Source organism: Buteo buteo, chromosome 2 (genome assembly GCF_964188355.1).
Source record: "Buteo buteo chromosome 2, bButBut1.hap1.1, whole genome shotgun sequence".
Lineage (NCBI taxonomy): Eukaryota > Metazoa > Chordata > Aves > Accipitriformes > Accipitridae > Buteo > Buteo buteo.
In genome coordinates this window covers 27,803,527-28,083,422 of record NC_134172.1, presented here as the reverse complement: position 1 = coordinate 28,083,422, position 279,896 = coordinate 27,803,527, and the positions used below count along the sequence as shown (strand labels likewise).

Genomic DNA, 279,896 nt, shown 5'->3' with positions numbered 1-279,896 from the left:
CTGTGCAAGAGGAACCATTACCTATGTGTCACACTCCACACTAGGAAGATTAATCTATCCCCACCTCAGCATGGGTTTCTCGCCATGACTGCGATGAAAATAAAAATAGTTCTGTGTATGTGTCTAGCCAATATACATACAACTCTCCTCAGTAAATATAAATATCTTTTGGGGGCATGACCAGATACTCTGTTTTCCACTGGTTCATCCTATATATGTAAGGTTTTTTTATGACTATCCTAAAGAAAGACAGCTGATGTTCTACTTTTTAATAAAGACTTTATTATAATATCTTCCCTGTTTACCTGAAGAATGTTTCTCTATGTATAAACAGGAAACTTCATTCCAATGACTTCCAATGCATGCTGAGATAGTTCTATTGTTTTATAGTATCTATTTTAATTTTTATGGGTTTCCTTCATATTTGGGAAGTATTCTATCATTGTCCCAAAACCTTTTACATACAGGTAGGCTGTGAAACAGACTGTGCAAAAAGTTCAGTGAGCTGCATGGGACATGTAAGCATGCAACACTGCTTTGACAAGCCCAGGGCCTATGTCTGTGTATAGGAGCCAATGCTGATTACACTAAAGTCAGTGCCAAAATCTCCCTTGCTCAGAGTCCATATAATGCGCCTTGTGAAAAACTTCTCACCAAACAGATATATAGCATCAACATCTATGTGTTATGTTGAAGGAGAAGCTTTTGCATTACATACAACTGCCATGCCTCAGCATTTATTTCAGACCACCACCCTCCTTCAAGATAAGCTGAGTTACGTACAAAGTGACTCTCGATCTGTGAAATCAGTCTGGCATGGCCATTCACACAGCAAGAGGGAGGTCTGCATTTGGGAACCTCATAAATGGATAATTAGGCTCATGCCATTGATATCAGTCCCAGGTTCTGCTATCCAAAGCTGCAGCCTCTCTCATGTTATCTCTCCCCATAGAGATGCCCAATGTAAGCTTTCCACTGTAAGTGCTTTTGCTACCTTTGTCTGAATAGTACATTTTCATAATCATCATCTTCTTCAGATAGTTCAGGACCAATCAAGTCGGTCAATGGGAAGCACTTGGATGTCCAGTCTCCAGATGAAGTGGCTGGGATCTTTCACAAGAGTGAGCTGCTCCACAACACCAGTCCCTGAAAAGCCAGCATCTCATCCAGTTGATGATCCTACTCTCCATCATCCAAACCATGGATTCCATCCCTGTGTACTTACATTCTGAATACTTCTTTAGTCCATAAACCTATCCTTTTAATTCTTACAGGAAAAATCATTTCACTACACATTGTATCATTAACCATCACACTTTTCAGGAAGATATGATGGGTGGATGAGAGGGTGTGGGTATATTCCAGGGTAGAGCATATACATGATGTAACAGAGTGATTGGAACAGCCAGCATTCGTTTTTCATTTTTTTTTCCTTTTAAATTCTTGTTTAAGCACTAAGTTTTGTGTCCAATTTAGGAGATTAGAAAAACAGTCCTAAACAACTTATTACAAAACCACTACTTTTGTTTCCTTACTCACCTCTGTATTTTGTGTTTGTTCAAATATTGGTGTTTTGATGTGTTTGATACACTGCTAGTAAAATACAGTTATTCAGTATTCTTGATCCTCCTATTTATTCAGGCTTCTTATTAAATATAAGAACTTGCATTAACAGTCTTGACATTGATTGATGCTTGGTCCTCCATTAGTACAAAGGTACATAGAAAAGAAAAATAAAACACCTCATAAAGTGTGACAATCATAATAAAGCCAATATAATAGACTTAATTACAGCTACACAGTGACATATTGCCACTAGGTGGCAGGGCAACAATGCATTCCGTCAGGGCAACAGATTAGCAGAATTAATTCCTACTCACATCCTCCAAGGATTTAGTGTTAATATTGTCTACCCTCTTACACTTCTCAGTTAAAGGCCTTAAAACTGTAGTGGGATTGATTCTTTCTTTGACAGGGTCACTTTTTTGAAAACTCTGTATACTGCTGCACTTAGCTCTGCCACTCTGATAACCATAGTGAGGGAGTTACAAAGAGAAATTACAGGCAAAGTATAAAGAAAGTATAAAGACGAGGGGACAGCAGTAGATATCATCCACCTGGACTTCAGTAAGGCCTTCAGCACTGTCTGTCATAAGATCCTCATAAAGATCCTGATGAGGTATGGCCTGGTTGAGCGGTGAAGTATACTGAAAACTGGCTGAATGTCTGGGCCCAGAGAGTGGTGATCTGTAGCACAAAGTCTAGCTGGAGACCAGGAACTAGCAGTGTACCTCAGGGGTCAATGCTGGGTCTAATCCTGTTCAACATCTTCATTAATGATCTAGATGATGGGGCAGAGTGTAACCTTAGCAAGTTTGCAGATGACACAAATCTGGGAGCTGGGAGGAGTGGCTGATACACCAGAGGGTCGTGCTGCCATCCAGAGGGACCTAGATAGAAATGGGTGGACAGGAAGCTTATGAAGTTCAGTAAGGAAAGTGCAAAGTCCTCAACCTGGGGAGGAACAGCCCTGTGGGTCAGTATATGCTGGGGTCTACCCAGCTGGAAAGCAGCTTTGCAGAAGAGTATCTGGGGTCCTGGTGAATGCAAAGTTGAACATGAGCCAGCAACGTGCCCTTGCAGCAAGGAAGGCTGATGGTGTCCTGGGCTGTGTTAGGAGGAGTGTTGCCAGCAGGTTAAAGGAGGTGATCGTCCCTCTCTATTCAGCACTGGTGAGGCCACACCTGGAGTACTGTGTCCAGTTCCAGGCTCCCCAGTAGAAGAGAAACATGGACATACTGGAAAGAGTCCAGCAAAGACTTCATGCCACTTATCACCACCCTCTGGGCCTGTCCATTCAGCCAGTTTTCAACCCACCTCCCTGTCCGCTTATCCAGCACATATATCAACAGCTTCTGTATAAGGATCTTATGGGAGACAGTGCCAAAGGCCTTAATGAAGTCCAAGTAAACAATATCCACCTCTCTCCCCATCTACCAGGCCAGTCATTTCATCATAGAAGTTTATCAAGTTGGTCAAGCATGACTTCCCTGTACTGAAGCCATGCTGACTACTCCTGGTGATTTTCTTGTTGATCATGTGGCTGAAAATGTTTTCCAGGATTAGCTGCTCCATCACCTGCCCAGGGATCAAGGTGAGGCTGACTGGCCTGTAACTCCCCGGGTCCTCCTTCTTGCCTTTCTGGAAGACAAGAGTGGCATTTGCTTTCCTCTAGTCTTCAGGCTCTTCTCCCATAAGCAATCAAAGATTATTGAGAGTGGCCTTGCAATGACATCTGCCAGCTCCCTCAGCACTCATAGGTGCATCCATCAGGGCCTGTGGCCTTATGTATGTCCAGTTGCTTAAGTATTCCCTGACCTGATTCTCTTCCACCAAGGGTACATCTTCCTTGCTCCAGCCTTTGCTCCTGGTCTCTGGGACCTGGGATTCCTGAAGGCTGGTCTTACTAGTAAAGATGGAAGCAAAGGTGGCATTCAGTACCTCAGCCTTTTCCATGTCCTGTGTAACCAGGTCCTCCACCTCATTGAGAAATGGGTCCACATTTTCCCTAATCTTCCTTTTGTCACCTAGGTACTTATAGAAGCTCTTCTTGTTGTCTTTGGCATCCCTGGCCAGATTCAATTCCATTTGGGCTTTGGCTTTCCCAGCTTCATCCCTAGATGCTCGGACAATGTTTCTGTATTCCTCCCAGGTTACCCATCCTTGCTTCCACCCTCTGTAGGCTTCCTCTTTGTGTTTGAGTTTGGTCAGGAGCTCCTTTTTTATCCACATGGCGCTCCTGGCATTTTTGCCTGCCTTATTCATTGGGATGGAACTCTTGTGAGCTTGCAGGAGGTAATCCTTGAACATTAACCAGCTTTCTTGTCCCCACATTTCCTCCAGGGCCTTATCCCACAGGACTCTTCCAAGCAGATCTTTGAAGAGGCTGCCCTGGTTTGGGCTGGGATAGAGTTATTTTTCTTTCTAGCAGCTGGTATAGTGTTATGTTTTGGATTTAGTACGAGAAGAATGCTGATAACACACTGATGTTTTCAGTTGTTGCTAAGTAGCACTTAGACTATAGTCAAGGATTTTTCAGCTTCTCATACCCAGCCAGCAAGAAGGCTGGAGGGGCACAAGAAGTTGGGAGGGGACACAGCCAAGACAGCTGACTCAAACTGGCCAAAGGGATATTCCATACCATATGATGTCATGCCCGGTATATAAACTGGGGGCTGTTGGCCTGGGGGCAGATCGCTGCTCAGGAACTGACTGGGCATCAGTTGGTGAGTGGTGAGCAATTGCACTGCGCATCACTTGTTTTGTGTATTCCAATTCTTTTATTATTATTGTCATTTTATTATTGTTATTATTATCATTATTATTTTCTTCCTTTCTGTCCTGTTAAACTGTTCTTATCTCAAGGCACAAGTTCTACTTCCCCTCCCCCCCCAATTCTCTCCCCCATCCCACTGGGTGGGGGGTGAAGTGAGCGAGCAGCTGCGTGGTGCTTAGTTGCTGGCTGGGGTTAAACCACAACGAAGGCCAAAGTCTGCTTTCCTGAAGACCAAGGTTGTGAGCTTGCTTTTCACCTGCCTCCCTGCCCTCAGGATCCTGAACTCCACCATCTCATGGTCACTGCAACCCAGGCTACCTTTGATCTTTACATCCCCAATAAGCCCCTCCTTGTTGGTGAGTATGAGGTCCAGCAGAGCACCTCTCCTTGTTGTCTCCTCTATCACTTGGAGGAGAGAGTTATCATCAATGCACTCCAGGAACCTCCTGGCTTGCTGATGTCCTACTGTGTTGTTACCATTATTATTCTGCAGATATTACTATCTAAATTTGCGCTGTATATTGAACCTGTTATGCAATGTGTTTTATTCTGTTGACTTCAACTGACTTCCAGAAGTTTGGCAGTTCTCTGTGCAGGATCCACAGAACTAACCCAGATTCCTTTTGCCAAGTCACCTGAGGGTCATCTCTTTGTGCATAGGGACTGGACTTGGGACTTGGGACTGGACCCTTTCTACTATATTTTTAATACTATGTGTGCTGTAGCTAAGATTCCTATTTCATTTTAAGCCATTACTGCCACCATCAGAAACATTATCTGGCCTGCAACTAATAAGGAAAACAGTGGTCAAAATGTTCAGGAAAAAAAAAGATACTTTTTCTAGAATTTGCAATAAAGTCACCTCCAAAGTAATGAGACTTTCCACACCTTGTAGGGCTGCCTGTTGGTCATATATAATAGTGCCATGATAGGTTGTTTTCTGTATATCTGGTGACACAGTGCAGGAATGTAAAAAGCAAAAGTAAGGGACTGTTAAAGCTGCCTGAAGACTTTTCTTGAAAATTTGTTATTTCTGCTCAGAAATCTGCAATTGTGATTCAAAGAAACTTAAAAAAAAAAAGATTCTTAAGTGAACACCAAAAGACACTCAAATGACCAACTATAAACTTTGAAAACAAATAAAAATAAAAACTGTAAATAGGAGTCTTAAGTATGACTGAAAGCAACCAGGCAAAATAAAGGATTGGCATTATAAGAAGAAAACATTTCAGGATCTCAGCAGGCAACAGCCCTGAGCTCAGACATTTCCACACAGGCATATCTAACCTAGGCTGTGTTAACTGTCATGACATCCTGCGGTACCACAGAAATCTGCTAGGGTGGGATGTCTTGAAGAACATAGCCAGAATTCATCCATTGTAATGAAGTCTACTGTCCATTTCAAAGCGTTTTGCTTCCTAGACAAAATAACACGGTTTTTACAAAATTTTGCTTCTTCATTTATTAGAATACAATTAACTTATGGATTTTGCTAAATTCCAAGTTTTCTCTCTGATTATTTACCAAGAATGGCTACAACATACATTTCTTCTAACAGCTACATAAATCGTGTTTGCACAGTGCACGCCAAGATTTTCCACATTTCAGGAGTAAACTCTAGCTAAAAGCACTTAGCAAAACCATAGTTTTTCTGGGCCAGGAAAAACGAGCCTTTATGTTTTGCAGCAGCTTCCCTAGCAGATATTTTCACTATGCCAAAGACTAGGGATACAGTAGTGTCTGGTTGCTCAGTGTTAAGTTTGGAAGTCAACTTTCAGAAAGAAGGATTAGTTGTCCATTTAAGATGTTTTGAGTTGCACTCCCAGAAACTTGGGCATATAAAAGGCATTTGTCAGTTCTAAAAACATTTCCTTCCATTTTTGCACAAGAAGTATACACAGAGATTTAGTGGCAATACCATCCCCCATTTACTTCTTAGCTGGTATTGATTTAAACAAAGGAACAGGCTTCCCGTTAGTGCAGACTGGCACAGCTTTGAAAATTTTAGATGGAAAACTTGAATGTATAGAATAATTTCAGAAGAATAAACTTGAATTCCTATGGAAGTTTTCATTTTCAACTCTGTAGCATTTTCCCCGAAAATATTATAGAACTTGTCTGTGTTAAAAGACAAAACAGGTATAGCTTGACCAGAGGCCTAGATTAGATCTGACAACGACTTGTTTGGAATCCTGAATACCTAATCTATTTCTGTACACCTATATCATGTTTTCCCTTACCATCTCTGCTCAGAGCCAAAACACAAATCATGCTGCATGTGGATACTTGGTCACGTGTAGGCACGGCAAGCTCTCAGACAAACGCAGATGAATCAGGAACTGCTTCTTTCCAAGGTGGGAAAAGATTTATGTGTCATTGAAACGTTGACACTTTGCGAATGATAAAAACAACACATCTTCAATGAATTCAGATGTAAGGAGGGGGAGAAGTCCATGGAATAGTAAATAATATTTCTGATTTTATTGTGTTCAGTTGCAAGGTGATATTTAAATACTGTCTCCCAGAGTAAAATAGGAATGCCATGCTGTTGTATTGCTGCCTAGTTTTCATAACTAGGCTGTTTCCAAAGAATCAACACCTACAACTGCCATGCTTCTGACTGAAAACTAATTTGTCTGAGCTATGTTTATATCTCTTTTGTACCCTTCTTAAACTAAATAATTTCCATTTATGTGAGCTAGTAGCTTTGATTTTATGTCATGCAGCAGATGTAATCCAGGCTCTAATTCTGCCTAGACTCAGATCAAATGCTCACAGCCTGTTTGCTTGGGAACTAGATGATAATAATATACTGCCTTGCTCATTGTCCTACCCACATTGCATCTTCAGTGCAGAATTGCACTGAAGTTCTTTGCAGAACTAGGGTTAGTTCTCACCAGTATTCTGTCAAGGAAAAGTAGTTATGTGAGTTTATACTTACAGAAAATGGTATTCTCAAGAATCTTACTGTTCACAGAATGGGCAAAGGTTCACCTTTACCTACCAGCAGAACAGAACCTGAACTGGAGAAACCATACTGTTACATCAAAGGTTGCTCATAAGCCATAGTATCTCAAACTTTATAGATTTTGTTTTGACATTATTCTTCTAGGTGCTGCCTGTTATGTTACATGATATGATATTCATATAATGAAGCCTATCAATTTGTTTTGTAAAAATTATCAGAAATCTAATCTTTACCCAGGTAGTTCAAATCTGACATAATTTATGAAGATAAGTCACTTCTAGCTTGTCATCTTCCTTTCCCTCCACAAAACCTTTTAATCATAAAGCTTTCCAGATCAGAAGGACAGAGTTTGTTTCCCTGTCCATCAGAAGAATATGACACACCAGAAAAACCAATCACAAGCAGTACATAAACAATGCAGAACTTTTTGGGCTGATTTGCTGGGTTTGCTGGTTTGGGGTTGACTGGTTTGGGGTTTTTGTAGAGGTGGAGTATAGTGAAACATTACTAAGTACTCAATAAAATAGGTAATGTTTGAAAAAAAAAGGACTAAAACATTAACATTCAGAGAGGAGTGTAAACCTTTCTGTGAAAGTCATGATCAAGCAGGCTGGTAGTCAATGGGTATGAAATGTAGTGCTTCTTGGAAACATCAGGCTGGTAAACCAGCCCTTCTATTTGTGTTGCTGGACAAACAGGTTGCATACGGAGACTTTTTTTTTGCTTCCAAAGCAGAACTTCTTTTTTGCCATTTCACTGACTGTAACTCTACTCTACTAGGTGACGGGAAATTTTCTCTGTGAGTCAAGGTTCAAAAAAGGTCTGGAACTGGTGGAGAGTGAATGAACACAGGTGGCAGCACTGCCTCACCCTGGAGGTTACATTATCGCTCACCCCCAGCAGCATCTATTCAGGCAACATTTCACATAGATAATTTTTGTTCCAAAACTACGGATGGTGATACCATAAAATATGCTTCACCATGAGACAACCAAGTATTCTTTATGGAATGAAGTGAAACAAACATTGTAAAAAAGCATTTTAAAATAAGGTTCCCTGATGTTCTAGAGATATTTTTGTAAGTAGAGAGGAAAACGAACACAAGTAAAAATCACTCTTTTACCCTTTTCTTTTAAACTGCATTTTCCTAGCAATAGAAACAAAAATAAAACAAATAAAATATTTCTTATGCTCTAGAAAGTTTTGAATTTAGGATTTGTAGTATTCAAAAAGACCTCAGTCTTGGACATGAATTCCTTGATTTACAAAAATGATTGTACCAGAAGAACATTGAGGTCACTGATAGTGAAGGACAACAGAGAAAAGAAAAAGGTGGAATAAGGTAAAAGTATAAGGGAAGTTAAACAAAACCAAAAGATGTAAGGAAGAACACATCAAGGAATCTATTTCCACTTCTTCCTTCCATTTTCTCTCTTCCACTCAATTATTCCCTTTTTGCCATCACTTCCTTTTTTTTTTTCCTTCTTCTCAGGCATTCTCCCTTCTCTGTCTCCAACATTTAAACAGAAATGGAGCCCACAGGTACACCCCTTTCATCTCCCTGTTTGGTCTTGGAAATTAAGGCAAAAGTTAATGTGCAATTCATATATTGTCAATATGGATTTAACGGAGAACTTGTTTCATAGACATGTTATTTCTTGAGACAATTCCACCATTTTCAAAGCAGGTTGGAAGCTTCTTTGTAATAATATTTGTAGAAGTTTCTCTGTGATAATGAACTGGGTGATCATTATAAAAGGAAAAATATGGGGAAGTATGCACTCAACCAATGCACTTTGCAATTATCCTGCAACCCTCCACCAGCTGGCATGACTTCCAGGGCTATTGCATTAGGGTTCTTTCACAGAAGGTTACCCTCGCAGAAGGCTCTTTGCTAACTACCATCAGAGCCTTCCCTGACACAGTCCACTCTGTGGATTGATGTTCAGGGCTGTAAATTCCCATTAAGACAGTCAGTTTGATACAGGCCTACAGCAAAAATCAACCTTAAGATTTTTTTTTTGGCAGTGTCACCCTCAAAAGTCTCAATATATTAAATATATTGTTGATAGAAGTCAAAAAAGTTGGAGAAATGGAGCTGAAGTGTTTCATGTTGCTTCACACTCAAGCCATTGTAAAGAAGATGCCACCTCACTGATAGTTCTGTGAAGGTGGAAATTAGAGAGAGAAGCTGTTTGGCTTCCATAATGGTTGCCATTCATAATCCCATTTGGAATCCAAACCATTGCCTTCAACATAGTTTGTGGCTGAAGTCTTCACAAATAAATCATAAACCATTGTCCTGTATGGTTACCCACCCTCATCTGAACTCTAAATTATATAGGTGGTACAAAACCACTCTGGGTTTCTTTCATTCCCTAAACATGAATCTGAAATAATCCTTAAAGTAAAAAACAGCAAAGTGACTAGTGCCCACAAGAAAATACATGACCTGAGTACATAAATGAAAATGTTGTCTAAGTGCGCTATCAACACCAGACCTGCCCGTGCCCATGCAGATCACACAGGACACAATGGTATCTAGGTTCTTTCAATTTTCCCTTCATTCTTCCTTTCCCTAACTGTAACTCTACCCTAATTCTAACACCACGACCTGCCCCAATATAGAGCATAGGATATTGGCTCTGAACCCAGTGCTGAATACTGCCCATGGGCAGTGGCAGCTGGGACTGAGGATTTAGTGTCCACCTATGACCCACCAGCCTTGCACACCCCTCATCCCAACTTCATCCAATCTGCAAAGGCCCTGACACAGGGGTGCATACAAAAACATGCCTCCAGTGCCTTCTAAGCCCAGCCCTTACTTCAGCTGTGCCTACTGTTCACACTCCACTGCTGAGCAGAGCTCTCCCATCCCTCAACAACCCCTGTGCCAAATGGTAAGCATCTGTGTGCAGTTGACTGAAGAACAACTTCCCTAAAGAATAACGCATGAGATCTTCCATTCAGGCATCCTCTCCTCTTCCCCAGATTAACCCTATTCTCTACCACACTCGGACTGGATGTCTGCAGGCAGTAGCAAATAGTAGCTTTGGGTTGTTCTCTCCAGATGTTGACTAACTGGGAAGAAAGCTCACAGTCTTGATTTAGGAACTAACAAAAAAGGCCAGAGTGGGGTGTGAAAAACTTTCAAAGAATTTTGTGTAGCTTAGAGCTAAAGACTGTTGCTATAGGACACATAATTTATGCAATTCTTTGAAGGGCCATAAGGACTTTTGACCGTGTTTCACCAAGTCTTACTGTCTAGATTGAGGTGGCCTGCATCTGATTCCCTGCTGAGTACTGTTTCAGAATTTAAGGTAAAGCAGGCAACGGAGTTACACCTGTAAAAAGTCTAGGGAGTTTTCCAAACATCTATACATCACTGAGGCGTGGAAAAAACCATTGTTCATGCTGATAGCAAGAGCATCTATCCAAAGTCTGAGAGACTAAAGAAAGTAAAGATTTTTTGTCCTGAACAATGAAGGAGGCTTGTGTGCCTTGCTAGGAATAAAGTGTGCAGCACTTACAATCCATGTCTCGTCTTCTGACTAGTCTTGTTTTGAGTATGGGTCTTAAGACCACTTTCTCTTCCAGTTCCTCTCCCTCTGCAATACCAAAAGACCCCAGCAACACCATCTCTTATCAGTCATCAGCTATGAGGTGCTGAATCGTAATAGCAACAGCTACTCAGAGCCCTTTGTATCATAGTGGTATGAACCCTAAAAAGGCCTTGATAGGACCACTTTATGGGATATTTGTCCTAGAAAGAGTCTGTACTGTATGGACACAACTGGGATGGCTTAGTGAAGCTAACGTGTCATGCATGTCTAGTCTGGGAAGCTCACAAGAGCTGTCTGACAGAATGTGGTGGCCATGACCCCAACAGCTGACTGAAAAGAGGGAGGCTGTCTTCACTGAGATCTTGCCTAAAGCAACAGTCAACGTGTTCAAGATTTCCATGCAGAGCTCCATCCTACCTTTCTAATATTTTCTTACTACTTAGTACAAGGCATCTGGAGAAGAGACAGGTAACGCTGCTGTGTCGTTCAGCAGTTCCAGGGTTAGGTGTCCCCCGCCTCCCTCCTGATCTCAGAGTGCACTCAGATGTTGGTGCTCGCAGCCGGGTTCTTCAGTTCACCCTCCCCTCCTGCCTCCTAGTTCCTGGCACCGGGTCCCAGATCTCCCTGCCGGTGTCTCTCAGTTCAGACACCTGCGCTTCTTTCCTCTGACAGTCCATGACCGATGATGGACACAACAACTTCAGAGCATTTTTAAAACCAAAGTATTGCTTATTTTAGCCAGAAAGAACAAAACACACACAGAAAAGGGTTTCAAAACAAGAATATGAATGTCTGTTTTATTTTTCCTTGCTGTAAAGGTGGCCTAGGTCACTGTCTTCCTCAAGTTAGACAGGCATAAGAAAACAATTTTCAATTCATTAAATTAATCTATGTGTAATGTAGGAAGCTGAATAAGGGGCAAATCAGACTCCAAAATAATTTTCTGAATGTTGTTAAAAATTATTTAAAATTTTAAAATATCAAGCCTAAAACTGACTTTTTCTCGTCACTGGGCATTTTGACTTACAGAGGTTTGATCCAGTTCCTACTGAAGACTACAGCTAAAATGACTGGAAACATTTAACTGAATGCAGTGGACTCCAGATTAGGACTTCATTCACAGCCATTCACATGCTATCCAGTAACTGGAAATAGCACATATAGAACTTCACTCTTGCTGAGAAGTTAACCCATCATTTCAGGGATGTCCCAGTGATCCCCAATAATTGCATCTCACATTGCAACACCTATGCATCATACTTAGTGCTATTTGCAGTTGGCAAGAAGATTTCATACCATCCTGCTGAATATCGTCCATTTTACTCATACGTGAACTTGTCAGTTGTTACCTGAACTCTGACAAGTACAGAACATCACAGCAAGCTCTTCCACAATGCAGTAGACAGTGAGCACACCAAGCCTGTCCTTTTCTGTAAACAACTTCTCTTAACCTACTTTCAGACACACAGCTGTCACATCCCCAAATACTTAAAAAAAATTTGAAAGTTTGGGTTGAACACTGCTGGTGACAGCTCAGTTTCCCAGTCATAACACAGAACAAATCTGTTCTGCATACATAAAACCTTCCTCTTAGGCCAAACTAAGGCTATGTAGCTAATACACACAGCAGCTAGGAGGAGACAGTCCATACACTTCTACTAGAACTGGGAAACACATCCTTTTGACCATGGTGTAAACAGTGTATCTGACATAAAATTAATTTTTAAAAAATTCTGAAGTTAATAACTTTCCTAATGGAAAAAATTGGAAGAGTAAGGCAACCACGTATTTCAAACACTAGTCACATTTCTCAGTGTACTTCTGGAAAACATATTTATTAAAATGAAAAGAGTAGGATAGGACAGGACCAGGCAGGGTCCCTTTCCAAGGAATCTCTGGAAAAAAATAATTCAACTGATGTGGTTACAATGGGATTGTCAAAGGCTATTTACATCAAGGAAAACAACGCTTTTCTGGCTCTGGCCTGGATGCCCTTCAGCATTTCCCAGCATCTAGCACACACAGGCAATGCCTGTGTCACAGGACATACCCAATGGCATGCTACTGCATTTTTGGTCCCTTACCAAGATGACGAGTGACACTTAAAATGCCACCCTCAGAATGCTGTGGTAATTGGCACGCTGACTTTGTACAACTGTGAGAGATGGTTCTAAGGAGAGTTAAAATGTCACCTGCATAGCTAATGCATTTGAAATGTTACCTGTTATATATTGAGGTAATGCCAGGAACTATGATGCTAAAGCATTAACTATATCCTGCAAGCTGATCAATACTAGTATAAATTTGACAACACTGGCAGGAGTTTAGATTATGTTAATACAAACAGCAAACAAAGAGCAGCCAGAAAGATACTCAGAAGTAGGGAAGATAGCAAGGCGCCCAGTCTTTATAACAGTGCTGAAAAAAGAATCAGGAGAAAAAGCTTTGTATGATCTGCATTTGCGCCTTTATCTATTCCCTTTGAAATGTTGGAATGTGTTTCTTACCATAGAGGGGAAAGTTAATGGAAGAGGTAGTGAATGGATGGAAATAACCTGAAGTGATTTATGTTCAGATGAGGGTGGTGAGTCACAACTCCCTCAAGCAGGAGCATTTAGTCTCTAAATATCATACTTGGAAAACTGCAAGTTGCAGGTTGTAGGCTTGTTTTATTTGGCTGTCCTAACTTTTAACTGGGTTTCAATAGATTCAATTTTTCAATTTCAGACCATTAGAGAGAAGAAGAAAAGGAGGTTGTAATTTTTTTGTCTTGACTACCTCATGATCTTTTCAGCACATAAAGGTCACCTACAGCAGATATCAATAATCACACTCTTTACAGTTTCCTTAAAGTTCATCATTTTAGTGAACCACTTCACAGGTTACTAAACCAAACCAAATTACTGCTCAGCAAGAGTGAATTGGTGCCTTTCCTCTATAATTTTATGTGTTCCCTCTGGGTCTTCTCTGCTTCAAGGCATTCAAGCATTTGGCACAAGATTTGAAACATGAACTGACTGTAAAGGGCTAGAATTATCTGGATGTTTCAAAAGTACAATTTTAGATAGATTTCTCCAGGAATGGTTAAACAGGGCGCACATACCCTTTTTATGTGAAAGAGAAAATTCTGGGAGTCAAAATGCTGTAATTTGTCTTCTTTGAGTGACTTGGAGTGGAAATTTATCCCACATTTTCAAAAGTACAGTTAAATTCAGGATGTTGGTCAGACCTAGCATGTAATTTTTCAAGGTGATATAGGTTCACAACTCTGACTGAAGTCTCTCAGAGCTCCAGAGTCTCACAGCCTTTATTAAGCAGCCAAAACTGCTCACACAAAATTACTGACTGCTTTTCAAAATGCAGTCCACCACTCCTTTGAAGCTTTTTCATGGAAAGGGCAGATACCATATCCATTTACTGTATTTCACAGGGAGGGTCAAAAGTGTAATGAAGGTTTGACTAAGATGTTTTAATGGGAGAAGTGATAGAAGCATCTTTATTAGTTCACTTTTACAAAATCTCTGATTTTTCTCAAGGCCTTAAAGGAGGTCACTTTCAGTAAAGATCACATCCCAACTAGGATTCTTGGCACTGATTTGAATCCAGCAAGGATTTTACATTTTAACTTAAATGCTTACAATTAAAGACTCTGTGTTTCCATATCTGAGAGGAGATTAGCATATACATCACTTGATGTACATGCTCTAAGACAACCTAAAATACCCATAGAAAGAAATACAGATATCCTTGTTCACTTCAGTGTGGCAACACCCACGCAATATCAGTTGAAGTACCTTCCTCAAATTGTTATCCTGTTCTTGCTGGAACTACATATGCATTTCTGAATTCCAGGTTGCTTTTTTGATAACTTCCTTATCACTGTTTCTTAAGCTTCAGCATATAGGGAGTTGCAAATAAGAAACAGGTTTTCAGGCTTCCACATAGCATATCTGGAGTAGAAAACAGAGGGAAAACTGGTGCTCCAGCAGCTGCCCTGGGGGAAAGCACTGCCCTCCCTCTCAGCACTCACTGAAAGCTAGCAAGGTCTCTTGTGGTGGTTACCAAGTTTTATTTGGCTGGAGTATCTTCTGGTGGTTTACAGTAGATTTATTGCTTGATCTGAATATTAAAATTTCATAACATTTCTCCAGTACTGAATGAAATAGAGAGTAAGCTTATATTTCTTTCTGGGAATGAGGAAATCCCCAAATATTCAACCCTAATTAAATATTTATTAATAATGACATGGAAGACTTGACAATTCACCCTTCAACAGTAGTTGTGTGAGCGTGTAAAAGGAAATTACGTTTCCTAGCAGGTGTAAAGGGAGATCTTACACATTTCAATGAATCTATTTTTGTGCAGTGAAAATCTATCTTGTTATTAACATAACATTTTCCATCTAAATTTATAATTCAATTGATCTCACAAGAGACAAAGACTTTTTCATCTATATTTCACAGACTGTACCCTACTGTTAATATGTTGAAATATTTTCTTTCAAAGGCAGCTTTGTGAAACCAATGCCTGCAAACATATAGCTGAATATTTGTACCCAGGTATTATACCCCAGATAGTAGGTAATCAAGATTCATATTTGCACACATTTTGAACTTTTTCAAAATAGGCAAATATGTCAGTTAAAACTCTGCTTTCTTCATTCAGTATTTTTGAATGTCTAAGGGTCTTTTCCCATGTAAAAACTAAATAAAATGTATGTTCATGAATGCCTGCGTATAAATATAATCACAACAGTTCATTTCGAGTATTGGTATAACTTCAACGAGTGAAATAAAGAAATATTAAACTAGTGGGGGTTTTTCTGTCACTTTAGGTAGACTGAAATCTTGGACACCAACTACCACTATAGCTCTGATGATTTCATTTTTCAGTTCAGTGACTATTAGATGAGCACTAAATTGAAAAATGTATTTGAAAATGCCAATGTGGATAGAGTAATAAAGAATATTAAAAGAATGACAGTAAAAAGAAAACATACTAATACTGCATAGTGAAACTCTGTGTATTTTGCTAGACTCTAGTATACCATGAGATTAACACGGTTCCACAGTTAATGGAGAGCTTCCCTTGTTTAGGCTCTTCTTAACATTCCAGCAATGTTGCATTGATGATTTACCCATAATTAGATAGCTGTTAGCTATATGACACAAAGATATTGTTGTACTTATTCAGACCCAATGGCAAACAATTTTAATTGTGCAGTGCAACATTTTTTATTGTACTGGTTCTTTATCAGGACTATTTTAATACACAAGCTTCATTTTCATATTTAACTGCAGCTATTATGGCTTAGCCTGTGGTTATAGATTTCATCAAACAAGAAAACTCCCATAAGCTTACTGTGTGGCTATCTTCTGTAAAGTACATTATGGAAACTCAATCTTTATGAGATCAACTTACCAATATCTGTGAGTTCACACTTCAGTAATAATAGTCACAATGTTGCAAACAGGAAACAAACTTCCCTTGGGTAATCCCAAACACCGCGGGAAACGGCATTCCAGCAATACCATAAACTCCACATCTCTTTCAAAAGGGTGGCCCGACAGCACCGTAGTGAGACCTCTTCTAGATGATGTCTCCTGTCATATCTCAGTATTTCCTAGGCTAAATTTCTTATTCAAGTTCCTATGATGTCAGACACTAAAATAAAATAAATTCTTCCAGATCTGATGAAAGAAATGCTAAGAGGGAACAACTGGGGAAACAGAATGCTTTCTAAGATCAGCCTCAGACAAAATAACCTGGAGTAACAGTTCAAGGCTATCATTCAAAGCAGAAACTCAAGCCACCACATCCACTTTACCAAGTATCCTGCTACAGTCAACAGTAACAAGCACAGCTGATGATATAAAAGACTCAGCAAAAACATCTCATCCTCACCCAGAGTGGTCCACACTGGAAAGGAAAAGCAGTATGTGCACCAGTTCAAAGTCCATGACTCATGTAAGGGTTACAGGTGAAGCCAGAGCTCCTTCTTCTCAGGGTGAGGTGTTTCTTAAGATGTCGTATCCAAAACTTTTAAATTGATTCACCTTGTTCCACTAACTCCCTTCCCATGTTCCTACAGAAAAATATAACTGTTTTCTGATTCTGCTGAAACATATTTAGGCCTTAAAAGTTGTATTCTTTTGGTAACATTCACTTTTTTTCTGATTTTTCACAAGTTGTCCACCTTTTCCCTGGTGCTCTTCTCCAGAGCAGGGCTGTTCACAACAAAGGCAGCCGTGGCCCAGAGTGGTGGCTGTCCTGACGATACCTTTCCTCTTGTTTTTTCCTCTGCATCAGCAGCTCTCATAGAGGATGCCACATGCTTTTCCACAAGGACGGCTATGGTAGCTAGCTGAGGCTGGAGAAGGACTTTTTTTTTGTCCAGCTATATACTTTAGATCAGTGCCAGCCCACACTGAGAGTTCACCTCTATTTCCTCTGCAATGGTGTACTTGGCCGAAGATTACTATTCTCCTACGTAGTAAGCAGACTCCTGAATTCAACATGTTCTAGTCACACGCTTTTCAAGATAAACACTTTTGAGCAATATTTTATCACAACTTGAGTCCTAGTTTTTTTCCTGAAGGGTACAGCTATACTCCAAAACAGCTTTCTCTTTCTCTACTATCTCTACACTCCAAGTTTGAAACACCCACAGTTAATCTTGTGCAAGCCTCTCGCTATTTTTTGGAAAAGCAATTTTGAAAGCAGTGATCCATTCTCCTTGTCCTTGATTTTAAAGCAGTTGACATACAATTTCAGACATGGATAACAAAGGCAGGGAATGAGGAAAAAGGGTGTCTCCTGTTCAGGGCTGGTGGGTTGCCATGCGCATCCTGGTGTTTACAGCTCCAGCTGTAAACAGGCTGCCGGCCGGCCGCAGCTCCAGCAGTAAAATGATCCAGCTACTGTACTCTTGACTTTTGCAAACTATGAGCGAGCGGGGGAGATTGCGCAAGTGCTGGCGCAGCTGCAGGACCTTTCCCTCACTGAACCGGCAGCGGGGCTGGGCACGCCAGCCTGTTTGTGTGCTGCTCCACAACCTTTCACCTACTTCGGCTATTTTTGGCCGCGCCAGGAGCCCTCGGCAGCTTGACAGCTCCTGCGGCTGCAGCGTTAGGTGACAGAAAGATGAGAACGGGAAGATATGACCCTTGTTTGTAATGCTATTTCTGTCTTTTTTTCCATGCAAAGGGCCGCATGAATATTTAGAAAACAAACGCATTAGTAGATTGAAGTATCAATCCAATTGCCTAAATGCAGACCCATCTGCGGGCAGAGGGTAAGTGCTTTTCCCATGGTACTGCTGGAAATTTCACGAAGTGCTGCGAATACAGCTCATGCCCTTCAGTCATCAGACCATTCCTTCCGCTTACATTCAAAACTTTCTAGTGCTACCATTAATTTCCACCCTGAATACTGCTCCTCCTGGGTCATCATTTTCTCGTCCTTACAAAAGCTGAATTAGAAGTTGCCTTTGTCCCTAGTAGAAAATGTTTTTTCCCTCTGGTTTCCCAAGGGAAAAAACTTCAATAATGTTGCCTGTTCACCCGTTTGCCACACCATCCCTCCTACCCATTTCAACCAAATTTGAATCAACTTCCTACAAACTTTGTACAAACTGGCAGATGGTTTAGGGAGGAGAGATTCAAATTTTGGTCCACACTGAGGAAGAGGCAGGGGAAACTCGGCCAAGACTCATTCTACTAGCCAGCAGCAACCCCACTAGCTGTCACACGTATTCTGGCTGGTCAGGAGAGGGTACCCAGCCCAGCACATCATATTGTGTCTCCAGTGCTTGTTGGCAGGTGGGTTAGGAAGAAGGGCCTTAAATTTGTGTCCCCATGGGAGAAAAAGGTAGGGCAAAATCTGTCAAGACACCTTCTATTAGACATCAGCAACATGGGCAGTTATCATGCGTTCTGGCTGATAGCCAGGAACACAGCTCTGACCTAAGTACAGCATGTTGCGTCTCTAGCAGTGGGGATGACATAAGGAACATTGAGGAGAGAGACAGCTGATTGTGATGGATAGCAATTAGGAAACAAATGTACAGGAATCTGGGCTTCATGTGTTTCACACTTCTAGACCCAGCTGTTGTGCAAAAAAGCAGAATGTTAATGCAGCTCCATTTTCTTAAGGATAGCTGGCAAAACATTACTGTGACTGAGCAACTGAAAGCGTTACTGCCTTTTCAAAACTTCCCCCAGGACAGTTCAGAAGAGGAAAGTTACAATATTAAAGCAGCAGAAATAAGACCCCATCTGATGAATGCTGGACTTCAGAATCTGGTACTGTCTTTCACCATCAAAATCCTGTTCTCCGACACCTGCGCTTGTAACCGTCACGTGCTCTGGGGCTTCAGGAGGAAGGGGGAAACGGTGGTTTGGAGAGGAAATAAAGTGAGAAAAAACAGTACTGCAGTCAAGATAGATTGTGGAGTTATTTGAAGTGTTTACAATTTTCACAGCCTAGTCTTCTTCACATGCAGTTTGGCTGACCATGAATCCTGATATATTCATAGGTCCTTAAAGGTCATCTAGTTCCAACATCTTCCACTAGACCAGCTTGCTCAAAGCCCCATCCAACCTGGCCTTGAACACCTCCAGAGAGGGGGCATCCACAGCCTCGCTGGGCAACCTGATCCAGTGTCTCACCACCCTCACAGTAGAGAACTTCTTCCTTATATCGTTACCTCTGTGCCTAAAACTTAACTGTCTTGCCCAATATTCAGGACAACCCTAACAATTATTTATATATCATTTATATATCAGATATATCATTTATGTTTACAGGAATGGAAAGTTATATAGTTCAGAACATACCGTAATATATAACCCATCATGCAAAGAGCGAGAAGCAAATTTGCATTTTGAAGCAGACATGCTTCTTCCAGAAGCTCACTGGAGCAATAAAACTCTGTTAGTTGTTGCACTGCTGATGTGTAAAATTCTTGTAGAAGTTTGGTTTGATTTGAAAAGCATCCAGATTTTGAGTTACTGGAGCCTTGCCCTTTTAATAACTGGGGAAGGCAATATACTTCCTCTATTTCCTGCAACTATAATTATACTGTTTGTTCAGAGCAAAAATGAATATGTAAGATTTTTGTTCATCCCATACTGTATATAACTACCAGCAAAACTACGAGAAAACAAGTTGTTGTAAAGAAAAGGAACGTAAACAACAGGAATTATTCCTAGCAGACTTTTTCCCTATTCAGAACAGAGTGTGTAATACAACTACTCAGAAAGGTTATTCAAGTTACTTATGTTAAGCAGGGCCAGCACACCAGCAGATTAAAATAAAGTATCTCAATAGGAACAGAAATAGTGGCCTTATAAACTAGAATAACTGCCTAGTGCGGAGGACTTTCTTGACTCAGATTTTATTGCAAAGTGTCACTCTTGAGATTCTTGCTTGCCATTGATTAGTGGCTTCAGGAAGAACATGAAACAAAACAAAAACTATTCTACACATGCTCCATAATTTAAACAACTTTGTATGATATTTTTACTTCCATGAGTCATCTGCAACTTGCAGGCAAACAAAGTTTAAAACAGTCAAAAGCAAACTCCAACATCTATTCTTAAATTTTCAACTTCTGGCAACTGCAGGAAAAATCAAAATGGTTACATTTGCTATTATTAGATGTCTTCACTTTGCTTCGTTTCATAGGCCAACATTCAATCACTGTAGTAAAACATAATATATCTGATGGAACAGTAACAGAGTAACTCACCCAATAAAATAATAAACCAGAAAGTACAGTGGGAGTAGAACAGTAAGCAGGGATAACAGACATAATGACTAGGAAGACAAAAATGAGATAAAGTTAAAAAAAAAAGTCTAGTGATAAGCTGAAGTGTTCTCCTCTGCCTAGTAAACTAAGTATATGAATATTTTCCCTCCCATGAAAAAAAGTATGGATACTTCTGTGTGTGTAGAAACACAGACATATAAAGATTGGACTGAGGACTTGTATGTAAACGTTAAGGCTCTATTCTTTTGTATCGTTGTTTTAATGCCACATGCTCTTGCTGCTACTGCCCAAGATTTAGGATGTCAGGAAGTCCTTTGCCGACATTAACTCCATTCTTCGATGCATTATGCAAAGCCTGCCTTGAGTGAAGTGGAGTGGGAGCCTTGGGGAAAAGCCAGGCAGCGCTGGAGATCAAAGCTGCCTCTCCGGTGAGGAGGAAAGGTGTGCAGGCTCTCCCCAGCTCATCCGTGATCCCGGGAGGCGAGCGGGCCGCCAGAGAGCCGCTCGGTCAGTCACCTCTCAGGTCAGCTCTAGAGAGAGTAAATGAGGGTCACACGGCGATTTGGGACCAGTGCGTCACCGAAGCAGCTGTCTCCAGGTATTTGGTCACTACTAATCCGGGTCACAGCGATGACCTACAAGCCAAGCGCCCCGACCCAGGCCCGTGGTTAGGCTCTAATTTTGGCCCCGTCACACCTCCGTGCCTTCTCTGCGCCGACCCCGGCCCTTCAGTGATGCCACCGCTCGCATGCCCTGCGCTTGGCGCAGCGCGACGGCTTCCCCGCCGCTGAACCCACAAGACGCCCCCGTGACCCCTCACGGTCGGCAGCGCGGCGGCCGCCGATCCCGGGCCGGGCGGGCCGGGCCCGCTCCCCGCCGCCCGGGGGCCCCCCGGAGCCCATTGGCCGCCTCTACAAGGCCGGATCCCGCCTCAGCGGCCAATGGGGAGCGGGAGGAGCGCGGGCGTCCTCGGGGGTTGGCGAGGCCGCCCCGCCGCTGAACATTGCCCGGCCCCTGCCCAGTAAACAAGGTCGCGGGAGGCGGCGCGGGGCCAGCACCCCCGCCCCGCCCCCGGGCCCCGAGGCTGCCCCGCGGCCTCCCCGGCCAGCTCGGCGCCCCTGGCGCTTCCCCCGCGGGACTGGCGACGCGCCCGCTGCCCGCGGGGACGGGGCGGGGGGGGGGGTAAGGGGGAAGCCCTGCCAACGGCTGTCACGAGCCGCCACGCGCGGGGAACGTTCCGTTAGGGGCGGCGGGGCGTGGCCCGCCGGAGCCCCGCCCCCCCGGGGACTGTAAATAGAGGCGGCACGTGAAGTCGCCCGCCACAGGCGAGGGGACAGCGCGTGTCCCACCGGCACCTACCGGACCGCCCACCTACCGGATACCCACCGACTCACACACCCACCGACCCGCTTACCTCCCTCCCTCCCACCGACCGACCGACCGACGCCCCGGGAGCGATGAAGGCCGCCCGGATCGCCCTGCGCACCGCCGCCCCCCTGGCTGGGGCCAGCGGCAGCAGCAGCCGCGGCCGGTTGCCGAGAGAAGTGGAGGAGTTTTCCCGCTTCTCCCCCTCCCCGCTCTCCATCAAGCAGTTGCTGGACTTCGGTGAGAGGCGGGACGAGCAGGGGAGGGCCGGGGCGGGGCGGGGGGTCCGCTCGGCGGGCGACTGCTGCAAGCCCGCCGCTCGGAGGCGCGTCTCCCCCCTGAGGGGCGAGCCCGGGGGCTGCGGCGGGAGCGGGGTGCGGGCGCGGCGCTGCTCGGCCGGGGCAGGCGGCGATTCCCCCCCCCGGAGGGGTCCGGGCTCTGCCCGCGCTGAAGGCGCTGCCGCGCCCCGGCCTGACTCCCCAGCGCCAGGGCGGAGGGAGGGGAGCGGCCCCTCGACCACCCCCGGCCTCAGGCACCCGCCGGCCAGTTGCCGGGCGGCGGTGAGCTGTGACTGCCTCGGTCAAAGCTGGAGATGCGCTACGGCTCCGTTTCGGTGGTGGTCACGGGATGGGGGGGGGGCGAGAGTCAAATCAGCTAAGGGGTGTTTTCGTGTTCTGTTAGCGGGGAGGAGTCATTAAGTCTTGTCTGGCCGGAGCGTACAAGCTGTACCCAGATCCGATTACTGCTTTGGCAGTTGCAAAGCCTGTGCTCACATGACATTTTCAGACGTCACCCCAAAGCAGCCCGTGTTTACGAAGGCTGGAGTGCTGCTTCTACAGGATTACAAACAAGTCCCGTGTCTAAATGGGAAATGTACAAGTAATCCTCCCAGAAACATGCTGCGTCTCGCTGTCACGTAAACAACATTCAGCACAAACATATACTTAGGCTTAGGAGAACTGTCCAGTAATAACGCAGTGATTGTAAAGGAATATAGTCCTGACGTCTGTGGAAAGACAGAGCGATTTGTAGTTGGACCTTGATACTTCTTACACAAAATTTTTATTTTGGATTTATTCATAGGCTCAACTAATGGATGTGAGAGAACGTCTTTTGCATTTTTGCGACAAGAACTTCCCGTGAGGTTTGCAAACATCCTGAGAGAAATTGAACTTCTTCCTGATAAACTACTAGGCACTCCATCAGTACAATTAGTAAAAAGCTGGTAAGTAAGAACTAGTGGAATTCAGCCTGTAAAATAACATAGCTTTGACAACTTGGTTGTCATAGACTTTTTTGAATAGTAGAAGACAATAACAAAGTACACTAGAAATGTAGTTCCTTCATCCAAGCTGAATTGCAAGTTGTTATAAACTCTCCTTTTTTAGCATACTAAAATTATATTGAAAAACAACATAGTTATGTTGTTATTTTTAAATAGTTTTGGGGTTTTTTTTAAACAGTTTGAAATCGTGAGATTTGCTCTACCAGTCTCTTTAAGAAGGGAGAGAAGAAAACGTTTTCTGTTTTCACATAGCATTACAGACCATCAGAGCTACACAAAAATGACAAAGCAAGCTATATATTGTTTGGGTCTCTCACCGATGGAATTACTAACAGAGCTTTCGTTCCATAGCATATTGCCTTGGCCTGTGCAGCAAGTGTTTGGAATTCAGTTAACATAATCTCTGCAGTTCACACAGTGGTTGAATCTGATCTAACCTTGCTTTACTGGCACAGTTGCGGCACTTGCGAGGATGGCTGACATAAAGGGCAAAAGCATTAGAGTGAGATCCAGAAACTGTTCTTAATCTAGCAAACAGGTGTGCCTTTGCAGTATGCGTCAAGGCTGTCAGATGTTAGCACAAGAGGCTCAAGTACTTAGCTTGTGCCGAAGCTGATCAGATTTGGAAAAATTTTGCTTAGGTGGCTTCCTGATCAGTATTGTCATTTGGACCTTCTTTTGAAACACCTCTCTTCTCAAGAATTGTAAGGGGATACTACGTACCTAAAGTGAGGGTTTAGATTCCTTTCTGGGTGGCAGGCACAAGAAAGGACTTCAAAAAGTTACAGGGTTCAGGCGATCAGGAAGTGTCCATCTGTGATTCTGTACTTGGATGGAACTTTGATACTTCAAACATACTTCAAACTTCTAGCTGACTTGTTAAGAGTAATGATTTGTACAATAAAGTACTTTTCCTGTTCTAGACTAATAAGAATCAAACTAATAGCATATATTCCTTGTGTTCTTTTTCAATAGGTACATCCAAAGCCTAATGGAGCTGGTTGAGTTCCATCAGAAAAGCCCAGAAGACCAAAAAGTCTTATCTGAGTAAGCTTTTAATTTGTTTCTTTGAACTTTTGATCTCTCATTCCACTTTTCACAATGTAGTCAGTTTAGAATGACAGCTGTTGTGAGCTGAATTTGATAATCTAGCATGAGGTGCTGTGCGTAGAGCAAGCTGGTTTAAATCTGATCATGTTTAGCAATGCTGCAAATAAATATGACCCCTTGCACCTTGGTTTCAGGGCCATACTACCCCTTGAACTGTCATGACAGAGAAATATCAACAAAAATTATCTGCGATGTCACATCCCTGCTACTCTCCAAGACGTCAGCCAGGTGTCTTTTTTCCCTTCCTCCCATTCTCCTCTGCTCAAACTATTATGAGTGAATAAACAGGCAGTGAATTTGACATGGCTAATGATTATACCTTTTGGATTAAAAATATCAAACTCTTCTGGTTTAGGTCAGTGAGGGTTTACTTTTAAAAGAATGAAAAAATAGACTGTACCTTAATGTTAAGGTTGTTATGCACTTATGCTGCTAATCGATTAGATAATGACATTGTACAAATCTTGCCTCCATGTAGTCTTAGAATAATGTTCTAAAAAGATCTCTTTTTGACCTAGCTTTATAGATACATTAATTAGAGTCCGAAACAGACATCATGATGTGGTTCCTACAATGGCACAAGGAGTAATTGAATACAAAGACACTTATAAAGTAGATCCTGTCACCAATCAAAACATTCAGTATTTTTTGGATCGTTTTTACATGAGCCGTATTTCTACACGGATGCTAATGAACCAACACAGTAAGTAGAAATTTTTACCTGAGGAAAAACTTCAACCTAGTGAGAAACATGTTAATTTTCTTAAAACCATTGGAGATCTGCCTCAGATAATTTTGTGTGACACTGAAAAGTTAGAAACTGAGTGTATGACTTACAAAAGTAATGGGAAAACTTGTTTTCTGGACTACAGACTAATTGTATTAAGTCTTGTGCGGAATATGCAGGGATCTCGTTCTTTACATCTGAAAAGCCTTTAGATGTTGAACTACAGAAAAGCCAACATAGTTTGCTGGCAGTTTAACTCACAAAAGGCAGAAACAACACTCAGTATTTTATATGTGATTATGTGTTGTGATCACACTGAATTATTCTAAATTTAAGGCTTCTTTAACATACAGTATTTGGGATTAAATACCATATGTTTTTCATTTCAAACAGCCCTTCTTTTTGATGATAAATCTGGCTCAGGGCACCCAAGGCACATTGGAAGTATTGATCCTTGTTGTGATGTTGTTGAAGTAGTGAATGGTACGTATTCTCAGAGCCTTAACATTTCTCTTAGTGATCAGTATTTACATCTTATTGCAAGCAATTAGGGTAACCAACATGTGTTGTATAGGATGCTGACTGTTTTTTGTTGAAATAGCTGAAAGCAGTCTATCAAAACATGAGCTTTTATAGGACAGAATTTAAAATACAAAGCACCACTTAGAAATGTGTTGGAATAAGGCCTAGCAAGTGACAGATGAAGTGGGAGTTAAAGTTGTCTGTGGTGTTGAGATCGGCCTTACCTACTGATAGATAACAGATATGTCTGTTTTACCAAATTATCAAATTGTTCTGAAGATTTGCCCATGCTGCTGTAATTGCCTATTTGTTCTCAGTTTTTACTGCACATAGTGGATGCAATGTTATCATTCCTTTGAGACACAGGCTTAGAGTGTTCCACACCTTAGCAGCTACTGCAGTTAAAAATCATGTTTTGCCATGCATTAGAATGAATTTCTACAGTTTTTGATACTACACTTCACATATTTTATTTCAATAAATATTTCAGATGCTTTTGAAAGTTCCAAGATGTTGTGTGACCAGTATTACTTAACATCTCCAGAACTGAAACTTAACCAAGTGAATGGTAAGATGAGAGCTTTTACATCTGTCTTCCTATTGGTAGCCAAACTGCAGCTTTTACTGAATCAAAAGGCTCCCATTTCTGTAGCCATAATGGTACATACCAGTTGATCTGTCTTTGGCTAGTTCCTCTTCGTTTTCTGTTACAGGCACCTCATTTAATCTCCTGTGTTAGAACCCAAATGTCATTGTATCTTAAACACTAGATTTCCTGAGGTAACATTTAGGAATTTGAGAGAAGCAAGACTAACCTGTACTTAAAGTAACATAAGTTGCTAGAGAGGAGCTCTGTCTCTGGGGTGAGGAAGTGGGGCTATTGACTGACATACTGGTTCTGGTCCAAGCTGCCTGCATGTGTCTGACCTCAGGCAGTCTGCTTAACCTCTGAAATCCTTTAATTATAAAAGGGAATTAATACTTGATTTTTTTTCAGTTTATTTGAAAAAACATGTTATTAAGCAAGTGGCAATTACAATCTAAACACTGTCAGGAGTGCATAAAGTTGTTCGCTCATTTTAGAGGGGAAAGAAACCCAAAACTGAAACTTGGTTTATTTTGTTTGTTTTGGCATACGGCTTGCTTATTTTAAAATTTGGATACAATACAGAAAAATTCTATCACCCTTTTAAATCTTGCTTGTATTTTTCCCTTCCTCTAGGAAAATTTCCAGGAGAGCCAATTAACATTGTATACGTTCCATCTCATCTTTTTCACATGCTTTTTGAGCTCTTCAAGGTAAGTCAGTATAAACTTGTTTCTTCCTTTAGTAGTCTGAGCTGGAGTCAATACTTAAAATCGCTAGCTACGTCTGAATGAAGTAAAGCTCTGCATAGGACAGTGAGATTTCTAAAATTTTCTTATTTGTGGAAATAGCTTTGGCAGTTGGGAAAGGAATGATTGCAGTTTGTAGGAGAGTATTTGGATGCTTTCGTGTGGTGGTAAATGGGACAGGGTAAGGGAGAGAGAGTAAAAGTGGGACGTGGGCTTGTGACCACTGCTAATCTTCTGCTTTTAGTGGTTACATCTGTGGTGCAGGTTTGCTCTGGTGCCTTTTCTGTGGAGTGGGTGATAACATCTTGAAGTAGTGAATGGGGCTGAACTAATGTGCTGCCAACATGGGGTGCAGAATTCTGGCAGCCTGTAGCAACTCCTGAACTCTGCTCTTCTCCAGAAACCTGGATACTTCTAAGGGACTTATGTTAATTAATTTACATTGGCTGAGTTATGTTGGGCAAGAACAGTGGTAATCTTTCACGCATAGAAGAGTCTTGGCTATGCTTAGTCACTTTTAGGTGTGAGGCCTCCTCTGGTCCTGTTAACGCTAAATTGCTAAGTGTGTTGCTTAGGAACTAGGCACTGATAGGAATAGAGGGTAATGATGCTCAGCCTCTGCGTAACACGGGTATGATTTTAAGTATGTAGATCCAACACTGATAATGGTAACCTTCTTTTCTATAGAATTCAATGAGGGCAACTGTTGAATTCCAAGAAAACAGTCCTTCCCTTTCTCCAGTTGAAGTGACAGTTGTTCTAGGACAAGAAGACCTGGCAATTAAGGTATTTTGTTGGCCTACTACAATATGGGCTTAATGTAATCTTTATGATTGCATATGCTGCAGCAAATTCTATTAAAACAACTTCCAGCCTCTGACAACAGATTAAAGATACTATGCATGCATGAGCATTCTGTTGATAGCCTCATTTAGCACAGTTATCTAACTGAAAAATAATATGCTGCAAAACAAATGTTTGCATTTATTACTATTGGGAAGGTTTGTTCAATTAACAGCATTTTAAATACCATTCTTAGTATATGATTGTAGTTAACTTTATTCTCTCTTAAATCAGATCTCAGACAGAGGAGGTGGTGTTCCCGTAAGGAAAATTGAGCGGCTGTTTAGCTATATGTATTCCACAGCACCAAGGCCAAGGATGGATGATGGTCGAAATACCCCTCTTGTAAGATATTTTCAATACTCATGTTGCTAATAAGGTTGCTGTAAGTGTTGAACAGATTGGTAGGTTAATAAATAAGGAAACGCTATGTCCACCCTACTGCTTTGTGGGGTATGCAAAGATTATTGAGCCTCATAAATATGAATTAACATTTTCTGAAACAGATTTTTTAATATCTAGCTTAGTGGACAAAAATATGCTCTTAAAAATATAAACAAAGAAGAACATTCCAACCTGAATCTAACCCTGGGTTTTTTCTTATACTCCAATGACAGTAATTTACTTGGTCTTCACTCCCACTCAGTCCTCAAACTTATTATAAACTATGCTGTCTTTATGGAGGCAAGCACAACTGGAATAGGATTAGACTATTGTTGCTTATCTACCAGTAGCAAATTTCTTTTACTAATCAAGCTGTACTTGCAAAAACAGGGGAGGGAAAATACAGAAATGTAATATGTGAAAGTGGGGTATGTATATAAACCCTCCCTCTTCCACGGAGATTTGTTGGGTTTTTTTCTTTCTTGTGGTTTTGGTTTTTTTAATGGTCAGTTTCAATATTCTGTATGAAACTGAGTAGAGATGTCTGTTTTCTTTTAAGAGAAGAGGAAGTGCAAAGGACTTTAACACTTTAAAATCTCTGAACACTCTCCAGCTATTTAATTTTAAATCATAAGAGCTAGGAAAAAAATAAATTAATTTTGTCTTTTACTTTATTTTTAGGCTGGCTTTGGGTATGGCTTGCCAATTTCTCGTCTGTATGCCAAATACTTTCAAGGAGATCTAAATCTCTACTCCATATGTGGTTATGGAACAGATGCTATTATCTACTTGAAGGTATGTATTTTGATTTGGTTAAATAAAAGATAACTACCATTAATGCAGTGACATAACTACTCAGTATCATTTTAAGGTAAACAAACTCCCTGCTCATGAGTAGAAAAGCTCCCATTTTTATTAAGAAATGCCAGTAAGATTTGTAACTAGTATCTGGAATTAAAAAGGTCACTTGGCTTTAACTAGTCTACTTGAAAAACTACTAGCGAGAGCCCTGCTTGTTTTTTAGATTGTATTAATATTTGTTATCTACTGGCTCATGGAATACAAAGTACCAGAAGAAAGTGAAGTAACAGAAGGGTGTGAGCAACACATCTGGTTTCTTTACTGTTGTTTCTCTACTCTGACAACCAGAAAGTCTTATAAACTAATACTTAAAGACTCTAGTATCTGGTCCTATTCAACATCTGCTATGTAGCCTATATATGGGATTCAGATACCACTAATCTTGAATACCTGGCATATAACATGCACTGCTGTTTTTATAAAAAGTAACCTGGAAAAAAGGGCTACATGTTCTACAACGAGAGTTTCTACTTTCTGTGCTTACTCATGGGAAAAAGTTGTTTTGAATTTCTTCTAGTAAACCAAAAACATAGTTCCAAGCACACTGAAGCACAGCCAGAGAAGCAGTACAAAAGGAAGAGACAGTTTGACTATATATGTGTCACATCTGTATTTAACAGTTTCCCAGTAGAATATTAATTTTTTTTTAGCTGCAAAATATGAAAGTAGGAAAGGAACATATTTTAAAATTTCTCTGGAGTTTGGTAAATGAAAGTTCTTTTCCATATCTTCCAGGACTATCTTGAAACCAGGTTACAGGGTAACTCTTCAGGCCTATAAAAAACTGCATAAATATGATTTGATGTTACTGCATTTGTACTGCCCAATTATCCAAAGGAAACATAGATACTGAGGCAGATAAACTACTGCATCTATTGTGTAAATAACTTTGGTTTGTAGTGTCACTGGCTTAACACTTGAAACATACTGCATGAATTTTTGAAAAGTGGCATTATTGAGAGGTAGAAACCAAGTAACATTTTTTCCTTCTTGATTTTAGGCCCTATCAACAGAATCAGTAGAAAAACTCCCAGTTTTTAACAAATCAGCTTCCAAGCATTACCAGGCTACCTCAGAGGCAGATGACTGGTGTGTCCCAAGCAAAGACCCAAGGGATGTATCAAAGCAGACTGCAGCTCTCTGAAGAGAAGTTGGGATCGAGGCACCCATGGGGATCAAGCTGGCTTCTCAAAGACTAGTGTTTGGAAGTACTCGTCTACCTCCAAACAAACAAATTCTTCAGTTTCAGGACTGGCAGAAGAGAAAGAAGGCAAGGCTGTTATAGCCTAGGCTGTATGCACTGAATGTGAAATCTTGCTGTGGACTTCAGATGAGGAAAATAGTGCATATGTCTTTAAAGAAGAGGTGTATATAGAGGAAAATCAGACTATTTTTCATATGATCAAAGACTTGAAGTGGTAGAGGTGTGCAATTTTTGAGTCCCGTTTAATGCTTGAATTCTGAATACTGATAAATGTCAGTTATGCTTGTGTATATTTTTCTCCTAGAATAGTTATCAGCGGTTCATCTTATTACAGAACTTCTCAGGTAATAGATAACACCTGTTAATTTAAAGCTGTAGTTGTAACATTTGGAAAAGATCCATTTAACATGGCAGTCTTGTAGCAAGATACAAACAACATTCACATACAGCCTGACTGGAAGGGAGGGAGCCCTGGGAGGTAGGGAGAAAGTGTTTTCCATATATATAAGGAAGTCCTGTTTAAGAAGAAACTCTATTCCAGTAATAGTTCTTATGTGATGCCTTGCTCTGTGAGTTACATTGCTAGATTTTTTTTAAGTTAAGCTGTTCCTAGAAAAACTATCCAAGTAAGGCTCCTATGCATAAGGTAACTAACAAAGAAATCAGGATATTTTCGAAAGCTAGTGGAAAGAAATGGAAAGCTACTGGTTATAGCAGCTATAAGGTTAGGCTACATCTAGCCTACATCCCCACACTCCAGAAAGCATGTGCCACGTAAGTCTGTTAGGATTTTCCAAGAACTGAAGTCAGACATGCAAGTTGAATGGAAAGGTTTTGGTGATCTGTATTATGTAAGCATGATGTGGGAAACAGCATGTGTAAAACATGGTCTCGTGGTTCCTTTTTGTCGTGCTGTTAGAAGATTAGTGGCTCAGTACACTAAACCAAAATCTGCATATCGTCTTTGTCAAATTTGTATTGGACCACACCAGCTCAAAGAGGTATATGGGGGTTCTACACCCTGAAAGCTGTGATGAGCACTGAAGGTCTGTTTGAAAGGTTTTCAGGAAGAGTAGTCTTGGAACAAGAATTTCATTCTAAGAACTGTTCATTGCAATGGAAAGGGCTTAGGAAATGAGAAGTTTCAAAATACGAACAGCACTGAAAATGATAGAGTAACTTCTATGCACAGCAAAATAGTGGGGAATTGTCACAGGAGCAGTGCCAGTGGGAGAGAGCTGTTGGGAAAAATAGTCCATTCCCAATAAGCTTCTTCCTTCCCCATCTTTCTGCATTTTCCCCCTTACAAGCAAGGTAAACTTAATGACAGAATAGAAGTTAAACTATTGGACATTGCCAAACTGGCCTGTCAAAGTTCATCAGGGCTGTATAATATTACTTGATATTTTTTTTAAACTAATTAGCATATTAGCTTAAATGTCTATGATTCTTTGCAAGAAGTTGCAAGTACAGTATTTAAAGCATCCTGCTCAGCTGTATGGCAGTTTTCTAAAACAGATTTGTACTTGTTGGACAGAAAGCCACTCCATACTCTACTGTGAATATCAAGTATTTTTTAATAGAAACAAGAGAAAGCTGGAACTACCTTTGTCTTCTAGAAGTCCTGTTGGGATAGATTTCTCCATCAAAAATAAAAATGTATTTCATTTCTTAAAAAATAAATTTAGAAGTATTGGTGATAACTGCTGAGCATAGTGACTTCAGTACTGCATCAAGGCTGTTTTTATCCCAGTGAATAAGCTGCAGTCACCAGATCATGTATCTGAGATAAGCTCAGTGAATGAAATGGCTAATAAAAGTAAAATATATTTGTCTAGAATATACAGGTGTGAAAAAGCTGCCTTCACTGCCATAATACACTTGAGTATTGAATACAAGGTTACAAAAACATACCTAGGTAGTTGTTGTCAAGTAAACACAAATTATACCTCTCTGTCTGCACCCGGTAATGCTTGAACATGAGTTGTGATCTCCTGGTATACTGTACATCTGTAACATAGCTGCAGCTCCTGCAGGTAGGAGCTGTAACTTCTCTCTCAAAGCAGCTGAAGCACACGGTTCCTGTAAACATATCTGTAATGTTGCTTGCAGAGAGAAGCTGCAGAACACATTTCAGGATGCAGACAGAGGTATGTATAGCACTTAAGGAACCCATGTGGAATCTCAAGTATTAAAAATTACTTAAGGGCTATCTACCTAGATAATAGAGGACCTCTTTCAGCATTTACTGAATTTTTATTCCTGAAAGTAAAGCTGTAGTATTAAGCCTTTTACTTGGATGTAGATGTTTAAATAATTTTATAATAAAATCTTCTAAATGGTTGTCTGGTATCTATTTTCTTTTAAGAAGTCTAGTGCAAGCAATGGCCTTTTTTATTTTAAGTCTTACCAAGCAGAGTTGAGCAAAGCAACTTTCATACTGTGTCAAATAGATGTAGCAGGGGCAAGAAACACTGAAACAGTCTGCTTACCCTTAATGTTGCATCTGCTGAGAGTTTATGTAGTGCCTAAAATCAGTGCATCACCTCACATTACCTTTTTAATTAGGAAGCATTCATCTTCAGAAATGAGACTTGAGAATCCTTCATCAGTGCACATTCTACCCTCTAAAATACCTATTTTTTGTTCAGCTGTAAAGAATGTGAAAATTCATGACTAGTTTTACATAAAAAAAGACATCCATCATCAAGTCTATATTTAACAAATAACTTTTTCCACAGACTAAGTGAAAGCCTCTCTTCCAGCTCGGAAGCAATGGGACAACTGGCTTTTAATAGCTGGTTTGTAAGAGAATAGTAGTTACCAGACAGAACAGACTGTGCCATGACAAAACAGTCCTGTACACCTGGTGCTTTAGCAGACTTGTGTTTACCTGGGAATGTCCTGCATCTCCCTTAATTTTAAGAAGATAGAGTAACTGTAAAAATGCATGTAGGTACTTTACCTGAGAGAGGAGAGGTGAAAAAACAGCCAAACTCTGGGAGTCTGGCAGTAAATCTACAAGTGACAGTCTTGTGTGCCGAGTTTCCCCTTCTTAATGATGTTTTTTCATCTTAACAATGTTTTTTCACATGTAATGCCAGGGAAGCAGATCAGATGGTGTAAACCTTAAGCATTTTGCAATTACAGAAATGTACCACTCTGACATACATCACTATGTTAGGTGTGTTGGGAGAAACAACCCAGAGCTAAAGTACGCTAGGGACTTTTAATAAACTACTACAGAAAACAAAAGAAAACCAACAACAAAAACACCTGTTGTGTTTTCTTTTCCCCATCCACCTTTACTGTCTTGCAGTCCCTAGAGACAGGACTAGCACATTTCCCTCCAGGTTCTTCCAAGCAGAAACACATATACATGCATTCTATACCTCACCCACGGCAGGCTCAGGAGATGTCCAGGCTGCACGTGGGAGCCAGGCATGCCACAGACGTGGCGGGGATGCACCTGACTTGCTGTGCGGCCCCGTGTCGAGCACGCAGCTGCAGCAGGCAACGTGCGGTCTCTCCGCAGCATGCTGCTCACAGGCTATTAGTTCCAGCCAAGCTCCTGCAGTCCAGAAGGCATCAGAAGTTGAAATGATTTTTTTTTTTTTTCCCTTTCCCTGCACAAACCCAGTGAGTGACAGAGGCCACACACCCGGTTCCTGATTCAGCAAAGCACTGGAGGTACAGGACAGGCTTGCTTCTAGCACATCAGAGGTTCACTGAAATCAGCAAGTTTACTCATGGCTAAAAGGTGTTCTGCTTTTGCAGGAGATAAGCAGATGTTGCACTTTCTCCCTTTGCCCCCCGATCAGGACGTTACAAAGCCAGGTTCCTGATGTCAACAGAAACTGCTCCAAAGCACCCTATGTTTTCTCTTCCAGATCATTAGCTAAAATGCGTACACCGATTTTGTTACTGGTGCCTTGGGCACAAGTCCAGACTAATCTTCCCAGAGCCTTGATAAGCGGTTGTTCATTATCATCTTTTTCCTATCACTTAACCAAGCTTTCAAATCCACCAGACTTTGCCCTTAGCATGCAATAATGTCCTTCCAAGAGCATTATTACAAAGCAAGCTTTGCTACCTTTGATAAGAAACACTACCGGACTGGAAAAATAGATTTTATTTTTTTTTCCCTTACAGTAGTGATGATGACTTGAGAGGATCAGGTTATAACCCCCAAGAATTGTCGGCCCTTAAACTCTTGAGCAGTTTTGGCAAACAGAAGGCAGAACTTGGCAGTTTATGATCCCTCGTCTCAGCTAATTTGGGGGGGGGGAAGATGGTGAAGAGGAAGGGCCACACTTCTGGGTTAACATCTTTGGGTTTGCATTCCCCAAAACCTGGCAACCTAATTTTAGATGCCTATATCCCAATCCTGTATTACAGGCCCTAAGGTGGCTTTGCATGTCTGTGCTGCTAGGCACATTCAGGACAGAATGACTGGCTCAGTACCTGGCCAGATGCTGCTCCTTCTTGCAGTCAGCAAAGAGAAAGCAGGACACGCCGGTAGGCCGTCTCAGTCGGTCCTGCTTCTCTCCACTCACCTCATAGGGAGAGAAGGGCAGAAAATCCCAACGGGCAGTCTGAATTCTTCACTGCAATCTCGAATGTTGGATGGCACAGCAAGAGGCTGGAACACAGTTCTGGGTCTTCAGAATATTCTGAGGCTTCTTAATAATGTTATATTTTTATATAAGTAGAAAAATATGTATGGGGTATCAGGAGCTGCTCCTCACCAACTTTCTTCAATATTCCTTCTGCAGCTATGAAAGAAAACCAAAACAGAGTGCAACAAATTGGCCTGCATAGAATTAGCACAGATTATCCTGTGTCACTCCCTTGCTTTGCAGTTCCTAGCAGGATGAGGCAAGAAAAGAAAGGACCTACCTGATTTCCTGCTGAGTGAGGGGGACAGCCTTGAGGAACGAGCCTCACGCTGCCTTCCTGGAGTCATGTCCAGTTGAAAACCCAGACAGACCTGTGATGCGGGAAACAGCAAGAGGAGTGACCACCATTCCCACCATTTGGGGCTGCAGAGCATTCTCCTGGAAGGCAACAAAGAGTTTCTATTTTAGGACAGCCACACTTGAAGTTATGTTAATATGATACATCCAGATATGCCCCGTCTGAAAGGCTCCAATAAGAAAATCAAGTAAAAAAAGATAATTGTTTTCATTGTTGTTTATAGGTTGGGCTGTCTGTACTGTGTCACATTAGGGGACTGGGCCTGAAAACTGAGAACCTTGGCATGGGATTCGGCACACCAAGTACGACACCTTATCATGACACTATGTATGTGTCTGTATGTATGTGCCAAGGTGTGGGTTGGATATCTAAGCTCCCTCTCATGACCAGAGTCGATGTATCTAGAAGACCCCAGAAAGCTATCAGCTCCTTCTGAAGCAGACACCTACTTCTGGCCAGCTGAATAGGTCTCCTGCCTTCAGTGGCAGAGTTCAACTGACTGTGATGGGACCATGGACACCTGGGGCACATGTAGGCACCTGCGTTCAGATGGCTTCAGCTGTGAGCTGCCTCCCAGCTAATTCAGTTACCTAAAAATAGACACCCGGTGCTATATGAGGAACCCTGGAGTACTCCTCCTGTCTCTCATCTGTCACTCCAGAAGACCAGAGATCTTCCACAGGTCCTTTGTGATATCTGCCAGTCCCATGCAAATACCTTGTATGGACTCTCTTGGCTTTCTCGAGTATCAGTGACTGTATATGTTTAGGTGAATGACTCAAGTCCCCTTACTAGTTCTGGGTCGTTGCGGGAGGCTGGAAATACAGAGCTCAAAACAGCGTCACTGCTGTGTCATTGCTGGCCAGGGTGGATAGATAATGGAAAATCCCAGACAATATTTACCCTGCAGCAAATGCCAGGGGGATCACTGCAGAGGAACTGGCTGGCTGCTGGCACAAGCTGTGTCAGTCTGGAGCTGCCTCTGCGCAGCTTGTCACCACTGGCTGCATCTCCCAGCACCGCAGGTCTTTCTGGGTCTGGGGCTGGCCATGGTGCCACGCAACCGCAGGAGACAGCATGAGGCTCATCAACCAGGGCTCTGCACCCCACAGGGCAGCAGTACTGCCTGAGAGCTCCAAGCCACACTCACTCTGCCTGGGACACCCAAATACCAATTACTGGGCAGACCTTTTACAGAAAATTAGGAGCTAAGTGTAGCTGATGCTGGTTGTTAAATACCATGAGGCATACCGAGAAATCAGGTGCATTGAAAGCTCTTTTCCGAGTGTTTAGAGTGACTTTCTCTTCCTAGCAGCTTTACCGTCCACAACAGTCCTGGTTGATTTTTAACAAATTAACTGGGAAACAGGGTGGAATACCTGGCAGGGATACTTGTCCTTTCCTCCAACCGCTGTGGCACACAGCACGATTAGTAACGTGCATTGTAAAGGGTATTGGTGACCCAGAGTCACTCCCCTGCTTACAAAGGGTATTACTGGAGGAGTTCAACCTTCATGCGGGGGTGGATCAGATGGTTTATACCACTCTGGGTATTAACAGACGTGTCATTGCTTCACAGACCATAGGAAGCTGTTTGCTTAGGCATAAAACTGAATTTATGTTGACACAGAAGCACTTGTTTGTGCTTAGTTAGGACCTGTTATAAAACACTCTGAACTCACTGGACAATTTTCCCTTGCTTCAAGTCAGTTTTGACTCAGGTTTTACATAAATATGTGATGAAGAAAGCTTCATTTTCAAGCTCTGACCAGGGACATTCCATTTGCTTCGCCTCCATGGCCTTGCCCTCCTGTTCCTCTTTTCTTCCTACTCCTGCTGCTGGTGCCAGGCTGTGCATGCTCTGAGCATATCTTCTGTGGCTGAAGGATGGAAACAGTGCTTTGGAGCATGCCACACTTGCCAAAGCTTTTGATGATTTTTTTCAAGGCCATTGGATGATCAGTTCACTTGACCAATAAATAAATAAATAAATAAATAAATAAAAAATCATAGCACCTTCTGCATATTCCCAGGCTTCTGTCTTTTGAATGACAACATCCATGTCAACAGATGGAAAAAGGGCAAAACTATTCACTGGAGTGCCATAATTTGATGCAGGCAGACCTTGGAAACTATATTACAGACATTAGTATTCAGGGCTGACTGAAAGAGGTGTTTTCATCCTTCTCCAAAGAGTTGTCCTTGCCTTCTCCTTTGCTCTACAGCAGAATGATACTCTTCTCCTGTGAGTATTGATGTGAAGGGAGATGTGTCTTGAATTAAATCTGCACTATCACAGTCAAACAGAACAGAGAAGAACTGCAGATCCTCCTGTTTCTTCCCAGGAATGAACACACCCACTGCTATAGGAAATGGGAGTTCTGGGGTAGAAGGTCTATCCTCAACAGCATGGTCTTTCAGAGGGGGATTATTTCATTTCATAAGAACAGAAAGAAGACTCCAGTAAAGCTGTTGACAATGAAAGGCTAAAATAAATGCTCTTCACCGTTTCCTTAAAGTATATTAACACTGGAAGGTTCGTTTGGGTTTTTTAATGTAAACATTTCTAGCAGAATAGCAGTATATTGGTGTACATGATGTTAAGCTTTTATTTATAAAATATTTTTTTAAATAATTGATTCAGAAGCAGGTATTCAGTTGTTCTCATTTTTATAGAGTATGGGTATGGAATACAGAATATAGGTAATGGATCGATAAATAGGTTGTCTATAAGCATGTCTGAGAACTGCTGGTGTAATTCACTTTTCTGTAATGTGCTTCTAACACATGCTAACCCTTTATTTTCTTTTTCAAGCAATAAATAAAGTGTAATATAATGTGGGATCAACATATTAACCAGTGTAAATGATACATATTAGAGTAGTAATAATTCATCTTTAGACCTCGCACCATGTCCATTGAACTCTGTGACAAGCTTCCTGTTGACACCAGTGAACTGTGGACAAAGCCAAAATGGTTTAAGCAGCTGATCAGTAGAGGAGACACATACACTCCTGAGGGTCTCTAGAAGACAGCAAACAAACTAATTTTTAACTCCTTCAGAGTGCAAGACCGGACAAGAGGCCAGCTTCACTGTGTTACCTGCCATGCAGTCTGCAAGATAGCACGTGTTGTGCTGGAGGAGTGACACACCTAGGGGAGGAAGAGGAGTATGTGACATACATTTAGACATTCAAGATAGGTTGAACAGAAACATGTATATGCACATATGGCCAATTTAAAGGTACTGAACTGGCTGACAGCTCTTGCTTCAACACCATCCCCTTCATCAAATGCAGTGCAACCCTTATACTGGAAAACCTTGAGCTCCAAACACCCCAGACCAGAGGGAGGTCAGCTCTCAGCCTTTCTGTTCAAGCCAGGTGAGACCAAAAGCCCAGGTGCACACTGGGGAAGTCTGGGTGCAGACATGCCACTGTCTCTAAGGTCTAAGCATGTCCCTGTTCAGCAAAGAGGGCAGTTTGTCCTTGTGTCCCCAGCCACCGAGAGCTTGGCTGGGATAAAGGAACTTTGCCCACACCTGGAGACAGAAGGGCAGGACTTTTTAAGGGCACACAACAGTGACCAGCCACAGCTTGTGCTCATTTCACACAGCTGAGGTTTTTTTAAAAAAAAGGATTAAGAGTGTCCAAACCCCAAGCAATGTGAGGGCCTGCTTCAATATGGCTGGAAGATTATTCTGGCTGTTTGGGGCTGGGAGCCTAAAAAAAGCAAAGCTTGCCTCCCATAGTCAGTGGAGCTCCAAGACACTTGGACATGAATGGCTTGGTTTAAGCAGAGGGCAGACTGGCAGCTAGTGCTAGATAAAAGGAAACAAATCAGTGCTGTAAATAAGGAATGAACGATTATGAACCTTAAAAATACCCTTCAGGAAACACGTGGCTGCTGTTCAGTTGCTAGCTGCTGGCTCTTTTGTTCTGCTTACAGCTTTCCATCCTTTTTCTTTTTTCTCTTTTTCTTTTTAAGGACAAACACTGGCTAAGTATACAACACAGCCTCCTCCGGTCAGGGCTGGGGGCCGCAAGAAGCAACGGTGCCCCTTGGCGTTGTTCCGGCAGCCTCCCGAGCGCGGGGCAGGGAACCCACGGGGACAGCATGTTGCCCGCCGACTGCACCGGGAGCTTAAAAACATGTTTATGTCAAGTCAGCGAGAGCTGCCCGGGCTGGTCATGCCGCTGCTCTCCCTTCCCTTTCAAGGCTGCTGGAAGGAGCGGCGTCAAAGTTCAAGCCCACGTTTGAGTCTGTTCCAGGTGCTGCCTGCAGTTTGCTCCTGCCTACCCAGAGCCACTTACCTGCCATCTCACCAGTGCACCCAGGTCACCTGAAAATGAAGGGGAGCCAGGGCTCTGCCCCTCTCCCTGTCCCATGTCGGAAAGAGCAGCTCTCCCTGTGCTCGAGCAGGTGCCAGTGACCGGGCAGGACTCGGTGCCATTTAATGGCAAACCCTCACACGCTCACTGCACAGCCGGGTGACAGCGGATAGCGTGTCCCGGTCAGCTGAAAAAGGAGTCCTCCTTCTTGATCTTCTCTAGGCAGGATGCACCCTCTGTCAAAGCTCTTGAGAGGATGGAAAAGGGACAAGGACGTTAAGGGGACACCGAATGCGTAGCTTGGGTATGCCCCTGAAGCACAGAGGTGCGTGGGTGCTGTGTGAGGTGCCCCACAAGAGGGGACTGCGATGGCTGTAGCACGGCGTTCCGGGTACTGGTGGAGTTTCAACCAGCTGGAAAGAAAATTAGGAGATTTGTGTTACAGAGGCCTCTGGTGCCCAGCACACCACAGCTGTGTCAGGGTGTTTCGGATGCCTCCATCCGAAGTTTGCTAATGCCACATGTCTGCCTGGGATGGGGTTGTGTATTCACCTGCCTGTTTGCCCGTTGTTAAGGTCCCCCTGAGAGTCCTTGGCTGCCCCTGAGGGCGAGCGCAGGAGAAGGTGTTCAGGTTTGCCCTGAACTTGCAGTCACTGCTGTGGGAAGCTGCTCTCCACAGAGGGGCTGCAGCCCATGCTGGTGGCTTCAGAGTCCTGCATGCCAGGGACAGGCCTTTTGGGTGTGCCTGCAGGGGCAGAGCATGCAGAAATGGTGACTGTGACCAAATGGAGAGTCTTGTGTTCAAAACAAGATTGTCAGCTTCAAGTATCACAAGTCAAGGTTCACAGCCCTCAAAATGCTGATTCTCTTGTTAAATAAACAATGTTTAATCTTTTTGGCTTACATTGGGTTTGGTTTTTTCTTTTTCTGGTTTGCTGTTGGACTTCACCTCCAGATATGCATGACCACTCTCCCAGGTTTATTGAGACAGTTTTCACCATGTGAAAATCTACAATATCTCTTCTAATGCCAATTCTCCCCTTTCTCCCTCAGTTCTTTGCCACTATCACCGCTCGGATTAGCTGAGCTCCTACATCTCCCCTGCACAGCTCCCTGCCTCATCTGCCCGTTTCCATCCACCCAGGCTGAACTGGTTTGGCCGGGGTGGGGTGCAGCCACTGCTCCAGCAGCACAAAAATAAACTGCCAGAGAGAAATGGCTTCATGGACAGGGGCTTTGCTGATAAACCTCAGATCTCTAGAGGGTCCTGGTGTCATTAGAAGCCAAGGTCGCTGGTTTGTACTTCCTCCCGCACCACTGGAGAATGCAGAATTTGATTCTGGGGAAAGCTGGCAGGGCAAGGAGTCTCTCCCATGTTTCTGATTACAGGGTAGGAACCTCCCACCATGCTGGCAGATGAAATGTGTGAGCACAGCTTGCCTCAGCTGGTGCTGAGCCAGGCAAGGCACGCTGCCTGCACCCCAAAATCCATCCAGCATTTGGGCTTCATTCACCCGCCATATAAGTGAGGGGCATTTGACTGAAGAGTTTGTTTCAGCGGGCTGGGTAAACGGGTTGCTGCAGGTTAGGAAATCCAGACATGGTGGAGGGTGGCACAAACCCACAGAACTGCAGGGGAGCAGAGAGGAGTAGTGGCTCTGCTCCCCTTGCTAAAAGAGGGTGCAGTGACGGAGTAGCAGTGGGGATCAGGCACCATGTCATGTGCCAGAGGCTACACAGCCAGGGAGGGGGGGACACACGGCTCTCTCCCATCTGTATCCTCCAGATAATCCAGCCGCCCAGTGCGGCGCAGCCCCAAGCTGCAGCTGGTGCTTGCTGCCTTTGCTGGATACTCCACCCACCCTCCCAAGCTGAGCACCTTGAGTGCTGGAGCACACATCCAGAAAAACATCGAAATAATATGCAAATATTATTCTAAACAACAGGACTGGGAAGAACTAGAAGTTCCTGTGTTAAACCCTCCTAATTATTTCTAAATTAATCCGGCAAAAATGGCAAGGCAATTGGGTCTCCGTTTTAGACTGGAATGCTGCATATTCTGCAGGTCGCACCAGGCTTGATTGCATTAGAGACCTTTAAGGTTGGGTCAATGCTGTGGTACATACTGTACTCCATCCACCCAACAGCTGCAAATTACACCGTCAGTGTATTGACATATAAAAACCAAATGTTACATATAAAAATGTATTACTTCTTTTCTTTCCAGCTGATTGAAGCTCCTTTAGTTGAGAAGAGTTTGACTTTGTTCATGTCTTGTTTCTCTGTGTGTGTGCAGGTGCCTGTGCAACTCATTTCAGATGATTTTTAACTGGGACAAACTCTCTTCAGTGTATCAAAAAAATTACCCCAAACAAAAGCTACCAAAACCTGCTATAAGGTGGGAAAGAGACAAAGAGAGAAAGATAGGCAGAAAGGAAGGAAGGAAGGAAGGAAGGAAGGAAGGAAGGAAGGAAGGAAGGAAGGAAGGAAGGAAGGAAGGAAGGAAGGAAGGAAAGAAGGAAGGAAGGAATCACTGAAATTCCATGGATTTATGGTGGATGGAAGGGCAGGGCTGTGGGAGAAATGGACCCAGATGGCAGACTGGGATCCAGATTAGCAGCAAGGTATAGTTCAGGGCTGCCAGCCCCAAGCGGTGTGCTCACCATGGACAAAGGCAGACAGCATGCTCTTGAGTTCAGGGCAGCCATGCACCTTTTCCCCAGCAGCGAACTTGGAAACAGCTGGGTAAACTCACGAAAGGGTTGACTCAACTTTGGGAGGTAGATGTAATTCAATGGACTTCACTGCAACTGGGTCTTTAAGGTCAGTTTTACTCTGCATGGATGTTAAAATACCTATATTACTTTTTGTCACAAAATGGCTTTGCCCTGCCCGCAGTGATGTCTCTTTGCCTGTGCTCTCCAGCACACTGTGTGTTTGTAGTCAGCCCAGGCACTGCCCTGCCCTTCAGCAACGCCTGCCTTCTCATACTGTGTGAACCAATGCCCATATATTTATAGGGCACACAATTCTGTCCCCTCCTTTATAGCGCATTATTATAAAGTAAACTCTCTGCGAGTATTGCTGCTCTTTTGTTCCTGTACCTTTTTCCTCAGACCTTAGCAGTTATTTATTCTTAGTCCCTGACCAGCTAGTGGTTTTTGTAGGGTTACCAGGAAGAGGTAAAAATCCCTATTCTTGACCAGAGTTGTCTGGATTCAACCCCCTTTCTGCCCATAAATAGCCAGCAAGCTTATGGCTACACTGAGGCTGTGCAACTCCCCACTGACAGTTACTACTGTCATAATCTAACTCAGTGCTAATTTCGGTACCAATAGCCTAAGCACCCAAATCAATTGCACTGTTACAAGGCTAAAATGTGGTGTGATTCTGGGACTAGGCAAAAGGCTGATACCAGCATCCCTAGCCAGCCCCAGCTTGAAAGAACAGAACTGAATGGTTCATCAGTGGTGTAAAAATCACCACGTGCCCTGCTGTCCTTGTTTCAAACCTCTTAATTGTAATTTAGCAGCACTCCATAGGGTGCCTGTGCAAGGTAAAGGGTAACACACAGCTGCCACATGCTAAGAAAATTTTAACTGTGCATTAAAATCAAACAGGTCATTGGAATGGGTAATATCCATTGTCACCTTTCTACTTTGTGTCTTACGAAGCTTAAGACACATTTGGAGAAATAAAAACAAATTTCTGAGCAGCCAACCAATTTCATCTGACAGTTGCTGGATATAGCAATCTTTTCTGACCCACTCATCTGCTGTACCAGAGGTCCCTGCCGTTCTACAAATAGAGACTGTGGTAGATCTTTCCACTACTTTAATATAATGCTTGGCGAGGTTAAGGTGTCAGACGCTAGCTAGGCTTTGGCATCTCTGCTAATAGCATGTTCTACACTGTCATTTGGTAGAAGAGCAAACCCTAGGGAGTACAGGGAAATTCCACTGCCATATCCTGAAAGTAAATGGAAATATCACTGTGTCTGACCCATCTATATCTTGTAGCATTTCAGAAAAGCAGCAGCAGCCCTTCAAGAGCCCTGCAAACCTCCCAGTGCACTGAAAAGCTGGCATGCCTCTTTGGCTTCTGAGAGTTTAATAAAGGTATATAATAGCATAGGCTACCCCAGACTGTTTCAATCTGCCTTCCAATCTTAAAGACTGAACTCTTGTATGTTTAATTTAAAGGTATTTGTCCCATGAGCAAATTTTGCTGCCAAAAGCATTAGTACAGTTTCAAAGGATATTCCTCAAATATGAATGAGCCAAGACCCTGTGATCATTTTAATTGATCCAGCAGTGCTTGCAGCTAAAAGTAAAGCTTCTGCCTTTTATGGCAGACCAGACCTTTGCCCCTACCCCCTAATATTTCTGTTCCTGACATTTTACAAAAATAGTCGTCAGTCTTGCTCAGTCTGGGAGATTTATATAAATTCATGATCACAGCAGTTAACTTGATTCTGTCAAAACTGGTGTATAGGCTGTAAGATATTGCCCCATGGAAAGAAGAGAAATGTTTTTTCAAGATGGCAAGTGGCTTTGAATAAATAAAATTTCATTGATGCCAAAACACTTATGGGAATTTATTGGTTTCAGCACCGATACCCTGATTTGGGTTGAAAAACTCTGACTGAAACCAGATCAAAGATTTTGACTGGGATCTTTCTGCAAGTATCCTCACACATATGCCGATGCACACACAGACCCATGCAGACCTGCCAGAATCAGAATGGGCATTTCAACAGCATTCTGCTTTCATGTAGTCAGGAGTTTTGGTTCCAAACCTTACAAGATGATGCAGACAGCCTCGTCATCCTCCGTGCAGCCTAGTGACAATGCCATGTAACAGCATGAAAAGGAGTGCAGGCAATCCATCCCCTTTCTCTCCCGGCTTTTCAAATGCTAAGGGCAGAAAGACATGGAGACCCTGGCTGCCTGTGCCAGGTGGCCCCAAGACCCTCTATTTTCATCTGGGCTTTGAACCTTTTCCTCTTTATAATGCAAACTCATCTGAATGCAGTCCATAATGAGAGGAGCAAGGGATGCGGAAGCTTGTGCTGAAGGTCCTGAGACTGAGTATTGCTGCCATTTGGCCAAGCTTGTTTCTGGAGGAGAGGTGGGTGACATTGACTGTTGACTATGATCTGAAAGTACCAGTAATGAGCACATTAACAAAACATTTATCACCCTCTAGGACCAGTCTGTATGTGGACAGTTGTTGACACTTATCCAAAGACACCTTTGTGGAGAGAAGACCTACTTATCACATCTATAAGCCTTGTGCAACCCTTATGGTCTTGATACCACTGCACAAAGTAGGAGGCAGCTGAGAATATATCCTTCCCCTCCTGCCACCAGCAGCACTGGGAAACTAGCCTGTCTCAAGGATGAATGGTGAAGGTTTTAAAAACCTGTTGGCTGGAGACTGAGCAGGAACTAGTCAGTGTTTACTTCTTCCTCTTCCAGTGTCCTGAGTTGCTGCTCTGCAGTCTCTGACTCCTCTTTTTGGCATTAGGCTGGCAGGACAAGCAGCAGTGTTGGAGAGGTGAGCCAGCCATGCTCTTTTGGTTTCATTGTCCTAATATCTAAAGGCTGACCAAATATGAATAAACGTTTAAAGGTTTTGCAGGAAAATACAGTCCTGAACACTATTAGACTTCAGTTTCACCTACATACTCTCCTTGGATAAATTATTGGAGTTTTGAGTCAAACTGGATCGAATCAGACATCAGGGGCTAAGTTTAAAATTATTGCAAGACCACTTTACAGAGAGGATGTCCATATTTCCATGAACAGCTGAATTATGGCTCTGCACTGGCCCACAAATCCGTGCAGAGTGTCCCTATGGTCATAGATGGGATAACTTCTTTTGTCAACAATGCATGTGGCTTAAGAACATCTCTTTGTATACACCTCTTAAAAAGTGCAAGGACAAAACATGTAATCCCACTGCTATCCATTGAGAAGTCATTAAGGGAGCTGTGGGAAAGGGCTGCCAAAGGGAAAGGATAGTTCATTCTTTGTGCCCATCTATGCTTTAAATATTCTAATAGGCTGTGAAATGCAGTGGGAATGTCTCAAACATAGCTACGTCTCTACTAAGAAGCCAATGTCACAGAAGACACCAAACAACCCTGAAAACAATTTTCTGTCATTTTAGGTCATGACTAGGTTCAAACTTGCAATGTAGGGGTGACAACTCGGTCTCATTATTTCCACCTGCAGCCATCCAATCTGTTGCAGCTTTGAAAATATAAAAGCATGATCGGGAGTTATATGATGGTATGAAATTTCAAGGCATCTGCACTAAGGATAATAAGACTGTGCATCCCATATATTTAATAAATTATGAGCTTATTATCAGGTACCCCCATGCCTCACATGAACAATTCCATCCAGTGCGTGGGAATAGAGTACAGTAAGAGAAAGTAAGAGAAAAATGCTAAAAGGTAGCAAATAACAAGGTTTGCTTACTGTTGGTCTCTCTAACTCCAACAAGAGAAGCAATAAAAGTGCATCAATCAGGTCTTTTTTCTGTGATAGGGAGGTTCTCCAGTGTTTTTAACAGCTTGCAAATTCCTATGACTATAATCAGCCTGATCCCACTGTGCTCCCTGTCAGATACCACAATGGCTATAATCTGGCACCTGCTCAGTACAAAGCTTGGAAGTGAGGCTGGGTGCCCACAGAATAAAAATTAAGTGTGTTCACTGTGGAGGGGGAGGATCAGAGGGAATTTAGGAATACTGGTGACAGCCTTTTTTCTTCTCTCTCAGCAAGAGAGTCCTGACTACGACAAGTCAGAAAATGCTGCTATTGTTCTGCCTCAAACCTCCCTCTTCCAGATGCAGAATTCCACTTCCAGAAGCAGCCAGCATGGGGATGTGTTCCCAATAAAATCAGCTATGTCCATCTGTCTCTTCTAGACTACCCAGCTTGCCCCATTTTCAGACTGTTCAGGAAGCAACAAACATTTTCTTGCCTTGATCATTTTGCAAATCCTCTTCCTCATGCCTGACTTACGTAGGTACATCACCTAGAAAAATAGTGGGTTTAGATAACCTAAGCTTTTTTCATCCTTCCAAATTCACTGGTTTTCCTCAGTGCAGAATTGCCTGGATTCCATTGACCTGGAACCGCCTCAAGCGGATTTTTCTACAGACAACCTGCCCCAGATCCTGATTCATTCTCCCCTGCAGACTACTGTAGTGTCTCTGATAGAGATATATCTCTGCAACGCTATAGAAATCTTTCATCGGTTTAGTAAAGTACAGGGACCTATATTACAACTTCATTCACATGAGAAAGCATTTTCTCATGGTCTGCGTTGTCTTTGAAATTCTCCATTGGAACTGGAAACTGTTAAATAGCAATCTATGTTGCTGTCTAGCTAAACATAAACAGACCCATGAATTGGATTCTCTCCTAACACAGTGTACAAGCTTTGATTCATGAAAACTGAGATGGAAAGAAAGAGAAGTGATTTATAACACTAAATAATCTGCACATTTCTTCAACTGCTGTTATTGCCACTTAGCGAGACACAGAGACACTGAACAGCTTGGCCACTCCTGTCTGGCTGGGAAGAGCCTGACATGCCGTGGGCTCTCTTGCAATGAGATAATAATAATGGTGAGGACCAACAACCTCACAGTCAGAGGTGCAATGAGAAGTCAGGAGTTACTGGCTCCCGATGGTGGGCACGGCTCACTGCCCTTTTAACAGAGCCCAGAATTGTCAGGGTCTAGAAAAAGTGGGACAACACAGATGGATTGCATCAAACTAAAAAAGGGAAGAAAAATGGGTTTTATCTGCAGGTCAGATCACACACTTGCCCTTGCTGCAGGACACTTGGTGTGTGAACTGCCTCTGCCCTGAATTTCATCCTCCTGGACCAGAGACAGCAGCTCAGTCAAGGTGTGATGGGTTGACCCTGGCTGGAAGCCAGGTGCCCACCAAAGCCGTTCTATCACTCCCCCATCCTCAGCTGGACAGGGGAGAGAAATATATAACAAAAAGCTTGCGGGTCGAGATAAGGACAGGAGAGATCATTCACTAATTACCGTCACAGGCAAAACAGACTCAGCTTAGGGAAAATTAGCTCAATTTATTACAAATCAGCCAGAGTAAGGTAATGAGAAATAAAATGAAATCTCAGAACACCTTCCCACCACCCCTCCCTTCTTCCCGGGCACAACTTCACTCCCGGATTTCTCCACCAAGCCCCCCCAGCGGCAAAAGGGGGACAGGGATGGGGTTTACGGTCATCACACGATATTTTCTGCCGCTTCACCTCCTCAGGGCGAGGACTCATCACACTCTTCCCCCGCTCCAGCGTGGGGTCCCACCCACGGGAGACAGTCGTCCACGAACGTCTCCAACGTGGGCCATTCCCACGGGCTGCAGCTCTTCACGAACTGCTCCAGCGTGGGTCCTTTCCACGGCGTGCAGTCCTTCAGGAGCACACTGCTCCAGCGCGGGTCCCCCACGGGGTCACAAGTCCTGACAGAAAACCTGCTCCACGGGCTCCTCTCTCCACAGATCCGCAGGTCCTGCCAGGAACCTGCTCCAGCGTGGGGTTCCCACGGGGTCACAGCCTCCTTCGGGAACCCACCTGCTCCGGGACAGCCTGCCTCACCAGGGTCTTCACCACGGGCTGCAGGGGAATCTCTGCTCCGGCGCCTGGAGCATCTCCTCCCCCTCCTTCTTCACTGACCTGGGTGTCCACAGGCTTGTTTCTCTTATATGTTCTCACTCCTCTCTCCAGCGGCTGTTTCTCACTCTGCCAGCTTTTTTTCCTTCTTAAAAATGTTATCACAGAGGTGTTACCACTATCACTGATTGGCTCGGCCTTGGCCGGCGGCGGGTCCGTCTCAGAGCCGGCTGGTATGGGCTCGCTCTCTCTCGAACACAGGGGAAGCTTCCAGCAGCTTCCTACAGAAGCCACCCCTGTAACCCCCCCCGCTACCAAAACCTTGCCACATAAAACCAATACACAAGGGTAAAGGTTTCCTGCTGAGCCGGGAAACCAGTGCTGGCAGGTCCAAAAGCACAGGGCCTGCAAACCAGGGGGACTGGCAGGTCTGTATCAGCACAGCCAACACATCTTCACCTTGGAAACACCTTTCAGTTAAGGTGGGATTCCTCTCACCTGCGCTTAGCTGCCAAAAAATGAGGTGTATAGTCCATGTTAGCAGGCTACGTTCCCTTTATAGTCAATGAAGAGAAGGGTTCATATTCTTCCCAGATCCCATCCAACACCATCCTGAGGGATATATGGATGGGTATAAGTACGGCTGTGCAGGTTGCAGGGGCAAGTCCATTCTACCTGCATTTCTTCACACCAGGATATGAATTTATCATCAGTCGCAGTGAGAGTGGAAACAGAGACAGCATCTGATAAAAGCTACCCAGGCACGAATATCAACACGCGGAAATTTCAGTGCTGCAGATTTCAATCCTGTTCACATACTATGATTGATAATGGAAAAAAATCTTACAATTACAAAGGATATTATTATGACAAAGCTTTATAAGATACAGACAGGTGTAGTGAACAGCAAACTAACATTGAACTGAGAGTCAATACACAGGAAAATATGGAAACTACTGAAATCCTGTCTGTGGTCACAATTCAAAGCAGTTTGCCCACGTCTTTCTGGGAAAGCATTTCTGTGACTCTTCTAATAAATGTCCTGTTTTTCAACAGTATCCTTTCTTTTACTCCCAAAATGACAGCTGAAGAAAACTACAGTGAAACAGTATCAAAGGTTGTTCAGATTGAATCTAATGCTATCTAGCAGGCAGTGGAATAAATACCAAAGGAAGCAGCGGCATCCTTTAAGCTAGGCTGAACAAAGCATGGAAGTACGAGCTCCTGTGTTTGTTTGGAGCGGGGGGCCTTTCCAGCCCTGCCTCCCCCAGCACAACCCGCAGCCTGCAGCTGTGATTCTTCAGTGCAGGGAGAGACAGCGGCTCGGAGAAGAGCCAGTAAACCCCAGCCCAGCTTCAGGCTGGCCTGCCACTGTACGAAGGCGAAGGGCTGTGTCAGGGTTGTGCCTGGATCTCCAGCACCCCGCCGAGGTGTGTGGATCCAGGGAGGGAGAAGCTGGTGCCCACTCCACTGCAGCTCAGTAGATGATTCCTTCTGGTTCCAGCAGCAAGTACTTCTTCATGGACAGGGGGATGGAGAGCAAGGGGACTCCTCGGTGACACCTTTCCGACAATATCGCCCGAATAGCACATCTGCATAAATGCATGAGTGACCGTGGTGAATTGCTGCACACAGTGAACAAAGAGTCATAGAAATCCTGGTGCCGCTGTAAAAAAACACAAGTGGGTTTTAGGAAAATAAGGCTTTTTCCTGCCCTCCCTTTCCCCTGCCCACATGCAGCCCTTGGTGGAACAGGGTAAAAAACACAGCCAGCCCCCCTGTACCTTGGAGGCTCATCAAGCACTGGGGACTTGGTTTAGCCAAAAGCCTGCACAAAATCCTTACGCTTGCCTCAAATATTTAGTGTTAAGTTAAAGGCCATGATGAAATCTTTAGGTTTGGTATGTCTTTTATCCACCAGTTTGAGGTGGGGCTTCCTCTGTGGTGTTAGTCCTGATCTGAACAGACGCTGCAGCCAGCTCAGGGTCAGTGTACGTGGACGAATTAATCCTCTAAACCTCACCACGGGGCAGCGAGGCAGCATAATGCCGGCGTTACCGGTGAGTTCACTGGGGCTGCAAACGGCAAAGTACCTTTGGGCTTACTCATCGCCCCAGTGGCCTTTTAGAATAAAAAAAATTGCATCCCCACGAGAAGAAAAGTGCAGATGCTTACAAATGATGTTGAAATAAAAGAAGCAAATGGTAAATATGTGCAACTGTGTATGACTTGGCCTTATTTTATAATCTTGCTACTTGACAGATCTGGTTACACATAGTTTCTCGTACACATTATGTATGGGAAAAGTATGGATTTGTGTCAACAAAAGATTTGCTTCAGCAAATAGCTTTGACAACAAAAATTAAAATCTCAACAAAGAAATAGAGCAACTGTGGACTTTTCCAAATAAGAATGTTCCAATATTTCAGATCAAGATTTTTGTTTGAAGAAAAATTACTATTATTAATTATTGTTATGAAGGTGAAAAAAGACCTTTAAATTCTAATTTTGTGTTTACCCAGAATGATTTCTTTTAAATTTTTCTGAACAAATCTGACCCTCCAAAAGTCTCACAGTTCCCATGGCTATATAACTCTGCATTATAATATGGATGGAGTTTCCTAAACATCACTGATGATGTATGGCAGATATTGGTGCACTTAACTTCAGCACTGATTTGAAAATTTTGAAAAAGCCCAGTCTTAATAAAAGACTAGATTTAAACTGGAATATTGGGACTATGAGGATTTCTGAATTAAAGGGATAATTATGTCAAAGCATATAGTTTGTGACACAGCTTTGCCTTTTGACAATATCTTCTCCTCTTTGATCTCTTATTTTTCATTTAAATTCTCCCTTGTATTTGCATCTAACCAATCCTGCTCACAGAAACCCAACCCATGCAACAGAAACTAGATACATAGTCATACTCATGTCAAATGGTACTTTTATAATGTTAGCTGACTTTAAAAAAATATAAATATATGTATTGACAGATCTGAAGAAACACCAGTCACAGCCAGAATCTTTGCACTTGCTAAATGCAGGGAGAGCTGAGTTCCTACAGTACCCCTGACAGGGGATGCTCCAAAGGATAATGTTGCAATGAAAATTTCTCAAAAATGTGGCTTTTGTCAGTGAGTGATATACTTTTGTCAAGTGAGTGGTACTAAATGGGGAAGTCGTAATCCTCTGAGATGTTCTTCTCTTTCAACAGCATTCTCACTTTTATGTGGTCGGATATGGAGAATGCAAATAATGAGCTTGGATTTTACTTGATTACAACTGATTAAGAGCTTACCTCAAAGACGTCATCAGGTATGGCTGCTTTCCACTTAGATGTTGATTTGATGTGTTTGTAGGTGTTGACAACAACCTCCACAGCTCTTGGGTGGGAATGACAGGCTTGTAGCACCTACAGGCAAGATGCACAGAGACCATGAGTACCACCAAGAAGCTGGGGCTAGCCTGGATGCTTGGCGCTGTGCAACGGCATACTGAGATGGACATAGCCAAAGAATTACGAGAGGATAAGGTTGGAGATGCAAAGGACACAAGCCCTGTCTACGCTATTCAGTGCAAGTACAGGAAGAAACCCCAGGCTAGCCCCCAGTGGAGCTGTGCACAGCCCAGTTTAACACCATACACAAGTACTGGCTTAGATCTCCAGAGCAGTGTAGCTTGCTGACTGGGTAGGCTTTATCGCCCAAATCTGGAGATAACTTGCTCATAGCTGGGTTGAGTGACTCAACACCAGACAAAGGCATGCACAAAGTCCTTGCTCCAAGTCATGCAGCACAGGAACAGAAAAAAATCCCGTCACATGAATCAAAAATGCATCATTACAGGAAAATTTAAAAGAAGACTGGGAGATAACACAGCTCAGAAGTAGGGCTTCCAAGCCACATGAGGCCCCTGACACAACTGCTCTGCCCAGTAACTTTAGCTCAGTAGGAAAAAAACCAAAGTCTATTGTCAGTCGCACTCAGGGAATAACATTTTGCATTCACACCATACGATGCATAATTTTGTCCCACACAGTCACCAGGTTTTCACAAATAAAACTGCAGAGCATCCGTCTGGGATAAATATCATCTTACATATTTTACAGATGGCAAATGACAGTTTGGAAGGGAGGCCCTCTCCATGCAACACGAGAAAGGCGGAGGCAGGAAGAGGAGACCCGAGACCCAGCTCTCAATCGCGCTCTAGGAAACTAAGTGTTGTTCTGTTACAGACAGGGCCAGCTCATCCTGGGCTCAAGAGGGCACAACCAAAAGTTTGGCATTTTATTTAAAGGCTTCTGGTTGCTTGACTTGTTAAAACTTTACATATACAGTGGAGGAGCTGCAAAATGTTGCTCAGGGCACTGGATGAGAGAGAATAAGTCCTGACTACAGCAAGCTTACTTAGTTGTCTGATACAATAAGACTGTCAGCTACTTCTGTCAGTGCCTTGGGCTTTGCAGACATTTAGAAATTCTTTGGGAGGGATCCTGCAATTATTTTTCTTTTTTTTTTTCATCAACTATGAGCCCAGGCCTGGCATTTTCCCTTAATTTCTCACATTTCCTGGGAATGAGACAAAGCTTTATTGAGATCCATTTCATTTTGAATAGATTTTTAAAGACCAGAAGTGACAAACTGAATCAACTGGTCTGATCTCCAGTCTTTGGTAGAGGCCATGAAATAAGCATTTCGTATAACCCAGTTAAGCCTGTATGGAGCCAGGTTTGACAAAAGCACGTAGGTTTTCTGAAATGAGAAAGTGAATCAGCTCTGAAAAATTAGGCTTGAGCCAGCATTTAGAGTTCAGGGTTTCAGGTTTGTTAAGAACAAAAATGGGATCTGGGTCTGATTTCTGGCATCAGCAACTGTAATTTCTCTTCAGTCAAATGATATCACTCTTACAATAGGTCACCTCACAAGGTTTTGGGCATTCTGGGCCCACAGTTTACAGGACTCCAACAAATCCAGATACCACTAAACCCTGAAGCTTCGATCTCTCACCCCATTCCTGTTCAAGACATCACCTCTCTCCATATCCCTACTGTACAAAGCCATCCTTAACCTTGTGGAATTGCAGAGGATATATCCTAGCAGCTCCGTGATTCAGTAGCAGCTGGTAGCAGATGTCAGGCTGGGCAGCTGGCCGCACAGATGTCACTTTTATGATATACTGTAGGGGTGCACAGCCGTTGACATCCATGACGTTTGCTTCTGCTCCTGCCTCCAGCAGCATGTGCAGCAGGACGTGATCACAGTTCCAGGCAGCTTTGTGGAGCGGGGATTTGAAATCCTCATCACGAGCGTTCACTTCAGCTTTATAGTCTAAGAGCATCCGACAGATGAGGTGGTGATCCGGGCTGTATATCTGATCCTTATAGTGCAGGGCCCAATAGGCTGCACAGGCCAGGGGAGTCTCCATGTAGGCATTGAGAGCATCAACGTGCGCTCCTTGTTCCACGTAAAAGGCCACGAGCTCCGGGATACCTAAACGCGCAACGAGGTGCAGAGGAGTCTCCTCATCTTGGTTGTTTGTTTTTATGTTCACATTTGCTCCTGCCAAAGAAAGATGAGGGGACAAAATGAAGGCAACGAAAAACTGGATTCGGACATCTCTCTGCTTGAGCCCTGCTACCCAAGGAGAAGGTGAGGCGGGCAACTGGTGTAAAAGACACATACGGAAATGCAAATAGCTAGGGACGTGGATTCTGCATTTCTTGAGCCTCCAGGAAACCCTTAGAAACTTCAGGTTCTTGGATCCAGCCTCAGATGTGATAGCTTGGCCCCAAGCTGGCAGAAGACCTTATCTGAGCGCTCCATTTTGGAGCAGCATGCAGGTCCAAATCTCTGTGTAAAATGCTTTTTCCTAGAAATGAAGAACTGAAGGGAAAAGGAGAGCTTTGCTCCTACTCCGGAGAACAGTTCTGCTCGGATCTGCAGCACCTCACGAACTGCGAGCCTGGAAGAAGGGCCCTTTTATGACCGACCCAGAGAGGATATAAAAACCCCAACGCCAAAGTCCGCGGCTGAGGGTCCGGATCCTGTTTCCACGCTGCTAAGGGCACTGGTAGGACCGCTCCGTCTGTGCCGAGGGGCTGCCGCAGCTGAAGCAACAGCACCATCTGCTGAGCACACAAGCCGGGACGCGGCGGGGGGACCCGACCCCCCACCCGGCCCCGGCCCCGGCCCCGGCCCCCCACCGGCGGGGCTCCCCAGCTCCTTGCCGGCTGCCTTCCCGCTTTCCAGCTACCGGCGCTTCGCTCTGAAGAGTTGCAAATGACGGCGGGAATAATAATACCGAACGCTGCGTATTAAGAAAGAGGGGAAGGCTGGCGAGACCCCATTCCCCAGCGCAAAGCAGTACCTGGGGTGTGACACGGCTGAGTGGAGGTGGCAGGGTGGGAGATGCATCTTGGAAACTTTGGTGGGGGGACATTAACCGAAACCCTGGCTTCAGCTCTTGGGTGGTGCTGCTACGTGACTGTGCACACCTGCCGCGTTTTGCTCCAGACCTGTCCTGTTTTGCCTGGAGTCTCCCCATCTAGCTCATATGGAGATTCAAGTTTACCCAGTGCTTTGGGATGCAGGGCGGCTTGTAAAGTATTAGTATTCTGTTGCGGATGGGTGGGTGGAGAAAGCCTACAGAATGCATCCTTTCATTTGCATTCATCCTAAGCTACATTTTATAAGAGTACATTTGACTTTTAAGCTTTTCCATGGTAGCAAATTCAACTCCTGCTGTCAGGACTATTTGCTTTGGGCAGGATACAACTGGCAGCATTTATTTTCCTTTCTACCAAACAAAATAATATGTATCTTTCCAGCAGAAGAAAAACGATGTGGTTATTCACTCGGGACTGCAGATTGCCTTGCCCACAAAGCATACTTGGGTTCTGCATCTCAGGAAAAGCCTTCAATAACAACACATGTTAAAAAAAAAAACAAAACCAAAAGCGTTTGTATTTGCCATGGCACAGTGTGATAAAGAGGGGAATCTGTCTGTTTATAACTGAGGCCTTGAACTACCTTACTTTGCTGTACCTTTTATGTCTGTCTTTTACTGTCCCGAGTCAGCATCCTTGTGTTAAGGAAATAGTGTGTGACACCAATTTATTTCTCCAGGAATTACGTCTATTCATAACTTCATTTGTTACAGACGACCAGCAGCGTAACGTATCTTACTTTGGGAAAACAAAAATCTTAGCCTTTTTTTCTTCCCCAGTCCTTAAATAGATGCAGGAGTTTGGCTGCTGATGAAGAGATGGTATGAAAAACTACATCCATTTTTTCTAGGCCAGGTCTCAAAAAACAAGTGGTTGAAAGAATTTTACTGAGATCAAGGAAATTTAAATAAGAAAGGAGAGGGGTACACTTTCATGTGAAAACATCTCAACAGTAAACCTAGATGAAGGAGACAGAAAAATAGTAGAGAAATAGAAATTCCCTGATTCAGTGGAGCTGTTCTGCTGAGGGACTGACCGGGCAGTGGGCTGAAGGCACTGAAATGGGAAATGATTCTGGAGTAACGGCCGGTGGCCAGGGAGAGGGAAGGACAGATGGGGTGAGGAATCAGAAAGGGAGAAACTTCCTCTGATCAAAGAGATGGGGAAAAGGAGACTGAGATGAAGGCATGGGTCAACTGTGGATGGAAGTGATAAATACAATGTACTTTGACAAACTGCCTACTAAGAGAAACCACCACCACCTCTGGGCACCACCAGAGATGCTCCAGAGCTTTACCTCACCTCTCCAAACCAGCTGCTGGGCACAAGGCATGGAGGTTCGTGTCGTACAGAAGTGCAAAGGCGCTTGTCCACTCATTGAAAAGCAGTTCAGCTTAGCTCCGTGGTTGCAGAGGATCTTGAGACACTCAACATTTGCCATTTCACACGCTACGTGGATTGCAGCTTTACCGTTGGGCCGGCAGTTGATTGTAGCTTTGTGATTGAGGAGGACCGAAAGACTCTCCAGATGTCCATACATGACAGCTAGATGAAGTCCAGTTGCCCAGGATATTTTTAATTTGTAGCTAGGCAGCCAGTACCCTGTACAAAGTGAAAATGTGTTACCATCCTTGGCAAAGACTTTCATTTGGAATATCCACCTACTGAGAATAATTGAGGGAGAAGGAAGGGTTGGAGTTTTGCTTTAATTTACTGCAATTTCAGCAGCTACAGCTTAGTGCACACAAAGTTCTCTCAAGTATAATTTCATTTGCATTACACACTTTTACTACACGTGCTGAATAGCCTGCCTTTTGGAGAGGTAATTCCCATGTAGATGTACTCTGAAGGCAGCTTTTGTTTTTCTTGTGACCCGTGTAGTCTAAATAAAAAAAAAATAAATGCTTAGAGCATTTGAAATGCCACCAGCTAAAAAATATGGGGGAAATGGGATCTTCAGCCTGCCAATAGCTGAACAAAGGTGGCATTGGAGTACGAAGGCAGCATTTACTTAGGCCAGTGACTCAACAGATAGCTCAGCCTACTATTTCTGCGTGGGAGATGGCAGGATCTTGCATGTCAGGAGCTGGATTCAGACCTACAGTGATGCATTGCACATAGATGACCCCTGGCAATGTGGCTGCAGCTGTATCACAGGTCGCCTGCCAACCACTGCCCCTGAGGAGCATGGAGCAAGGAGTTTGGATGCTGATGTAAATTAGGTTGAAGAGCCAAATAGAGGCAGTGACACTTTAGCATGAAATTTGGCTCCAGAGTGTTTGGATTTTTCTCTGAAAATGTCACAATTATGGTGCAGGGTTTTTTTAATTACCAACAGGTGTAAGACCAAATAACACTTAAATATTTGTTCCCAAAATAGGACTACATGCTTAATGACTACACAGAGACAGTCTCAGAAGTGATTACTATAATCGTTTGTTTAAAAAAAGCAAAACACAATAATAATGTGCAGAAGGGCAAGAAAAGTCTAAAACTTCTTCTTTTCTCTTTCTTTTCAGATACAGCAGCTGCACCTTAGCTAGAAAGTGCATACAAAACTTTCTGGGTTTGATTTATCTATTTGTCCTTGGACAAATGCCTGGTTGAATACTGTTACCATGTAAAAGATACAGAAAAAAATACTAAAGATGCAAAATGAGGTCAAATTAATTCAGACCTCCATTTTAAAATCTCTAGTTTTATATAGTTTTTCAACCTTAATGTCATATAGATACAGTTTTTGCAGTATTCATGTGTGTTGTATTAGACAGAAAGAAGATGGAGAGGGAGGAAAGAGGTAGATAGAAACAAAGTGCTGGTGGCAGGGAGAAACATGGATTAAAGTTTTTCCTCACTCCTAGTTAAATTGCAAGTATATTCTGAGATAGATGCCAGTAATGCAGTTCTTGTATTCCTCTGAAAAATGCTAGATTTTCACTGAAAGGTTACAGATATAAAATAGACAGTCATGACAGCAACTGCACTGCCTGCTCTGGCATGGCTGCAGTGACATGTTCCTGACCAAAATAAGCATTTATTACTACCAGCGTGTGAGATGTCAGGGGTGAGAAACTGTCTAGAGACCATGGCATCCACTCTAGGATGAAACTCTGGGGACTACCAAACCCAGGCCCCAAGGAACACACGCCGCAAACGGCAACAGCAGGCAGCCCCGAGGCACCTGAGTGCCCAAGCAGGGTGACGGGCTCCTCTGCAGCCACTCAACCCTCTCTCAACCCGCAGACGATGCAGGCTAGGCTGCCAACTCTAGTAAGACAACCTTTTCATCATATGCCTCCAAACCAGGCACAAAGTAGGTGGGCTATATCCCAGAGCCTATGCATATAGCAGAGCAAGTTTCTTAAATCACCTCCCTGTCTGAATTCACACGCAGTATTCCCCCTTGTTACAGGCGAGCTGTGGAGCACTGCCGGCTTATCCCACATGGAGCTGGGCCTCACATTTATGGCCCGATGTGAGCCATAAATGATATGTAACAGCAGGAAAGTGATCCTTAAAAGCCAAGTTACCACTTTATATAGCCACAGTTTTCCTGCCTGAGACCACCGTTTATTTCCTTTGCCTGTGCTGCTGCAGGTGAGCTGTGCTCTGCCCTCTGCCCAAACCCACGGGTGTCTCTGCACCCAGAGGGACAGGGACCAGGCACTGAGCAGGAAGCAGACATGGGCTCCATGGGAGGCCTCGTTCAGCTTGCCTGGCTTTTTGGGCGGAAACGTGAAAAAAACATGGCACACGCAAGGTCAGTGTCCTTGGGAGCTCTCAGCCTCTGGAAGAGAGGAAGAAAAACCACTCTGTCACCCATGGCATCTCTTTCCTGCTTCATTGCTTACGGCTGTGGCAAAGCTCAGGCTGTTTCTCAAGGAAATCCCCCTCTCATATCACAGTTATCTGGGATACAGAATAAAAGTAGAATTCGCACAAGAGTTGATAGAGTGCCTCCTGCTTTTTCGACAAAGAAAGCGAATACGCTGCTGTGATTTAGGCCATAGGGTGCATTTACCTCTCTACTTTTTGGAGAAAGGAGAGACTTCTCCAACAGAGACAGGCTAATGCTTGCAGTCAAATGATCTACAATTAAAAATCTGTGCATTAATCCTGTAGTCTCAAACCACAACCAGAATGCATTTCAACCTGCTGAGAACAGAGGAAAAGGTATTTTAAGATACATTCATCACTCTGTAGGTTAGTTCAGACACTGTCCCGAAGGGAAAGACATCATGACTGCATCATCCTCACCCTAATGAAATCAAAAGAACAGCAGCCAACCATTAAATGAGAGGTAAACACAGAAAAGGAGAAGAGGTGGGATGTTGTGCCTTCTTTATACCACAGAAAAAAAATGCATTTGCTGTGCTGCTGAGACTGGAGATGTTTATCTCCACGTATTATTAACTTCTGGCAAAGGCTGATTATTACTGTTTTCTAGATACACATGAAGAGTCTGTTAGCAAGTAGGTCATGAAGAATGTTGATTTTAGCATAGAGCAAACTTGTTTTATTGCTTTAAGTTATAAGTTTTTGGAAACGCAGCCAGTGTCTGGCTGAGAACCAGTTTGGGTTTTCTGCACTCTAAAACAGATGTCTTTTCTGGTTGTGTTTTTCCAGATGATGTTTCTGTTTTGACAAACTAGCACATCCTCAGTTTCTGTCAGTTTGAAAAAAAATTCTCCTACCATCCAGCAACATCCAAGGTCTGCAGGATTTCCCTAGCTCTCCTGAGCTAGGGAAAACGCACTGTGCTACCACCGTAAACTCAACATGGAAGAGATTATTTTATGTTTCTAAATGGTCTGTATATGTGACTGGGTACATGCAAGAAAGGTATATACCACACTTAGCCTGCATGTGTCTATTCTGGGCTTTGCACCCGAGTTCTCTGTGAGGAAATGGCAAAGGACCCCTCTTTCTGGACTCCCCTGAAGCTGCAGCAGCTGCCTCAGCAGCGCGGAGGCTCAGGCTGGTCTCTGGCCTGCCCTCCACCAAGCCCAGTGGGTACAGCTGGTAAGCTCCCCTACTACGGCGACTGTGGCTGTACAAACCTACTGAGGCGTTACTGCCTATGAATCAGCTTACGCTGCAGCTTCAGAAGAGATAAAAGACCACAGTTTCTTCAAAAATCACTCAAACCTGTCTACTTCCTGGCTGGTGAATGCTGCCACATTTACCTTGTTTGTAGGATGCCAGAATCAGGTTTTCATCTTCCACTTCAAACACTGTGTCCACGTCTATTTTCTTTTGGCTCAAGAGCTCTTCCAGTGTTTCAAAGTCATTGGACTTCAGGGCTTCAAGAAAAGCCTTTTTCACCAACTTTGCAGCTGCAGCTCGAGTAATTTTCCCCTCCGTATTCTCACCCTCTTTGTGTGTCTCCTCCAGATCCATTTTCAAACGTATTTGTTTGTGCTGTGAAGAGGGGTACACTGAGGTCCCTATAGCACAGTTGCATGCTGAAGTTCCTGAAGACTAGAAGGTAATTTTATCACTCGGTCATGCTGATCTGCTTGTTCTATTTATATGAGGAGCATTTCAGGCATTGAAATGCCACTCTTAGATATCACCACACTCTTTTTATGAAAGCGAGGACACACACACTAGCAATAACACCAAAATAAGAGTTATTTCCACAGGCTTTATACACATTAAGCTTCATTAACCACATGGTTACCCTCTGCTCCCACCATACGTGTACATTAAAAGACACTAGTCCCGGGTGTTGTTTCTCAGCTGGAGAAGTACTCACATTGCCTTTCATAGTTACCATTGCTGATTTATTGACTGCAGTGGGATGTGGTGCTCTGCCTGCAGATGCCTTTTAACTACTGCATTTCAGACAAAAAAAAAAATCCCCAAGGCACTCTTCTGTGGGAGGTAGCTCACTCTTTCCCCAGGATAGCATTCAGCATGTTGGTCCTGGTTTCATTCCTCCAGCCATCAGGCAGGTCTCCACAGGAGCCCCCCACCACACAGGTCTCACAGGATCCCTGATCTGTAAAGCCCCAAGGGAACATTGTGTTGATCGAGCCTGGTCTCCTGCATAATACCCTGAGCAGCAGGATTTCCCTAGTTTGCTCAGGGGCCACAAGCAGTGCTCCCAGGAAAGAGAAATGCTGGGATGAGGGGGCTGCAGAGCTGTACAGCCATGTTGTGGGCTGAGCTCACACACTGCAGGGGGCTTGCATGTGAATTAACTCACGTGCAAGCACAGGAGGCCACACGGGTCCATCGGCTCTTCTCTTTCCCCTGCACATCCTTCATCTAAATTCAGACCCTCTCCCTCACCACCCCGTCACCCACTGAACGCTTCCTTCTTCCCCCCTTTTCCTTCTCCCTCTGCTGGCCCTGGCCCTGTGCTGACAGCAGTCTGCGATGACGCAAACCCACACGTGGCCAGCATGAGCTGCTGCCATGTATCATGTAGAAGTGGTTCACACATGCGCCCACTTGGGCTGCTGGATGAGACCATAGCTAGAAGGACTATCCACCCTTGATTTAAATCACCCAGAAAAGCGGACACCACCACGACCACTAAGAAAAAATTTTCATGTTTATCCTTCCTGGGAGTTCAGCTGCCCAGTGGGCTGATGGGGAAATGTGAGCCAGGTGATAGTGGAAGTCAGAGCAGCCTCTGTGCTCGTAGGTGTTCCAGGGGCCAGGCTCCTCAGGCAGCCCCATGAGGACCTGCAGGACCCCATCCGTGGGAATGCTCACCAGCTCTCTCCTAGAGCCAGTACTCAACTAAGGTGTTGCGGGACAGCATTTCATGGAGAACTGTGAAATCTGTGAGTTCCTTCTACCTGTGTACTTTTGGACAAAGAATACTTCATAAGAACAACTTCCCTGAGGTACTGTACTTTGTAATAAACACAGTGAGAAGGAAAACGGCTTGCCCTGGTGCTATAGGTCCCAGGCAGCTCATGTGAGTCTTTCTAGGCTTTCTTAAGAGGAGAGTCAGCATCAGGCTCTCCATACCTTTACATTCCCTCTTACGCGGCTGCCTCACTCGGTTACTTTCGGTAGTGGATGACTCCACTTCATGCTTTAAAAAAAACCATTAATGCTCGTCTGGCATGAGCAGAAGGACAAGATGTGAACTCCAGATCTTACGGGCTTCTTGTTACTTGCTCCTTTTTTTTAAAACCACTATATTCCTGAAAAGTCATGGATGCACAAAGCACTGATACATGGCTGCAGTCAATTGTTCACCTCGGCTACAATTTTCGATTTGAAATGGACTAGCTTTTCATCTATCATCTTTCATCTTTCATAAATAGTATTAGATGACACAAGGACATTCAATCTAGCTGAAGGGATTGTGTCAGTACCTCTCCAATGCTGGTCTGCAGCTTGAAGGTTGAGATGCACAAGCATGTTGCTGTAACAGATTACTGCACATCTGCTGATCCATCGTGCTTGCTCTTGGCTGACAAGCAAGGTGAAGTAATTTGTGATGGCTTGGCCCACAGTGAAAGAGAAAGCTGATTAAAATTATCTTACATCCATCATGGTCCAAGAGCATGCACAGGAACAGCATCTCAGTCCAGATGATGCACTACTACTTGCTCACCTTCAGCAGTTTGTCTGGCCCTGCTCTGACTCTCACAGAAATTTTTCTTAACATTAATGAGCTTATGAAAGAGAAAGGGAACAATTATAGATACCTATAGCCTTTATAGTTAGTGTTTTTCTGTAAGCTGCATTTGGGTCTAATCTTGAAAAACCTACTCATATGAGTGCACTGGTGGTTTCAGTACAATTACACACAAGAATGAGGAAATGGTTTTATGTTTTACATTGACAAACCCTCACAAAAAGTTAGATTGACCTTTTTAAAGTATGACATAAGAATTTTTATTAATTCGCCTGAAGTATAGTCAAAATATATTTAAGAATACATAAATACTGTGAGTCATTGATGGGGTAAAGGGACCAGCTTTTACCATATATCTGTATTTCTGCTGTGTGATTTCCAACAGACTTCTCCCCCACCGTACCACAAGGTGGCAGTTTGATTTTGAAAGTCAAAACTGATGTCATCCAACCTCCAAGGCTGCCAAATACTCCGAACATCTCACTGTGAAACAATAGCTCATCCCTTGTTTAACATCAGTACTAGTATTTATGATATTTATAGGTTAGACTTGAGGCCACTGTGATGGGCACTGTGCACTCACACACCGTATCCACTAAGAAAACCCGGTTTCCACATTTGGGATCAATTGTCTAAATTACACAGCTAATGCAAAGGCACATTTTTACCAAGGAGACAACTCCTGCCCCCAGGCTTGCCTTCTGCTCCGCACAGTGCCTCGCTCCCGTTCACAGGACAAGCCGCAGGTGCACAAACACCTGCACCTCCTGGGGAAAGGCTGGATCTGCCCCTCAGAAGTGGTTACAGCAGGTCAGAAGAACCAGGTGTGAAACCACACAGCAAGCAAGAGAAGAGCAGACAATGCTCTTGGGGTGCACGCTGCTTTCCACTGTGGGTGACGGGACTGTTGTCACTAGCTCCAGATGGGCTGCTGAGGACCCTCTCTGTCAGGGTTATCACAGGCTTGCTCCAAAGCCCGCTGAAGTCAGGGGAGGTATTTCCACTGATTTCAGTGGGCCGTGTACTTTATTAGGTTGGGCACCAAGCAGCAGAGCTGAGCCAGGAAAGCTGCCTGGAGGTGGGTGCCTGAACGCCGTCGGGGTGGTGTTATGAGAAGGATGTTTGGTGGCACAGGAGTGTGTATGAAAATCAGAGTTGTGACTGCTTATAGAAGACAAAGCTTTAAGGAGAAAATGAGAAAAGATGTATTGGCAGGCTGTGCAGAGTGTGTCTCCTGAGGAGCCAGGGCCCCTCCGCTGGCACTTGCTGATGCAGAGCAATAATCTATTGGCAGCTACATAACTCACAGCAGTGCTGGGAACAGCTCGAGCAGAGTTTTGGAGGTGAAAACCAACATCCTGAACTCTGTGCTGGGGCAGGCAGAAAGCCAGCAAACGGAGAAATGCTCCAAAAGAATGATGGTGACGCAACCGGAGCAGTGGAGTTGTTCCTAGCTGCAATACAGAAAAGCCTGGCAGCTCCCTGGCAGCTCCAAGCCAGCCAGCCTACTCTGCAGCAACCCTGTCCCAAAGGCAGAGCTGGTGGGGGTGGGCAGGACAGCAGTAATAGATGCAGGGTCACCTACCTGCAGCTTTAGTAGGGCTGTTACAAATGTTCTCCCACCACCACTTACAGAGGGGACCTTGAAACATTGCCTGCGACCTCCAGCTCCGAGCCTTGCAGCAGTGTACCAGCACGCTTGGCTAGAGAGGGTTCAACTCTGCCCTTTCCTTTCCTCAGCAGGTCGCTGGCTAAAGCAGGTAGCTTACGCAGTAGTAACACAGCCCCCATGTGAAGCAGTCTGTCCCGCTCTGAAGCCTTTGTTAAGGAGGGAAAAGTACGAAACATCAGATCTGTCGGCCTGAAAAAACAGATCTTTGAGTTAATCCCACACTTTCATCTCTTCTGAACAGTGCGTGCTTGTAAAAATACTGTTGCAACAGTGATCACAATCCCCTCGCCTTGCTGCGGCCCTTACAGCATCTGCAGCGTCAGGCCGAGTCTGCAACGCTGCCGCCCACTCTGTGGGCAGTATTGCCTTGTATATCCTTTGTGTCGCCAAGTATATCCTTTGTTTCTTCTTGACAGCTCTCAGTTCCCAAGCTGGACTAAGCACAGCCCTCTTACTTATTCATATCACACATCTTTTTGCTAATATTGACTTTTTTTCACTGCTGTATATCTTTCTGCCTGCTTTAACCATCACCACGTTTTATACGATTTTCTTCTTCCAGGATGCTGACTATAAGTGTAAAGATTAGATAAATCTTCCCCATGCTTCTTGCTTTATTTCTTAGTAGAAAAAAAGCTCTTTAGCTGTGCCAGGTGCAAACTATTTTCTCTGGGTGCTCAGCTGCAAATCATCTTTTGAGAAAAGTCCTCTCTGTAAATTCATCCCTGTGACTGGTTAACTGAAACCTTCTTAGTACCAGTAGTTTGGAATCTTCCTCTTGTTCGTTGTTGTATTATTTCACTTTTGCGCTCATTTGCTAGGGATGGGGGAGGAAAATAGTCTCAGATCCTCAAAGGCATTTAGACATAGAACTCTCAGCTCCCTGGAAGTCAAATTCTAGGAGCTGGGAACCTAGGTATCTTTGCGAGTCTGGACCTTCTGGTTTTGTTTTCAGTAAAGCAAGTATAATTTAGAAATACAGATCAAGTGAGGTGCTTAAGCCTTTAAGGTACACGCGTGTTATGAAATCAAAGGTCGATGCCAACAATACTGAATTATGTTCTCATGGAACTTCATGTCTGAAGACTTCATGGCAAAAGCTTAGCCTATCCTTCCATGGGTTTTGTTTTGGCTTTCATGCCTGGTATTTCCATCTTTAGCCCCAGGGATGTCTTTCCTTCATTTCTGCATAGTGTTCCAACTCCTGCTATCGGAGTATTTATTAGGATGTCCAGAAGCTCAGGGTTGGATTACCAACTGATGTTAGGATGTTAGCGGTTGAATTTAGGATGTTTTAAAATGAGGAATAATCTCTCAAAAATTACTACTGAGATAATATAATTAATAGTTTTTTGTCCTATAAAAAGTATACACAAAATGCGCTTATTTTGCAAAACAGTTAAATACCATCTTTACCCAGATACAATGCTTGTAGGTTCCCTTTGATTCAAAGGGCACGAGTATTGTAAACAGGGTCCATGTACACAGACAGAAATTAAAATCAGGTGGACAGTTTTTTCAAGGCATGGAGAAAATGAATCTTGCCTACCTATGCTTGGTGGAAAATTGTTCTCATAGTTTTTGCAGCTTGATGTCATAGTATCTGACAGTATGTAAAACAGTGGGATTTTGCAACCAAACTTAAAATGTGAATCTCTTCCACTTCTTTCCTCCTGATGAAGCGAGGCGTGGACTATGGGCTTAAATGAAGCCTGTGGAAAGCAGTTCTTTAAAGACAAGTGTTCCTTCACAGCAGCGAGACAAAAATAATTCATTGCCCATAGAAAGAGCCCCGCAGGTGGCTGTGTCTCTCCTACCCTCCTCTCTCATGCCCCGCTGCCTGCTGCTTGGCTGTGCTCCCTGGCAGGGCTGGCTGGCGCTGAACTCCCACAGGGATTGGCCAAAGATGAGACATTCTCATCACGCTCTTCCCAGTAACTTTTGCCTTACCTGCCGAAGCGAAATTTATGCAGAGCTGAGATGGTGTATGTGAGATGGTTCCTATATATTAAATTGTTTCCTATATATTAAAGATTAAATATGTATCAAATAATAAAGTGATGAGGGTTTTAGGATAGGCATACAGCCAAAGTGTGAAAGGCTTTCCAGTTTTGCAACTGCTCTAAAATGCCAGTCTTTTCGGATTAAAATACCAACGTATGAAGGAATATGAACACATTCAGCAGAAGCTGTACTGGTATTCTTTGAACAGCCATCAGGCAGCCTAGGGATAAGGCTTTTCCTGCTCTGAAGGACTAAATTTGAAGCAATGCCAAAATAAAGCATGTGGAAAAAATCTGCTGAATAGGTGTAACGAGTGGAGAGGGAAGATGAGATATCATGAAATAAGCAGCGCATCAGAAACCAGGCTGGACGCAGTGGTGAGGCAGACGGGGACACCGCAGGTCTGTCTGTCTCCATAATCACCCTGCGCTCGTATCGTTGGGCCAGTGGCTTTGATGAATGTTTTCAATCTCCACTGTTGCCTGTGCTTCCCACCCTTTCCTGATAAATCAGTCACTGATACACATCAGCTGTTCATTACATTTCTAAGCAACATAAGCTGTTAAGCTTGCTCCTTCAGGGTATTGCCACCTACCTTCCCTGAATGTGACAGAACAAGTCCTTAGGTGCAGAAGTGACAATATAGTTATGTTAGTCTAAATCAGAAGATGCATATTAGATGCTGGTTTTATTGGTATTATTTACTGTATAAATCTTGCTCCAACTGCAGGAATTCCAGCTCTTATTGACTGACATCCAAAATTTGTGTGAATGGTGCAAGGCTGGCTTGGCCTCGATGCCTTTGCGAGGGGTGCAGAGCAAAGGGTGAATTGCCTCTGTCAGAGCTCAGGCCGTATGAACAAATTCTTACGTTGTGGAATAGAGCTCAGTATGTTGATTCACCAACCTGAGTCCATTAGTATAAAAGCCAAGAAAACAAAAGCAAATATTTCTCATCTAAGCTTACAGTTGCATTGATTTATACCAGTTATTAAAAGACTCCCCGAGGAAAGAAAATAACTAATGTTACCATTTACCTCCTGAGCCTCTGAATGACTGAATCAGTAATATGGGAAAAACATCAATATCTTACAGCTATTTATATTTTGATTTTTTGTGTATTGGTGTTTCTAACATTATACAGAATATCTATTGTAAAATTATATTCAACTTAATGAGGTCTGAGTTAATTTACTAGATCTGTATAGGAAAATGTGCTTGCAGTATTAAAAGCATTTTATTTCCATTTAATAATCTGTTGCCATAGTGACCAATCACAACTTTCTCAGTAGCTTTGTCTAGGAATTGGATGTAGGCTTTATTTTTGCTTTATTTTTTCTCCTGCATTCTCTAGGCCGCGTCCTTGTTTAACTCATTTTTATTCTTTTTATAGTCTGTCCTTTTCCAACCATATTCTCAATTAGTCAGTAAGAGTTCTGCCTGAGTTTAAAACAAAGATCATGACTTGGGATCTTCCTTTTAAATAATTATGTAAGAAACAGGAAAATACAATGCTGCACACCGTGGGCTTTCTTTATCATCAACAGATCACCCAGACCTAATATAAGAAGGAGTCCTAAAATATCAAAAGCCTTGGGAGTCTGATACCTTTTAGTATCAATACAATAGTCATGTCAAAGATATGGTGAATTGCATCTAAAACTGAAAAGCTTTTGGAGAAAAGCAATATTTCAAGAAGATTCTTTATCTTCTTTAAAAAAATCAACGCACATCTCTGTTGCAGCCCAAATCTTGTCAATAATGTACCTCCTTCTGAGAAATGGTAACTTAAAGTGGTGTTTTTAATGCTGCTTGAAATACGTATCTTCTCCAAAAGGCGAACAGGCTAAAGAGCCTGCACACAACTGTATCCTCTCCTGAGGCTGGTAGAAGATTTTTGCATGGGGAGAGGCAGTAAGAATATTTCTGAAGCAAGGGTAAGTAGACGGGGAAGATGCAGTTACTCATTTTTGCCATCACCTTTCTCAAGTCCAGACTTTTGTTTCCCTGATAGGCACAGAGAAGCATAAAAAACCTATGCAAATATAGATACCAGCCAGAGTGAGATAGTTGGAAAGATTATGTGACTCTTGCAGCATAATGCTCAGATCAGCCAAGAAAACTTTCTTCCTCCTTTATCCAAACATAGATACCTACCGTGTAGACATCTGACTCTTGCGCTTGTCACATCATCTCCTGGGAGAGTCTGTGGAGATGGTTGTAGGGTGCAATTTCACGTGTCTGAAGACGGAAATCAAAACCAGGTCAGACATACTCTAGAAATATTAATTTTCCTCCATTAAGTATGAAGTAAGCCAAATATAATCTGATTCTGTAGGAAGGTACTTTTAAAAGTAAATTACAGATGTTTGTCAAAGGCAGTAATTTAATCAATATTTAGTTTAACCAGTTGATTTTTAGGACATGTTTACTAAAATTATGCAGAAATAAAAGCTGATTAGTATATAAGATATGTGCCGTGGTGATATTAGAAACTACTTTCAAATACTATGAAGAAAGAGAACATTATCGTTTTTCTTTTATTATTTAAATTTACTATTCATCTAACATTCAAATCAAACTTGTGATACAAACAACTGTTGTGCTGTTCAACAGAGGAAAATTTTCTTAATACCTCTAAATGCTCATCACTGAGTGAATGCAAAGTGCAATGAAGGGGTTAGTCATCTTGCAAATATGCCTGATTCTTGGAGGACAGGTCTGCAGAAGAATTCAAAAGAATTCCCTTTTGAAAAAAAATCTTACTACTTTTCCTTCTAAGGAAATTTCTTTTTGGTCTTTTTTAAAGTGACCCAATAAGAAGTGGAAAATTTCCCCAAACTCTAATTATATAATTCTGAATTATTTCCTTACAGCTGTTATTTCTTGTTCACACGTTAAAAGCTCTGAGAAAGTTTTTACCCCCTGCAAACAGTGAGAGTAAATAGCCAAAGTGCTTGCAATCTAATGAATTCCAGAGGAAATGTTTTGGTGTAGATCTCTGTGATAACGTGCAGTCCTGTGAGTGCTGTTTTGTAACCAAAGCAGGGTGGTTCAATGAGCAAAAGCTAAACGGGGATGGAGGACCCCAAATGTTTGGAGTTGCCCCAGTTTGGCCATTGATGCCTGTGGGACTGAGTGCAGGGGATCCCTGGGGCAGGTGAGGAGCGGAAGGAGGCTTGTGGCACGCAGCAATGAATGCCCTGCCCAAATCCTTCTCTCCCACCATCCAAAGCCTACCTGAGACCAGCACCCTGGGGTACATACACAGCAATCTAGTGGCACTGCACCTAAAAGTGTCCGCTGTTCTCCTAGGGGAAGGAGATCAGTAGGAATGCAGTCTGCTCTTCCTGAGACAAATCCCTGAATCAGTTCCATAAAACACAAGAGACTTTAAAGGGTTTTGGGACTCAGAGCAAAACTAGACTCTCAACACAAAACTTGAAGGAAGCAGCGAGCAAGACCCAGTTGTGTGAGTTTCCAACTCAGGGTGTCGGGGATGACAGGTCTCTTTTTCTGGGCTCTGGCTGGGACAGCCTAAATGCCCATGGTTGCATCTTACCTGCTGTGCAGAGAAGCCCCTAGGCCAGCCTGGTGCCAGCAGACTCATCTGTCCATATTGTCTTTTGAGCTTTGCAAAGCACTTAATTGCATCAGTGAAGACACTTTACACAACCCTTGAAGCCCCACCTAGGCTTTAAGGAAGAGCGCTGGAAGTTTCAGCCCTGTGCAATTTTACTGCATTACAAAATTGTGGCACTAGGTTATAGGAAAGCATTAAATCAACAACTTTTGAAGCTACTAGTATGAAAAAAACCCAAACCAAAACCCACTTATACGGATAATAGAATTTAAAAAAATAAGAATGTACATATTGGGATGAGACCTTAGTAATAGTTCACAAGAACATTTTAACAGGTGATACTGAAGTACTCTACAGCCTTCTGAGTGTTGTATGTAAGATTTCTAAAAGATGAAGGTAAATGATTTCTTGTTCATTGCACTGGTATTTGTAAGTCAAACTAACATGGTAAAAATTTAGAATACAACATGTTCTGCACTGTGTGTACCTCCACACTGTGGTCAGAAAGTTTAAGCTTCCCTCAAAGATGCTTATCAAAGGTTTAAAATATAATCTTTGCTTCTTATTATGTAACAGAAATTTGCCTTTAGAGTTCAAATTTATGCTCATGTTAGAACAAAAGGTGAACCACAGAAACAACTTATGCAATGTCTCCTAAAAAACTGCTGGCACCCAAATTCTAAGAGTTTTGGTACCACATAGCTCAAGCTGTCTACCTACTGGAGGGCTGCTGGGACCAGCCACCCAGCATACTGCAAGGAGATGAAGAGAAGTATCAGTGTTTCTGGGTGTCAAGCGTACAACACTCCACCCTGTGCACCTTCTAGCTCCTCTTTGTGTTTTCCTCTTGATGATATTAGGCAGAAAAGACAAAGACTAGCTTCTTTTCTAGAAGGTCCATCACAGCCTAATGGGATTCGTGTACAACCTGCTCTTGACCTGAATTAGGCTGAGAGCAAGGTGGATGTCTGCATGTGGCAGTGCTCTATAGCATCCCCTGGGTGCCTTCTCTATCTGCCACTCACATGCCGCCTCCTCCACAAAAGCAGACTGCAAAAAGAGTGGGTATTTTTGGATGTTACAAAAGCTCTGGCTCCACCAAGGCCACATTCTTTGCTCTTTCACATATGTTTGCAGAGGAGACGCTATGATGTAGCAACTCTTAATGATTTCAGCGAGTGTTTGGTTAGGTCCTAGCCTCTTTTTCACATTATCTGTTTACAGTTTATGGTTAAAAGAAAAGTAAAATAGCTTATGAATCCACAGGAAGTATACCTTTATATGGTTATATACTGTTATAACAGCATACATCCATATATATCCATACACTGTTATACCTGAATGAAAGCATTTTTAAAGCTAAATATTAAGAAGATAACTGCAAATAGGTAAACTCTCTGTATTTTGCTATATAACTGCAGCAATCTCTGGGCTTTTTCAGACTTACTGTGAGTATAATTTAGACAGCTGCATCTACAGGGGTAGTATTGTTTTCAGTTTGCTCTTATAGCTTAAGTAAATCTTAGCTGAAAGACTTTACACTTTATTTTCATCTTATTTCCAATGGAAGGCAGGTAATCATACTCTGTGTAGGGATCAGATCTTAGGTGCATACTCTGTATTATTTAGTTGTCTGTCCCACCCTATATACCCAAAGGATTATGGATAACAGTATTTTTTGTAAGTCATAGCTTTATGACAGTATATTTAGTTTTCACATCAGTTTTACCAGAAGAGTTTGAAAACTCAGAAAACAAATCCAGATGCAGGCAAAACCAATCAATACCTGTGTGAAGTTCTTCCCACTGAAAGCGATGATAAGGGTATGTCATTCCTCTTGCTTCTGCTTAGGCAGGCTCGGGGGCTGGGTTTGCTATAACCCAGCCTAACCGCCAAATATCTTTTAAGACTGCAGTTATAATCAAAGCTGCCAAAAAATGTGAGCGAAGTTGATTCTGTTACTTCCCATGCACTGACTCTTCTGTCTTGGCCTCCAAACTACTTCTCCAGCTAGGGTTACTTCCCATGCTAAAGGAAATAGCTGCTAGTTGCAAGGCTGCTCTCAAGTTTGTAAACACTTTGCTCTGTAAACTGGTAATAAAATGAACGATGTGGATGTGTGTGTGGTTTTATCCATATATATGATCTCCCTACCACAGCAACTCTGGCTTCTCTCTGCATCTGTGATTCCCTCGCTGGTAAGGGAGAGACCTCAGTTCAACCTCCCTGAGCCCCCTCACAATACCCCTTGCTTCTTTCTACATGACTACAGATGAACATGAAGCCAAACATGAAGCAACCTACATGATAAGAGTGTGGCTCAGCTGGGTCAGGGAACACAGGGTGATCAGGCCAAATGAAACCACCGAACCCCTGATACCATCTCATGTTAATTTGGGGCTCTCTGCTGCTCCTGGTTGCCTGAAACCCCAAATATTCCAGCCACATGTTGCATATAGTCCCAATCCACTTGTACAGTTTCAGGCAGTGGCCACCATCCCGCCAATGAAGAAGTATGAATTGCTTTCCACAGCATTAGAGTTGATGATTACTCCACTAGAACAGCCTGGTTTGAAGGTCTCTTTACCTTTGTGTCATGTAAGAGCCTCCATAGCCAACATCATCACTCATGTATTTGAAGCAACTCCAGTAACACCAGCACCAGAACTTGGAGCTGTGAGATAATCTTGGTGGTGTTATACCGGATTTACACTGACATAAATCTAAAAGTAGGCTGGGGTGTACACGTGGGATAGTCCAAAAAGTCAGAAACCAGGTGCAGAAAACATAGTTCATGAAGAAATGTGCACTTCTGTGCTCGTTCTACACTTCCATTTCCTCTTGTTTTCTTTATGCTTCTGTCATGGTTTAACCCTAGCCAGCAACTAAGCACCACGCAGCCGCTCACTCACTCCCCCCCCATCCAGTGGGATGGGGGAGAAAATCGGGAAAAAGAAGTAAAACTCGTGGGTTGGGATAAGAATGGTTTAATAGAACAGAAAAGAAGAAACTAATAATGATAATGATAGCACTAATAAAATGACAACAGTAGTAATAAAAGGATTGGAATGTACAAATGATGCACAGGGCAATTGCTCACCACCCGCTGACCAACACCCAGCCAGTCCCCAAGAGGCAATTCCCTGCCCCCACTCCCCAGTTCCTATACTAGATGGGACGTCCCATGGTATGGAATACACCGTTGGCCACTTTGGGTCAGCTGCCCTGGCTGTGTCCTGTGCCAACCTCTTGTGCCCCTCCAGCCTTCTCGCTGGCTGGGCATGAGAAGCTGAAAAATCCTTGACTTGAGTCTAAACACTACTTAGCAACAACTGAAAACATCAGTGTTATCAACATTCTTTGCATACTGACTCAAAACATAGCACCGTACCAGCTACTAGGAAGACAGTCAACTCTATCCCAGCTGAAACCAGGACAGCTTCACAGTGCCAATACAGTTTAAGAAGCCCACATTTTAGAAATAAACTTTGTATATTAAAACTCTTAGTCACATTTGCATTTTGCTGTAGCGCAAAACATCATAGCGCAAAACATCATAGCATAGTATGTATCATAGTTTTTCTTGTTACTGTATTTATAAGTCAAGGCTATTTCCTCCCTTTCTTTGTGTTAAAGTATTTTGAAAGCTGTTGAATTTCTAAATCTCACTTTGTATCTTTTTACTGAGGTATTGTATCCTGAAAATTCAGCTTTTGTTGTTTCTTTTCTGAAAAATTTCCCTGGTATTTGTAATGCATATATAAATAAGGGTAGCACTCAGTAATGCTTAATTGGGCATTTCCCTCTTAGTCCTCTTCTGTGTCATTGGGTCGTTCTACTTTGGTGAGAGGCTGCAATGGCATCATCACTACCACAGCAGGCAGCAGTGAGCCTCCCGTGTTGTGAAACTACCACTACAGTTGAAAAATCAGTGCTGGATGCCTGTTTGTAAGGTTGCGTTGGACTGTCCTTCACTTTCTACCCCAGAACACAACCACACGCAACACTTCGCCTGATACGTGCACCAATGCTCACACCAGTGTAGCTAAGCCTACAAGAGTCTTTGGCAGTGGCTAATATTTGATAGTGGCTCAAATCTCAGCGTTCAGGACATTGTCCTGACCTTTTTTTTTTTCTTTTTTTTTTTTAATCTGCAAGGGCATGAAAGTACTGCACATAGATTGGACTGAGACTCAGAGCAGTTGTTGTGTCTCACCTGAAAGTCCTACTGTACAGAAAAGTGATGATGACAGGAACATGGCTCTGCCTTACTTGTGTTTGAAGTCAGGAACCTCCTTCATTTCATACACAGCTTTAATCTTTCAAAAGCCACATGACCCTCTCCCTCCTTTGAACAACCATTATCAGTCACGGTGTTTGAGGAGCTTGCTGCCAAGAGAGCAGAATTTCACCTGCAAGACTTAAGCATTGTATCTCCAAGGTACACTACTGTCTCAGCATGCTTCTGCCTGGAAAAAGACAGCATTATTTGCTTTATGGTTGTGACAAGGCTGAGCCGTGGCAGTGTAAACAAAGCCATCAGTGATATTCTGCACACCCAGCACACTGTCAGCAGCAAAGGGCAGATTGCCTGGGAGGACCTCTCTGACTTTCGATTTAGCCTGGCATCTCTCCAGTTTAGCAATTCTGCCACCTATAAAATAATTAAAGCAGCTCCCTTTGCTGCTGCTTCCAGATGCAGCAAGAAGCACTACTGCATAAAAGACAGTAAACAAGAGTTGGGCTAGGACATAGCCTTGCTTGGGGCTGTTTTTGACAGTGACATGTTCTGACATCTTGTCATCACTGAGAACCTTTGTGCTACCTCACACCATCATGAAATAACCAAAATATGCTCACAAATTTATTTGGGCATCCAAATTTATGCAGATGCCTCTGGGCTGCCCGTGGCTGACAGTGTTGGAGTCTTTAGTTAGCTCCGCAAAGGCCAGGTAGAGACCTTTGCTCGCTTTGAAGTAGGACAAGGCTGAAAGCCAGACTGTTTCTGCAAGAGCCTTTTCAACACCCTCACCAACAAATCCACTGATGTCATTTTGACACAGATTTTCCTCAGCAGTTGAGAAAATCGATACACCTTGGTGTCACTGCAGGAATGTTTTTACTTTTTTCTTTGTAAAAGGCACTATGCATCTGTATTCTTGAACGCCTTGAGGTACCATCTCTTTATTAGGTGATTGTGGTGAACTCCAGGTTTCTAACTAGCTGGTGACACTGTACTTACGTATAGTGGTAGGGTGTGAGCAGGGACTTTGCCTTGCCCTGTGGCAGCTGCTCAGCAGCTGTAGGAATCTCTGCTCCCTGCTTTTGAATGGGGAGCTGAGAGGTGGTTTTTAACTCTAGCGGAGCTGAAGAATGCAGGGTTTAAGAAGTTGCTGAGGTCTTCGAGCAAGCCATCTGCAATTTCCCTTTGATCAGCTAACAGGGTTAAAGTGGTTTTAGGCCACAGCCTTTGTAGAGAATCTTGTAATTTCTATGATCGGCAGCTTTTGAAGCTTTTTCCCTCATCTTTTAGTGTGCAAACCACAGGCTTTGCTTGTGATTTCTGCCTGTTTTTGTGGTAAGCAGCTTTCTTGCCTTCCAGTTTTTATTTTTATTGAAGCTGGTGCAGCACCTGTATGTCAGCAGCAATTAGATGGATGTGCCCTTTCATTAACCCAGTCCTAAGATCTGCATTCGGCAAAATCGGTGAGTTTGGTTTAACATCTCATTATTCTCTCTTTGAAAGTTTCCACACTGTGTTGACATCTGCTAGTTTTTACAGTTAAACTATAGCAACATTGAGGTTGGTCTCTAGTTGCTTCCTCATGTCTGCTTTGTCTTCATGCCTGCATGTCTTCTTCTGAATTTGATTCAGTATCTGTAAAGCAGCTCTGGGTCAATGAGTGCTGTCTGACTCCTCAGTAGTTGTCGATCAGATTTGTCCTCAATGCCCTCTATAGCATGGGTCCCTCAATGCCCTCCATAGTCTGAAGGGTCTAGTTAATACTATCATGTCTGCATTATAGGCTTCTGTATTCAGTCAGATCAGCCCCCCCAAAGTGCTCTAGAATAATATTTGGACCTTTAGTCTTTAGTGTAAATCCATTGTAAATACTTTGGCAATGCAGATATTGGTGAATTTTCTTCAGGTTAACATCAGTATAAGAGAGGGCAAAATGTGGATAAAAAGAGAGTTTCAGCTTTTTAAAAGTTTGTTTAGTAAAACACATTGTGTTTCATTAATGACTCAAGCATGATGCATTTTGAAATAGTTTGTTGTGAAATCCAAATCTGTGTGTACATAGCTTCTGCATCTTATCACTTAAAAAAGATGATGATATGTGTTAGAGAAGCACATGTAAAGGGCATATCTTTCACAAGTGAAAGATTTAAGTCTTCTAAAGTATTTGGTAGAAATTATTCCCTTTATCTTTAGCCATGTAAATGTTACCTTTTATTTTCTTAGCAAGTTGTCTGTCTAACTTTCCTCTATCAGGAGTGGAGAGAGAGAGAGGGAGGCTAGGTATCTACAGAGCACTACTTGTCCTACTTCACCCATGCTTCTCCCAGTGAAATAAATACACCCTTGGACACATTTATAGAGGGCTGCTTTTCTTTCCTTGTCTGTAGAGGAGTCTAAATGACTAAAATAGAATAAGACTTATCCCGTCTCCCTGCTCTGCTCACTTTCTCCACCCCCAGGCTTGGTATATAACCCTCTACAGCTGATGACGTGCACAAAAGTTATTCCTGCTTTTAGTCATTATGCTGTGTGGCAGGAGGTCACTCGCAGGTCTCTTCTGAGTGTCCCCAAAGGCAAAGAGCTCAGGGGAATTTGTGACAGACTGAAGAGCAGCCATGTGTTTTCCAGCATTGCTGTAGCTACTCGGCCAGCCGGTGGGTTGCTGGGGAGGGCAAGCCACAGCGGATGCCGACAGTGCCAACGGGCAGACCCCAGGCTGGCTGGGATCATGCTGAGGAGGTAAGCTGCTGAGAAAACCAGGCTCTTTCTTCAGTCAAGGGTGACTTGATGAGCAGAGACTTCAAGGGAGATTCACTTCATCTACCTTCAGGCATCTACAGAGCAGATTTCTGCACTTGAATTAGTCACTGTAGGCTCCTTTCCAGTGAATGCAGAGAAATGGCCACTTCTTAGAGAAGAATTCTAGATCTATTTTAGGCACCTTTCATATGAATTGCTACTTCAGAGGAACTGTTTTCCTGCCCTGACTATACAGGGTGCCTAGGTGACTTGACATCAGTGAAAGAAGCGGTAAAAGCGCAACTCACTTCAAGGGAAGACAGGAAGCACTTGAAGACAAATCTATTAAGAGTTACTAAATAGGTAAAGCTGATCACACTGAGCTGAAAATAACTAGGAGCTGGGAAAGAAACTTGGGGGATTTATCCAACCTGTCTCCCATTTCCTCACTCTTCCCTAAGCCTGGGCCTACCGCCTCTGTTGGCTGTTGAGCGAGATGAACCCCTGGTCTGACAGGGTATGGCCACTCTTGCAATCTTATGACCAGCTCTGATGTCTCCATGTCCCCTGTAGACATTTACATTTTATCAAATGAATTGCACCCACCTTGTGCCAAAATTAAGACCCAGATAGTAAGCAGTATGTGCTCTTGCAAATTAAACTGTGTTTTTTATAAATAAATGAAAAATACTATGCCAGCAATGTAGTGCTGCAGCAAGCTGAGATAAGGTATCATTCTTGTGTAAGCTGGCAGAATTCGGGGTTTTTTTGATCATGGGTTGGTCTACATGACGCCAGGCCTGCTGGCGACAGATGGGGTACACATTTCTCTGAGGGGGAAAAGGATCTTTGCACAGGAGTTAGCAGGGCTTATTGAAGGAGCTTTAAACTAGATCTGAAGGGGGAAAGGAATAAAACCAGGCTCGCTAGAGATAAGCCTGGGAGCAGCACACCAATGTTTGAGGGACAGTGTGCTAGCGAGGTCCTTTGATCTGCTGTTTCAGTGGAGGTAGGGGATGGAGATCCATGCAGCAGCTAAGATGCAAGGATTATTGATGTGTTAGAAACCATGGAAGTGCCTGAGAATGATCATGTAGGAGTCAGGGCTTCTCCCCCCCCGACAAAAGGTGGTGCGATCAATAGCCCAACGGAAGTGCATCTACACCAATGCATGCAGCATGGGCAACAAACAGGAGGAGCTAGAAGCCATTGTGCAGCAGGATGATGCAGTTGCCATCACCGAAACATGGTGGGATGACTTGTGCAACCACAGTGCTGCAATGGATGTCTATAAACTCTTCAGAAGGGATAGGCAAGGAAGGAGAGGCGGTGGGGTAGGCCTGTATGTTAGGGAGTGTTTTGATTGTCTAGAGCTTAATGATGGTGATGATAGGGTTCAGTGTTTATGGCTAAGAATCAGGAGGAAGGCCAACAAGGCAGATAATCGTGGTGGGAGTCTGTTACAGACCACTGAACCAGGATGAAGAGGCAGATGAAATATTCTGTAAGCAGCTGGGAGAAGTCTTGCAATCACCAGCCCTTGTTCTTGCAGGGGACTTCAACTTACCAGATGTCTGCTGGAAATACAATACAGCAGAGAGGAAACAGTCTAGGAGGTTCCTGGAGTGTGTGGAAGAAAACTTCCTGACACAGCTGGTGAGTGAGCCAGCTAGGGAAGGTGCCCCGCTGTACCTGTTGTTCGTGAACAGAGAAGGACTTGTGGGTGATGTGATGGAGGCCGTATTGGGCACAGCAATCAGGAAGTGATAGTTTTTGGAGAAGGAGGGGGGTTAGAAGAACTGCTACCTTGAACGTCTGGAGGGCAGACTTTGGCCTGTTTGGGGGCCTGGTTGACAGAGTCCCTTGGGAGGCAGTCCTGAAGGGCAGAGGGGTCCAGGAAGGCTGGACATACCTGAAGAAGGAAATCTTAAAGGCACAGCAGCAGGCCGTCCCCTTGTGCCGAAAGACGAGCCAGTGGGGAAGAAGACCGGCCTGGCTGAACAGAGAGCTTTGGCTGGAACTCAGGGAAAAAAAAGAGAGTTTATGACCTTTGGAAGAAGGGGCAGGCAACTTAGGAGGACTATAAGGATGAGGTTGTACAAGGAGATAATTAGAAGGGCCAAAGCCTAGCTAGAACTTAATCTGGCTACTGCCGTAAAAGACAATAAAAAATGTTTCTGTAAATACATTAGCCACAAAAGGAGGGCTAAGGAGAATCCTTATTGGATGCAGGGGGAAAGAGCAACAAAGGCTGAGGTACTTAATGACTTCCTTGCCTCAGTCTTTAATAGTAAGACCATTTGTTTGCTGGGCACCCAGCCCCTTGAGCTGGAAGACAGGGATGGGGAGCAGAATAAAGCCCCCATAATCCAAAGGGAAATGGTTAGCAACCTGCTACACCACTTAGACACACACAGGTCTGTAGGACCAGAGGGGATCTACCCAAGGGTACTGAGGGAGCTGGCAGAAGTGCTCACCAAGCCACTTTCAATCATTTATCAGCAGTCCTGGCTAACCAGGGAGGTCCCAGTTGGCTGGAAGTTAGCAAATGTGACACCCATCTACAAGAAGGGCTGGAAGGAGGATGTGGGCAACTACAGGCCTGTCAGTCTGACCTTGGTGCCGGGGAAGGTTATGGAGCAGATCATCCTGAGTGCCATCACATGGTACATACCGGACAACCAGGTGATCAGGCCCAGTCAGCCTGGGTTCATGAAGGGCAGGTCCTGCTTGACCAACCTGATCTCCTTCTATGACAAGGTTACCCGCTTAGTGGATGAGGGAAAGGCTGTGGATGTTATCTACCTGGACTTTAGTGAAGCCTTTGACACCATTTCCCACAGCATTCTCCTGGAAAAACTGGCTGCTCATGGCTTGGACGGACATACTTTTTGCTGGGTAAAAAGCTGGCTGCATGGCCGGGCCTCAAAGAGTTGTGGTGAATGGAGTTAAATCCTGCTGGCGGCCAGTCACAAGTGGTGTTCCCCAGGGCTCAGTATTGGGGCCAGTTCTGTTTAATATCTTTATCAATGATCTGGACAAGGGGATCAAGTGCACCCTCAGCAATTTTGCAGACAGCACCAAGTTGGGAGGGAGGGTCGATCTGCTTGAGGGTAGGAAGGCTCGACAGAGGGATCTGGACAGGCTGGATCGATGGGCTGAGGCCAGTTGTATGAGGTTCAACAAGGCCAAGTGCCGGGTCCTGCACTTGGGTCACAACAACCCCATGCAGCGCTACAGGCTTGGGGAAGAGTGGCTGGAAAGCTGCCTGGCAGAGAAAGACCTGGGGGTGCTGGTTGACAGCCGGCTGAATATGAGCCAGCAGTGTGCCCAGGTGGCCAAGAAGGCCAACGGCATCCTGGCCTGTATCAGAAATAGTGTGGCCAGCAGGAGCAGGGAGGTGAGTGTTCCCCTGTACTGGGCACTGGTGAGGCCGCACCTCGAGTGCTGTGTTCAGTTTTGGGCTCCTCACTACAGGAAAGACATGGAGGTGCTGCAGCGTGTCCAGAGAAGAGCAACCAAGTTGGTGAGGGGCCTGGAGCACAAGTCTTATGAGGAGCGGCTGAGGGAGCTGGGGCTGTTTAGTCTGGAGAAGAGGAGGCTGAGGAGAGACCTTATCGCTCTCTACAACTACCTGAAAGGAAGATGTAGCAAGTTGGGGATGGGTCTCTTCTCCCGAGTTGATTTTTCAACCTTTCAGAAAAATGCAAAGGAATGTGAGCCTTGCAGGTGAGGGCATTGACTGTGCAGAAAAGGGAAAGATAACTGCTGAGGGAGGGCATCGACCTGCCAAAGCATGTTCCCCCAAAAAGCAGAAAGCACAGGGAGGCCAATGCTGCAGCTGGTGCAAAAGCAGATTGGTGGATGGAGGAACCCTGGAGCCCTGCAGGTGGGTTCTGTAGCCCTTCTCCCGCACAGAGAGGAAAGCTGTTGGTGGGAGCGTGGCAGTGAGAGCAAGCGTCATTTGGGGGGGGAACTTTGGTTATTAGCGCACACATATCAGCACGTGTATCTCAGCATAGAGATGTACGTGGAGTACTTGTACATTCTGCATCACGCAGTCTTTGTCTAACAAACGCGCGTATTTTTACACAACAGGTAATTTTTTTAATAACGGACTCTGGAACGTAGTCCACCTGCCTTTCACGCGGGTGCTGTAACACGGAGCCTGCAGCGCGGCACCAGCTCTGCCTCCTGCTTCTGCCGCTCTCCCCCCCGCCCCGCCGCCGGCCCCGCCACTTGCTGGCGGGGGGCAGCGGGCTGACGGAGCCGCCGTGGCAGGGTCGCCCACCCGTTCCCCGCCGTCGGTGGGGGCGGGCCGGGCCGCTCCGCTCCGCTGGGGGCGGAGGGGTGGGCGGGGGGGGAGAGCTGCCGGCGGTGCGTGCACCGCCGTGGCCCGGGGGCGGCCCGGGGCGGCGCGGCGGGGCGGGACGGGACGGGACGGGACGGGAGGCGGCGGAGCCGGGAGCGGGGAGCGCGGCGCGGGGAGCGGCCATGGGGAAGCTGCTGGCGGTGGCTCTCGTCGGGATAGCGGCAGCCTTGGCGGCGGAGCGGCTGATGGCCTTTCGGTGAGCCGCCCCGCCACCGCGGGCCGGGGACGGGGGGCGCGGAGCCGTCCGGGGGATCCCGGGGGGGTGGGCAGCCGGGGGATACCGGGCACCCCGGGGCGGGATGGGCCGCGGGGTCTCGGAGCTGCGGGCCCCGGTGCCGGCGGTGCGGGCTGGGGCTGAGCCCACCCCGCGGGGGGGGACGGCAGCCGGTGGCCGCCGGGGGCCGAGGCGGGCAGGGGGCGGCGGGGGCGAGCCTCGGCGCTCCGAGCGTGGGGGCACTCCAGCTCCTTTGCGGGGACTAAGTTCAGCCAACAGCCGCCCTTGCGCAGGCACGGCTGCGGCCGAAGGGGAAGGGTTAATCGTCGGCACCGTCGGCATCACCATCACTGCTACCATCATCGCTATCGAGGGAACCGGGCACCCCCAGAGAAAAAACCGGGCACTGGCTTGCTCAACGGTGCCCTTCTAATCCTCCGTCAGGCACAAACTAACTTCAGGAGCATTTGTCCGGCGGAAATGCCGTTTGCACTAAGGAGGATGTGAAATCCTCCCCAGGAAGATGCTGGGGCCAAGGGGGCCAAAGGGAGAGGGTGCCCTGGGGCAGGGGTCTGGTACCCCTGGTTTTGCAGAGGCTACAGTTAATGGGGATATGCCAAAACCGATATCTGCGAATTTACCTCATCTCCCCCTGCCGACTGGCCAAACAGTAAGTGGAAATCGGATTGCCAGAAACTTGCGTTATTTTCTACCGAAGCTGACCTCTGGATAACAACAGCCCTTGTGTACATAAGGTTTCCTCTGAAGGAGCACGGACTTACGTGATCAGAAGTTGGGACCTCACCGGCTGTGAGCTAAAACACCCAGACGTATCATGCTCCCTATCATGCACCTCATATCATGAGGTGTGAATGTGAACGCTGGGCGTTACGGCAGCTTCTGTCCTGAAAGCTACTAAACACGTAACTGTTGTTTCAGGCCAGAAAAGCAATGGTGAATTACTGTGTTGCAAGGCAGCTACGTCATTATAATTTTGCTCATGTCCACAAGGACTCCAAATGCCTGACTTCAAAGCAACAACATCCAGCTAATTGATCTTTGGGTAGATAGTAATTGTAGCTAATTAAAGAAGGAAGGCTGTACTCCCTGGACCCAGGTACTTCGCATAGCTGGTGTTTGCACATTGCAGTGAATCCACTGCAAGCATTAGTGATAACCATGGTGGTAACAGGACCTTCCTGCCCTGGAGTTGCACAACCTGGGATGGCAGCACTGGAAAACGCTCCTGGGCTTTAGTGGGGTGAGCTGTTTCAAAGCACTGAGAAGAGCAGGGGACCCCACATCCCCTCCAAATCGAATGAATAAATGCAATATTGGGAATCCGGTAAAGCAGAATCTCCTGATAGAAACAGGATCCCCCCTCTGTCTCTGTAGCTCTCTGTGGGTTTTTCCTGTGTGCTGCGTTTTCAGCAAGCTGCAGCATAGCAGCAGTCTTAGGACGGTTCCAGAGCTTGAAAACACACAACTTCAGATAACAAAGTACTCTAAAATCATTTAGTAACTCTTGCCAGGCCTCTCTGTTACACGTCTCCCACCCAGAAGGCAGGAATCCGGCAAATACTTTTTGCTGTTCCTTCTGAGTTTGGTATGTTGTGTCTAGATAGTATGACATAAGAATCCATGAAATACTTAAAAGATAAGGCTTGAAGAATTATTACACATCTCTTACAAACATAGTTCTTCTTCAGTCAGGTTTATTTATGCATCTATCACACTGTCGATAGCTACCAAATGGGCTTGAATAGGGCTTGTGCAGCAGAAAACAGGTGAAGTTCTTGTGTGTTACCAATTGAAATTACACTGGTCCCCCTACTGACATTTTAAATTGCTAATTCTTCTCTGAGGAAGGTCTGAGCTAATTTGTAAAACTTGAATGTGAATTATACTATGTTACTGTTTTCCTCAGAACAATATGCTAATGATATTATTGTTCATATATATATATTTATATACACACACAAAATGTTACCATTTCATAGCACTCTGTACTGATAGAGCGCTCAGCTTCCATACTATGTTCACAACAGCAGCATGCTTCCAGAAGGATGCTGACAGTTTGAAAAGAATTGAGAGCAAAACCAAAAATAAGAGGTGATTTTTAGTCCTGTCAGGAAAACAAAACAAAACAAAACAAAAACCAAACCAAAGATCCGGGACTGGTTAGTCTAGAGAAGAGGAAAACTGAAAGAGGAAAGTCTTTGAACATGCAACAGGTTGCTGCTGAAGGAAGGGGAATGCTAGTGGGACAGCGGGTAGAGGACTGAAACTGGAAAGAGGGACCAGGTGGGAAAAGGTGCCGTGCCCTGGGCTTGCACCAAGTAGCAAAATTCCTGCTTTTTTTGAAGTTGCATCCCTGTGTTTTTAGTTGCGGGTCTGCTGTGTTTTTAGTATGGCCCGTTAGTTATCTAGGCCATCTGGCTTAGTAGCTAAGGCTGGCTGAGCTAGATAAACTGACACGTTTTGGAAAAGCCTCTATATATGCTGCAGGCTTGTGACCAGCGTCCTTTTGAATTACTCTCATTCCAGCCCATGAAGTGTTTCCCTGGGAATGCTGTCGGGATATCATCATCTCTCGTTGGCTGCTGGCTGAGTTCCTGCTGTGCTTTTGGTGCTGGGTGGCTTGCAGTCTGCCCAGGAAAAGCTGGTGCAACTAGGAAAGGGAAAAGCCTCAAGCATGCAGCAGTGCAAATTCTGGGCATGATCGCCCTGAGCCGCCCTGGGGGACCGGTGGGTTTGGCTGTGCAGGGATGCCGCGGGGGCGAGGGGCGAGCTGATATCCGTCCTGTGCTGCATGTGGGCTGGAAGCCAGTGTAATTCTCTGTCAGGACTCCTGAGCTAAGGGAGAGGGCTTGGGAGAGTGTAACTTGGCTCCTTTCCCTTGCTGTCCTCTGGCCTTTTTACCCCTTTTCTTCTTTTTTTCTGGCCTTATGTTAACAACCCGTGTCAATGATACGGCACTGAAGCAATTTACAATTCATAATTACATGATTTAAAAAAATGCAGGACTGACATACCATACGGTGCTCAGCTCTATCGCATATTTTTCATACCACAGACTGATACTACTGTTTAATTTATGTTTATGCTTAAAACTATAACACAAACATGGCTAGGTTTTGCTATGGGATCTTTGCATTCAGAATTTCCCGTGGTTGGAGCAAGTACAGCCTCAACATGTGTGTATGATAGGCATGCAAAGGAGTAACTATGTTAGTTCAAATGCTTTCTTTTGGGAAAAAAAGGAAGGAAGAAATATTCTAGTACACTAGCTCAACATATTTACATATAAACACAAAAGATTTTCTTATGGCACTGCAGATCAGCATGGTCAAACACAGCAGTCCTGCTAGTGATGTGCCTTTCATAAAGATGTGTAGACAACTTGGAATGGAGGGGATGGAGAAATAGGAACTCGTGTAGTTACTTGTCTCTATCTACTTGTCCAGTAAAGCAGGAGCCAGAGATTGAATTTTGTGGGCATTCAGGAATGAAATAAGCACTGCTGAAGGATAATGCTCTTGGTGGGTGCCAGGAGAGAAGAGGAAGGGACAGGGTGATTGCTGATAATGGTACTACCAAGTCCTGCCTGTTGTTGGGAAACAGGTAGTCCTGCCTTGCAACGACACTACCACTGCCTTTGACTGTGGACTAAGAAATGAAGAAAGTGCAACCGCTGGTGGCCTGGTCACCAAAAATAGCCAGTGGGTTGGGGTAGAATGTCGCCCTCTCCTCATCTGAAATGCTGGTTCTAACTGTGGGGTGCTACTATATTTAGGTGGCTGAAACCAGCTTTTACTGAAGAAAGTGTGGCTGCATTATTTTATCATTTGAGCTGTGGTGGGTCATAAAAGCTTGTTCCTGAAGCTCATGAACAAAGTCAAGTTCCTGAAGTTATTCGGGGCAGGAGAATCACTTAATCCCTGGCCGTGTGTAACCATCGCAGTGATTTGGAGCAATTGCTGTTGTCAGTTCTGGGTTTTGCTTATTCAGTATTTTACAGCTGATTTGTTGGTGCGATATGGCAGACAATAAAACTAACATAAAACTACGCTAGGAATGTTACCTGTTTTAAAACTGGCTGTGTGCTGTTAACCCTGCTCTTTCCTCTTGCAGGAACAGACTCAATGCTTCACGGGAAATAGCCCCAGTAACCCTTCCGAACTGCCGGCTCATTAAAGGGATCGGTACGTGTTCAAAATAACTGAGTGCATTTCTTTTGTCCAGCCTTGTTTTGCAATTGCTTCTTAAAGCCAGCTTCCAAGCCTCATCCTGAAAACAAAGTGCTAATTTGACTTTCATTTGTTACTTGGACTTTGAGGTAGGGAGAAACTGCAGGAAGAAAATTACACAGAAAAACTAGCTAGTTTCTTGTAATACTTTTTGCCTTTGCTGTTTAGTGTTTCTGTTCCTTTTCTTGAAATCGAGTACCTTGTAAACACTTCTCCTTTGCTAAGCCACTTCTTAGGAAATTGGCTTTTAGATGAGGGTGTGCTGGCTCTTCAGGAGGGTACCTGCAGGTGGAGGTGTTGCAAGGGTGGAAGCCTTGGGAGAAGACCACAGGCATGTGGTGAAGGAGCGGCTGAGGGCAGCCCACCTGCGAAATGCCAGCCGGGACAGCCTGCCTTAGCACCTCGTTTTGTGGAGATTTAGAAGTGGGCTGGTACCGCGCCGTGCGAACGGCAGGCAGGAGCTCGGTGCAGTTGCACAATTCAGCTGTGTGGTTTCAAAGAGCCAGGGGTCATATTTGTCATCTTAGTCCGGTTTGCGAAGAGGTTGAACAGAGCGGCTGAAATGTTGACTTTGCACTTGGGGTCATGTGTTTAGCACACAGCAATGTTTCTGTCTTGTTTTTTCTCTCCCTTAAGGATAACCAGAGTATAAAATGAATAGCTTTAAAATTGATCACTTTTTTGTGTCTCCCTTTCCCCCAGTTTATAATTTTTAAACTTAATAAAGGCTTAATGGCTGGGGTTTTTTTCCTCCTTAGTATTTTCAGAAATGTCTTGAATTCTCTTGGAATTTGCCTGGATTTTGCATGTGTAAAAAGTCATTGGATGAGCTTTAAGAGCCTTGCCTTTGAGCTTGCTGAGTCACTGTGTTGATTTCATAAATCCTGCTTCGTCCTTATGTCAGGAATCAAACATCTTTGTAAAGTCAAATTACTGTCATGAATGAGCATGTGCAGAGTTCCTTTGCCTGGGGTTACATGCAGAAGAAATTGCATTTGAAAAAACTTTCCAGGTCTTCTAGATTGCGCTGTAATTTACTCTGAATAACACTTGCTTGATGGCGATTCGTATAAAAATCATTTCTGAGTAATTCTTTTAAGCATATCACTATTGCAATCTTTACAGGACTTCTTGCAACATGATTGCTCTGTTGAGGAAAGAAGGAAAGCAGGAAATCCTAAACACAGTTGTGTTTAATTTCCAAACAATATCACATTTTTGGTGCCTGACATTTAGATGGAGATTGGGTGAATTCTGAGAACCTGGCTCTGCTCGGAGGTGGCAGCAGATCAATTTACAGAGCTTCATTTCTGCTTGTCGGTGGGCTCCTGTAACACCATCCCTTCACATGGAGCTCTGCACCTTGCCTTGGCTTCGCTCTGTCATTTGCTGCTCTTTAGAAAAATTAAATGGCCAAAACCTAACTCAGCAGGTCTGCTGGGCAAGAGTAGAAATAACAAAGGATTGGCGCAAATTTAAAAGTTGGTATGTTCCTGGAAACATCTTCCAAAATTCACTTAATATGACTGGGGGGGCAGTTTTATTACTCAGGGAGCTCTAACTTCTAGATGCTGCCTACGTAGCACTATTCAAACCAGGGCTTTTGCTGTACTCAGATCTGTAAGGATGCTCCTGTGGGTGACTGTGTAAGGATATCTTTCTACATTGACATCTTGGTCCTCCTAGGCCTTCTTCCTTTAAAATGCTGTGAGAAAGTTGAATAAACAGTCTGTCTTTATTTTAATACTTAAAATAGTCCTTCTGGCCTCTTAAATGGGACACAGGTAATGAGCTGGATCAGCTCAGAACAAAATTATCTTAAACTATCCATTCTGTCCATTGGAAGAACAGGCATCTGGTACAGCTTATTGTAATTATGTTAAAAGCAATGCATCCATAGTAAAGGATGCAAACCCAGAGTAAATGGAACAATTCTCTAGTGGACCCTTTTCTTTCTGCACAATTACATCCTTTGTGTCTCTCTCTTTTTTTTAAGACCTTGATCTAGTCTGTTTTTCAAATATTGTGCAATGTAAGCACAAACATTGAACAAACCTATAAAAAACTGCAGCTTGTCTTAAACCTCATTCACAGATGTGTAGAAAAGGCTATAGTTGTAGAAGAAACAGTATCTTCTGAATTACATGAGTGTCTACTTGTGTTACTGGTTAATAATAAACTAACCACATGTCCTGAACTAATTTCTAAAGTTCAAGAAGGTACTATAGAAATTGCTAGAAATACTTGAATCTTGGACATGAAATCCAGGTGGGTTTTTTGTTAGATGCACCTGCGGAATACATCATACTAAGATAAAATAGATTAAAAAAGAATAACATTTCTAGGGTAGGCAGTAATTTTTCTCAGTATCTTTAATTTTTTCTTAAATGCTACCTATTCAGATAATCCCACGGACAAGCTGGGCTTAGTGATACAATTAAGCAATATAGTGGAGCTAACTGATACCTAATAAATCAGCTCCTAACTCTCCTGTCCCATAGGGCGCCTGCGACAACAGCCCAGAACCTTCCCAAAATGGGGCCTGCAGAAGAGCCCAGGAGCTTCCCTGCAGCCGACTGTGTGTCTCCATCCCCTCCTTGCTGCCTCGGCAGTGCCGGCTCAGCCAGATCATGCTGTATCAGCATTTCGCTCCTCTTCCGACTGCGCTCACTCTCTTCCACATGCACCAGGACCTGGCTGAGAAGTGGCCAAAATGTGCTTTGCTGGGCAGTTTCTTTTGAAGTATTTGGGTGCAGGGCTTTTGTTATGCTCCTTCCACCAGAAACTTGTACTTTTTAATTATCAGCTCCCAATTAGCCTGCTCATCTTTCTGCTTGGCAGCCTCACTCATTCAGTAGCTATAAATGATTATATCTCTGTTTATTCACTCACCAGCATGCTCTGCCAGTAAAAGCTGTCTGTCCAGCTCACATCACCATGGTAATTGAGCCTCTCAGCATTTATTTATGTTGCTTTCTTTGCAGCAATCCCGGGAAGTGAGGAATTGCTGCTAACCCAATCTTATAAATGAACCCAGACTTGGAAAGACCAAAAGCTGGGGCAAAAAAAAGGAGCTTGTTGTTTAAACCAGAGCATGAGCTGAGCTGAAAAAAACCCAAATTCAAAATTTTAGTAAATGCTAAATTTAATAAATTTTAGTGAGGCTGTAAATGTCTCTGGGAACATCAGTGCAGATGTCTGCCTCCCGCCTGAGTCCAGTTGAAATTCAGAGCCAAAACCCAGGAGGTGGGATAACGGGGCTGGGTCCCTCCAAAATGTATCTTCAGACCTTTTGCTTTTCAGAAGGCAGGGGTGGAGCAGGAGCTTGCTGAGGCTGAGGAGGGGCTGTCCCTGTCCCCTGTCCCTCTGGGAGAAGTCATGCCACTTGCAGATCTTGTTCCTCCCCACAAGGGCTGTTTGGCGGCCCCAGGATAAATTACAGTCCGGCCAAATTAGTGGCGGGATAAATAGGAGTTACATAAAAGCAATCAATAAATCCAGCTGGAATTTGCAGGTCCTTCCTCAGGAGGAGCTGCCGAGGTGCCAGGGACAGTATGACCCATGTAGGGTCACACGGGTAGTCGATGGCCAAGCAGGAAGGGGTACGGAGAGATGGGACAAGCTGGGTGGAAAACCTTTGTGTTGGTGGCTATGTTAAAGAAAACCTGCAGAAGAATTTTCTCCTTCAAGCAAATGCTCCCTGGTAGTTTAATCCAGCCACTGTCTGGAAAGTGGCTTGTGGGGAATGCTGTTTGTGCTGGTGATTTGGAGAAGAGAGGGGAGGCTTCTCAGGGGAGTAGTGAAAATTTGGGATGGCAAACGTGCTTCAGCATCCTACTAAAAGCTCTATGGAGAGTGCTTGATCAAAGCCTAAAATTGCTGTAGTATTCTTACTAAAGGGCTTTTATTTAATTTAATTTTATTTTCCTAGCAGGGAAAAATAGTACAGGAACTACAGGAACTGGCAATATTGGAAATGATTACCTGCAGTTAAAAGTGTGGTCTAACTATTAAAGCCCTTAGCTGTTAAAGATATAGTAGGTTCTCTGTCACTTGAGAGCTTTAACTAAATATTTGGCAATCCATCTTAGCGAAGTGTCTCAGCTCGACTAGGAGAATTGGTGTGCACAATTCCCAGAGCTGCCTTATCCAGGCGTGGGCTGAGTGATGGATACGGCCCTGCCCTGAAAACCTCATCGTCTGCACTAATTGCTTGCTGCAGAACATTAGCGTCAAAAGCGGGTGATTCATTCTGCGCTACCGTGGGGCACACGGAGCTGGGTGGGAGACTGCCCAGCCACCACGGGGCACCCCTAAGCCCCCAGAAAGAGGTGAACCCCAGTACTCTTTCCTAACCTGGTATGCTGCTGCCTTCTGCTACCACTTTTAATGCGATGAGACTTTTCCGCTAACTTCGTTTCTTGTGCAGCCATATCAGAAAGGGACATTCATGAGAGCTGGAATTGTACTAAAAAGGGGGTTTTTCGATGGGAAATACTTAATGTCATCTGAAAAACCCTGTTTATCTCTGTCTTGCAGAAACTGGTTCAGAAGACATTGACATACTTCCCAATGGACTGGCTTTCATCAGCTCCGTAAGTGCCCACACCTCCTCCCCGTGCAGGGGCTTGCCTGCTTCCTTATCTACAGAAGCCATAGGTGAAAACCGCAGGCTGGGGTGTTTTTTTCTACAAGGCTGACTGGCTCCGTAGGAATGGCTCAGACTTGTGTTGGCTTAGCCAGCGTTTCCTTCTGCTTGAGCAAGTGCACTTCTTGACACTGAAATGGTGGTGGTGGGTCTGACACATGTATCCTATTGCGCTGGCTTATCTGCCCATGTAACCTTGAATTTCTTTCATGCTGCTTCCTTGAAATATCAAACCTCTCCCTTGTTAAGAAGGTGCGTTAATTCCCTGCCTTTAAAAACAAATCAGATTTTGTGTGTTTTGTTTTTCCCGATTTTTTAATAGCCTTTTGGACATAGGTTTTCAAGCTTTTTTTCGCAGTCAGGATAGCTAGCAATTATTTTCTAAAGCAAAAGCTGATGTTTCCATCTACGTGCTCCAGGGACACCCAGGGAATGATAACGTTGCAAAATTCATGCCAGAAATGGTGAGCTGTCGCACAGCTGCTGTTCCCCGTGGCTTTACGGCGTTGGATGCAGTCGGTGGTGCTGTACTTCCAGTTTGTCCCCCCAGCCTGGCTGTTCGCAGAGTGGTTTGACATACGGAGAGCACCCACCGGGGTGGTGGCTGCAGCGGGTGGCAGTGGTGCCTTGGGCACGGCTCCCCGTGCCCTCCACGCAGCTTGCTCCCTCTGCACTGCCATCAAGGACTTGCCAGGGAGAGCAGAGCCGACTGGTCCCTCTACCTCCATCACGGCACGGCGGGCTGAAGGACATCCTGATGCGCGCTTGCCAGTCCGAACAAGGCTCCAGCGTTTTCAGCCCTGTGATGCTTCCCTTTACCTTTTATCCAGGAATGATTTTCTTACGTTTTGATTTTACAGGGCTTGAAATATCCAGGAATAAAGAGCTTTGCACCAGACAAGCCAGGTGAAATATTTTTGATGGATTTGAATGAAGACAATCCCAGAGCAGTGGAACTGAGAATCAGCCGAGGGTTTGATATGGCGTCGTTTAACCCTCATGGAATCAGCACCTATATAGACAGAGGTAAAGAGATCTTTAACTCGAGGTGGTGGCAAATCTCAGCCTAAAGAGCACAAACAGAAATCCCTTTTCATCCTTGCATTGCACCCCCAATAGCCTGCACTTGCTGGGAGAGAAAAAAGGGTTTTGGGCTTTTTATCTTTGTTGGGCTCTTTTCTAAATGTCAGCTGCTAAAGCAAACACCTTTGCACATCATCTCAGGCTGTCTGAGACAGAAAGATGTCCTATATATTGAAAGGAAAGAAAACATGGGAAAAGTTTGAGGAGTTGAAAACCACACAAAGTTTATTTTACTAATTTTCATCTGTCTCACCTTGGGGTCAAGGTTTTTGAGGAGTCACATGCTTCACTGACTGGTAGTAACCAGAATGGAGACTTCTGTGCTAAACAGTAAATTATAAAATCTTTGTAAATTACTAAAATCTCTGAAACTCTGTGGCCAAGCTATGTTCTCCTACAACATGGTCTGACTACCAATAAAATACCCTTTGTACTCTCCTTCCTCTCTTTCTCACTGTCCGTTCACTGGGGATTTTAGCAGGGCAATTAGAAGACTGTGAATACTAAGAGAAAGAGAACCATTGCTGCAGCTTGACCTGCGTCCCCATACAGTCACCCTTTAATTTTGGAGAAGTCGGTGGTGGCTAGTTTAGGGTCTCATCAGAAGGGCTGGGCAGAAGGACTGCAGCCTTCCTTACACAGAGTACAGGAGAAGGATGCTCCTTCAGCTCTCTCAGGGGATGTAGTAAATAAACCAAAGAGCCCAAACTGGCTGGGCTACAAGCCCTCCTTCCCAGCTGACTGTGGCTATTTCATTGAACCAGCCACTGCAGCCAGATTGCAAACCCCAGTGGCTTGGGCACAAGGATGAAGCCATGATTTCTTTCTTCCTTGGTAGAAATAGCAAAAATGTAGTTTACACAGCAGTTCCCTGTAGAGCGAGCCTGGGACAAGAGTAGCTGGAGATCTGGATCCAGTTGCAGTGGCATCCTACATTACTTTCGTACTTGTCCTTCTGCCTCTGAAGAGCTGTGAGACAAATGCACCAAACCTGACATGCGCTCTGTACTAGAGGCTGCTTCAGAGCTGTGGGTGCGTAGCCATACAGACTGTTGCAGAGAATTCAGCTGTTTCCATTTCTTTTTTTAAGATGACACCGTGTACCTCTTTGTTGTGAACCATCCCCATCAGAAGACCACAGTAGAATTGTTTAAATTTGTAGAAGATGACAGTTCTCTTGTACACCTGAAAACCTTTCGTCATGAACTTCTGACAAGGTATTGAAGCCAAATACCATCTTCCCCCAGAATAAGAGGCTGCTTTGGTAAAATCCAAAGTAGGATGATTTTGGTTTTAGGGTATTATTAATAAGAGATATTTTCTCTTTAACCAGCTTTCCTGTTTCTGTTATTTACTACTTATCTGTGTAATCAAAAACTGTGTTTCTCCAATCTCTTCTGTAAATGAGATTTTTAATAGTTGTGTCACTAAAATCAGTCTTAAGCGCCACTGTGATTGATGCTAGTGAATTAGCTTGGCATCCATTTCTCCTTCTCTCATGTAACCCACTCTCAGGTCATTACACATATGAATCTTCAGATATTCTATTATTCTGAATTTGCTACACTGCAAAAATAAACATACTTTTAGCTTTTTCTTTTTTTGTTGTTTGTTACATACACAATTTTCTTGGTCTGTCCTACTGCAAAATGATTGTAAGATAAACAGAGCCTGACAGATAAAGTTGTCACAGCTCCTGCCTGGTTTCCAGTTGAATGTAAACAAAAGAGAGAAAAATTTCCATGGACTTAGGGACAGGTAGCCAGATCTCTAGCTGATGTGCTATGGTCCTGTTCAGGTCTCAGCACTGCCCAGTCCTGGCTTGTGTAAAAGAAAGTAGAAGTAAAAAGGATGTAAAGAACTTTGTGTCTATCTGAAGTACCATCTGTAGTTGCAGACCCTTTATGTCTATGGGATGACCGCATCCTGGCTGGATTCTGGGCAGTCCTACAATGCTCCTTCATACCTCTCATTTCATTCTTTTATTTATTTTTCTCCCTTTCTCTTTTTACTTTTTATAGTGTGAATGATATAGTAGCTATGGGACCAGACAGCTTCTATGCTACCAATGACCACTACTTCTCCGACTTCATCTTGATGTTCTTGGAGATGTTCTTGGGTTTAACTTGGTCCAATGTTGTTTACTACAGTCCAAAAGAAGTTAAAGAAGTAGCAGCTGGGTTTTATTCAGCCAATGGAATTAACATTTCACCTGACAGAAAGTAAGTTTCTCCTTGCCTTAGATTTTGTTCCATCACACAAAACAATCCTGAAATCCTAATTTGTACACGTGGTACCTCTATGGTCAAGTGTCTGAACGGGCTCATTTAAGGCAAGGTGCTACCTGTACAATGTAAGCGATGTGGAGGGTTTGTAGAACAGAAAAGTCATGTGTCTTGGTCTTTAATTAGAGGTGATGTTTGCTGCTTTGCGTGGTAGTTTATATGCAATAAGATCAAAGGTTGCTGCATTTTAACCAGCCGATACAGAAGCTTGTGTATATTGCTTGCAAGGATTAACGGGGCAGGATTTCTGCAAGCAGGGAATGCTCTACAGTCTTAAAGTCTGTATGACTGAATTAACCAGTCCTGTGGTGTAGACTGGTGAACTTAAATGAAAAAAAAAGCGTATTTGTGGATCTCATGGTCCAAGGCCTGCTTCAGTGTCGTAATGGAAGAACTGGCACGGTGTGAAGCTACATTAGCGTCTCAGCAGGTTGGCTTCAATTCAGTGCCCTGTGACCTGCTTGCAATGTCTATTGCTGTGTAAGAAAGAACTGTGAACTGGCATTCCTCACGGGAAGAGCTGGGCTTGCAGAGGAGGAACTGGCTGCTTTTGGTGTCTGCTTACTCATTCACATTGCTAAGAGCTGCTTTCTTTTGAAGGTACATCTATGTTGCAGATGTATTTGATCATAACGTCCATGTTATGGAAAAACATGCTAACTGGAATTTAACTCATGTGAAGGTAAGGTACTGCTGTTCCATAAAAGAGGCATGTGTGAATTTTGGACGGATTAGTCCCCATGAATGCTTGAGACTTCCACCTGATCACGTGTGAAGTTCTGGTCTGGCTGGCTCCTGCTGTGGGTTTGCAGAGGTGCTGTGCGCCCCATTACAGAGCTTCAGGTCTTCCACCCTCACACCAGCGACCAGAGAGGGATCCTCGGGCGTGCTGTAGAGCCGCGGGGAAAGTCTGCCGCAGTCGGTGTGGGTCAGACCACAAAGCACTGAAGTAATCACTGCAAGCGTGGGTGTGAATGAGCTGATGGGAGAAGCTCGGAGCAGCAAGCAGGTTTCTCACAGCACAGAGGAGGGGATGAAGCATAATGGGGGAAAAGAAAAACAGCAGCGGGGGAGAAAATATTTCTTATAAAATCAGTCTAAGTTATGTCAGATGAGAGTCTTGGACAAGTCTGTTGGTTATGTTATAGTTTGCTTCCAGGACTTCCAATAGCTTTAACTTCTCTCTTTTTCTTTTTTTAACTCTGCGTTGGATAGACGCTGCAGCTGGACACTCTGGTCGATAACTTGTCTATTGACCCTCACACTGGAGACATCTGGATAGGATGTCATCCCAATGGCATGAAGCTGTTCTACAACGATCCTGAAAATCTGCCTGCCTCTGAGGTGCCTTTTGGGAGACGTCACTGGTCTCTTGGCTATGTCTGTGCCAGAAAGTTGCTCTGTTCAAATCACCCTGGTGTAACTTAACCCTGCATTACATAGAGAAGTGCCTGGCCAGCCTTTGTGAAAGCAAAGACCAAGCTGGCTTCCAGCTTATAGCTTCTGTTCTCAAGTGGAAAGCCTGAACAGTGTATACTCACTAACAAACACCTATTCAGATCCTCAGGAGACAACTGAATAATTTCCACCCAGTAGCTCAGTGGTTCTGGACTCCTCAGGCTGCTTTCGGTGCAGCTGTGGCCACACAATCAGATTTTGATGAACTGTGTTAATTACTGAACCGGCGCCTCTTTGCCAAACAAAAAATAATTGAGTGCAAAGCATGACCAGAAACATTCGCACTGGAATGATTTATCTGTGCAAGTGTGGTTCATCAGTAGGTGACACTGTAATTCTGCTTTCCTTCTGAAATCAATGGAGTGCTGGCATCAGCACGCTAGTGGCTGCGAGTGCAGGTGGCTGGTTGGTGTTTGATTTCAGCCTTGTCTGAAGCTCTCCATAAGACACTTTTCAAAATTACCATGTTCAATAGCAGTAGATTTATAATACTAGGCAGTTGTTTACTCGGTCTGGAAAAAGCCTGAAAATAAGAAGATATTAAGTAACTCCTAGGCTGGAAAAAACCTGCACATTCCTAGTGCTGGAGATGACTGCCTTACTTACTGGGGTGGAGTCTCTGTTGCACAACCACTGAAAACATAATTAGTCTTCATGGACCATACTTCACTGAAGCAGAATTTGTGGCCCTGTCACAGGAATCACTTAGTTGCAGTTACCAGCAGCTGATCAACCTGTCTAATTTGTTTAAGTTAACATACTGATGTTTCCTCCATCCGTGGAGGATTTTCACCCGCAGCCATTTCAGATGTATCCCCCTCCTCCGGCAGGTCCTGCGCATCCAGAACATCCTCTCGGAGGAGCCTGCGGTGACACGCGTCTATGCCGACAACGGCTCTGTGCTGCAGGGAAGCTCGGTGGCATCCGTCTACGAGGGAAAGCTGCTCATCGGCACAGTCTTCCACAGAGCTCTCTACTGTGAGCTATAGCTCATCGCGGGTAAGATCTGCTGCAGTGGAAAGGATTTAATTCCTTGGGAACTCACTTAAGTTTCTGCTAGATTTGCTAATAACAAGACTGTTCCAATAAAGGTTAACAAGAGTCATGGAAATGTATTTTCACCTTCCTCTCCAAAATGAGAGTTTTACGCAATAGTAAAGGAAATGGAATTGAAGGGGAGAAATTAGTTTATTTGTGTAACGGGGAGGACCCCATGTCAGTAACAAAGGGTAGCCTTGAAGTTCAAATTCAGATTACAAACGACTAAACTGTCAGACATTGAAATATCTGTTGTGACTGGATTTCTGTTGTTTGTTTGTTTGTTTGTTTTTCCCAGAGAAAACTGATTTTGTAAATGAGAATTGCTAACTACCAGTGTGGTGTGCTTTCTTTTCACTGACACCTGGGCTTTACCAGGGACTGTGCTAAGCATTCTTTTTCTGAACCTTCCTGCTGGCTTTCCCTAATACTTCTGAAATAACTGGAAGGAGAGTAAATGTTATTTCAGTCTCATTTCTTCCCTCTTCCCCTTTTCTTAATGTTACTTCAGTTTCATAAATTTCTCCTAATCCTACTGAGAAAAGAGGAGGGCATCACTTTGGAGTGGTTTCTTACTGATTCTTCCAAAGGGAGTTTAAAAAAGCCTTTTTTTTTTTTTCTTAAAGAGTGGGAAACAACTCCCGAGCACCTTCAATGAAAAGTGCATTAGCAATTATTGTTGTCTCTCACAGCAAAGGGAGCATTTCTGGGTGCTTTGCCAGGAGCATTTCTGGGTGCTTTGCCACAGTGACTACCCCCGGGCATTGGTCACGCATGTTCTGTGCTTAACTTCCAGTCTGTACGGAGCCGATTCCCCTGGTGCTTCTGTGCAGCAGGCACCCACGTCACATTTATCCAGCGGCAGTAACTGATAACGTTGTGCCCTGCGAAAAGACCTATCCAGGTTTCCATCAGCTGGTGTTTTTAGAATGGTGTTAGCGATCACTTGCAATCAACTGAATTGAGTGTCCTTTGAAGCTGGAAATTAGTTTTGTGCTTCCCAGCGTGCACAGCAAGGCGCCAGTCTGGCAGAAGTCCCCGTTTGAACCACCACTTGGTTTCCTGCCCGTGGAATGAGCTCTTCTTTCATTAGTGTAGACGTCCTTACCCGCAGAGCAGCTCCCGCTGCTCTTTTTGTCTTGCGATCACCTCTGATCACCGCTCCGGTTTTGTGAGAGATGCTGACACCCAAGCTAAAGGCTCGGTGCTATCGGTGGCGGCTCCCCTGCCAGGGTTGCCGCTGTGCTGCCTGCACCTGCCTGCGCTGGCACTTCTCAGCAGCTTGGCTGCCCCTCCAAGGGGTGACACCGGGCAGACCTGCCCGGCAGCCACCATCCCCTCTGCGTCCTTCAGCTGATGCGGTAGCGTTTCCTCGCTGCTGCTCTTCCACTGTTGCATGGAGAAAAAAGGCAGGCTGCTCGTGAAGAAAGAGCCAGTCCCTGGGTGCTAATTGCTATTCTGGCTTTGCTGTTCCCTCCGGCAATCTGCTTCACCACCAGCCATGGCCCCCTCTAATCTGGAGAGTACGTGGGAAGTCCAGTACTTTGAAAACACAGGAGTGCTTCTGCCTACGAGAGAGCAAATAACCTGCTCCGCAGCAGCCTGAACACCGAGACAGGAACCAGAGTATGTGCAAACCTTCGTCTGTCTTTGGCTTTTGCTGTTCTGGCTGAGATGAGGCGTTACTGCGGGCTCAGGTTTGGGTGAGCAGTGGCCCTGAACAGCAGATGTGTGTGCTGACACCTCTTGGCTCCTGCGCCTTTCCTTTCTAAACGAAACAAGCCTAATGGCTTTCATCCGCTGGTATAAAGGAGTTACTGCTCCTTCCCGCGGGAAAGGGACAGCTCCAAGCAGAGCAAGGAGTCGGTGCCAGGGCTCGTGGCTGCGTTGCTGTACGGGAGGGACGGTGCCATCCCCCCTCCTCTGCACAGCTGCAGTGGACCGGGGGTCTTACCACACCACCTCCCGTCCCCGGAGAGCGTCTGCTCCACCCCGAGCCCCCGCGCTGCCACCGGCTCGCTGGCACAGACACCGCGGTGTAAGGCACGTCCCTGGGCGCAAGAAGTTGCGCAAGATTTAAGAACTGAGCCAGTGGCACGTCGGCTCGGTTGCTGCGCCCTTCCCGACGCCAGCAGCTGCCCATTGCTGCCGTGCCAGGCGACTCTTTCAGCCCCGCGTAGCAATAGCGGTTGCTGGTATTTGTGATGTTTTGTATACAAATAGCACGTGCTGCAGGGGGCTTGCGATGACTAGAGGGGGAGACTTGAGCTTCAGGGTTAACCATGGGGCTAACTGACCTTGTCTCTTGGGCATGGCCCTGCATTGGCAGGTCTGTGCACAAACTGTGTTCATAGCTCCTCTCCAAAATGCCCACTTGATGTGAGGACTTGAGCGCTGCCCAGGATTTACCGTCTGCCTGTGAAGGCTTTGGTGACAGGGACTTGTCTGTTCGGATCACCGTTTCCAGTCTTTTGCCAACCACGGCGTGCAGACAGTCCTTCCACAGAGCAGAGCCGGCCCTGAACGAGGGCGGCTTTTGTCTCATCCCTTTGCTGGACTTGCCTTTGGCATCAGCTGACCGCACCAAGCACTCGAGAATGTAATTTACCGTAACTCTGGCTTTGCTGCTCCTTCCTTAGCAACTTCTCTCCCTGCAGGACATTTGCGGTTTCCCTGGGAAGTGTTGTGCTTTCCTACAGGAACCTGTAATCCATTTTCAGCCTTGAGGAACAGATGTTGTTCCCAGAGCCCAAGCAGAAAAAACTGCTCTGAAGGAAGTTCTCACAATATGGTGAGGTTGGGCTATTAACTTGTTCGTGATTAGCGATCAATGTCCTGCACTAGCATTTTAAAATAATTATTCTGGGCTTGTGCCACTACTTGTTCTCAAGTCAATTAAGTGCCATCTTCTGAAGAGTTAGCGTTTTGCAGCAGTGGCAGTAACACAGCCGAAATACTGAACAGTCACTCTGCGGGTCGTGGATTTACTCTGTGGTTGTAGAACTGTAAGAGCCAGCAGTTCCCTCAGCAGTGGTAGAAGTAACCCATTGAAACAGTAATTTCATGTTTTCCAGTAGCTTAGAACGTCTTCAAATGAGCAGATCTACATGTTGTTACATCTTGTCAAACTTCTACCTTTTTGCTGGTTTTGGCCTTTCAGAAAATAAAGAACGTGTTCACCCATCACTGGCTTTTTTTTTTCCTCTTTAATTATTCCTGCACTGAAGGTTTTCCCAGCAGTCTGCCCGCAGACAGAAGCATGTGCAAGTGACGGGCCTTATCTTTTCCTAAAGCATTTGAGAGGAGAGAGCTCGCAGGTAGGACTTAGTACCTGCTATTACCAATAGCAAAATTTTGAATTTTAACCTGAGGCGAGGAGGGTTGGAAGCTCATTGCCAACATCCTCTAAGGGTGTCCCAGCCTCACAGCGCGGAAGTGGGAATGGAAGCTGGGCCACCGTGCATTAAAGCGGTGCTGGGCAAGACAGAAGCAGCAAGAACACGTTTTGCAGCAAAAGCAATGCTGGGGTGCAGCTTCTGTCCCTCAGCCTGAAATCGCCACTTGGTAAAACTCGCTGGCAGCCTCAGTGCAGAAACAGCAGTGCAGGAAGACGCACCTCAAGCCTGGCCTGCCAATTACAAGGTAACGTGCACAGGGAAAATCTGGGCTTGTGACCCAGCGGAGGACATAACCCATCATCTTTTACAAGCTGTAGAGTCTGGAGCAGTTCTGGGCATTTCAGAAACCAAGCTGCACAACGTGCACAAGCAACAAGGACATATGCATAGGAGGCTCCAGGCTTAAGAAGCTGCTGAGCAGACATATCTTACGTGTCAGTCGTGGACTTACAGCCTCTTAATATACCTGTTTTAATTAAGATAATAATTTTATAGATTGAGGATTCTTTTGTCTTCTTGCAGGTGGTAGCCACATTAGCAGAAAGTAAGATTTATGATTCAGCCACTGGGAAACACAGACTGGGTTAGACAGATTAAGTGCAGAGTATTTGGCCTAGATTCTGCCAGATGTAAATCCACTGAAATGACTACACAAATTGGACAGTCTGTGCCCAATGCTTTTCCCTAATTTAATACTTTACTAAAATCAAATAAATAAAAAGACATATTAAACACGTTCAGCAGAACTGCAGTACTTTGACTGTATAAAATGCCTATTATAACTAACCTATGCTTGAATGTAAAACGGTAGAACATTTTTATATACCAAAACTAATCCAGGTCTTTTAAACAGACAAACATTGACCAGCATTAGCATGAAGGCGGTCGATTTTACATCAACCTGCAGCAAAAGACTGCATGCTACATTTCATCTGCATATGAAGAAAAAAGGCCATTCTCTTTCCCTGCTCTTTTTTTTTTTTTTTACATCTTTTTACATAATTACAGATTGCAAACAAGATTCACTCAGAGGCCTGTGAATCATGCCAATTTGGCCAAGAGCTGGATTAAAATAATCTTCAGCACTGAGCAGAAGGAAGGAAAGAACAAGCAGGGCAAGGTCCATGTCTCCACCCTGCCCCCCCCGCCCCAAGTCTGACCCATGCAGCAACAGCTGTCCAGTCGTGCTCACCATTTATTATTTCTTCTGGAATGACCAACTGTCCTGGTTTCAGCTGGGATAGAGTTAACTGTCTTCCTAGTAGCTGGTACAGTGCTATGTTTTGAGTTCAATATGTGAAGAATGTTGGTAACACTGATGTTTTCAGTTGTTGCTCAGTAGTGTTTAGTCTAAAGTCAAGGATTTTTCAGCTTGTCATGCCCAGCCAGCAAGAAAGCTGGAGGGGCACAAGAAGTTGGCACAGGACACAGTGAGGGCACCTGACCCAAACTGGCCAACGGTGTATTCCATACCATGGGACGTCCCATCTAGTTTAGGAACTGGGAAGTGGGGGTGGGGAATCACCGCTTGGGGACTGGCTGGGTGTTGGTTGGTGGGTGGTGAGCAATTGCCCTGCGAATCATTTGTACATTCCAATCCTTTTATTACTACTGTTGTCATTTTATTAGTGTTATCATTATTAGTTTCTTCTTTTCTGTTCTATTAAATTGTTTTTATCTCAACCCACGAGTTTTACTTCTTTTTCCTGATTTTCTCCCCCATCCCACTGGATGGGGGGGGAGTGAGTGAGCGGCTGCGTGGTGCTTAGTTGCTGGCTGGGGTTAAACCACGACACCAACACATGGGCAGGAAAGTGAGGACTCGATACAAATTCTAATAAAGATTCAGGATTTCTCATTTTATTGCATTCGTTGTCTAACAACAATAATACTCATTGGCAAGAAATTTATTTACACTAACAAATTAACTTTAAACCACAAGGCTTTGTTGTTTGTATTTAAACTTAAGAATAAGAAAACAAAGGGCCACCATGATGTTTTGTTTTGATGTCTCCCAATAACTAAATATTAATGAAAGCTATTTTGGGGAAAACTCAACAATCTAGAGAAGTTTATATCAACCAAGCACAAGAGAACAAGCTCAGACATGGCACTACTGTGTCTTTCATGCAGATGATCAGACACCAAGATGTACAAACAAAAAGTTCAGGATAACATGCACTTCATATACATTTGACCTCTTTAAAAAAAAGAAAAGGAAAAAACCTGAAGCGCAACCACCTCTTTAACCATATAAAAAGAAACAATGTAAGAAGCCAATTTTTACAGTGAGCACAGTGCATTTTAGTCTTTTAGCTGCCTGGTCTTCTAGCAATATGTCTAACACTTGTCAGTGACCAGCGAGTTACCATTGCAACGTGACTGGAAAATACGAAAGCAGTTGTTTGGACAGTAAATGTGTACGGGAAAGTATAGAGTCAGAAGAGGTTCACTGTGCACTCCCCACTTCCAAATGGGCTGGTTACTCCTTATGTCTGGTGCCCTGGGATCCCCCTTTCCTTCAGATGCTTCTCCACCGGGGCCCGAAACCGCTTCCACTGGTGTCAGTGACAAAGCTCCCACTGGAAACCCAGCAGGAGGCTCAGGCTCCTGGGTTATGCGGGTTGGACCTGACCTCATGAGCTGCAAGCCCTCCTCACTTCTCCTTGCTCTGGAAGAAGAAATCTGCCTAGCTCAACAGACCAGGTTTCACAAACCCTACAGCTCGTTCTTAACACAGTCCAAACTTTCCAAAGAAACAGGCAGCTCAAGGCACGACTGCCAAACCTTCCAGTAAGATGCCCTTTTTTTAAATCATTACTTAATGCTGACAGCAGAAGTACCAGTTAGTACTGTCGGTTAGTAACAGAAACAGTAGTAGTAACAGTAGTAACAATAGTAACAGTTAGTAACATCATTTTATGATGAGGGATTGGAGGGCTCAGTGTCATGACTAAGGTGTCACGGCTTTGAAAAATCAGTTCTACAGGTGGAAAAAGTACAGTAAAATCCATACAGGAGGTTAACAAAAGGGACTGTGCAATCTGCTGGTGACCTACACCACTGTGGTGAGTAAGTCACCTCGGATGTCACGCATAATCCTGCCCAAAAACGAGCTGCTGAAAGAGCTCCAATAGAAAGCAAAGTTAGAGTTAAAAATATAAAAAAGGGGTTCCTTCCTAGAATACTGACACCCCAATAAATCAATGCTGCCAACCTCCCACCCCAGAAAACCAACCCGAGGACAACATGCAGAAGGACCTGCAGAGGACCATTCTGTACATGGTTTTAACAAAACTTTTAAATCTTCTGATTTGCAAAATGCGTAAAACCCCACAAGAAAGAGTGAGCAAAGCTACCAGCACAGACAGGGGTGAGCACGCTGGCAAGACCGAGGGGCAGTGCTTTGCTCCTCCAAGCTTGCGGACAGTCCCGTGGCCCTCTGCCTACCACGCAGACGGTGTGCCTACAGCCCTGGAACGCCCACAACTGCTACTAGTGCAGTGTCAATCCGTATGAATATCCATGTATGTACATATGTATGTACACACACAAAACCATACATATTTATTTAAAGAGGGAATCAAGCCACAAATCGCTTCAACATTTCTAGAAAGACGAATTGATTTCATTATTTTCAACCACTAACTTAACAAAACTAAACCAAAACCATCTAACTGCTCTGTGCACTCTGCCCATTTCGACTGTTAAAGAGTTGCAACTTAATTAAATATGTGCTGCTTTTTTCAAACGTCTTGTTTTTTCAGTGTTTTGGACAACAACATAAGCACAGAATGAATGAAGTGCTATTAAAAGGGTCCAGCCCCTCTATCACTTAGTTTGATGATAGTGCAGTGGATGAGGCCACATCAAAAAAGAGCAAAATCGGGTTTTACTTTTGCCTTGATGATATCTTTCTCTTTGTAAACACACAGCTAAGAAATCAACATTAAGACTTAATTCTTGCAAACTTCCCCAAAATTTCAGCACTGAGAAACAGTACAGACTGCAGTGCAGATTCTGTGAAGAACTACAGCTGAATGTGCGCAAATCTTTCCTTTTGATTTTCAGTGTTGTGTCGGTACCTGAACAGTACTTCTTGGCTGTACCCAACTAAATGCTGATCCTCTTCCTTCCTACTGTAGAACTGGATTCTGCACAATTAACAAGAGTGGGATTTCTTTATCTGACTTAAAAGTGGAACACAATTCATTCACAAAAATCACACAACATTGCCCATTCCTTACTTGCCAGCACGTGAGCTAGGAGGTGAGGGTGGAGCAGCTCAGGAGGACAGGAGGCTCTGATGGAAGCAATGAAGTATGAGGAACTCTGATGCTCAGTGTCAAGAGCCTGTGAATGTCAATGAGAGCTGAGGACTGGCAAGCTTCAGAGGAAAGCTGCTCAATAATTCTAGTAAAAGCTCGATCCTTGTGGTATCCCTGGAGCAGACTAGAGTCATGGCACAACAGATGCCTTTGCAAAAAAATTAAAAAAGTTAAAAAAATGCAAAAGCCTCTGTATACACTGAGATACAAACATCACCTAACTCTGTTCGGCTTTTTATTACTGACTTCTGTTCCACTGTGCAATTCTAACCTATCATCTAGAACAGGCTCCACTTACAGTGACTCCCATCAGACTTGCTCAGAGTGGTGGGTGAAATGCAAACAGCAGTGGGCAATACTCTGTGCATTGCAACAAACAGGTTTGGCTCCTTCCTCACGCCCTGGTCCTGATCTGCCTGGGCAGACTGAAACCGAATTGGGAGTTTTAACACGGAGGTAGCACAGGTGCAGCACCCTACCACATGGGAAAATACAAGCTAGAAACGAGCAATGTCAGTATGTTTGGCTGACTTGGACAGAGCAATGAGCCACCACTCTCTCCACAATCTCAGTATAAACGCTAGGTTTTTTAGGACTAAAGTAACCTGCAGTGTTGTATCTTTTATTTTCTATTTTTCAGAGTTCCATTTTTTGCTAAGTCTCCTTTCTTCACCCTTTCAAAGGCTTGACACATTCACAACCTGGCAATACTGCAGCAATGAGCAGAACTAGAGTTCACAGAACTGGCCTACCACCGTAACCAGGGAGAAGTTACTTCACCAGCCTGCTCTGGTCACCCACGTGTAAAGATGACACAGACGCACAGCAAGAGGCGTGGAAACACCACGCTGCCTGCATCGCAGTTTAAAGGTGGCCGGGCAAGTCAGCATACTCAAAATTGCTTTAGCTCCACAAATAAATATGCAAAGTAGGCGACAGTTATATTTGCAGGTGATCCAAAAGTCTTTCCAGTCATTTAGCATGGAACATTTGTTTCTTCTTATTACATTAAAACTCCACATTAGTCTGACTTGGTATTGGTTTACAGGAAGTTTAAGTTAAGAACAATGAGACATCCATATCTTTTGTTTCATACATGCCATTACCACATGATGTCTGCACATCCCAACGAGTTACCATACTTAATAAAAGAAACCACATAAATCTCTTTTATCATGGAAAAAGCAAAACTCTTGACATTGCTCGGTTTGCTTAGTTTTCATGTGTTGACCAAAATGCATTTTATGGTTTTATTTTAAATTTAAGCTACCAGGTTTTTAAGCTACTAGGTTTTTTTAAGTTACTAGGTTTTTTTAAGTTAGGTTTTTGTTGTTTTTTTTTTTAGTCTGAGAATAACAAAATAACCTTACCACAAAGCAATAATCTCCCCCCCCCCCCCCAAATACTTAAAGGACTTAAGTTGAACTAGTTATTCTGCAGAATAAGAATCTGATTTATGAAGAGATTAACTAGGCACTGTTCTAAGCAGCAAGAATGAAAACTCAATATATAATGCCAAGCAGTTTGCTCAGTTTTCTAAGAAAACAAAGAACATAAAACAGGGACACCACCTTACATTACTATGTACAACCAGTTAAACATTACTAGAATGTAAACATAATTTAAAAAGAAAATCATAATCGAATGCATTTATCAACATTGTATTTAAAATATTAAATTTCCAGTTTCTTCCAGGTAACTTCTCTTACTCAAATATAAACTGATAACCTCCTAAAATAACAGAATGCTAGTTTTACAAGGCTGTTAAACAGTTGTATAATTTTTCTCCTACAAAGACTGCAGAAAGATTCACTGCAATGTGGAAATCTGGTTAGCAGGTATATTTTTTTGGCAGTGGTCTATCTCAGGAAAAATACCACAAGCCTTTAGAAATACCAGGAAGTATCTTTTATGGCAATTTCATTTTTACATCTGAATAAAATATACATCAGAAACTTGTAGAAATTGGATTTGGAAAGAAAAATAAAGCTAATGCTAAGTAGATCTGTTGTGTATTAATTTTGAATGAACTAGGCTCTCTCAGTTTACAGACCATTTTACACGTCAAAGAAATTATTAGGATCAAGAGAAATTTAACTATAAACATTGCACGCCAACTGTTTCAAATCTGATCTTCAGAGAACTTTCCAGACACAAATCTGAATGCTATAAAGTACAGAGCGGAAGAGAAGCCAAGCCAAACAAAAACAAACATTTTCTTCAAAAGAATTCAATATTTGCATTTTTTAGGCTGGCAAATTTGTAAGTTCAAGATTCTAACTTTGCATCAACATCTTAAACAGCTTATGGGTTGGTATGACTAGACGAAGACTGCAACTTCCAGAATGCACGAAAGCGAAGTGACGTTTCTCAACTGTAAATGCTGCTACGTAGTTAGCTTTGACTATAAAGCAGTAAGGTAACACCTCTAGCTTCAAATTGTGGGTATTTGCTTGTTGTCTGCCCATTCTTTTGAAGAAATACTGAATATTTTAATACCGCTCTTAAGAGGCAGTAACACCATGCACTGCAAGCTATACACTGCTTCTGTCATAGTCAAAACTACACAGCAGGCGTTGCTGATGGCCTCATATACCAGGAAAACAGAAATCTCTGAAGGATGTAATACAACCACTGCTAAGCCATCAAAACATTCTACAGCCTATGCCCAAAAATTCAGGTTTTGGTGGGGATATTCTTTAAACGCATTAATGAAAACAGTTAATATATGGCAGCTTTAGATTTAGTAACCGTCACCTCCATGGCAGCATTGATCTTAACAGCAATGTACTGAATTTAATTTTAACCAGGATCCCTCGTCTTCCTCTTCTTAAAGTGCACTTCTGTAAAAACTGAAAATCTTCAGCAGACTCAAGTTTGATAATCGTTTCTAACAACAGCTTCGTAAGAGCACAACACAAAGCTTATTCTCCCAATGCTTATAGGAGAATGAATCTGAAGATGTGGTGTTTTTCTTGGAAAAAAAACAAACCCAAAACCAAACCAAAATAAGCCCGGTTTCCTGTTCAAAACACATGAAAAAGAAAGCAGAGTGTGCTATAAGAAAGTTGCCTACACACTGGGAGCACGATGAAATTTATACAGATCTATACTCTGTGCTCTAGTTAGAAATTCATCCTTGCTCAGGTATCTAAAGGATAAATGTTATCCTCAGATTTCTGTGTAAACCCACATAATCATTTAAGGCTTTGCCTCCTTCCTGGATTAATTATTGTACAGTTAACAGAAAAAGTTTCGCCTCCTGTCTTTTACCCAGGGGGAATATTGACTCTCCTGTCTTTATCTCCAGTGTATAATAAGAAGTCACTGAACAGCTGTGTTTCCAGAGCAGTGCCGCTTCAAGGTATTGATGCAAGACGAAACTTACTCCAGTAGATGGAACTGAGTATCCAAACACCATAAAGAAGCTGAATTTCCAGTTAGAAAGTTAACTCTTATCAGACAGAGCACAACTGCTTTTATCCAGCTGAAGAAATATTCACCAATCGTTTTGACTGGCCATCCTATTCAGAAGAGGTGAAGCAGTGGACCATGCTCCTCGGCATCATGCTGGTTACTGAAGTGACCAAACACATACAGCTCAATAGAGAAGAGTAGTTTGGAAAGAAACACTGCCACACAAATATGAAATCTGTTAGCTGTCAACAACAACAAAACAAACCGAGGGGCTGGGGTTGTTTCACATGGCAACAGCAACGAGCGTGAACTGGATATGCAGGAAAATAAAACTACACAATATAAATTTCCCTAGTCAATCTGTGTATAGCCCCATTTCTCTGTACACACTCTTGTGTAATGAATACAAGAAAGCTGCAGGGGCACCAGGGTGGATATGAGTTTCTCTTCCCTTGAAGTGCCTCCACTTTGCTAACTCAGCAGCACTTCTGCTTATCACTGCTCATTAGTGCCCTCTGTTGCATCTGATGAAGACTTGTCTGTTTTCTTCAATTTCCTCTGCAGTTGCTCTTGTTCCTTCTTCCGAAGCTTCTCCCTTTGCTTTTCCATTTTCTCTTGAGCTTTGCGAGCTTTCTCCAAGGATGCTTTCATCTCCTTTAGCTTTTTTTTAATGATTGCTCTGTCCTGGGAAGATGTCATACCAAGAGCCTGAGGTGGGGAAAATAAAATTAAAAAAAGGAAAAAGAATTTAATACAGTTTAATCCATCACAATTTTTTTCATATTCTAGTAATAACTCTTCTTAGGTCGAAGACTAACAACTAAGCAAATCTGAGACAGACTCAGATACATTACTGATGTGTAAGTAATACAGTTCTGTACTATTTTCCATGCCTTCCACTTCTAGAATATTAAAGAACTAGAACTCATTGCCACCACCAATGTTGATTTCATTGATCAAATGAGGCTAATAAAGATTAAACTATTTGCCTGAAGTCATCTAAGTCTACAGAGAACAAGACTTACAATTCTCACTGCTATGCCTTAGTCAAAAGTTCGCTTGCTCTCTTCTAAAACACCTAGAGTTAGTGAAACACCAGCAAAAAATATTCAGAAAGGAAACATCAAACTTGGACTTTCAGATCTGCTGAGCTTCCCACAAATTCCTTCCTGTAATTATTTTTGAGGAAAGTAGGCTTGTATTTTCACTACAAGAAACAATGCATACTTTATACATCAAAACTGCATTTAGTTCTAACATAGTACAACTGGTATCAGCTTATGCCTGCAGCATCCCACCAATCCATTTTTCAGTTGCTGCTTCTGATGTATGTCTATGACAAATATGTGCATGCAAATACCACTTATACATGCTGCTATATGATTTATGCCAGTACATTACATACACCCAGTGTTTTCACAAAGCAAATACCCTCTATTTCTGAAGCTTCTGAATCCAAGTGCATATGGAAATTTCTTGAAGTGTTGCTGTGGCTTTATACACTGTGTTTATTACTCTAGTCTATCACTACTCTACACATAGGGATTCACTGCTTTCTGGACGAATTCTTACTTCCCTTAAGATTACCTAAAGTGACAACGAATACTACAGTTAGTCTTGAAGTCCAGTCAGTCAGTTACCTTGAGCTTACTCCCATCCAGCTGAAGGAGATGCTCCCCATTAATGTTTTGGGCACTGAATTCGGAAACATACTGTTCAAGGTTCAGACTCATTAACCAGTGGGAAACCTGCTGCACGCTCCATTCCTGAACAGCACGACTCTGACACTGACTGTGCTTAGGAGACTGTCCATCGTCAAGGATCTGTGACAAAAACATGCTCCATTATTACTAAAAGAGTAACACGGACGAGTAACAACATTTTTCTGTACAAACCGCCAGTATCAGAGCAGAGGTATCTGTACTATCTTTACACTACAATAGTAACAATTTTACACCGCTATATTACATCTGTATCTAACCAGATATCTAAGAACTGGGGCAAGGTACCCAAAAAGCTTTCTATCTATAAACAGAAGAAAAAGGAACCGGCATTCCTTTTATTCCAAACAGGGCCTGAAATGGCCAGGTGGCACAATTCAAAACAGGTATGCTCTCACCCCCTCGCAAGATTTTTATCCTTCAAATTAGAACATTTCTAAAGGATGCAATGAATTCTGCATTCTACTTCCCGGGCTCATTCACAGATCTTTATGATGTGTTTAAGCTATAAGACAAGAAATTCAGGGGAAAAAGCCCCTCAGAAAACCACTCTAAAGTTCAAAGTGATGACATCAAACAGCCAGTGAGACTGATACTATCTATGGAGGACTATGAGATGACACAGAGGAGCGGTAAGGAACACACAGCGACCCCACAGCCCTGGCCCTGCTCGCATCACGTTGTGCTGCTGCGGAGGGGAGCACGAACGCAGCACCGGGAGGGGCAGGTGGGGCATCAGCCACTGGAGCAGCCCCGCGTCCCTGCTCTGCTGCTTTGTTCCACCCCGGGCTGTGACAGTGGGGCCTGAGACAAAAGCTACTCTGTCCCAGCCGTGGTCAGCAAAGCAGCTGCTACAGGCTGCAGCAGCTGTCTGCTGTTAGAGCAGCTTTTACACTGTGTTAGATGATGCTGGGAGCTCTCGGCTTCTGGCTCTCCAGTTCTCAGGGCTGGGGAAAAGATGGTTTAAGCAGTATCTCTTCCTTCTCCTATCGCCAGCAGGAGCTCAGTGCAGCTGATGCTTGGCCTGGTGGATTTGCTCTGATACCGACCCTCCTCCCCCTTGCAGCATACTGCAGAAACTGCAATTTGCTATGGCCTTGAAAACTCTTAGCAGAAAGGAGAGGGGAACTCAAGACAAGGAGAGAGGAGCCAGTGACGTCTGCGTGTTCTGCTTGAACAAGGGGGTTTGCCACACAACACCATAAAACAAGAAATGTGAATCTGCAAATGAGACGATACGTTGCCACGCGATGGTCACACGATTCACCACAACAGCACACTAGTATCTCACCTCATCATCAATCATATCCAGGCTCTGAGTGAGGGAGCAACAAAGAAATGGGAAAGAAAAGCATTATAGAAACAAAATACAGAACATGTAACAGCATGTAAAAGTTCAGGCAAGGGCAGCACCAAGATTTGCAAACAGATATGGCTACTCAAAACCAAAGAGATTTCTTTAAAATAAAATTATTTCCAGAAGCAGAGAGGTTATGTTGAAAGCTCAGCACACACATGATTTGGCAGCTAAACCTGAGACTGTGTCAATGAAACCCCCTTGGAGTTCCTGGTCTTGACACCCTAGAACTGGTGGGAACCTTCCTGATGGCTCCAATGCCAAAGAGCAAAAGCTCCTTAATTAAAGAACAACCTGCAAGAACGGGGTTCCTTCCCCACCCTTTCATTTTCTTCATCTCCTTCAAATAATCATGTCAGATCTGCCAGAGAAGCCTGAGCGAAGGAGTGCTTGCAGCAATACGCTATGAAAGGCTGAAGAGCAACGCTGGCCTAATCCCCTGCCAGGGTGGTTGCAGAGGTTTCCACTGCAGCTCTTGCTGAACACGCTGCCTGATTTGGAGGCTGCAATTTGGCACGTGGCAGAGGATGGAGAAAACACATGCATTTTTATAGACCTGTTCAGGCTTGATATTTTAGAAGTGATAAAGTAGAGAGCTGAACAAGCAAAATGAAAGCGTTTTCAAGCTTTTAATTCAATACCACTGGGAACAGGGCATTGTTGCAATAAAATACATAATATAAGAGGAATGAAACATGGTAAGAGAGTGAAATGTATTATCAAGATAGTACTAATGCTAAATAAAGTGTAAATGATTACTTTGTTGTTTTCAGTCATTCATAGAATATACAGACCTGTCAGCACTCTCCTATGATGTTATAAATTTTTGCCCTTTATTACCTGCAGTAAGTAACCTCTAAAGAATGGTTGGGTTTGTAGACTTGCACTTTGGCAAATGGACTTGCATGGAACAGCTCTCATTCTTTAAACCCATGCAAAGCATGCTGGCAGTAATAGAACAAACCTAATTATCATTAAAAAAAAATAAGACATAGATACTTCAAGTTCCTCCTCTCTAGAAAAAAACCCTGGCTCAAACTTCACATGAAAATGTGAAGTTCTCATGAAGTGTTTGTAAAAGAAAAAAGGCACAGGTTTCCTGAGTCCACAGGACATGTTGTCAGCTGCTGTCAAATTGTGCAACTTCACTGACAACTGAGTTACAAAACTAGAATCTTAAGAAAAGTATTTTCAATATATTATATCCAGCTCAATTATGTCACCAATTTACAGGGTTAGGAATGCTTTTTCACATTATCGTTGTTGGAAAAAACTCTGGTTTGAAGTAACTGAATTCAAATCCACTGTGCAAAGCAAGCACAAAGAATGTAAAGTGGATTAACACATATACATTCTAATCAATATACATACATTCAGGTACAGTAACACACAATTACTGCATGTACAAGTCATTATTATTTTGAAGTATCAGGGTAAAAATTAGTCTAGGTGAAGGTGCCTTACATCTCTGCTATATTTACCAAACTATACTCTATGTTTATTACCTTAAAATTGTCTCAACTATGTCTAGTTTAGTGTATGTATAGATATACCTATGGGTCTGCATGTACATATTTAGAATGTAGGAAAAATGTATTGAAATATGTGAGGATATAGCATTTCTTAGGAAACCAACTGCATTCTACTTTCCTACAATAATACCATAGGACCTTTATTTCAAGTCATCATTATGTGAACAAGAAAAATCATAATCTAGAAACCAAGATTAATTTTCTTCTCCCATTTTACCACCTAAAAAATATCCCTTTATTGTTTGAGTAATTATCAAGCAAAATGCCACGGGAGAAAGAAAACAACTATTTCCCACCGTAAACAATTTCATCAGCATACCTCATCTGACGACAGTGCTAAGGAGTGCGAGAAACCCGGGGTTTTAGGTTCTGCTCCTAAACCGCTCAAATCAGCTGAACTTGTGCTGCTGGGACTGAAATCATCATTGAATGTGAAATTCTGTGGAGAAAAAGATGAGTTAGAATGAGCAAACGATCTCACATGTGCATCTAAAAGGGAAATTTGCTTTCTGTCTTCCAGGTTGGCATAGTTCAGGAGTGATTTCAATCATATACCAAACCAGTTACAATACACATGAGGAAGCCTAATTTTTAGTATTGTTAATATTTATACATTACACAGTATTTTTACCACTGTGTACTTCAGGAGACCCCTTTGCCACCTTAATGCCTCAAAGAATAGCAAAGGGGTCTGAAAGCAATTTCCAGACTCCCTCTTAAGATGCTGGCTCTTATCCTGGAGCTAAACCGCTGCTTCCGCAGGTTAAGCACTAGCATTTTACTGTCCTCCAAATATTTAGGACAAGCATAGCACAGGCAGTAGCACAAAGAAAAGGACAGAGGATTAATTAGCAGAGAGAAGTGAAAACTGCTATTGAAAGAGCAAGAAGAATATCCTGTGAATCCATTTCTGAGTCCCAAACAATCTCCTAGAAAACTGAAAGGATGCTCCCTCTTTGCCTATACCTTTAGAAAAAAATAAAATTGAAAGTAAGAGAGATCTTTGGATATTGAATGTTATTTACTGAACTAATAACCATAAAACAAACCCTGTTTTTTCTTAACAATGCAATGACAGACATCACACCTTACAACAAAGAATAGGAAAAGCGTGCACATATTTTCCAGGAATACAGCAAAATTACCATCAGAAGAAGACAAAAATTAACAAGTATTTCACATTAGAGTGAGAACCATAAAAATCAAAAATCTATAAAAAATTAAGGACACCATGATATTCCATTTAACTTCAATATACAATTGATGATACAGAGACCTCTAATCTAACATCTAAATGATATCAAATTCAAGTCACCTTTGACATTCAATTTAAAAAAATAGATCCAAACATCAAAACCAAAAACAACACTAAAAAAGTTATCCTTTTATCCTCCCCGAAGATATTTGACCTATCTTTCCTGACAACAAGAAGTATTCCAAAAATATCAAGTGTTGGTCCTCTTAGTTTTGCTGGAAATCCAACTAAATATTGGTATCACACTGTGCTTTAAAAACCTGACTAGCAGTATAGAAACTGTTAATTTAACAGCTTGCAAACTTTACACAGAATATAAAAATGTTTTTCTGGTAAGTCTTCTCATACCTATGTTTAGAATTCCTGTTCTGCTCTTCCCAACTCTTTATAGAGGAGCTTCCTTTATAGGCAAACTTTTAGCCCCCACAGAGTTCGTAGGCCAGGAGTTCAACAGCTCTACCTCCTGTTGTGTGAAGAACATCTTTTTCTTTTTTAAGTACTCTGATTTTTATTTCACCTCTATTTTGTGCAAGCTTCAGCCTTACGATGAATTCAAGTCTGTAAAATTTAATTTTCTATAGGAAAAACACAAGATAGCCAAGGCCTGCTAATAATTATGACAGCATGACAAACTTCCCCTCCAAACCTCAACCTAATACTAGCTGTAAAAGGGGGTGCTTTTTTCCCCATTGGATAATTATTTTTATACAATGTTTCTTTAAAGGCACAAATAGGATTTACACGTCTAATCCTCATCTTACGTTTTCAAAAGAAACCAGGTAACCGATCAGTTTCTCTTTAATCTTCAGATATTTCACCTGTGGTCTTCTCTATCAATCTAATTTGGACTTGTCAGCCTTGTGTTGCTCTCCCTACCAGGTAACACAAGCACAGCTATGACCTTGCATAGCTTGGTGCACAGCAGAAGTAAGGTATCACCAGCTTTTGGCACCACAAGAGTAAGAAATGCCTGTGGAAACTGCTGTTATGTACATGCATATGTTTGTAGGAGACAGAGAAATTAGATTTCGGATTCATATTCCTGTGCATAGGGTTGAGAACCGTATCTGTTTCTTTTTACCGGACCAATATAAAAAGTCAACTGCTACAAGTTCTAAGAAAAAACAGGTAGAGAAACACTTTCTAGAAGTGAAAATAAACATGAAAAAGCTAAGTATGTTACTATAACTAAGGGTTATTTAAGGAGTTATCATGCTGAAACATTCATGCACATAGAAAGAAATCACACAGATGTATTAAATTGCAATAGTTCATATTTACAGTTCAAGCATCTTCATATATAGAGAATTAAATCCAACATCCAGCATGCACAACAAACAGATTTCATTATTGAGGGAAAAAAGGCATATGACTGACAGCATACAGCATTTCTTCACTTGCAAACACCTCATTGAACATGGGTAGGTATTCCCACAATCAGTCCTGAAGAATGCAGAAAATATCTATAACTGAATATACAAATCTAGCATTTGTTCAGTGGATCCAAATGCTAATTTCCACTGGCACCACTTGCTTTTGTTATGGTACACCACACCACAGTTAGTTTACTGAATTACTGTACATTAAGACAGAGTAAAAAGGTAGAATGTGGAATGGTACAATGACAGATGTTCTGTTCAGATGAGCTTTTACCGTACAATGAACACCATGCACTGTTTATTGTAGTAGTCACATATTGGCCTGTTCTTTTTCCAGAAACATGAAGCCAATTATGCCACTCAACACAGTGGGAATAAGGTAGTTTTTATTTTCTACCTTTGACCCTTTTTTAGCTGGACTTATATTTTCAGAGGAAGGTTCAGTTGAGCTGGTAGGTGATGGCAGGTTGCTAGAAGAATTGGATCCCTTGCCACTCTCTCCATACCATGTGAATGGTACACAGTGTGGGAGAGAGGAGGATCGCTCTGCCAAAGATTTAGTGTTTGCTGACTTCTGCAGCATCTCTCTGGTGGTCCTGTTTAAGAGAAAGGAGCAGGAATATGTGTTAGATTATAACATAAGAGAAAACAAAACGCTACAGAGGCAGTTAATCGTAAAAAAAGTGACATTCCCTATTAACTGTGACTAAAGAACTGAGTGGCACACAGCTAGTAGGGGCATGCCTGAAATCTCTCAGCAAAAGAAGAAAAAAGTGGGTTCTTTTGATACCTTTTCTAACTCAAGCTCTCTTAGACAACACACACCCAGCAAACAGAAACAGACGCCAGCTGAAAATGCCTATACTCTCACCGCGCGGATGTGAACCAGCTCCAGTCAAGAAGCCACATGTTGTGTTGGTGCATTTCTGAGCCCCAGTGGAATCTCAGCATGATTAAATAGATTAGCCTCAGCATTGACCCAAGTGGGCTCTGGTTCCCAGAGAAGGTCTGGCTTGAATTTCAAGCACAGACAGAATGAATCAGGTGCGTCTGTATCCATCTGTGGAGATGTGCCTTTGTTACAACAGTTAAATACTAATACAGTATTATTATCTTGATTTTAAAGTTAGCAAATATTAAAAATATTAATACAGAAAAATTAAATAAGCACCTATGTGATATTATCAGCTTCTTTCTTTGTAGTAGCAGATTGCAGTGGATAATGTGATCAAGACAAAGGTATCAGTTATAAAATAAAATGCCTAAATTATTTGCTGTATATATCATGTCAACAGGACAGTATGTAAATTAAAAATAACTACGCAAAGTGTCTGACTCAAAGAACATATGCATATGCCATATTCTCATATTATATATTACTGTTCTAAGAGCATTAAACTTCCACTGCTCTTAGCAGCCATCAGTAAATTGCATGTATGTAAACCTCCCCTCAACTTCTACCACTAGAGCTTTGTATATTGTGAAGCCTCTTCTCTGTACAGATGAAACTGAGGTTGTCAAAGGGGCCCCTCCAAGGAAGCAGAAGAAGAATGCTCCCTCCCTTTAGCAACATAAAGGAAGGTAGATGTATCTGATCCAGTCCTGTACCCCTCCCTCATCCTCTAATCTTGTTTGAAGGTAGCAAATAAAAACAAATTATATTGCCCGAATTACCTAGCTTCAGGCAGGGGAATATATGCTTCTTATTTAAATGGGGAATTCTATTTACACATCCTGAGTGCTGTTTTTTGGCAATGGCAAAACAATGCATGCAACATCCATCTGACAGCATGATTAATTCTACATCAATCAGTTGCTGTAATGGACATAATTATAAAAGGATGCTGTCTTTTGATCATCATCTGCCTTCTTTCAAGAGTTTATACAGCTTTGGACTGTAGAGGAAACATCCTCACATTTCTTCTGAGGCAAATTCTTCAGTGTTAGTAACAAAGGAAGTGACAACGGGTGTTTAAAAAGTTATACTGAAATAGTAACATTCCAGTTGACAGAGGCACAGTGAGAATTACAAATGCTTATAAATTTTGACTTTGCAAGCAGTATTAAACTTTGTTTTTAGTAACTGTATCCAAACTCAGAAATATTAACAATACAAATAACTGATTTATCAAATGGTCTAATAAGCAACTGATCTCTATGCCAAGATCTGCTTTCGCTAAGGAAGATACCTATAGGATCTCACAAATGTCTGTAACATACTATGTTGGTAAACGGAACACATCAACTTGTTACAAACAAGTATACATTGATTTCCCCAACCTTGTGGCTTGGTATTGAAATGCTATGTGATGTTTAATATCCTGCTAAGGGCACTAACTGCCTTACAGCTACAGATGTGGAGAGAATTTGCCTTAACAAATCTCTCCCTGTCACTAGGGAAATCCAGCAGTGAATATCACTAACTCCAGGTCACACTGCAAGCAGACACACCAGTGGAACCAGCCGGAACAGGTTTTCTGACACCAGCGCAGCGGCAACAGCTGCTGCCTAAGATCACTGAAGATCCTGCCAGATATTTGCAGGATACAAACGTACAAATGTATGCTGAGACAGAACATCGCACTTCAGTACAGTGTGCCTGAGGGAGCAAGTCTAAGGTTTCTTTTGCTTTTCTGATTTTACAGAGCTACACAATATACTTGTCACTGGGTGTCCATATATTAGACTGTCAGCAAAACTCCACAAACGGCTACATACTGGTTTTCCACCACAATGATTTTCTGAGCAGCGTTCAAAGTCTGCTTTCCTCCAACAGCTCTTTTATCAGGTAGTTTTATTTTTGCACTGTTTTATGTGCAGAGAGTTTTTGAGTTGCTATGTCTTTTCTAGACTTTTGGAACATGTTAAGTTTGCTTAGCACTCCTGACACTAACTTGTCTTCCATACCTCCAACCAGGTATCACCCCCTGTAGCTGTGATCTTGTCAGACTCATCAGTACATGAGCAGAGACCTTCAGTAATAATCTACACTAGCTTTTGCAGAGAAGAATGCTCCCTGCAATTTTGAACATTCATTTATTTACTCAGAGTCCAGATGCTGGTGATACAGTCTCATTAGATCTCACAAGGAATTCACAATTCCTTCACTGAGAGTTGGTGATGTGACAAATACAGTCAACATTTTTCCTATCTATTTTGAACTCACGATGTTCATCTTCAGAAACAAACCCTTCTGAAAGCATTCCTGATGTGGGAGCCGTGACGCTGCAGTGAACAGCTGCTGCCCATCCTCGCTCTGTCTTTTTTTTTTTTTTTTAAAAAGTGGAATTGTGTCAAGATTTCTGGTTCATGGCTATTATTAACTGACTGTGTGTGCATCTTACAGGCCAGCTCTGATAACCTATTTCTGGAAATCCCATCAATGGATGCAACAGTAGCAGCGATGCCACGATATTATAAGCCTCGAAGTATTTTTAGATTATATGTTAGTCTGTCATTAGTTAACAAATCTAGGTTTGTAAGCTCAGAAGGTTATGTCAAAGCTTAACGCTTATTTATATTAAGTCAGTGGGACTGTTAGTGTTCCCATCTGCTAGGATGATTAGGTTTTTCCAATGTTTCTGGCATATCATTTCTTGCATTCTCAATCTTTTACCCATACCTACTGCCATAGGTCACCCTAATAGCTTCTTTCTCTTTCCGCTTCTTGCCCTTGTTTGAACTCCTTCTCAAGGGAGCCCTACAAGAATATTAGAAAACATCAGGAAACATCTTTGAAATTTTACTTTCAATCCTTTTAATGAAAAAAATAAGTATTTTAAATAACAAAATGCTTACCCAAGATCTGCAAGTTTTCGCTTTAGTTTTTCTGTATGCCCTATAATAGGGCTAGTTGTTCTTGCTGCCTGAGCACATGTGGCACCATCTAGGATACATTTGTACATGGAAGAATGTACATTATTATTTTTAATTGCTGATAGCTATTCCCCTTTCCATCCAGAACAGTTTGTGTATTTTTTCATAATTAGATACACATACAGGTACACATGTGTGAGTACACAATTTAATTAGGTGAATTCTTCTAATTTTTAAGAAGATGGTGTGAAGAGGAATAAAAATAAATAAATACTTTCAGTATTTGAAAATATACATGAAGACATCTTATTTTAATTGAAGAAAATGAAAAGTTAATTTTGGTTGAGTTTTAATGGTAAGTCAAACAACACAAAGATTTACAAGTAAACATTACAGTGAATCTGTTTTTAAACTCAGCAGTAGCCGCTTAAGTTTCCTTTTACAGAACTCACTTGCTATGTATGCTTTACTTCCAAAATGACTCCTGAAATACTTCCTTGAACTTTGGAGCCAAGGGTACCTTTTGTGATGAACATGCTAGATAATAGTTATCTATTTAGCTTGAACATCTTTGTTAAATAAACATTTAACTTGAAATCCAAGCATTCTGAATTAAAAAAAAAAGAATTAAAAGTAGCTTAGTTAATAAATTTGCCCTGAGACGTCTATCAATTTTTGATCTCTTCTACAAACACTGTTAAAGCATAAAGAGGAAACAGACTGCAGTACCTATAAAGCCAAAACAATTAATCTGAGTCTGCAAAACATCCTATGAAATCTATATGGAAGCTAAAAGAAAACACACAGCAGCTGAAAAATTTAGACACAGTTTCTGTGATTCTTAAACATAAAGACTGTCCCCCAAATACTCTAGAGGAAGCAAATGAAGGTCAGTAATTCATGCCACTTCTGGTTTGGTTAATTTAACAATGTGACCTCAGATGTACAGTGACTTTTAACTGAAAGCACTGCTGGGTTTGTGCATTTCTTTTACTGTAACTGACATAAATTAAGCCCTCAGAATTAACCCCAAATACCACAGCACTATCACAGGACAGTCAACTATGTGTACAGAACTTTGTATGTTGCTTTTAATATTTGGCCACATTTTCATTCAAGTAAAAAATTCACTGCACAACTGGTTCATAAATCCTGGGAAAAGCAGGAAAATAAGACTCTTGCAATACCCACACTCTAAAAGCCATACTATTTCTACCAACACAAGTCCTTCTGTTAAAAAAAACATTCAAGAACAACTGACAAGTAACCTTGTGCCAAAAAAGCAAACAAACAAAAAAAGTAATACAAAGAATGACAAAAGCAAGGCAAAGTCTCCTGAGAAGAAATCCATTCCCCTGGGAGGCTGAGAACTTTAGGCATTGCACGCTTTGCATCAACCCTATACTGTGCACACTCCTCTCCTGTCTCCTCTTATGGTTCTTCTTTCACCTCTAAAGCATACTTATAATGCACACCACTGTGAAAATTGCCACTTTCAAGAATAAAAGTCATAATGTTTATTTTCACACCAGCTATTCACAGGCAAGTGGGACTTGGAGGCCAGGGCATGGTGGGCTTTTCTGAAAAACTTCTCAAAGAAAGTAAATGAAACTATAAGGTACACTGCTATTGCGGTGGGCAAATAACGAAAGCATTTGGTAGCTGGAGGCTCTGCTGCTGTAGTAGAAGAAACAACCTGGAGCGCTCAGCAGGAACACACAGCAGCTACCTGGTATGGCAACTGTCTGTTCAGGTCCTTGCATCAGTATGCTCCCACTCACATGCAGCTTGGCCCAGCCAGGGCCTCTGGATAATGATGATTTGCTGGGAGAGACATTCATGCTGACTATGGGATACAGTGGAAGATGGATGGGCTAGGTCCCAAGACCAGCTTCAGTGGCAGAGCAGATTTAAATCTACAGGGTCTTGCACACATGGAGGTATGCAGTGCTTGGTGCGTGGCCATGGCCACGAACCAGGGCTGCAGGTGCCCTGCCCGGGCAGGAGGTGGCTTGGACCACCCTGGATGGGTGCACCTTCCCCGACTCCTTGTCGTTCTTCAGAGACGGTGAGGGAGAGCCAGTTCCTCAGAATAAATCACACAGAAGCTGTTTAATCCATCACTTTCAGCCTCAAGGAGCTGGTGTAAGTAATGTGTGGCTGATGGGTGTGGAAGGAGGCCAGACCTAACCTTCTTCCCCAAGGTCACAAAACAGCTGCAGCCAGCCTCACATTAGCAGAGTATTGCCCAGAGGGGTCACCTCGGCTGCCTCGTCAACGGATGCTGTTGCACAAAACAGGCAGAACTGAAGAAAATAAATTAATCATACGCATACATGAAAAAGTTGTGCTTAAAAGGTGAACAAGCAAAATTCCTCATCATTTTGCAATGAAACTCATCTCATGCCACTTCAGCTCCTCCCACAACGCTGCAGGTTCTCATAAGAAAAAAGAAGACAAGTGTAAGCTTGCTAATGCTCACTTTTGCTAATGAGAGATTAATCAATGGACAGACACATGCCCACAAATGCGCTCTCTTTCCATCTCTAAAAAAACCCTACCCGAACACACCGAACAAATACAGTGGCCCTTTTTATTTTCTGACTTGTAAGAGTCTGACAGCCAAATTAATAATCAATTAAAATAGTATTGCTACAACACTTGTTGCCAAACAACTGCTTTAGGATATTTCTTTTTTGTAGGACTTATTAAATGCAAATTTTCCATTTGAAACTAAATTGCTCTGGTTTAATTTTCATGTACTCATCAGAATCTGGATATACCCAAAAGCACTGGTTGTTAACAGTCACAGTGGTGAAAGCATGACACCAATATCTAGACAGAGATTATTTTTCACACCTAAATTGGAAAGAGTGGCACAGTGGGTGGAATACAATACCCTATTCCTTACACTACAAGGCTAGTCTCCACTAAATTTTTATCAAGAAATTTTTCATACATCAGTTGGAAATGCAGGATTTACGATTTCACTGATAAACCAATCATACACTCAAGCTGACGTACGAGTTTGGAAAGTCACTTTCTTATGTTCACACCCTTATTTTTACTTGCAAAGCTCAAATACTGAATTTAACTTTGATTCATTAACAATTATACAATTAGAAACTATACAGTTAGACTAGCAATTTCAGAACCCATGTAAAAATGCTAGCATATATTAACCTATGCTAAATTCAACAAAACTTCATTAGTCTGTCTTCTAGGAATCTGTGTGAAAGCTCTGTATGAAGATGAAGAAAAAACAGGTTGTAAATCACTGGCAAGTCTTTTCAGACACACAGACAAACAAAAATCCTCAACAAATTGTTCTTTTCAGCTAATTTAAATAAGCCAAAGTCTGTTATGAACCTATCCAGACCTATTCCCACAGTCCTCACTTACAAACTTTTTTTATCACATATTTTCGCTTATGTGACAGTTAGAGAATGTCATGGCAAGGTGCATGGCTAAGAATGACGAAGTTGTATAAAATCCTATTTTTGACTTCACAAGACATCTGAAAAAGAGGACTCAGCATTCTGTGCCACATAGTATTGCTAATGCATTTAATAGCCTGGTATCTGAGACATGTACCTGAGCTAGGTATGACTGCATCACATTTTATCCAGCTTACATCTACAGAATCTGAATTAAATAAATAACAATGTGGCTAACCTCCCCAACAAATTACTTGATTTTTTTTTCTGTAAATGAAGAGCCTCCAGACACCAACCTCTTGTTTAATCTAGACTATGCTGCCTCTCAGCACTTAAAAGCTACAATCTGTTATTCTTGCTGTACACTCCTTTCCCCACCCTCCAAAAAAAGCACCTAGCAGTGCCAAAATCACACAGTTCAAGTACACTGTGTTAAGCATGTTTCTACTACAGAAATGTCCCAAGGTCCATCAATTTTGTTTTTTTAGAACAAAATACAAGATGTTCTTAAAGGCAACTTCCCCCTAGCTTTTTCAGTGAGTTCTAAGACAGAAAAAAAAAAAAAAGGAAGCAGTTCCCGATCTCATTTTAAACTTTGTTCTTTCCTTATACCATCATACAAGGTCATTTGTAATTTTTTGACTTCCAGGTAGACAAAAGAAGATATGGGATTATGGCCTTCTTGTTGGTAAGGTCCTACTACACAACAAAAGTTCATAAAGTGGATGTAAGTGAGCAAAATGATGCATCAATTTATTGTAAAAAATAGTAATACCTTTATCCTGTAAAATATTCCTGCCAGCTGGGTGATGCAAAGGAGATGCTTCAGAGCTGTGGCCAGATTTTGAAGGAGAGGAAAGTGGAGTGTCTCCCCAAGCATGAGGGGAAAGGACACCTCCTTTGTGGTGCTGTCCTTCTTCTTGGTTTTCAGTTAGGTTGTCAAGTGAGATTGCTGCACTGCTAGCCACGGGGGAGAGGGAGGAAGCACCAGAATCTGATGCTGGTGAGGATGCTCTCATGCATAAGGGCAGTGGTGATTTTGAAATGTGCATGGGACTACTGTAACTGTTTGACGGCTGTTGGTATAAGAGATTATAAAGCAGGTTATACCATTTAGTAACCAATCAGAGTAAGGTTTATTTTGAACATGCAATTCTTTTATTCATTATTTAGCCTTTTATGTGTATGAAACGCTTTAGCAATTCATGCCATTACCTTTTGATACCACACAGAGTGTTGTTTATTGGTATGTGCTTTCAGACGGAAGTCAGAATAAGACAAAACAATGAGTGAATATCATATCAATTGTGTTAACAAATTAACAAATAGAGAAACGCACAATTCAAGTTCCTTTCACCTCCTGCATAAATGAAAGGACTCACTCTGCATTATAAAGCACACATAAATCAGAAAGCCCAGGATACCTGTTAAAAAACCCCATATCAAAACCAAAAAATGAGGTGTCCTGACTCAACGGAGACCGGACTCACACATCACTCAAGGACATTCATAGCATACTGGCCACAGAGGAATAACTACTGCCTGTGCTACAATGAAAGGACAAAGACAGAGGATGAAATGACTTACAGGGGCAATCTAGCACTCCACAAGAAGCCTAAAAGAGAGGGTAGAGTCCTTCTCACCTTTCGTTCAAGGCTGTCCTCTCCATCAGTTGAACTGATGCTATCATACAGCCTTGTTCTAGAAGGCCTCTGCCGCTTGTTCTTCACTGAAAGCTGAGCTCGAGTCTTCAGAGCTTTGGAGTCCAGTCTCTCTGTTTCCGGCACTGCTTCATTGAAATCTGTATGGAAACATGATTTGAAGCTACTTAACAGAAGAATCTTTCCTACTTTTTTCTAAGACAGGACCTGCAATTGTGAGTACATGCACTTTGCATGTTTGACTTGTACCTGTATCTTCATAACTATTGAAGGACACGTGCAAAAAAAAGGTTATTTGTATAAACCATTAACAAGTTTATCTGTACAGATCCAGTAAGTGCATAGCAAAGAATCAACTGCAAGTACTTAAAAATTCAACAAATGATTCCCCCTGTTATGTGAAGGACCACACAAAACCAGCTGTACTAGCTGAGAAAGCAGGTCCACTTAGACTCCCTCAGAGGGACTTGCATGTGCTTGGCCTGCAGAGAGTTCTCCTCCATCAGGGCAAAAAGCAAAGGAATCCTCATCTCACTGCTCTCTGACAGACATTTCCCAGCATCTGATGAATATACCAATTTAGACCCAGGGGACCAATTCATTTATCCCCAACTCTGCCCTTTTAAGCCACTTGAGGAGGGGTGACTGGACTGCCATTTTTTCCCACAGCTGCCCCACTAAGCAATTCCCTTATAACTTCACCAGTTTTGCAGGCTGTTTGTCGAATTACAGAAGAAATATCTAGAGCAGTCCTCAGGCTGCTCTACATTTTAGCATAATCAGAATGGCCTACAAATTCGAAGAACATTACTTGTTCTCTCTTGTACTGAATGTCCCCCAAAATAACCTTGCACGATACGTGCAATTACGAGCAAGCAACGTCTGCAGTCAGTAGCACACAGAGAGCGATACAGGTAGTATCCAAATAATCAGATAACCATTTGTGATTGGATTGCTTTACAGGCAGCCTTTCACAGGATTATGAAACAACTGTTAAACTCATTCCTTTGGACCTACAGTGAAACAGCTTGCTTACTCTATCACACTATCCCTCTTGCAAGGGGACAGCAGAGGAATCTCAATCCTCCTCTGGATTCTGAGGTCATCTGTTGTTCAAAGTTCTATGTGACAATACAAATAAGGTGCCTCAATTGTTCACCCCAATTCTTCTCTAAGTAAAAGCATCTTTTTATTAGCAGCTGGCAGTCTCATTTGTTACTTCTTCCCTTGCCACGCTGTCCTCAGAACCATTATCTCCTCTTGTAGATTCTTCTCTCTTTTATTCAGAGGTCCTTCAAACTCTTAAAATTTACATAAACTCAGGTAAACTTAAGTAAAACACCTCTGTCAGAACGAACCATTGTGGTCCCTCATACAGATTGATATGAGAGACCTAACACAAACACAGCCTTGCCTCACTTGCACTTGGATCACATGAGAAGACACTGCCAAGCCCCTTTCCTTAGGCAGGAGTCTGGAGGACGCGATCATTACTGTAGTTATCACCATCTACTGCAGTTGTCTGGTTTCAGCTTTCCAACAGCAATATATTTTGGATAAAGCATTAGCAAGGTAGTGTTGCAGTTTTGCAGGAAGAACCCGCAAGTGCTGAAATAAATTTTCACTGCAACCAGCTGTCAGCGATGTTGCATAAAGTTTACCATGACAGTGAAAATGAAATGAAATTAATCCACCCAGAAGGTCCCTGAAAGGTACCCTGAATCACAGCTGTTGAAGGCAGGAATGGGAAGGCCATGATCTGTACAAGAGCAAAGGGACCCTGGTTCTCTCTGATTAGAAAAACAACTATATTGTGTGGAGCAGGACATGGACTGTTAGATCTGTCATTATCCTGATCTAATAGCTCAAAAACTCTCTGAGAGATTTGCAGTAAGGCAGTAGTAATTATCCTAACAAAACCCAACAAAGAGTCACCAGAAGATCTGGGTGAAAGCCAGGAGATGTACTCTACTCTCCCACTTCTTAACTCTACAAGGTTGTTGTACTTTCCGAACATCTGGGCTTTCTGCAGATGTTGTCTTCTACCATATGTAATTTGAAAAAACAAAATAGAAAAAAAACCCCAAACCCCAGTGCTGCATTGTTTTTATATACCATCAGAAAAGAGCTGGACACTGTCACTCTGATGCTTACTCACTGTTGTCTCTGTACATAAAACCTTCTGCTGGAAAAATCATGAAAATGTAATTCTTTGGTTTTAAAGGGAAAGCAGTTTCAGATCCTTCCCCTTTCACCTACTGCTCAAACACCATTTTGTGATACATGAAAACTGGAGAAATATTTCGTACAAAAAATGGAACAACGAAACCATCTTACTTGCCTAGGTTCAAAGCCACCCTATTCCTGAATGTCCTGTGAGCAAAATATACTGAACACTTCATATATGGCTTGCCTTTACAAATAGAGCTAATGTAACTGCACTTTTCTTAGCTATCAATCATCCACTCAAATTAAATCTGTGTACTTCAGCAAATATAACATTTTACAAAGCTGCAGTAAGACAAAACACATTTAAAAGGGGCTTCCAGACCAGGAATAGATTCTTTATAGGTTTTTAACTTTTTTTTTTCTTCCCAATCCTCATAGGACAAATCAAACCAGAATCCATTAGATTGATTTATTTAAGTACTGCATTCATAACACACTAATTAATTAGAAGCTGATCTTACAGACATTTTTGCTTTAAACTAATACAAACAGAGACATCTTAGCCTCACTGCAGCCAATTAAGAAACTCTGACCACTTTGAGCAAAGCTGAGATTTTTCTCATTGCTTTCCATGGCATCCTGACCTTCAGTCTCAGAGAACGTGATTGCACCAACGGTGGAAGTGACTCAGTGACCTACCACTACCACCAAAATGGAGAGCTCTTGCTCTTCCTCCTGCTGCCACAAACCCCTGGCTCTGAGTCCCCCAGGATTTGGAATGCAGCTTGCTGATTGAAATGACTGACCCAGCAGAAACTATCAAATTTTAGTCTGACACTCCAACCTCTTCCCTTCTTGGTCAGTTTTCTCTAGTTGCAGTGAATGTCTGCACAGAAGTGTGTACGTGCTGGAACCGGGCAATGAAAGAGGAAGAACCAGGTGGCTGGACAAAGGCAGGGATGGCATGGGGTCTCCCACTTCAACAGTAATGAACTCTTAGTTCGGCTCAAACTGCCTCTTGAAATCAGAGCTGCAGGTTGAGTTAGTATGCCAGTAAATAACTGAGGGGTAAGACTCATTCTAACTAATTTTTATTTTTGCAGATTTATGTTGTCTTAAAGCACTGCAAAGACTTCTAGTACCATGCTTTGCTCTTCTTCCTTGTGTAAGAGTTAAATTCTACATTCAGGTGACACTACAGAATCATTAGCATTTTCTGACTTGCAATTATGCTTCTGCTGTAAGTACTCGACAGGGTAACTGCACATTGTCATGACTCAAACTGCTTATATTTGTTCTTTCAGGTGTACACACTTCCATACATCCCCTCCTTTCACTGCCAAAATTATGCAAACTATGAACACAGCACTGCAAACAGTTATTCACAGAAGTGGTCGTATTGGCCTTGTCAAAGCAAAATACCATCTGGGCCTGGAGCTTACTGCTCCCTCCACCCCAGAGCTGGGCTGCTCGCACTCAGTGGCAGCTCTCTGTAGTGCTGCAGGTCCCTAACCGTGGTTCAGCCTGCTGCAAAGAAGAGCTCACACGGCATCAGTAGGGGCTTCCCTCCTTCCACATCACAGCTGCACTTAAGGCGGGCTCTCATCCTTGGGTCACGTGGATCTGGACCCGAGCCAGAACCCACGGACAGGCTTGCCGGCTTGCCCTCCGATCTGCCTCACCACCACGAACCTGCCTGGGATCCCGGCTGACCCTGGTTTCCATCACCGGACCTGCCCTGCTTGCCACGCTTGGGTGCAGTGGGACTCGGCTGCTGTCGGGTGGTCTCTGCCCCAGCCACACGTGCCGTCACGCTCGGTCTCAGCTCCTTCTTCTGCAGAGAGCCACCGGCCCTCGTGGCTCCCCAGCACAAACACATACCTGACGTGTTTCTCTAAGAATCTCCCAACCCACTGGGTAGCCTGATAAATCTCTCACATAGAAGTCGTAACAGGTTTTATTTTGCTCTCGAAGATGATGTAATTAGACTTTCTTTCAGCAGGCGTTCAACCACTTGACTCCAATGGGTTTCCATCTGAATTATTTCAGTACCACTGTGGAGCGGGAAAGAGCTCGCCTGTCCTCCCACTGTTTTTCAGTCATACAGGCTGATAGATTTCAAAATCTCCTTCTGTGAACTGATGCACCCCTGGGTCTCCCAAGGCACCCAGAAAGTATAGCCATCAAAGCGTCTTAAATGGGCATTTGCACAGAGATGAGCAAATACTGTCAAAGCCTGCATCAGCACTGAACTTTTCAGATTTCAAACCACTGACTCCGACCTATAAACAGCTTGATTCTCTACTGCAGACACAGCTCGTGACCACTAAACCAGAAAGCTACAATGCGCTTTATCTATTTTTCTGGACTCTCAGAATAAATCACATATTTGTAAAAGAAACACAATCCTCGGGCTTTTAGTACTCCCTGGCAAGGCAAAGCAAGAAATCTGTGGGCCATAATGGATTTGATTTTCTCCTTCTAACTTCCACGGATGTTACTGGCAGCCCCTCAAACTCAGTATGAGGTTATGTTACAGCCTGAGGAGTCATACAGTCTGGCATGATGCTAAACATGGCCAGAGCCCCTGCAGTGGCAGGGACAGCTATGCTCGTACACATGCGACCACCAAGGTGCATCCCTTACTTCCCAAATCTATTACCATGCAAGAATGTAATAAACACTTCAGATCACATTGAAGCAAAAAATGTACTTGGCATCATTTTAATTAAAATAAACATTTTTACATAACCAGATTTTGTGAGGGAAGACAGACCTGCAAACTTCACGGGATGTAGCTGTGTACATGCAGTCCCACTCCACAAACCTAATGATGAGGCTTGATAAAGAAGCGTGTGTTATACTCGCCAAACAGAAGCCAGGAAAGAGACTGGAGCGCCTGCATGAAAGACAGTGTGCACAACACACTGCACCCGGAGGAACTCTGCTCACCCTGCAAAGACATTGTGGACATCTCCCTCGCCCTTTATAGCTCCTCTGCAAACATCCACAGGTTGATTAGTAAATACACTAATTATTAGTGTTTAGTATTACTAGACAATGGCAAGTCCTTTTCTTAAAAGGTTCACACAAGGGTGATATGGAGACATAGGCTCTTTGTCTGCAGAGCAAGTATCACTACATTACAATCTGATACAGACTTTGATCCAGAATTTACTGGAAAAGGTATATGGAAGTCCAAGAGTGCTACAGCATGTTTAGGGATCTCTTTATTTAAAAAGAGGGCTTTTCTTTTTCACTTGTTAAAAAAAACAAATCCAGCCTGGAATCTAAGGTCTAACTAGGCTTCTTCTGCTTTCAAAAAATCACTGCTCATTGTCTATTTTTCGTAGCAAATAATTTGTGTTTGTATTCAGGTGGTTAAACTTGGGCATTTAAATTCACAGATCGTCTATTCTAGCTCTCAGAAGTACTGAACACTGGTAACATTTCTCCAGGGGAATGTTTTTGCAGTGAAAAACAGCAGCTCTTGGAAAATGAAAATTTTCATGCAAATATATCGGTTGAAAAATATAATTTGAAAGTACTGACATGCAGAGTTTTAATTGTATACAAAGGAATTTTCAAATTTTTAGAAAGAATTTTACGAAGAACTGGGTTTTTTTACATGTAGAAATTCCTGGATTTCAGCTCTTGAGCCATATATGTGTGTTGACATTGTTACAACAGTAAGTGTAAACATGGTTTTTGTGAGTCAGGTAAAGAAAACACACCTTCCCCTCCCGATGCAAACTACTGAAAGGGTTTCTGTTAACAGCGTTGCTAAGTATTAAATATTTTGTAACACTTACTGAGTCTCTATGGCAGAAACTCAGACTTTCTTGTCATGCTGAGTGTTTTTCTGAACTTCAGAGACTTCAGTATAATAAATACTTGCTAGAAAGAAACATCTCTGTGAAGATTTGTGGAAACCAATTCCACAAGGTCTGTGTATCACTCAAGTGCTGTTTCAGCAGGACTAGCTCTTTTTTATACACATACTTTGTTAAAAATATAATTCATATTGATTTGTTTGTAGTGCAATATTCAGTTTGGGTCCACACATGAAATAACTGCTAAAATATCAATTTTAATAAAACACCTCTGTGCTTGCTAGAAATTCATTTATTTGGTAAAGTGATGCATTTTTTTTCACCAGAGAAATAAATAATATTATAGTTTATTTAAAAGGAAAACCTATATAGGAAGAGAGCCTGGTGCTCCCTTGTCAGAATCCCAACACCTCTGACACCTGATTTCACAAATGTTACTAAATACACAGTAAGTATTGCTCCTGCACCAAACAACTTTGTTCCAAGGCTGTGGGCCTAAATTCAGCTTTAATTTTGCATATACTTCCACAGTGAGGAGCCACATTCAATTACAGAACTTTAAACCTGTGGAAGTTATCTGTATATTTTCACTGGCACAGCCTGAAAAATGGGAATTATCTTTTCTATGCAAAACAAGTAAAAGCTACAGTCACCCTGTTACAGCATCTATCCAGATCTCAGTGTTGCCACAAGTTGTTTTGGTTCTTTGGTAATGTAGAACAGTCTCACAAGTCTTATGTTGTAAATCAGGCTGTACTATAGCTGAATAAGCTTTTTAGTTAATGTGCTAGCAAAGAATTTCCATTTTATTCACAAAAGGCTTCATCCTGAGACATGGTGAGTGCCACCTACATGGTTCCTTTTGACGTCTGTACCAAGGTGGGATCAGAACCTGCAGAGATCCATTCAAAACGGTAGATTTAACACTGTTTTTCTCATTCTGGTAACTTTGTTCTTGTTTGATCTTTGGTGGTTGAGTAATTAAGGACAGATTTAGGAACACAGGAGAAAACACAATTTTCTCCTCCTTTATTAACATAACAGAAGCATTGAATTAAACCTAAATGTTAATGGCATCCCACTGAAAGCTTTAAGAAATCAATAATGATCTTTGCTTTATTAGCACTTGGTCACTTCCATTTCTTTAAGAATATACATTGTGCAGCTATTCTGGGACTCTATATGGGCATTAGTTGGTATAACCTTGATACAGCTGTCATTAGATACTGAATTTTGGAAAAGTAACAACATCCCTGCATTATTAGTTGTTTCTCTTAAATCCTAAATGATAACCATGCTATTTACATACATATTATTAGGAGTTATAGTTTGGTTCAAACAAACCTTGACTTAAGCCATCCAGGCAGGACACTTGCTTAGTATCTAGATTTTCCACTGGATCTCCTCTAGAAACTTCTCCAAAAGATGTCTGCCTTTCAAAAATGTTGTTGTTATTGTTAACCTGGCTCCCATTTTGCTTCATTAGCCTGAAAACTTCTGCTTCCAAGTCTTGTATCTGAAAGAAATACAACACAGTGTTACCCATAACACACACACGTCTATTAGATACCGTTTTTTCCCAGAGTATCAGATAGAATTGCCTCATTCTTCAAATATGAGAGTAAATATTACTCACGCGGGCTTGTAAGCCTTGAACCTCTGCAAGGTGTGCTTTCTCCAAATCTTCTATCTTCTTTCTTTCAGCTTCCTGGCGTTTGATGAAGTCAAGTTCTCTTAGGGAAAAAAACATGTATTTGCTGTCATCAAAGCAATCAGATTCAAACAGAAAATGAAATGTGCTGATATATCTTAAGCTATGCATCAGAAAAAATCTGTCCTTAAATAATTTATTACTAACCTAGTAAGAAGTATGAAACTGCAATTAGGACAAAACCCTAAACAATTACTTAGTCTAAGTGAATATGATAGGTGAAGATATAAAAATGGTAAGAGGAATTTATCTGGAAAAAAAACCCCCTCAGTTGTTCTAATTGATAATCAAAACAGTTAAACTATTTTTTTCATAATCTGTATTTACAATGAAAACAACATTAGCTTAGTTTATGCTGTGTTCTGTTGTAGGAAATAGAGCAATATCTCTGTTTTATTGGAGTATGACTGCACTCCTTCACAGAAAGGACATCCAAAAGTTTCCAGGTACAAATCTAATTTTCTAGCAAGCTCTTAAGGAAGTCTGTTAGGCGATTTTAGGACTCTGAGATAATTAAAAACAACTGACTAGATCTTTTACTAATATAAAGCAGAATAACAACAGAAAGGCTATCCAAGCTCATTCTAGCTATTTTCCCTATTTCTTTTTATTTTGAAAATCTAAGATGTTAGTGATAGAAAGCACACTAGATGCCAGCTAGCTCTGGAACAGTCATGAAATTCCAAGATGGGTAATGACATTTTGACTATCTAAACCCCTTTTTAATGGGACAGGATATTTACTTCTGCACTCCCAGTTGTCACTTGACATTACTGTATGTTTTTGAGTTTTCTTCTTTAAATGAGTGTATTTCAGCAGAAAATGAAAAAGTTGCTGCAGAAAAAGAAATTTGGGGCAATGGAAGCTGTTATAGAAATGTAAGATGTTATTATTCCTGCTAGCCATCAGGGAGAGGGGACCACATGAAACAGAAGGGGCCAGGTAATCATCAGTTAGCTCAACTCAGCTCAAACATTCTTGGCATCTACGAGAAGAAGAAAAATAAAATGTAAAATGTAACAAAACAATTTTCTTCTTGATGTTACATTAGTACACAGCAGGAGTGAATCCAGCTGACACAATACCAATATAAATTGCTGCAAACCTTGCTAATCAAATGCTTTACTATGATTACTCTTGGTTGTTTGCAACCACATTGAGTTATCCAGTAATTCTGAAACATTCCAACTTGGAGTACTACAGACTAAGTCTTTATTTAGTTACAGCATTATTTTTCAACAATACTAAACTAATACTCGAATACTACTAACATTTTTCCATAATAAAGAGCTTGTGTTTTTCATGAAAAAAAAAGTGAAAAATAGTGTTTACCTTACAGGTGTTTAATAGTGGGTTTCATATTTCAAAATATATCACATATATGTTTCCTATCTGGCCACTAAGTCATTTGCTGAGCCTGGCGTAGCTGCTTACTTTTGCTGAAAATCCTTGATTAATTTCTTTGCCTTGTTATATTTCTTCTCCAGAGCCTGATACTGGCTTTGCGTCTCCTTGAGGTGCTCATTCACTGTGTGACACAGGGTTTGTGCCTCAATCCAATAACTCTCTAATTTCATCATCCTTTCCTTATTCTCCTCAATGTTCTGCTGGAGTTGGGTCTTCTCCAATTCCCACCTCACCTTCTCATTCTCAGCAGCCTGCAGCTGAACGAGAGTGGAGATGCAGTCAGTAAAAAGCTGCAAAGTGCAGCCTAATAGTTTAGGATTAATACAAACAACATGAACAGTGAAAATCAGTAAATTATTAGCTATAATAGTAATATGCTAGCAGTGAAAAGAGCATTCCAGGACAAAGAAAACAGGCTGATACGTACATTATTTTTCCTCATAAAACAAAGCAGAGCCTTTGCTCTGTGTTCCAGTGCAGCCTCTATGCTTCTCTGGCTTATACTAACACACTTTAAAAATGTCAACAGTGGAGTTTTCAGGCCAACTGCAGGGTTAATCATTCAGCACTGGGGATGCATTTTGCTCTATGCATGTGGCTCAGGTGTTACAAAATGTTCATCCACTTTCATAAAACGATGAAATCTCTTATTTGTTGGGGGGGAATCTGATTGCCAGGTTCTATATTTGATTTAAGAAGAATTTAGAAAATAGGAAAAAAAGCCAATTGCATCTAATCTAATGATCTGCTTTTTTACCCGTATTAGAAATTCTACTGAATTCTTACAATGTCTGTTTTCATGTCATAATCTTGCTTAATCTAGAAAGCCAAACATAATTCAAAATTTAACATCAGGTCATAACCTAGAATCTTTTTCATTTAAGCAAGCACAGAGTTTTGCATCCAATACTGAAACTGTGCCAGAACTATTACAAGGGCAAAGAGAACCTGTTAGAAATATATTAGTCTTGTTTGCTTTAAACTTGCCTACCAAGTTGTAAATAGGTAATATGAAAAGGAAAATATGCCCTTCTTGTTGAAGATTTCAGGTGCTAATTCTGCCAAACATATCAGCACTGCTTAACTCTATGACCAGTGCAGTTCCACTGCTAGTTCCACTATTTGGCACCAATGAAGCCCAATGACTTCTTCCAAGTGACCTCAAAGAAGCCTGAATTTTACTGCTGAGTTTATAATAAACATTAGCTCCTTTGTTAGGTTTTTTGTTAGATTTTTTTTTGTGTTAGGCTTCTCACTTCCCAGCTGAAGCTAGCTGCAGGTTTCAATGTTTGGTGCTGGATAAGGGTAGGGTTGTTCAGCAGCTGGTATATTTTAGCTACTAGGATCTACAGAAAACAAAAAATGCCTTAACATCTCTGTTTACTTATCAAGACTGTCTGATTTGCTCTAGGCAGTTCTGCTAGCATCATGGATGATACACACACAAAGAAAATAAGTTGTTTGCAGTTTTATTCGTAATATACCTAAACTAGCCACATTTTCTTTGGCTCTACTGAAAACACTAGGTAAAGAAGTCCAACACAAAAAGGCACATTAACCCTAATCTTGCAAATGGATTTGCAGAGATGAATGTTTACACCCACGCATCACTGCCATCAAGTCAATGGGGCTTGGCACATTCCCAAGAGATTGACTGTGTGGCTCCGATTGCTAGATTAGAACTGGAAAGCAGAGGAAGAAAAGATTTCTGACTTTCTGAACTGAAATAGTACATCAGAAATTGTCCTTACAGAACATAGTTCCACTGTGACTTTCTTTTTAAAAGTAATTTGTGCAGATTTGATAAACGGTATGCAAAATACATGGTGAATGCAAATGTTGCTAGAAAGAAATAATAATCTAAAATGTTTTTCTGAAGTACAATTTTCTTTCTCTTCTTTTTATTTCCTTTATAAAGTACTCAAACTCAAAAAGAAGGATGTCATTATTAAAACCTAATATTACTCAACAACTGAATTATCACTTGACTTCCCATAAAGGTTATCCTAGTACAAAAAATACAGTTCCTTTTTATTGCTATAGCAATAAATAACCAAGATGTTTTCTGTTAAACTGGTAAGCTTTTCCCTTTCTAGAGTATCTTTTAAAGAGAACTGCAACAATATGAAACAGCACTTTTTCTTCTGTATATAAAAATTAATTTCTAATAAATACCTTTAAAAAATTAGGTTTTTTTAAAATGTCAAAAAAAAGGAAATTAGCATAAACAGGATACTTTAACATCACTGTTAAATAAAAAACCTACTAACTGAGACTTGAATATTCAATCCAAATATAATTTAAAAACCTGAGAAAATGCATTAGAATTGTAAAACCAGAAATCTGCCATTTAGTCATTATGATACCCCTTAAAATGTATGTTTAATTGAAGCTATACAAGTTGGCAGTTTCTCTTAATAGCAGCACTTAAGATTTTACTTGAAACTTTGAGTAGAGAATATACCCCAAGACAAGATTTAGCTGAGCTACCGTGCTTCTTAATCAGCCTTTAATAAGGATGTTGACTTCTCCACCCACATAAAGATACATGTCTTAAGATCTGATTTTGCACGAGAGGAAAAAACCAGCATGTATTAACCGTATATTGATTCTTACCTTCGTCTTCAGCTTCTGAATTTCAGCTTCTGTAACTGCATGTTTGATTTGCAACTAAAATTGAAAATATAAAATAAACAAGTGAAGTCACAGAGTACTCCAGGATTTTTAAAGCCTGTGCTGCAAGTTGAATACCTTATTACACAGCAGAAGGCCTTGAAGAGTGCTGCAGTGCAGTAGATTGTAAATTAAAATGTCTAGCTTGCAAAATGACTCAGTATGTGCAACCTAATTAAAGATAGGATGCGGTCTAACCACTCATAATTTCAAATCAGAACATCCAATCTGTTTAGCAAAACCAAATGTCTTATGCTTAAAAAAAAAATAGATGTTATCCTACTGGGCTTTGCTCTCCTCTGATGTGAACATGAAATACGTCCCAGTGCTGTCAGAAAGTCCCACTGCATTGATTAAAGCAGGCACGTTACAAAAAAGCAAATATGGAAATAAGTGATTTAACAACTCAAGAAGTCTTGAGGGAAGATTCCACACATTTATTTCATGCAAGAAAAAAGGTAAACTGATGCTATCCTTCTCCAGCATTAGCTGGAGTTATTCTGCTCAAGGTAGCTAATCTCAGTTGAGAGCAGTTACAGAGGCAAACTGTAAAAAATAGTAAATGGCATTCAAGCACACAAAATGATTGCACGTAGATTAACAGCCCAGGCAGTGTGCTAAAGGTTGTAGTTACATTACCAAGCAGCATGCCACAGTAAGAGTGGATCAGTACAGTGAAAGGGTTGGTGCTGAGGACCTGGCATCCACCTGCACACTTTCCGGCGGGATTTCTCTTGGACTAACCTACATTAGTGTGATCCTGTGGACTGAATACTCATTAGCTCTTTGAGTGTATTACATAACGTCCTGAAACAGCTTTAGTTTCAACCCAAAGGTCTGCTATTCACAGGCTCCAAGAACACCTTGAAGTACGAGCTGAACCACAGCTTCAACAGCATAACCCTAATCCAAATGGAAACGATCATGCACATGCACCCGATACTGGTCTGCACCCGAATCCCTGCTGCTTTATTATTTAAAGCAGGCAGCACAGACGCACTTCTGACAGGCCCCAAAACCTTAAATCTAAAGCACTGTTTAATCTGCACCAGTGACTTGTGTGTGTTGGGTTGAGGGCAAGGGCAAAACCTGAGTTACAGCCTGAGCTGGCACTGCAGTGGAGACAAAGCCTTCGTCCATTATACATGAATACCAGGAATAGTTACGGAAAAACATGTTTTACATGGGGGTTAATTCTCTTACAAGACTGACAGGAGCCTTTGGGAATAGTTTATGTTGAGCTAATGGAGTACGTGAGGGAGTTGTACTGAACCAGAAATTATCATCTCTGGTGAAGCGATGGCTACATTCTTGAAGACCAAGCTGTTAGTAAAAATTGTACAAATAATTCAAAAGAGAAGGTCCTCTGGAGGAGAGTAGTAGTTTTCAAAATAACAGGAGCTACCACAGAGCTGATCGGTAAAAGTACCTTTGAGAAAGGCCAGGCTACTTTTGAAATTCCCCTTTCATGGGACCTCTTGAACGTACTTCTTGTGGCAGCATAGGAAATGCACACTCTCAGATGCAGTTTGGTTTGCAAATCAGCCTTAACTATCTAGTGAATAAACCTCATCCTTTCTGGTGGAGAGTTACTGCATTTATGCTGGAAGGAATACAGGAGGTACTGATGCAACCAGTCCCACCTGAGGAACAGTTTAGGAATCTTCTTTCCCCTGCTCCTTTCTTGGTCACTGTCTACAGAGGAGACTGTAAGCCCTTCTTGTCTCCAGGATCATCTGTTACTTACACTCACTTTTTGACTTTGCACTGAAAAGTGTAACGAATCTTCAAGTGCTCACTGAAAACAGATACAAGCCTACATATCAAATGATATCAGTCACTGACTATAACAGCTTGCAGAAACACCTAAAATGTGGAGGCACACCAGGCGCACAAGCAGATGGAAGATGCACGGGGCCAGACCGAACCTGCCCCGAGCACACAGCTAACCGGCGGATCACACGGGGGTCCTGAGAAGTGCCACATGAGAGCAGGGCTACTGGTCCAGGATGGAGAGACACCAGTGCAGCTGGGAACGGGGCACTCGGCAGCCCTGGAACTGGTTGGTGTTAACGGTAAGAAGTGGCCAGTGGTGCTACCCCACCCAGTAGACCAGGAAGCCAAGAAGGATATATACCTTTTTGTAACTCTACATAGTAGAGGAAACTAAGGAGATACTTTAATTAGCATTTGCAAGAGGTTACTTGCAATTTCTGAGCTCACTCAATCCAACCTCTGATCTGCAACTTTCAGAGACTGAGAACTGTTTTTTCTCATAATTTCATTTCTTTTAGTAGTGAAATATTACAGAAGAACCATCTCAAAATGTTATGGTTTTTATAAAGTGCCCGGGCCTTTGCTTAGATCTGCTACCTCATTGTTCTGGAGGGAGATGAACTCAGGGGAAGGGTGGATGAGCTAGACTTTGCGCTTTGCAGAGTTAATAATGAAATCAAAAAGCCATGACTCAAAGCCTTAGGCTACCTGCTTACAGTCCATTCCCATCTCTTCTAAAACCTCATAAAGCCATACGCAGCACTTAAACAGCTTATTATTACATACAAATAAACTCCAAATTGTTGCATAAATGACAATCTGCTCAGGTACAGATGGTTTTAACAGTTATTTTTATATTCTCTGTTATTAAGTTAAAAAAATGAATACTGAGCACCCAGTCAGATCATTGAATCAGTATATGGTACAGCAGATCCCACTGAGGCAGAAGAAAAAAGACACTTTCCTGCCGAACAGACAAATGTGTAGCTGGACATCTACTTTTTCCTTTTTTTAAAGAACTAATTATGCTTGCAGAATAGATGAGAAATACTAACACATTTATAGGTTAGACTGAACAGGCAAGGTCAACTATTTGGCAAGCAAACCTGGACTCCATAGTTTAAAATTTCTAAGCAAATTTACTAATAGAGGACCAGAAATACCTTATTCCATGTCCCATATAATGCCAGACAAATTCTTGGCAGATACTGTTTTGTATTTTTGTGTTATCTAAGTCAATATAAAACTGTGAAGGCTTAATTTTAACAAAGACATTTTGAATAAGTTTTGGCATATTTCCTTTTCAAAGTTGTCTTGAAAAGCTGATTAATTTTCTTCAAAACAATAAAAATTTTATAAAAAATAAGATCTATAGAGAAAATGAATGTCATTCATCTAAGACTGCAAAAGGTAGAATGGGATGAAGAGCTAGCAAATGTTAAAATATCCACAGTACATTTGGAAAGACAGTACCCAATGGACTCTAATAATCTGCATGACAATTTTTATATAATCATGATATATTTTTTGCATATAATAATAATAATCCATTTTACATATATTTCATTAAGACATGAAATATAATACCTAATTCTTACATAAGATGTCCCTCCTCCCTACAGATCTTGTCTCTCTTCAATCATCACAGCTAAAATAAAGCTTCTAGCTCTTTCTTTCAAAGCAGTTAAGGAAAATCAGTCCCTTTTTTTCCTGTTTTAAAGCCAGGAAAACAAGACTTGCAGAAGTACAGTGATTTGCCCAGGAATGCTCACTTCTCTCCTGACTTTAATTCCAAAAGCAAGGCATTTGAAGTAAGAGCGCTCTCAAAGTATGTGAGCACATTTTTCATTGCAAAGACTGAATTCAACTAATTAGGTCAAACTATTATGCTTAAAGATTATGTCCAACCCACTTGTTTAATACTTTCATTAATCTCTGGAGTAAGAACAAGAAAGAACAGTTATTCTTTAAATACAATTCCAGATAACACTGTGTGGGCTTGTGCAGCATGATCGTGAACAAGTCCTCTAGTGTTGAAAGAATTCAGGGCAAATACCAAGAAAAATACATGTACTCACTCTGTTGCAGCCAACAAAATGCAGCTGTGTATTGTTAAATACAATCAGTGAAACAAAAGTGGCATGCTCGTAACAGCGGTAACTGTGTGGCTTAGTGAAAAAGAGTCCACTCTTATGCAGGAGCATTTAATGTTTTCTTCTCACACTCCTATCTGCACTTAAACTGGAGTATCCCAAAGTCCCTTCATCTGATCTCCACACCAGCGTTTTGAGGCCATTACATCAGACAGGTTTGCAAATAGCTTCAAATCAGTTTGGACACGCTCAAGTATGGCAGTAGCCCAAGTTGATAGAAACTATATTCAAGCACAGTTTTACAGGGATTTTATTCAAAGGTGAGTGTCTTGCCCATCACTGCATCTGTGGTTTGCATAGCCTTGGTACACTGGCACAATCAGCATGTTAGCATCTTCCCACCGCTTTGCGAAAGTATCACTATGTATGATGCAAAGTATTAGAACATGAAGTAAACTGTTTGGCTAATTTGCATGAGAGACTGGAACTTGAAATATGGAGTGAGAAAATTATCATTTAACTAAGGTAAAAAAATTTCAGGAAACAACAATGAATAACAGTAGGTATCCAAAGGCTGAAAAGGGTATCAGCAGAAAAGGGAAAGACTGGTTGCTCATTGGCTTACTCCATTCCATACATTACTCTCACTAGAGAATAGTAACAACATATATTTATAGTAGATAAAATATCTGGTTTAAGTAGAGGGAAGGGGAAGGGGAGAGGAGAGGGGAAGAAGAATAAAAAGTGAGCCTCTGTATTTTAAAACTCCCTTCTGGGCCCAGCTTCTGTTGCTCAAATCTCCTATGAGGTTCTGGCTACTTTCACCCCTTCCATCTTCCTGTCTTTAAAAAGAGAAATGTTCTTTATTGTTGTCACTCAGCCCATTACTGTGGGCTTAGACAAATCCAATTGTTTCATGTCTTTATTTGCATCAGAATTCAGAAAAGCTCAGAAATAAACCACATCAAAACCACAGCCTAAAGTACAGAAGAAATGTTTCTCAGTACTTTGGTATGTTAAGTTATATGAATTCAAGGACCGCAATGAACACCACTGATTCAAGCCCCAGTTAGTACCAACGGATGCTATACAAACTCTGTAACCACAGAGTTTGGGAAAACACCAGCTTGAAATAGGCCTGTTTCCCCAATACAGCATCCTCCTAAACACATGGCCAAACATATGACACTGCTGCACATTGATGAGTTGCTGCGTAATGATATAGGATGAGCTCCACATGTCCCTTTTCACTGAAATTCAGCATTTGCTGTTTGGCTTTCCTGATCACTTTTGATTGGAATTTTACAAAAAAAAAAAAAAAAAAAAAGGCAGCAATCTGCTAGTAATGAATTAACTTGCACTTTGTCTTCCTGGTCAAAAAATGCAAACTAAGTGCTGAGGCAGAATAACTTCTGTGCTGAAAACTTAAATTATAAATTACCCTCCATCGATGCAACAGTCACCTGAAAGCTGATGCTAAAACCAAAGAACAGTTCCACTTTTAAGCAGAGCTTTTTGAGCCATTCAAAAGTACCAAGTATACAAAGAGCTAGAAATCAGCTATAGTTTTCAAGAGAAAAAACAAGCACTGAGCAATGAGATAACTAGAAATCTAATTCCAGTGAGGTATTTCAGGAATATTTTCTCATCTATAACTTACCTCTTTGAATTTATGAGCAAGCTTGCTGGTGTCCACATCACTGGGGGAGAACATGTCATCATTTTCAGGAAGATCAAACACTTCAATAGCCATGTCACCTCCTGGAAGGACAGGTCCCATGTCTTCATCTTCTTCATCTGTAGCATATTCCCCTGTCTTAATTTTATAGCATTTAAGAAATTCCTGTTATCCTCTTATTAGGCAGAGACTGTTCAAAGAGTAATTAAGCTACTGTGCAAACCCAGCATACTGCATACAAAAAAGTTTATCTTCTTCTTTAGCTATAATCCCAGTACTTATGAATTCTAACAGATAAAATACACCTCCACATTAGTATTTCAGAACATTAAGAGAGAGGAGAAAACAGTGTCTTAAGCACTAAGAATTTAGTGCTTAAGCATTACTGGCTCTATATTTCAATCGTTTTCATCCTTTTCCAGCTGAAGCCTCTTTTCCAAAGGAAGATCTCTCCAAATTTATCTCAGATTTAACAAGGAATCTTTTCCAAACAGAAATAAAAGCAGAATAGGACCGACAGGATCTTGATTAGTCTTTTGTAAGCCATCTGGAGGAAGTAATTCTCCAGTGATATTCCATGTTGAATTTGAAAATCCATTGGTTTTTCCTTATAAACAAATTAACAATAGAAAAGTCACACTCACACAGAAAGATAACAGCAGGAAAAAGAAACTGAGTGAGTGTCATGGGCAAGTTCAGAGACTGAAGTCCAAGTTTACTGAATTTTCACCCTGAATAAGGAGTTGCTTCTAGCTAGCTTTAAACAGAATATGCATGTGTTTCTTGGGCTTGTAAACCATGAGATGTGAACAATTTGCTGACAAAACAGAGTTTTAAAAAATCATAAGCTACAATCAGTATCTCAAGATTAAATAAACAATAATATTGAAAAGAAAAAGCTTGCAATATTAAACCCCAAACTGCCTAGACAATCTTTTGCACATACACCTGTGCTCATCTCTCCCCACACGCTTCACTTCAGTAGGGCTCTCTCTGGAAGCCTGAGTACATTGTGTATAGATCACAAATAGCCTGCGGGCTATGCAAATGACTATGCAAACATATTATAAAGCAAACAACTTCCCTTGGGGCCACATCTGGATTTATAAAGCTTGGGACTCAATAAATACATGGAAAAGGAAGGGCGGGGGAAGGGGTGCAGTCCTTCTCATATTTATGTAATAAATATGTAATAACACCAAAATTTTGACGGAACTATTCAAGTTTTTTTTCATGAGCTTTCAGTTCCTGAAATGAAGGCACAGAACTATATTCCCAGTAGTGCTAGGATTATCTATTAGTGTCATTTTTTGTCAAAAGAACTTTTAAAAACAAAAGGTAACAACTCAGATGTCCAAACAACAGTTTGAATCTCAGCCTCCTACCTTAATTTAGTTTCCCAGCTGTTGTTTAGGCTTATGTAAATCTCAATTAAAAAGCAGTGCATGGAAGCATGTTAAGTTTAGGTGCACAAGTACACAGAGAGCAGAAAAGATGTATGTATGCGTCCAACAACAGGGCGATCTATTTGCAATAATACATCACCATTTCTTGGATAAATAGCACACACAATCATAGAACTGTTTGGATTGGAAGGGACCTTTAAAGATCATAAAAAATCTATATTCTCCTTTTTTAAAACCACTAAAGTTTTAAGAAACAAAGCAAGCCAAAACACACAGAAAGCACAGAGTGATTTGGTAAAATCTTCTGATGTTAAAAGAACTATCAAAAAGAAGGTAAGTCACCAACATGCACAACCCATCCTATCCATACTTGAAATGTCAATGTTAATGTGAGCCACTTCTTTGGAGAGCTCTCTCTGTCTCTATAGTTACATATTCTCCAATGAAATAAACAGTAACCATTATTTTACATACTTTATATGTACTAAGAGTAAGAATCTCAGCAGTCCTCAACAAAAGAAGTTAACAGCTGGTTTTGCTTCTTTTTTCCTTATTTAAAACAGAAGCAAAGAACACACAATCCATCTCATTGGAGTTTTCAGGCATGTTAGCATTACAGCTAAACAGAACAACACCTGAAATTAAATTTATCATTCTGTATGTCTAGATCTCACACAAAATCTTCTGTTACACTACATTTGTAGTAACTTCAGCTTCTGTTTTAATTCCCACGGCTATGTGCAGTTACTGTCTAAAGAGAAAATTAGGCTGCTAAGTCTCCTGGCTTTTTCCAGGAGGATGTAACACCACCTTCACACACCATCAGGGTGGCGATAAGTGGAACAACTAACTTGAAAATCCCAGCAAGATTTCAATGAAATTAATTATTGTGGGGACAATCTACTAACACAATCCATGTACTGTCAATTTTGCAGTCATTATTCCTGATACACAACTGTCATTTTTATATGAAAAAAAATCCTAGCAGGTCCATCAGCAGTGGCAAGGAAATCTCTGAAGCATGCAAAGAGGAGGCAGAAACAGGATCATTAACTAGCAAACTCATGCCCACTTTATGTAAAATAACAGATCTGGTTCAGCTACATGTGCATTTTAAAGGAATACATTAAGTTAATGCAAAATCCTAATTATATATACCAGTTTTGGTAAAAGAACAAAATGGATGAGTTTAGTTAAAACTGATTCCTCCAAAGACTTAAATTAAAAATAAGTGCTTCATACGAAAAGAAAAACAAACACATATGAAGGACTAAGTTATACTAGGGAAAAATTCAAGAGCAGGCAATATTGTACTGGTCTCAGGAGCCAGAGTGTTTGAAGAGGGACATCAGGCAGTTTAAAATAAACAAAAATGGAAAATCTTGCTTCAAATTGTACATAATGAGTGTGGATGGGCACAGTAATTTTTGCTTCAATTAATGCAAAAAGTAGTCATCAAAGCAAAGCACTGCAGCTTGCTCAGCTAAACAAGACAGCAGGATGACACAAACATTATAGACCACAGCCATATATGGGACTTTTGCTTTCGTCTTCAAAAGACAAGGATCCGATTTTATGATCACATGAAACACAAATTACAGGTTCAAAAGAACGGATATGTGCTTTAAGGAAATATATGTCATAAACTACATGAAACATACTTTCCCTGAAAAAAGTTATCTCTGCTGACTTCTGTTTCACATGAAACTACCAGAAGGTTGTTCAGATCCTGCGCCAGTAAGCTAGAATGGGAAATTCAGTGTTTTACAGGAAGCAGCAAGGCACAGACAAAAGTTATTTTACTTCAAAATAACAAAGCTTTTAAGGTAACAGTTGTTGCTGTAGCTGCCTGACGTTTCTTGCCATACATTTTGTTTTCTTAGCTGACAAGAACAATAACATTTATTTACTCTATCGTCAATGAAAACTTACATGCTCTTGAATGAAAAACTTGGACTCTTCAGTCTGTATTGGTGAGCAAACTTCATCCATGCAAAAGACCTATTTCTCATTTCAGTAGCATATAGGGCTTAAGCTTATCCCATCCACAGCAATAGCTGCTGCTATTAGCCATTCAATTTTGCTATAAGCTATCACAGCTAATAGCATGAAATTATCTTTATAAACATGAACTTCAATTTCCCACTTTAAAAGGGAAAATGTGTTACTCACATTGTTTAACTGCCTTGTACATTCTTGAAATAGGCCTAACACTCCCAAGCAGAAAGAAGGAGCAGCAGCACCAGCCAGGATAATGCAGACAGCCCTTACCCAAATCACCATAACACAGGCTGCATCAAGCTAAATCTTTTGTTTCTGCTGAAACTCTCCCACAATCAGGGAACACTTTGTGAAGAACTATAAAAATAACTCAAGCTCACCTCCTCATTTGATTTTTTGGATGGCTTATACTTAAAAGCAAAGAAAAATATAATGGTACACTATCAATCATCTCTTTTACAGGAGTGCTTCATATTAATGATGTTGAAAAAAACGTACTCTCTGAAAGATCTTATTTAATGAATGTATTCTTTGGGTGTTAGACACTGAAGCACATTGCAACATTTTTCTTTTCGTGTGTGTCAAGATTTTCTTCAATGGTTCTAATGTTGCTTTGCTCTCAAAAAGTCCTGATAAATGAGAATTAAAAATGAAAAAATATTCAAATTACTATTAGTGATATTAAAATACATCACTTGCATAAAACTATTTGTGCACGGCCACAGAGGAAACAGAATTCTGCAATATGTTATTGATTTCACATCCTGCATCACCATTCCCCCGCCTTCAGGGGAACAGGTCATGTGCTTTACGTGACTTTCGCCTTTCACTGTAGAATACGAAGAAGATAATACAATGTTTGAATCAAAATTCCATGAAATGGCAGAATTTGACTAAAATGTGCACAGAACACTGTGTTAACACAGGGCAGTCAAAAGGTTTCAGTCAAGGATACAGACTCAGGTCATACTTAACACACTAAGAAGGAAATAAAGACCGCCTACTTCAAAGCCTTGTTTTGTTTTCTGACAGGATACAACAAACTAAAAGGATGTCAGATTTTAGGAAGCTAGAGGAACTGGTGATGGGTAAACCCTGCAGCAGGCTATCTACAGTCAGCACCTGAACAACATACCCTCCCAGCTTTATTGTAGTTAGCACAGGCTCATTGGGACATGCCAACACTGCCTATCTGCTTGGCTGACGGGAGCTTAACAACATATTGTGAGCTGTTGCACGTTTATCCTGTTTGTCTTTGCATGGACCCCATTGTGGGCATCCTTTTTCTTTTACTGCTCATCAGTTCTGCACAAGGTTTTTGTGTTTCCATGCAGAGACTTAAATGAAGGAGCGCCTGAAAGCATCCTGCAACTCTGTGACGACCTGCAGCCCATGATAACAGCAGATTCTGAAGTGCAGGGATGCAGGGCATTTATATAGTACATGATGTTTCTTTCAGGATTAGTAGTAGTAAATGATGTATCTTTTGGAAACACTATGTGTACTAGTGTGAATCTTTTGGAAACACTATGTGTACTAGTGTGAACCTTCCCCAACAAATAACTGTCATGTAACGTTCCTGCAAGGCAATGGAATGAGAAGTTACAGCAGGCTAACAATTGTCTCTCTAATTTACCACCCGACTCACGGCCAGCGCTCACTGGCTGGCAGAAGTCAAAATTGTCTCAATAATGCTGCTACTTTAAAGAACTCAGATCCTTCTAAAATAGCTAGATGCTGCTTGGGCTATGATGAAGACTGTCCTAAGTTTCAAAACAGAGGAAATCCAGCCAGCTGGTGGCACAGCAAAATAAAACACCAGGACCTGCACATGCCTGGCACATGTTCTCTTCCTGTGATTTGACCAGCTCTACCAAACCCAGTCATGTGCAGTGACTCCAGGACTCAAACACAGATCACTGATTTCCTGCTCCGGAAAGCTGATATGTTATCACTGTCTTTGTGGTAAGTCTCTGAGGCTCAAAATTTGACAGCCTCAGTGGTGGGTTGAGTAAAGATCATCTTCTTTATTTATGCAGCATTGTAGCTGGAGATCCATATTTTAAGACCTGTATGAAAATGAATAGGACAGTTTGATAGCTCTGAGACTGAGCAACTCCTGTATAAGCCTGTGCCACCTCAGCACAAAACTCCTTACACTGGCAATTCAAATATTCCTGAACTTCATGCAGTCAGAATCAGTATCACTTTGAAGAAATGGACTCGAAGGGGTAGGGTTTTTTGTACATTTGTGGATATTCATTCAGACAGTGTAAACTGAGATTTTCTTGCCCAAAAGATGCCCTGCTTACCAGAGCCAAAGAATGCAGGGCTGGCAGTGGTGTCTGGCATATAGCAACATAAACCCAGCCGCATTTACCCTCACAAAGCAAGGTGAGCTCAAAGTAGTAATGCTCGTATTGGACAGTAAATGGAGCAGAAGTGCTTGTGTTGACCAAAAATGTCTTTGAACTGTGTCTAATGTGCATTACATCACAGCTTCCATTGTGTCAACTGCCTGGAAATGGTTCAAGTTATGTGAGTTTACTTGGACAGCATAGTCAGGTCACAAAAAAAAATAAATATATATATATTCAGGATTGCTGCAGGTTCCCAATATAATCTACTTCTAAGTCTGTTAATTAAGAAAGGGAACATTCCTCACTGCATACTTTAGTAACTACACCCCAGCCGTCTATTCTGAGAATAAGGTTTACCACCCCCCCCCCAAATATATATATGGCATCAAGTAGGAAAAGGCTATGATCTTCAATCATCCCGATGTAGTTTTTGAGAATTGAAGTACTGCATTTGTTCTGAAGCCCAATTCCTTCTCCTTCCAAAAGAGATCTTTGATGATACTCTGGATGTCCCCCGGTAGATGTCTTTTCCTGTCTTCTTCCTCCTTTCCTCACATCACAAAAAGTATCTGATAGCTACTCATCCCTGTCCTCTTTCACTATTGTGCTGAGAAACACTTGCATGCTCATCAGTACAAAAGCGTCACTGTCAGCATCAGCACAGGAACAATCCCTACTGGAGGCTGAGGTACTACTCAGGATCAGTAGTGATCTATATGGTTTTAACATTTTCTTCATTGCCAGATCATGAGTTATGACATCTGTGTGGTGCATGAAGGTAAGCAACACAAATCTTTGAGATTTTTTGCAGGTGGATTCATCCTCTAGGTAAAAGGTGTAATGCATCAATTACTCACATAGGTCTGCTTTCAGCCGCACATCCCTCTATGTGCGAGTACACAGTGAGAAGGTTTTGAACATCAGGCATTTAGGACACACCTCTCCTGCCAATATGAAAGCTATCAGACTATGTTTACCATAAAATGGTATCACAGGTCTTCAAATCCTGACATCTGCAGCACACTGCGATGAGTTGTGAGAAGTCTCTTGCTCCAAAGGCTAGAGGGAGTTGTCTCTTTTTTGGTTTTGAGGAGATGATACAGTTCCTTCAAGAAATTAGTCAAGATCTTGAATTTTAATTCTAGACTAAACAGAAGTTAGAAGACTTGCATGTTTCTATTGTTTGAGGAGGGAAAAGAGAGGATATGGATTTTCTAGCCTTCATGGTCTCACACAGGCACACACACATAATGCATCCCCAATACAGATGAGTACAACTTTTATTTATAGGAGTTAAATACACACCTATGACAGGATCCATTCTAAAAGATAAAAGTATTTTTATTTTTAATATAGTGGAAAGTGAAGTAAGTGAAAGCATCACTGGGTCTAGATAGGATTTTTACTTAGTCTTCTGGGACACTTCTGATTGATCTGACCTATCGCTAGCTTAAGAGTGTGTTTCAAAATCCGAGTGTATCCTGATTTCATCTCAAGAATATTTTTTTTCTTTATTTCACTGTTTAGAAGCCTTGTCTCAGTACCTAAAAGAAAACTAAACTGAAATAAATGCATAGCATGAATTCTCTATCTCCCCTTCTCTACCACCTCCTTCCACTATTGCCTCCTTCCACAAATAAAATAAAAAATCTGGCCCAGGATGAAAAAACACTAATACATGGAGCCTGGCATTTCAAATAATATTATTCAAGATAATGTGAAATGAAGGCGGTATGCCTGGACTATGTCGAAGCGGTTTGTTACAATAACTGCCTTTTACCTTAACCCAGCAACTAATTTAGGGAGTAAAACAGACAGTAGTCTCTGAAAAAGCTCTCACTAATCTTTCCAAGTATCTTGATATTTAGGCATATCAGGAATTGTAAGAGAATGGAAAGAAATTTTGGAAAATTTACTGTATAAAGTTGATAGTTTCAAAACCTTTGTATTGGGACATCAGGCACTAATTGCAAACATCAATACACGCTTCAGACAAGGTAGATTAATTCTCTATCCTTTGGAGTATCTGTTCACATAGAAACAAAGAGCAGTGTGTGGAAGGAGGGGTCTTACCTGGAATTTTCAGAAAATTTCTTAATGTTCTGAATTAAGAATAACATCAATTCTTCCAGGAAAAAAAAAGGTCTAAAACTTCCTCAAGCTCCTAAAAGTTAGAAGGCAACTTCTACCAGTTTTCACAAAAAACTAATGTTTCAGTGGACAAGCAAACCAACTTTATTCCCTTATTTCAGAAAAGTATATGCCTTCAGAGGAAGAGCAATGATTAGAGAAGCATCGACCAATTTGATATTTGCTCTTCTGGAACAAAACAAATACTTTAAATCCATGCTGAAAAGCTTTTCAGTAACTTTGTTCTTCAAATAAGATTCATCATCAAAATCTGTAAAAATCAGCAGCAGAGGTAATGGAGAGGGCCAGAAGCTGACCTCTGATTGACTATTAAAAAGAAGGAATTAAGAATAGAAAACAGAATATTAAAAAAAACACTGAACAGTGAAATGCTAGACAGTCTGTTACCTCATCATCATCTGCGTCATACTGTGCATAATGCTGCTCCAGCAGCTCTCTCTGGCGGCGTTCTTGTTCTAGAGTTTGGCTAATCAGCTGCGCAACCTCACTCACTTGTCCTGGTTTTTCTCGTCCAATTACAAACCTATACAAAACATCAGTGAAAAAATATTACTCCTATTATTTTACCAAAGTTCTAGATTTTTAGCTGTGTCTTGTATAGAGGCCAGCCTTTTTCTCCAAAGATACATGGCTGTGATTGTTTTAAATGTGTTCTGTGGATGACCCTTGCCAGAAGGGCACTGTGTGCAAGACTATGAGCGATTAGACCATGGCAGTATTTACAGGAGGGGGAGAAAAGAAGTGACCACGAAAGTCTTCACTCCAAATTTCAGTAAAAAAGATCCTCTGAGTTTGAAATTTATGGACACAGGCCTAGAGCGGAGCAATTTTAAAAAAAATTATCATCACTCCCATTTCCTTTAGAGCAATGTATTTCCCAGAAGCCTACAAAAGACCAGATGCAGACTAACAGCACAGACACACTTCTGACAGTACGCAGTGAAAGGAACATGCACCAGAGCAATTTCTTTCCCCATCTTGACTTAGAAGGTATTTCTGAGCTTTTGTATTTGCTTTCCTCCTGTCTATAACAGTGAATCTATTTCCACATTTTTAAATAGCAGACACTATTGCCCTAATTTGAAGCACATTTAAATCTTTCTTTAATATCATGAACTTCTGTTGCTAAGTAGCGCTCTTCTCCACTGTTAGCTATTGCTGAACACTGGGAGCACATTTCTTTGGTTTAATAAAAGACAAGGGAAGTGTCTATTTCTTGGTTGAGACTTACAAGACTGCTTCCCAATCTTGCTTTCAGCAACTAAAATTCAGAATTGGCTTGGACTTGAACACTTTTTTTCAGCACAGTGGCATAACTGTAATTAGATATTTTGCTATCTATAGTATTAATGATAAACACCCATTATAGAGTACCAACACACTGCAAACTACTAACAAAAGCACAATTTAAAGATGTCAAGCTGAAGGAATATTTTCTTAGCAGTCTAGAAAGACAATTAGGTAATTACAGGTGAAAAAAGTATTATGCAGAGCTGAAAAGCACCATCAGGTGACACTGAGATACTGCATATGGTAAATTATTTTTTTCCATAACATTTGGCTCAAATTATGAATTTAATTTATTATTGGAATGAGAGGTAGAAACGTGCATTATATCCCATGTAGGAAAATTATTTTCATTAGTACTGCCTGTCACTGTATCCCATGTAAGAAAATAATTTTCCTTAGTACTGCCTATCACTGTTAAAGTCACTTGGGATTTGGCATCCATGTGTAAGCCAACTTCCCCTGAGTGGAAGACCCTGAGTCCACTTCCTATGCCGAACAATTTGTCAGACTCTATGAAGTCAGGCACTACAGAAATGAATACAATTTGGAGATTATTTCAACATCATCAAAATATCCAAGTCAGTAATTACTTCCAAAAGGGTAAGAAAGGGGAGAATGAGTGACTCCTTTTGAAATAATGACATAAATAAGGTGCTCTGTAAATAATTTGCAAGACAGTGTCTTAGCTTAAAAACATTTATAGAAAATACAGCAGAAACTAGAACAAAATCAAGGAAATAACATCAGCATTTTAATCCTGATCAAAACAGATCACAGTCTGGCACTCATATCCTACTATTATGAAATATGACATTGGTTCTCAGTAATGATAAAGACCTTGGGCTGAAAGAAAAAGAATGTTTCTTCATGGCCCCTATACTTCATCTGTTCTGCATACTGACTCATAGTCGGATCCTGTTTCTTCTGCATTTTAATTTTGGAGCCAAGTATTACAAAGACTAAACCAGTCACATTTTCAGTCTCAATTGGGAGGAACAATGAACTTTTGATATTACTACATGAAGTAAAAAAGGACTTAACCCGTATTCGCTACATATTTGTCTCCTCGAATGTAAAAACAAATTAAAAGAAAATATGGAAAAAACCCCATTCTATTGTAAACAAACATTTTAAGCAACATTATGCATGAGTGTATTATTTATACACAGTAGAGAGAGCATCACATTTGTAAACACATGAGGGAGATCACCAATGTGGTAAATTATGGAACCACACAAAGTGATGCAAGTATCATACTCCTCCCTGCTCTCTGTCTGATAATTCACCATCCTTGGAAAATAAGAGACTCCAAATACTTCATACAATCATTTTTGTACACTGAAAACCTAGAACGGACAATATGTAATGCATCTGAAGGCTGGTAACTCCTGATTATTTAGGAGTGGTTTTCACACATTAGACTGTAATGTAGTAATATCTTCATACAGACAAACAAGTTTAGGTAGGATGTAAAAATGTAAAAGCTTATCAATGGAATTCTTCTTCTCATGACAAAGCCACTCACAGTTTATAGTGATGTGATTTTCACGGCTTGAATCACATGTCAAAATGAAGTTCCTCAATGATACCTGAGGCTGTTAGATGATACATGAATAAAAGCCTCAAAGCAATGACAAAGTTTAAAGCAAATGTTTTCCAAAATAGAAATAAGCAAGGAATGTTTTATTTTCCTACAATTTACTGCTTTAAAGTGAGATATTTCCAAAGTGTCTGAAAATAAATATTTAGAAGCATTCAACCTACAACTGATGTCAGTTCTAGATGAAGAATTGTAAATTTGTAAAATGGAATACTATGTTGCCAACAATTACAGTTTTCACAAACTAACTCAAACCTTTTGCCATGTTACATTCCATGACCTTAAGAATACCAAGCTGCATATAATTATGTTTAACTTGTAACTAAAATAAGCCATAAATTATAAATTTATCATTTAAAGACAAATGAATAAATATTTCTCCCTTAGAAAACCGTAAAGCAGAGGCAGTTACTAAAATGCTAAGCATGAATTAGATCTTTATGCCTAGAATGGCTTTAAATACAAGAACTATCATAATCTGAAGTGTTTAAATATGAAAAAGAGACATAAGGTTGTGATTCACTGACCAGAAAATTAGTCACTGAACCATAATATGCATACTTCAACGAAGTGGCTAATTATGTATTTCACGTCACTCTGGCTCACCAAAATTAAGTACATGCATTTCAGACTTGATTAATTAGCCTCAAGGGCCAAAAGTATTATAACAAAGAACTATAAATTCTATCACCAATAATACATTTAAGAAGATGGTTATGTTTCTGGATATGGTACAAATGAGGGTTTTAAAGCCTTTAAACCTCATCAAGACAATATTCTGCTTAATTATTAAAGCCAGCAACCACAAAATAAAACCCAGAGAATCTGTGATGCTGTACTACATGCCATCACAGTACTAAATCTCAGGCCATTATTTCTGATGTCCACAAAAAAGAAAGAGAGAGGAGAGAACATCAGAGAAGCAGGGCATGAACTGACCTTGATACTCAGAGTTACACAGAATTTAGCTGAATTACCAGCTGTGAAATAATTTCTTTGGTTGTGGTTAAAATAAACAGGGACAGAGCTAGGAATATAATTAATATTTCACTCTATAAGAAGATCTAAAAGAATACATTATCTGGAGAAACTGAAAATTAAACTACAGTAATGGTGGTTAAGAAAAGCATTCTACTGAAACTGGCAGCAACTCTTACATCTCCTGCAATCCAGTTGTGATTTAATGACTTTAAAGCACACCTGATATATGGCTTTCTGTGCATTTCCAGCTTTTATTAAATGAGGGTCTGCAGACCTGTGCTTCTTGAAATAACAAAAAATAATTTATTCTTTTTTTTACCAACCATGGGAACCACAAACATTATTATAACAATTGATTAAATTAAAAAATATTTCCATTTTGAAAAGAACTTTGGTACTAGAAAAATGTGCAAAGGCACCAACTCTGTGACACAAAACTGAAGTTCTGCAGCATGGATTTTTAGTGACAAGAGTTGATGATTTCTCCTGTAAACACTTCTGACATGAAGTGCTCAGTTAAAAATAATTTAGCATGGATTCCTTAAATTCAACAAAAATCAAGTAAGAATACAGCAGAATAGTTCTAAGAAATAAAGAATATTTTTTGTGCTGCAACAGGATTCACAATTTTTCCTTCCAACCCTTCCTAAAATATAGTTTCGTCAATAAAAATGTACAGCAAATTTCATTGTATTTGGGGGAGTTTTACAGTTGGATTTTAAAAATGGCTTTCCTCTGAGCTTTAAAGCACAAAGCTGCTTCTGCTACCATTTATCTAATTTATTTCAAGATGTCTTCAATTACCTACTCTGGCTGCTTCCATTAGGATAATAGCGACATAATTAATCCAAAGTGCTAAAAGTGGTGTGAACCCTGTAAGAAGGCAGTTTATTTAGTTACAGCAGCGCGAGCTGGAACTTGTCAGGTTTTCATGAACAAGATCGAGCTCTCTCAAAAGATGGCAGCCTCAAATGCAGAGGTTGCTGACTGGACATCAGGAATTCACAACCTATGAGCTTCCATTACACTTTTTCAGATAAAATGATCTGAAACTTAGTCATAAAGACTCTTTGAATCACTGAATAATTTAGGTTGGAAGGGAGCTCTGGTCCACCCCAACCTCCCCACTTCAAAGCAGGGCCAACTTTGTCATGGCCTTGATCAGTTTTGAATCTCTCTAATGATGGGATGCAACCTGTTCCAATGTTTGAGAAACCTCACAGTACTTTTTTTTTTTTTTTTGGTGAAAATACCTAGTCAGAATTTCCCTTGCTGCAGCTTCTGTTCATTGCCTGCTACCTTGTCCCTGTACAAAGAACCTGGGTTCGCCCTTTCTACCTCCTGGAAGGTAGCTGAGACAGCAGCAAGATGCCTGCCATCCCATTCTTTTCTTTGGACTGCTTTGGACTGTCCTTGCTTCATAAGGTTTCTGCCAGCTCATTTCTCCAGGCTGTTGAGGTCCCTCCGAAGAGCAGCCCTCTCTGTTAACCTATCTAACCTCATCTGCAAACTTGCTAACTGTGCCTTCTGTCTTATGTCTGTAAATCCACACCGTGCTCCCTTGCACCAGAGACAAGCATGTGCCTAGCAATCTTTAAAGCTATTAGCTGTAATCAAGAGGAACTGAGGGTGATTGGTAGAAGGAAGTCAACAAGGTTAGCCTGGAGATTAGTGATGGTAGTAACCCAAAACTAATGCAACGAGCGCACAACTCTGCCTGGAGACTAGCACCCAAATTACCTGAGGAAGTAACCACCATCAGCAGATCAAAGGGGCAATGATTGAATGACGTTATCTAAGGTCATGTAAGAAACATCTGACAAGGCAACCCGTGTAATGTCTGGTGCAGGATGCTGGCTATGTAAAGCCAGCACAGAAAAGCCAGCTCTGGGGAAAGAGCCTCCAAAGACCCTGGAGACAGAGCTGCCAGTAAGCTGAACTATTGGGCAGAAGTTCTGTAGCCTCCATCCTTGTCCCCAGACCCAGGATGATGTAAGCTACGTGCTGTACCCCGAATTTGACCACAGACAGCAGGACTCCAACTTATCAGTGATTTGAGCCAACATGAGTGTCCTTTTGCCCAGTCAGCAGTCAGGACGGATGCATGGGAACACAACTTCCTTGGTGTGGCTGTGGCACGAGCTATAGGTAACATGTAACAGTAATGTGCCAAGAATCACATGTGTACATAGCGTGTGCTACGTGATTTGCTGTTGTTGTTGAAGTCGTGGTTTGTTTAGTATTATCTTTTTATTAGTTGAAAAAAATTATTTTAATAATTAAGTATTTGAATTAAACAAGGGCTCCTCTATTTCACTTGCAGAACCATGCTCATACTGACTGAACAGCTGTCACAGCACACCATGACAAAGTCTGGCATACGGTGCATGGGCAACAGGCACTAAAGGTTATCAAGAGCCATGTATGAACCCTTGCACTCCAGCGCCATTGCTGCCCTGAGGCAATTTGCTGGAGAAAGCAGGAAACATGAAGTTATCCCTGCAACAATACCCAGGTCATTAGTCAACCTGTGGAAAAACTGAGGCAAAGCAGTCATTAATTTATCTCAGACTTTTCTGTATCCTTTGCAACAAGGTTTCCTGCCCCACTGAGCAGCACACCTGGCTCCATGGAGGACGGGAGAGCAGTAGATGTTGCTTAAATTGAGTTTTGCAAGGCTTTTGGCATGGTTTCCTCTGGTATCCTTGTATCCTCAAAGATCAAGCAGGTTTCCTGGGCTCTTCTGTCCTTCAGGGCAGTAGTCCCATAGAATCCTGCCAAGCGGATCCATGAACAAGCCAAAATTTGCTCTCCTGAAGTCCAGGGTTGTAATTCTAATGTTCATCTTCATTTCTCTCCAGTTCTTAAACTCCATCATTTCACGGTTAATGCTCCTAAAGGTGCCATCAACCTTCACTGAAGAACTGACCAGTTCCAAACTGGTCATAAACCTGTTTGTGAGTAACAGATTTAGCAGACTGTCTCCCTTAGTAGGATCATTGAACACTTGTGTCAAGAAGTTATTTTTGACACATTCCAAAAATCTCCTGGACTACTTGCATCAAACCATGCTACCCTTCCGGTAGATGCTGGAGCAGTGTAAGTCCTCTGTAAGTCCTTAATCATAACCTCTGAACTCACTTGTCACTTGTTCCAAAGCAAGGCCTAGGTCACCCTCCCTCCCAACTAGATTATGGAACCTGTTGGCAAACATGCTCTTGCCCTGCTTTGTCAGGTGGATCCCTTCTCTGCTCAGCATTTTTCATTCCTCCAAGAAGGTCTATAAAACCCAGTGCCTCCCCTGCAACTTCAGCTGCACAGCCAGGGACTGTTCTGCATCTGATCCTACCTGACTGGCATGATCAAGAATACCTCTTATGCCCTTCCACCCCAGCCCCCAGAGCCTTGTGACACAGAATCATAGAACAGTTTGGGTTGGAAGGGACCTTTAAAGGTCATCTAGTCCAATCCCCCTGCAATAAGCATCTTCAACTAGATGAGGTTGCTCAGAGCCCCGTCCAACCTGGCCTTGAAAGTTTTCAGGGATGGGGCATCTACCACCTCTCTGGGCAACCTGTGCCAGTGTTTCACCACCATCATTGTAAAATTTTCTTCCTACTGTCTAATCTAAATCTACCCTCTTTTAGTTTAAAACCATTCCCCCTTGTCCTATCGCAACAGGCCCTGCTAAAAAGTTTGCCCCTACCCTTCTTATAAGCCCCCTTTAAGTACTGAAAGGCCACAATAAGGTCTCCCCAGAGCCTTCTCTTCTCCAGGCTGAACAAACCCAACTCAATTAAAATTTACAGGCTTCCCTTGATCAGGCAGGCTTTAGTAGACACCAACCACAAGGTTCCCTTTGTTGCCTTGGTTTCTAATTCCTACCCATAAGCTTTCAACCTGCTCATGGCTATTCGTCAGAGACATACTCAAGGTCTTCCTCAGCAGTATCAATGACGCTGGTGGATGAGCAGCAAAGTAATAGCTTAAGCGCCAGAAGAGCTTCAGCAGTCTCTCCACAGCAGCTTGGATACAAGCCCCTGATAAGCTATGCTACTATCAACACTAAATGGATATCAAGTCAGGTGTAGGGTTCAGCGTTCGGAAGATCTCGCGATGTCACGGAAAGTTAGAGGATTAGTTGCAGCCTTGTGATGTACCTGTAACCCCACCTGCCCTTGTTAGTATAAAAGGAATTAACTGCGCAATAAAAGGCGGAAGTTGGCGCTCACACTGTGTGTGTTATCTGTCTCTTTCCCTGGTCCGGGCCGACCAGTGATCTAAGCGTGGCACCTTGATATGTAGCGAACGCTACAGTCAGGCAATTAGGAAGTCATGTAAAAAACCCCCACACCAATATTAATGCACTTAGATTAATTATTCCCACAGAAATCAATTCTAGTCTAGGGCCTCACTGACACATAAGCTTTATTCAAGAGTACTTCAAAATTAGCCAAGGGATTCAATGTTTTGGCACCTCTCCAGGTTCTAGTCCTTACATTGGTCTGCTCTTCTAAGAGTGCAGGTAGAGAATCTCTTCCATCTCTTCCAGACAGACTGACAGTATCCCAACACAGTGCTTGCATAAAAGGTTTCCTAATACACAATGATCATTTAATCAGCATTCTCTATAGCACCACACAATTCTTACGGGAATAGCCAGCTCAAAGAAACACCTATGCTTTAAATCTATGCTTTAACATACCTAAATGCGAGTGAAGGACATACATCAGCTCTGTTCAAAAGGTACAAGTGCTACCTGGGAATGCTTCTAAAACCTGACTGCATTCTGAGGCGAGACCTGCCTTCCCTCACCCTCACCCTCACCCTCGCTGGCATCCATGGGAATGAAATCCAGGAAGAAAATACAGATGGGTCACAAGTAAGCTGCTGAGTTCAGACCGTGTCCTTAATCTGGATGATTAGGTGATCCAGATTCTAGGCAAGCTGGACCACCCTCACAGGACAGTCCAGGGACAGATAAATGCTCCTACAGCATCATCCCTGTGGCTTGGTGAGCTATCCTGAAAGGATGAATGGTGGGTATTTCTGCCCAGCTGTCACAATGTTGTACCACATTAATCAAGGTGCACCAAAACTGGGTGGGAGCTTCTGCAACACAGTATCTTGGACTTTGAAAGAGTAAAAAAAAATAGCTAAAACATATCATTTACGATGATATTTCAGTTGCAGTGGTAGGAGTTTGTTTAGATCCAACCAATTGAGGATGAAGCAATTCAAAACCTGTCAAGTTGCTCCTTTTTCCAGGAAAGAAAAAGCAAAGCCACTCCTAATGAAATGCAGCCCCACTGAATCTTATTAATTCATGTTACACTTAATTTTAAAAACAATGCTCTAGACATCTAGCAAAATGGTTTATAATTAGTCAAAATCTTTTAAATGAAGATTTCTCTATATATTTCACGCTCAAACATATAATTTCCTGTCCAAATGTGCAAACATTTTGAGAAATAACTTGCCATAAAATTCAAATTAGCAAGATCTCAGGACACAGGGACTACATTTATGCCAGTAAACTAAACAGTGCCAGGGAATGCTCCCAAGCACTAGTAATTGATCATCTACACCATTAAATCACTGAAACAGTCTCACTGGAACAGCTTGGCCCAAGCTAACTAATATTCTACCAAATAATACTGAGACACAGTCCAGGAGTTAGCAAAGGCTATGAGTTAGCTTGGATATTCCAGCGGGCAATTTGGATATGGCCACCCTGCTCTGAAAGGTAAGAAAGTTTAATGTTATGAGCACCAACCACTCTGGTGCCAGCTGGCCGCAGTGCTGAAGAACAGCCCAAGGCACAGTTCATCTACTACAACAGGCACAGTCAAGGAATATAAACCAGCAAAGCAGTGACGAATGCAGTCTTACCTCACCGGTGCTAAGGGGTCACAGTACTCATGAGTAATTTTTCACATTGTTCAGCATGCTACTCCTGGTAGTCTTACAGAATGATTACCAGCGCATGTGTCGGAGTTCTTTGCAGAGATGAGGAAGAAAACAGCTCATATCACGGAATCTCTCAGTATAACCGTAGTGGAATAAACAGGAGCAATTTACACTATTTTGGCACTACAAGGCACCATGAATGTAGTATCTGCAGGTCCATGATTCAGGTTTATCAAAGAAGCAGAAAGTGCACCAAGCACACATGGCTTCTTAAGCAGCCCTTCATGATGTCCCAGCTCAGCAATCAGCATCGCAGAGCAAAGGGCTTTTCTTTCCTCTTGTTTTTCTCCCCTCAGCTCTGGCACTTGGATTCAAGGAAAAAGAAACAGACAAGGAAAGAAGGAACAAAACCATCACCCCCAGCCAGAAAAAAGACAACATAATCCAGCTCTCTGAATCGGACATGGAGTGTGGTATCTTTTGCTTTTGGGTCCTGTCTCACTACCCAGGACTGAGAAGCAGTACAAATCTCTCCTGGCTCTTCCGCAACGTGGATCTACAGTACGGAGAACGCCTGGAAAGGTTTAAAGGACACAGCTGTTTAATAGGATAAAAGCATAAGTAGGGGAAGTATGAAGGAGCAGCAGAAAATCTGTACAGGCATGCGCACTAGAAGAAGAGATGATTATCTAGGGGAAGGAGTCACAAAAATAGAGCTATGCTGCTCACTGTTACTGTGAGCAAACAGCATTCCCACCGGGGTATACTGCTGCTGGCTAGATCCTGTGGTTGACTTCATCTGTCCTCTATAGTGTCTTAGTGCTTGCAAAGACACGACTGTATAAATTAGCTTTCCAGATGTTGTGATGTTAAACAAAACTAAAAGCAGGCATGCAAATACTATTTTCTGAGACAGTATATTTTCCAGAAAAAAATCAGCTCAAGATGGGGTGAGGAATTAGCTGAAGAAGGAATAAATGACATCTCAAGTTGGTGTTAATTAAGAAGCTAGTATTTTCACATTTTGCCCTTTAACTACTCCTTGTATAAGAGCCATCTAAAAGAAAAGCAAAAACTTCTTTTTTTGTCTGAAAGATTGCATTTGCAGTACAGTAAGAGAGAAAGAAATTAGGCTGTGAACTGGAAGTGGGAGTTGAGACAAAGCCCTGCTTTGAATTAAAACCATCAAGATAAGAAAAAACAAAAAAATGGTAATAAATGATTCTTTATTAGAACAGAGAGTAGTTAATAGTGGAAAGCCCCAGGGTTTGATAGTTACACTGCTATTGTTAGAACCTACTCTTCAATGATCTAGAAAATTAATTAAACATGGTGAAATTTGCTAACTAATTATTTAGATTCTTTATTAAGATGGAAGACCTTGACGCATTTCAGTAGAACTTAATTAAACAAAAACTGGTAAACTCAATGGTAGGTTAGAATTAATACAATTAATTACTTTTAACGTCGTGCAAATCATGAGAAACCAAACAGGTTTTGCACAGGTTCTGAATGGTTCCCTGAAAACTCAAGAACTGACTCAGAAAGCACCATGAGAGCATCCGCTCAGTGCCTAGCAACAGTTTGGAAAGCTAAGAAAATGCTTAGTCACATTCATACGACAGGATATGGAAGGAGGACATGGAATTTAAAATTCGCCTCTCCAGTAAAACACTGAGTTTGTTTAACTCCCCTAAAAGAAAGCTTTCAGAGGAAAGCAATAATGATAAAGGCATACAAGCAGCATACGAAGGACTGGGATTTTCTGATGACTCTCTCTCATGCAAGACCCTTTCTACTTATCAATGCAGTAAGTCTTCCCAGGACCATGTCCTCCTTTCCTGGGACCCCGCTTTTCCCAGAGATGCATGGGCACGAATCTTTGTATCCAGTGAGGCAGAGAAGTGCAGTCCCCACTGAAAGCTCCCATATTGTTCCTAGAAGGGACAGAGACTAGGTAAGTATGGTAGAAGGACAAACTTTTCTCCATAAAAGAACTAGATTTTCTCTCTTGTGGGTGTGTTCAAGAAAAAATAAAATTCCCTGGAGGCATACAACTCTCCAAGTGACCTTTCTCTGGTGAAGACATTAGGGTCCCCTAGCACCCTTTCATTATGATGAAGAACAGGGGGAAAGGGTGGGGTCACAGAGGCTCAACATCACCCAAGCAACTTCAAAGAACTTCAGATCTGCTACTCAGCACCACAGTCCATGAGAAGACTGCAAGCAAAATAACATAGGAGAAGCTCCATGACAGGATAGGATTCCCACTGTCAAGCTGCCTCCTTATCTTATCTTTTATGATTGTAGGCACCACTTGCAAACTTCATGTTGATGGATTACATCCTAAATGGGGTCAGAAGCAGCACAGAACAATTAGTGATATTAGTCTGGCGCTGCCCTCTGACTGATCCATTAATCTTAAAGCAGGGGCGACACTCAACAATATCAAAAAATAACACAAATTTCAAAAGAAAACCCCTCCTGCATATAATCAAATTCTGAAATCCACTAATATGAGATATTAGTAAACTAAATAGTTAAGCAAAATTATAAAGACGACTTGATATTTACATCAATTGAAATAGCATTCATAGTTGTACTTGCCAGATTAGAGTCACGAGGACACTAATTCTCATCCCTAAAAACAGAAGCTGATTGCCAGCTGGGATTATGAAAGAATTCCCTCTCTTTCCTTTGTCTCATAGGCTACCAGAGTACATCTGGTGGATGCTGATTATCTTCCTATAAAACATCGTGAGAAAGAATAATTGAATTTATTATCATTGGAGAAGCCAAACTGGTTGGGTCAATGATCTTCCATTATTGTATGACAACTCTTCTGAATAGTCCAATGCTTCAAACAATGGATAAAATAATCATAGAAGCTTATATTTGCTGTTCTTTCCCCGCCTCTCACCCTCACCTAGAACAGTTCAAGAGGTAAAAGCCACGTCTTCATTTTGACGCATTCTTTACTGTGTCAGCTACAGACAGTCTGGATACATTTTTCTGGCAGAAACATTGCAAAAATCTATTCTAGGTCAATGAATTCTGCTGTCAGGATCATTCAAAGTGTTCAGAAGGCTCAAAGGAGAAGAATAAATCACTAAGCATCGGTATTAGGCAAGCTCCCTGAAGAAGTATTGACTGCATTTATTGCAAAGAATTAAGAAGTAGCTTTACTGTCATTCTGTTCATTTCATTGCAACTGATGTCACATAATAAGCCCTGCTACAAAAACTAGCATGCACTTTGACTAGACTAAAGACAAAACAATTGTGTATATGTAATGCTGTGGGTTATAAATGTGAAGTAATGCCAGTGAAACGCACACAAATCTCTGTGCATAGAGGACACCAGGCAGAACAAAACTACACACAGTTTATGCTATGATCACAAAGGTAACTATGCTTATTAAAGCAGTTCTATACAATCCATTAAACTGACACTATTAAATAGGAGACATGAGAGTAAGTATGTATGTGGTTTCACCTGTGAGAGAAGGATTCATGAAGTTGCCTTGCCTTGAATTAGGTGGGGTGTGCGACTGTACATTGCCTACACACTTGTAGTTCAGCTGGGACACCCGCCGCAGGAATGGCAGAAGGTATTTATAAAGCAACAACCTTTTCCACTGCTCCTGCCTCCCACAGTGACACAGATTATTAATGGCAGCTGCCATGGGAATGGTGCACTCAGACGTCAGTAGCATCGCTCCCTGCACTGCCAACAGGCAGGAGCTGACAGCTGGGGGCAAGTGAGGGATTTTGCCCCAGCAAATCCTCTTATTTTGTCCCTCAGGTTCTGGAGCAGTTCAGGTGCAGAGGGGAGCACTGTCTGCCACAGAGGGTGGAGGCGAAGGATTTCTCCATCCTAGCTCTAACACAGGTTTAAGTGGGAAAGAGGATCTGTCAGAAAACAATTGTTCTCTCCGCAAAACAAGCAGGAGGCAGGGCTCTTTTGTCATACAGCAAGACAAAAATATGTAATTTTCTTTCATATCTAAATTCATCAATATTAGCTCTCGCTTACCTTACAAGCAAATGTTTAAACCTACAGTGAAACCAAAATGTCAAGCACCCTGAAATTTCTGTCTCAAAAAACCAGCTTTCTGGAACCATTTCTGATTTTGAGTATCTCAAACCAATACAGTTCATCAGTGCTAGCAGAGCATCAGACAATTCAACAGTCCAAGACCTGACGAGAAGCCAGGCGGGAGCCTGTGCCACACAATGCTTAGCCATCTCGTCAAGTCTCGCTCCCAGCCTACCACAAACCAGGAAAAAAATCATGCATTTCTCAGTTGGCCTGCATAAAGGGCAAGAGTAGTCTTTCTGAGTTTTTTTCCATGAAGTTTTAAATTAAAAAAAAGGGGGGAGTTGCACCAAACTCTACCCATTCCTTTCCTCTAATTAGACATATACATTAGTAAGAGACTGCTAACCACACAGTATGCCGGTGTGCATATAGATTCTTATATATATTTTATTTAATACTATTTTAATATTATTTTATATTATAATTCATATTATAATGTATTTCAAATTTTATTTTTAATTTAATATTATTTTATGAGGGTTTTTTATCTAGTTGTGACACTAATGCACTGGGTCATTTTTCCCTTGAAAGCTCAATATCTTAAGCTTACTTACAAAGAAAAATGTAGAAGCTCACAAATCTCTCTCTGATAAATGAGAGCTGTCAGAAGCCAATGATCCCAGTGCACAGGATACATAGTACACTTGACAATGTGAGCTCAACAACAATGAATAAATACTTTTTACAGTCCACTATTTTGTAACAAAAGGGTCTAGATTGCAATCAGTCTGACTGTAATTTACTTTCCAAGAGAAGATTCTGGGAGCATTCTGTATGAAAATAGTTTTATGTTTCTTCCTTCCTCCAAACCCATTATTTTTCCATGGAAGCAAGTACTCTATTCTGTAACTTACGTAATAATAATTACATGAACTAAGCCAATTATAAATGTACATAATACATATGTTTTATGTGAGCACTTTCTTTTTTTCTTTTTTTTGAGCTAAAACATCAAACATAAAATATACATAGCACTTGCTCTGTGTACCGAAACACAGGAAGACATTATTCTCTGTCATAAGGATTTCATGTTCAAATGTCCCAACTCTGCAGAAAACCTAATGAAGTATATACTCATTTTTATAGTTAAGTCAGTAGGAACACTCACAGCATATGTGAGTCTTTGCAGAAATAGTACTGATGTAACTAAAACTGTAAATGTTACACAAAAATATATTCACTTGTAATTACACTACAATTTCTAATACCTTTTTTTCCTAAATAACCTCTTTCAAATAAAACCTTGATCAAACTACCCCCCAAGATTCTTCACAGAATCCACATCCCAACATTATTCCTTAATGTCGTGCAGGAACAGCTATGGAAATATAGTGGAACTATGCACGCCAGCATATAGCACCACCATCTGAGGGGGACTGCATGTATTACCACCAGTAGTTTAGTCACGGTTCAAAAGAAGTCAGCCCTGAACTCATTAATTAAAGAATTCAGCTGTATTCCTTAGAGAGGATTTTGAGAGAGAATCAAAGGGTGACTACAGAATGGCTGTGGCTTTGCAATATGCCGAAGATTTTTTTGATTTATTTTGTAGAGTTAAATCTTTACTGAAATTAATAAGCTATTAAACAGAATAGCTATGCAACTGCATAGGTTTTTAAGTGGCAAAACAGTTAATTTCTAGGGAAACACTGTTCTTGTTAATTTACAAACATTTTACAGTTTTGTATTTATATTAGTTCAGATTTTTACTTGTACTATATGTTACTTTTTCTAGCCTATTCATTATTTTATGGATTTTTACAGGGATGCCTTTCAATGAACCACAGCATAGGAACAGAGAGAAACTCAGAGATGGTGCAGAGACTCAGGTAGCTCAATGAATTAATACTGGGATTTGGTAGCTGTTTAACACTACTACATCCAGTCATCTCTTCTCTTCTGTGCTGAGGTGGCATCTGCGAGTACCAGACTGCTCCCTACCTTACTCCTCCAACCCTGGGGCAGCAACGTGGCCAGTCTCCCCAGTAGAAGAGCAGGGAGGAGATCAGTGGCAGCACAGATTCCATCTGACCAACACCCATGACCTTCGTCACTCCAGCTAATACAGTCTGAGGTCCATGGAGGTCTAGACCAGTGAAGAGTCATCTTCCATGTGCAATTTCAGCTTGTTTCAGTGGTCATATTTTAAAAATCTAAGCCAAACCCAAAATCTGTAATACCATAGCTTGTCCATGTCTTGGGATAAAAGCAGAGAAGACACAAAGAGGCCAAAAAACTCTGATTCCACCTGGGCATACTGACACTTCTGTGAAAGAAGCCAGGTAATCTTAAGTATTCAATCACAATTTATTTTCTTCTAAAATACTCACCTGACTTTCCCTTTGGTGTTTCTAAGAACAGTTGCAGCAAAATTTTGCGTAACACCAACCAGACTGATGCCATCAACTTCCACAATTTGGTCATTCACTTGGATCCTTTCAGGGGAAAAATAAAAATATATAAATAATTGTATGAATTCTTGAAGAATTTTCAGCAAAACTTAGCACAGAGAGATCTTTTTAGTTTGATTTTAAACAAAGACTTCAAACAAAAACTCAGTTGTAAAGTGATTGTGAAAAATGCATCATTCCTTCCATGCAGACATCTCATAAACCCAGCTTCAAAGTTACCATTACAATTAATAGCATCAATCATTCAGTCACTTTCCTTGTATATAAGTACAGCAACACAAACTCTTGAATTTGTCATATGACTTAAATTAAATGAGATACTTGAGCAGTTCTTATATCATTCTTTCCTAAGCCAATCTTGAAATACAGCATAAGACATAGCTCTGGTATTTCACGCTAATGGAAAAAAAATGCAGTATTTAACTAAAACAACCTGCTCATCTGTGGAGAAAAGAGCTTGTGCATCAGACTTAATTGTGACCTACTCTCTTAAAATATTTCATCTAATTTGCTCCAAAAAGATGAATTCCCAGTGTAAGTGTGATGTTGCTGCGAAAACAATAATACCTTGGACTGTTTTAATGAGGACTCTCTCTTTGAAACCAAACACCTATTTACAGTCGATACACTGTTTGATGCAGGAAAAGTTAGGAGGAATAAAAAACATGCTGCCTTTATCTGAGGTAAACACTGCTACGAAATCCCTAGAGCAGGCATTGGACTCATCTGGATTACAAATGCTTGGAAGGAGGACTACTATACTAAAATGTCCTCTAGAAATGCACAAACTCCTATAGTTTCAAAAATTAAAAAAAAACCACCAAAACAAACCACATTCAGAACTTGTCAAAGGGAGCAATTTTCAAGTACTTACATGTATGCTACTGATCCAAACGATTAGTTTACAAAGGAACGAAGAAACAGCTATGGAAAAATCCCATTTAAATTATATGAAAATACCTACATTAAGGTATTTAATATCTTAGGATATCTTAGTGACAAGATTTCTTTTCAGAGAACAACAGAGACTTCAAAAGAGGGCATAAGCATTTTGACTTGGAGCACCGAATTCTCTGTCAAGTCTGGGGCAATGGTCTGCAGTTCTACAGGTGTTCAAGCAGTATCTTTAGTTCTTTGGACTCCACTGATGAGTAAGAAATACAAGATATGTTCTTCGGCAGCCTCACGCCACAGAATGTCACTGTGTTCTGGTCAGGATCTCCCTTCACTGAAAAAAAGATCTTTGCTACAGTGTGTAAACTCCTATCTTGAAAATAGTATCAGGCATTTTAATCTCAGAACTTTATGTCAATTTTCACTGAAGCATTTAATAAATACACCAATCACATTAATATTTATTGTATTTCAATACTGTAAAAATTAGTTGGTTTTTTTTCTACTTTAGCAAAAATGAGGTGCAGTCAGATGGCCACAGGAGTTCCAAGAAAAGAAGTTTAAGGAGTTGGTGCCCACTAAGAGGGAAGCGGTCACCCTCTTGGCTGAAACCTAAATTGTGGAAGAACAGATTCCTTCTTGATTTACCTAGGAAGACAATAAACTCTATCCCAGCTGAAACCAGGACAGCAGTTTAGCTACAACACTTTACATACTTCACTATGCAGTGGACTAGCAGTGTTCATACAGATACGTAGTTACAGTATTTCAGGTGATGAAACATCATGTTAAAGAACTGTTGCCTACAACTCCGTAAGTGGCTCTGTCTTGATCTGCTGCAATTTCAGTCTGATTCCATTTGTCCTTCAGGTGTATTTTGTATCTCCTTCTTTCTTGTTTGTACAGCTCGTAAATTCATTTTCAACTCTTATTTTTATGGCCACTGTTCTCCAAACCTCCTTTCTTTCTATACATACATATATTTTCATTATATATAAACATACATACATATCAAACAACAAACCATTAACGTAATTGTTATTCAAACTATATAATCACATGTAATTAAAAAAGGAGTTTCTTGTCTGTTGCCATGTTCATTCTATATTGCCCAGAGTAAAATACTCTCACAGCCATATTCTCCTAGCCACTTTTCCCTTCCTCGGACATCCCCTCTCCAGCCCCACTCCCACCGTAGCTCTGTACCTGCAGCGTAGCCCTGACCCCCCAGACAAGCCACCCCAGGCACCACCTAGACCAAAATATCCTCACAGCCATGTTCTCTGGGCAGCCTTCCCTTTAGAGCCCCCTCCACCAAGAGCTCTAGGTTTCCTCTGTCTCTCAAATCTAATTTCAAACATGAATGAAAAATTAGGCTCAGGTTGGAGAAGCCCAAGTTATAGACGTTTAACTGCTTTTATCATTAATGAAATTGGTAATTCTTCTGACAATTATTTTCTAATGCTTATGACTTAAATCTGCCTGTGTGAAGCGGCACTTCAATGAAGTAGCAACTGCAGAAGTGAACCAACTAAAGTTGAACAAATTACTTGCATAATTACTGCTCTGTACGATCAACTGAAAAATTTAACCTCTGCAGAGACAATATTTAGAGTATTTTTCAAGTTAAGAACTGTGTAATATTTCAAAACTGTTGTTCTCAATATTATCAAAATACTTTAAAATGTGAATGACTCATCACCATAATAATTTGAAAAGAATTTATTTTTCATATTCAGCCTAATGATTGATTTCATATTTTACACACTATTAATAATCTCTCTTATTACTTATCAACATGCTTGCCTTTGGATTCATCTCAAAGCACCCTCCTTAGTTAAATACTGCCACACAATGCCTTTCGATATGACAACTAAACACCACCTGTTTGTTTGCAGCAACATGAATCAAGCCAGTGGTGCTCAATCACTGAGAAACCCCTTTGTACAGATCTTGGGTTTCCATGGGAGGCAAATATTTTATATCACAATTCGATGGGTCTTTCAATAAAAGATGGGAGTTATCCTACAGATATTGTAATGTTTTAAACTGTAGTTTCAGAAGAGCCTGGCTGAAGATTGCTATGCAGTTATTCAGAGTATCTGATGAAACTACTGAAATATAGTTTTATTTTCTGTTAGGAGACTTTGTTTTGCTATCAGTGTTAATGATTAACTAGGCTTTTCACAAAGATGAAGTCAGGACCCTTTACAGTTGATGCACTTTATTACAGAACCGGCTGCTCCTGACTGAGAGGATTACATATCCCTTTCCCAAGTGAATGATCAGTCAGGCTCTCAAAGAGAAAATCAGAGGGCTATTTCTCAGCTGACTGAACATTCAGCCAGTTGAAAACCAGCACAAGTATTAGAATGGTCAAAGAAAGATATTATTTCTTCTCAGCTGACAAGCTCCTTTCAGATGCCATCTAGGGAAATGAAAGAAGAGATTTGTGATTGAACATTAACTTCTGTACCCACTCAAACATGTGAATAATGAGACGAACAGAAAATACAGATTCTCATGGAGCAGTAGTGAGTGACTCTGATTTTCAACCACAGAACTTCACACAGAATGTCAGTCGTGAGCTTAATGCCTTCTGGCTGAGCTCAAGCATACCTTTCAGAAAAACGTTCACTTAAATTTAAAGTAACGGATGAAGTCATGACATCTTGAGGTGTCAGCTTCTTCACTTCCCTTCATAATTTTTAAGCCTGTGATAAATCAGTACTTGGCCTTCAACCTGGTATCTTACTGCCGAGATCTGTAAAGATACCTGCAAGCCCAATCTGGAAGACGGTATACCTCAGTAGTTTCAGAGCAATGTTATTAAACTTTGCAATCCCCTGCCATGTACAGCCTTCTGATTTAATTTGTATGGGGTTTCCACAGCAGAACAACCTTTTGTCTGGCTGAAAAGTCATAGGTGTTCATCAATAAGGAACATGTTACTGCAACACATTTTTTAGAAGACAGCATCAACTTTTTAGAGTTTATTCTTACTCCATCTACCTTTTTTTGTGTTTGGTATTATTCATAACTAATATAACAAATCACTAATGGTTAAAAAAAAAGTAGAGAATGCATAAAAGTAGACTTAACTGCTAATGTATCAGGTAAGTAATATTTTATTTGCACGCAAATTTACAAAGGGTATGCACTGGGACAAAACAACAAATTATATGGGTTGGAAGATGTTTAAGAATACTTTTCATTATTAAATGACTACATAGTAAAGTGTTTTTCTAACTTTTAATGAGAAACATTGGCCTGATTGTGGCAGGTACTGTGTAATACAAAGATAACTCTGTCCCATATGATAGGAAATACTGGATGCTCAAAAAGAATTCTTAAACCTGCACATACCAAATAAGCAATTCTAGAAGCAACCAGGTTTTATATGAGCATCCTATAAGACGACAAACACCAATTTATTTTTTTAGCGGGCAAGATTTATGGTACAGCTTCCTATTCCAATTGATTAATGTACTTTCGGTGCTGCAGGGGTAAAAACTGAACTCTGGAACAGAAGACTGCATAATAAGAAGTAACAGCCTGTGTTAGTAAACTTGAAAGGGGGTGTATTTATTAAGAGTTTAAGCATTCAGATATTCTAATTATTTTCCTAAATCAAATGCCGAGCAGAACTCTTTTTCGTAAGTACTAATTGTTTAAAGCTGGTTTGAAGACAAAAGAACACGTGGGAGCTCAACACAAAATTTGGAAACTCCAGCTTTACTCACGCTAAAGCATCTGGGTTTTCAGTAGTCATGAAGACACATCTTTGGCAAATCTCTTCTCCTTAAACAGGTAAAACTCAGTGCACCGAACTGGTGTCTTCTCATAACCACATCAGGTATTTGGACCTTACCAATGAAGCCTCCAAATTTTACAACTTTGATTTATCATGACATACATTAAGTGAACAACTCTTTCCTATGAAAACCATAATTCATAATAACTATTGCTGGGAAAATTTCCAAATGCTGTGTAGTTTACCTGCCATCTCTTTCTGCTGCCCCACCTTCCGTTACTGTTTTGACAAATATTCCCAGTTTTTCAAGGCCTGCATCTGCTCCAACTCCCATTCCAATAATGCTTATGCCAAGTCCATCTTCATCTGTGAAAAAGGCAAGCAAAAGCAGAAACTTCTTACATTTGATTTATATAGTTATTTGGTAGATAAACATTTATGCTTTGGTTCCTCCCGATTTTCCATGTCAGTAACATTAATATCCTTTTGCTTCCTTTTAAAAACTTTATTATTCTACCATTTTAATTATACACAAAAAATACTACCTTCACTCTTATATCACCTTCACCCTTATGAAGAGCTCAGAACAACAATCAAGATTTTTTGTCTTCTAGTGGAGAATGAAAACATTGCATCAAACACTGTGTAAAACCATGTGTTAATGGAGCGACACAAAACAATTCCCTTAGGGAAATAAAGAACTGCATGTCTCTGAAATGCTTCTTTAATTCCTTATCGAAAAATTCTTGAAATCCAAAAAGCCAAGGTGACTAGAACAGATTCATGGAAATTCAAGACAGGCTCTGTAGGCATGTGTGGAATTCCTCAGACTTGTAGATCAGTGTCACAGGAACTGGAAATGGCACACAAACTCCATACCTTTTTCTAGTTCAACTGGGAAGAGCTCCAGCTTTTCCACACGCTTCTCGAGTTCATATTCAGCTGATGCAGCCACTGGGTCAACTTCATCATTTCTCCTGTCATAGTCTTCATTGGAATATGTATTGAAAACCTGTGGAAACAAATCAAAAATCACTCAACTATCTACTCTAGAAAGACTGCCATCTCATGAGAATAGATACTGATCTTGTGCTCTGATGTTGCAGAGTTTGAAAAGGCTTTTAAAAGACAAATTTCTCCCGTTCATTCAGATTTCAGGTTTTTGCATTTGTGCTTTTTCATTCAAATAAAGCAGAAGTATGGTTGCAAAAATAAATTGAATACAAGTCATTTTTATTGTTTCCTATTATAAATGCAGAAGGAGATCTTGAATGACTAAGTTGGCCTATACATTTCAATATTTAAAACACATAATTCAACTTAATTAAGAGTGAACTGTTAGTAAAGATTAGTAAAGACACGAAAAGCAGAATACTTTGAAATTATGATCTGTATACAATCTCTGTTTCGGTCCCTATTCCTAATAAAGTTCCAGTTTGCTTTCATCTAACCAAAGCTAGACCTGAAGATTTCTAATGTACATTTTTCGCTGCCTATGGATACCATTAGACATCATACTCCATAGTATGTATTAACTTAATATTAGGAGATCGATATACACAGCCATGGGAATTTTTTTAAGTAACCAGGTTTACAGCTTTATTTTATCGCTAAAGCAGTAACTTAACATTGACTGCATTAACCCGATTATATTCTTTACGCTACTTTCCACCATACTTTCTGCATGAACATAGCCCTCAATCAGAGATTTTTCAGATGTTGAGTAACTTCAAACAGCCAGGAAAAGCATATTTTCAGATTTTAAAGGTCAGAGTTTGCCAGCTTAATTCACTTAACTGTCCATATTTGGCAGTAATGAAAGAATATGCATTAGCAGTAATAATTTTACCAAACTTCAGTCCCATGCATATATCATGTTCATTACTTCAAATAAAGGAAAACAATTTCCCATATTTCCTCTTCCTCTTTTACAGGCACCCTACAGAAGATACAATTACGTAGCCATGTTTTTCTGTATCACTGTTTTTCTTACAACATAAAACATATATTCAGGTCTCAAGAAGTCTGCTCTCTTACAGCCTTGCTTGGGGGCTCCTCAACGACTGCCCCTGGAGCAAGCATGCCAGCTTGCTGCCCAATGCGATGCCAGGAGCTGGGCTCATTTCCACCTGAGGTTTCACCTGCCCAAAAACCTGTCAGTACAGATTAATTTCTTTTAATAGTAAATATATTAAAATTGAAATACAAAAATACTATTCAATACTACCGTAAGTATAGTAACGGTGTTATGGCTACTGCAAAGGTACCGCAAAAAACCTCCCAGTTTTATATAAAGTAGTGAGTGGTTGAAACAGAAAAGATGTTAGTCACTCTGTGGAACTTTTAACTCCTGTATTTTACTTCAATGTGAAACACTTAATAAATTGCCTCTTTCAAGAAGACTGAGATGAGAAAGGTTTTACAAGAATCCACAAACCTCTCTCACATTCATTTTTCGTGATATTGATGCAAGAAAAAGGCTTTTTAAACTAAATCATGCTCCTAAGAAGCCTTCATAAATATATCCAAAACCTAATTAAAATAAGTCACATACTAAACGCTGTCCAACGCTGCTGAACATTTTATGCTGCTTTAGTATGTATAAGATTGGACAAAAGACACTGATGCAGAAATAAGTGTAAAGAAATGTAACAATTTACTTGGTCTAAAATAACCTGCAAAAACTATGTGCAAGTTCTGGCCATGCAACACACAAATGGAGAAACTGGGCAAACAACCAACCCCTCCAAAATGTAAGTGATCACCTTCAACTCCTTCCCTAAGCTTCTGTGTGTGGATGCAGTAACTGCATCTGCATTGGGTATTTTGTAAAGGCCTTGAGCGATGTATTTATTTTTGTTCCTATTGTTAACCCCACTGGGTGTCTGAACTCCCAGTTAAAATGGAAAATGGAGAGTGTCCATACCTGTTTAACAGCCCAACAGAAGAGTTCTGAAAAGTCTTTTGTTACTCCATGTCTTTCACAGACCTCTTTTACAGAAGATAAAGCCTTCTTCATGTTATGCACCCCTGCCTGCTGCTTCTCAAAACACTCGAAGACAGGAAGAATCATTAACATGATTTTCTGTGTAGGCCATACCAAGCTAGAAAACAACCCGCAGCTCTAACGATGCTAGCCTGTATGTAGTGAAAAAGAAGCCAGTACAGGACAGAAAGCCATCCCATTTACCCGTTGATTGAGATGTACAACTCACAGCAACCCTCTTTACCCTGACACAAGAACAGACCAAACCAGGCAGAAGAGCCCACTCAACACCAACGACAAGCCCTGCTGCAGGCTGGCCGGTAACCTCCCCTGGCAGCTTCCCTTCTTTGTGGTTTGCTGTCAAAGGTGACTATGCCCACTAAGGGTTCCATATCCAAACCCAACATCATTTATGCTGATACCAACCAAACCAAGGATCAATCAGTAGAGCTGGACCCAACTAAAGCATTACTGAGCTAAGGTTTGACCACAAACCTTTAGGTCTGAAATGCAGCAGTCATGCAAGCAAGTACGGGTAAAAAAACCAACAGCTGTGAGTTTAGCTTGGATTGTCTCATTTACCAACATGACAAGAGAGACCTGTGTTTCAAATGTGGAACATAGGTGGATGTTATCAAGGCAAATGGAGATACAGTCACTAGCTGTTGAAGGATGGTAAGAGAGGCAGAGAAATATTGCTTGCTGAAGACAAAGAATAGATGAGGGTGAGGTATAGGGAAAAATTATGCTACAAAATGAGTATATTTACTTCTGGATTCCTTTTCATCATGTTAACTGACCCCATTCTTTTCCTTTTGTTCAATGACTGGTATTAGTATATTGTGGCAGCAGTTTCAGATTTGTTGCAAAGTGACTGGATATGCTTCAGGATAATTTTCTTTCAAAGCATCAAATCATATATTGAGTTCTTGTTTGGTATGATCTTTCTTAAACCAGATCAGACAGAAGAGATGGCTTCTTGGATCTTGCTTACTGTTTTGGAATATTTAGATTTGCACATGAGAAGGGAACTAAAGATGCTGTTGATGGTGAATACAGTTATCATTATGTCTCCAAATATACCATGCCACTCTTATCTAGCACCTTACCTAAGCATTCAATCTATCACTGATAGCATCAGGGTAAAATAGTCTAGGTTTCCCACCTGGCATTAACTCACCATCTTTTGTACACTGGTCATATGATCTTGCCCACTGCCTTCAACAGGTGTTTTGACTAGGGGAAGAAGGAAGATATTCTTGTATGTCATTTACCTCATTTTGCACAATCACATTTAATGGTTGACTGATTCTATTAAATCCATCTCTGGGTGTTAAAATGCAGAAAAGAAAATTTGTGCTTGGAAATTTTCTTTCTTTGTGAAACAGTCTATCCACCACAGTAATGAACTGCTTGCTCAGTACAGTCATGAGAACTGTCACTCAAGATTTTACTTTGCTAAAAATAAAAAAAAGTTATAACTTTTTCCTCAAAGTATGGTTAACTTGATTTAAGTAGACCTACTTTACCACATCTGTTGCCACTGTGTTTCCCAGAGTGTGCGTGGGATTTCAGACTCATGGGAATCTTCCCATTCCCTGTGATTTAACAGATTTGGTTTTGCCATCATACTGGCCAAGCACCCACTACAATAAGGTCTACTGAGCCATTACTTAAATAAAGCTCTTTTCCAGGAAAATCCAATACATCATCTTAATCTCTGGTTGTACCTCTCCAAGTATTTAGGAAAAAAAAAGTTTCCATGGAATTCACCTGTGACGTTTACTAGGATTTACAACAGCACTTGTAAACCAGCAACAGTGGAAATAAAAGGCCACCATCAGCAGTGACAACCTAGTGGATACTAACGCTCAATGTGTATGTCAAAACAAGCAAACCCCGAAGAACTGATGGGCTCAGTCCAACACTGTTGTTAACAGAACATACTTCTGTCTTCTCTAAAGTGAAAGAAAAAGAGTCATCAATGATTCATCCAGCACCAAAATAATGACAAACTGTATGATCTAAGAAGCAGGTATTATTGTTAGGCACTCTGGGTGGCACCCAGAAATTATACATACACATACATGACTACTTGCTTGTCTTTCATAGACCAGTGACAGAGCACAATCTAGAAAAGACATGTCACTAACTATAAAAATATGTTGCAGACTCTAATTCAGAAAAAAACCCAACATTTTTGTTCTAATACTTCATTTTATGAGTAAGACCGGAAAGATGGAAACTGATTATTCTTGGAAAAAGGACAAGTTTTGTAAGTTTGGGGCATTTTCTTATAGCTCTCAAGTACCAAGAATCAGAATTTTGCTGGCAGTAACCAGAAGGTAGTGGCAACTCTTTTTTTCTTTTTTTTTTTAAAGGAAGTCGAAATGGAGATGAACTATGAAGAATCACATGGGCTATCCTCCCCATGGGCTAGCCAGCTTGGTGCTACATTAACCATGTTATTAGCATTACATACTATAAACTCTGCAACATAAAAACTGTCTCATCTGATGTGTTTAGGAAAGTCCCAGACATATTGAGTATACACTGGACATGCATATACTGTCTTTGCAAGCTGTGCTACAGGACAAGACCTGATCCCAGGTTCAGCTGCTGCTGACTGCCTTGCCGTCTATGCTTTTTACCCCTCCAATGCCTGGTGGCCACCAAAGAGGAAGAACCATGCAAGAATGGTGTATTGGTGGATGGTACCTTGTTGCAGTAGCTATTCTACCACATCTTCAGTTACTCAAGTCTAACATACACATAAATAGTCTCTCTTATGCCCAATTCTTGATTACACGAGGTCATTCCACATCAGGGGCCACAGCCAACATACATTGGTGATCACTGTGCAATACCAATTACAAAACCGTGCTTTTCACCCGCTATTGCTATGCTGCCATAATGCCTCTTCAGAAAGCAAAAACAGCACCTAAGATACAACCCTGCCATCTGGGCGAGATGGATCACCACCATCATCACAGGAAAGTAGCGCAGCAAAACATGGCACAGATACTTACAGTGAACGTTTGCCAGCAAGTCATGCCTCTGCAATCCACTCTGGGGAGGGGAGTAGACATCACAACCACTACCTCACTATAATGATGCCATATAAGACCAATAAACTACTAATTTTCCCCAACATTTTCTTATTTCTGAAAATTCACGGTAAAGGTTTTGTAACCCTGGTGTGCTAGAAGCCATTTTGAAAGTGATGCTAGGCCATGGAGTGGTTATTACAACCTGTGCTTCTGGCTCCATCACTGCCATTACTATTTGTGCTGCTGGTGGCCACCAACAAGCTGAGCTTGACATTGCTGATTAACCTTCAGAAGTACTCTCTAGCTGATGCAGAGTTGTCAATGAGCAGAGGATAGCACCTGTCAGCAAAAGAGACTGGTATTGCTTGTGTGAAAAGTAAACACTGCTGAAACCTCTCCTCAAACCTGCACAACAACCTATCTACCTCCTCTTTTCCTTTCATCACCATCCTTGGGCAAGAACAACCAAAGACACCTATCAGAGGCATCTCCTGTCCCATCATGGAGAATTGAGATTTTCAGGCACACTTGCAGGTATAAAAAGCGATGCAATTAGCCTTGGGATGATCCAAAATCCTCTCCTTTTTTCACGGCAACTAAGGCAAGATCAAGGCCAGAATTTGGGTTTCCTGGGTCTTGTATGGAGCCATGGTTCCAGAAACAGCAGCCACATACTGTAAAGGGACTGAATGTGGCTTCCCAGAGGAACACCCAATGCTCACTGCTTTAGTGCATGATGCTTGCTTTACTACATATGACAAGCTCTACCAGAGTGGTAACCGGTATTATTAGCCTTCTTGTGTGCCATTTTTAAAACTTTAAAAATTTGGAACACCTTTTTTCCATGCCTTCTTTGCAGACAGCAGCAGCAACCAAACAGGTCATCTCTCTGTTTATCCTGTTGAGAAGCCCTCAGAATGATCAGGTCTTCTTCTGGCCATACATCATTACTGTGCAATGATCCATGCAGGAAGGTGAATAATTACAGAAGTACCTTATAGTTTTATCATCTCCAGGTGTGCTGTGTATTTGCTGGAGGAGAGTCACAGAAGACTCTCTCATGTGGAGAGAACAAAACTTGGCACAGACAGTGTCTGTATTTGGAGAGCATGGACCTTAGAGCACAAACTCTAATCTCTCCTATCACCCATCTTCTTCTTCAAGTGAATAAACTTGTTTGTCCTGCACTGAAACTTGGAGAAAACAGAAATGCAAACACTAAAGGGAGCTAATCAACCTGAAACTATGGATACATCCTTTGGCAACCTTAATTATAATAACTAATAAAAATTTCCTTTGGCTGGTTCTGCCACATACACCCTGTTGACATTGGGAAAGATGAAAACCCAGAGGTTGTCTTTAATGCAGACATGGATGGAAATCATAAATATTTTGTATCAGAAACATTATTATTAATTACAGTAACAGCTAGAATTTCAGACAAGTTTTGTCAAGATTATTAGCAAGAATCCAAATAAGGAAACATAGTGGCTAAGTCAGTCATTTGGACATAGGATATTCAGAAAAACATTACAAGTCATGGGTGATACCATCAGTACTATCTCAGTCTAGAGAAGTCTTTAAGTCTAGAACACCATGCAATAGCACCTCCCTGTCCTCTGTGAGGAGGAACAGGTACATTTGCAGGGTAGCTGCCAATTTCTTCAGAGCAGTTTTACAATCATCTCGTTTCGAATATCCTAAACTGGACTGCTGGGCTTCCTCCACCAAGGATGAAAAATTCTCTTGTGGGGAGAGAAGTGAGGAAGAGCCATAAGACACGATAGAAAGAATCAGACATGTTCATGGACATGACACCGACCTACAGTGTTGCACAACCAAACTGTTCAATTTGTTGATACTAACTGGAAAAGATTATCTCTAGATATTCTTGTAGGCAACTAGCACACACTATCAAGTCTTCTTTCTGTTGGAATAGTCATGAAGACCATGTCTAGTAAAAAACCATAGTGTCACTGTCCTGCAGCAGCATCAACACATCTCAGCTTGCATCCATACAGCTCCATCCACCACAGCGCATCCTGCACCTGGCTTGTGTATGGGAAGAAGCACCCGACTGATGCTAACCCCAAACCGTGCCACAGTCGCACTGCCTGGTGGGACACATGCATTAAAATGCGTGACTAATCACACGCATTCATTAGACCTGTGACATGAGTGTGGTTTTGCTTCCCAGTAAAATTAGTTAAACAACCGGGCAGACTTCACCTGTAAGCTCATTTCACTGAAACTATTATCCTAAATTTTATACAGTGCAGTTTCAGGCCCAAACATGGAACTGAAATTGCTTTGGTGGTACTGATGGATCATCTCCTGGTATCAGCGATACCTGCTCACTCTCTTTGACCTCTCCACTGCACTCACTGCTGTTTAAAGCAGAAGGTCCTACTGCTTCAGCTCTGAGGGGCTGCAGGGACTGAAAGTAACCCAGCTCAAATGCTCAAGTCCTTCTAAGAAGGATGCACTAATGTATAGCAGTGCATCAAACTGCTCTTCCATTACAAATCCCTTACCTGAGCATTTTAGTTCTCTGTAGCTCAATACTGACATACTGGTATAAACATGTGGCCTTCTTGGCACCTTAAATCAAGTAGAAGGCCAAATTTTCAGATTTCTCTTTTTCTCGGTCATCTCAAATTTTCTGTGTACAAATACAATTTTTACCCTGTCTTTCTGCTACTTGGCCCAGTTTCAGGTGTGATTTCTTTAAAACATCTGCTTTTATTAAGTAATTTCCTAGAATAATTTATTATTTATTCAGTTTGTAATTGTTCTATTGCTGATGTACTAGTTTTGTTACAATTTACGTCACTACTTGTCTACATAGCAGAAAAATACAAAATCACTGTTGACGGAAATGAGATGTGTGCCCCAGGTGAAAACTTCATGTTGTTACTGTTAATTAAGACAGGTCAGAGTAATTAGCAACTAAAAATAAGCCCTGCTACTGAGGAGTAAAACCAAAGCTAATACAGACCTGCTCTTATAGAGTAATTTCTAAGAATGTAAAAAATGTTCCTGATCATTATTTGGCTATTATTGTGTCATTACAGATTAGTGTTATATGACAAAGGAGATTAAGATCTTCTGAAAATACTAAGTTTTCATATTAGTGCTATCTAAAACCTTGCTCCTTGAAGGTAAGTTAAATTTTAACTTAGATAAGTAAAGTAGAACATAAGTAAAAATTTTTACAGTAGTAAATAACACTCTCGCAGCCGAAAGCATTCTATATTGTGTGTGCTACTCTAAGGAGGATCAATGAGGAGATAAAAGATGCTCTTTTCTTAGGTTGAGTTTTCCTCACTCTTTATGAAGGGACTCTTTACCTTCTGAAAATATCCAATCTGGAAAAAAAATAATCCATCAGTTCAGGTCTTACAAAAACCAGATGAGTTCTGAGAAACTCCTGTTCTCCAGATACCAGCTCTTGTTTTGACTCCTTCAGTGAGCCAGTAGAGCCGCTACCTCCTTTGTGGGGATGAACAGATACCCCTCTGACTTCACCTGTGCTTTTTCAATGTAGTGCATTTTTCAGAGCCTCTGCCTTCTACCTCCACAACAGCATATATCACTGACCCAGTCTTAGGCTAGCCCATCACAGATAAACTCCAGTCACCTGCTAATTACACTCAAAGCCACTGCCCAGCAACGCTCCTCTTTCAAAGACTTTGGAACATGAGATCTCTGCAAAGCAACTAGCGCTGGGCTGGGACAATACTTCGATAAAACATTTAACAAAACAAAACCATCCAAGATGCAGCCTGCCTCACCACTATTGCCAACAGCAGTTCAATACCAGGGACAGAGAGAAGGTGTCCTGCAGTTCAAGAATGAGTTACTCCAAGTGCTTTCAGTGACAGCAAACTCCTGCTGAAAGGGAATTTCTTGTAGGCTGCAACTCCAACTAAAATAAACTTTGCAGTGGCAGCATGTGAACTTTCCCATGCTGCATCCATTTAGGATGGATTTAGAGTCCAAAGCCTCTTTGAAACAAGTGGGACTGTAGACCTGCATCACCATGTCTTCATACTTTTTAAGGGACTTGAAAACAAGATAAGCTCCTTTGAAAACAAATTAATACTTAAATATTTAAGAAGCTATACAAAATGGAATGCTGGTCCCATAAACACTCAGGACTCTTCATTATACGACACCTAGTGTCCTTGTTCATGATCTTGATCTAGCACACAATGTAAAAATGAAAAGAGGAGACTGAACTCTCCCCCATGGGCACAAGTCCTCATAGATGAGGCTTGCCCTTTGGAGTGGCAATCCTACTCACGTGAAACTTCAGGAATGTCGTGTCATGAGAAACACAGATAACATGAATCATTTCTTTCTCTTCTACACAGGCAACAAATTATGGCCTCTAGGCTGTTGAGAGCAAATATGTCTCCAAACCGATCCTGGAAAAACTTCAGCTATTTTCCCATGGCAACCCTAAAACCCCAAACAGTTCACTCATTGGCAAATACTGAATTACTTCAACACAAAAAATTTGAGAATAGTTATCTGCTCTTTTTTTATTAAACTCATTTTCCATGCTTTCAGCATGCAACCCTTTGTAGAGTATCTGAACATTAGACTTACCTTTTGATGGAAGGCAATCTAAGTAACTCAACTTGTTTATCCTGAAAGGGTCACCCTGGTCAGACTTAAAAAGATTCACTGGTATCAATACACATCTTGCATGGAATTCGCCACTTACACAGCTATTAGGATTGCCATGTCTCAGTTTTGTTTTAATAAGCAGGATCGTGCAGGATCGTGCACTGAAGCCTGGAGTTGACAAAGATACCTGAATAGTCTTATCTGAATATTCCTGATTTCTTTGCATATAGTGACTGGTTACAATTCTGTGAGGTTTTTTTCTTTCCATCCTTCTCAGTATTTTTTTTGTCATGACCATTATTACAAATGCAAAGTTCCAATACTGTCCTGGTTTTCTGTTACGTTAATGGTACACGCTAAATGATTTTCACTGAATTCTGTTTGATGAGTTTTGCAGACCTGGGTCTAAATCTTCCAGGGCAGTAGGTTGATTTTTGTAAGGCAGCAGCTTGGAAGCAACAGTATAATGGATGAATAAATGACCAGTGAAGTGACACACCTGAGTCTTACTGATCATATATAAATCCCTTGGAGACTTTTTAACTTTTGTGTACTTCACAGGTACACTTCATACGAAATTCATTCCTTTGCCCTGACCTTGACTTTTTTTTACTCTACTTTGTATTACTGGAAGTTACTGACAAAAATTTACTTCGCCATTGTTTAAATCTTCTACTGTCTATTTTTGGTCAGTAATCCACAATTTAGAAATAGAGAATAAAAATCAGGAAAAAAACCCCTTGTATTTTTCATGACAGTAGCTTGACAATTGCAGGGAAAAGAGCCAAGAGACAAGCTCCACTGTATTACATTCCCATAAAGCTCAGGGTTCCAAAGAAAGTCTCTCCTGCCAGACTTCTTTCACAGATCCCAGACAGATTAGAGATTTAGGTACAGCAATTTAACACATTACTGCCTACAGCAGTGCAGTACTGACCTTTAAACCTGGATGGCTTTTGCTGACTATAACTGCACTCCTGTCTCAGGGCAAAGTAAAAACATTTGCCCACACCTTGACAGCGTCTCCATCCAGCAGAATGAAGAAGTAGTTGCAACAAGAGCACATCGATAACCACGCTATACAGAAAATTATAAAAATATCAACACGAATATTTAAGAACAAAATTTGTTTCCAAAGTGACAGCAAATATATTTCATCACTCTTTTGGCAAGCCCCTCTATTGCCAAGGTAACAAACTAGCATGCTCAAGAATTCATTGTATCTTTGAACATGAAAATAAGGATGCAAACAAGAATATCCATAGTGAGCTGAGTTTGACAAATTAATTATAATACAGTACAGCCTTGAGTCTGGACCTCTGGTGTCTAAACAAGTCCAAATGGATAGGGGAGCATGAAGCAAAGTTGCAATTTCTGTCCCTGGACATTTATTCCTGAGTCTGCTGCAGTATTTCTTCCAGATCCTTGCATTGCTGCCAATTTACATCGTAACTGAGGGTGCTATTTTTCTTCTGCCTTCAAGAGTGTGACACATGAGCTGGCCAAGAATAAATGCTGCTTCTGGTACCAATTAGTACAGCCTGCCATACAGTAGCAATGCCACCATGAATCAACACGTCAGTGTTTCTTCTCTCAGCAATCTCACTCTCCCTCAGCCTACAAGTCAAGATGTCCAAACACAGAGTAAAAATATCACAAATGTTCTCAGAGGCAAACACCTGAAACAAAATATTGACTGTTCATAAAACATTCTTATTTCTATTTAAAATAAATCTCAGCAGAGATAAATTGTGTAATCTGCATATTTACTAAAAGTAAATTTACACAAACAAAATTTCACAAGCAATTCCTTTTATTTACAGATATAAAAACTGTTAAGAAAATGATTCAAAGGGAAGAAGGGGCACAAAAAGTGATCACAGGCATTAATTTAGAATATTTGCTGAATAAATTATGCAGAGATAATTCATCCAACTCTAGTTTAATTGCAAATTTATGACATATTTTGTAATCTGACTAAAAATGAATACAATGCTTTTATATAGAGATATAAATATAAATATTAAAAATGTACTATAAATAGTACACATTGCTATCTATCCCTTTACTTAAGGCAGAGAAGAGAGCAGAGGTGGAAGAAAAGAGTTAGGTGGAAACAGTCTGATGTGGTGTCCAATTTTCTCAATATTATGTCATCAGTACAAATCCTATTCTGCTTTTTTGAGGTACAAAGTTGCAACGGCCCTGAAGGTTTTTTATGAATCCCTCATTGTCTCATTCCTAGCAGCTACTGCATTTGGTACTAATTGTCAGTCTTACTGATAATGCTGCAGATACAGCAAAGACTGAGTGAGCCAGGGAGAAGGATCTCCAGTGCCAGAAACCAGAAGACTACACCCTTGGCTCAGACCAAGGCCCAATAAGCAAATGCAGTTCCACACCACGACTGTAGTGGGAGCCTTTCTGAATCTCTAAAGCTGTCTCACCATCACCTTTCACAATAACTAAGTTCATACAAAAATCTTAAATTAAGAAATGCTTGGATTTTTATTTTTTTTAATAACGAAAAATTTACTTAATGAATTCCTCAACTGAGATTGGATTTCTAAATATAGTCCCATGGTGTAAAATGACTGTGGGAAATTCTATTATATTCTATTAAGAAATATTCTATCAAGAAAAACTCAGAGATGTGTTAAACTCTTCCTTTCCAGACTGCCAGTGCAGAGAGTATTCATTACTTAAGTACAGGGCTTACGAGTTGAAGCATAGCTTAAGTATGACACTAGATATTACAGCCCTTCAACCAGCCTTCTGTACAGGGTAAACATAATCCCCCAATTTAAGGTGGCACATGTTACAGAGGGTATTTATTTAGTTTCTAGTACAAGCAGGTATTTTTCTACGTCGATTAAAATGCTTGTGATTCCAAGGAATCTAAAGCCTTTGGTAGCCTATTGCTACATTCACATTAACATCACCATGTAGTGATACAAAAGAGACCAATTAATGGGGTGTTGCATTAATTCGGTGGGAGTGTTGCACCCACTCCCACCAAAACCCAGCCATTCAGCCTGTGAATGCCACTGCTTGTATATAAAAATGGACAAACGGGCAGAGGCTAAGAGGATTAATGGAAAAGCTTCTGTAATACAGCAAAAGGTTTGCTGTATTTTGTAAACATCTTTCAAACGGAAAATGCAATGCAGCATTCTCAGTGCCAGATCACTACTCAGTTACTTCATATTGTAGACTTACCAATCCCTTAATTGCACCTGCAGGCAGAATTCATTTTGGCTGACTGCATTTTTTCTAATGATAGTGTCACATTTGCACTGTTTAGCACAATGAATTGCATCCCAGTAAGATGTAAAACTGCCTGGAGTAAGCAAAAGAATGTTTATCCATTAAGCATTCATACAGAGTGTATTACATTACAGTTAATCACACCAATGCTTCAAAAATCAGAGAGTCTGTATTTCCAGAGGAATTTAGTCTCCCTAATGCCTCCTAACATGGTACACAGGGTAACAGAGACTAACACACGTCAAGAATAAGGGTTCCCTGGTCTGACTGCATAACTGGTTCAAATGCACTGGCTCTAAGTGCAATTTAAAATATGGTATTAACAGAGCAAGAAACAGAAGGTTACAAATGTGTGCACACAGTGTATCTCAATGAATAGACAAAGAGAAAGAAGGATCATGGGGATAAGCCGGTATTAATGAATAATGCTAGCTCGGGATGAGACTACAGCCATAATGCCACAAAGTGGGGATTCAAGATAAATACATTTAAAGTGACTCAAGTCAACACTATTTTTGGACATTTTTCAACTTCAACATTTGCTGTGACATCAGGCACAAAGTCTGATATTAATCCCTTGAAAACAATAGCAAAATTGACTTCATCAACCCCAAGAAGAAGAGGTGGGAGTCTATATTTTGACTGTTTTTTACTCTACCCCTCATGTTGTGGAAAAACTAAACAAGCATAGAATATACCATGAGTTTTGCTCGCATGAAGTATTAACACAATTCTATTCTCTGTGCCCAAATTCACTGCATAAATTCAGATTTTATAGACGTTTCTTACATACCAATCTGTGATGGATTTGAAATTCTGGAGAACCAAATGCAAGGTGTAGCACCTAGTGCTGTCCATCCTGAGAAGGCGTTTGTGGAGCTCCATGGAGCCCAGGCTGTGAGCATCCCAGCTTTTGGTATGACTCCCCCATTCTTTCACCAGGCTCCCTGTGTCTGTGGCACAGGGTGCCAAAGACACTGAGGTAAGGCTCAACGACACTGCTTGCAGGGCTGTTATTGCCGTGCCTCAAAAAAGCAAAGCAGAAGACCTTTGTTGGCCCCATCAATATCATCTCCTTATGTTGAAGAGTAAACATGAACATTCTCCACTGACACCTGATGGGAGAGGAGAGTCCTGGCTCCTGTCATGCTCCTGTCATTCAACACGCAGGAATACAACTTAGGGAAGCTACAGGAGCAAAATCAATGAAGAGTGGGAAAATACATCCTTTTTTTTCCTCTCTCTCTCTACTAGAAAGAAAATGGTTTCAGCCTGGCTGCTGTGGGAAATGGGAAAGATGCACTTGTGCATGTGCATTTTGGTTGGGATTTTTTGTTTTTCTTAAAGAATTTTGGTGTATTTTTTTTCCCCACAGGAACATCTTGCTTTACTGTTCTGGGGCTGACCAAGCATCTCCCTGCACATGTCCTTAATAGTGCCAGCATGCATGGCTACATTTGGGCAGAGTGGCAAGTGGGGCACCATGCCTGTACACATCTGTTACTGGATATGAAGACAGACATGGGGTTAAATGTGAGCCCACTGCTGTCCCCACCACATGCCAACAATGGAGGTGGCCTTGGAAGCAGATGTATGCCCAACAAACTCCCAGAGCTTTATAGCTGACTTGAGTCTTCTGAGCTTTCTGTCTTCCAGATGCAATTTCTTGACCTGCTTCAGACGGAAACAACTGAAGCTCAAGACAAATATTCCACCTTTGTGAGGGAAACTAAAATATGAGGCTTAGCTTTCTGTCTGGATTTGCCAAAGCAGAGGAGGAGAAAGTGTTGTTTATCGTGTGCAGAGACAGAGAACCGTAAAAGCTACGAAAGAACCTCTCTATATGTTTTGTCAATGTAGTGAACAGAGCAGGGGCATCTACAAGAGTGTTGTTCAGCTATTCCACCAGCTGAAGCGTGCAGCACACAGCTGGTATCGCTGTCAATCACAGTAACGGTATTCTGGTTACAAACAGCTGCACATTTCTTTTAAAAGTAAAACAGACACCATTTAGTGGAAGCTGGACATAGTCCAGATAACAAATTAAAACGGGTATAATCTGTGGATGACAGGCTATAAACCCTATACAGTAAGCCTTTCAATAATCTTAGCATGATTTTAATGGTTACTCCAATCTAATATAATGAATACAGAGAACATATCCAAGTATCTCTAAAAAATCCTGACATTTAAATATTTTTAAGTCAGCTAGTGTTCACTGTCTAAAGAAATCAGCAAGGCTGTGACTCTTGCCTAAACTAAGAGCTGTGAATGAATAACCAGAGGAAGACAGCAAACCAATCTTACAAAACTTTGCTAGAATACATTTACATATATAACCTGAGGTATTTTTAAGACTCCCTAAGTAAAAGAAAAGTAAACATTCAAGTTTTTTAGAAGCACATGTTTTAAAATACTATTTTATAGTTGTGGTTTCAAGAACACCCATCAATGCTGAAAGGCTTCCTTTTTGGGGCATTACTATTATTCTTAATCAACCCCCTGTAGATCAAACATAGGCAAAGATAGAAAACAACTCAGAGCAATCTTTTCAAGTCCTTCTTTAGTATTACTAACAAAAGTTAGTACTAGCTCAAGAAAACCGCAAGTGATAACGTTAACATTCACTGGGAAATGGCATAACAGACAATCGGTACAAAGTATATGTAACTCATGGCTCCTTTTTACCCCTAAAAACCCCAATAGTGAATAAAACCACTGTCTTGGATGAGGGAGTTAGTTACATACAGGTAGTGTGGGAAAATAAATATGTGGTTGGACATCAAAACAGTCAAGCTGGTAAAACTTTCATCTTGAAAACTTCAATTTTAACCTTACTGTTAATGATTAAACACTCTGAGATTCTAAAAAAAACTTAAGAGCACCTTCTTTTTGCAAATAAAGTATTCGCAAAATAGCATGAAATGACAATTTTTAAAAGCCTTTTCTATTGCCCTAGTAAACTGAATAACCACAAACACAGTTCTGTCTATAAGTCAGCTCAAGTTTTAGCTTTCAATTCCTTGCAGTAAAGTAAGAATAGAAGCCACAGTGTTTAAAAGGATGCTATCAACCATTTTAGTCTTGAAGGGAAGAAATGTTTTCACAGACTATTCAAGGGTAAAACCAATAAAAGTGCATGCTAAAAGGTAAAAATTTATCCAAACATATTTATTGCTCAAGACCAACAGGATTAGCCACAGATACAAAGCAGCCGCATGAACACATTCTTGCTGCTTGAGCACAGGAGTCCATCCACCCTCGGGTGAGAAAGCTGAGCAGGAGAGCCCACGCACAGGTCATGCAGGTACCCCTCCTGGGTCTGCACCAAGTAACATACAGTTTTGACGGAAGGATTCTGCAAATATAAAATGGATTCCCTCCACTTTTTTTCAAAGAGAAAGGAAAATCTTGCCTCTTTAGAATCCAAAAATCTCCAGAAGCATGAGCGGCCCCATTGCAAAAAGCACAGAGTTACCATAAAAAAGGAGAGCACTGCACAAAATACTGGAAGAGAAAAAGGCAGTCAAGTTTTAAATTGCAACTGCAACACTGGACAGTGTAGGGTGTTTATCATTTTACTTAACTTTCCAAATGACATTTTAACCCAAATGGCTAAATGGTTTTGGTACCACGCAGAACATCAACAGTAGGTGGTTGTCACAGAAAATGATGCAGAGAACTGGTAATCTTACAACAGTTAACTGAAAACTGTCTGACTACTTCAAATTAAAAGCAACTTGAATATATCATGCATGTTCTTGCCTATTTATCCTGAAAGGTACAAGACATTGCTTCAACTCAATTTGTAAAAATTATTTTATCTGATCGGGCAGGCCTCATAAAAGCAGCATTAAAGTAATCTTACTTTACCTGCCTTTAGGTTAAAAGCTCGTCTGTCTTGCCAAAAGGGCAACTGTCACAATCTGCCTTAAATTCAAGCTTTCAAATGGTGAATATACACTATCCTCCATGCCCTAAGCTTGATTTCTGATAAATGTCATAAATGTAACTCAATAAAGAAGCACAATAAAAATACAAACTGTAGTTGTTATGTCTTTATGTTGTGACTTCTAGCTAACAAGAGACAGATTTATGGAAAAGCCATCATGGCTCTGTTTAGGAAAGAACTTGTATTTTATTAACCCAGCAGACTTTTCTGAGTTTTTTCCACGATAGGTGCTTGAAAACCAGATGCACAAAATAGGTTCCAACATGTGTACACAAAATGCATTTTAGATGCAAAAGTGGGTTTTCATACTCAAGCTTTTTCTTTTTTTCTACCAAAACTTTAATTGTCTTATGGCTTGTATTGATTCCTGCCAAAAACAGATCAGGACAAAAATCCTTCCACTGAGTAGTAAGAAAGGCTGTCGCTTTGCCTTTCAAAAAATGCTTGATTAACTAGGGACTTATGTGGGGAACCAAAAATTAGTCAGCAAGAGACTACTGCTACATGATAATCACCTAGATAAAAATCCCTCTGTGCGCAATGCAAGATAATTGAATCCAGGTTAACCCTCCCTCATGGAAGCTACCTCAAACTGCTGTCCTTCTACTACTGTAAGAGCTTGCCGCTGCCAGCTACAACAAAATAAATCCTCTGCCTGTCACGTCCATGGCATGTTGTTAATGTGTAAGATCCTTAATGCAGGCTGCCAAATAGACCTCCTGTAACCGAGATGGAAATATCACACCTCCCCTACAGCTGAAGCCCCTTGTGAGGTTCATTAAGCCTTAACGATCCCACAATACAAAACCAAGGGCACACATCTAGTAACAAAGCCCTCTCAAGTAAAACCAGTGTGGTGAGTGTTAACACACCAGGACAGTCACTGTGTATGGTCCTGAAGCACTAGAAACAACGTGCAAGACCGGAAAAAGCTCTTCTCAAATAATGGCTGTGAAAAAGTCCGGTATGATACTAGGTAATAAAAGCAAGCATTAATTTTACAATAAACTGTTGTCTTCACTACTTTCTAATCTATTACTAATAATAATGTAAAATAAAATATACACCAACTTATGGTGAAAGAGATCTAAGCCTCCAATCTGGCAGCTTGCAGGTATTGACTAACAAAGTAAGAGAAATACCAGCATTCTCCATTGACTCCGTCCCACTTGTCCATCTTCAATAAGGTCTTAAATTATGTTTATTAAAAAAAAAAAGTTTAATCTGCTCCAGAGCAAAACGTTTTCTTGTAATGTTCTCATAAGTGCTGAAAACCCTACAGCACGACTTTACAGTTTTGAACGTCTTTTTTGACTGCAGTTTGAGTGTTCAGGTGTGATGAGGTGTCCCAGCAGTTCAGCAACATGCTTTTGTGGACCACTCAGTAAGCCATCCAAACTCCGCCTGGCCACACCACCAATTACAGTGTGGAGAGATCCAGTATGTCTATCAAGCAGGCATCTGGGTTACCAGCTAACAGCAAGACTGAAAGTAGACAGTTCATACAGGCTACACCTTGCATGACTGCTCAGTACCAGAGAAAAATAAAGATCACAGCTGCAGAAGTCGGTTTTGGCCAGAGGGGATGTAGCAGCTCAATTTGCTGCATGAAGCTTATAGTCTGAAAGCCGAAATCACTTCAAAAGAACAGCAGCGGGGTGGGGTGGGGGGGGGCTGGGGGGTGGTGAGATTTAGAAGTACTTCTAAGAGAAATGGAGTAGGAGAAAAATAATATGTAAGTCTAGCTAACTTAAGTCTGGCAGATGGAAACATTGAGTATTATCTAAGAGCAAAATGAGTGAAAGGTACAGAAATGTCTTGATGCAAAGATGCAAAGTTATCAATGGTGATTTGTATTCTAGGTCAAAATTGTGCAGCCCAAATAAAAGAAAGTGGTTTTAGAAAAGTAATATATAAACATTGTTTCCAAAATAAATACTGAATTAATTATATTAGCCGTTACTTAAAATCCAGTCAAGGTGCTACAGGCTATCTTACCCATGGAAAGGAAATCACTGGTTACAGAAAGTGCAAGGAACAGCCTTGGTTTAACTACAGCACAGCTCAAGTACATACAAAGACCAAGGACGCTCCTCTTCTACCAGCCTGAAGACCCACTAGGGTGAGGGAAAGGGCCGGCAGGCTCTGAGCAGGGAGAGGAAAGCAACGCTTCATGGAAAGCTTGTCTCAGCCACCTCCTGCCCACAGGCAGGAGACAAGCCCCTGGTGCTGACCGCAGGCAGAGCAGGAGGGAACCCTTCACCTCCCTAACTTCCAAGAAACAAAATCAACCTTATGCTTTTGGGCAATTTATACATAAGGGAAACAAATCCATTCTGTTTATTCAAATAAGTGTCAAAAGGTTAATGCTATTATCCAAGGAGCTCTGTCAATCTAAAATATTCTCGCATTTCACGATTGTCAAAGTTTTACATTGTGCAAAAGAAGTATTTAAAAAAAAACATTAGGCATGCAGTGCAATACAAGTAATCCATTACACTTACCACGTCTGAAATAAACTTTGTTTGTGCTCAGAACAGGCGAGTGAATAACACTACCTGGAGAGCTAGATCTCAAAGGCAGGAAGGCGTAAGGGTTCATCCTGCTTTACTATTGTTTTGGCTGCATGACCTAGGAAGAACAGTTTCAGCCCTAAAGCAGCTGCACGTCACATTGTAATCACATGCATCTGTAATGAAATGATCAGCAACAATTTCTAACTTAAAAGTTATATAAATTAGTTTATTTTCCTACAGGATGAAAGAAATGCAGATGAAAAATTTATCATATCCCTTCTAGTCGTCTGTCTCAAACTGAACTGAACTGGTCAGAAGCTTACTGTATCTCATTGTGTTCATATCATGGATGAGATCCGAACTGATTTTGATTTTTTTTTTCCTCTAGCAAAGTCAAAAGAATCCAACTTAAAACATTTTTGTAGATATCCTTTCTAATAGCTGATGTATAAGAAAACCTGCCCAATAACATGCCAGTAGAGTAGTATGTCAAAAGAAGCATTTATAATTGTCCAAATCTCAATTATATATTAGAATAATTCTACATTAACAAATTTATTGTTTCCTTTAGCCATCTATTGAAAAGACCTCATTAAAAACATTTGTTTTCCCAAAACACAATTTCTTCTCTAAATTAAGATAGCACTTTCTACACCAAAAAAGCAATTCCCTCTCTCATGAGATATTCAGCAATTTATTAAAATGTCTGTATTGTCTCCTCATTGCATAAATATCTTAAAAAATAAAAAAAACCAGCAAACTGACCATATAATATCACATTTTTTCTTCAAACTCTTTGCAGGATTTAACTGATAATGTAAGAAGAAGCACCTTCCTATGGGGGTACAACAGCTGTCAGAAAGGATGCAGCCTAATAGAAAAGTATTAAATTTACTGTTAACATTGGGATATTAGAAGTTCTTTTAAGTGCAGAAAATTCACATTTCAACAGACATATTTTAAGCCAAATTTGGGAAATGAATGAAAACAGGAAGTTGAAAGCAGACCAGACATTGTATTTTTACCCTTGAATCCTGATATAGCCAGTAAACTAAAGAAGTAGATGCTTACCAGGTCTACAAAACTTCTGTGGTAAAATGACATAGGTATAAATTCATGCCAGAGTAAGTCTTTGAGTTTGTGTATTTGACAATGTGTAGCTCTATTTAAATTTTTATTCATAAAGAGGCTGGTTTTCATATATATTATAATATTTTATTATTATTATGACATGATAACTATTATAATAGTAATTATTATACAGAATATATGTTATTAGTGTGTATGTTCTCATTATATTATCAGTAAGCAGACATTGTGAGAGACATTCCAGTTCTATCATTATTTCCTGCTTAGACAAGGGCTAAACTCTAGGAAAAATATATACATATATATACACTTGATGTGTATAATGGATGTGTATGCATCCATTAATTTTCTTTTATTGAAAGAAATGTGGTTCCATCTTATTTCTTTTTATTATTGCTTTCTCACCCTACTCCTCCACCCAGTAAGAGATGAGCCAAACTGTATCACCAGTCAACCCAACAAACAGTAAGCATCATTGGCATATCTTCTGGATCTTGTTAAGTCTTGGGGTTGTTCAGCCTGGAGAAGAGAAGGCTCCAGGGAGATCTTATTGTGGCCTTTCAATACATAAAGGGGGCTTACAGGAAAGATGGGGAGAGACTTTTTACCAGGGCCTGTAATGAAAGGACAAGGGACAACGGTTTTAAATTGAAAGAGGGTAGATTTAGACTGGACACAAGGAAGAAATTCTTTATAGTGAGGGTAGTGGGACACTGGTTGCCCAGGGAAGTTGCGGGTGCCCCATCATTACAAGTGTTCAAGGTCAGGTTGGATGGGCCTTTGAGCAACCTGATCTAGTAAAAGATGTCCCTGCTCACTGCAGGGGGGTTGGACTAGATGGTCTTTAAAAGTCCCTTCCAATCCAAACCATTCTGTGAGTTTGAAAGCTGTGGAGCGGATGGAAGCAGGATTTCAGGAAGAAAACATACAAGCTCCTGTCATTTAGGGCAGTTTTACGTATTCAAACATCTGTGATTTGTATCAGGCTAAAAGTGGGGAGGTTATTTCTGGCACCTCACCTGACATCTGAGTACCAGCTGCTGCTGACCAAGGGGAGCAGAGGGTTTCTGGCAGAAGGGCAATGCTGCCTGGTGGCAGGGTCTAGACAGCTACAGAACAGCCAGACCCTCTTCAGCTTCATTCATGCACGTGTATTCATCAGACCAAGGCATGCTTCTGTACAGTATTAAGACAACTCAATTCTGTTAAAAACTGACTTGTGTGGGTAGACCAGGCAGTTTGTCTCACTTGTTTTTAAGCATCTGTGTGAGTGACACAACTGCTATCTTACCTGTTAGCCCACCGTCTCCAGCTAACCAAGCTTGCCGCCGAGCTGAGCCGGGGCAGAAGAGAACCAGTCCTGCTGCTGGGGCTGAGTCTTTCCTCCTCACAGTCCTGTGGTGAAAAAATGTATCTGGAATCTAACCCTGCCCGTACACTTTAGATGCTGGTTTGTATCAGCTGATAAACCCTGCATATCTTTCCCTTTTGGAGAGAAACATGCAGTCATCCCATGGAGGAAGGTGATGGACTCAGTGACCCCCGTGCTGCACAGAAAGTTAACGAGGCAGGCAGGCTGGTGGACACGCGTACGGAGACAACCTGATTTTTCTCTACCATACCTGCTTCCTCATTTTAGTGTGAATTTAAATGAAAGTAGATGATGTGATGGTGTATGCTCCTAAGAACGAAAAATACACCAGTATTTCTTCATAAGAACATGACTTTTAAAAGCCTATGATGTGGCTGCTGGTCAAACAGTCTAGTAGAAAAAGGAATTACATCTTTGGCTCTGTGAAGAAAAGGTGTATCTTTAGCCTCTTAAACATCAATGTTTTAAGAGATTCCTTTCTTTTGACAAACAAATTATTTTCAGAAAAAAAGAAAAAACATTATTTCAAATCTGATTGCTCCTGAGATATCAAGAGCTTGGCAATCTCCTTTCCCCTGCAAGCTCATGACTGTAAGTACTGAAATAAGTAAAAGGATATCAGAAATCCTTAGAAAGAATGTAATAGAGTTATATATATACATAAGAATATAGTTGATGTAAGTTCATCTTTGATAAAAACAAAATTAGAAGTGCCAGACAACCCTGCTACGGAAGTTTTGGCGTGAACTATGACTGTATAAAAAGTTCTTTCAACAGAAAGACAACTGAAGAAAAACAGGCTATAGAAAGAAGGGATTTTGTAAGCTACCAAGACACACTGAGATATTTGAAGATGCTAACTTACCATGTTCCTGGATAAACTGAACTACTGCTTGAACTATACACAGACACACGCACAAATCACCTAATACCCATTTTGGTCTATGGGCCCTCCTGAATGTAAAAAACACTGTGCAAAGTGAACACTTCTTCACCTGCTTCTCCAAATCCACCTGAAGAAACGTAGGCAGCCTGAAAATGCAGGGTATAGGTGAGGTGTCCAGGAAGGAGAGGCCATTAGAAGTACAAGGCAGAAGAATTAATTAGCAGAAACAGCCAAAATGCAAATTTAAATTAAAAGCAAATTGTTGGTTGTGCGTATTTAAGTTACAACATTTACAGGTATCTGGAATCAATATATCTCTGCTAAGAAAGCAGAGAAATCAGCAGTTATCAAAGAGCTCCAGGCTTAGCTGGAGGGAGCCAGAATGATCTCCAGAGTTTCTCCTCAGAGTCCTGATTGGTATGGAGATGGACAAACCCAGATTAGCAGAAATGGATAAAACAGCCAAGAATTCATAGATCTGAAATTACCGTTTGTTGCCTTTTTGCTGCTTCTCAATTAATTTTGCTTACCAAGCAAAAAATATAAAAAACACTGAAACAAAATGAATGAGACTTTTCATTAGCTAACCTAGACAGATCTTTGTTTCCTTAATAAAGGAGAAGGGAGTAGACACAATTGATTGGGGAGATATGATACTATCCAGCAAATGGTTTAAAAAAAATTCTGTTCAGCCCATATGGATTTTCCACCAGGGCAATCCGAGGCCCACCTCTTCTTTGTACATCTGAAATTCAAATGAGAATCAGATATTTGACTGAACATTACTGAATCACTGCTATTTGCAGTCCTTAGGGCTCTCAACAGCTGAGTAAAATATAGAAACTAGTCCCGATATAGTAATGAGAGTGTAAGGAGACATTCAGACTATCACTTTGCTCCCTATCCAAACTACTCTTGTACCGTTGTACTAATGCAAGCACACTGAAACAAGCTCAATCCCCTGAAAACCCATTAACATCATGGCAAGTTTAAAGGCATTCAGAGCTGCTCTTGAAACAAGTCACAGAGACATCTCCAATTCATTTCAACACAATCAATATCAGGCCAATATCCAGTGGCTGAAAATGCTTACTACCCTAGCATAAAAAATTGTTCCTATTCAGGAATTACAGGTATACATTGAATTGGAAAATTTTGAGGCTCTTCCAAAGGTTCATCACCTGGTAAGACATCAAAACTACCCCAAAGGTTGCCAGGTGAGGCATAACTATACCTCTTCTTAGGGAATGTCTCCCCTGATGTATAGTAAGGTTTGCTGGCTCATGAACTTCCCAACTGCTAATATGTGAAATGCAAAGAAAAGGTAATAGGCAACTGGTGCTCAGGGAAGGCAAGAATGCTGATATACAAACAGGAGTGGTACAAAGATCTTGACAAACTCCTTTTTGCTCTGTCTTGCTACCTGACCCTAACGTGCAAAGGAACCACAAGAAGTAACATACTCCTGAAACTATTAGCAATTTCTAATTCAGAATTATTTTCTGTATTTTTAACACAAAGAGCAATTAAGCAAGGCTATGCCACTGTTCATTCTCTTTGTCAATAAATAAGGGGAAAAAAATTACTCTTTTATAAAGAACCATGTGATTTCCTCATCTAGAGTCTGACACAAGAACATTTCCTTGCCTTTTCTATTTTTCTTTCTTTTTTTAACTCTTCTCTCTTAAACATTTAAGCACAAGTTAGTATTCATTTTATGCACTTCAGAACAGATGCTATTTCTGTTCTTCAGTTATTCAAATAATCTCTTAATTAAATAGCTACATACAGCACCTTAACAATTAAATTTATATTTTAATCACATACTCCTCTACTTTGTTATTTTGCTTTTACTTACTCTGGCGTGTGGGAATATTGCACATGGCTGTAAAAAAACCTGCATGGCTAAATTCTGTAATGCAAACTTTTGAAACCAAGCAAAGAATGACTTAAATATGAACAGCACTGATTCTCGAAACCAATGAAATGCAAAGCTGTTTTACAAGATCATCATTTAAGTCACTGTGCTTGTATATTTTTATATATATGTATTTATGTATTACAGGTGAAACAGACTTAATGTCTCAACTATTTAAACAATAGTATTCTTCCAGTCATAAGCAGAAACTAATTCCCAACTCCCGCTCAGACAGCAAAAGCTTAAATGCTGACCAGCAAACAACCCCTCATATTCTAAGCTCTGCACTCCCACTCCTTATCCAAGAAATTTTAGAGAACATGCAAAATCCCAGTGGGTGAGGCAACCCTTTATTTAAAAAGCATCATGTATCAGCACAGCAAACAACACTGAGATTATCTCTATTACACAAGCATTCTTCAAAATGTATTTCCAGTATCATACCACTCCATTTTTTCTCTACTAACTTTTAAGGAAAACATTTTTTCAAGACATAATTACATATATATACATTATAGAAAAATAACCTCAACATTTCCTGTTATGGATAGAAAATTAATTTAGTCTTCATGTGGGAAAACAATTTAGAGCTCTAGTATCCATTCCTCAACATGCTTCTCTAGAGTAAAATATTGGGTAAACCTCTCCCAACACATTTTTATTGAAGAATAGAGGGCTGTAGGATTAAGTTAAAGTTGCACTATCTGTATCCTTTTCTAAGGCATCAGACATTAGCTAATCCTATTATTTCCTAATGCACTGACCGATTTATTTGGTATGTTAAAAATGCCAGATCACCTTTACTCACCAGGGAGGATCCTATGGTAAACGACTGTTTCATGGCATTGACCAATTTTTCACTGTGATTTTATGTTCAGTAGTTAGCTTTCTTACATTATAATCCATGAGGTAGCATATTTATTAAGTGGAAGAAGGAAAAAGACATTCAACATGTTAAACTTAAAAAATAACCTTCCCCCTCAGCAAATGAAGTTTTGTAATAAAATGCATACTGAACCTACGTAAATATAACATAGGTTTATTGTATTAAACTCTATAATAGGTCAGTATTTTTGTGCTTTGATTTAGATGTTATATATTTATGCATTATGTATAAATATTTAACATTTGTATATTGATATTTACTATTACTATATTAGATGTCTCAGTAATAAATATTTAAATATGTCATATATAAAATATAACTAACTTTCAAAGTGAAGGAAAATTTGGATAAACCACTAATAAATCAGTAATGTATCTAAAATAGAAGACGCTATACTCCTCCTCAGTGGATTTTCTGGGTTGTTGGTTTGGTTATTTTTTTTTAGTTAGAAAGTGATCATTTGAAGAGTTTCCCAGAATGTCCATGGAGATTCCAAGATGGAAAAAAAGAACCCCCGGCAACCAGCAAGGTGCACTCCCAGCAGGTCAGAGGCCAACAGCCATGCTGAAAGGACCTTGGCTGGTGTCACCCAGTGCCCCATCCCTACTATGCATGGGATCATGTCCGAACCACGCGACGGCTGAGAGCAAGCGAGAGCAGACCTCACCCCCGTCTTCAGCTGTCCTACGGGAGGGATTAAAGAGGGATCGGAGCTCCCAAGGGTAAGGATGAGAGGTCACAGACACAAGCCTACACGTGGGAAATTTCTGTTAGAAGTAAGGAAAGATTTCTCCCCCTGAGGATGCTCAAATGTGTTCAGGCTGTTCCAGAAAGACTGCTGAGTCTCCCTGGCTTTCGGGAGATGCAAAATTGGAATGGGCAGAGCCCCGAGCAAATTGGTCTGCCTCCACCTGCTCCGAGCTGGGGGCTGGATAAGAGGATGTCCTCATGTCCCTTTCGAGCTCAACTGCTCTGTGATACTATTCTGTACTTCTGTGGATGGGCACAGGAAAACTCTCTATCAGTGCATCAGGTAATCAGCATTTAGTCGCACACTGGTGGTCAAGATTAAGATAATCACCAAATGAGAACTTCAAAACATTATTCTGAAGTGTTTCCAAAAAGTAAAGTGCCACACATTGCAATTTTTCATTACCCGGTCCCTACCTCCTATAACGCCTCTCCACGGTCCTGCCCCTACAACTTCTTTGCTGCTTCTGAAATCAGGCTGATGAAGAGCTCGATTCTCTGCCCTGCTTCCTTAAAACACACATGTATTTTGGCCCCTGCTCTGCAATGGTGGTTTCTCCTGAACTTGGTTATTTTTAACCCCCTAGCACTGGCCTTCTCTGTTACAGATTTTCTAGCAACCAGACAGATTTAGATATACAGGTACCTTAATTGTGAGGGAAATGAGGCAACCAGACTGTAAATATCATACCAGTGCAACTGGAAAAACAATTTTGTACCTTCAACACTGGAAGTCCTTTCATAAGTAGAAAGTTTAAGTGTTTGTGAAAGACTACATGGAAGGTAAAAGTGGCATCCTCTGCACACTACAGCATAATTCTCCCTGACAATTTCTCATTAAAGTAAATGGCATTATTACTTCTCATTCAAGAAACTTCATACTTATGTATTTTTTTCTTTTCTCATTACTGCGCGCCAACTACCACACATAGTTCTAGCATTATACTCAATGATAAAGAGTGTGTCCTAAGGCCACTAAAAATCCACATTTATCAACAACATTTAATGCTGTGACGAGTGGAACTCACCAACTAGTGTATGGTTTTCCTATTTGACCTGCTTTTCCATCTGTGAGCTCTCTTGGACAATCCTTTATTGTGATACTATATTTTTAATGTAATATAATGACAGATTCCTAATCACAGAAATGCTATATGTTAGCTGTTTTTAAACTGCATTCTGTAAGACACAAGTAGTTCCTGAAACACAAGTCATGCACAACTCTTCAACATCATGCATCAGGAAACCTGAACTCTGTCTTAGAAAAGATTTTATGATTTGTTTCTTAAACTTCTGAAGCCTGTTTAAAAATTCAGCACTCCATCTCTAAGTTCAAGGTTACAGAAATAGGACTACCCATAAAAAGACAATCTTCCATTAATTTTGCTTTTGTATTGTTCTTTTTGCTGGAAATTCTATTTAAGAAAGCAGTATTTAGACTACATTTTTAATTTTCGCATAGATTTTGCTAGAATGAAAATATTCTGATTTTAGAATGTGGTGTAATTATTTAAATTTACCTAAAAATGACAATTTAAAAGGGGGCGGGGGGGAAAATCTTGTATTTTTAAACACATTAGGGCCTCATGCAAAGAACATCCAACGTTACAGACAGCATACTGTCCAAATCAGAAGACTGATTAGATTAGCACTAGAAAAATTAGTATTTGTATCCTGTAGGTTACTGTGATCTAATCATACACATAATAAACAGAAGCCTATCTGTAGTCCGAAGTGAACCTATGTGTTCAGTGAAAGGCTACGATATATCAGGAAAGGCTTAACCTAGTCTCCCCCCACCTGTTGAGTACCTAAGTGGCTTAGCAACTTAGTTCTACCCACAAGCGCAGTATTAAATATCGTGTCTGTATGCAGTTCTCATTGCACTTCCTTATACACAGGAATCTAAAGATTGCTAATGATCTGTAATCCAGCTAAAAACAGAAAGAAGTGGATAATCTCTTTGGGACGTACTCTCCTAAACATTAACAGATGACTAGATTGCAAAAATATTAAGATCAAAAGCTCAATGACAGTAAATGACTAAAGGTATTGTACACTTTGCCTTCCTTTCTTAAACACAGGGCAGTGTTACATTGCTGATAATTAATTAGCACTATTTCTTCATGACAATTTCAAGTAAGAAGTTATCCAAATTATAGATCAAGTTTTGCCAACAAGTCGAAAGGAGGAGTTTCTCGTGTTTGTTCTTCTTCACATATAAAGAGGACAAAAGACAAGAATTCAGGACAGTGTCATGTTTAATTACTCAGTGCAGGTATTCCGTCACTCCTCTCTTCCCCCTGGCTGTTTGGAAGAGCAGGGATACGTGAGGTTGTGGGTGATGGCAGTATTCTTTCTTACCTTTCTGCAGTCTCCTAATTTGCATTTTACATTATCACTGCTCACAGACACACTGTGCCTTTTCAAGTGTGGTCACGGCTGGCTACTACCATCCCAGCTTGACATCAGAGACACTAGGGGCTCAAGTGTTTCACATAAAATTTTAAGCTGTTTCTGAAAGCATTTATTTTGCATCATATTGATGCACTTTCTCCAAGAAGCACAGAAAAAAACCATGAGCTTTAATCTGTTTTACTAGTTTATTCAGAACATGGTTCAGAAGCAAAGCAAAATGTTAACAATACCCTATCCAGACTGATATTCACAGTGGGTAGTGGGATAAAAAGTGACGGAAAGTAGAAAGGAAAGTGAAAACTATAAAAACTGGACATTGAATCAAGAGACAGAATAAAACACTGTACAGCATTTTTTTAAAAAGATTGAGAATAATTTCTTTAATCTCATCTTGGTAATGTAAAGATTGCCCCTGAAAGATACTTCCTCTTACAGACAGACCCTGCTGCTTAAAACAACTAGAAAAGAGCAAAGGCAACCTTTCCAAACTGTCCAACGTTCACATATATTTCAACATGAAAAGTCCTTTGCGACACACATGCTGGTTAAGTGTTCGTACACATTCCCCCTGCCACAGTGATTCTGCTCCTTGCATCATTACAGCTTTTTTACCTGCCACTTCTTGGAGCAAAACCTCCCCTCGTGCAGAAGCGACTCCTCTCAAGATGCATGGAGAGAGCACAAAGCATCAGGCTCTTAAAAAAAAACCAGGTCCTCACACTATCTGTCAATTCTCCCATTTACCGTGTTCCTAGTTATTTTTGCCAAGCTGTAAAAAGTATCTATTTCAAATAACTTCCTGTACAAAGAAGGAGCAAGTCAAAGTTTATTGTCTGCCTGAAGTTAATTTCAGAAGAATATACCAAACCTTTTTCATTTTGGAGGGAAGTATCTACCCTCCCATGCAGATACTAAGCAACATAAATAACCTAGATTACAGTTAATTACAGCTGCTACTCTGGAGTTTATGACCACCCATACCAGACACATGGCTAAACCAGAGTGCAGTGGAAGTCCTTGGGCTGTAATTAAGATTCTGATCCATTAGTGGAAGTTTCATATTTTATTCAAAATTCTCTAGACTTACAATGGTATTCTCTTCTTGCCAAAGTAATAACAGAAGGATAGAAGCAGATCTGCAACCCCACAATGAGCTTCCCACTGTGCCACGGTTATGACCAGTCTCAGCAATAGGTCTCACAGTGATTTCTACCCCGGCTGTTTGAATGCTGACTGCGAGTACCGCATCTCCTGAAGAATCACCAGAACACCCCACCCTCTCACAAAAGGGTCTGAAAGCAGTCTACCTCTGTTTTTAAAAACACCTACCTACTCTAAAATCTGGATGTATTTGTGGCCAACCTGACTTGCGGCTAGTGCAGGTTTGCTGTTTAAACCAATGCTGAAGTCGCAGCCAGCATGGCTGGTGCTACGTTCCTACACCATCACCAGCTCAAGGCAAGGCTGGGAGACAGAAAGCAGAGGAGGGAAGAGATTTGTGAGGTCCCTCTCCTGTCTAAGCACAAGACTGCTGGGAAAGTATGTAGAGACACTCACTGATGGGACAACAGATCTTTGGGTAAAGAGCAGCACCAGTTCATTTTCAACTCATGAGTTGATACATGAACTCCCCTTCTTTAAGACAACTCTGAAACAGCTTTCTTTGTATCCTCTATCCGTACCCCATTCTGGGCCAGACACACGGAGCCCATTCCCCCTTCCCCACCTCTCAGCTCTCCATAACCACTGCAAACACAGGCTGGTGACTTGAGATGCCACTGTTGATTGCCACGCTCATGCTAGAGCTGGCACTCACAAAAGGGCTGAGATTTCAGGCTGTATCAATACATGTATTAGCATATAACTAACCCTAGCAATTTAACAGTATGGATGACTGCATGCCAGTGCTCTCACACCTATATGCCAGCCCTGCTCAGTTTCATAGGGTAGATATAGCTTTGCAGACAAATGTTCCTACAGGCATCAAACAGGCTACAGTCATTTAAAGGAAACAAAAGAGGTACCAGAAGTCTGCTTAAGACTTGTTCTAATAAAAGGGATGGGTGGGACAAAAAGTCAAATGAAATACAATTAACTTTCATAAAAGCTAGGACTGTAAGATAAAAGAAGAGCTGAACATATGCAGAAGGAAGAGGTGCCATAAAACCTAACCTTGAACTAAATATTACCAATAAACTAAAGCTGACTCCCAGTACATTATTATATGCTTCAATGTCTCTAAAGGCCTTTTCACCCTCTACAATAGTCCACTGTAATTGTCACATGGTAATCAGATCTGTTGAGTATGCAGGAACTCGCTCAGTTTCAAAATGTTATGGTGCTTACAAAGGATTTTATTCATTAGACAGATTAATAGATGTTCTTTGAACTCTCTCTCCTTCACACAAGTCTGTGCTGCCTGGAGGACAGTGGAGAAGGGCTTCAGAAACTCGCCTGTGAGAAGAAAAGTAAGCTTACATGAAAAATCTTACTGGGAATTGTAACTTAGAATAAATTCTCGAGCTAATATGATTCCCGTAATTATTAAAAGAGAAAAACCACAAAAATAAATTCCCAGTAATAATACAAGAGGAATCTGATGGTGATCTTATTCCTTCTCCATTTCCCCCATTTCAGAATCAATCATTCTGTTTTTCAAATCTACATTTAGCAAACTTCTTGGGTACCATGAGAAAAATGTCACAGAAGTCGTACTACATGAATATAACCTAACCACAGGTAATCTGCAAGAAAGCAAAGAAGGGGGTACTTATACCATGTTGATACTTATTCATCATGTTGATTTTTGGAAAGGGTTGTTAATGTAGGTTCCTTGTATAGATGTGAGATAGTTACTGTTAAAAATAACACAGAAACGCTTTGTTGTTTTTATGTTTTATGTTTATAAATGTTTTATTTGCAAAACTTCTTAAATGGCATTGTAAAATCACATTTAAAACCTACTGGAGGAAGCAAATACAATAAATTTTCATTTATTCAAGTATATACTTTTATATGCATTATTATGTTCATATTGTTATGAGAAAGAGTCTGAAACAGAATTTAAAGGCTGTAGATAACTATCCCTCATTGCAAGCAGACTAAAGTGCCTTCACTCTTTGAAATCTGAATTGTTATATGTCTATTTAAATCAAGAAAATGGCACTATTTGGAATTTCCTTAATGTTCTTAAGATGTCAAATTCATGTATTCTAAATTCAAATCCAAATAAATAATCACTAGTATTAGAACAAGCCTGAGAAATGTCATCCTAAGGCTGTATTTTCCCAGGGATGCTTTAACACCTGAAAATGGTAGCTCACTGCAGGATTAATTTTTTTCCCCTTCCTGTATCAGTAGTATTGTTATGCTGATTTTGCTTCAAGAAATAACATTTAGGGAAGCCTGGGACTCTTGTTTTAAATGAAACAGTACAGTTTCCAGCCTGCAAAGATCAAAAGGTAACACCACCAAAAAAGCCCATTACTGTAAACTGGTGGCTTCCAATTTAATGGAATGCCATCTTGGAATGCGATCTGGGGTTTTATTCAATTAATCTTTCCTGTAGTTCCCATAAAAGACAACGAAAGAGGTACCTTGTGCATCACCCTGGAAGAATATTACTGACTGACATCAGCACAACCATGCTAAAGACTTGGCTCAATACTTAGAACAGGAGCTACCATCTAAATAACAAATCCATCTAAAATGAATACAGTCATAATTAAGTATGGGCAGAAATAAAACATCTAGCTGATTTGCAACTGTACCTCAAAATAAAAGCAGCTATCTTAGCACCAACAAATATGTAAATGAATGTGAAAGCAAAACTGCAAGCCTAACATTGTAAAATGTGTATTAGGTTTGCATTTCTTCATCATTTCTGTTATAATCTTGCTCGGCCCGTTTACATAGTTCGTGTCATGACAAGAAAAAAGTAGTTGCTAGCTGAAACAAAAAGTGAAAAAAAAAATCATAAGGACTGCTAAGATGTTTTGTCCAAATGCAAAGATCCTTCCTGGCAGAGCAAAGGGAGAGCAGTCTGAGGTGCTATGCTGTGGTGTCAGGCTGACCACACGCTCTTCTATGATCATTTGAACATCTGGAATGCAAAGAAGAGCCTGCATGGTCTCATTTCCTCTTCTTAAGGGACAATAGCGAGCTCTGCACATAAGAATTAACACTCAAGGTCCAGAAGTAAACAGCAGTCAAGGTATTTTAAATGGATAAATCACATCACAATCAAATCCAAGACAATAGCCAGTTACAACTTCCAGAATAATTAGAGCAATGAGCAACAAAAATAAGGGCATTGCTTTTGCTTTGTAAAACGTGTACATAAAATGACAGCAAAACTTTACTGAGAATTTCCCATAGGCATTAACAGTCCTTTCACGTAGGAGGAAGCCTATCCTTACAAACTGCTGAGGGAGCGCACTGCTCGCAGTCCTGGGCAGGGAGGCTGTGGAAGGAGAAGGGCTGCTGGTCACAGGAGGAAGAAAAACTCCTTATGAAAGAGCATCTGGGAAGATGGAGACAGACGAAACACCTGTAAAGTACATTTTCTCCCTCAATATGAATTCAATACAGCTTGTGTTCCAAGTCAATGGGAGACATCCCAGTAATGGAAAGGTTGCTTAATTTCTGCTTTTTGCTTTTAGTTTGTTTATTCTAAATTAGATCCTGACTTTAGAATGTTTTTCTCCCTTTAGCATGGAGAATTTAAGGAAGTCCATCGATTCCTCTTCAAGTCTAGTAATAGATATTGCATCTCAAAGATGTAATGAAAGATAGTTCGCTATTTTAAAAAAATACACAGTTAAAAAAGGAATCCTCTCTCATGTATTGAATCACTAAACTTTGCAAGTAGTATTTTCTTGCTACATACATTAACTGTGCTTCATTGAGAATTTCACTTAATATCAAAACAAGAAAGAGTGGTATCCAGCAAACTAGAAATCACAACATGGGCTGGAAGGATCCTACTGATGTGTCAGTACAGTGTAAGAAGGACCACATTTATGCAGAATAACAACAATTTCAACGAGACAATTGCAGTTTTCCCATTTTTTTCACTTTATGCTCCTTCTTCTCTTTACCCCTTTCCCACAGTCCAGTTTCTCACTGACTTTTCTCTTTTAATGCTTTTCCCTACCCTGAAGCAACAGACCAAACACTGTGTTTTAGCAAACTTCTAGTAGTGACATTTGGTGCAATGGAAGATGACCAGGGAGAGCGGCCTCCCTGCAGGTATGCTGCTGGGGAACACACCTGGATGCCACACTGCCAGATGCCACCCTGGGGATGGACCTGAGCTACCGTTCCTCTAATACTGACCAGATTTACCCATATTCCAATGGGTAACAACTGGTTTTAAATCCAATGTCTGCATATGTAGCGTTCGCTACATATCAAGGTGCCACGCTTAGATCACTGGTCGGCCCGGACCAGGGAAAGAGACAGATAACACACGCAGTGTGAGCGCCAACTTCCGCCTTTTATTGCGCAGTTAATTCCTTTTATACTAACAAGGGCAGGTGGGGTTACAGGTACATCACAAGGCTGCAACTAACCCTCTAGCTTTCCGTGACATCGCGAGATCTTCCGAACGCCAAACCCTACATGCATAAACATATTTTTCAACTTTAGCAGCTGCAACAAAGCACAAGGTTGAAAGAAAAAGATTTTGCACATGTCTATCGTACCAAAAGCCCGTATCAAGGTGGTAACCCTGACCACCCTGGCTGCTCCAGCAAGCCAATGATACCACCATGAAGGTCCTTCCACAATTAGTGATATCTTAACTCAAGGAAAGGGCTATTTTTGTTGCATCAAAGTTGCTTTACTGGCTCTAATTTTCCACCAGCAGTCCAGTAGCTCAGCGGAGTGCTCCACCTTATCAAAGTCTGATGGCATGAACTTAATAAACCTCAAGCAGCAAAGAAGTGCCTGTTTTCCCCACCTACTCTCCTTCCAAAATCTTTGTTTAAAGTCAGTATAGTCACACAGTAAACACCCCACTAACCAGGCTGACAGACATATTAAAATGTCTAGAAGCAGCCCACGTTTGTATTACTGTAACTGCTGAAAAACTCCTGAAGGGTCAGCTGGCTGAGGCTACACACCCCTCATTTTCTTTCCTTCTATTGTTAGCCATTAAAAAAATCACAAAACCAGAAATACATGCCAGAGAAGGATAAGGGATGTAACCGGTCTTTTAAGGTAGATAAAAAAAGCACAAGGAAGTATAATGCACAACAGAAGGAAGCAAAGCAGCAAAGACACCTTGAAATCTTTAGCAGTGAAATATACTTGTATTTAAAGAGATAACACAACCAAGCCATCAGGTATAAACTTAGATGCAGAAAGTGAAAGACTGAGATATTACTGTCAAAACAAAATATGCCACTAAACCTTTGGCAGGAAGGCAAGTGGAATCTATAAACAGGCGTAATTATACTAACAAGCAACTTGCACACTGCAAATACTGAATAAAGACAAATAATAATTAATTCTTTGTGACAGCTGTCACTAGATTATAGCAATCACATTAGCACTGTAGACACTCAGAAGCGAAACTACAGAAGCAGTCACCAAAATGGCCTTTAATTTTTCAAATGTTTTATTTAACATACCAGTTTTGGGTGCTGCTTAAGTCTGTTCCTACATCAATTACAATTCTGAGCTGTGTATACTTCAGCGCAGGCAAATCTCACACCTCTCATTATGTCAATGAAATAACAATGGCACACTTAAAAGCTAATTTAGAAAATCAATCTCCAGCACAAAACAGATTTAACCATTTGGGGAGTTTGCTTCCCATACAATGTACCTTCAAGATCTTACATATCTGGCTTTGGCTATGCACATGAGCTCTGTATTTTCCCAAGCAGACAGGGTTCTTTTTTCCTAATTTGAAAAGATTAAATTAATTTCCCCCATATTTGATTGCTCTTCCTTAACACACACAGAAAAGGAATGTGCCATGACCTCTGCTGCTGTTCTTGAAAGGCATTTTTTACAAGCTAATTGCCATATAATACACTGAAACTTCACATTCTGGAGTTTTAGTGTCTTAGTGATTAGTCAAACTTCATTGCAAAAGCAACTGGGAAAACTTACTGTGACAATTTACTAAAGGCAATCACGCCTCTAACAGAAAGAAACTATTTTCTTATGCTTCCTGTACATCCTGTACTTGGCTTCTGCTCTGGTGTTTTTGAAAAGTGGGAGTCATTGCAGAAAAGCAAAACAAAACAGGACTCTCCATATTGAAAACAGAGAACTAGATACACTCAACGTTCCTCTTCCCTAATAGTTTTGTTAAATCCATAGGTCTCGTGGAAAGGCTATAAAGAAAACAATTAAAGCCACATCTGTCTTCTGAGGCTGAAGGGGCTTGGTTAGGTAGAAGGAAATTCTCCAGAGGAATTACCTTAACAGCTTCAGTTATACTAACATCTCTTCTACCTTTGGGGGACTTAATACAAAAATATGAAGCTGCAGAAGTACCTTACTAGGAAGAAACCATCTACAGAAAGAAATCCACAGAAACATCTTTAGGGAATGCATTCTAGCACAGCTTTCACAATCACTGTTTTACTTTCATGGGAATGAGCTTGAAGTTTGCTAACTCTGCTTTTAACTTTTGATTTTTTTCTTTCCTGTCTGCTTGTGCTTTAAATAGCATTTGGTGGCCTTGAGAGATACCGAGTCAGATTTCCTGAAAAGGGACTGTGATTTTAATATCGGCAGCATCGGATCCTATGTGTTTCCGGCAGATAGAGCAGAATCACCATCTGATTTCTGCAGTTGTGCTCTGGATGTTAAGAACCATCCAAAAGCCCAAGAGATCAGGAATTTGCTTCTTTGTGCCAGGTAAACTGATCTCTAAGTGTCTGTAATAACTAACTCCCTTTTTTTGCCAGGTTACTTTTTATCCAGGTTAGTCCTGTGGCTCAGGTCTCTGCTGGGAGGTAATGGCATGCAGCTGAAGCCCAGCAGAGGTGGACTGAAATGACTGCCAGAGTGAAGGGGGAGAAAGAAGCTCCTTCTTACCACATCAGCTGCACCACATCAACAAAAGCAATGCCAGCATGCCTCTGGAGCTCCAGGCTCCCACAGAGAAGACCTATCTCCATTAAAAGAATTGCTATTTCTGGAATAGTTACCAAAGTCTTACACAACACTCTATCAGTTGCATTATCTGCTTCAGAGACTGTAGTGGTGTGGGCTACAGCATGCTTGGAGAACCAGGGAAAATGTTTTTTATAGCACAGACTAAACCTTAAGAGGCCATGCTGTGGCAGGGACTAAATTCATGAGTCAACACAGTGCCTCATTTCTAAAAAATAATGACAATGATAATGTGGAGATGAAGATGGATTTATCCAAACTCTTGGGGAAACAGGATTTAGAGGAACAATGTTAAATTGTCTTATGTGACTTGATACAATCAACACCATCCAAAATCTGATCAAGACAAAACACTGCAGCATTGAGCAAAATTACTGAGTTCACACACAGGTTATCCCCCTTATCTTTAGTGAAAATGTCAATCCCTTTGGAAAGTATTAATTTCCTTGGCTGTTTAACCATGATGTTTAAAAACAACCAAGTATTCAACTCAGCTGGTCCTTCAAAAATCCCAGTTGTGAACCAGTGCTACAACTGATTATTTTTGACAGTTCAAGTTGCACCTAAGATTGCCGAGATGTTTTTGGATGTTAGTGTGGCAGCACCAGAAGAAGAGAGACCCTTATGAAAACGGCTTTTCTTCCCTTCTGCTACTGTTTTCCCTCGTTTGCTTTCATCTGCATTACTTGTACTGACTCTGCAATCCTCCAGTCCACCAGTCATCCCCATTGAAGTCCTCATGCCTCTTCTCTTTTGCCCTACATTTTCCTGGTCTCCTTATATGACACTACAGGGGAAGAGTGTTCACACCACGTAATTTCAGGTTAGGAAGCTAGCTTTCCTATTTAAACAATGGCAGTAGCATCTGCACCCCACAGTTGAGAAAAGAAACCTCATTAGGAGCAGAAATGGAAACCCACGCCCCAGAGCAGGCTGTCACGCAGCCCCAGCCCAGCAGGCAGACAAGCCTGCTTTCTGATACCTGAAGGCAGGCAGGCAACCTCCCACGCTTCAAGCCTACTCTTTGAGCAGTATTTAAATCTTCTTGAACAAATAAAACCTAAAAAGGGAAATACTGTCGAAGCATAAGTTTTATTAACTACCATATAACCCTTCAAATGAAGGACCTGACAGTATCACCACCTCTTCTACTGCCCAGAAGCAGAAGCTGGATGAACAAGAGCTTGCTTTCCATGCAGCATGAGAATGCATACAAATTAACGCAGGGAGGATATTATGCCAGTTCTCCACCAGGTACACTAAAACCTACAGGCAAAAGTCAGCCTGATGAAACACCAAGGGAGAGCTACGGGACTAATGGGGAAAGGGCTGTATGGGACTGCAGGTGGCTACACTGCAGGCAGGAGCTGCAACCAAGATGCGGGATTTCTAGGTAGACACCGACATCACGTGTTGAACGTGCTCCTATTTCTTCCACAGGGCAAGAGGAGGAAATCCAACCATTCAGTCAATAATTCAAGGCAGGATAAAGCATACATCACTGCTTACAACCACAGCTAAAGAAAGTAGACATTTTCTGCTCAGAATGAAAGGCACAGACAAAGAATATGAGTCCAAACAAACCATTCTTCTTTTTTTTTAGGAGGAAAAAATGAAGTTCTGATCAACACATATGCTCCTCCAAGACTCGCCAGTCTGTACAATAAGTGATCTGTCAGAAATTTATTCAGAACAAGTTAAAAGCCTGCTTCAAAGTCTTAATTATAAAGCAATCACAAGAAAGAACAGTTCATATTCAGCCAAGTCTGTAAGAAGCCTCTGACTGAGACTCTTCCAAACCATTGTCAAAGCACACTGGAAGAGTTTACCTGGACTCCTGGACTACTAATTTAAAGGTAATTACTCTTTCCTACTTGTTTCCCTCTCAGAACATGCTGAGCGAGCAGTGGAGCACCTCACACTTTGACCTCAGAACAGAGTTTTTGGAGTGTGGCATTTGTTCCAAAGATTTAGCTGAAATCTTAAGAAATATATTACCTAATTTTTAGTTAAAAATAATTTTTAGCTGTTCATTTGTGACAGGTCTGAACTGAAATCCATTTAATGTCTGATTCTACTGAGTTTCAATGAGGCCTTTATAGATTTCCTGATCTCAGCAGCTTTTTTAAGATTCCTGGAACTCAATACCTGATGAACCAATTTCTGTTGGTTTTCCACCTTGACATACTGTATTAAAAATCGCAGCTTGAGGCAAGTTCTCACAGCTGAATTAATAGCTCCTGGACAAAGCTTTAAGTGGAAAAATCTGACATGAAATACAGCATAAATATTAAGGTTAAGTTCTAACAGCATCTGAGCCTTTCAGCAAGGCTTTTGCTTATGAGTAGTTTGACCGTATTCTCAATGTCCTGTGATTTCCAAACCCTGTTTGGCCTGCGTTTGCTAGTTTTAGACAGTTATCATCATATAAAAGTGGTTCTTAAACTAACATCACCATTCCTCTTACCACCAGTTATATGCTTCTGATACTTTTAAAGGCAAATTTACTTGGAATTACAAGTAAGAGACAGCTATTTTTGTCTTCACTGACAAAGACAAGTTTTTCACAACGCAAAACACAAGATCTACATTTCAAAACTCAAATATCTTAAATAATAATGTAGAATATTTTCCTCCATATGATCAACTTTTCTCCTATACTAAATGATATGAAAATTAATAGAAATAGAGGGAAAAGGAACATCCTTCTCTGTTCACCCTCCCCCCAAAAAGTAGTAGAAAGTTACCTTGTGGTAGATACAATTACTTGTGTGGAGTGTACAGGACACATTTAATTCAAGCAAGATCAAATTATTGAAGTATTAATAGCTACTGGGCTTGCCCAAAGACAATTTACTCTCCATGCACTCCCATGCAAAGTCATTAAGGACAGAATGGTCAGGAGCTTTTTATATGGTATTCATCACCGCTGAATACCATAAAAAGCAGTAAATATTCAGGCTTGAGTTTAATGCAGAGAATTCTGTAGGAACTATACAGACATTCTGGAAAGGTACTGTTACCATTTTTTCCACCTGTTTTAAAGCATAAGCTGCATATAGTTCTCTAATAGTAGACATATTTGCCATCACAAATTGTTCTCTTATTTAAATTTCACCTAATGCTTCAATAAATTTATGTACATATACTTATTCTACAGTGCCTTCCAGGGATTTATGTATAATATACAACCATGTGTGTGCATGAGTACGTACATACTTCCTATGCTTAATTTCTCAATGCAACTCAGCATTCCAATTAAGGTTTTCCAACATTAAAGAGGAAAACTTCTATAGTCTCATGCAATATTCTTTCAAATGGCCTCAAAGAGTTACTTAGCTTTTTTTTCTAAACACATAATAATTATTTCTTGAAATTTACTATTCTCCAAAATTCCTAGTTTTCCAGCAACTAACTCGTCTTACCTCTCTTTCCAAGGACTGCATTATTACTTTCCTTTGAGACTAGTTTCTCCAATAGAGGCTCTTTGTGTCCTTTTCTCCATCTTCAAATAAAATATATCAGGGAGTAGAATAAATCTAAAGTCTTCTTGGAGAGAATATTTCACATGTACACTTGCTCGATCCCAGCACCTCACCACTTGAACGCAGCCACCCAGGTAGCTGGACGGCACAGCCACAGCTCTCGGATGCTGGCCAACCCAGGCACCACTCGCTGGGCTGGCCAGGAGCGCGCTGTTGATCAACCTCCCTTCAGCCCTCCACGCACCCGTGGGTGCTGAGGGGGCCCAACGCTGCCTCACAACGGGGAAGGTCTCCCTGAAGGTTTTCTTTGTCAGCAGAAGGCTTAGAAGAGCATTGCATACTTTTCATTAGAGTATGTGGAAAAACTGGTACCATGTTAGTTCTGATTTGGAAAAACGTCAGCGAAGGAGCTTCTTCTGCTTCCCACTGTGCCATCCACCGCATTTAAAGTATTTTTCCTTTTAAAACATTTAAGATATCAAGAACAAGATAACAGTACATCATTACAGTGTCTACCAGAAGCTATTAAGAACTAGTCAAATAGCAAAAGCCAGGGAAATACATCTGATTCATATCAAGAGTCACTCTAGTATTCTAAAATAGGCTGGGTATACTTCCAAAGAAATTTAACAGTTCAGATTTTTTCCTTCTTTTGATACAAATTTTGAAGAACTCATCCAAAATTTTCCCAGAGAAAGAGCAGAAGTTGTCAACCTTTCATTTTGAAACAAAAGAGCAACTTTGGACAAAAATAGGTAGACAGATCTATTTTTACTTTTTCGATTATTGGAAGAAGAAATATTCTAAAAGAAAAGGACATGTTTCCCAAATGGCTGAAGAACACCGCAGACCTCATTTAATTTATCTGAATTATCACTTACAAAACCAGTTGTAAAACCTTAAAAATTATGAATAGCTGCACCCTACCCTTTGAGATTAGTTTTGCATTCTACATAGCACTTGCCTTCTTTTTTTCATCTCCCAAAAGACATGGTGACACCGAGGTAGCCAAAATCTTCTGGTCATTGTTTGCAAAGGCCTTTTTTTTTTTAATTGAAAGTATGATTTAGAGCTACCTTTTTTCTTTTTAAAAAATACATAATAATATCTCTAAAGCTAGTAGAAGGTAGTTTTGAAGAAAAAAAAAGTAATAAAACTTCATTGTGCCTTTGCCATTTTTTTCTACAAATTCTATGAGGAACTTCTGATAGCAAATTCTTCATCTTTCCAAAATTGTCTTCCCTGTTAGAGAAGTAATCTTTCTTCAGAACTTAATACACATTCAACAAACAAACAAAACGCAACAACCTCCCCAAATTCCTTCTACGGAGGAATGAAGCTGAAGCTTGGGTGATGCTTCCAGACAAGCTTGATGAAGATCTGCTGAAACTTGCAGGTTGCTGCCCAGAGGATGCCGCTCTTTCTCTCAGGGCTCTGTATTTCTCACTGTTTCCTTTGCATTCAAACTGGTAACTATGCAATCAGGCGATCAAATATCAACAGTTCAGAAAGAAGTATGAGTTTACAAGGGGATAAATTACAGTACTTGACAAACAGTCAGTTCTCTCTGGAGGTCCTGATCTACTGCAGTTTAGGAAGCTGAGCTGGTTTTAGCACCTCCAGTTACTTCTCCCGCTAAGCTGTAAGAAAGGTAGTAACTTTGGAGCTGGACATGCTGAATATACTTCTCCTTTTCTTAGTTACTTTTTCCATGTTTTCCAGGAAGTTCTCTCTTGGAGGCCTGCTTGCTTTAACACCTCTAGGAAACAAAAGAGCAAGTGCAGGTAGCTTGTCTAGTATTATTTCTGGCAAATGACAGCTGCACTGTTGACATCAACAGTTGTCACCAACCTGTCTTAAAAATATCTCAAGTCTAGGGGGGGTTCAAGACAGAAAACACAGCCTTACAGCTCTTGCAACTTTTATCAAGATTCTGATAACAACACAGTCCCAAATAAATCAGAGAACTGAAAAAGCTGTTAGACATATGTGGCAGTTCAAATATGAAGCAAAAAGTATTCAATTGTCTAAGATAATATTTAAAAAATTATTCCAAGGAATTAGCAAGATGTCCAGAAATAACAAAATACCCCCAATAAAACAGAAACCTTACTGTCAAATAAACTCATTCTTTTAGAATGGCTCTGAATTGCAAACAAACCTGAAGACATCCAAACAGATATGTTAAGAGGAGTCTTAAATAAACATTTTAAATTAAGTTCTCAAAACAAACTTCAGAATATTGTAAAAGTTTACTTCTATTCTGCTCTTTCTGGCAATATCTGGGAGTTGAATTCACACAACTTGAACAGAATATACTACTGGCAGTAGTGGAAGACACACCCAATTTCTACTAACATAAATCCATGGTATCTGTCCTGCAACTGCTAAAAACTGCTGCTGTCACTGCACTTTGGAGCTATGAGAGCAGGCACTTCACATGGTATAGGATAGATACTAAGTAATAATTATAGGCACACACAACCTGAGGCTATATAGTTGTTCTTACAGCATTTCCTCCAGCAAGACATGAATTAAACTTCTTTTTTTTATAGCAATCATGAATTTAATGAACTTTTGCTCCATTTTACCCTTGAGACAAGGCTGAAACAGCAGCAAGCTGAAGTTACACACTCCACTCCTCAAAGTTTATGAAACAGAGCAGTTGTTCTGAATTCCTTGAAACAACTAAATCATGATACAGCATTTTAGAGCCATTATTTCATTTTTGTATACTCATAATTCAAGAATTGGTTATTATTCTATGGAGAGAGCTTGCAAGCATGCTGGCCTAATATGACAAAGGTACCATTAAACTAGGTCTATGGAAGCATGCAGGTTCAGTAACCATCGTCATAGCCTCCTCATCTATAATACCTAATAAAATGTTTATAATGGCCACAATAAATTGATTTATCTTGCACAAGCTTAAGGGTATCTGCATCTCACCATCAACAGGATAGCCAGTCTGAAGTTTAATAAAACAATTACAGTTTTTGACATATATAGTGAAGAACAGAGAAATCTGAGCTAAAACATGGAAAACCAAACTAAAACCAGATGAATACTCCAAAATAAGAAGTCTTAATAAGACACTTTCTAAAATAATTCTGTTTGTTTAAAAAAAACCTCACTCAAAATTCTGTTCTATTTTAAGACCTTACATTTAAACGCACATGGATTGTTCTAAATTGTATCATTCTCTTTTGTTTTGGATTTAAAAAATATCTTTAGCACTGAAGAAATTACAGTTAAAGCGAAGGGAATGAAAACACTTTCCTTCATGCCAGTGGTATTATGCCAATTTTGTACCGCTGCCTATTTCAGATCCCATTTATTACCAGTGGTCATAGAAAGGACTTTTCTCTATGTGGATCAGAAAGCTTTTACTTCTGTTCTGGTTCACCTTATGAGTTTGGTACCTACTGCTTTGTACTGAAAAATACATCCACATAGTACATTCTGTTTAATATGAATTTGTAAATATTCAAGACATAACTGCATGAATAAGAGATTACTAACATTTTTCCTTTTATAAAAGCCTGACACTGAAACTGTATTCCCCTCTGCCATTTAAGACTTTATATTCAGTGAATTCCTGCTTTCCTAAATTACATTTTCTCATGATACAAGTACATAACTTCACTGTGTAGGCTGCAAATCTGGTGGGAAAAAAAACATTTTTTAGAAATGTCGAGTACTATCCGATTATCATTTTGTGGCAAGTTTTCCGCCTACATTAAAACCCACAGATAGTAAAAGTCAAAAGGAGCTGTGTTACACACCAGCTTGGCTCCAGAGGGAATGTAATTACTGCTTTTGTACTGAATTTAGTGGCTTTTTTTTAACCACTTTACATTTCCAAAACTGAACCCGGAAACAACTGTATGTTAAACTATTTGTGCTATATTAAATTAGATGTTTCACAGCAGCCATGTTTTGAATATTCCTCGTTACTCTGGATTCTGAGTATTCCCAACTGCTCTACAAATGTAATACTATTTTTGGTTGAAGATCAGTGCTTAAAAATATCTAAAGAACTCTTTTTTCTTTTTTTTTTTTTTAACATCAAATACCATAGGCCCCTGAAATAAAATGTACATGTTTCAAAAGGCACGAGTTCCTAATCATGCATCTGAGTTCACAGTACAGATGAACCTGCCCCTCAGGACTTTATTTTTAGGGGATCTGGGCTAAACCACCTCTATGAAAGCAAGCTTCAGGGTAGATTCTTGCTTTGACTTCTATTATAAAATGTGTTCTCCTGCCAATAATAGCAGTTTTTTCTTCAAGGCAATTATACATGTTTTAAAAAGAAACCCTTATATAACCCTTTCACAACTGAGGAAAGAGTAATTAACTCGCGTAATTGTTAATTGTGACCTGTAGTTTCAGTAATGCATCTCAGCAGGCCTTTAAAATGGTCAGACACAGGCTGTTAAATAGTATTTGCCAGGAAAGGATGCAATCATGGAGTTTCACCCTCCTTTTTATGCATACACATCCCCGAGACTGCAGTAAACAGAGGGCATATGTAAGCAGAGACGACCTTCAAGAATGGATCTCAGATATCAATGTTATTTCCATAAATTTTATTCCTGCCCTCAAGACAGAACATTTCTCCATGGTATTATGGTTGGCTGAGCAGAGCAGGAGGAAAAGCGAATTAAAAATCCCATTAGAGTGGCACACGTACGACTCCATACAAGTAATGAGATATAGGAATTCCCATAAGATGTATGGCTAAACAAGCACCAAGAGAGGTCACGAATGCGAGTTAAACAGTATACATTAATCCTAGAAATAGAATAGAAAATCTGAATGAAAAAACCTGGAATTTCAAGTATGACTGAAAAAAGAATATCCATGTGAAATCTTTTGGACAAAAATTCTTGTCCCATTATTTCAAAATTGGTAATGGATGTTTAGCACTCCAGTTTATGACTCCAAAATGCTCTGAGGGTGATGCTGTACTAGTCGTATTACCTCCTCTCACCGGCACCTTCAAGCACAAAGGAAGGCTAGTAAGTTGGACCGACTGCCCCGGCATCAACTTGATCCCTAACCTCACCTTTCTCAACTCTACATTCAGTACTCTCCTTTTGTTCCTTCTCTTTTCATCACATAAAATTTCTTTTATTTCAAATCACATCTAAATGTATTATTTAAGTACCAAAGTAACGACATTTCCACACATATGCTCTCGTTCAGCAGCTCTTCTGTACAATTAATTATTGAAAATGTAGCAGGTAAAAGCAGAACAACCTGGATGTTAGCTGCTTACCTACCTTCCTTGGAGTAAGGTGCAGCCCCATCTCCATTACTGAAACTCTCCTTTTGATAACTAAAGCAACTACCTTAAAAGATCATCTCACTTAGGCACGCTCCAGCAACGCCAGGCAGGATTTTAAAGCAGTGCCATTCCCTTGCATGTGACCGTACTGTGGCGCTCAATAAACATTGCTTTGCATTGACAGAGTCAATCTGCCCAAGGAGCTCATCCCTGTAATTGCTCTAGTCCACAGTTACCTGGTTCAAATAGTCCTAATGCACACAGGGCATCTGATCTGATTCACCAAGAAATCCGGGGCTGCCTTGAATTTGAACCTCTCTCACCTCTACACATCACCATATTAAAATACAGGATCTTAAACGGAGGTTCTTTATACTCATCTCTGCTGGATGTAAGACCAATGTTAAAGCCCCTCTGTGCTGAATCAGTCCGAGCAGACACAGCTGCAGAGCACTGCGAGGGCACGCAGTCACAGTGGGAGACATCCAAGCAAACAGCTATGGCCCCGGGTGCTGGCCCTGGGCTTTCACCTTCCCCCTGTCCTCCACTGCCCCCCCTGGTGCATCCGTGCCTGGAACCCACCCCCATCCCAACCCCGATTCTCTCAGTGAAGCTGATTCAGAATCAAACTAAAATGGAGAAAATTAAAGCAGAAAAAAAACCCACTTCAAATATAGAACTGTATTTTCAAAAGCAGCCTGCCGTTTTCAGAGCAACAGCTTTTAAGTCCTCCGCTTGAGACATCTTGAGTGCTATTTCCATGAAAGCTGAACACTTCCAGCTCCCGTGGAAATTAGCAAGTGAGGTGGGTGCTCAACATCTCAGCAAGCTACGGCAGTGCTTTTGCAAAGGAAAAATGTTAAAACTGAATCACTGACAATTAGGAGGTGCTATCCAATTTTAGAAACCATGTAAAAAAAAAATAAGGTCTTTGAATTAAAAAAAAAAAAAGAAAGATAAATTAACTCAAAAGAAAATGTAGAGAAAAAAGCAGCATTTGGAAATGCATTTAATTCCTGCATCCCCAGACTCTCGATTTTTCATAGCCTTGGGGACGTGCCAGCATGTTGAAAAGATGAAAGATAACATTCTTGCAAAGGGGTCACATAGACGACATGCTACTAACCGTCAACAAAATAGTAATTACAACGGCTTTACGTTTATTTGAGAACATTTTCGATTAATAGAGCTCCTTAAAAGATTGTTAGATATTTTGTTATGGTGGTGACATTTCTACATTGTGTGCAATTTGTACTCTACAAAAGATCTATTTTAACACACCAAAAGACTCCACTAGAACTGGGTATTTAGGTCATTTATATTACTGCAGTGAAGCGTCAGTTATTTTGTCTGATACTCCTAGCCGTTTTGTAATTTGCCAAGAGTAATGTTTTCCGTCAGTAAACTCTGGCAAGTCAATAAACGCAGGCTTGATTTGACTTGAACTGGCATCAAGGTTAGAAATGGAGAGGGCGAATGTGAATCTTCTCTGTAAAAGTAAATGCCCTGTTTTGTGGACGGTTAGCCACGCTTCCTGCTCCTTCTCCTCACCACGCTTCCAGGATCATCTCTTAAGAGATATAAGGAAAGAAACATGTAAAGAATTTTCTACTTGTTGATGAAAATATTTGTTTAATGAATGCTATGCAGTGAATTATGAAGCAACATAAGCAGAATATGCTGGACAGTTAGTAAAGGGTTTAAAGGAACAGGAGTGACCACCGAGGCAAACACTGAATACAACCAGAAAGGCAACAAACATTTGGTTTACAGACACAAAGCATAAATCAGAATTGCTTCTACTTGCCCCTTTCTCCCCAGAGGGGCAGCTTGGTCCCTGTAAGCTCCTGGGTACCCTGGGTCTTCCCAAGTTCTGCCTGCTGTAGCTGTCGGATGGTTGCCTAAAACCTGTTAACAGTATTGTTCCAAAGTACACAAAAGGAATAAAAACCTCTAATGCTGCTTCTTTCAGACCTGGGGAAAAAAAGAATGAAGGCGTCACTGACAGCATCCTCTTCATGCTGATTTCAAGACGAGCAGAATTCACTCATTGCTGAATAGACTAGGAATAATTAATCTTTCTTTACCCCTGTGGTGTGAGCACTTATGGGTACAGAGAGTTTTGGGAAAGAGGTGAGGGCTCCAACATTCAGCATCTTTTGCAATCTTTTGGCAATAACAGCAAATAAAACCAAACCCAGGAGTTTGCAAATCTAAATCCCTAGATGTCAATATGTAGGTAGAACTATAATATTTATTCTAAAAGCTAGTGAATAGTGTATTGTGTAATTTAAGCACCAGTGACTAAATTTGCTTCCGTCTGGTTTTCTGGGGTACAATTTGATGTGCCAAACCACAAACTGTATCGGTGAAGGACACAAGTCTAGAACAATAAAAAAACATAAAAGAAGTAACGGCATACATGTTTATAATTATAACAGTTGGCCTACAAAGTCTTCATTTTCACTACCCTCTGGACTTGATGGTGTGTAGATGGCTGCTCTGTTGCTTCTTGTTTCTTCTCTCAGTATCAAAAGAATGGCATCATCACAATCCACCTGTATTTGCTGTCACTCTCAGCTGGCAATCAGACCAATCTATACTGGCATTTCAGTTACCAAAATTACTCCAAAGCCCTTCCATTAATGGACAAATAAATAACGATTTCTCTCAGGTAGTAATACTGCTTGTCATTTCCCAAGAACCCTGCATCCATGTACTGATAGGGGAAAACAATGATACACTCTAAACTGTAACAGCATTGACAGTAGCACAGTAATACCCTTAATAGTCTTCAAACTGCTTGCTTTTGAACAAGACAAACAAAAGAAATCCATTTGCTTAGACCTTTCATGAACTGCACATTTTGAAACTTCAAGTCAAAATAAGGGGCACAGATGCTATGATCAAAGAGCAGCTGCTTGCTTAATCCATCAGGAAAAGGATCCAAACAAAAGCTTAAACGAGCAAAATGACAAGAATTCAGATATTGAGGCTAGAATTTTCATTCACTGAAAAGGAGAGCGTGCCTTTCAAATAACTGCAGAGAGGTAAAATAATATGCAGACATTACAATGTTTATGAATTCTCAGCTTCAAAATATTTCATTTACAAAGCCATTAGAATCTACTATATAACAAATGTAGTGTCTTCCTGGTGATTTGAGCTACTTTCACTTCACTTCTGCTACAGAAACTGTCAGATTATTTGGGTTACGGAATTGGGAGTGTAATTTTTTTTTTATTAAATGGCTTGTGCATCTAATTAGTTATTTAATACAACCAATGGTGCATGCAGCCAAGTGGAACAGGTCTTATTTACTAAATTTAATGAGATCATTTGTTAGGAAAAGTTACTGTGAAATGCCTGAACAAAGAATGAACTAAAACTACAGTGTGAGAAACCCAGGTTATGTTCAGCTCAGACATACGGTATTAACCAGACAAACTGAGGACTCTCCCCAGGCTAGCACCTGAATTTGAGAGCTGGATCCATTGCTAAAGACTAGTTTTGTCCCCAGAGACTGAAAAAAAAAATACTTGTAGCAATGAACAGTTTGTATTTGAACTGCTGCAACTACAGTTACATCAGCAAGAACATGATACACTCAATTTATAGAGCAGGGTCATTTCTGCCAGCTCTCTTGGTCCTTCTATGTTGTCATTGCAATATAAAGAACCTGTCAAAATAAGGAAAGAATCCAACCCAAACTAATGCTTTAAAAACCCTTGAATCTTACAAAATTGGCACTAGAACAGGAAAGAAATCTAGATGGTGGGAGACACAAGTCTCTTCATCCACAGGCATGATGAACACAGAAGAGCAGGAGTCAGGAAGATGACTTGAGGTAGACCTCCTTAAATTAAAAGGCATTGGAGGCACTGAACACTGATACATGGCATGTTGATGTATGCTGCACAGCAAGTTTCAGAAGTTACATTCAAAACTACAGGCAAGGATGCACCACCAAGAAGGTCTCCCAAAAGAGACCTGTCTAAGTTTGTGCTAGACATTTTGTCTTCCCAGTGTCTATTCCTGAAATCAAGTAGCATGTCCAGCATAAGCTCAGTTTAACCCTAATACACTAACAGTTGTCAACAAACAACATTTTTAACTATCAGACAGTGTTTGGATTTTGAGCACTAGGAAAAAGAACAAATATAAAATTTCCTTAGTGAAGATTATGCAAAACGTAGCTAAAAAATATTGACTTTCACCTACATATAATAATTCAAATGAAAAATTAAAAAACATTATGTGCAATTTAATATCCCTTGGCAGAAGGTCTCCTATGACACTTGGTCTTCCCACCTCCTGACTCACCACAACCAAACTAGGAATCACTTGGCAGCAGTGAATTATTATACATATAGTCCAGCTGTGTAGCCTAAGCTATAAGGGAACAGGAAGACATGAAGCAGCTAACTGTGGCTCCCTTGGGGCACTAAAAAGGCTGATTTAATGCCAAACTGATTCAAAACATTTTTAACTGGAACTAATACAACATTCTGATAATTTAAATCAAGACTGAATGTTTCAATGTCTCCTGGACAGTTCTTTTCAGCAATACACTCTTTTCACCAAAACTAAGTAACTGCAGATTATTTTTTATGGGGGAGACGTAGTTTTCATCTTCCAAAGAAAAGAAATACTATGGGCCAAAAAATTTATCATTTCATAAAAAATATAATTAGGCCCAGTTCACAGTGCAAAACTATGAATTCTTTGATACACAGTAAATAGTTGTGTTTACATCATCATCTAAAAGTATATTAGCATACTTCAAAACATAGGCTTCCAAAATGATTCACCCTTCTAAGGTTAATGCTCTATCATTTTAAAACTAGCACTGATTAAGACTATCGATAAGCAAAGGTGGACTTTGTCAGGAGAAATCTGTCATTCACCGGAAGGTATGGTTGAAGAAACAATCTGGACACTTTACAAACCTACCAGCAATTTACAGACTATTGCAGACTGCCCCTCAATTGGTCATATTATCAGTTGGCGTGAACAGTCTTACCTTGGGAAGCATTATGGCTTTTAGTGTTAGATATGCAGAATTTGTAGCTTTTTGGAACACACACACAAAAAAATGGATTTATACTGAAACTGCTTTATATTTTCATATATCTTTTATTTTTCCATTTTCTTCCAATGCCTGTGCTACCTATATTGAGTGGAAACCTGTGCTTGACCTCAGAGCCACCTATAATTAAAGAAGTCATTACCCACTCTACTCAGTGCTTGTCAGGCCATACCCGGAATACCGTGCTGAGTTTTGGTCCCTGCTATGCAAAAAAGCTTGGACAGGCTGGAGAGGGTCCAGAGAAGGGCCACAAAGATGACCAAAGGAATGGGAAGGCTGCCATATGAGGAAAGGCTGAGAGAACTGGGTTTGTTCAGCCTTGAGAAAAGAAGTCTTAGGGGAGACCTTGTCCCCATGGTCCAGTATTTAAAGGGTGGCTACAAAGAAGATGGAGTCTCCCTTAGTACAAGGAGTCACATGGAAAAGACAAGGGGTAATGGGTACAAGTTACTCCTGGGGAGATTCCAACTGGACGCAGGAGGAAAATTTTTCACAATGAGAACAATCAGCCATTGGAATAATCTCCCCAGGGAAGTTGTAGATTCTCCAACATTGGACACTTTTAAGATTCAGCTGGACAGGGTGCTGGGCCATCTTGTCTAGACCATGCTTTTGCCAAGAAAGGTTGGACCAGATGATCCCTGAGGTCCCTTCCAACCTGGTATTCTATGATTCTATGATAATTCAGTACATAAATTATTCAGACATATAGCACTTTGCAAGAGAAGTAAAACAAATGCAAGTATGTGGTAATGTAATAGAGCATACTAATAAGAGAAAAAACTCTCCCACTCTTGAAGCACACTAAAATAATTTTAACTTACTGAAGAAGTGAAAGGCTTGTGAAATACTTGAGAGAAAACTCCTCCCAAATTATTAACACTAATTTAACACTAGATTTTTTTTTTTGGCTACCTCTTCTCAAATGCTGTTTCTAAATTTTAGAATGTACATCTATGTACTACTTGTTCAACTACTTCGGTGTTTTACCAAAATAAAAACAATGAATGGTTCCAATTACCCTGAAGTTGTGCAGAAATAAGCCATTAAATACTATGTGTAATAATCCCACTGTTGTGATTGCTTTGACAAGCAACTGGCATTTAGAAAAGTCCAGCAAAACATGACTTCTATTTCCTTGTACATATCTGAGATAATTAATGAGACGGTCATATACTAAAAGATACTTTTCAACAAGAACCTAGGAATTTCATAGATAGGGTATAAGAACGGGAAAAAATAAACTATCTTTTCAACACAACTGTGATATAAGACCCAAAACCAAGGCTCAGAGTCATTAATGACATAATTTGAAAAAGTCCATGTTAGTTTTGAGTTCTTAGGTATCCAGATAATGAATCTAATAACCCTGGAGAAAGAAGGTGTTTCTACAGTTTGCAATTTTATTTTAGTTGCAAATGCTATTAAAACCAGAGCCCTGATGCATCTGAAGTTCGGCTTACAGAATAGTATGAATTGTCAAGTAATGCCAGAGTCTATCTCAGGTGACCTGTCACATTGCAGTTCAGTTTTCTTTAATTTTCAGTATTTTAATAGCTAAGGCCAACTTCACAGTCAAGGCAGAAACAGGCTAATTTGCAAACTAATTCATCTATCTGTTTCAGACATCTCCCTTAGGATGATATTAATTACACTGGCTATACTGACTAGATTGTCATTGACCATAAACCTTAAGGTGACTACCTCACATAAGCTTTTACCTACTTTTCTACAGTACCTACTCTTAGTGAGCTAACACTCAGATAGATTAACAATCTGGCGGGATTTTTTCTGCACTTCAAGCCAGAATACAAAACTAGGTGGCTTAGAACCATCTCAATCAAAAATGGAGGTATTACATCTGGATGAACTTCAGAGATATGTTAGAGAGAGAAATACTTGAAAACTCTGAAACATCGATGAAGAAGAAAAACTTCCTTCTTTTTTTACTAACGGAGTTTCTTTTTCTCATTATGCAGGCTTGTCTGTGACCTGAAGAGACTGTGAATCAGCTGTTCATGATGGAAAGCTGGCTCATGATGTACTTGCCCAGAAATGCATATGGGGAAGAATGCAGCAAAAGAAGGCAAGGTGCCTAGCTGTCCACTGAAGTATTTAGCCCTGTACTTTTGAGGCAGCATCCACCGGTTCAATCACATCAGAAACCCTGGGTTCCAGGTTTCTCAGTTCAATTTAGTTAATTCCTCTGACAGAAAGAAGGATAGCTCTACTGTAGTTTCTTCACAGAGAATGAGCTTCGCTATGCAAACAGAACTATACTTGACATCAGTAGCATTTTACAGCTGACAAGTTTGTCAGTTCTAACACATTAGAAAAATCCACAGCTCTTCTGTGATAAACCTGCCAAAATGAAGTGGAAAAGCATGCTTCTGCAAGCATTAATTTCTTCTGTCACTGACTTAATCCAGCACATAGAGAGAAGCTAAGACATTTCATTAGGACATTGTAACATGAACAGAAACCAGGAGGTCCCTTCTAATTCTCAGACCAAGCCCTGCTCATGCAGGATACTTTATCATCTCTCTCATGAATTTACTGAAGTCCACCTTAACACTATTTCTATGCCTTCTACCCCAATATGAAGATTCAAGCCACTGTGGACTGGTATAAACAACTATCCTCTACTTTGCATCCTAAATTTACTCATAGCTCTCTTGGATCCCATTATTGTCAGCTCTGTCTACCTGTTCACTCCAGTGCAAAGCCAAGTTTCTTAAATGCAAGACACTGGTACTGTAAACAGTCGCTCAATTCACTACCTGTACTAGAAATACCTCAGCGTATCTCTCTAAATACACACTTGCTTTGTACACAGCTACATAGACCTCAATAGACTAATCATACTAGTCCTATGATCAACAGCAAATCCAGGTATTTCCTCCCTTCTCCTACATTTCCAGGAGATGTCAGTCATAAACCCAAAAGCGCATGACTTCATTGCCCTTCTGACTGACTGTAGTCTCACGTCTGTTACACCAATCTTCACGGTCAACTGGTTCTTCTTTTTCTATATTGCTTACATCTCTAAATTTTAGACAATCAACTATCTCCACAGTTGCTTTCTTGGTCAGCTTCACTAACGAAAACATTCTTCAACTCTTGCGAATGTCTCTCCAGTAATTTCTCACTAGCTTGACTGCTCTGCTTTCAACCTACTCACTGACATGACCTGTTTGCCCAATTTGCTACCTAACTTAAAATTCTACAGCACTGGCAGGAAAAAAACTGCTGTTACCTTTTTAGACTGAAGTTACACAAATGCTCCAAACAAGTTTCACAGATTCACAGAACGGTTGATGTTGGTAAGGACCTCTGGAGGTCATCTGGTCCAACCCCCCTGCTCAAGCCACTTAGAGCCAGTTGCCCAGGACCATGTCCAGACGGCTTTTGAATATCTCCAAGGACAGAGACTTCACAATCTCTCTGGGCAACCTGTACCAGTAAAACAGGTTTTCCTTAAGTACAGACAAATGGCACATTGCTGGCTTATGTTCAACTTGGTGTTCTCCAGGACCCCCAGGTCCTCTTCTGCAATGCTGCTTTCCAGCTGGGCAGCCCCCAGCATACGCTGGTGCATGAGGTTGTTCCTCCCCAGGTGTAGGACTTTGCACTTCTCCTTCTTGAGCTTCATGAGGTTCCTGTCCACCCATTTCTCCTGTTGAGGTCCCTCTGGATGGCAGCACAACCCTCTGGCACATCAGTCACTCCTCCCAGATTTGTGTCATCAGCAAACTTGCTGATGGTACACTCTGCCCCATCATCCAGATCATTAATGACGATGTTGAACAGGACCGGGCCCAATATCGACCCCTGGGGTACGCTGCTAGTTACTGTCCTTCAGTTAGACTTTGTGTCTCAGCTCAGCCATTCAGCCAGTTTTCAGCCCACCTCACTGCTCACCCAGCCCACGCTTCATCAGCTTCTCTGTGAAGATGCTACTGGAGACAGTGTTGAAAGCCTTAATGAAATCAAGATAGGCAAGATACACTGCTCTCCCCTCACCTACCAGGCCAGTCATTTCATCGCAGGTGGTATCAGGTTGGTCAAACATGACTTCCCCTTGGTGAACCTATGCTAACTATTCCCAATGGCCGCCTTGATTATTTTAAATGCTTTTAAAACATTGGAAAACATCACATCTGTAATCAGGACTTTAGTAGATAAAAATTAACATAGTTAAATCTGCTTTAGTATAAATTTGCACCAACTGAGAATCTATCATTTCAGTCTACAGCATGTTTTCTCCCAATTTCAGGCATCCTGGTTTTTTTTTCCAAGTAACAAAGAAGTACAAGTCATGCAATTCACACACTTATTTTCTCCCAGAGGAATGGGCAAAAACGAGTGATTCAATAGATTCTATATATACTTTCTCTCAACATCTTAATTTTTCAAGGGATTTTCTATGAACCCTAACAAAATTCCCTCTTAAATCCTATCCCCAAATCTTTGGTCTCTAATTCTTAGAATCTTAGTGGGTAACCCCGAGTAGGCTAATCAAACAAGAAAAACTGCATTTCTTTCCAGCTGAGTATATAAATCCTGATCTCTAATGTTTTTCCTCCCAATTAAGCAGTTCATAAAATTGATAAAGCTTTTGGAAAAAAAAAATCCTATTAAAAATTCTAGAAACTCTTTGACTCTACATAAATTTTCAGGAAGAAACTTTATTACCTGAACTCTGGAATAAACATATCTAACAATATCCAAAAGCCCTGATAACCCCTCGGGAAACGCTTCAATGACCTGAATGTGTCAAAAAGAGGGAGAAGCAGATGACCATACTGAAAAAAACATGAATGAGAAAACAGTATATCCAACTATTTATTGTACCACTGCAAATAAAATATTTTTTACCACAATTCAGCATATACTCAATATTGATGAACTATTTTTAAAAAATCATTTGTGTCACACAATGTATGATTTTGCTATATATACTGTCAAAAAGCATCATTTCAAATACACTGGAAGACAAAAGCATAGATAGTTTTGCTTAGAAAGCCTGACACCACGATGAAGTCTGGTGGGAAACAAAGCTTTCTCTAATCAATAGCTTAATTTTCAGAAAAGGTCCCCAGAAATAATAGCTAAGTAAGTTTACATTGAAAAGAAAATACTATTCTCATTTTCAGAACATTATTCAACTTCCACATTCCAGATAAAACCTGAAAAAAATAGTTTAATAAGTCTTGATATCATTAGAATAAGCTACCAGAAAATAATGAAAAAATCAGTGTTTCTATGTTGTGACTGCAAAATTGCATGCAACTTTTAGTGTTCATTTGTTATGTAAGTCAAAAAAGGAAATTGTAATAGCGTGGAGATGAACACAAGACCAGCAAGTACACAGTGAAAACTAAAGGAAAAGCTAAGGAGAAAAAAAAAGTAGTATCTTTTTGTTCCTTTTTCTTCCTACCTCATTGAAGACAAGAAAAATACTACTTTCAGGATAGTCTGTTCCAAGGAAGCCTGGACTTATGTGGATAACGAAGCAGAGGCACAGCCAGTGCTCCTCACCAGTGCCAGGGCAGGAGCAAACTCCTTTTTGCAACTCTGTGCAGCAGCTACGCCACAACTGTACAAGGAGACGCTTCTGAACTACCATTATGCAGTTAAATTCTGCTGCTAACACTGATTCAACAGCTGCATAATGTAGCCTCAACCATTAGTAAACTGCTTTGTGCTTCTCTGTATTTTTTAACTTTTATTTGCAAGCAGTTAGTTGCAAGAGATAGTTACATCTTTTTCAAAATATATGATAATGTTAATCCTCTTTGCTGTGTTTTCAAGGACTAAAATGAAAAACAAGCACAACATTTTACTTGAACCTAAAAAAAACCCTCTGAAATTTTGATACTTCTGGAACAAAGAGATTAACATTCTTCAATTAAGACAGAAGAAAGCTTCCTTCAAACTGATCTGCAGGCAGTACATATTATTTCATCAGTTCAGAGATTAGATGTGCAGGTAAACTGGTTTCCAAGGCAACTGGACTAACCATGGGGAAGTCATCAGGGTGATAAGTAACTCAAAAAATTCAGAAGGTACCATGTGGAAATGGAAGAGAAGTTGCTGAACTGTAGCTATTGAGATAAGCCTAAGATTTACTTATTTTACACAGAGTAGAATAGGATTATTTAGAACAGTGTTTCTAATGTTTAGACTGTAAGGTCACGAACGGTGCCTGAAAACCTGACATGGGGCCAGAGGAGACGGTACTCCTCACTGAACACTGCAAGCACAAGCAGAAGATCAAGCCCTTCAGTGCTCGTGCAACCCAAATTGCCTCCCAAGTTTCTGCTGCATTGCTATCAGGTATAGTAAATGAGGGACACAGACCCCAGCAGCAAGAGAAATTCTGAGAAGTGTTTAAACAACAGAGATGGCTGAAGTGTGAGTTTTAGGCCTTCACAGGTCCCCAGTCAAGTTCCACTACAAACACCGCTGAAAATAGGTGAGCTCAACAACACTGAATTTCTGAAACCTGCTGAGTGTTTTCCAGGTTTTGGAGCTTTAGGCAGTGCAATCTCTAGAAATACAGTTAGGTAACAATGCAGGAAAATATTTTGCTTATTTATATTTAATTCGTATGTGCAGACTTAAGTATCACTAAATACAGTACTTGACATTTACAATTTTTTATTTGGATGCCATGATTCAGCAAATGTTTAAATTGACTGTGCAAACTAGAAGGCATGAGTGTCTCAGCCACAGAGAAACCCATCATTTGGAGCAAATTAAAACATAATAGAGAATAAAAATAGCTGGCCTTAGATAGTGCCTTCTAGGTGTTTGCTTCTTCCTCTTGCACAAATTGCACAACATACATCAATTTGCAATATCAATCCACACTGCAATTTGAATTCAAGGCAAAACACAAACAATATACATTTGCAGACAAGGTTTTTAACTGAAGGCACACATACATGCACAAAGGCAGTCTGAAAAAAAAAGATGATTTTGTATGCAAAACCAGAAAGTTCCTCCCAGCCTGCTGCCACCCGTAACACAGGGAGGAGAGGACCATTTTCTTCTGCAGAGGCGGAAGAGGGGCTTTCTGGAAAATGGGATGAGTTTCTGTCGAGCATCTGCTGTTTCCCACAGAATTCCAGAAACTCTGGAATGTTTGGGCAGAAACTCTGACATGCAGCAAGGTCCCAGGGCCACAACACGGGGGGCACGTGAGGGACAAAGTCTGTCTTTGTGTCAGTGCCTAAATTGGGTAGTTCATTTTATTTATTTTAAATAGAACACCATGGCATATTATATGCAATGGATTTACTTTTTTTACTCTATACTGTGGGAAACTATGTTTTGTTTTTCAGTGCTCCAAATGGCATTTCTGAAAGCTTTTAAAAAGACCTGGGAGAGAAAAGACCAGCTTGTAATATCTGAAATAATTCTCAGAGCTCAATCCTCTAAGCTGCTTCTCAACTAGAACCACCATCACCTACTGCAAAAATTCAGGGGGCTTCTCTAAGAATATAAACTGAAATAGCTTTGCACAGCTTTGCACTCAGTGCAAAGAGTCCTAAATCACATCAAATTCTCCTTTGCTGTTACATGCTTCTTGTGTACTAATTTCTTAATTTGCAGTACCAGAAGAAAGTTTGATACAGCAGCAAGATAACCCCACATAACAGCAAAAACATCTTGCGCAGATACAAACACAAAATCCTCCATGTTATATAACGACTCTGAAAACTACTTAAAGAACACAATAAGGAATACATTATCTTAAGATATCCACTGAGAGAAAAAAACAAACACCAACCCCCAAACTTTTAGTTTGGCTAAGAGGAATTCATCACACTGGGGGCAGGCGTTAATTTGCATCTCACTAACAGCAGGATTCTACTGTCCTTCTACAGCCCACAATTTAGCAAAACAGAAACAAAAAATCAAATCAAAGTCTGTGGCACACAGTAGTACCCTCCCTCCTCCCCCACCAGGTCTTATCATGCTGTAAGATACTTAAAAGACTGAAGTCCAGAGAGCTTGTCAATGGGATGGAATTATTTTGTTAGCTTAACATCTCTGCATCAAGCTTCCCAGCACCTTCAGTCATAGGTTAGCACAGGAAGAGTCACTGTACTTGCTGTGTAAGCATGCTTTAAACCACCACAGGAAAAAGAAAAAAAGGCCACCATCTGTAAAAGACATAAAGCAACATACAGCTGCCTCTACAGAATGACATAAAGATGAACCAGCCACCCCCTCCAACTGCAAGAGAAAAATCTCTGATTCTTCAAATGTTGCGTTCTGAAAAAAAACTTCGCAAGGAAGCCTGCACCCGCGTCCTCTGGTATATGGAAAAGAACAGACATTTATTTAGTTGCACGCAGGATCCTAGATGTTCAATTCAATCATGAAAGGAATTTTGTCTTCAAATTGGAAGCCTTCTAAACTACATCCTTGAATTACCATAAATAAAATTCTGTGAAACCATCAAATAAATTCACAGTCTCTTGTTGTGAGGAATATATACCATCCATCAGCAATTAGCATTTGGACAGGCAGGCTCCGTAAGGAGAATTTGCTTGGCTTATTTTACGTAACACATAAAATAAGACAAAGTATATGACTACATTCCAAAGTAAATTAGTCTTTTATTGAGCACCAAACAGCTACAACTACACTGCTTTTGGTACCAACCCATCTTGTTTAATTTTAATTCAGGTACACCTAATTTATACTGCTGCCTGGAGCAATACATACACATATTCCCCATGACAGTCCCCCCACTCTTAAATCTCTTTTGTTTCCTGAACATAGCTTGATACCGTTATATAAAGGAAAGGAGTACAGATTCTGGGAACTGTAATTTGTTTTCGACTTCTATTGGCCAAGCATATAATTACATCCATGACAGATAATATTTTCAAACAAGTATCAAGTCACATGGGACTGCTGCAAAGAAGAAAGTCAGTACTATCCTGAAAACACCAGGAATTCAAAGCACAGGCTGAAGCCACTTTCTTTTACTTCCTCTATATTAATTTCAGTTTAAGTTCTGCTGAAGATATGATTGACAACAAACCCACTCTCGTCAGCCAGAGTTACACGTGAGGTACAATTCTGTCAACAGTACATTACCCACCCTTTTTTAATTTCTGAAACCTGGCTTCACAGTTAGTAAAGAGCTATGGCAATGTGGGAGGTGTGTTTTGAAGATGTTGAAGACCTTGCAGAAGTTCTCTCAAATCAAAATGGTGAAGGACAGAGCAGCAGTGCAGGCAGGAGGCAAGCGCTCCAACATGGGTAGCTGCAGCTCCTGGCTCTTTCCCCAGATTTCACCTGTACCTCATCTACCTGTAGGTCAGTGAGTATGCATTGTAAAAGGCGAATAATATTTTCCTTCTAAACTGTAGTATTATGACATTGATTCATCACTATCGTAAGATTCCCCAAAAGCAGTTATCTAAATTTTACCATTTTTATTCTCCATTAAAATTTGAAGGTCTCGGTTCTCCTCCTCTCTCTTCCACTAATCCCAGTTGCATAACTAAGCATTATTTCATCTTCCTCTGACTGTTTCTCTCCCTACTATGTTATCTGTTGGGCTTATTTATATTCATTATGCAGAGAGACATTCTAGCCACAAAGTGAATACCTCGATAAGGGTCTGACTGTGTATCAAAACCAGGGCAGCTTCAAGACATGAATAAGAAAGCCTATCCTGGTTACCCTGCTTTTAAAATTATTCTAGCTTCTTTATTCATTGATGTTTTATTTATCTTTTCTTCCCCCTTGGGGAATGCTCCACATTCAAATTGCTTTAGAATAGTGAAGTTAAATGTTAGTCTTTGTCACCTCCCAGCCACCACTTTCAAATAGCATAATGGGAGAGACAACCTAAAAAAAAAGTCAGGTTTCAACTGATATGGCAACTGAAGAAAAGAGGATGGAAAAGCATCCAGAAGAGGAGTCTGGTCTGAGAAATAAATACTATTTATTATCACTAACTGGAGACTACAACCCGGTAAAGTATTTATGGTCTTATCAGTTGGTCAAAGGAAAACACAACATTTATATAATCACTAAATTAAAAATCTGGAGTCCATCACTTAAAACCCCCACAATATCTGAAGTGAAATTAAGTTGTGTTAGGGGTGGTGCTCCACAAAGTAAGCACAAACATCGATCGAGGCCCTGCCTAGAGTCAATAATCAATTTATGGAGTACTGCAGTCTCTCTGACTTCTTGCAGCTTACAGCCCTAGTAAGAGCTGCAAAGAGATGCCTCCCTTTACTCAGGGCTCAAAGACTACAACTGCCTCCCGAAGGCAGGTGACTGCTGCGTCTGATCACAAAAACAGGAAAGCTCTAACTCTCTTCATGAAAGCCTATCCAGGTGAGGAAGAGATAACAGTGGTGCACTTCATATAAAAGGCCAAGTGGTTGTAACGCTCATTCACTATGTGGGAGTTAAAATTCAATTCCTGTTAAGTCAAAGAATCTCTTTTTAAATCTAATAGCTCCTTATCTATTTCATTTTAACAAGTTTTTCAGCACATCACAGATCCCAAAGCTGCTCTCAGTGCCAAAGGGCAACAGTCTAAATATTAAGGTACACAATCGTACTTGCCCTTGTGTTCTTTCCAGTGCCGGGACCTGCAAATTCTTTCTGTATAGATGGTTCTTTTGGTCCCAGGTTCAACAGAAAGAGTGGAAGAACAAACAATGTAACCTGTAGTGTAATATCTAGGTAGATGCTTTCCTAGAAAATGATGGAGTGAGGGAGGTCTGAGTCCCCTTCATAGGCACATGTTCCAAAGATGGTTATCCTTTCTTCAAGCTCTTTTGTTAACCGCATGGAGAAGCCAAAGATTTTTATAAAATTTGATTATGGATTCACAACACACCTAAAAAAGCTACCAGCCTTCACGAGATAATGTACATGCGCTCCAAGATCAGTAAGTAAGAAACCCCGTTAAGCAGTAGCAAAGGTTTTCTGAGCACCTCCTTGATCAGCTTAAAGAGTTGTGATGTGATCACACAAAGGAGACTCACTGACTAGTAATTAAACTCAAGAACTGCTTCCAACTGAAGGCACTACACTCTCTTCTTGAAGCTGATGCTGTTTGTTATTAACTGCCACCCAAGAACGCAGGATTTTTTTTTAGGTATACGTCAAAAGTACTGAAAGTTTGGAACTTTAAGTCATTTGCTTTCTTTCAGAATAGCTGTGCATTTCTTTGAATACTACCAGATACTAAAACTGTTTCCAATAAAGCATCAGTTCATGGTTTCATTACGAGATCTACCTGAAGTAGACAGTTTCTGACATAATTCTTGTAACTGGATGAAGGGACCATCCCACCAGTACTTAGTATAATTAGACAGTGGACTACATGTTCAGCATACTGTTTTAGGCTCCTTGCAGAACAGACTGCAATTGCCAGGGCTGGTTGCTCTGGGAAGACAGTCAGAGCAAAGAGTAAAGGCCAGTACTCCCCACAATTCTCAGGCTTTGTTTTTTCATCACAGATAGTTTGCTGTAGCTTCCTTTTTTTTTTGGTTCACTGTCTTCTAGCTAATTAGCCGTTGAATCTTTCTCTTACAGCAGACTGTACACAAAGCTATACCTTTTTCCTTAACCATGATGCAAAATTAAGAAATGTCTTTGCAGTGCAGATAAGTGTATCAGTAAGGTGAGACTGGAAAATATTGCTAAGTCACTGAAGCGGTTCTGCAGGCACATTCACATTATACTTCAACAGTGCTGTGATAACACCAAAAAAAAACCCACTTGAAAACCCTCTATTCCATGACATCGCTGTTGTTATGATCTTAGCTAAAAAATGCCCTACAATCTCACTGCTAGGCTTTTAGCAGAGGAGGCAAGTGCACTGGCAATTCATGCAGAGGCTCTCCCTCAGCATTTATGGTCATAATTGTGCTTCCATGTTTAAGAAAAACTCCCCTAAGTCATCTCAATTTGACAAGCTGTTTCAGATTAAGTGCCACCTTATTTTGCTGTATTACACCACTCTCAGGTTTTGTATGTTACAAAACTTTCCCATTCATATTTGCTTCTTTCGAGTTTACTTGCTGCCACACACCCATGAGAAAAGGAAGCACTGCCTGTCAGTTTTGCAGCTCTCCTGATGCCCACTCTGTTCTGCACTGCCAAATGTAGCGTAAGAGCAGAAAAATTGGTATCTGTGCACTTCTTCAGGTCGTTGCCATCATCGCGTCTGTCCAGTTGCCCTGTTATCAGTGCATGCTGATACCTTATTTTCTATTCCCCATGTGCTAACTAAATGGTGCAGAAGACGACACGTGACTCAGTGGTGTTGTAATGATGGTTTCCAGCACTGTCGTCTGCCAATCTTATGCAGTATAATTTGCGTAGTATAGCACAGTATAGTTTGGTTTGATACCCCATCATGTGCTGTCAGGAATTCTTACATGCAAGCTCAGTGAACTGAATCAGAGGTGGTGGTGTAACTCCTGGAAATCTCCTATCAGTACTACTAAGCTAATTTACTGATCAAGCTCATGATGATAGCATGACAAAGGGCTGCACAATGTCAGAGAGTCCCCAAAATATCTTATTTCTGATGGTAACACTGATGTCTGCACCAAATATATGGATATGGATATTAGAGAAGCAGTTGATTCAGAGCAAGGTATTTAAAATGTAATTTATTCTACAATTGCATTTTTTTCACTTAAGGAACTTAATCAAATCTGAGGTCTGAAAGGGGCATGAGGGACAGTCGTCCTTTTCTTCTGCTGGTGGTTTTTTTCAGATAGTGAAACAAAAGATAAAATTTTGACCTTCATTTTCAAAGTAATCCAAGCCAGTCATTAAAAGACAACTATTATTCAGCAAGTCACCAAGTGATGTTGTATCTTCGAATTCCAGTGCTAATAAAAGACAAAGAATTTGATCTAGTATTTCATGATTATAGTACCACTCTTGTTTAAAAGAGAACAAAAAATACCTTATACCAGAAAGAAGTCACGCCATGCTTACCCTTAACAGACATTTTTGCTACACCCTCCTGGCAGGTTTACCTTGCACTGCAAAAATTCTTGCAGCTAAAGCAAGCTCCACACCCTTGGGAGCATTATATTTATCATATAAGAATATATTACAGAGTTTTTAAGACCAAAATTTCTCTATCAAAGCCTTTTGATGAATTACCACTACAATATTTTATTAGTTAAGTATCTGCATACACAAATAAGTTTGTTAATTCTTACTTTTCTAGGTGTGCAAGTGTAGCTTCTAAAAATGGGTGGCAGCAAATCCCTGTAAGTTGGCCAGGTGAAGCAGATACTCCATGCAACACAGCCCAGAGGAGATGCTTCCTCTCCTCTCAGGTGTCAGCCACAGTTTTAAGGAAAACTGCTATGGGACATATGGCACATCTAGATTTTGTTGTCTCATACAATAAAGAAGCAAGCTATCAAAAGCAAAGAGTGAGATCAGATAGAAAGATCTGTGGAGAAGACAACCAGAGAATGAACAGCATTTACAGAGCCTCTATGGATATGAAGCTCTACATTTCACACGTTATTTAGTTACTACAAATAATAAAAAACAATAAACAAAATCCACAGATAATGCTGTAACAAAATAAACTCAATGGAAAAAAAGCACCACAGTAAATTCTTCAGTCTTTTGAGTGATGAACATGCTCTATGTAAAACAGTGAGAAAAATTTATAAACTGACAATTAAAAGAGACTCTTTTTTTGAAATTATTTTTTAATGTAATGCAAAATGCCAACTATATCACCCAAGAAAACTAAGGTTAAAAAATGAAATTATGTCCTACACCATCAACAAAACTAACTACAGCCTGGGAAGTGTCCAGAAACAACACAGGGGGAAAAAAGAAGACAACCAGAAGCTACATTTTAAGGAAAAAAAAAAAAAAATCTACAAGGCAGACTACAATGCTCAGATAACATCAGGAAGTCAATTGAGGCAAAATGGCAAAGAGAGGGTTCAACTGCATATTTCGGATAATGCTATACTGCAGGACTACTATGCAGTGGTAAGCAGTTAGCTCTTTAAAAAAAGGCCACAAACCTGCCCTACGGCTTCTTGGAGTCCTAAATGCTGCGAGTGCAGCGCTACTGTGTACCACCTGCATTGGCTTACGAAAGCTGGGGCAGGACCCAGCCAGGGCAGGGTCCTCAGTGCTGATGAGGCTCCAACTCAGCCTGCACTCCCACCCCGTCACCTGGCTGGGGTAGGAGACCCCCACTGCTCCACCACCACCCTGGCCAAGCCCCCATGGTTTTCATTGCTGTGGATTAACTATATATGGACTAACTACAGGGGTTGTCCAGGATTTACGAGACACAAGCAACCCTGTGGACTAGAAAAATAAAATAAATAACATAGATCATACATAGCCATGAGCCTTGCTCTAACAGATCCACTTTTAAGCCAAAGGAGTGAAGAACAATTTACTTTAAACTTACTCACTATCTTTCAGTTCTAATCCTTTTATTCAAAGTGCTACTCAAAAAACTTCCCACTAATCTCTCTCACGTTTTATAAATTGCTGTCGGTCATCTTCAGCCATACACATCGGCCTCTCTTGTGGGAGTTCTTGAGCTTTACGAAATCAGCAAGATGCCTCTCTCCATCATTATCGGAAGGATTTCATAGATAAACTAGACAATGTTAGCAGCTCGGTACATTTTACAAAATGAGTAATTTTAAGATTGCACTGAAGGTGTACAGCAGAGTGTGGAATTATTTACCAGCCTGACCAGGGTTTTTGAGTATTTGGTCTCAACCGAGTGCTCGGCTCACGTTTCTGTTCCAACCAAGGCTTACCCAGCTGCAGGACAGCAACAGCCATACAGACTTCAGCTACTGCTATATGCAAAATGTTAGTGGGCTTTACCTCCACTGCAAATGAACACTACTCCTCAACAGTTTTATTTTTGTACAGGCTGTTTTTAATTTCTCCTCTTAAACATAAATATTTAACTAATAATATTTGTTTAAAAATTTCCACCAAATTTTTTTGTATTGTTAAATGTTACTTAGAAGGTTAGGTCAATCTGCTCATGCTGTTAACGCAACAAAACATGTCCAAAAAAACCCTTAAAATCCTTTCCTAGATAGCTATTTTGGTTGACAGTGGTGGGTCTAGGTTCTCATTAACAGGAAACATTAAAAGGCTGCTATCAATCCTTAAATTAAACTTAACTATCTGTAATTACAGGTAAAAATTTAAGCTGTATTCAATGAGTTCTTGTTAAAATATTCATATGTATTTAAACAACATTAACTATTACAATCAGGGAGAACCTACTGGGGCTGCTGCACCACCTTCGGATCTGCAAAACCTTTTGCACTCTTGCACCTCATGCACTCTTTTAATTTCATAAATAATAGGAGAAGTAATTTAGTATATTTTACAAATAATAAAATTAAAAGAATTCATCTTGGATGCAATTTAGCTGCTTGCTTTGCCAAAGTTCACTATCAGGAAAATATTTTTTTTCTGATTTAAATGAGCCCACAGAACCACAGGATGAGGTTGGAAGGGACTTGTGGAGGTCATCTGGTCCAACCCCCCTGCTCAAGCAAGGCCACCTAGAACTGGTTGCCCAGGACCATGTGCAGATGGTTTCTGAGTACCATCTCCAAGGATGGAGACTCCACAACCTCTCTGGGCAACCTGTGCCAGTGCTCAGTCACCCTCAGAGGGAAAAAGTGTTTCCTGATGTTCAGACAGAACCTCCTGTGTTTCAGTTCATGCCCATCACCTCTGATCCTGTCACTGGGCACCACTGAAAAGAGCCTGGCTCCATCTTCTTTGCACCCTCTCTTCAGGTATTTATGCACATTAATAAGATCCCCCCAAGCCTTCTCTTCTCTAGGCTAAACAGTCCCAGCTCTCTCAGCCTTTCCTCATAGGAGAGATGCTCCAGTCTTGTAATCATCTTCATGGACCTTTCATAGAACCATTTAGGTTGGAAAAGACCTTTAAGATCATCAAGCCCAACCATCAACCATGCCCACTAAACCATGTTCTGAAGTGCCTTGTCTACGTGCTTTTTGAATACCTCCAGGGATGGTGACTCAACCACTTCCCTGGGCAGCCTGTTCCAATGCCTGACAACCCTTGCAGTAAAGAAATTCTTCTTAATATCCAATCTAAATCCAATCTTTGTTGGACTCTCTCCAGTATGTCCATGTCTCTTGTACTGGGGAGCCCAGAACAGGAACCAGTACTCCAGGTGTGGCCTCACCAGTGCTGAATAGAGAGGAAGGATCACGTCCTTTAACCTGCTGGCAACACTCCTCCTAATGCAGCCCAGGATACCATTAGCCTTCCTTGCTACAAGGGCACATTGCTGGCTCATGTTCAACATAGTGTTTGCTCTCCAGGACCCCAGAACCTCTTCTGCAAAGCTGCTTTCCAGTCGGGTGGCCCCAGCATACACTGGTGCATGGGGCTTTTCCTCCCCAGGTGCAGGATTTTGCACTTCTCCTCGTCGAACTTCATGAGGTTCCTGTCTGCCCACTTCTCTGTTCAGTCAGTTTTCAGTCCACCTCACTGTCTGCTCATCCAGCTCATACTTCATCAGCTTCTCTGTGAGGATGTCAAGCCAAAAGCCTTACTGAAGTGAATGTAGACAAGACCCATTGCTCTTCCCTCATCTATCAAGCCAGTCACTTCATTGTAGAATGTTATGAGGTTGGTAAAGCGTAACTTCCCCTTTACAATGGTCAAGACTTACTGGTAATGACTGTGTCATGCACTTGTAAACCACAGTAAGTCTTAGCAGTTATTTTGGATCTACAGCTGTTAAGGTTGGAAATTGCTTTACTGGCCATACAGAGACAAGGGGAAAAAGAAAAAAAAACAAACAGAAAGAAAAAAATAACCCCTCCATTTAATGGTATTTCCCTCCCCTCATCTTAAATATCAACAAGAAAGAAATGTGCAAAACATCAAGGTGGCAATTTTTAGTCAACATGCCAGACTAATTAAGGGGAGGTAAAACTGAGCAACTACTTCAAAGAAAAAGGCTGGACAAAGAGGAGTAAAGAACTACGTGGACTGCTAGCCCCATGCTCCCAAACACCACACTGAAACATTCTCATTTGCATTAGTGCACTTTGCCACACTTCTAAATCACCAGCTTTTTCAAAAGTGCTCTAAATCTCTAGATTCATGGGTTCTCTCTGGTTTGCCCTTGCAAAAAAATACAGTATTAAAATATTCTGAGTATTCTGTTTAAGCAGTCCATGCACAATAAAATCTACTGGACAGTCACCCAAGTCAACACTAATGAACAGGTATCTTTGGGCTGCTAAGAAGGCAGAGCTAACAGGTAAATATTTTAATATGTCAGAATCTACATATCTACAGAGTCTAAATATGTCAGTATCTAAATATGCCGGAGTCCATCTTAAAGATGACTGCAAGCTTATAAAGATGTAAAGACGATTACAAGCTGGATAAAACCTTGGGATTTTTTTTTATCATAAAGGCCATGATCTAGATGAATTAGGAGTTTGATAGCATGACTTTTAAAAGCCTCTATAGCTTATTGCTTTTAAACAAATAATGTGAATTGTAAATTTGAAATACAGTATTTTATCAAATAAAAGGCCCTAGGTCTACATGCAGCATAGTCTGAATATTAAGATATCCCTCCAGTGTCAACCAGCACCTTATGCCCTTGAGATTATGCACTGAATACTAAGGCAGATGGAAACTGCAGAGAGGAACATAAAAAGTTACAGATGTGCATAGACTAAGAAGTGCATCTGTATGCATAATAACGCAAGGCAAACGGGTTTCAGAGATAAATTCTGTATTCACACCTTCCACTGACTTTATCATACAGAAATATCTGAGTGATCTGACAGGTCTCTTGAATCAACTCTAGTGAGTAAAATTAGCTTCTGCTCTCACTAGAATACTTTCTATATAAAAAAAGGACATCACAGAATAACAGCTATCGCTTTGTACCATTTAATTACAGGAGTGTCAGATACTTTTTTTAATAGATTATTTGTGCACAAATTCAACAGTCCTGAAGGAAATTCTAACCCTTAACAGAATTAATAGACACTGTTAGACAATACAGTAGTCTATTTGGAACACAGTAAAAGAGTGCCTGCTATTACAGTTCTTTAATCTTAGTCGGAAAATGCTCAATTCCACCTTAAAAGTGGAATGCTGCCCCTTAGCCTTCAGGTGCTTTTCCTTTCTGGATATACCAGAGAAGCAATTATGCTCTTTTTCAGGCTTTGTCATCCCTCACTGAGCAAGATAAATTTCTTAAGCTCCCTGTTTTATGATAGAATTAACCAAGAAAAAGACAGATAAGAGCAGCAAGTTGCTGCAACTCTTCCTGCAAGCTCATTCGCCTTGAGCAGAATCCACCAGACACATTCCAGATGAAGTCTCCTTAGCCAGCTATAAAATGACACTCACTACCACTACCAAAATATTTTGCTTCATGTATCTAGAATGCCATTTTCCTTCCACACAGCTGCATCGCACCACAGGTTACTGCTGTCATTCTGTGCAAGCGAGACCCAGAGTGGCTTTCTCCTTAGCTGTCATCCCTACAAATGAATCACTAGTTTACTATAAAACTTCTTAGCTCATAAATCCATCCCTACTACTGAAGTCCTCCCAGTCATCCATATTTTACTGTAATCCTATGCAATGATAAGGCTTCCCCACTTTCCATCAAAAGCAACTGTCATTAGCACACTCCAACTTTCTGAGACAGAACTACTGAAATTCTTAACAGTCTTCTATCTTATCAAAGGCAGACATTATATGCTACCTCTCATAAATCCATTTACATGTATGACACTTTTCCATTTGCCTCCCTGCCTTGATTCTTTTTAGGTTTTTTTCTATTGCTTTGCTACAGGAAAAAAAAAAAAATTTCAAGCTGCCAGAACCACCTCTTCTCTACGTTCTGAAAAATAGCTTCTGCATTTGCTGTTCCGCAGTTAAATACCATCTCTATTTTGATAGTGTTCTGTTTGTTTTGAAATGTTTGCCACAAGACTTTCTAAAATACAGCTTCTTTCACCAAGCCCCGTACAAACCTCAGCACTATGAACTTTTAGGTTTCATCTTCATTTCCCTGTAAGAATTTCCACTGTAAGAGTTTCCACCTGTATGCTTTTATTTCACTCTTAATCCCGATTTCATGTTCGACACAACCAACTGCACCAAAAATGAAGGCAAAATATTAATACAAGCTGGGGATGATAGCTCTGATCATAACCTCATGCTCACTGTGTAATGCCCAGCTTCCTTTCTTTTTTCATTTTTAATGGATAAATAGCTTTTAACTACTTGGATTATTTTCCTTTACAAGGTCAAACTCAGCTTGACTTTCGGCAACATCTTAATCACACTTTAGACTTCTGAACTCTATGACAGTCTTCATTTTTTTAAACAACTACTTTTGCCACTCCTTGCAAGTTCTTGGCTAGCTTCTGATATTCTCTTTGGCTGGCTTTTCTTCTGATTAGGTCTGCAATTATTCTGCTCGTGTATTCTGCTTTTTCTTGGGACGCAAATCCTACATACCTTTTCTAATTCTGAATCAAAGAGGTTCCAAGAACCCCACCATTAGCTACCTTTGCTCTGGTTCATCTAATGTCAAACCATTTCCCTACAGTTTCTCAGTCTGCATTTTTGAAATTCAAAACCTTTAACTAGAAACCCCTTTCAATCTAAACCACATAAACCTCTGATGCCAATTATTCAATCCAAACTCGTTTTCTACAAACGGCTCTTCTAGAATGTCCTCAATGCTTATAAAACCCAGTTTAAAGCAACATTATTTCTTTTTAGTTCAGTAAGGGTGTGTGAACATTGCATCCAGGAATAACTGGTCCCTAGAACTAGTAGTGAAATTATGACCTATACAAGAGTTAAAGTCTCCACAGCATATAGTGGTAGGCAAGTAACTTTATTCCATCTACTGTATTCCAATAATTCCATGTATACCTAATACAAGAAAATTCTTTTGCACTTGAAATTACTGTGTGTGAAAGACTCATCCAGTGAAAGTATACAATTCCAACTCAGCAATACACTTCATGCACGTGATAACCACATAGAGCAAACTGACCCTTTAATAACCAAAATAGCAACTTGTTCTGGAATGCTTTATCCTGTCACTACTGTTCTTTATCTGAGAGCATCCAGTCTTTGAATCCTTAATATTTACTTCTCATTCCTTTCCCTGACAAATATATATAAAAGTTTGTGCCTTTTGTAACAAATGCAACTGAAATAAAAGACCAGGTCCCAGAAACGCTCTATATATCCTACCACCAGAACAAAGAACCTGGTTTTACATTAACTTTTACAAATAATGAAAGTTAGCATCACAATCCTTGCAGTACAACACATATTATTACTACTTAAGCCTGCAGAATTTCCCATACTTCACAATACCTGAAAAAAGTATAAGGTCATTTTATGTAGCAGAATACATGTTGCAAGCTACCCAAGCAATAGCTCAGTATGTGAAACTACTTCACAAGTCAAGATTAATGGAATTAATTACCAACTTGCTGCCCATTTTACAGAATCCAAATACCAGCACAAAGGTTCAGTGATTTATTCAACATTACAGGAGACATAGCCTAAGCCTACTTAACGCCTAGTTTCATGCTTCAGCCAGAACTACCATCCACTCCTAATGTTGTAAACAAAGCATGGACACAGGAGCTAGAGTAGAGAAACAAATCTAAGGAAAGCAAAATATTCTTTCAGTGATTTCAGAAGGAAGCTACACATCTTTCACATCTTTCTTCATCTGTAAAGTTTCTTAATCAGCCCATTCAAATGTGAATGAATTTCTCAGATTCTGTAATAATTTTAAATCCGATATAGCCTGAGGATCTTTCTGCAAGTCCTGTCTTCCACATCTGCCTTCAACCAATGTCCTAACACCCACTGGGACTACTTTATTTATAGAATCATAGGCTCACTGAGATTGGAAGGGAGATCTGGAGGTCATCTAAATCCAACTCCATATTCACTTAAGTAAAACACGCATAGAAGCAGTGGCAAGTTTGGAGCCCAGGACTGTACAGCGCTTGTGGATGGGTAACCTTCACTTATGACTTCTATGATGCAAAATAGTTCATCAACATTTTGACAACAACACATAAATACCATACTAAACACTGAATCAGGCAAAGAAACACTTTCTTTTTCAACAAATTTCAAAACTTGAAAATGTTTCCAGCATACTTTATTTTGAAGCTTATCAAACGAAGAATAATATTTTAGAGAGTAAAAAATTTCCAAAGTAATTAGTGTCAGATTGTTTCAGATTCCTTCTTTGCCACTATTTACATTCCCAAATACATTTTAGTGAGAGAAATGAGGAATAACTAAAATAAAGACTTGCTCCTTGAACTGATGTTTAATAAGAAAAGTCACCATCTAGTTCATAAGAAATTTCAAAACAACGGTTAAAGACAAATGTCATTTATATTTTACACTAAACTACAGTCACAGCACTTGTAAAACCTCTTTAAAGGCTCACTTCAAAAAAAAGAGAGGGAAGCACAAATTTGGATTCCTGAAGACCATTTGAACAAAACACGGTCTGCAAAACTGAAGTGTTGAAGGATATAAGATTCAGTCATACTGCCCAACAAAAGAGAGGAAGAACATATGAGGCACAGGCACTAGTGATCATAATCCCTTCATTTGGAATTAGCTGAAGCATGGAAGAGCCGTTTGCTATATCCCTTCCATTCCTGTTACCTTCTCTCACACCTACCCCAAAACTCAGAGAAGTCTGCAGAGAGGTCCCTTCACCACCACTGCACCCTACCGAACCCTGAAAACTGCAGCAGCAGCTTGGGCTAAAACCCCTCACTGCACCCCAAGTTACCAGCTGTCTGCCATCCAGTCTGATCACATACTACCCAACCCTCTCCAACCTCTTCGCCAGGGAGGGCCAAGTCAGCAGAGCAGAAGGCTCCAAAAGGAGGCTCAGCAAGAGACACCGATTGCTGCCAGCAGCTTTAAATGGTTTAACGTATACCTGGTGCCAGAAATAGGGCACTAATTGAAGATGCAGCCATCAGCTATCAAGATACCAGACATTCTGGACTTGGAGAGAGGAGAAGAGGTGAACGTTGCTCTTCCATCCTAATTCTATCCAGGATGAATGAAGCATGGCTCAAAAAGGACTATGATTTGGACAATCAATACATTTCCATTTGCTAGAGTGTAGAAAGCCATGAGCTAATGAATTTTGCACTACTGGCAAACCTTGTCCAATTAGCCCACAATGTTTGGGAAGCAGCATATAACCCAACCCCCAGGAAACCCTGCAAAACTCAACAAAAGGCCAATAAATTACAGAGTTTCTGCTTTTTTGTGTAGAAAAGTATCCCTGGCAAGACCAGGGTATTTTTTTCCTCATTACATTTACTTAACTTTTTCAGCTGTTACACTTGCCTTGGAAAGTTTCAGTTCTATCCCTGAGCAGAAACACAATACCCCAACACAAGAACAGGCCAGTGCTGATGAAGGCCTCTATATTCCTATATAAACACTCATATCAACTGCTATTATCAATGTGCACATCCCTTGTTTAGCAACACACTCATGCCCACTGTCACTAACAGCACCAACTCTTGGGCCCTTTTAGGCTACTTTTTTATTGAACAGCCTCAAGCTGACTTAACCTCCCACAGACACGCACAACTGCTCACGTCAGCGATGCCACACTCCAAATACCTAGAAACTCTCCAAGCCTGCAATGGCCCCTGGGCAGCCACCTACTCCTAAAGGGACTTTCAACAGAGATGAGATCAGCAAACATATCCCATAATCCTAGAGGACAGTAAATGACCCATGGAGCATGGGATCTCTGATAGCAAAATTACAGACTGTAACACAGTAGAATTTCCTGCATTTCCTTTGACTTGAGTATTTATAGCAAGTTTCTCAATAACTGGGTTTTTTGTCCTGCTTGGGAGATGAGCAGAATTCGGTCTTCATCAGTTTGATGAGTAAGATTTTATTTATTCATCAATCTGCCTATACTTCATTACTTCTCACAGTCCACAGCATTTCCCCTAAAGGGACAGAAAGGATTCCCCTTGGTGGTAACTGAAATCTCTTTGCCCTTCAGCCTCAGCACTCTTCTCATTTACTTCTTAACAAGTCTACCTGAAAAATCCCTTGGTAAAATAGTTCAAAGATGTTTATGTAAACCTGTTGAGACCTTCAAGTAACAACTTTATGGCAATAACGACTCACTCATTTCACAGGTTACACATTCAAATGCCAATTTTGTTAATTATTTCAGAGCTCACCTATAGGAGAAGAATGGCAGTACGATACTGTGAAATCAATGCTAAACAGCCAGAGTTTGGGTTGGACTTTTCACACCATTATCTAGCAGAGTAGTCAAGTACAAATTGATTTGTTTTAATAAAGACAAATCAGTTTTCAACAGTTCAGAAAATACTCCTACATTGCTTTGTATTTTCCTCTCTCTCAGTTATGCTATGCATGAGACGATGCTCAGGAAAGTATTAATGAAACCAGTTATGCCCACTAACACACAAAATCACCTAGAAAAGAAGCATTCTTAAATAGTTGCTGTCTGTTCAGCTAGCAAGCATCATCCCCACGTAACGGATGGGTACGGGGAGCAATCGGTTAAGTTCACCCATTAGCACTGTGCGAGGGGACAGAACTCGAAGTCCCCCTTGCCCTCTGCACTGCTCGTTGGTACCTATCTGCTGGGCAGAAACTGCTTGCCAGAGCCAGTTCATAACCTCCTAGCAGCGTGCCAAATTGGCAGCGCTGTCCGAGAGGCAGCACAAGAGCCCAGAGACTCAAGAGCCTCCAAGGACCCACCGGGGGATTCTCCAGCTGCCCTTCTCAGGTCCCTGCCCGCAGAGGCATGGCCGGGCAGTGACCTGAGGCCACTGGCAGCCTGCCTGGGCTTACGCTGCTTGACTCTGTCAAAGGAACTACAGAGTGCTGCAGAGAAAACGGAGGAAGGCTCGAGAAGCAGTTTTTAATTTTCCACAACTTCCGCTGCACTTCTTTCTCATAGTGCAAGCCTTCCACATAGTCTCACTTCTGTTTCCCCACATGACTAACAGATTGCATGCACTGGAGGCACCTGGGACAAAAAGTAGGGGATCTCCCAAACTTCCCAATCCCTCCTACACTGTTCTCTCTCAATGCAGCTTTTATTCTGTTTTCTTCCTATCTACAATAAAGATGCTAAAATAATTAAAGCAATGATTCTTTCACTTTGGATAAGCTTGTTAAGAGTGCATTACGCTTAAAACCGTGACAAATGTACTCTTTTATTATTTACACAAATGACTTTCAGAGCATTTTCCTGATGGACTGTTATTATTACTTGATAATATGTAATCTGAAATGAATATAGCATGAAAAACTTGAGAAGAAAAGAAAAATTTTATAACTAAATAATTGAGAGAATACTCTTTTAGCACTCGGCATGACAGCATGATTCAGATCACAGCAATATACTCAAGTATGGATGTCACTGTTAGCTCTTTCAGAACAGTGGAGTCACTTTCAGGATTCTTATCTGATAGAACCATAATAAATATGATAAAACAAACCTCTGCACATAATTGGTAGATCTTTCAGAAGAGAGAACATCATCTTGTCTATTAGTACAGCGTGAGGGGGAAGGAGGTGGGGAGGGGACAACTTACATAATCCTTTGTAATAAAAGTTTTCTCTACTTCATCTCCCCAAAAAATATTAAAGAAAACCAGCTAGTTTAATTATGGGAATAATCTAGAGGGAGCACAAACACCATTAGAATTTTTGGTCCATGACACAAGCCTGAATAAAATACTAACACAACAAAATAAAAAAAATCCATTATCTCAGCTTGGAATATTTTGTTTCAGTGTAAAAAATGATCTCTTTGAAGCATGAAGAACACAAGGCAGTTCCCCTCCCTCCACCCCCCCAATAAACAGATACGAAAACCTGGTTGCTTCATTCAGTTGAAAATTTCCTAATACAAATACACATCTTACCCTAACTTAAACCACAGGTGGCATAAATGCAGATTTCGTAAATCACATACTTCAGGTTTGATAGTGAAACTTCTGTTTGTTGGTTTAGTAATTTTCCTTGCTAAACTCACACAATTAATGTCAATACAGTCAATTTTAATTACATATTTTTAATCTTAAAACGTTTAGATTTCAACTTCTCCATGATATATGGCTGTTTCAAGAGCCATTTCTGGAAAAATGGCTATGTTTTTGAATGGTCCATTTGAGACCACGTGCACTATAAACAACTTGGAAGTAAAATACTTTTATACTTAACCTGAGACTCAGCAGCAAAAAGCTGATACAACAAAACATGACTAGTTATTCCTTCCTGAACTGAAAGTACTGAAACAACATTCTTAGCTGTAATTTCAAGGTACTTGAAAACAAACCAAAAAAGCTCTCCAAGAAACCCACCCTTCATTAAGTATTTTAATCAACTGCCTTCTGCCTTTCTGTAGCACTGAGATATACTAGATATACATATATTAATGTTTCAAAGTTTTTAAAAAGTGACAATATTACTAGAAAAGATGATGCTAATTCAGACACAGAATATTAATAGTCCTCTACTAATGAGACAGAATCACACTGTTATTTCCTGGCACAGTGTTTAAACACAGGGACTTTAAAGAACATCTGGTGAGAGCTGAAGAAAAGCCATTCAATCTAAAGAAGCTGTGATTTCAAATGAAACAAAACAAAACAAAAAAACCCAAGCAGCACAACGGCCACCAAATACCCACTTCTACATTTCATCATGTGATTACAGTTCAGTCATGTAAGTCAAAACATGCATGTTGAAATTCTCAAACTTCAGAAACCCAGCTGTCATTCTCAATTTTTGCTGGCTTAATCAGCCGTCAAGTAGTCTAGGAAATGACACAAGCTCATCAGAGCTCAACTTCCTTACTCCACTTAAGACTATGCTCATTGGCTGACTGTAATAAGAATATGTATCGAAAGATCCTCTGCAATCTTTTCAGAGGCAAGATAGGATGTCGAAATCTACTTCAAATAAAGTTGCATTTGAAAAAGAACCAAAGTGCAGAAAAAGAAAGTAGGAAACTTTACCTTAATTGGAGCACGGCTAAACTGTATTTTTCTGTTGGCTGGGATTTCATCCTCATCTGGCAATCCATTAATTTCAGAATATTCCATATCAGGTTCGTAACAGTTATTTTCATCACTGTCATCCTGATCATCCTGTTCTGTACCTGTCTCTCCCCAGTCAGAATTGTATCTCGATCGTACCCGATATACGCTGTAGTCAGAGTGCATATACACATGGGAACTCTGAAAATTATTCACATCTTCATGCACTTCTTTTTCACTTGCCTCATCATAATGGGACTCGGTAGCATCTGAAACAGCATCTGTGGCAAAATCACCACCTGATGCTACATTTCTTGGTAATTCTGCAGCTTCGGGTCTATCAAAGATACCCTCTGCATGTTCTGACCGTTCCTTTTGCAACAAAACTTCTGTCTCTGTTTTTGATTTACTCCTAGCACAGCTGTCCACAGATCTTTCGCTGTCAAGCACGTTGACCAAATCCTGTTGACTCGCTGCAGAGCTCTCAACAGAATCAGCACTTGGCTCTGTACTCTTCTTTATTTGTTCAGTTGTTTTTGAACCTGCCGAAGTGCCTGTGGATGTCTTCTGTCTCGGTGCTGAAGGCGTGCTATTCTGCTGAGAGTTCTCAACAGACATCACGCCTGTACTCTGTTTGGCTGGGGGAGACCACGTGCTAGCATCTTTCAAAGGACTGAAACCCTCAAGGTTTGCAACTGGGGAAGAGATATTTGCGACAGTAGATGAGAGGTTTAGCGGATAGTGACCAGTTACAGAGTACTCTTCATTGTTTTCTGACTTTTCTACAACGATGACATTGTGCGAGTCAGTGTTTTCAAAAACTGCACTGAGCTGACTCACAGTTGGAGAGACAGTCTCTGTCCTTGGGCTAAGACTGTCCAGTGAATCAGTGCTGCCTCTGTGAGACTTAGAGCTGCACCACTCATCTGGAAGCTCATTGGAAACAACTTTCTCTTTCTTTGGGGAGTAGCGATTGGAATGTCCCATTTCATGAGCATTTCGCTCAAACATCTTCCGAGTTTCAGTAAACTTGGAATAGGAAGGACCGTCATGGATAGTGTCAAATCTACTAATCCTTTCCGAGACAGATGATTCCAGTTTTACAATTGAACCATCTGCTTTCTCTACAAATTCTTTGGGCCTAATTCGTCTTTGAGGTGATGGAGGGCCACCCTTCCCCCTGGTTTTAGAGGTAACTCCAGCACTTTCAGTGGGCTCCATGCCCATTTGCATAAATAAGTTCTTAATCCTATTGACATTTGAGCCATATTTCCTTCCCCTGCTTTGCGAGGCCTCTCCTTCCTCTTTCGCTTTTTGGTCGCCATCTGATTTCGGTTTGTCAAAGGTGCTTTTCAGCGCCTGGAACTCAGTTCTGTAAGCATTCCTGTGAGGAGAGGCACTTCGGAGGGTCGATCTTTCTCCTGAAGACTCCGTTTTCATCATGTTTACTCCAGAAGCACAGAACCAGCTTACATAGTTTCTGTGGTACTGCTCTTGGTAGTTTGTCACAGCCAAGATTCTGCTTGAGGACTGTTTTTCTCAGGGGGCACTGCCCTTCAGCAGGGCCATACTGGACAGAAGATCTGGAGGCAAATATCTAAACACATGTGGTCAATTCTGACAAAGCAGTGCAATTGAAGACTCTCAAGAACAACGGCTGATTTAACCTGTAATAGAAAGAAGGGTTTTCTGAATCACGCCGGGTACTTGTACTTCTTGAAATATAAGCCACAATTTCCATTTACCTTTATTTGATGTGTTTACAAAAAAATAGTAAAAAAATACAACCTAACACTGCACAGACACAAGAAAACTTGTCATTACAAACTTTTTCAAATTGATTGTTGCATAATTTGCAATCTATAATATCATTCTGTAGTGAAAGAACAGCTTATCGCATCCTACCATTCACAAAGTATCACATCATGCCACAAACGTGCATGCAAAGGAAAGGCAATATGACAAGGGAAGTAACACTAGTTCTGTGTTATTGAACTTTTCTAAAAAAATAAAAATTAAAAGAAAAATATCCCCAAACCAAACCTCTGAGTTACTTACATCTAACTATAAAGTAATTCATGCAAACATGATGGTTCTGCTTCCCTGAGGCACTGCAAGACAACCCTTGCTCTCTCAGAGAAACATAATGGTAGAAATACCATCAAACATAATACACTTAGAAAGGCAAATTAAACCGCAGCTCGAAGGAATAAGGAAAACTGCACCCAAAGTTAACATCCTCAGCCGACATGGTAAAGAAAGTGAAAACCAGTCAGAGAAAGTTGCCCCTCGTCACGGGCAGCGGTTTCAGCACCTGGAGGGGCCTGGAGGCGCCCAAGGAGGAGCTGCAGAAACCGAGCCAGGGGCTGGATCCGCTCCCACCCCCCGGCCCGAGGGGGCGCGCAGGGGTCCGCCGTGCCGGAGCCGCGGAGCTCCCCGGCCTCGGCCGCCGCCGCGCCCGGCCCCCGCACGCCCGCGAAGGGCAGCGCCGGGCTCCCCGAGACCCAGACCCCTCTGCCTTCCCCTCCGTTCCTCCTCCCCGGCCCCGGCTCCGCGAGCCCGCGCCCGGCCGCGCCGCCGCCGCTCCCGCCGCGACGGGGACGCCTCGTTTCGGGCGCCGCAACGCACGGCGCTCGTTCCACGGCAGGGAACCCCGCCGCCGCCGCCGCCGCCGCGGGAGAGGCGCGCCCCTTCCCGCGCCGCCCCGCGCTCCGGTCCCGCCGCCCCTGCCCGAGCGGGGGGCGCCGATCGCCACGGGCGATCGGAAAGGCCACTCGCCGGCGGCTGCCGCCGGTCTCGCAGGAGGCGATAAACTTAACCCGAGAGGACAGCGCCGGAGCCCCTGCGGCGACGGCGACGGCGACGGCTCCCCCTCGGGCGGCCGCGCCGCGCCGCGCCGTGCCGGCGGGCTGGCGGCGCGGGGCCCCGGGCGGCAGCACCTTGCGGCGGGGCAGAGCCCGGGCAGCCGCCCGCCGCCCCCGCGCGGCCGGGCCCCGGGAAACAAAAGCCCGGTGACAGGGCTGCTCCCCGGCGGAGCCCGGCGCGTCTCCCGCCGAGCGCGCACGCCGCCTTACCCAGCCGAGAGCCGCGGCGGGCTTCCCCCAGCCTCCCGCCTCAGCGCTGCCCCCGCTCCTCCTCCGGCCCGCGGCGGCTCGGCGCCTCTGTGGAGAACGGCCGCTGCCGCCGCCCGCCTGACAGGAGGCAGCAACCGCCGCGGCGCCTCAACGCCATTGCAGGCGACGGCAACGGCGGCGGCGGCTGGGGCACCGTTACGGCTCCGCGCGCACACCCGCGGCGGCAGCGCGGGGGAGGAGAGCCGCCGCGCCCCGCCGCAGCCGCGCTCCCGCCCGCCGCCCGCCCCTCCGCCGCGGCGCGGCCGCCGCGCCCCCGCCGCGGGAGGCGCCCCGAGCCGCCGCCGCCGCCGCCCGCCGCGGGGCCGCCCGCCGCCGCCGCCGGCGGGTGACAGGTGCCTCACCTCTCCGGCGAGCCGCAGTGGTTCGCTCCGCCGGGGGCGGGCGGGCGGGGGGGGGGGGTTGGGGCGGCGGGGGAGGCGGCCAGCCGCGCTCCCGCTGCAGTCCGGCCCCGGGCGGTTACCGCCGAGCGGCGGAGGCCGGGCCCGGCCGCGGCCACGCCGCCTCCGCGCCCCGGGCGGCGGGCTCGCCGGCGCCCAGCCCCGCCGGCTGCCGCCCCGCCGCGGCCCGCCTCCTTCCTCCTCCCGGGAACGCTCGTTTCCCGCCCGACCCGCGGGGACCGGGCCGGTTCGGTGCCCGCCTCCGCGCGGGAGGGCGCAGGGTCCCGAGTCCCGCCGGCGGCCCGCCGCAGGGAAACCCCCGCTTCTCGCCGCTGCGGGAGACCTGCGGGGCGCGCCCAGCACCAGCTCGCTACCGGTCACGACGCAGCGAACCCCCTCCCTGGCCATTACGGTCTTTACCCCAGCCTGCACGGAAGAGTAACGTGCTGGTAACGAACCCGGGCAAACCCCTGACCGGCTCGGTGAACGCTGCTCGTTCCGGCAGCCGCTGGCTGGGGCGGCGGATGGCGGTGGATTACCCGCGAGAGTACAACCACAACCAGCACGCCCTTATTGTTGTGTTAGGTGGGTGAGTTCGCCGCAAAAATGTTCTGGCTTTATGCAGCGAATACGAAAACTTAATTGTGGAACGCGAGGTATCTAGGTAATTTGTAAAATCGGCAATCCGAGGAGGTAATGACTGTTAATCACGTAGCAACTCCTAAGCAAAGTTCGTTAAACTAATTGAATAAAGATCCAGAAAATGGCCTGGGGATGTACGCTGCAAATTCTGAAAACTAATTATTATGCATACATAATTAAGACAGCAGAGACTGAAAATAGAGACGTTCGGTATATAGGTTCACAAACTTAATTCATTAGTTTTAATGAGACTGAAGCATGGGTATTATAGACTATTCCAAGTGTTCACAGGTGTCAATCTCTAGTTAATCTCGTTTGCACCAAGGGTATGCCGCTCAGAATGTTTGCCTCAACAAAGTCTAAATAACCAGCGCATTAAGACTGACAGGCAAACCACAAATCTCATAAAACAGACTGAAAAACAGCATTTTGACACATACACACGCAAGGGGCCAGGAACAGAAGCGAGGACGTTTCAGTAGTGGTTTTCCCACTGCCAGCAATAAGCCCATCCTGGTGCGTTGCGTGGCCTCCACTCTGGCTTTTGCTGCCTGAGGACAGAGGCACAGGAGGGGACAAGGGGGATTCTGGATGCCCTGCGGGCTGCTGAGCATTGCCGTGCCAGAGAACGCTAGCACAGCAGGGAGAGTAAGAGCTCCGGTGAGGTGTGTGAGGAGTGAGGATACAGGCAGCACCTGAGCTTCAAAAGCAGCTACAGAAAGCTCCCCTTCTGAGGCGGTTTCCCAAAGCAGAAGAATGAGGGAACAACTGTTTCACAGCTGCTTGCGGTGGCGAGGAGTCCTGCGGGTGATAACCTGCACGAGGACTAAAAATATTGCCACTAACCAGGACGTTCCCTATTAAATTCTAAACATCAGATAACACACCAGATCTGAGGCCCAGCCTCTCTGGCAGTGCCTTTCTATCGGTATGATTTTGTAGACATGAAGCTGTAAGAACACTTAGAGAGCTGCTTGACTTTTGAAGATAAAAATACATTAACAGAGCTTCAAGTGTCATTGAAGAAGCATAGAGACATAAAGCAGAAATTTAAACATTTTATTTCCTTCGTGAATTTAGGCTAAGCATGCAGAGTGGTTGGAGAGCGTAGCATGTACCAGATATGTATCTGGAAGAGTTTTATAATGCACATACACAGGCAAAAAAAGGGACACAAGCAAACATTAAACAATCTATGAAATGACTGATGCAATTTTAAAGATGCTAATTCACATCTAATTATGTAAAGATAATTAGGAGAGTATCCACTACTATATCTACATAACCAGAGCCATAAATGTTATTAAATCCTTTTTCTAACAGAAGTTTTGCAAACAAAATGGCCACTTCTGACCTGTAATATATATTTTAAACAATGTACCCAAGGACACGTGTATTATTTCATGGCAGAATAATACAAACTATCTCTATATTATACTTTAGTAGAAAGTAAGGAAACGAGATGACTCACTGATGCTGACAGAAGCAGCACACAAGAAATCTCAAGTTTTTCGCAATAATATATTACATTTATGTTCTCCTTAAATGTGTCATAAGTAGACAGCATAGATGTTCAAGCAGACAATACCCAACTTTGACACAGAATCTAATGCAAAATTATTTTAAGTAATTTCAGGTTCCTTTGATACCACCTCAGGTTCAGAACAGCCAAGATTTGTAGAAACTACTGGCAATTTTGGCTGCTCAATCGGAGACAATTTGGACCTTATTTTAGGGGATCAACTTTGGTCACTGACACCTAAGATACTCAAACTTACTAATCACTTCACAAATAATTTTCAATCTACATCCTTATTTACACAGTGCTTATGTTAAAGAACATTATTGTAGTCTTTAAGATAATAAATTTTATTTTGTTTCCATTGGTAGGTCACTTTTCAAGACAGACTCTTCATATATGAGCATGGCCATGCAGCAAACTATAAAAAACAGAATTGTGTGTCCTTTTACGTTTTCAGTATTTCTGTGACAATCCATTTGACTAGGAGGTATTTTTAGGCTCTGCTAAAGCATGATTGACATTTCTGTTAATTCCTGAGCAACACTAAAATGCCGCATACCATACTTTAGGGAAGATAAGAGACCAAGGGCCTCCTTATTATGTTAGTATAAATTCAGAGTAACTTCACTGAAGTTACGGAATTACTCTGCTTCCTAACCAATGGGAATTTAAAATCAGTTCAGCTTAATATTTACATATGATAGAGCATGACTGTCATTTTACTTGCAACGGAGTAGCAACTCCACTCAAATGATTCTGAATTCACACATATGACAGGGAGAGAGACCCAAGTTGTTTAACCTGACAGCATCACTTTAAATTATGCTCAGTACCTTTTAAACCCAGTTTTGATGCAGTCCTCCAACACTGAAAATAATTTATCTTCTGTTTATTCTAGATGTGTGAATTATATTTACTTACAAACATGACTATTTGGATGTCACTGATGGGTTGTTTTGAGTCACTTCCGTGTTTCTAAGGCACTCAGGTTTTGAGATAGTGATTTATTTGCGCAGCAGAGCAGCAATGCAAGTTTTTCCACATGGCTCAGGCAAAAGAAGAAAGTCATTCCATCATCTGTCTCCTGTCAGTGTCTTTCAAGTCTTGCAAGATAATATCTGTATGTACACACACAAGTGGAAAGTATGGATCTTTGGCTAAGAAAGCCTCTGTTTGCTATCCTGCCAAACCTCTGGCGGGGAGGAGGTTTTTCTTCCTTATACATACCACAGCATAAACAGAATTGACTTCTATTTTTTAACACTCAGTCATGAATTCTTATTACATAATCCATTTTAAAGAAAAAGATCATGTCTGAACAAGATACATACATTTTGGCAGATGAGGAATGTTCAAGTTCGGTTTCCCCTGTACCAGGGGAGCAGGAGACTAAACGGCAAACAACTGTAATAATGAGTTGATAACCTTTAGTTTCAAACATTAGCAATCTGTGATTGCAGTTAGGTGTAAAATTCTTTTATACAGGAAGCCAGTAATAGTTAAAAAAGGGAGCTCATTAATATCACTAATTTGGCAACTTCAGCAGATTGTGCTGTTTTTACATAGAACATGTCAAACTGCTTGAAAGCTCAAGAGTAGTGTCAAAAAAAGAACTTTGTCCTGAAAGCTCTAAAGAAAACCTCCACTAATGATAACAAACCTGTATGTTCTAGCAGTTTATCAGAAAGGCAAATATTAGCATTATGAAGGCCTAAACTCAGACTAGTAATAGCCTTTTCTCAGTTACAGTGAGGAGACTATCACATCCATTCTTAAACATTCTGCTTTTAAATTATTCAAGAAAGGCACAGTTATGGCTAGAATAAACTGGATTTTTCAAAAGTGAAATACATGAATTATACACTGCATACAACTACTTACACTGAAATAGTGGTTTTGCCTATCTTAAAAGCTAGAAATCTTAAGAATGGTCAAAAGAGCTGTATTTCACACAGCTTTCTCTCATGGGCCCTCAACACTGAACTCTGAATTTATAGCACAACACAGACAACTATTAGTTACCAGCCTTGCTAGAATGATGCCAGCTAGTTGCAGAAAATACATGATCTCATGGGAAAGGAGAAAACTAAACGTTCAGTCTGTTAGGAATTCACTAAGAATCAAACCCTGGCAAAACTCTTATTTCATGCTGTTCAGGTGGGGGAATTATTAGAAAATATAGTTGACAAAATGAGTAAGATACTCCAAGGTGAATGGTACCTGTCACATACTTTGATTCATCACTTATGTATCATATGTAGATATATGGTATAGAAAACTCTCCTTTCCACCATCAGTGAGAAAGATTCAGATTTGGAAATGTTAGTAATTCAACTATTCCAAACCAGAAAAGCTAAAATTTGCACCTGATGTATGCTTTGTTTACTAATATGGAAGCTGTACTCTTCATAGTTGTCACAATTGATTAATCCAAAGCAGAAATAAGAGATAGTTGGAAGCCTCATAATAATATAATAATTCATATTATTTCTTAATGGAAAGACTTTCTTATTATAATAAAATTAATTTTCTATTGAAAATTTTTCTTAACAGTCAGAATCTAGAATATAGAAAATAATGGGGTTTGCCAGTCTGTGCAAAAGCACTGTCAGAGTATTTCTTGTGCAGTAAATATCCATTATTATGCTTAAAGAAGACTTAGTGAGCCAGAGGAAATCTGGGAGAAGAGGGACAAGTCTACTTGATGCTCAGAGCTTACGAGCATACTTGATGCTGTCAGTATATAACACACAAGCAAATCTGATTACCGAGTTCAGTAACCATTACCTTGCCAAATCAGGTAATGTTTCATGCCACGAAGAAGAGAAGACGGCAAGTTCAGCTTTTATCTTTTCCAACTGACTGACTATTTGAATTCAGTGGCACTTTGGAGCCTATACTCCCATTCTGGAAACAGCAACAGATGACTTCTCGGAGAGAGAAACAGAGACCAGAGTTCACAAAATACAGCACAGTACTGCTGCCTTGCAGTGTGCAATCTATTGGCAAGTGGGAAAAATATTTGTCTGGATTGCTCCACCCTGAAGCTGATGCATCTGACTCTATTTGAACTCGCATCGCAGTAGTCCGTGTACCAAGCCCTCCTGGTAACATGAACATGGGCTGGTTACGGTTGCATTAGTGGAATTTGTTTCTCCTTTTTCCTTTAAAAAAATCTAGTAATTAGAATGAATACAAATGAGAAAACAGCTGTTTAGCTTGAAACAGTAATCTGTCACTTATAGAACCAAACATGGTTTCTCATACCCTGGCTACCTGCTGTGTGATTTGATTACATTTCCCCCTACCTTACAGGTACTGTCTTGCTAATACACCCTCAGCGAAAATTCTCTCTTAAAGCTAGATTTGGTAGTCAGTTTAATTTAGTGCACAAGAGCACTAAATACTTAATTACTGTGTTCTGTATGGCATCAGATGACGAAGATAGGCCAGCTAAAAATATTGTTATTTTGGAAAAGCTGTGGTCTTTGCCAAAGCACAGAAACCGTATCACTGTGCCGCAGTCACTGTAGAAATACAAGTTACCAGCTAGAGGTGTCTATAAATAAGAGTTCTGTGCTAACAATAAAGCACTTGTGTAAAGAGAAGGAGAAATCAAGGAGGGTGACTGCTTCATTACACCATTAAAAAGAAAAATGAGAACACTGCCATCATGTTGAAACCCAAAACATAAGAATGAATCAAAGTCCACAAATTTACAATGACATCTTTAAGAAAGGGAAGGAACACTCACATTAATCAGTATAGAATTATAGAGGAAAAGGATTACATCAATATTTACATAAAACAGAACAAGCAATGTCACGAGGCAGAAGAGACAAGCTTTTGAAGGATCTAGGCCATTGCCCAAGACAAAAATACCCAGGAATAGCTGCTAAAGGTAGCCAGCCTTGCACGAGCAAAACCATCAAGCCACCAGGAAAACAGAGAAAAGAAAGATCACAACTCTACATGCCGAATAACGGGTCTAATATTAAACTTTCAGGTGTGTAATAGAAAAAAAATAAAATAAAATGCAACCGTTAAGGCCAGTGAAGAGAAGCTCTTTGGCTCTCCCTATTGGATGCAAGGGGCAATGCCTCGCTTGTGGCAGATGCGTTTCAACGAGTGGAAAACAAATACTGAGTTTCTTTATTGCTCTGAAGAGTTATGTTCTGTTAGCTCTGTAAGTACAAATGAAAAGGTGCATTGTTAGACACCTCTTGTCATTTCACTGTTAAGTCAGCAGCTAAATCAAAAAGCGATTTTTGTCAATGATAAAAGGACTTTGCTTCTTTAATAAAAATTCAGTTGACGTGCTGAATAGGTGCAAGCAAGCAGGAACAGAAGACAGCTGGAAAATGAAAACTTCCTTTATTTGGAAGCTCCACTTCCTGTCCTTCAAGAAAAGGGTTGCATTCTGGAAAGCGGCATTACATTACGATTACTCTGATACAATACATATTTCTGGCAAGAACAAAGTAGATGCACGCCCTCTCAGCGGGGAAGTGACCCATCTCTAGAAGAACTTGAGAAGCTATAACTTGTACTAGCAAGTGTTGGAATAGGCCTGCACAACGGGTTTAGGCACTGGATCCTTGGTTCTGCAGGAGGAGAAGTTTCTGTCTAAACCAGAGGCAAACAGGACTCTTGCTACCAAGGAAAGGTATATTTACACACAACTGGCCCATCCGTTTTCACCAAACAAGTTATGTCTGATTTGGTCGTTTGTAACTCTACTGTGAAATGACAAAGAGACTGAAGAGCTCCGGGATGCATCTGATGAATGGCACTCAGGTCTGAGAGGGCCATTGATTATTGAAGTGCCCCCTGTTAAGGGTGACCATTTCCATTCATTCAGAATTGGAGTCATGCACACTTTAGCACAATACCAAGATCACTTAGTAAATAAGATGATAGTAGGGCTTGAACCTAAATATTTGTATGTGCTAGCGTCTGGGCAGCAAAAGCAGGTACTGCAAGCAGGCTGCCTGATAGCCTAATAGAAGCGAACGTACCAAGATCAAGAGTCTACAGGTGAACAGGAGGGCATGCAGAACCAAGAAGAAATAGGATGCAGAACTTTAACTGTTTTACCAATGGCTTTGCATAAATTCAACAGTTACAGTAAAATTCTTTATAATGAGGTCATATGAGTAGTTTTTCCTCCATATTGTGTTGGCATTGCTCTATGTAATACACCTCTTAAAAATGACCAACCTCTCTTCCAAGCACGATCTTGTCATCTAAGAAAAATGGCTGTAAAGAAAGGGGGGAGAGAGGGCTGCACTGAAGAGTGAAGGAACGAAAGTGAGATTACAGGGGTCTAAGATAGTTTAGACCTACTACCCAGCAGTCTGCATTAGTTTCATGCTGTGCTGCGTGAAGAACAGTGTTTAGGAATAGATGGTGAGGAGGTGGAGGCAGAAGAGAAATACAGATGGGTACAAAACTGCCAACAACCTGTCAGATCTGAGAAGAGGGAAGTTGTAAGAAGTGCATGAGGAGCAAAAGAACTTGACCTTTTTTATTTATCTATTTTGGATGTAGTGGAATTTTCAGATAGGGAATAAAATGACTGAAACAAAAGAAGATAAGGTAGCTGCATGTGTCCATGCCTCTCTACAGGCAGCTTCAAGAGTCCCACCAATGCCTTGACTAGGACAATGAAAACCAGGCTAGCAAGCAATGGCACATGAACAATAAAATATTGGAATGCATCGTGTACTAGCTGGTAAGTGTCTTGATATTATGTAGATCCCAATAAAAAGAAAGAATAAAGTTACATATATTTATATCTCTACAGAAGCTCTGTCTAGAACAGTGTCTTACTTTCCTAACAGGCATGAAATCACCAGCTCTGGTTGGGGTAGGTTGTATGGTAGAGACACTATCTAATCAGTCCCAGAAGATCCCACCTGTAGGTAAACAGTTCTGCTTTGTACTTCAGGAGCTCCAGCTTGTCTCATAATGGGAACAGGGAAAGAAGTTTTTAAAAAGGAAAAGGAAGGAAACGGCTCAGGCAGAGCAATGAGGGAATGATTAGCCTGCATGGCAGTGCTTCTCCCAGGTTGCACAGAGGACTGACTAAGGGCAAAACCCCACAAACAACAGGCAAGTAACTGGGTTGGGAGAGGAGGAGGAGAAAAGAGCATTTTCCTGGCCTCTTGTATTTAGGAGCCTCCTCTATCAGCTTTGCACAACTACTCTGCAAGAGCATATACAGGCAGTGAAGAGACTAACCTCATCAGGTAAAGAAATTCTTTCGTTATTTCACTGCAAGGAAAAAAGTAAATGGATATTTAATATAGTATGAGGTAGTAGTAACTCATGGTGCTACTACTAGTAATGCACAGCGCCATTCAGAGAAGGAAAAAGAACACAGTGCACCAAGTCTTCAGAAACAGCTGAGAGAGTGGGAGGTTAGATCAAACCTAAATTCACTACCACTACAGTTCGCCCATGCATGATGTTCTAAGCAGTTTGTAAGTGCTTTGGTGGGGCCATCTAAAGCTATACATAGATGCATGCCTGCAAACGAGTACCACGTTACTATTTTACTATCTTTGTAAAAAATAAGAGAATGCTAGGCATAAGTTTAACTACGATGATTTTTCACTTCCTACAACTGCAAATCTTCCAAGTCCCTGCCAGATGCCTGAGTAAGATTTGTGGATTGCAGGAGGGAGTCTGCACCAAGTAAGGGAGTTTGAGATTTTGCTTTTTCTGGTTTTCATTGCTCTCCCTCCTCCCTGGACAGCAGATGGTGGCATTCTCGTGGATGGATTATTTGTTAACAAGGATCTTCTCACGACTTCTCAACATAAAAATCACCTAAGTGTCAGAACACAGGGCACACCAGGCTGGCCTGGTCTATTAACTGTTTTAAGTTTTAAAGGACAACTGAGACAACTTACTAGAAAAAAATCATGGAAAGAAATCTTTTCCATTGCAAAGAGAAACCACTGAATTAAATTCTGCTGTCTTAACTATTGTAAATTTACAGTGTACCAAGGCACCAAATTCTGTTTTTTATCAGGATAAAGATTATTAAGTCATCAAATTATTCTACAGCTTCCTTGAATTCATTATGTTTAAAAATTATGGGAACTTCAGTAACATTGTGGACAGGTAAACTGAATGGGGAATGTCTTTCTGACTATATTGAACCATTCTGATCACTAGAAAAGGAAATGTCCGTAAACCTCCCAAACTGCAGAGACCACTGGATTGTTTGAAAGTTTTTAGAACTCTGAACCTATACAGTAAAGGCAGAAATAGGGACAATAAATCCATAAGGCTAAACTACTTATTTTCAGGCAGGCTTTCTGATTGCTGCCCAGAGCATTTCCTATTGCACTTAAATGCCCCAAACACTTCTAATTTTTCTTTTAAATAGATTTTCTGAAGCTCACATTACAAGCTGCTGTAATAGCAAACTCATTAAATAGCCAGCAGAACTATCTGTTGGCGATAGAACAAAAAATTACAAAGAATGTTTAATAGCAGGGGGGCAAAGCAGAACAAGGAAGAGGTATTTTAAAGAAATAAAAATGTATATATTACCACTTGGACACTTCTTTTAATATGCTGAGTAAAACTGGTGTTCAGCAGTAGTACAAAAGAGTAAGTTAAGCATCCTTCAAAGGACAGTGTGCATTTCAATGTTACTATGAAGCAAAAAAAAGAAAAAAAAAATATGATCAAAAGACAAGATGGACAAGTCCCTTTAGGATCTCTAAGTGCAAGTAATCCTATTCCTCACACCCCGCCCCCCCCTTAATTTCTATGGGTCTGTTCATACAGATATGTTTTAGAAAAATTACCCAGTCTGAGCACAAAAAAGCTTACAGTGTTTTCCACAACACTTATACATGGCACTTATCCTTTCTGCCCTTGTAGTCTGCAGTCTGGCAACCAATGCTAGCAGGAATTTTAGGTATTCAGAATCTCAGGACTGAGGCCTTTTTTTTTTTCTGCCTTCTTTCACTAAAACCTTTGCTCTGTCAAAGCATCTTACTGCAAGGAATGACTGCTGCTACGTTGCACTTTGAGAAGATCAGCCTTCTGCCCACCTCCATTCTTTCCCCTTCCCCCTCAAACTGCCTTGGTATATGTAAACCGCTTGATTCAGCACTGAATGGAAATCACTGACCGTGTAGCGTTGTTTAACTTTTGCCTTCTCCATTTCATTTGTAGTGAGCTTGAAAAGCATAAACCTGAAATTAAATATCCAACCATCTGCAATTAATACCATTACTGAGATACACACTATTTCTCAGATTAAAACTACCTGTAATACTTTGTACCACAGACTATGTGATTACCCATGATACATACCAGCCGTCCTTGCTGTCAGAGACTGTAACGCTAGACATCTTGAGTTTGATCATGCCTTCCATTTCAGCAATAAGTCAATAACAATGTCTTCATGGATGCAATATCAAAAAGAGAATGAAGAACTTCTTGCTGAAGAAAAGAGAAAGTTCACTAGGAGATAAGTCAGTAGGGGTATGATCCTCAGGCCACATAGGTGGGGAAGTTCAAGAAATTTTTTTGTAGGAATGAGTCATGAATTCTTCACTAACTGATTCATCCGTAACACAAGAAATTTTAAAGAGGACACATACAGAGCAGTCTGTGTTTTTCAAGGAAAGCTCAAAATTGGAGAAGAAAAATAGACACTACAGAGGAGAATTAGATTTTTTTAATTAGTGTGCTAATCTTGGGCATGATTAAGAGAATGTTTTTTTAACTTTTTGACTTCTGAGAGCAGACATCATCACAAAACAGAGACTGTTTTTTAGAGTAAGAGTAATTGTTGCAGACTATACTGCCTTAAAATGTTCTAAAAGTAGAGATTCATGTTAATTTGAAAACTGTTCATGTCTCAAGCCCTACTGCTTGTTCTGTGTTGCTTTTGGAGAAGGGAATTGATTTTGTATTTATTTATTTATTTTACATACCTTATTTAGTTGTAATTTATTCTGTTATTTCAAACCTGTGCAAAATTAAATGTATAAAGTAACAAGGTGAAGGAAGCTAGTATTTTCTAAAAAAGCAGAAGTCTTAAATATTGGGCTATGCCATAATTACTTCTATATGCACTTTGAAAGCTGATTTTGTATATTTAACTAATGGCAAGCAGTAGGAAATGACAGAGATGGCGCTAATTTTTATGTGCTTATTTCTTTGTTTAACTAAGCCTGTACAAATTCAGTGAAGTCCACACCAGAATCCTACGTGAATTTTTAAGTCTTTTCAGACTTACTGAATGGAAAAGGATATAGGCCAAAATCAGGAGTTCTGCTGGAGGGCTGTGCCCACATAGATAGCTGCAGTAGAGTGGCAAAAAAACCCTCAACAACAAAAAAACAAACAAACAAAAGACATAAACTTCTTCACAGTAGGTAGGTGTAGGAATTCTCCTTTTTCTCTGATACTCCTTAGTTGAGCTACTCACAGGTCATAGTAAACCCAGAGGGGAGCTAACTACTAAGCACCTCCTGTGGCATAATCTTATCCTGCCACACACGCAGTGGTCTTGCTCTACACGGTTACAGAGCGGAGAGCAGCACGAGAAAAGCTTCTACACCTCCCACATTGGGATGCCATGTTTATACAGGGAAAACAAGGAGGAGGTCATCTCCGTGCCCCTTGACGACAGAGCCTATAGGTTTGCTTGCCTATACAAGGGGGAGCAGAGCTCCCAGTATTGTTTCTTCTCTTTACCCGTGCACACAGACAAGGGTTAGGTACATAGGGCCACTGAGGGATAAGCAGCCGAGGAGGGGAAGCAAGCAGAGCATTTTTCCCTGGGGCCTTGTTTTGAGAGGTCAACGTGGACTGACACATAGTGGTACAAGTCTCCCAAAACAGTCATGGGTACACTCAGTCTTCCTCGAGCTCGTGTGGGAGTGCTTGTGGCAACATTTTGCCCCTTGAAAAGAGCACAGTATAAATCCCTGCTGCTTAAGTCACAGCCATGTTATTTACCAAGGACAAAAATGTAACCCCACTTATTAGGCTAGATCCTCTTTTAGCCTAAGTCAGCATTGCCTGAGTTACTCTGCAACAGCTTAACTAGCGTATCACCGGTGCATCTGCTGAGTTCCTGTTAGCCTAACTCCTCTGCTACAAACCCCGAACAGAAGACAGCCTCTGATTTCAGTGAAATCAGGAACAGATCAGCCCTGGGGAAGGTTATGCTTCCAGCATACCAAATCACAGTTGTTTCTTGGGTGCTGCTTTTACTTGGTCCTGAACAAATTCCTTGCCAGTTGCTCTAGGATCTTCTGGTCTAGCAGTCCTTTCTTTCCTTAAGAAAAGAGACTTCAGTAAGTTTAACTCAAGAAGTGGTATGGTAAAGGGAGGACCTGGTATTTTTTCAGATACAAACAGTATGATGTGTATGTAGTAAAAATAATCTGGTATATGTCATACACCTTGTAATAGCTACCTAAGATACAAAAATAGGAATATAGCAGTTCAAGCAGTAGCTGGAATAATGATAGATGGGTTGTAATTCTTGAGCTGCTTCCCACCGTTGTAAAAGTTGAAGTCAAACTATTTCAATACTGTCTACTTTTTTCCCCCTCTTACCTAACCTTACTTACACTTTTAGGTTTACATTACATAGGTTTAACAACTTCCAGACATAGAGACTTCTCCTGTGAAGGACTACTTAGTCGTCATCAAGTTACTTCTTGACAAATTCTCGAATAGTCGCCTCAAAGGTTTCTGTGAGGTATAATATATTTGGCATGCATAATTGGAAGAGACAACATAAAACATACATTGCATCCTTTAAATAAACAATTAAAATATTATTGTTCTACACAAGACTACATAAACAAGTATGGAAGACTTTGCTGGCAGACCTGGCTAGCTGGCTCATTAAAATAATTCTACTTTCATGCTTCTACCTTTCACTGGGAATCATACTTTTTTTTTTCTTTTTTTTTTTAATTTAAAATGTCTACTGTTGCAGATAAAAACCTGCCCCAGCGTATTGATATTAAACATGAATGTCACAGTAACAAGCTTCTTTTAAACGACTCTTGCAACATTCTGTACAGTCCCTTTTCTAACCTAGTTTACATTTTAAAAGCTCCTTCAAGGTTTTCATCTCATAATGAAGTTCAAACAATAAAACACAGGAAAACAAAGATGACTGACATTCAAGCGTGATAGCAGAGAGTAAGCACACAGTAAACAGATTTTTTAGTGATTCTAAATTAGTTGATGCTTGTATTTCTTCAAAGAATCTTAGATCATAGTTTGTTTACTGACAAAATATTCCTTCCTTGGATGGATAAGAAAAAAATTTATATCTGATAGTTTAGCCTTCCGCTGGGACAGTACACTTTCCAAAAGAGTGAATTTTCTATTGGTATTGTTCTACCAAGATTTCAGCAATAAAGAGAGCCGTGTAATTAACTCTGACTTGTACGGTATCAAAGTAAGATGAATTCCCGCAGTGGGGTTTACCACATGCAGTTCAAGAAGAGTGTGGCTGTACCTTCAGCAGCTAGGAGTGCACAAGTCCTTCTCTAACCTAGTAGAAATATAGGCTCTCTTTGGGGGGAAAAGATGCCTGCTGCTTCAATGAAAGCTTTTCTAAAGCACCTACATTTGTATAATAAATAGTGGGAACTACGGGTCCAGCGTAAAGAAGACCACAGCATATAACCATAGCTACTAGAGAAAGTCAGTGTAAATTCCAGATGTGATTTCAGACCAATTTAGTTAGCAGCACACTAATCTGCACAGAACATTTATTTCGGTGAGCGTGACAGCAACATTTACAAAAAAGAGTGTCTCATGCAGGTCTGTAGATTAGTCTAATTAAAATTAATTAACCAACTTAAGGTTTGATTCTGAGTACAATTTTCTCATGAAGACAAGCCCATTTTCTTGGAGCATTGCCCACATTTATCACACTTGGACATTTTGTTCAGAGCAGACATAACATTTTTGATAATATACAGCATGTAGGATAAAGCCGCAGCAGTTTGTCATGGGTGGGCTGATCCTCGCCCACTTGAGTTAGACAGGTTTTGGAGGACTTGTAAGAACAGCAGAGAGCTTCTCTCATGATTAATAAGCACGCAGCATTGTTCGATCTCCCAGGAAACGATGCTGTTTGATTTGGGCACACTGTGATGAAATGGCAGTTGTATCAGCCCTGTCCTTTGTTCCACTGTCTCCTATCAGATGTTTAGGAACCACCACCATTTCTGCTGTTCTTATACGATAATCATTACATTCTTTCTCACTGCACTACAAGACCTTCAAGATAAGAAGCAGCAGTTCTGATGCTGCCTTCTCCAAAAGAAAAAGTGCTTGAGATTTATGATTCATCAGTGGTAACAGTCTTCAGTTTCTTCTCTAATAGTCATCTTGCCTAGCGTCTGTGGTCAGCAATTAGGGATCTAGCTCAGGGAACAGTAGGGAACACAGTGTTAAGCAGCCTACCAATATTAGCATTTGGTGGCTTGTTATATTCCACATCCACAACGAGCCTGTTTTACAGACTGTAGGAAAGAGAAGGAGCAGTCTCTTTCCTAGCATAACTTCAGTTAGGTCAACTGGTCACGGGAATGAAGAATTTTGGTGATGTCCTTCACTCCTGGAAGTTGAAGCGAGCATACTGTATAGGGCTAGTAGCAAATTTAAGAACTGGGTAAACACTTGTCTCAGTCAAGCAGCAAGAAGTGAATACACTCTTCTAGGCATTAAAAACACGGAAATATTCTTCACTTGTGTTTTCCTTTGGTCACCAGATCTGTACAGGGCAGTAACTTAACATGAAGACATTTTAAAACTTACAGTAGGAAATCGAATATTAGAATTCAGGAACAAAATGGGCACTACTTCACACTTTTAAACTGCACACCTCCTGCTTGCAGGGTCTCTTTGCACATGGCTAAGGGTGCCTAAATAAAATGACCCAAAGACGGTGCGTAACAGTTCACCAACCCTATGTATTCCCTAACTGCACTTCATCTGCCAACTCATCCTCCTCCCATATTAGGTATTCCTTGACATTGTTAGTAATACAGATGGGTTTTTATCTCATAAGCCCACCAAAATACTTCTTTAGTGTGGAAAAATCCTTTCTACAATTTTTTTTAATGCAAGCATCTCATTGTATTTTAGCTTCACCCACAAGCTAAGAAAAAATATTTTAAGATTCGAATTCCAACTTTTAAATGCAGTAATCGCCTTCAGTGTTTATAACATCCTAATTACTGGTAGGAGACAGAAATAGGATTTCTTGATTTAATCACTGGATTAAATCATTAAGCACATCTATGATTGATATATTATACAACGCAGAAATAACAATAGCTATTCTCTCTCAGGAGCTATTATTTCAACTAATTGGGGGGGGGTCAAAACACTGTAATAATGCTCTATGTATGCACTTTTCTTTTTTCTCTCTTTATGTTTATGAAATAGAGATCAAAATCATTACACAAAAGGTGTATATTAAATACTTAAGCTCAAAACCACTGGAAAAATCAGGTGAAAGAAATATAAAGAATAAGAATATAAAGAATATAAAAATGAGTTTAAGAGAAAATTTATTTATTTTTAAAACATATCTTGCCAATTACCCTCCTATAATTCAAATTTGAATTGTGCTACATTAAAACTACAAGGTATTGGTCGAATAAGTTTCTGTAAGAAATACAGTCCTAGTCTTTTCTATGTATTGGCATTTACAGAGAACTGGAACTTTGCTGCAGGATTCGTGGAACCTGCTTTCTTCTCCTTTTGGAGGTCATCTTCCATAACTGATACCACAGATCTATAAAAGGGCAGACATTTCTCTATCCTTTCTATACTTTTTCTCTACAAGAGTGAAACACAGTGTTCCCATCTCTGTGGTCCTTCATGGGTATTCTCAGTATTTCAGAAAAATAACCCCAATGACTATGAAGATGGCCAACTTAGCAGAGTATCTCATTGGACTTCCATGTGACTTTATTCATTACCTAATGTAACTCTTGAGGGAGACTGCTCCCTCCCATGGAATCACAATAAACAACCCTCACTGTAGCTAATACTCAATCATGGTAAGCTGCACTCAAACATTGGGCAAAAACCTAGACAGTTCACTTCTGGGGACAAGTCAGTGCTAGCACCTGAAAAGCCATCCCCAGGACTGTCTTCTGCAGGATCATTCAATAGCCGTTAAAAAGTTGCATACGTGAGGTGGCTCTGTACCTCCACCACACATGTAATCAACTCATCTAGTGACCACTGCTCCCTCCTCATCTTCCCTGGACTACGAATGTTTGGATTTAACTGAGAGTTTCCCTTCCTATCATTCAGGAAGTCTAAAAGCACAGGAGAATATAGTGGTTTTCCCTTTTAATATAGGTAGTATGAACCCTACAGGTATACAAAGTAGACTTGGCCTCCTTCCAGATGTCTTTTTTTTTTCCCTTCTTCAAAACATAATAAGCTCTAGTGCCTTCCATTAAACACTGGAGAAGTAAATCTTTGCCCACTGGTGAAAAGCAAGATTATTATTTGACTGTTTCAAGACTCATCAGTTCTCATTCTCTGGTTCCCATGGAAACTATCCCCAGTGAAGTTTGAGAGGGGCTATGTGTGCAGCAGAAATGCTGATAATAATGGAGAGAATTAAGTTTCTGCAGGGGAAAATCTTAAGTCGTTTTCAAATTTTGTCCAGACCTTGGATGGCAAATCATCTGCTAGTTTCATTTCTGCTAAATAAAAAAGTAGAAATTAGTATTTTGCCATGCTGATTTTCAGTTCATAAATTTTTAGGGAAAAAAGGTACTGGAATAAGGAAATGTATTTTCTCTGAACAGAGACCAATGTAATCAGCATGAAATAAAAAGTACACTATTAGGCTGACATTAGTCCAGTAATAGACAATATTTTCTGAGAGATTTTGTATCTAAATTTGTGGATAAAATTCTGTCAGCAGAGATACATCTACAGTCTCTCTTGAAACAGTGAGACTATTTCACTGAACCTGTACTATAAATTAATTTAATGGAGCAAGAAGTAATACATCACTGTCAGAACTGGCCCAGCATCCTCAACAGAAAAACACAGAGGTAAGGACATAGAGTAAAAAAATGAGAGGAGAAAAAGTGTTCACTTAATACAGGATTTTGTAAAATGGATGAGAGCTCTACTAAATTCTGATCCTTGATGAATGAAAAGCAGTAGGTTCAATAATGACAGTACTTTATAAAAAAATCCTATGCTTAAAATTAAATCTAATTATCTTCTGTAGAAAGAAGTTATGCAGATTTAAAACAAGCTGGATGATTGAAAGAAGTGGTTATAATGATGAGCAATATTACAGAGACATGACTATCAGGTAAAGTATTACAGAAATTATGATTAGTAACTATTTAATATCCTTTTTTTTTCAGATTTGGAAATCGAATAGGCAAAGAGACAGGAAAAGGAGCAAGGGCACTAACATGGGCTCCTACTCACTTAAGGCTACACATTCAACAGAGAACTTAAAACACCCACATTACTGTATAGCAATTCCAAAACCATAAACCAGGTAGCTGCAAGTGTCTGCTCCAGGGGGACCTCCCACTTAAACCTGCAAGTTTTCTAAAAATTCTGCTTCTGTTCAAGCAGAAAATGAGGCATCTTGACAGCTGCGTCACTTGCCTTTTCTAACTGAAGACCCCAAACCCCCAGGTGTCACTCTGGCCCCCGAGGAGCCCAATACCTGTCCTCAGAACGCGCCCAGCTTACAGCGGGAGCCTAGAGTACTTCACAGAATGAAGAGGTCAACCTTTTCTTTTAAAACACAGCCAGAGAGGAAGAAATTGTTGCAAGTGTTCATTTTCACATAGTATCCTGCTGGTTAGAACACTCACTGGAAAAAACAGGAGACACTTGGGTTACAGGTCTTTTCAGCTAGACGAGGTTCCTCTCCTGCCTCCTCTGTCTGTCTCCTGCCTCAAAAACATGCTGAAATACCAGGCTGGAAGGTAGACTGAGCAGGGGGAAGGGAGCAGAAGACATGAAGGACAGTATGTTTACCCCTGAGTAGTTAGGGCTGTCACCTCAATGACAAAAATACAGACTGCACCCCTTGGGCTAGTTTTGGAGTTGAGTTTAAAATGCAAGAACCAATCTGGAGGCTGTGAGCAGAGTCCAGAAGTTACCCCTCCCTGCCGAAGAGCCAGGCCAGGAGTCATTCTCCGGCCAGCCCCAGGACTCCCACACTCCTCCCAGCCTACTCACACAGCCTCGGCAGCACGGCTCCCCCCCAGCTCCAGCCGCCCGGGCAGCCCGCTCGGTTGGGCACTCCGCTGGCACCTGGGAGGTGGAAATTCCGCATGGCCAAGTGAGGAGCAAGCCCTCATGAACCTCTCAGGTTAATGCTCAAACCACTGATTCGGGTATAAGGGGTGCAGGGATGAGGGAAACCACCATGGGTTTGGTGGTGTGGTTTGGGTTTGGTTTTTAATTTAATAAAAGACAAAGAAGAATAAAAGCATGGACCAGAGCTCAGAGAACGAGCCTTGCATGCACTGGCAGGAGAGGCGGTATGCCAAGGGAAGGAGGTGCCTATTGCCCACACAAAGCTAAATGCCAAAGCTGCAGAAGGAGGCAGGATTTCAGAGACATCCCCGATCTCGTTAATTGGCTCAGAAGGGCTTCCTGCTCAGAGTGCCGACTCCTTCAGATCACCCTTCCCCATATGCAACATCCATCACCCCAACTGTTTAACAAAGGTAATTAGGGTGCCAAACACCTGAAAGTTATGCATGGGAGCCCGTTTTCCATTTCTTCACTCTATTTCATCTAGCCTTCAGCCTCTATGGACCACTGCTTTCCCTTTGTTAAAAGCAGACAGAAAATAAGCTTTCTATTCCACAGGGGTGGCAGGGATAAACACACTGAAGATTGAGATGCTCAGACACTACAGTAATGAGGGTTGTGGCACAGGATAAACCTCACAGAGATAAGATCCCTGCCTGAAATCTTACCTATGCAGACAACAAACCTAACCTAGAAAAGAGTAATACGAAGTGATATCAAACAATTAGAATATAGAGTTGGTTAAAAAAGACTGACCAACCAACACTGTGGGAGGAAAATATCCCTACAGGCTATGCTAAAATCACAAGCTTTCTGCACAAAAGCAAAAAGCAGCAAAACCGCCCTCGAAATTCTCTCCCAGTTCTGCTGCCTATGTGAAGGAAAGACAGTAACAGCCTAGGCCAGTACTTATCCCTCCACAGCGGTGCACCACAAGTAAGGAAGGGGAAATCATAAGGAACTGGCACAACTATAATGAGATATAAATTTTTATCCTTGGATTGGGGAGGGGAAGAAGCAGATGAACAATTGCAGAAGTGAAAAGCTTTGGCATAAACCAGAGTGGGTCTCAGACTTTGACCCTGCTGCTAGGGCTGCCTGGAAAGACATTTCTGCTTCACAAAAGCTGAGATTTCAAAATATGGCTTTAAGCCAAACCAAGATGGAATTTTCCAAGCTAATGGTTTCCAAACATGACTTTTAGAAAATAAGCAAGATGCCTGATTTTCCATCAAGTAATGATCCTGTAATACAAAAGCAGCATTTGTTATAAAAACAGAGAATTTAGACTTTAGCATCAGAATTATCTATTTCTGTCAATGCAACTTGAGTCAAATCTACATGATTTGATAAAACATTCTAAAATCCCTGCATTTTTAAATGAAATGGTCTGTGACATTTCTGTCCTTACCTACTCACAAGAAAAATTCGTGACAAAAACAAAACCACAAAAAAAGCAGGAACTGGACACAAAGATCAAATCAGAAAATGAGTACTAACCAAGAAAAAAGATGGATTTTTGAAGACATGAGAATTAATGTGGTATGAAGAGGCAATGTACATTAACATGTCTCAAGTGAAAGAGTATATCTATCCAGAGTTACACAGGGTTTCAAAATGGTAGTTAGTGCTATTTAAAGTACACTGATATGAACAAGATTAGTGGACTGTGTATATAAAGCCTTAATAATTCAGTAAAACAAGACCAAATACACTACAGTTCATCAAACTAAATAGTTTCTTTCTCATACTTTTGCTGAAATGTCTCTGCTTTATCACTGTGCCACAGAAGCATCATTTCAGCACAGATTGATAGCAGAGCCTCACTGCTGTGGATAACAGAAGTCACAGACTGAAACCTCAAGATAGGAAGCCTTAGATCTACTATCTTCCCCTTCCTTCAGGCACAGAAATACATTTGGGAAGTTGCCCATTTTTTAACTGAGTCACATAAATTGTTTTATATGTAGAAAAATATGGAAAATAGGATAGATGGATAAAAATAAGCTCAGTCTGGGATAACCCAGAATTTTCTAACATTCACCACTGTGAGCTGTTAAGAGCTGCAGAGCTGTTCAGCAGAGGCCCTAGTTGGGAAGCCTAAGGTTGCCATCTTTTGGAATTGCATGTGAAGCGTGTAGCTACCACACAGTGCCATTTCATGAGGTCAGGAAACAGCATTAGCTTAGTGAAAGAAATTTTGGATCAGATGAATTGTGTATACTGCTAAAAAGTCTTTACCTCAAAGTGTCTTAATCAGTAGTAGTATCAGATTTCAGAAGAAATTTCCATGCTTTTCTTGTCACCAGTACTTACATCACCTAGGTAAGTTCAATAATGGTTCTACAGGTCAGTGTGAAGGACCCCGAATCAGCCTGTGCCTTACGTGGAAATGCCACATCATCTACTTTTTGAAGGGAGCATACGGAAAGGCTTTCCATTTTAACCTTCACCCAGTTCGCCCACCTTGTCGGCATGCAGGTTGAGAGGTGATCCTTCCCCTCTACTCAGCACTGGTGAGACACATCTGGAGTGCTGGGTCAAGTTCTGGGCTCCCCCGTGCAAGATTAACATGGACAAACTGGAGCAATTCCAGCGAAGGGCCACAAAGGTTATTGAGGGATTGGAGCATCTGTCATATGAGGAGAGGCTGGGAGACGTGAGGCTGTTCAGCCTGAAAAGAGAAAGCTCAGAGCGATCTTGTCAGTGTGCATAAATATTGGATAGAAGGGTATAAAGAAGATGGAGCCAGGCTCTTTTCAGTGGTACCCAGTAACAGGATAGAAAGCAATGGGCACAAATTGAAATACAAGAAAATCCACTTAAACGGAGGAAAACACTTTTTGGCTGTGAGGGTGGTCAAACATTGGAAGAGGTTGTGAGAGACTGAAAGAGTTAATGTCTCAAACATTGTGGTGGGGCAAGTTCTGCTTAAAGACAAACCCTGCACAGCAAGGAGCCAAGGTGAAAAGCCCATCAGCTCAGACATCAGCAACAGGAGGGGGAGGGCGTGCTGGAGGGTGCGCAGCTCCCTGTTCTGATAAGCTGTTCTGATACAAGATCAAACAGTGGCCCTGTCTGCAGGGAAGGAGAAGTTACTCCACAAACAACCCCCAAGCCCAAAGGCTCACAAACTGTTCATTAGCCAGAGGAGTTCGGGTGCCCACCCAAAGGAGGGGCAAGGATGATAAAAGGACACCAACTGAAGCCCTGGGTGTGCAAGCCCACCGGGACTGGACCCCTCGGCTGACTGGACCAACGCTGGACCCAGGACCAGTGAAATCTTTCTCTCTTCCTTTCTCTCTCTGTCTTCTTCTCTCTTTCCTTTTCCTTTTCCACAATCCCTACACCTCATCCATTTCAAGATGTAAACCGTTGACCAAGTCTGAGACTAAGAGTGGATCCAGCCGCCCCTAGACCCTTCTCTGAGGAGGAGTCTGGAAAGCAAGGGGGTCTGCTCTGAACGTCCCGACTCAACGGGAGGGATCTCCTTGCTCCCTGAATTGATGTATATGGTTACCCTGGGTTACACGGTTTACAGAAGTAGTCTTATGCCAGTTCCTGTTGTGAGAAACCCTGCCACCTACTACCACGCCTCCCCACTTCAGTTTGCTTCTGTCATGAATAAAATCTTTAACTGATCGCTTGGTGTCGTTTCACCTTTATTTAGCCCAAGGGAATTTCGAATTAAACACAACTCCCTGGTCTGTCCAGTGTGGGTCATGACAGAGGTTGACCCAGAGGCTGAAGTCTCCATCATTTCAGATACTTGAAACAGAACTGGACACGGCCTAAGCATGCTGCTCTAGATGACCCTGCTCTAAATCAGGGTCTAAACTTCCCATCAGTTTACAGTGGTCACATACTTGCTTTCCAAACATATATTTCCATGCATCTTTCCCCTCAGTGGCAGTCCTCTGAAACACCCTCAAAGTTACAATCCTATCTATCTAACCTCCAGTTCACTCTGTAAAGCTCTTTTGCTGTGATGTCTGCAAAACTTGATCATGATTATTGGGTTGTTGTTGGGTTGTGACTACTACTGACCCAGGCACTCTCACTGCTCCTTTTAATCCTTCTGTGTTTCTGCGTTCTTCTGTCATCTTCTGTTATACTTAGGGTGTAAACTTCTCGAGTTAGGACTGGCATTTTGTTCTGTGATTATACAGCCTCAAGCACCTTATGCATACCTAGAGTTCCCAGATACCATGGTAAAAGCAAACAGTAGTAAAACTGATCTGTTGATATAAATTTAAGAAAGTATATTACCTATTACTTCTATTTTTAGATACTTGTTCAAGAAGGTTTTCATTGTGGAAGACATTAATTTCACTGAAGTTTAGCCATTTAACTGCCAGAGACCTCATGGAAAGACAGATAAGCATCATCAGCAAGGCATTCATCTCACTTATCTCAAGAGACCTATCTCAGCCTGGTATGATCTGCCTCTCTCTCTTCATTTATTAGAAAAGGAGCATAGAGACATAAAATCTAGCCAGCTGAGATTATGCAAAAAGACAACCTTTTGACTAGACATGAATCTACATACTCATCAGTAAGCATCTAACTTTGAAAATTTTTATTTAGATGGCCTGGACAAAATCCCATCTTTTTTTTTTCCCCCGAGTAACGGCAGAGAGAAATAAAAGATCTCTTATAACATCACTCATGCGATTTAGTTACAAGATTATGCTTTACTACTTGCAGTCTGTCTTTACAGAAGCTGAGAGGAGATTCCAGTGTGCATCTACTTCTTGTTGTGCACTGACCCTGCTTTTTGAGAAAACAACCATTTTTCTCATCACAGATTGTAAAGCTTCTATGAAACACAAAAAGCCACTCAACCAAGCTGTTCAAGTTTCAGTTAAACATGCTTAAGATCTGTCTTAGGCATTCCTAAAAGATGCTTAAATGCTTATTAACTTAGACAATACTGGAGTGGCACCAATAGCCTAAAATTTTGTTGAGGACTAACGCAAATAGTTCTGGTAATTAAGTGCTCCTGTAAATGGTATTCAGTATTCTGACATTTATGTTTGGGTAAGGAAATGGCCTGTTAGAAGTAATAATGGATGACTGTTATAATATAGAAAATACTTAACACCAACAGTCTGTTATTAATGATTTGTACAGCCCCGCAATTAATATCCTGCCATTTCAATATAACTTAAGTTACACAATGACAGTGAGAAAAATGAGTTTTTTTCCCCAACAAGCTGACCAAGGCTGTACAGTGTCCTACAGAATTTGCAGCTAATACTGAGTAAAAGAGATTGAGAGAGAGAACTTTTTGTTTCTTTGTTGTGAAATTCAGTCATGCAGAGAGAGAACAAGTGTTTACTATTCTTTCAGAAAAAAGAAGCATCTGTGATGATTGCCAAAGACTCAGTTGCTCACTTAATGATGTGCAAAATCTTGGTCAAGGGCTGGAAATATTTTAAGTTGCATTTGAATTTCAGTAGGAACAGTGCAAAAACCCCTTTGTGGATATATAGTGGTCATCTACAGGGCTACTCAAAGGAGACAAAATTAACTTTCGAGCTTGCTAGGCTTTGTAAGTTTATAATAATGTAACTGCACCATTGACAAAGATTGGACCTCTTCATTATTTTTTGAATGGGTGGAGGAGGGGAAAAGGGGCAGGCAGGATTTAGGTTCAGTTTCAGCAGCTTTAATTCATATCTAAGCATGATTTTACTCACTAAATGGTCTTAGTGATCCTAACATTTAAGTAGTCACAAAAGAATATAATTCCTTATAAACAAATGTAGAGAAAAAAAAAACCAGTAAACAGGCTTTCAAACAAATATCAATTCAGTATTTTGTGGCATCTTAAAATCAAAGGACAACTTTGCTGGCAGCAGACTGCTCAAGATTATTCTAAAGAATCTCATTTTGGAATACAATTTAAGTTCTTCTTGATACGAACTCATAAAGCCAAAGCTTTGCTAAACTGTTTTGGGACAGAGTTCAAGTTACAGACATTAAAAAGGAGGTCATGATACAAAGTCTTTTGTCTCTGGCAAAAATACTAAATATCTCATGAATAATGGCTACTTCAAAGTAGGCAGTGGAAGTAAAACCAAACATATCTTCCTTGATTTTGTTTCTTTAGTCATTATAAAAGTCTGTGAATCAGTGAGATCTTTTAAAGAGAGAATCCACTGTATTCTGTGAATGTTCCCATCCCAATATTTAAAGCTTTAAGACACAGCTCAGACATACTGTGGCAGTCACACTACCAACACTTGAAGTCAGGCGTTACTATTACTGAATAGTAATTTGATCATGTGAGCTCTTACTGCAAGCTAGGGCCTGTCTTATCACACTTACGCAAATTTGCTATACTTTCCGCTTGCACAAAAACTATGCACTTGGCCTATACAAGCCAAACACTTTTGTTACATGTTCATTAAAGGTTCTTTGTACCTAGGTCCAAAGCATAAACAAGAGAGAAAGGCACAGAAATGCCAATTAAGAGCCATAATTTGCTATGTCACACCTACTTAAATATCAGGGGCTTCAGTCTGGCAATTCTAATGGGAATATTCAGCTCTGTTCAACTATACTTACCACCTGACTACGTTTATAATCTCACAGCAGTTGTCCCCATTCAAAAGCACTTTTCTGTGCTTTTACAGCTCCAACATCCTCCTGTTTGTCAGAACAACACATCTACCATTTTGTAGTCATTCTTCTCTCCCACCACTCTGAGTATTTTGCCAAGTCCTGTTGATTGCCCCTTTACAATACGTCCTTGAAAAATGAGCAAGTCCTTTCTCTCACTCCCTGTGGCTGAAACCTTTACTGAGCTCTGATCATCTTTTTTCTGAAGTTCCTAAGCTACTGCTACCTCCTCTGTTGCTTTTTCTAATTCCTACTTGGTACTCGCACAGTTGCTACAAACCCTTTCCACAAAAGCATTCCCTCTTACAAACCATGAATTACCTCACTAGCTTCCTCCATCCTAGCAACCAAGCATCTCCAGTTTTGCTTATCCTATTCTTTCTGGTAATTCTGATTTTTCTTTTGATCCTATGTTCAATTGTATTGGCACTTCCAATCTAACTCCATTCTGGCATTCGTAATGCAAAGTCACTTCCTGCCCCCTGCAGCAAACTTCCACTGTCTCTTTCCCAAAACATATCACTACCACACATATTATTCTACATACATCCTTCTAGGAATACTTTTTTTCCCAAGAAAAGTTGGTTTTGAGTATTCCTGAGCCAAACAACAAGAACTTCTGGACAGAGCTTTCTACACAGCCTGTGTGACAGGCTCACATTAGAACTTCACAGTGAATTAAATACTGTAATTTCTAGCTTAATGCAGCTGATCTGCTACATAAAGGTCCTCCTACACAGTAAGCTCTCTCATGCAGAGGTTTTGTCTTTGTTCTGACACTTTGCTGAGAACACATATGTCTTTAGTTCGTGTAATATAGGATATTTATTCCTTGTAGAAGCAAAATAACTCCCTGCCTTTCTCTTCCTTTCAAAAATACAAACTATCCTCCCTCTCCCCCCCTCAAAAAAAACCTGATCAACAAACCTCTAATTAAACTAAAGGGCTTGAATTGTTAGTTTGCCTGGTGGCAATAATTTTACAACTCAGGGAATGGTACATGCTTAAAATGTAATGTTACTTTTACAGGGAAAACATTCAAATTTGTTCTTCAGATAGACAATTTGAAGTGGGCTAGCCTTTATAAAATTGTGTATTCAGAATAAAATAAAAAATTATCTTCTTGTATTCTAACTAAGTTTGTAGTTTTAAATTAAGCTCTTGTGTCTTATCGGAAAAAAACTCACCAAAAATCTTCTGTATGACACTGCCCCAAAACCCCCATGATTGGGAGGGCCGGCAAGGATCCAACAACTTTAAAAAAAACAAGGAGGACAGGAGTGTTCCCCGGCCCTATGGCAAAAAAAAATATTCAGTGTACAAAGTCACTTCTTTGTAACTGGATTGGAGTTTAAAATACTTCAGTTCTAGTCTCTGTCTGGACCTTTACAACATAGTGCAACTTCATACATGTCACATCATTGAATACCTCCCTGCTGTATCTTCATATACTGTGTGTGGACTCTTCTCTGTAGTTTTTAACATACATGGTTACTACAACCAATAGGTAGCAAAATCCTGGGTTGCAGAAGTAACTGATCCACTTCAGAGTATCTGCTCTCTTTACACTTACTTTAGGATTCTGTTTACTAACTTGTAAGACACAACCAAAAGAAACAGTTTTCCAATCACTGCTATCCTTGAGTTCCAGAATATTCCACAGGTTGTGTACAGCTCATTATTTTATTGGCAAAGTTATTGTCCATCTGCTGCTTAAAACCTTTTAGCCTAAAGATAAACAGAACTGTCACCTTCAGTACTGTAAATAAACACTTTTGTCTTGGCATATACAAAGTGCCTGAGACTTTTCTTCACTTAGTTCACTCCCTTAGGCCTAAACAACCAGAGTGATGGTGTGCATTCACAAGAATATACAGAAAGGGAGTGTATCATAGAAAGGATGAAAAAAACAAATAAGTCAGGCTAACCTTCAAAACTTGGGTACTAAACCCTCCTGCCATCATTCTGGGCACACAACTCCCTCTTCCCGGCACCCAAACTACACTATCTTAAGAGTGCCCCTCCCCATAAAAGGTTGCCCTGTGCATAGTTACAAAGCAAATATATTTATGGAAATGCTGTTCTTGTACAGAAGTTTAAAAGCTGAATTTGTAACGTGGTCAGTTTTCCTCACTCATTTTTTTATCTTCTCCCCTCTATGCATTCCCACCTGCCTTCCCCTACCTAGCATGTACTGCTTCCAGCTTGGTAGTCTGACACCTGTAATCCTTCCTCACATGCTAGATAGTCGTATTTTGTCTCACCTCAGGAGTCCTCCCCTTTTTGTTTATGCAATATTAGAGGGTACGATCTAACTTGAAGAATATTCAGTTCCCTCTGCAACTCAGTAGGAACAATTCAGTTCCCTCATCTATCACTTCTAAGAAAAATACTTAGCTTTTCTTGGTGTCAGGAAATAAACAGCTCAGGGTACAGTACTTCCTGTCACACAGCAGAGGCTGGCAGTCACTGCCATGCGATATACATCAGTAGTCACTGAAGAAAAATAGAAAACGTCCTCTAATTTTTGGTGATGAATTATCAAGTAGGACATTTCCAGTAAACCAGAGTTAATCCCTACTATGACTAGACAGACTCCTGTAAGGTAGAGAAAAGCTGTTGACAGTGAGCTATTGCCTTTTAAACACAAACACTAAGGACCCCTTGAGAGTTCGCGTTGCAGATCTGGACACGCGTCACGCATCACATCCTTCACTTGCACAGATGGCAACTGTAACTTCCCTGACATAGCTCTTCTATTCTGAACAGCATCCCATTTCTCTGCAACGCGCTCCCTGCAAAGAACCATGCAGGGCCAGCCTGTTGTATTGCTTGCCAGAATCTGAGCAATTGCATACTTGCTGCGGGCATTCATTAAAAGGTCAGAGCTAGCACAGTGCTGACAAAAGGTCTCTCCTCTTCTCCAGATGACAGCACAATGACAAGCCCGAGAGACTCCAACCTGACTGTGAAATCTTGATGTGGCAAGATGGTTTGGCTACCTCTAAAAGAAGGAGGAAGAGGGAGGAGGACCAAGAGCAAGGGAAAAAAACCACCAAGCTTTTAACAACAGCCTGGAGGGAACAGTCACTCACAGATAGGAAAGCAGGCTGGGGTGTCAGACTGTGGTCTGGGAAACATATTACAGAGCAATAAAAGCAGCTCCTGCTTTTCTTCTCTGCCTTTGGGTTTTTGCAAACCAGAGGCAGGTATGCTATTGCCAGTTCAAAAGTCATCTGCACTGGCCTCTGAAGCATGGTGAGGAGACACACCGAATTGTGTCCTGACTATGACCAAGTAACTGTGAAGGGTCAAACACTACCAGGTATGTGCATGTCTGTAACGCTGACTTGTAGGGCGTATTGAAGATGGTCAGCATGGTCCAGCACAGACTCTACACTGAGGTGCTTATTATGTAGACTCTGGTTGCATTGCCTGCCCTAGGATGGGTACTCGGCCAGTAACAGAGAAGCAAGATTTAAATGCAGAAACATTGTAAGAATTCATCACACAGTAAAATGTAGCTAGAATGGATTAAGTTTTATAGCACTGTATTGATTTTCCTCCAGTGGACAGCATTACCATACCACAAATCAGAGAAACACTCAGACAAAATTAAAGACATTCCTTTAAAATGAAAGCAGAGTAGTGGCAAGAAAGAGCATGAGAGACTGCACCCAGACAAGCAGAGAGGTCTAAATATTGTTCTGTATTTTTTGTAAATCTGTACACAAAACAGCAAAACCATTTCTGCAGGAACGTGTTGAAAAGAGTATGGTACATATAATACATTTAAGGAAAAATAGTACATACACTATCTTGCAGAGTTAAAGAAGGAAGAGATTGACAAGGAACCCATTATTAAAAATTGGAATATTATTTTGAACCTTTCTGTACTAAAATTTTATGCATAAATTAAGGTTGAGTTTTAAATCTTTGAAGA

The 279,896-nt window shown here is 41.1% G+C and overlaps 4 protein-coding genes and 1 long non-coding RNA gene across 10 annotated transcripts; 2 read left to right on the top strand and 3 right to left on the bottom strand.

Moving 5' to 3' along the window:
- Positions 1–20,360: 20,360 nt before the first annotated feature.
- LOC142041048 (uncharacterized) lies at positions 20,361–21,815 on the bottom strand. Its single transcript, XR_012653348.1, has 2 exons — positions 21,336–21,815; positions 20,361–21,169 (listed from the first exon to the last, which is right to left on the bottom strand). It is a non-coding gene; the product is annotated as an uncharacterized LOC142041048 (long non-coding RNA).
- Positions 21,816–21,969: 154 nt separating this feature from the next.
- Positions 21,970–32,618, top strand: PDK4 (pyruvate dehydrogenase kinase 4). The gene is made up of 11 exons (XM_075049598.1): positions 21,970–22,244; positions 23,088–23,229; positions 24,265–24,336; positions 24,918–25,102; positions 25,520–25,609; positions 26,139–26,216; positions 26,871–26,947; positions 27,671–27,769; positions 28,061–28,171; positions 28,892–29,005; positions 30,072–32,618. The coding sequence occupies exons 1-11, from the start codon at positions 22,097–22,099 to the stop codon at positions 30,213–30,215; spliced, it is 1,260 nt and encodes a 419-aa protein (XP_074905699.1). The 5' UTR covers positions 21,970–22,096; the 3' UTR covers positions 30,216–32,618.
- Positions 32,619–47,694: 15,076 nt separating this feature from the next.
- On the bottom strand, positions 47,695–82,442 carry ASB4 (ankyrin repeat and SOCS box containing 4). The gene is made up of 7 exons (XM_075049545.1): positions 81,914–82,442; positions 68,138–68,221; positions 59,885–60,119; positions 56,001–56,300; positions 53,321–53,811; positions 51,552–51,665; positions 47,695–49,916 (listed from the first exon to the last, which is right to left on the bottom strand). Exons 3-7 carry the CDS (start codon positions 60,096–60,098, stop codon positions 49,728–49,730), a joined length of 1,308 nt encoding a protein of 435 aa, XP_074905646.1. The 5' UTR covers positions 60,099–60,119; positions 68,138–68,221; positions 81,914–82,442; the 3' UTR covers positions 47,695–49,727.
- On the top strand, positions 80,993–100,943 carry LOC142041035 (serum paraoxonase/arylesterase 2). 4 transcript variants are annotated; one of them, XR_012653347.1, is made up of 11 exons: positions 80,993–81,113; positions 85,266–85,336; positions 89,921–89,976; positions 90,890–91,055; positions 92,203–92,329; positions 93,134–93,334; positions 93,998–94,079; positions 94,613–94,741; positions 95,686–95,854; positions 96,690–97,519; positions 98,223–100,943. XR_012653347.1 is itself a non-coding variant. In XM_075049579.1 (10 exons), exons 1-9 carry the CDS (start codon positions 81,040–81,042, stop codon positions 95,842–95,844), a joined length of 1,065 nt encoding a protein of 354 aa, XP_074905680.1. In that variant the 5' UTR covers positions 80,993–81,039; the 3' UTR covers positions 95,845–95,854; positions 97,393–100,943. The 4 variants fall into 4 exon arrangements, 3 of the variants coding, with proteins under 3 accessions (XP_074905680.1, XP_074905669.1, XP_074905659.1); XM_075049579.1 differs by having other exon boundaries at positions 97,393–100,943; XM_075049568.1 differs by having other exon boundaries at positions 96,690–100,943.
- A 4,401-nt stretch (positions 100,944–105,344) lies between these two features.
- Positions 105,345–250,876, bottom strand: PPP1R9A (protein phosphatase 1 regulatory subunit 9A). Of its 3 annotated transcripts, none has more exons than XM_075049523.1 (19): positions 250,786–250,876; positions 247,290–248,977; positions 170,273–170,405; positions 169,639–169,759; positions 164,665–164,769; positions 148,840–148,975; positions 140,517–140,672; positions 134,931–134,984; positions 132,342–132,571; positions 130,833–130,929; positions 130,541–130,712; positions 123,177–123,334; positions 122,309–122,609; positions 118,079–118,166; positions 117,903–117,980; positions 114,678–114,876; positions 111,966–112,085; positions 108,677–108,859; positions 105,345–107,744 (listed from the first exon to the last, which is right to left on the bottom strand). In XM_075049523.1, the coding sequence occupies exons 2-19, from the start codon at positions 248,751–248,753 to the stop codon at positions 107,532–107,534; spliced, it is 4,008 nt and encodes a 1,335-aa protein (XP_074905624.1). In that variant the 5' UTR covers positions 248,754–248,977; positions 250,786–250,876; the 3' UTR covers positions 105,345–107,531. The 3 variants fall into 3 exon arrangements, with proteins under 3 accessions (XP_074905624.1, XP_074905616.1, XP_074905633.1); XM_075049515.1 differs by lacking the exon at positions 250,786–250,876 and adding an exon at positions 250,385–250,584; XM_075049532.1 differs by lacking the exons at positions 114,678–114,876; positions 117,903–117,980; positions 118,079–118,166; positions 122,309–122,609; positions 250,786–250,876 and adding an exon at positions 250,385–250,584.
- Positions 250,877–279,896: the final 29,020 nt, after the last annotated feature.

Bases quoted from the DNA above. Each gene is read 5' to 3' on its own strand.
- PDK4 (XM_075049598.1), top strand. From the start codon at position 22,097: ATGAAGGCCGCCCGGATCGCCCTGCGCACCGCCGCCCCCCTGGCTGGG. The intron at 23,230-24,264 runs GTAAGTAAGAAC...CTTTTTCAATAG, and splicing joins GTACAATTAGTAAAAAGCTG to GTACATCCAAAGCCTAATGG. The intron at 27,770-28,060 runs GTATTTTGTTGG...CTCTTAAATCAG, and splicing joins AAGAAGACCTGGCAATTAAG to ATCTCAGACAGAGGAGGTGG.
- ASB4 (XM_075049545.1), bottom strand. From the start codon at position 60,098: ATGGATCTGGAGGAGACACACAAAGAGGGTGAGAATACGGAGGGGAAA. The intron at 56,301-59,884 runs GTAAATGTGGCA...CACTTTGTACAG, and splicing joins TCTGGCATCCTACAAACAAG to GGTACTGGCTGCCTAGCTAC. The intron at 51,666-53,320 runs GTTAAGGATGGC...TCTTGCCTGTAG, and splicing joins ATCCTCTGCAATTCCACAAG to GTGCTACAAGCCTGTCATTC.
- LOC142041035 (XM_075049579.1), top strand. From the start codon at position 81,040: ATGGGGAAGCTGCTGGCGGTGGCTCTCGTCGGGATAGCGGCAGCCTTG. The intron at 81,114-85,265 runs GTGAGCCGCCCC...TTCCTCTTGCAG, and splicing joins GAGCGGCTGATGGCCTTTCG to GAACAGACTCAATGCTTCAC. The intron at 92,330-93,133 runs GTATTGAAGCCA...TACTTTTTATAG, and splicing joins CGTCATGAACTTCTGACAAG to TGTGAATGATATAGTAGCTA.
- PPP1R9A (XM_075049523.1), bottom strand. From the start codon at position 248,753: ATGATGAAAACGGAGTCTTCAGGAGAAAGATCGACCCTCCGAAGTGCC. The intron at 114,877-117,902 runs GTATGGGTAAAA...TCTCTTAAACAG, and splicing joins AGGGTGACCTATGGCAGTAG to GACCACCAGAGAGATGCTGC. The intron at 108,860-111,965 runs GTATGCTGATGA...TTTTTGTCACAG, and splicing joins TAGCACTGTCGTCAGATGAG to ATCCTTGACGATGGACAGTC.